The following is a 288,358-nucleotide window of genomic DNA, read 5'->3' on the forward strand; positions in this document are numbered from 1 at the left end:
CCCCTGCTTTTAAATGCTACACAAAAATGGACGTTTGTTGCGGCTGACCTTGTTACATAGTTAGGACAAGCTTTTAACTTGATTCTTTCTTGTTAGATAATGTTTATGTTTGTGTTGTGTTATTTAGTTGTATCTTCCATCTTCCAAATTTTAAATATATATATTGGCCAACCTTATTTATTTTTTTATTTTTTTTGTCATCAATGTTTGTGAAAATCTCTATTTTGGGTTGATTTGGGAGTGTGTGAAGTGGCTGCAACAACATATTTTTTTTTGGAAGTTACCCACAAGCATGTTTTTTTACCTTGTTAATGTTTCCAAAAACTTTTCTGAAATGGGTCTGCCCACTCACTAATGATCTCTCAAATCTACAAAAAATACACATGGTCAAATTTGGATGATAACTCAAAAGTGCATTTAATCTGCCCAAAAATTAATAATTAAAATGGTGACAACCCAAAAACACAACTTAATAAAAACAAAGATGCCAAGGAAGGCAGCACTTGAGAGCGTGCTAGAACTTTGATGAAAACAAGGGTCCCCGAAGCCACCAATTCAGCCTGTGAGTCAACATCAAATTCCATCAGGGGCACCGTGTTATTTTTTGGGCTTTCTCTTCCAAGCAGCCTTTCCTGCAGTCTTCCCTGCAGCCTTCCCTGTAGCCTTCCCTGTAGCCCGAGTCCTTGGGGGCTGGGTTCCTGGAGGAGATGAAGTGCCAGGAGCCAGAGCAGCCTCATGAAGAGGAGAAGCAGGAGCAGGAGCAGGAGGAGCAGCAAGGACAGGAGGAGCAATCCGCACAATGTCGGTGTCGTCATCGAGCTGCCCCAGGGATGCCATGCTTATGGCTTTGAAGATGAGGAGTTCGCAGCGCACACGCTGGCTCTGCTCCAGATTGTGGAGCTTGGCTGCAATGAGCGCTGCGAACCCCTCTACTTCACTGGGTGGCTCTCGGATGGCCGCAGTAGCTTGGCGAAGCAGGGTCTGGGTCTCCTCCTCCATTTGGCGCAGACTTCTGTGCCTTTTTGCTGGAGTGCAGAGTGGAGGGATCCGGGAGATGGTATCCCGCCGGCGTGCCTCCTGGGTCCCACTGGGGCCTGCCACCTCCTGGCTCCCAGTGGGTTCTGCCACCTCCTGCCTTGCAGTTGGCCCTGGCTCCTCCTGGCTCCCTGTGGGCCCTGGCTCCTCCTGGCTCCCTGTGGGCCCTGGCTCCCCCTGGCTCCCTGTGGGCCCTGGCTCTTCCTGGCTTTGCTCTGCCTGTGTATCAAAAAAAGTAACATAGTTAATTTTTCTTTGTCATTAATCACACACATTTTTAAAATCATGAGAGATGCAAATTGAATGTCAATATATATTACACACAGGGTCGCCATCCCTAATTATGTGGCCCCTTACACACCTTCAGACATGGTCCCCCTGGAATTGTGGGGGTTGTTGCAGGCCTAATTTAGGAAATAAGTGGCCTTTTCCCCCAAAAATTAAGTAGTCAATTTCGTGTCAACTAGATTTTACACAAAAAGGCTGTTTGACATCTGGGACCCCTTGCAGGTGTATTGCGTTACCCCCCCCCCCCCCTTCTGGCCTCTCCGAAAATGACACCCACTACTTCCGAAACATTAATAATTCTGAAATTTTGTACCCATCCTGTTTTGCCACTACTGACTATTGATCTTATCCTCAAAATTTTGAGATTCCCTTTGAATTTAGAACACTAGTAACATAAATTTAACATTATTATTAGACTTGTCATATACTAACTAAATTCATACAAAAAACACATACCATGCTCCATGGGTCACATTTGGGGTCCTCCAGGAACTCTTGCTCTTCCTCCGAGCTTGCCTGCTCTTGTCTGCAGGGAAGACTGGAGGATTGGCTGCTGGGAAGCTGGGAGCTACCTCTTGGGGGAAGGGTAGACAGGGATGGCCTGGTCTCTATGTGGTCGTCCAGGAACTGCAGCTGACTGTAGTACCACAGGGTAGGTTTGTAGATGGAGTCAGCTGCAGCCCCAGACCTCATAGAGGCCAGGACTTGGAACCGTTGGGCCCTGTAGGTGCCCCTGATGGAATTGATTTTGCTCTTGACTGTGTCTTTTGTGGCGTTGGGGACCCTTGTTTTCACAAATTCCAGCATGCTCTCTTTTGCTTTTTCCCTGGCATCTTTGTTTTTATTGATGGTATTTTTGGTTTGCCACAGAACAGGATGTTCCTTCCATTTCTGAATAAATTCAGTCATGAACTCCGCTTCCTTGAAGGGATCCATTCTTTCTGCGCATGAAACATATAATGCAAAACATAATGTCAGTAAAGCCACTAGCTTTATTCCCATATCTAGCCCACAAACTCATTCCCTCTTCACTATAATAAAGTCGCAAAAATTAACTTTCATATCGTCGTTAGCAAAGATCGTGACTTCCGCCTTCTTCAACAGACTATGCACGCCGTTTACAAACACGTTCCGATCCCTTTTTACACTACGCACGCGTGACGCTCCGCACGACACCCGGCCCCTTACGTTCGGAATCGTCCTTTCCACGCCCCTTCTCTGTCGTTTGGTGAGGGAGAAATGATGGACAACATGGATGACAATTCCAGCTCAAGCCAGGAGGCAGGCCAGACCCAACCACGCCGCAGATTCAGGTGCAGAGCCTCCAACATGTCATTCAATTAAATGGTGGAGATGGTCACCATTTTGAGAAGGGAGGACTATGATGCCAAGCATGGCCCCTACATGCATCCAAACAAAGTTAAGGCCACAAAAATGGCGAAGGTTATCCGGAGGCTCCAGCGGAAGTTTGGAAAACGCAGGAGCAGAGAGCACCTGCGCAAAAGGTGGTCAGATTTGAAGAAGAGAGAACCACACCAACTAGCAAAAATAAATAGGGTGATTCGAAGAAGAAGTACGTTTTTTCCATGTGTATTAATTATTTGGGTGTGTTCTTTGTGCCATGTGTTTTTTTTTTGCAGGTTGACCAGAATTGTTATTATGATTGTGGCCGCATGATTATGTCGTCGTAGTCGTCGTTCATTCGCTGACTTTCAATAATAAAATACCATATTAGTGAGAAATGGCATCATGCCTATTTTGCATGTGCAAAGGGGAGTTGAATCACTGTATCATACCAAAAAAGCGTAATTTTCGGAATTTGGGGCGAATGAACGACGACTCCTAGGACCAATTATTCGACCCACAAACATGAAATTTGTTATATTTTTTTGGTTTAAGGTGTCATCAATTGTGGTTTTGATGTGAATGTGTTTCTGATTATTTTTTTAAAAAAATAAAGACCTTTATATACAGAAAAAGGAGCGTTTGCTCAGCAGTTTTTTATTGCACATGTGGACTCAGTAGCACAATTGTTTGTCACAATCACAACCTATGTCGGGTGTCACACAGGGCTGAGCAGATCCAGTGGATACTTGGTTAGTTTCCATATAGAAAACTACACCAATTGGACCAAGATTATGAATTACTTTGTAAATGGATTAAATACTGGTCTATCTTCTTTGAATGCTTTTGCAAAACACCAATATTGCCATCTTTTATTTTCCAAAAAATCTTTTTATTTCCTTTCAGGCCGCTCTAATGTTTTAACCTCATGTTTTCCCTTTCTTCAATCTCGTAGGGCACAATGAAGCAGCAAGGCAGGAGGCACAAGCAAACCAAGCCACACCCCCGAGGGATATAGACGAAGGGGAACCTGCCACAACATCCGGTAAAGTAACATATACCACAGTTTCAGGTAATATAGATGTAGGCCTACATTATTTTAACACATGTTTTGGTCCCACATTTCAGGAAGAAATCGGGCTGGTGAGGGACTTGACACCTATAGTGCCCAGCTCCTCATCGCAGAGGTATTGTCCTGCAGGGTCCAAGTCGAGGACATCCGTCTGGCCTGCCGGGAAATTCGCCACAAAGCGAAAACGCTAGAACGCCAGCTTAAAAATTTGATAAATGTTTTGGGAAGGGTTTAATTTGTTGGGGTCCTTTTATTTCTTTTAAAAACAAAACAATATTTTATATGTAAAAACACAAAAAAAAAATAAAAGTGATTCTATTTTACCAAATCAAAAAAACCAAAAAAAAAAATAAAAGTGATTCTATTTTACCAAATCAAAAAAAAACAAAAAAAAATAAAAGTTATTCTATTTTACCAAATCAAAAAAAAACAAAAAAAAATAAAAGTGATTCTATTTTACCAAATCAAAAAAAAACAAAAAAAAATAAAAGTGATTCTATTTTACCAAATCAAAAAAAAACAAACAAAAAAAAAGTGATTCTATTTTACCAAATCAAAAAAAAACAAAAAAAAAAAAGTGATTCTATTTTACCAAATCAAAAAAAAAACAAAAAAAAAAAAAAAGTGATTCTATTTTGTCATAAAAATAAATAAATAAAAAAATATTCTATTTTGTCCTAATTTAAAAAAAAAAATATACAAAAACTGATTATATTTTGTAAGAATTCTTGCTAAAAAATAAAGATATTTGCACTCTAAAAAATGTGTGTCTAGTTATTTGTATCAATGCTGACTCATTAAATTACTCAGGTATATTTGTACAGTTAATAAGATTGACACTGATGGGAATTTAGTACATCCCAAACACATGGCTGGATGAGAACCTAGGAAAAGTAAACAATACCCAAAATAAGAAAAACCAATTATACTATAAATAATTACACTGTTTAATCCAGAAAAATGAAAATTTAATTTTTTAAGGAAGATCGGGCATTGCAATGGCCCCCCTCCCCATAAAATAATCCACATAGGATTGACGCACTGCACGTGCGGTTTGGGGGGCCAAGCCTCTATGGCTAGCCTCATGTCCCGGCTCCGGAGCCACAAGATCTGCCTCATCAGGCAATACCGTTAGGTAATTGTGCGAATGTCTTCTTAAATAATTGTGTAGAATGCAACAACATAAGATGATGTGATTCCATTTATATTCCGCAAGGTTGATTGCTGTTAAAAACAATCGGAATCGGCTGGCCATGATTCCAAAGGCATTCTCTACCACACGTCTTGCCCTGGCCAGCCGATAATTAAAAACCCTCCTCTCATGGGTGAGGGTGCATTGGGGAAATGGCCTCATGAGGTGGGGACCCAAAGCAAAAGCCTCATCTGCAATAAACACGAAGGGCAGACCCTCTTCGTTCTCCTCCGCAGGTGGCAAGGCAAGGTCCTCCGACTGAAGCCGTTGGGCGAACTCCGTCTCCGCAAAGACACCGCCGTCCGACATCCGGCCATTTTTCCCAACATCCACGTACATGAAATCATAGTTGGCAGACACCACCGCCATCAAAACAACGCTGTGGAACCCCTTGTAGTTGTAAAAATGGGATCCACAATGGGGTGGGGGCACGATGCGGACGTGCTTGCCATCAATGGCTCCTCCGCAGTTCGGAAAGTTCCAACGCTGGGAGAAGTCCGCTGCCACAGTCTGCCATTCCTGTGGCATGGTGGGGAACTGGATAGAAAGATAAGAAAAAATCCAGTCAAACAAACAGAACAGTGAATAGTGAACAGAATATCACTACAATTTCAAGGGATCCCCCAAAAATAAAAAAAAACATTTAAGATTACAAAATAATATGGGATCACTAAGCATAATAATCACCCCCTCTGATGTTACGAAAAAAGAAAAGGGGGAGGGGGGGCCCAAGATGAGTTTGTGACCTGACAAACCACCCCAAAAAATACTTTACAAAAAAAAGTTCAGTAAAAATTATTAATATGTAGTCCAACAATCTGGGGGGGGGGGGGGGGGGGTTTGGACAATGGAGGCCACAAATAACCGGGGATATAGGGACACACAAAATGCAGCACTACAATGGAGGCCACAAATAACCGGGGATATAGGGACACACAAAATGCAGCACTACAATGGAGGCCACAAATAAACGGGGATATAGGGACACACAAAATGCAGCACTACAATGGAGGCCACAAATAAACGGGGATATAGGGACACACAAAATGCAGCACTACAATGGAGGCCACAAATAAACGGGGATATAGGGACTAGGCTAGGTGGGTTTGGACACAAAACAGAATGCTGGACAGGTTGGCTAACTAAAATAAACATGTAGGGCTTTAAAAATTGGGAAGAACAGCATACATGGAGACAAAGTGAACATTCTCAGCATATTATAAACAGGTTAATTAGGGAGTGTTTTTGGGCATAGTTTGGCCATTGAAAGAACAACACTTACCTTAACATAGTCCTCCTGAAGAACCTGAATGATGGCCGAACAGGTCTCCGGGATTATGAGGCCCAGAGCCTGGGGGGAGATGCCCGTCGAGAACTTCAAGTCCTGCAGACTTCTCCCTGTTGCAAGGTAGCGCAACGTAGCAACTAGCCTCTGCTCAGCAGTGATGGCTTCCCGCATAACGGTGTCCTGCCTGGTGATATATGGCGACACCGAAGCCAAAAGCTGCTGGAATACGGGGTCAGACATCCTAAGAAAATTCCTGAAATCATCAGGGTTATTTTCTCGGATCTCCCGCAGCAGAGGCATATGAGAGAACTGGTCCCTGCATAGCAACCAGTTCTTGGTCCACAACCTCCTCCTCACCCTGTTCATGGACCGTCGCCGAGATGCAGCACACATCCTAACAACAAGCACAGCACGATCTCGGCGACGAGTTCGTACCCGCAACATGGCTAGAAAACGGTCGTCAAATCAGATCAGACTAGAAATTACGCCCTGAAGTACAGAATGGCCTCTGAAGAACGACCTGCTAAACAGCACCGTGCACACAAAAACGTAATGCCAAAACAAATACGTCCTTATTACAAGCACTGTATCACAGATCAGACGACAAATACACAAACTGTACGACAGAAAATGAAATTTAAAGCACAAACACTGAAAATCACGAATCGTCTCTCACCAAACTTTTACTAACACGCAGCAACACGATATCAGCAAAAGAGGCCGTCTTCCGCATGGAAACGACCCTTTATAGTGACGTCGTGCGTGATTGACGGAACTGCGCTTTGCTAGAGCGTTGGGAAAAAGTGATGGTGTGTATTCTACGTCGTTGTTCAAATTGAAGTTTCAAAAATGTCGTTTTTTTCAATCACAGAAAACGTCGTTTTTTTACATCGCAGAAAGTGATGGTGTGTACGCGGCATAACACAATAAAAAAAAAAACCGGTCACCACATCTAATGATTGGTAAGCTACAATATATTACATTTTTGGTTTGGGGTTTAATAACCCCTGTTATCTTTTGCTGTCTGTGTCTGAAATTTGCCTCACTTTTTGCTCAGGAGACAACTCTGAAAGTAAACTTTTACTTCAAACTTCATTTCTAAGCAACGGTTTACTGACAGATAACCTTCACATTCTTATTCATAGATCAAATATCTGTACGATAGATAATACATACAGAGACGTTTTAATGTTTGCGCTGATGAATGAGGCTTTCTGGATTATTCAAATGTGAATTGAAAAGTGTTAAAGGGGTTGTAAAGGTATGTTTTTATTTTCTAAATAATTTAAGCTACTGAATTGTTGGTTCACTAACCTTCTTCTTTTATTTCCCTTCTAAATGTTTTTTTTCTTTGTTTTCTTTGTCTAAATTTCTCACTTGTGAGATGTTTAGGTGATGATATAAACGAAGGTTACAATACTGAAGATATTGAAAGAGTTGTACATGTTATCTTTCTTGTATGTGAAAAGAGAAAAGACATAAAAATAAAGAATTATAAATTTCTCACTTCCTGTTCCTCCTCAGTAAGCTGTTCTGGCTGACTAACCCCCAGCCTGAACGGCTCGGATAATGGGGGCAAAAGCAAAAAATGCAGCAGCTTCGGCTCCCGGGTGCTACAACAATAGATGTATGTTACACTGTACACCCATATACTGTAATTTATGGCCATGTGCAAAAGGCCATAACCTTATTAGCGTGAACTCACATAATTTACAAAAACCTCACAAGTTAAAGCGATTGTAAAGGTACATTTAAAAAAAAAAAAAAAAACATGTCTTTACTTACCTGCTCTGTGCAATTGGAATTACACAGAGTGGCCGCGAACCTCCCCTTTTCAGGTCTTCCCACTGGCACTCCTGGCCCCTCCCCTCTGTCCAATGCCCCCATAGGAAGCCGCTTCACATGGAGGCACTCGTGCATGCTCACACCCAAGCCCTGCTGCGTCCATTGACACAGACAGTGGGACTCGACCCCCGCTCCCCCATGTCTGGCTTTGATTGAGAGCACTGGGAACCAATGGCTCCCGGTGCCTGCCCCAGCAATGCCAGTGAGACCGGGAAGTGAGAGACCGGGAAGTGAGCGGAGAGAAGAGCTGCAGATGTGCATGGCGCTGGATCCAATGGGGGCTTAGGTAAGTAAAAGGGGATGCCGACACCTAAGCAATTTTTATCTTAATGCAAGGATTGCATTAAGGTAAAAAAAAAATTAGGCTCCATGCACACTTAAGCTCATAAACTGAAGTTTTTGGGAAGTTGGGCATTTTTTGTTAACCACTTCAGCCCCGGACCATTTTGCTGGTCAATGACCGGGCCACTTTTTGTGATTCGGCACTGCATCGTTTTAACTGACAATTGCACGGTTGTGGGACATGGCTCCCAGACAAAATTGGCGTAATTTTTTCCCCACAAATAGAGCTTTCTTTTGGAGGTATTTGATCACCTCTGCGGTTTTTATTTTTTGATCTATAAACAAAAATAGAGCGACAATTTTGAAAAAATAAATAAACATTTTCCTCAGTTTAGGCCGATACGTATTCTTCTACATATTTTTCGTAATAAGCGTTTATTGATTGGTTTGCGCAAAAGTTATAGCGTCTACAAAATAGGGGATAGTTTTATGTTATTTTTATTAATATTTTTTTTTTTTACTAGTAATGGCAGCGATCTGCAATTCTTATCGGTACTGCGACCTTATGGCGGACACATCGGACACTTTTGACACATTTTTGGGACCATTGGTATTTTTATAGCGATCAGTGCTATAAAAATGCATTGATTACTGTAAAAATGCCACTGGCAGGGAAGGGGTTAACACTAGGGGGTGATCAAGGGGTTAATTATGTTCCCTCATTGTGTTCTAACTGAAGGGGGGGGTGGGACTGACTAGGGGAAATGACAGATCGCTGTTCATACATTGTATGAACATACGATCAGTCATTTCTCCCCCTGAAAGAACAGGGAGCCCCCGGTTCTCGCTCTGTATCAAGCGATCGTGGGTGCTCGGCGGTGATCGCGCCCACCGGGCACTCGCATCAGAACCAGGGGCGGGCAGGCGACACGCGTCTACGGCGGCGCACGCCCCTAGTGGCTGCAATACAAAATCACGTTATTTTACGCGATTTTGCGCAGCCTAGCCAACCTGCCACCGTAAAACTACGGTGGGCGGCCGTAAAGCGGTTAACAGCCCATAAACTCCCCTCTATGTTATTCTATGTGTCCATGCACACATGAAAGTTGTTGGATGTTTATCAGCAGTGGAGTTAATGGGCTGTTTTCTGAACGCCCTAAAATCATGTTCAGGAGTCGTTTTTCTGACCACAAAAAACGCCACACGCTCAAAAACACTGATAAACTTGAAAAAAGGTTCAAAAACGTGAAGGTCAAGAAGGCAGTCGAGTGCAACACTACGACGAGCCGAGAAAAATTAAGTTCAATAATTCCGAGCATGTGTCAAATTGATTTCGAGCATGCGTAGAATTTTTGTGCGTTGAATTGTGTACACACATTTTGGAATTTCCAAAAACAACTTTTGTTGTCGGAAAATTTGAGAACCAGCTCTCAAATTTTTGTTGTCGGAAATTCCGACAGCAAATGTCTACACATGGTCGGATTTTCCGACAACAAGCTCACATCGAACATTTGTTGTCGGAAATTCCGACCATGTGTATGCGGCATTAGGCTTTACAACCACTTTAAAGCAATATTAAACCTAAAAGCAGGGGAGTAGACAGGAGGGAGGAGTCTGGTAATGGCGCCAGTCAGGAGCACTCCGTAACAAGCTCCAGGACTCCAAATCCCCAAATGAAGCTATAGTGAAATCGTGCTACCCACGCCGCCTGAAATTCCCTTTTAGCCTTCCTGATGGAGTGCCTAAAGCAGCCTGTGAACGGAGTGTGATTGGTGCTGTCCGTCGCGGAGTTTGCGGTGTCCCTCTCCTTGTGTAGAGGTAGGGGCTGGGGAGCAGAGAGGACGGAGGTCCAGTGGAGAGAAGGAGACGTGGTATGTGACAGCGCGAACTGCGAACCCCTGTGTTCCCCTGGTGAGCGGACCGAGCGGCTGAGACTGCATCCGGAGAAGGTAGGAGGGGAGGCTGCTCTGGTCACTCGTACTGCGGCTCGATAAGGAGTAAGGGTAGCCGAGAGGGACCGAAAACAGCCGAGGCCAGCCGAGTTGAGTTGAGAGGTGTGAGAGCCGTGAGCGGACGTCCCGGGGAGCCGTACGACAAGGGGGGTAAGAGGAGGTGAAGAGCGGGCAAGGATTGGGAGTATGCCCGGGGGATAAACATCTGAATAAGCCCTCACCTCCACCTGCCTATTATAAAGGAGAAGCCCCCCCTCTTGGCGTTTTATGGGATGAATTTTTTTTTCCCCTCTCCTCTCTCCTCTCCTGTCCGCTGATAAATTGCCCACCGTGAGTGAGAGACTGTTCGCGGGGGACTGTGTGATTGGGTCAATAATTACCTCATTCTTGTTTTGCTTTTTTGCCGCAACTTTTTCTTGAGGATCCAAATTGCAAGTCTGTTGTTTTTCTAATGCCTAAACTAGGCGCTCTAGCAGTCTATTTCAGCTTCCTGTTTTCTGGGTGCTGAGTGTAGTCATAGGAGAGTGCCTGTAGGGGGTTCGTTGGTGGGGAAGATAACCACCCAGCTTCCTTTTGCCTCTCCCCCCTCTCCCCCCCCTCTTTGACCTTTTTTTTTTTTTTTTTTTATGTTGTAGGCGAGAGCCTCTTTTTTTTTTTTGGCATTGTCAAAATGTGATTGTTATAGATACGTTGGAGCGCTGTTAAATGAATGGTAAGAAACAAATCTACTTAAGATCTTAAGATTATTTGTTGGGGTGTGAGAACCTCCCCCCTCCCTCCTCCTTTTTTTTTTTTTGATACGGTTCTGTTAACGTTTAACAAAGATTGGGTTCAACGATACTGCAAGATATTCAACTGTAATTCAGGTCACACCCTGAAGCGAAGACTAGGGGGCCAGATAAGGGGAGATAGGAAAAGGGAGAGAGTGGTGAGTACCTCCCCCAGTACATCGGCCCAGAACTGTTTTTTCTTTGGTGGTTCCTTTTGTATTTTGTTGAACTTTTGAACCTGAACTATTCTTTGTTGGATACAAATGGACTGACTGATTCAAGAACAGTGTGTTACTGTAGAGAAACTGTTAGTTGATACAACAAAGGAAATTAAACTGCCACAAAAATAGTGTACTTGTGGGACTTTGAGAAATATATTGCGGTCTGTAAAACCAAAACCAAAGAAAACAGTGAAAAGGATTGGGGGTATATCCCTCCCCCCCTTTTTTTCCCCTTCTTCCTTTTTTTTGGGTGATGATAAGCAGTATAAGGGGAAGATCAGGTAGAGGAGGAGCAGTGGCAAAGTCACCCCCTTCAAGTCTAAGCCCTGGCCCCATGACTAAGTATGTGACACAAGTAGGGTTGCCACCTTTTCTCCAGGCCAAACCCGAACACTTTAGCGACGCACAGGATTTTTTCCTGTAGTATACACTATAGGATTGTAAAAGAACTGGGACACCGTTGGGTGCCCCAAGGAGAGTTGTAATGTGGCGTGTACAGCGGGCCACAGCGAGGAGGGGGTGTGACCAAATTGTGTTAACAGTGGACGGGGTATTGTTAAAGAAAACAAAAGCGTTCTTGTGTCCATAAAATAATCTTTCTTTGCTGTGCTGCAAGTAAGTGTCTCAAAGGCCTGTATAAACCTCAGCATAATCATAAAAAACAAACAAAAAAACAACTCTTCTAGTACATATGATTTTGTGTACATTCAAAATAATCAGAGAGAACAATTTTTCTGAGCCGACCTTAGTTAACCACTTCCTGCCCGGCATAGCAGAATGACGGCCGGGCAGTGGTTCTGTTATCCTGATTGGGCATCATATGACGTCCAGCAGGAGAACATGCCGGCGCGCAGCGCGGCGTGTCAGTCTGAAATGCCGCAACTTCAATCATGGCAAGGAGCTTTTGACAGAGGCTTCTTGCCAAGTGATCAGCTGTGACCAATCGCAGCTGATCATTGTGTGAACCAGAAAGTGTCAGTAAATGGCATTCCTCGGTTTGCGCTGACAGGGAGAGCCGATCGGCGGCTTTCCCTGTCAGGGGGTGGAGTCTGTGCTGATAATCAGTACATTGATTATCAGCGCAGCCCCCTCAGATGTGCCACCACAGCTGCCAAAAAGGTGCCCATCAGCTGCCAGTCAGTGCCCCATCAGTGCCCACCAGAGTGCCAATCAGTGGCCATCAGTACCGCCTGTCAGTGCTCATCAATGCCAACTCATCAGTGAAGGAGAAAACAACATTTTATAACCAAAATGATGAAAAACATAATTTTTTCAAACATTTCGGCCTTTTTTAGTTTAGCAAAAAATAAAACCCCCAGAGGTGATCAAATACCACCAAAAGAAAGCTCTATTTGAGGGAAAATTGTCCTGGGCAGTAAGGAGGTGAAGTGCCTGGTATTGAAGTGGTTAAAATAGTCAGGGACTGCTTAGCAACCAGCTACTGTTAGGACAATGGACACTTTGGTGAGAGTATGTAATGTTCAATATAGTGCAATGTGGCATAGTGTATAGGCATTGCGGTACAATGCATGGATGTGAATATTGTATGATGCAGCACAATGTACGGGTGTGAATATTGTGCGATACAGTACAATGCTTAGGTATGAGTAATATGTGAAGCCTCACACAGTACTGTCAGGATTTACACAGATGCGATGCAGTGCGTTGTAAGCGTTCTTGCGCTGCATGGAGTGGCTGACTGCAGAAATACACGGGCACTACCAAACATAGCTGTCATTTGACTTGTGAACTATGGAGAACTTGCAATAAAACGCAGAAGATGAGTAAACTTTATAGAATTATCCATGCAGAGATCTGACCTCATACAGCCCACCATATGACAGGTCAGACTATACTAAGGACAAGTCAGGGGAAGTGTGGGCAGAGGAGACCTGCACAGTGACAGCAGAAGACAGCCCAGAGACCCCCCCCTAGCAGGACACATGTCTGTGTTACTCCTGACACCTGGAGAGCATTGAATAATGAAGAGCCCCTCCTCCACCCCAAGCACACTACACACGGAGCTACACAATCATCTGATCTCTCCCTTACCTCCAGAGCTGAGCCAGCACCAACGTCTGTGTTACTCAAAAGAAGAGAGTAACCTGAGCCAGCCGGAGGTTTCCTCCGTGATCACACTCACTGTGCTTTCAGAGACACACACAGCACTGCCTCCGCTCTCCACTGGGGGCACTAAATCCTCTCCTCATTAGGCAGCAATGGAAAAAGCCGCAATCTGGTTTTAATGATTTGTCCGGTTTTGAGATGAACTCAAAACCGGACACTGGATTCAAATCCCGTACTGTCCGGGTCAAAAACGGACAGGTGGCAACCCTAGTGTCGAGTAAGTGGGAGTAACCAGGCCATAGAAAAACAACAGAATACCAAAGGGTGGCAAAACGAAGTAAAGGAGAAAAAAGAGAAAAAGACTCAGAATAAAATAGCCCCAGAAATAAGTACACACTTAGATTCTCATGAATAAATAGAGGTTGAAATAGAAGGGGAGATAGGAAAAGAAAAGGAACAACCTAGACAAGATCAACTCCCAACGAAATGTGATATGGAATATATGTTTGCAGTATTGGAGAAGTCGCTGAAGAGCTTGGAAAGCTCTTTGAAAAAAGAAATAGCCATAATCCATAACGATGTGTGACACTTACTCACGAGTGTGGAAAAGGTGGAAAACCAAGTAGATATCCATACAATTATAATAAAGGAATTAAAAGGAGAAATAAGAACTTTAAGAACAGAACAGTCAGAACAAGCATATAGACTGGAACAGGAAAATAAGAATAGGAGAAAGAATTTGCGAATAAGAGGACTCCCTGAAAACTCTCAGAGAGAGGACTTGACAGAATTAATGGGGAAAATATTCAACCCAGTATTGGGAAAGCAAGAAGCAAATCTCATAAAAGTGGAAGGAGTGTATAGACTAAGGAGACCCGTGGGAATCCCAGCAGAAAATCCAAGGGACATAATAGTAAGATTCGAGAATCTAGAGGAAAAAAATCAAGTTTGGAAAGTATGAAGTATGAAGGGAAAGCCCCCAATAAAATATGAAGGAAAATGACTACAAATTTTCCCGGATCTATCGCAAGATACTTTAAGAAGAAGATGGATGTTAAAACCTTTGCTGAAAACTCTACAAGAACATGAGATCCAATACAATTGGGGGTTCCCCGCATGCCTGATTGGCAGGAAAAATGGACTTAGGCCCCATACACACGGGAGGATTTATCCGCGGATACGGTCCAGCGGACCGTTTCCGCGGATAAATCCTCTCGAGGATTTCAGCAGATTTTAATGCGATGGAGTGTACTCACCATCGCATTGAAATCCGCGCCAAAATCCTCTGGCGATGACGTGTCGCGCCCTCGCCGCGATTATGACGCGGCGACGTGCGCGACGCTGTCATATAAGGAATTCCACGCATGCGTCGAATCATTACGACGCATGCGGGGGATCCCTTCGGACGGATGGATCCGGTGAGTCTATACAGACCAGCGGATTCATCCGTTGGGATGGACTCCAGCAGATGGATATGTTCTGCATGTCAGCGAATATTCGATCTGCTGGAATCCATCCCAGGGGAGATATATCCGCGGAAACAGATCCGCTGGCGTGTACACACCATAGGATCTATCCGCTGAAACCCATTTGCTGGGATTTATCTGCGGATGGATTCTATGGTGTGTTTGGGGCCTAACAGTAAAACTCAGGTTTGTGGAAGAAGCACAGGAGTTCTGTGAAAAATTGGAAATTCCGGTGCCAGAGGCTCTAAGGGGAAGAAATATCAGATTAGAAGAGGAAATACAGGATGAGGAACACTGGCACTTGGTCTCCAGGAAGAGAACATAATGAGGGAAAAGTAAAAGTTGTGTTTTTTTTTCTCTCAGGAGGAGTAATGGGGTGGGAGGTAGGGAGATTAATAAAGGAACAAAAGGGGGTGGGAGACCTGGACTTCCAGAGAGCTCTTGAGTCATCTCCCTATTTACAAGGAGGTAGGCAATAGAGCCAGACAGTACGCCACCTTGGCGTAAGTTAGCAAGTAGGCCAGGAAAGGTCATAGAAACCTGCTGAAAGACCATGGGTCTAGACCATCTGAAGAGTGGGAGGGAAATGGGGTGGGGGGAGGATTTAGGGGGGGAAAAATGGTTTGTCAAAAAAAAAGAAGAAAAGAAAAAGGATTTCCAGTCGATCTGCTGTCTCCAGAGGTGAGGGGGATGGAGAGAGCCCTGGTGTATAACGGGGCCCGGGGTCTCTTCATCCCTGTATAAAGGGAAGAAAGGAGGAAAGGAAAAAAGAATGGATTTGATAAAATTTATAACGTACAATGTTAGAGGGTTGAACTCTCCACAGAAGCGACATATGGTTCTACGGGAAATAGAAAGATTGGGCGCAGAAATAATATTCTTACAAAAAACCCATCTGGCACTGGAAGCCAACATTAAATTATATTCCAGGAAGATTCCTACATGGTATTACGGAGACTCCCCTACAAAAAGGGCAAAAGGGGTGGCAATTGGTTTTGGAAATAATGTTGGCTTCGAGATTGAGAATAGAAAGGTTGATCCTGATGGCAGATTCTTTTTCCTCAGAGGAACCATATCAGGCATAAAATATACCTTGGCAAATGTATACTGTCCCAATAAGCATTCTAAAAAATATTTTCCAGCGATCTTAAAGGAATTGGGTGAATTCAAAAAAGGGTTATTTAATACTGGCTGGAGATTAAAATTTTACCATGGACAGCAAATTAGACTCCACCTCCGGGCTGTTGATTTGGAAAAAAAGTATTAAGAAGGGTAAAAGGAAAATTGTTTGAACATCAATTAGTAGACGTCTGGAGGATCCAACATCCTAGTGTAAAGGATTTTACATATCACTCAATGATATACGGAATGTACTCCAGACTGGACTACATACTGATCGAACATAGAGCATTGGACGTAGCTATGGAAACAACAATAGAAATAGCTACAATATCAGATCATGCCCCAGTGACAATGAATTTAAAATTAAAAAGGGAAAGCGCCGGGGAGAGGAACATGGAGAATAAAAGAATATATAATTGAAGATCAAGAAGTAGAGAATATTATAAAAATGGAAATTGACCAGTATTTCTTGACCAATGATACACCAGAAGTAAGCTTAGCAACAACTTGGGAAGCACATAAGGCCGTGATAAGGGGCCAATTGATAGCTATTGGGTCTAGGAAAAATAAATAAAGAGAAATTAATATGCAAAAAATCTTAAAAGAAATACATGACCTTGAACAAAAACATAAAAGAAATGTGGAAACGGAAACCCAACGAGCCTTAATACTAAAAAGGGAACTATTGAAAGATCTTATGGAACAGGAAACAAGAAAGTAGTTTAATAGACTTAGAAAAGACAGATATAACAGAGGAAATAAGCCTGGAAAATACCTTGCAAAAATGTTAAGGCGTAACAAGTCATTAAATTATATAGATAAGATAAAGAATGGAAGAGGAGAAATGGTGAATACAACAGCAGATATCGCAACGGAATTTCAAACATACTATAGTGCATTATATGCAATTAGAAAGGAAGATATACATAAGGAGAAGAGGCAAGAAAAAATACAAGAATATTTAAAGAACGCAAAATTGCCAAAAATACATGAAGAACGCCTGACAGCTTTGGAAGTAGTAATTACGCAGGAAGAAATTATAAGAGCATTGAAAGAAACACCTACAGGGAAAAGTCCTGGACCAGATGGCTTCACTATCAAATACTATAAAAAATTTCAGAGCCAGCTGATTCCGAGATTATGCGACTACTTTAATAACATAGGGGAAGAAGAGAAAATACGACCTGAATCTTTATTGGCCCATATCACTATAATACTAAAACCTGGAAAAGACAAGACATTATGTTCCAGCTATAGGCCTATAGCACTATTAAATGCTGACACAAAATTATATGCAAAAATTATTGCCACCCGACTAAAGAACCTAATGCCAGACTGGGTCGACCCAGATCAGACTGGGTTAATACCCGGAAGAGAAGGGAGAGACAATAGTTTAAAAACTATTTTACTACTGCAGGAAAACAAGAGTGGAAAGTCCCCAGTCTTACTCCTGTCAATAGACGCTGAGAAAGCATTTGACAGGGTAGACTGGGGATTTATGATGGACACGCTCCAACATCTGGAAATGGGACCTAAGATTGGACGCTGGATACAAAATCTGTACAGTAGACCAGCGGCAATGGTCAAGGTTAATGGTATGATGTCAGTGCCCTTTGAAATGCATAATGGGACTAGACAAGGGTGCCCGCTCTCGCCACTTCTATATGTATTAACGCTGGAACCTTTTCTGGCATCTTTGCGAAATAACCCAAATTTAGAGGGGGCGAGAATAGGCGAAGAAGAATACAAGGTAGCGGCTTACGCCGACGATATCTTAATGTACATAACTAACCCAAGGGGGACCTTGCCAAACATAGCTAAGGAAATAAAAAAGTACGGAGAACTTTCGAACTTTCGAACTTCAAAATAAATCCTATAAAAACAGAGGGCCAGATTCACAGTAGAAATACGCCGGCGTATCTACTGATACTCCAGGGTATTTTCAAATTCGCTGCGTTGTATCTTTAGTTTGAATTCTCAAACCAAGATACGACGGCTTTAGGCTTCGATCCGACAGGCGTACGGCTTCGTACGCCTTCGGATCGTAGGTGTAATACTTTGGCGCCCGCTGGGTGGAGTTTGCGTCGTTTTCCGCGTCGGGTATGCTAATTAGCTGTTTACGGCGATTGATGAAGGTATGCGCGTTCGTCGCATTCTCTTACGTCGTCGCTAGTCGGCTTTTCCCGGCGTATAGTTACGGCTGCTATTTCATGGCTTATATTTAGACTGCCCATGTTAAAGTTTATTTTGCGTAAGTCGTCCGTGAATAGGAATGGACGTAACGCACGTCGCCGTTCAAAAGATTACGTCGGTGCGACGTCATTTCGCGCAAAGCACGGCGGGAAATTTTAAAACGGAGCATGCGCAGTACGTTCGGCGCGGGAACGTGCCTAATTTAAATGATACACGCCCCATTTGAATTATCGAATCCTGACAGAATCAAAGCTACAAGGAAAACCCTATTTTATAGAGAAATGGGAAAAATAAATAAATAAGAAATTTGAGGATCAACAAGTTGAAAGAATAATAGCATCCATACATAACCCTGCAACCGATATGAATACAATTGAAATGGACTATAAATGCATTTTGAGATGGCATAGGACACCCGAAGAGATTCATAGATATAGTAAAGATTGTGTTGGAGATAATGTAGGCAGATTGGAACAACTACACACATATGGATAAAGGAATACTGGCAGGAAATTCGGGAATATGTGGAAGTAATAACTGGAGAAAAGATATCTAATAGCATACAAGCCTGTGTATTTCACAAATCAAAAGAATCAAATACAAGCTTTAGGAAATCATTAATCCCATCACTTATAAATGCCGCAAAAGGAATGATACCCAAAAACTGGTTAAGCACAAAGAAACCAGATATAAAAGAATGGTTCAAAAGAGTGGAAAACTATAATAAAATAATAAAATGGAATATCTATTTAGTAGTGATGCAGGCCAACGTAAAGCAGAGGTTCACCCTAAAAACATTTTTCTAACATTACATTGTGCTCACTTCCAACATTGACAGTATGCTGATTTTCTTTTTCTGTACATACCGTCGTATAGCTATTTTCCCCCCGACTTCCGGGTAGTGGCTCCCGCGGGAGTGGGCGTTCCTATGCAGAGGCTAAGTGATTGACGTGATGACAAAAACTTCCCCCCCCCGGCGCATAAGGCGCGTCACGAATTTCCGAAAGAAGCCGAACTGCGATTCGGCTCTATATGGCACAACCCGGAAGCCGGGGGGGAAATAGCTATACAACGGTATGTACAGCAAAAAAAAAAAAAAAAATCAGCATACTGTCAATGTTGGAAGTGAGCACAATGTAATGTTAGAAAAATGTTTTTAGGGTGAACTTCCGCTTTAATAAATATAATAAAATATGGAGACAGTGGAAAGACTTTAAATCATCGGAGGAATATATAGGAAAAAGAATAGAGGATAATAGAAGATAAGAGGATAATGAGGAAGGAACAAACCATTAGGGGATAGGGGTGGGAGGGGGGAGGATATGGTTTATAATTAAACTTGATACGTAAACTAATAAATAATAATAAAAAATGAAAAAAATGAAGTAAAAAGATAAATATATAAAATAGTATTTGGAAAACCACAAATGATGCGAAACTGAAGAAGAGGTGATATTAATGAACTAATGAAATCATAAGCAAGTCTCTTGCTGTAGTTGAGTCTGAGTTGATTCAAAAAAATAAAATAAAAAAATAAACCTAAAAGCAAACATCCAAAATTATTATCAAAGGATGACCTAACAATCAATGGACTTTACTGGCATTAAAGAAGAACATATAAAAATACTTATAAAAAGTAGATAATGCTTTATTTCAAAAGATTTTTATATCCAAGGCTAGAAGCGATAAAAACAAGTCATGGCCACACTATACATCATCATAACAGAAAATTAGAGTGTTATTACCTAAAGCGGAGGTTCACCCTAAAAACATTTCTATCAGACCAACTTCCTTATACTTGTAACAAGCACAGTCCGCAATTAGTTTTATTTTTTAGGCTGTACGTACCTTGTAATCTCTCTTCTCAATCTGGCTTCCGGAACTTCTCCCCGCGGGAGTAGGCGTTTCTCTGCCGAGGAGGATTGTCATCTGGGAGGTCACCCCGATGATTGACGTCTATTCCCCCCTGCGGATAAGGCCCCGCCCCCCGGATTGCGTAGGCGCGCAGGCGTCGTATAGAGCCGACTCACAGCTCTGCATGATCAGCTTTTTTCAGAAACGCTGTGACTCGTGTGCGCCTACGCAATCCGGGGGCGGGGCCTTATCCGCCGGGGGAACGGACATCAATCATCGGGGCGACCTCCCAGATGACGATCCTCCTCAGCAGAGAAACGCCTACTCCCGCGGGGAGAAGTCCCGGAAGCCAGATTGATAAGAGAGATTACAAGGTACGTACAGCCTAAAAAAATAAAAATAAATTGCGGACTGTGCTTGTTACAAGTATAAGGAAGTTGGTCTGATAGAAATGTTTTTAGGGTGAACCTCCGCTTTAATAATATTAGAAGTGGTCATTGAGTTGGCAGCTGGACTTGTTATCACATGACTTGTTGCACTTGTTTTTAATCTTTCAATTTTTTGGGGTTTCTCAGATACATTACAAATGCTTCTTGGTACATTTACTTATAGATAAAGAAAGGAAAAGTAAATGTGTAGCACTACCCCCGAGGGAGCTGCTGGTTTGTTTTGGGTGGCATGTTACCTCTATTTCTTCGCCGTCTAGGGTATCAGATGAGAGTTGATAAAAGAGTTCAATGTCCACACGTTGCGCTTCTTTTTCTATGCTTTATTTACCAAACGTGGTAAAAGAATAAAAGCAGAAGTTGAAGAGGTGGAAGGGTAATAGGTAGTAGGTTCAGGTGTATAACTTTTGTTCAGAAGCACTCCTGCCTCCAGAAAACACAGCTCTCGTCGCCACTCTAGCCAGAGCGGGCACCCCGCCCCCGGATAGGCCTCTCTCACTAGCCTAGCAGCCAGGGTGCCGCACGGAAACTTGGTAAAGTCTCTGCCACAGACCTTCCCAAAGGTGGAGATATATTCGGTCCAGAATCCTCTCAGCATAGGATTAAGCACCCCGGATCTCTTCTTGAAATAGGTTCTTGTGAACTCAGAACTGACAGGCTGTAAGGAAAGGTTCCATCCGCTGGTAATATCTAGACATGTGCATTTGTTTTCGTCCGAATGCATTTTCGTCCGAATTTCAGGTATTTTCGTTATCACCGATATAAACGATAACGAAAGCACAGAAAACGAAAAATGAAAGATCTGACATAAACAAATGGTTTATTTTCATTTTCGTTGCGGTCCAATGTCTAACCTTAAAGCAGAGGTTCACCCGAAATTTTGACTTTTGCTCAAGTAAACTAGCAGGCAGAGACAATAACTAATCTGTTGTTTTTTTTTTAATGCCGATCCTTACCTTAGTACTGCAGCAGTTTCTCCCTTGTCCATCACTATTCCCCGCGGGAGTGGGCGTTCCTAATCACAGGCTGTGATTGACGTGCTTCCGACCGGCGCATACTGCGCGTCACGAGTTGCCGAAAGAAGCCGAACGACGGTGCGGCTGTATACGGCGCATGAGTACCGACGTTCAGATTCTTTCGGCAACTTTTGACGTGCAGTATGCGCCGGTCAGAAGCACGTCAATCACAGCCTGTGATTAGGAACGCCCACTCCCGAGGGAAAGCCGGGGGCCGAAAATAGCCCTATAATGGAATGTACGGAAAAAAACCCACAAACAACAGCATACTGTCGGTCTCCTAGGTCGGTCCATGTATTATTAGAATTTTTTTTAGGGTGAACCCCCGCTTTAACTCTATTAGTCCAATATTATTCTACATAGAGAGAAACGATTCGACATAGAGAGACAGGAAGATTCGACATTGAGAGACATGAAGAATTAAAAATTTTTTTTTTTTTTTTTTTTTTAAGATTCTGTCAAATCTTTTTTTTTTTTTTTTTTAGAACATTCGACAGACACCATAAGCCTTCAATGACAGATTTGACATAGAGAGACATGAATATTCGACATAGAGAGACATGAAGGTTCGACATAGAGAGACATGAAGAGTCACATTTTTTTTTTTTTTTTTAAGATTCTGTAGAATCTTCTTTTTTTTTTTTAGAACATTCGACAGACACCATAAGCCCTCAATGACAGATTCAACCTTAATTTGGATTTTCGGGCGAATGCATTTTTTGTAACGAAAAACAAAATAAATAAAAACTAATTTCGGGAGTAACTAAATAAATAAATTTTTCGGGCGAAAACGAAATTACGAAATAAAATATTTCAGTGTGCACATGTCTAGTAATATCTATCATTTGGCATGCAGTACTGGGGTCCACCAGCAGGTGTCTCCTGGCAGTTTGGAACTGTCAGGGGAGCTTCTACCTGCTGGCGTTTTGTCATCTTTGGGCCGCAGTACTGGCATCCACCAGCAGATGGATCCTGGCAGTATGGTGCATACAGTATGTTACCTTCTGCAATCAGGCATCACCTGAGCTTGTTAGCAGGTAATAGTATAAATGAGAAGAAAATAAATCGCGCTAACTCTAATAAGAAAAACTATAAAAAGCATCAAACAATAATTACTAGATACCAATGATATAGTGCTATATAAAGTTGTTTGAGAAAATGTATATATCGTGTGATGGGAGTGGGTAGCCACTAGAGGACACTAGATGGCTATCTCAACACCCAGCAGTGTTAATAAGCATTGTTAAAGTGAAACCAACAGTATATACATATTAGTTACAAAACATATGTGAACCAAAGCTAGGAATCAAATTAAGCAAAGCAAGTACATATGAAATATGAATTAAATACAATTCATAAACGGTAACTAAAAAGTCCATAAATTGTTGACAAAGATTTCATCAAAACACCCGTGAGTTGTGCCAAATATCATGTAATGGATAACGTTACCAAAGGAAACAGTGATAGAGATCCTCCACCAGGCTAATGATTGGATTCTTACCAGAACTCCATGATCCCTTGTTACAGGGGATCATGAAAAGCATAAGGAAGGGCAATCACTCCCAGTCATGTGGTTCAGACGTATGTGGTCCGATTTGGTTCTCATTCACAAGTGATAACAGCAATATCCACCATGTAAAAACAATGATAGAGGCTCCACATAGTGTGTTAAATGATTAAAAAGAATTTATTTTAAAAAACTAATGCACTTACAAAAATGCAGTAAAAACATCGCCTTGAATCTGATGTGCCGTCCGGAACACAAATTCATGAACACCAGTCCTCTGGGGAACGTTTGGAGCTTGTATGGGTGACGACAGCGCACCGCTCTGCCCTACGTCCGTTTCGTAAAAAACGTACTTCTTCCATAAATACCCGGCAAGTGCACACACACACTGCCCTGGTATTGTCCTTGTGCCCTGATACCTGATCCCGTTGTATCTGTTCCTGCATCCCTGGATCCTTTCCCTGCAGCCTGATTCCTTCCTCCTTGTCCCTGTCTGTCTACTCCTGGTTTCCCATCTGCTGATCTCCTGTTAACTACATGCCGACCAGCCGCCGCAGTTCTACGGCGGCAGGTCGGCTCTCCTGCAGAAGAGCACGTAGTATAACGTCGGCTCTCGAAGCGGCCACTAGGGGCGCGCGCGTACCCCCCGCTTGCTCCTGACTCCCGCGCGCCCGGCGGTCACGATCACCGCCGGGCACCCGTGATCACTCGTTACAGAGCGGGGACCGGGAGCTGTGTGTGTAAACACACAGCTCCCGGTCCTGTCAGGGGAGAAATGCCTGATCGTCTGTTCATACAATGTATGAACAGTGATCAGTCATTTCCCCTAGTGAGTCCACCCCCCTACAGTTAGAACACACCCAGGGAACATACTTAACCCTTTCCCCGCCCCCTAGTGTTAACCCCTTCCCTGCCAGTGGCAGTTTTATAGTAATCAATGCATTTTTATAGCACTGATCGCTAAAAAAAATGCCAATGGTCCCTAAAATGTGTCAAAAGTGTCCGAAGTGTCCACCATAATGTCGCAGTACCGAAAAAAAATTGCTGATCGCCGCCATTACTAGTAAAAAAAATAATAATTAAAATGGCATAAAACTACCCTCTATTTTGTAAACGCTATAACTTTTGCGCAAACCAATCAATAAACGCTTATTGAGATTTTTTTTTTACGAAAAATATGTGGAAGAATACGTATCGACCTAAACTGAGGAAAAAAAATGTTTTTTATATATTTTTGGGGGATATTTATTATGGTAAAAAGTAAAAAATATACATTTTTTTCAAAATTGTCGCTCTATTTTTGTTTATAGCGCAAAAACTAAAAACCGCAGAGGTGATCAAATACTACCAAGATTTCTATTTGTGGGAAAAAAAGGACGCCAATTTTGTTTGGGAGCCACGTCGCACGACCGCGCAACTGTCAGTTAAAGCGACGCAGTGCCGAATCGCAAAAAGTGCTCTGGTCTTTGACCAGCAATATGGTCTGGGGCTTAAGTGGTTAATGATCCCTGGCCTGGCTTGACTACAATTCTGGTTCTCCCCTTGCTACATATGCTGGTTGGTTACTGTCACTGTTTTGGTTGTTTGATTTGTTCACTTGTTGTATTGGTGGTGTATTCACATTTATACGTATTTACATTAAATAAACTTACTTACTTTCACCTATTTCTGTTTGCGGTTTCCTCTGTTGCAGTCCACACAGTTCTGGTCACTCCTGATACATGACACAGGCGACCTTCACTTGGCCTCTCAGTATTAGTGCGTCCTTCAATGAAGTTCAAGGCCTTCCTTACAGACTGTAGGTCATGACACAGGAAGGAGTTGACCATCTCATCTCATTAGCACACGCCCTGCATCACCCACCCTCCCATTCCCAGGTGCACATTTTTTAAATGTAAAGGAAATCAATCAGTGATCACCCTTCTCACTAAATACACATACAGATTGCATAGTGTATGGCCATCTTTATACAAGTACATAGAAGGGAATGAGCAGAAACTCTCAGCTGTCAAATTTATATAATAGGAGGAAACGCCTATCTAGCCAATCACTCTATATCCAATCAGGCAGACCCTTACACTACATAATTGATGGCACAACTAAAGGAGATTGTAAAATCAAATTGTATAGTGTATGGCCACCTTTATACACCTAAAATGACTAATTGCGATTTCAGTGCCATTAATTTACAATGGCACACCAATCACAGAAGCAAACACATATTTTGTCATGTTAAAAAATAGTGGCAAATGCAGTAAAAAACCCACAACCCACAAAACGCCAACATGTCCCATAAGCCACATATAGCACAGCCCATTTAAATCAACGGGCTGCCCTATGCATGTCACAACAAAAACGAGCCACAAAACATTTACTTCCACTATTCTAGATGTGAATGGGGCCTGAAAGTGAAATTGGTGCGTTAACATAAGATCAATGAGGCTCCATTCACATCTGTGCATTTCCTTGTGTTTCAGAAGTGCGCTGCACCAAAAATTCCAATATTTAGGTTACCCATAAAGTCTTGTACACACGATCGGATATCTGATGGAATCAGGAAGCTTCCTGATGACGCAATAAGTTGCGAAATGCATAGAGGCCGCGGGACCATTGCTAGCTCGTCATGCCCAGTCTGAGTATAATGAGGCTAGGAACGCAAGCTATAAAGTGAGGCATTAGACGTGCGGACCAGGACATACGCGTACATTTGTATACTCCTATTTACGGCTGTGAGTGGAAAACCTGTATATGTTTTAATCATAATAATTTCTTTGATATACTACATCATGATAGTCTTCTATATGTTACATGAGCGGATATAGAACGAGATTACAGTCAAAGCATTGGGAGTGATTGCTGATTAACCTGAGAGAGGGAGTGGTTATCGACATGAACCAAAGGCAGATCTGGTGAGTGGCCATTTTATCCGGTGACGGTGTAGGCACGATTTGTGGTGAAGGTGGAAACACAGCTGGGCATCATTGCAAGAAACCATTTTTAAAGGACTTTCTTAGCACATATATATCTATATATATATATATACATATATACATTTTTGGATTTTTTTCGTATATTTTTCTATATTTTGCACGGCTGGATAATAATACGGCTGCATAATAATAATAATAATAATAATAGGAATAATAATAATAATAATAAATCTTTTTCTTGTTTCCTTGGGGCACATTCAGTCTGGGGATTAAAAAGTGTACTGGGGGTGCTATAGAGTAATATGTAATTACACAACTTATCCTATAATATGCAACAACAAGTAAATTAATAAAAATGTGTCCTGTTGTACGTGATAAATCAATCAATAAATCAATAGTAAATAATAAAGTCCCATTGGTGCAAACAAAGATACAACATTAATGCTTGAACATCCTCTAGATATATTGCTTGCTGTAATACAAAAACCATCTCCGGTCGTGCAAACTTAATTGATCTTCCACCACCTGGATAATCTTCCACCACCTGGATAATTAGTACGACACCCAATGTGCACAAGTAGTAAATTGTGCTTACCAGACCTGGTTGACCTCTTTAATGAAAAAGAAGGTCAGATGCGCTTGAGCAGGATAATGCCTGCAGACATATAAATGGACTGGAGCATGTATGATACCTCACCCTCGGAATGTTGAGATTTTAGAACATGGAATACAAACAGAGAGCTTCCATAGTGCAACGCTATTTTATTAAAATGGAATAAAAACACCAGCCAATTGGCTACTCACATAAAAAGTGCCCTTCTCCCGACACTGGGGCTGCAAGCTTTGATAAAAAACACTGGCTCTCCCACCTCTGTGGCGGCGTGCGTTCCACCAGCTTCTGACACTATCCAGACAATCGGGAAGTGACGTAAGACATAGTACACGTGACCAGGTTCCACCGCCGACGTACGTTTCCAAGGGGCTTACCTGGTCACTAAGCATCACGGTATATGTAGTCTAAATAAGGGGAGTGGTTTCAGGTCCACACCTAATTAGCCAATCGGGGGATTGCAATAGTAGCATATTTAAAATCCTTTTGGATTTATTTCACATTTTTTGATGGATTGAGAGATACATATGTTATAGTTGGGCACAGGGCACTTTATTGGCATTTATTGCATACTGTTTGCATGTTAATTAATAACCATAGACTTATTGATATATATATATATATATATATATATATATATATATATATATATAGTATTTTTTATATTTTTATTTTTTTTGTGTTTTGTTTTTTTGTTGTTTTTTTGAGTAACAAGTTCACAGGATTAGTTGTGGTAAAATGTTTATATAAATATAAGTTAGCGCAATACACTTCACAAATATACAAATCTAAATCCAACCTTTGAGGTTTTCTATTTTATTGCAGCAAGACTTAAAAAGTTTATTGATATCATCTTGGCGCCGGTAACACACAAAACCTTTTCATTAGAGGCAAAGCAAGATAGTTCAAGCTGTGATTTGTCACAATTGTGATGATTATGGCTTACAGCTCATGAAAACCCCAAATTCACAATCTCAGAAAATTAGAATATTGTGAAAATTGCAATATTCTAGGCTCAAAGTGTCCCACTCTAATCAGATAATTAAGCCATAACACCTGCAAAGAGTTCCTGAGCCTTTAAATTGTCTCTCGGTCTGGTTCAATAGGAATCACAATGATGGGAAAGACTGCTGACCTGACAGTTGTGCAGAAAACCATCATTGACACCCTCCATAAGGAGGGAAACCTCAAAGGGTAATTATAAACAAAGTTGGATGTTCCCAAAGTGCTGTATCAAAGCACATTAATAGAAAGTTATTTGGAAGGGAAAAGTGTGGAAGAAAAAAGGTGCACAAGCAGCAGGGATGACCGCAGCCTGGAGAGGATTGTCAGGAAAGTGTTAAAAGTGTTTGGGACTTTCACAAGGAGTGGACTGAGGCTGGAGTGCATTAAGAGCCACCACACACAGACGGATCCTTGACATGGGCTTCAAATGTTGTATTCTTCTTGTCAAGCCACTCCTGAACAATGAACGTCAGAAGTGTCTTACCTGGGCTAAAGAAAAACACACCTGGTCTGTTGCTTAGTGGTCCAAAGTCCTCTTTTCTGATGAGAGCAAATTTTGCATCTTACAGGTGAAACTCGAAAAATTAGAATATCGTAAGTTAATTTATTTCACTAATGCAACTTAAAAGGTGAAACTAATATACGAGATAGACTCATTACATGCAAAGCAAGATAGTTCAAGCCATAATTTTCCCACTTAATGTGTCGCTTAAACTGACTATTGCGCGGTCGTGCGACACTGTACCCAAATAAAATTGAAGTCCTTTTTTCCCCACAAATAGAGCTATCTTTTGGTGATATTCGATCACCTCTGCGGTTTTTATTTTTTGTGCTATTAACAACAAAAAAAACGACAATTTAAAAAATATATATATATTTTTTTCCTTTTTGCTATAATAAACATCCCAAAAATGTATAAAAAAAAAAAAGAATTTCTTCATCAGTTTAGGGCAATATGTATTCTTCTACATATTTTTGGTACCAAAAAAAAACACAATTAGCGTACATTAATTAGTTTGCGCAAAATACACTGTGGCCGCCAGCAATGCTCAGGTCCCTTTATACTCCCGGATACATGTATAGAGCCATGACAGGTCCTTTTATACGCCTATATGCATGTATAGAGCTATGACAGGCCCTCTTTATACATCTATAGAGCCATGACAGGCCCTCTTTATACATGTATAGAGCCATGACAGGCCCTCGTTATACTCCTTTATACATGTATAGAGCCATGACAGGCCCTCGTTATACTCCTTTATACATGTATAGAGCCATGACAGGTCCTCTTTATATTCCTTTACATCAGTGGTCTCAAAGTACCGGCCCGCGGGCCATTTGCGGCCCGCGGACCAGTTATAAATGGCCCCCAGGCAGGGTGGAAGTGAGGAGAGCAAAAAAAAAAAAAATTTTTTTTTTTTTTTTTTTTTTTGAGCTGGCCCCATCTGGTGGTGAGCCGTTGGTATTACAAGTTATTACCACCAGATGTGAGCTGGCGCCATCTGGTGGTGGCCGTTGGTATTACAAGTTAAGCATTACAAGTTAAACAGCAATTCTAATGTCATTTTACACTATTTTCACTGCCATATTCTTCCCTCTAATTCGAACCCCCAAACATTATATATATTTTTTATCCTAACACCCTAGAGAATAAAATAGCGATCGTTGCAATACTTTCTGTTTCGCCGTATTTGCACAGCGGTCTTACAAGCGCACTTTTTTGGGAAAAAAATACACTTTTTTTAATTAAAAAAATAAGACAACAGTAAAGTTATCCCCATTTTTTTTAACATTATGAAAGATAATGTTACGCCGAGTAAATTCATACCCAACATGTCACGCATCAAAATTGTGTCCGCTTGTGGAATGCCGACAAACTTTTACCCTTTAAAATCTTCATAGGCAACGTTTAAAAAAATCTACAGGTTGCATGTTTTAAGTTACAGAGGAGCTAGAATTATTGCTCTCACTCTACCAATCGCGGCGATACCTCACATGTGTGGTTTGAACACCGTTTACATATGCGGGCGCTGCTCACGTATGTGTTCGCTTCTGCGCGCAAGCTCGTCGGGACAGGGTGCGTTTTATGGCTCCTAACTTTTTTAGCTGGCTCCGAGATTCCAAGCAAATTTGTCAAACCCTGACTTACACCAGTGCTGGTGGTAATAATGCGCTCGCTGACACCAGTTCTGGTGGTAATAATGCGCTCGCTGACACCAGTGCTGGGGGTTAATAATGTGTTCGCTGACACCAGTACTGTTGTTTTTGAAGTTTGAAAGTTTGCATGCGGCCCCTCATGGGATATGAAAACTTGTCTTGTGGCCCTCAGGTAATTTGAGTTTGAGACCCCTGCTTTACATGTAAAGAGTCATGACAGGTCCTCTATATACATGTATAGAGCCATGACAGGTTCTTTTTGTACTCCGACGTACATGTTTAGTGCCATGACGGGTCCTCTTTATACTACTATATACATGTATAGAGCCATGGCATGTCCTCTATATACTCCTATATACATGTATAGAGCCATGACAGGTCCTTTTTATACTCCTATATACATGTAGACCGCCATGATCGGTCCTCTTTTTATATTTCTATATACATGTATAGAGCCATGACACGTTCTTTTTACACTCCTTTATACATGTATAGAGTCATGACAGGTCCTCTTTATACTCCTTTATACATGTAAAGAGCCATGACAGGTCCTCTTTATACTCCTTTATACATGTATAGAGCCATGACAGGTCCTCTTTATACTCCTTTATATATGTATAGAGCCATTACGTGTCCCCTTTAGTTATCATGATCTAAAATAATGAATGTGGGGGCCTTTTGGTGGGTGTGATTTTTTTTTTGGAGGGGGGGGGCAGCATTTCATTCTTGGTCCCAGGCAGCGCGGCCACGTCACCGCGTATCGTGTACGTGCGGATTTCTGTCTGATGGTGTGTACAACCATCCGACAGAAATCTCCGGGCGGACATGTTCGCTGAAAACGGTCCGGCGGACCGTTTTCAGCGGACAGTCCGTCCGTCTGTACGAGGCCTAAGAAGCTTCCTCCACTTGGATGGACAGCTTGGGATCCCCTGTAGAACCATAGGCCCCAGCCAGCATAGCTGGGCCTACTTGATAGGAACACAGCCTCCGAACAGTGTGGTCCCGAGACTGCAATCACACAACACCCACCTCGTGCCAGGAGGGCCACAAGGCGAAGAACCCCAAGAAACCATGTCTGCCCCTTAAGTACCCCCTCCCAGCATTCACAGCGGGGCACCACTCCCACTGGGCTGCTGCCGAGAAGGGTCACCTAACACACTATGGTTTGTCCAATTTCCAACATGGGCCTGAAGTGGTAACGCCACCTACAGGCAACAAGGGAAAAACCTGTACCGAGCACAACCACAGCCAGAACAGAGTATGAACATTCATACACATGGTCCCACCCCCACTCTCCCTTCTTTCCCCTGGGGGGGATGCCGCCTCACATTTAGGCTTCCCGGCACGGTGGGGAGACGTGGAAGGTTTCACGATTCTCCCCTTTAACCACTTCCAGACCTGCGCACGACGATGTACGTCCTGTTTTTAAAGATTGATATCTCGGTAACGGCAGCAGCTGCTGCCACAACCGAGGTATCGATCTTTAGTGTGCGCGGTCTGGTACACGATAACGGCGGTCTCCGCGGCGGATTCGCCGCGAGATCGCCGTTAACGGTGGCGGGAGAGGGCCCCCCCTTCCGCCGCTCTCCCGCGCCCTCCGCCGCTTACCGGAGCCGTCGGTAGCGGCGGAGGAGATCGCGACTGTTCGGCAGCTGAGCGGGGACGAGACTGAAGGAAAAATCTCCTTCGCCCGTCCCCATAGCTCTGCTGGGCGGAAGTGACGTCAAAACGTCAGTCCCGCCCAGCCTCTTAAAGAGACAATTTTTTTTTTTGTCATTTGAAAAAATTACAGTTTCAAATTATTTTTTTTTTTTTTTGCATTTTAGTCTAAATATGAGATCTGAGGTCTTTTTGACCCCAGATCTCATATTTAAGAGGACCTGTCATGCTTTTTTCTATTACAAGGGATGTTTACATTCCTTATAATAGGAATAAAAGTGATCAATTTTTTTTTTTCAGTGTAAAAAGTAATAAAATAAATAAAAATAAATAATAAAACAAAAAAATTTTTTTTTTAAAGTGCCCCGTCCCGACGTGCTCGCGCGCAGAAGCGAACGCATACGCGAGTAGCGCCCGCATATGAAAACGGTGTTCAAATCACACAAGTGAGGTATCGCCGCGATCGTTAGAGCGAGAGCAATAATTCTAGCCCTAGGCCTACTCTGTAGCTCAAAAAATGCAATCTCTAGAATTTTTTAAACATCGCCTATCGAGATTTTTAAGGGTAAAAGTTTGACGCCATGCCAAGAGCGGGCGCAATTTTTAAGCGTGACATGTTGGGTATCATTTTACTCGGCGTAACATTATCTTTCACAATATATAAAAAAATTGGGCCAAATTTATTGTTGTATTATTTTTTAATTCAAAAAAGTGAATTTTTTCCAAAAAAAGTGCGCTTGTAAGACCGCTGCGCAAATACGGTGTGACAAAAAGTATTGGAATGACCACTATTTTATTCTCTAGGGTGTTAGAAAAAAATATATATAATGTTTGGGGGTTTTAAGTAATTTTCTAGCAGAAAAACTGTTTTAGTCTTGCAAACACCAAATCTGAAAAACACCTAAGGTCTGGAAGTGGTTAATATGCTTTCCCAAGGACGGGTTATTCCATCTCTGACCACCAGGGGAAGCACTACATGTTGGCGGCGTTCCTCGATCACCACTAGACGGTGCATGGCGCCGTGCGCATGTGCGGCTTCGGCCCCGCGTGCGCTCCGGCATCATGACGTCACGCAATTACGATAGGGGTGACCACAGCGGCCGGGGTGGAAGCTCACAGGAACGCAGAGGGAGTAACAGAGTGCTTGCCAATCGGCGACCTGGACAACGAGGGGGAGGGAGAGGATGACACCTGACACCAATGGACTTAAATTATATTTAAGTGCCTTATCTCCCTTGGATCTGATTGCGATCCCGGGAGAGCTCCCTCCACACACACATTGGGATTGGAGCCCATGTAAGTACTAAACCCAGCATATTATAATTCATCCTTTTAGTATTCATACCCATGGCATATTTTACAATCTTGGTACATTCCATCAATGTTAATATCTAATACAATTTAACTGATAAACCTTAACATTGGGACACACACTCATCACTGATATTCCCCTTCTAACACACACATTCTTTTTACCCAACACTCAGGCCCCATACACACGAGAGGATTTATCCGCAGATACGGTCCAGCGGACCGTATCCGCGGATAAATCCTCCCGAGGATTTCAGAAGATTTCTATGCGATGGCGTGTACACACCATCGCATTGAAATCCCCGCTGAAATCCTCTGCCGATGACGTGTCGCGCCGTCGCCGCTATTATGACGCGGCGACGGGCGCGACGCTGTCATATAAGGAATTCCACGCATGCGTCAAATCATTACGACGCGTGCGGGGAATCCCTTTGGACGGATGGATCCGGTAAGTCTGTACAGACGAGCGGATCCATCCGTTGGAATGGATTCCAGCAGATGGATTTGTTGAGCATGTCAGCAAATATCCATCTGCTGGAAATCCATCCCAGGGGAGATTTATCTGCGGATAGATATCCGACGGAGTGTACACACCATTTGATTAGATTTATCTGCGGATAGATTCTATGGTGTGTATGGGGCCTCACACTCACTTATTTCACTCACCTTAATTCACTTTTCCTTTTGGCATACACACACATCTTTTGTCACTCAGCTACACACAGTTCACTTCACACACACCAGACAACACACCAACATTTTTATTTATATATTTTTTATTTATTATTTATTTATTATTTTTTACCATTCACCTCATACACACAACCCATCACACATTTTCACCACTTTCATATCATTATGAGGTTCATTTCACAATTACCAACCTTCTGGTTTTGGTATACCCATATTTACATTAGTATAACACACCAGCATTGGTGCATAGTAATAGTAATACAATATATTTCATTACACATTTTTTACATATGCTCATGTTAATGATCTCATCAGATCTCAATACGTGGGTGGGGGTTATAGCCCAATTGATGCTACCTATGCTGTTAAAATACAATAAGTATTTACACTAATTAAATTTAAACATTTAACCATTACAGGTGTCATCCAGTCCTTTCTCCCCCCCGAAGGTCCACACACGTGACTCCTTGTAAGCCTTTTCTGGCTGGCTCCCGCTCGGAGGGACGGGGGTTTTTCTGTGAGGGTCTCTGGATCATTTTAAACATTTTAGCAATGATCTCTGGTTATATGCCATCCCAATAATCTTTGAGCGGTAAATATATTTCCAATACTATCCTTTTGACAGATGTCTACATTTTTGTTAGAGGGATAGAACTTTAATATTTTTTCTAATATATTTCATCAGAGTACAATTTCCCTGAAGAAGACTGTAACAGTATTGGTTGAAACGCGTTGGGGTACTCATATGGAAGTTAATTGAACTACGGCTTATCATGCACTGTATTGTTGTTGATTATTTGCTACTGTTGGTATATTTCTTTAAATCATGTATAACCAGAGTGTACTATGTTTACTATTTTTTAAAATGATCCAATTATGTTGTATTTTTACTGTATTGTATAAAAGTAAAGATTGAATTTTAAAACTTAAAAAAAATCTTAAATTCAGTACATCATGCCGCAAAAAACAACAACCCGGGGGACCTTTCCATCTTCTTATAGTCTAGGCCATCTTTATGAAAGAAATGTTACTGCGCTGGTCTAAATAGTGATGTCATAAAGTGATAATAATAAAAAATATGTAAATTAACCCCTTAATCTTGGTTAATGAAATAACTTATATGTGATACAATATAGTGCTAAATCCAGTGCAGTGATGTACATGAAAGAGCACAATAAATACCCAAACGAATAAATCAATAACAATGTCCAGCTCTCATGGGCAGGTACAATTGTGTGGTGCTAAGTGCAACTACTCTGCCAATAAACAAAATATAAAAATATAAATAAATAAATAAATAACAGTATCAAAATCTCTCAAGCATGTGAATAAAATATATATATATATATATATATATATATATATATTTATATATATATATATATATATATATATATATATATATATATATATATATATATATATATATATATATATATATATATATATATATATATATATATAGATATCAATGTCCAGCTCTTGTTTACCATATAAAGTGTGCACAGTGCTATGTGCAACTGTTTTACCAGCCACTAAATAAATATAAATGTAAATATAAAGTGCAACAACATAACATATGTGCAAATTTTTTTTTTCAAAGTTCATGTGCGTTTATAGCATAACATGAAAAAACACACAACTTCACAGTTGGAGTCCAATATGAAATAATTGTGATGGTTGATCCTGGTGTTATATCTCATGCATACAGGGTGCAGCTATCCCTTTCACCTGACAGAAATGAGTGCTACCACCACCACCTGCTGAAATGCATACTTACCAGACCCCAGCTTGTAATAGGCCAAAAACTTTTTCCGTTTTTAATTGATGGGTTTGTTCTCCTTTTTTCTCTCACAAGATATTCCTTAGTGCCTCAAAAAACAAGGGGCTCATCATGGTGTAGTACGTATAAAAATATTTATTGTTTAAAAATATATAAAATCAGACTACTCACAAAGGAGGTGCTTTAAACCAGCACCTGGTGTCTTTGGCAGTATCGGGCTTGAACAGCCGCTCATCAGCTTGTCTTTGGGGTGCGTGCCCGACTCCTGCTACACTGTGGTCCCACAGGTCAAAGTGCACTCCCTCTATGCGCTGTCCACCTGGCTTCTACGCGTTTCGCAAATATGCGTCATCAGGAAAGCTGGTGGATGTTATTAATGCTGCTGTATTTATACTACTAAGCTGTCAATGTAATACCGAAACCGGAAGTAGTTCCGCCGCCATCTTGGCTATACCGGAAGTTCCCCCGGCCGCCATCTTAACTGCTGTGTACTAACCAGTAACTACTTGCAGTTCATTTCATGGGGCGGTAAGAGTGTTTATACTACAGCGGCTGCTATGCGCCATTGCGCGGCAGGCCCCCCGCTAGCGCACCGCTGCTGTTATTGTCTCCCGTTTTTACTGTACATCCCTGCTCTCTGCTGTGAACCGGAAGTTCCTACGGGGGAACCGGATATGCCCGTGCCGCCATTTTGTAACCATTTTATCTTTTATTATATTATATCTTTCACCTGGCGTGTTATGCGCCCTAATTAGGTTAGGTTTATATTTTTCACCAATAACACTATTATAGTATTATTATCTTTACCCAATGACTCATCAACACAAATATGTTGACTTTTCAATATTTGTTCACTGTATTGGTGATCATAAATAGAAACATATACAACTCAAAACATTTTCTCCCTAACTTGTTCCTTATCAATAATATACACTACTCTCTACTCAATAAATACCATTTCCAATCACATCAAGTTAGACAACATAAAAACTCATATCTATATTTTTACCATTCATGTCCCAAAATGCTTTAATAGCCTTAAATCCATAGTTTCAAAGTATTATATGATGTTCCCAAACAGTTATGGGATTTTGGAATTGTATAAACTAAGATTAATGATAATGTATTGTATTTACTGATACATTGCTGTGCATCTGTTTTATTCTTAAATGTAATTATTTCCTTTTATGTATCATTTTAATTTGCTTATGTGTGAATGGCGTCCGCGGGCTATTGCCCTTCTATGTCCCTGGTTGGGCATTCTGCTCCCCTATTTGGCCGCCAAGCGCCGCCTTCCTGTCCCTTCCCTGGACCAAAAGTTTGGCGATTGGCAGGGACACGGGGCGACTTCCTTGCCCTGTACTCTCCGCCTCTGCTGCTGCTGCATTGGCCCATGTTCATTGCGTCAGCGGTGACCTGGCGCATGCACGGTAGCCTGCGGTCAGACCGGACAGCTTCACTTCCGGCTGGGGGTGACGCACTTCCGGTGGAGGCATGTATAAACACGGAACTCACCGCTCTGTTACTTGCAGACGATCACTAGTGACCAAGGTAGACTCGCTGACCGCACATTGCCATCTTGAACCCAAGGTAAAAACTATTTTCCGCAGAGGGGCACACCTGTGTTTAGCTACCCACCTGTAGCTTTGTTTATACCCTTTTTTTCTCCCTCTAGGGTCGTGGCTTCTCTACCTTATTAAGTGGACTTAACACCATTTGTCCACAACATATACTGTTTTACCACACCAGCATATATACTTAGCTGGGTCAACCGAGTCTTCCTATGGTAATATCACCTGCTTACCAGCATAGATCGTCCCTCCTACTACCATTGTGACTGCTTCTTTGATGGTGAGATTCTCTTTTCCCCCTTTTTTAACTCTATCAGGTCTTTAAGCCTCTACATACCGTGTTGTTACACAGCAATATGGCTTTCTCTAACACTGCAGCTGGCATTTCAGAGGAATACTTTATTATATACATTCTTTCTGTATCATTACACACAGATTACATACCCTTGACTGGCCATATGTACAATACATCGCCACTGTCTTGGCACTAAGGCTGACTGTTGTCTCATTCAACACGGCCATTTCTGTGAGTATTGTTTTGAATCTGGTATTTTTATTTTATTTTCCACCTTTTCATGCCTGATAAGTAAATGTGTATGCAACCCCTAGTTAACCTATTTCTATCTTGGTGTTTGTTCATGCCTCAATAAGGGGGGTTGCTCATCTGATCCATGGGTGTCCCTGGGCTCTCCCTGCTGTTGCCATGTCACACACTAGCAATTACCTATGTATAATGTTTATTTTTATGTATTAAATTATGTTTATTTACTATTTTTTGTTTGTATATATTTTAATAGATTTATATGTCTATGCTCCTGAGGAAGCGTTTCAACATGAGTAACATGTACAGCAAGTCCTCCTTCTCCTCTGGACCCTCCTTATGGTTATCCATTCTACAGTTTTTTGATCGTTTCTATTGTACTCATTGAGTCTGTATAAGAAAACTGTATATTACTGCAAATGTTATAATAACCTATGTGGACCAGCTATAATATTGAAATATATAATTTTATATGTATAAATGTTTTTCATAATATTTCTATAATAAAAGCCTTTAGTATTTTACAATACATACCCGTGTGCCTCTAAAAGTCTAAACTCCCTTAGTCTATAGCCATAAATGTATACCTTATTACCAGGACCGTCTTAGAACCACGCACAAGTACAGGCAGTCCCCGGGTTACAAACAAGATAGAGGTCTGTAGGTTTGTTCTTAAGTTGAATCTGTTTGTAAGTCGGAACAGGTACTTTTTTTAAGTGTAGCTCCAGTCCAAAAAAAATGTTTTTTAAACTTTTTGGATAGCATAGGGAAGGGTTAATACCCCATATAACATTAGTTTTGCTGTCTGTGCCCTGTTCAGAAGATTTTACCTCACTTTCTGTCCCAATGACAATTGGATTTTGAAATGTTTTAGCTGATGTGGAAGCAAGCCTTGGTGATAAAGCATCAGTGGAGGTACCTTTTTCCAATAACTCTTAGGCCCCATCAGTGGCGTAACCAGAGTTATGGCCGCCCGGGGCAAAAAAAAAAAATCGCCCCCCCCCCATATAAACATCCACTTTTTTTATAGTTACTTATTTTTTTCCCTCTTTTTATGTTTTTTTACACTTTATGTCATTGCTATTACATAGGGGGATAAAAATCCCCCTATATAATAGCACAGGTACACTGACAGGTCCTCTTTATGGAGACATTAGGGGTCTCTAGGACCCCCAATGTCACCTGGGGACCCCAAAAGAAGCTGATGAAGCACAGATCTGCTTCTTCTCTCTGGCTATAGCAGCCAGATGACTGACAGGTGAATGCAGATGTAATACACATCACTTCTGCATTCACAGCCTGGAGGGAGATCAGCAAGGAGGAAGATGCTGGTCTCCCTCCCATCTTACCTCCTGACACCCTCCTGAGCCGGTCCCGGGCCGCAGATGGGGCAGCGGATTCCGGGATTGAAGGTGAGGGGTCAGGAGGGGGGGCGGCGGCAGTACTGGAGGGGGGTAGGGGGGCACGCAGCCAGCACATATACACAATTGGCAGGCTATAGAGCCGCTGATCGTGTATATGTGAAAGTTCAACCGGTAATGGTACTGACCCCCGACACCTGCACTGACCAGACACCTACAATGACACTGACCTTGACACTGACCATGATGACACTGACCATGACACTGACCATGATGACACTGACCATGATGACACTGACCATGACCATGACACTGACCATGATGACACTGACCATGATGACACTGACCATGATGACACTGACCATGACCATGACACTGACCATGATGACACTGACCATGATGACACTGACCATGATGACACTGACCATGATGACACTGACCATGACCATGACACTGACCATGATGACACTGACCATGATGACACTGACCATGACCATGACACTGACCATGATGACACTGACCATGACCATGACACTGACCATGACCATGACACTGACCATGATGACACTGACCATGACCATGACACTGACCATGATGACACTGACCATGACCATGACACTGACCATGATGACACTGACCATGATGACACTGACCATGATGACACTGACCATGACCATGACACTGACGACACTGACCATGATGACACTGACCATGACACTGACCATGATGACACTGACCATGATGACACTGACCATGATGACACTGACCATGATGACACTGACCATGACACTGACCATGATGACACTGACCATGATGACACTGACCATGATGACACTGACCATGACCATGACACTGACCATGATGACACTGACCATGACCATGACACTGACCATGATGACACTGACCATGACACTGACCATGATGACACTGACCATGATGACACTGACCATGACCATGACACTGACCATGATGACACTGACCATGACCATGACACTGACGACACTGACCATGACGACACTGACCATGACCATGACGACACTGACCATGATGACACTGACCATGATGACACTGACCATGATGACACTGACCATGACACTGACCATGATGACACTGACCATGACACTGACCATGATAACACTGACCATGACACTGACCATGATGACACTGACCATGATGACACTGACCATGACGACACTGACCATGATGACACTGACCATGACACTGACCATGATGACACTGACCATGACACTGACCATGATGACACTGACCATGACACTGACCATGATGACACTGACCATGATGACACTGACCATGATGACACTGACCATGACACTGACCATGATGACACTGACCATGATGACACTGACCATGATGACACTGACCATGACACTGACCATGACACTGACCATGATGACACTGACCATGACACTGACCATGATGACACTGACCATGATGACACTGACCATGACACTGACCATGATGACACTGACCATGATGACACTGACCATGATGACACTGACCATGACACTGACCATGACACTGACCATGATGACACTGACCATGACACTGACTATGATGACACTGACCATGATGACACTGACAATGACAGTAGAAGTCCTGCAATACTCGCAAACCCCCCCCCTTACCTCTCTGTCTGACAGAATTGCTTCAGACTGAGTCCCGACTCTCTCCCCCGCCGGCCGCCAGCGCCATCCACCCGCAGCCCGCTCCATGCGCTCCCTCCACACAGACAGCGCCGTACCGCAGAGCACCAGAGCGGAGGGGAAGACGGCGGCTCACACTTTCAGCACTTGCCGTCTCCCGCCGCCATGTTCAGAGTTTCCCGGCGCTCTGTGATTGGGCGTATGTGGCGGTCATGTGCGGAGGCGGGACTTCCAGCCCCACTCCTCACATGACCCCAATATGCCCAATCACAGGGCGCTGGAGGACATTAAACATGGTGGCCGCTGGCCGGTCCGGAGTTCGGACATCCGTGTCGGTGACACGGACAATTAAAATTAGGAGGAGGCACGGAAAGTCGCCCCCCTAAATGGCGCGCCCGGGGCCACAGCACCCCCTGCCCCCCCCCTTGCTACGCCAGTGGGCCCCATACACACGACCAAACATGTATGCTGAAACTGGTCCGCGGACCAGTTTCAGCATACATGTTCGGTCGTGTGTAGGCGTGAGCGGGCAGAATTCCAGCAAACATTTGCCCGCCGGGCCTTTTCCCAGCGGGCAAATATTCCTGGACTTGTTTTAAAACCGTCCGCTGGAATCCTGCCCGCTCGGACATGTATGGTCGTCTGTACAGACCTACCGTACATGTCCGAGCGCCCGCCGTGTACCCGGCCTTACAGCAGTGAATTTCCCTTCCTAGGGGTAGATTTCCTCTCACTTCTGCTCAGTTCACGTCCACTTTCGCCTACAGGTAAGCAGTAGACAAAGTAGACAACGGTGCAGGCGCACTGACCGTGCAGTTTTTGTGAATGGCATATGCCGGGATAATGCCGTAATTCCGCGCATTTGCAGAGATCTGACGGTCCCGCACGCATGCGCGGGAGTGACATCATCGCCGCTCCCGCCAGTCACAGCGCTGGAGCGGCGATAACAGGAAGAAGCTCCAAGGGGACATGGTGGCGGCGGTGGACGGGACCGAGGAGGACTTCGGGGGCTTCAATCTCAGGTAAGTGCCACATAATGAGCTAGAATGTTGTGCATACTAGCTCATTATGCCTTTCTATTGCAGGGTTTTTCTTTTGTGTTTACTTCCTCTTTAAGGGAAAGTGAAGCACACAGTAGCCAGCTATAGGGTCTAACCACCTGTATTGGGGTAGACATGACATTTGTGACAGCCTGGACTGACACCTGGCTCAGCCTGTCAGCGAGCCGCTGAGAGCCTGAGCTGGCCGCCCCGACCCCCTCCACAGTCCAGCACTCCAATGAGAGAGGAGGGAGAAGAGCAGAGAGCTTTGACTGACAGTCTACAGCTCTCTGCTCATGGAGCTCTGAAAACCGAGTGATCAGCGGTGTTTGATCGCTCGGTTTTCAGTGCAGAGGCACCAGGGGACAGGTGACGTATCGGACCTATGCTGCATCCACCTAGGTAAGTATAAAGCTTGACAAAAAAAAACACTATACTTCACTTTTAAAAATCTGCCACATTTTGCAATTAATTCACTGAGAGATATTTCTAGTTCATTCATAGAGTTTTATCATTTTGAAGGGGACATAATGTGAAAAAGCGTTCCTTGATGTAATGATTTTCTTAATGTTTCAATAAATATTAATTCTGCGTTTTCGTAATACGTGCATATTTAAAATTTATGTCCACAGATCTGAGTCCTGGGTATGAAAATATTTTTGTAATTAATGTAAATCTGCAATGAATGTATTAAGAGTTCCCAGCAGACCTGAATCTCATGGGAAGTTTATGATTATGGGTCTTTGTGTTATTTTCTTTTGCTCCCTTGTGGCGTACCACTTTGATGTATTACAAACTCTCAAATGCGTCTGTACTTTTAGTTCTTTGCTTGTTAAGTTGAACAGAGCTGTGTTGTTCATAAAATTATCTGAAAAGAAGAAACTGAAATCAACACAGCACAAGTTCAGTGAAGAGAGAACCAAGAATCATACAGTCCTGATCAAAAGTTTAAGACCACTTGAAAAATGCCAAAAAATCATATTTTACATTGTTGGATCTTAACAAGGTTCCAAGTAGAGCTTCAACATGCAACAAGAAGAAATGAGAGTGAGACAAAACATTTTTTGAGCATTCAATTTAATGAAAACGACGAATAAACTGAAACAGGCTGTTTTTCAGCTGATCAAAAGTTTAAGTCCACATGCCTTTAAAAGGCCAAATCTGTGCAAAGATGTGGATTCATTGTCATTTTCTGTCAGGTAGTCACACGTAGTGATGGCAAAGACAAAAAAACTCTCCCTTTTTGAATGTGGTCGGGTTGCTGAACTGCATAAGCAGGGTCTCTCAAGACACTGGACGATCCTCGACCCAAATTAAGGCCCTTACTGGTGCTGACTGCAGCCCCATAACCATCAGACGGCATCTGAGACTGAAGGGCTTCTAAAAAAAAAAAACGTCTTCAAAAACCTTGTCTCCTTGAACGCCACAGAACTGCTCGTTTGGACTTTGCAAGAGAGCACCAAACATGGGACATTCAAAGGTGGAAGAAAGTTTTATTCTCTGATGAGAAAAAATTTAACCTTGATGGTCCTGATGGTTTCCAACGTTACTGGCATGACAAGCAGATCCCACCTGAGATGTTTTCTACACGCCACAGTGGAGGGGGCGCCATAATGGTCTGGGGTGCTTTTTTCCTTCAGTGGAACAATGGAGCTTCAGAAAGTGCAGGGGCGTCAAACGGCCGCTGGCTATGTCCAGATGTTGCAGAGAGCATTCCTCATGACTGAGGGCCCTCGTCTGTGTGGTAACGACTGGGTTTTTCAACAGGACAACGCTACAGTACACAATGCCCGTAGGACAAGGGACTTCTTCCAGGAGAATAACATCACTCTTTTGGCCCATCCTGCATGTTCCCCTGATCTAAATCCAATTGAGAACCTTTGGGGATGGATGGCAAGGGAAGTTTACAAAAATGGACAACAGTTCCAGACAGTAGATGGCCTTCGTGCGGCTGTCTTCACCACTTGGAGAAATGTTCCCACTCACCTCATGGAAACGTTTGCATCAAGCATGCCGGAACAAATTTTTGAAGTGATCAACAATAACGGCGGAGCTACTCATTACTGAGTTCATGTTTGGAAGTTGGATTCATGTTTTGGGGGGGTTTAGTTTTTTTTTGGAGGTGTGGTCCTAAACTTTTGATCAGCTGAAAAATTGATTGGTTTGCGCAAAAGTTACAGTGTCTACAAGATAGGGGATAGATTTATGGCATTTTTATTATAATTTTTTATTTTTTTACTACTAATGGCAGTGATCTACGATTTTTATCGGACTGCAACATTGCAGCAGGCAGATCAGACACTTTAGGCACTTCCCAGTTCTGCCTCTACTCGCCGCGATCACAGGCCAGCAGCGGGCATCGTTGGCGGCATGTGCACACCGTGGAGGTGTGGAGGGACGTACAGTTACGCCCTTTTTCCCACCCGTGCCATTGTGCCAATGTATATCGGCCTGTGGTGGTCGGGACGGGGTTAAAAAAGCACAAGTATAGCTGTAACACAGCCATACCACTCATGCACAGATTGTGCTCGATTTGCGTTTTCCCCTACCCCTGAAGCTGTGGAATGACAGCTCTAAAAAAAATGCGAATGTATGTCCACCGATCATCCTCCTCCCTTCATGCTGACACCTGCCCTGAAAGTCTCAGGCACCCAGAAAGGGCATCAGAGCCTAGGATACATGGTGTGGGGTGTCAGGAAAAGGGGAGAAGTGGGGGGGGGGGTTACTTTCAGTGCCTGAGAAAGTGATCACTGTAAAGTTACCTAAATCACATCCACTGGAAAACCGACAGTCAGTTGAAGAAGTGTAAATAGACTCTATAGCAGCCGGGAGTCTGTTTAAAGGGCTGTACGGCTGCAATAAGCCTTATGTTGGCAGTAGCAAAATCATTAAATAACATGCTTGGAGGATGTCCTAAAGCTGTAAGTGGCATCACGGAACAGTATGATTTTTTTTACAGACAGCCTCAGGGACAGTGTACAATAGCAGCGCATGTTTGGTTCTGGAATACCTTTTTTTTTTTTTGGCTTGGCTTACCTAGAGCAGCAGTGTTTTTTATGTAGCTTTAGCAGCAACACATGCTTTTTCATCAAACGGTAATAAACCCACTTTCACTGGAAGATAAAAATTGGACAGTAGATCACTGCAGCTGGCTATGTTCTCACGAATGCAAAACTGTCCTGTCGCTGCCAATTTCTATCAAGCTCTTATTAAAAATGAAGAGACTGCAGATGATACAACAATGTAAAATGTGCCAGGTCATTTTTAATATGGGAGCAATGGCTTAAATGCAAATGAAAAATTAGTTTATGCAACAAAAAGAAGGATAGCTGTGAAGCAAACTAGCACCTTCTGTGTATCACTCACAGAAAAATAATACAAGCTATAATAAAAGTTGTGCTGCACTTATAAAGAATAAACACCAAAATAATGAAATGTTCAATCTTCACCATTAATCGAGTAGTGCTCAAACTACATGTGAACAACCTTAAAATCTATATATCGTGTCAGAAATATGTGCCAAAAAACATCAAAAGTTATGCAGCGCCAACAGATGCCTCTGAAGAAGTCCCCAACAAGGGACATAACACATGAGGGCAGAGCGATGTGTTGCTATGGCTATTAGTCACTTTAGGAATATTATAGATTTTTAAGAGCATATGTTTGCAGAAGATCTTCACCTCCATTGATATGTAAATAAACCAGTTGGGTAGGTTTTGGAGCTGAGACAGGAAGTTGGTATACAGGAAGTTGGTGGGAGGGGCTTGGGGTCTTTTGAAAGAAACATGTGGTCAGACAGCAGTGGTGTTTGGAAGAACGAAGAAGAAGACATAGATGCCAGGAGCTTTAGAATTTTGGAGACGTTTTGAGTTGGAATCTGAGCAAGGAACCATGAAGGACATTACATCTTAAACCCTAAGTTGAGTAATGGTTTAGTTTACTTATTGCTTATATTTGTAGGCATATTTTTGTAATCTATGAGTTGTGTTGTATTGTGTATTCTACAGTAGTATGTGCAGTTTTTCCTGTTTTGTAAACTATTGATACACTACAGAAGTCTCAGGCCCCGTACACACCATCGGATCTATCCGCTGAAAACGGCCTGCCGGACCGTTTTAAGCGAATAGATCTGCTGCGACCACTGCCGGATTTCTGTCTGATGGTTGTACACACCATCAGACAGAAATCCGCGCGTAAACAATACGCGTGGCGTGGCCGCACCGTCGCGGCGACGATGACGCGGCGACGTGGGCGGCCCTGGAAGTTCAAAGCTTCCACACATGCGTCGAATCAGTATGACGCATGCGAGGGATGGCGGTCGGTCGGACGTGTCCGGTGAGTCTGTACAGACGACCGAATACGTCCGACGGACAGGTTTCCAGCAGACAGATTTCTTAACATGCTAAGAATTTATTATCCGCTGGAAACTGTCCGATCCGCGGGACAATTGTCCGCTCGGGCCTACACACGACCGGATCTGTCCGCTGGAACTGGTCCGGTGGACCAGTTCCAGCGGATCGATCCGGTCGTGTGTACGGGGCCTAAGCTTCCTTGGTTTTACCGCAAGAACTTTAATAAATAGACGCAAAGTGAAACAAGCGATGACAGGAACGTCATCACACTTGGCACGTCTTAGCTCAGATGAGCAAGCGGCGATATGCTGTGTTTGTGAATGTTATCCCTGATCTTCATAACAGAGGATTTAACCACTTGACCACCAAAAGGTTTTACCCCCTTCATGACCAGTTTATTTTTTGCTATTCAGAGATTTTTTTATTTATTTTTTACTAATTCTGTAAACAAACAAAAGCTGGGAAAAAAATGTTTCTACTTTCCAAAAAGTAGAAATCATGCCTCTCAGCAAATACCTAGGGGTGTCTACTTTACAAAAAGGGGTAATTTGGGGAGTGTTTATACTATCCTGGTATTTTGGGGCCTCAGAAAATGTGATAGTTAGTAAGTAAATCCAAAGCATACAGTAAAGTAATTAACACCCTTGAAGGTGGTCATTATATTTTGGGCCCCTGTACGTGGCTAGGCTGCCAAAATGTCTCACACCTGTGGTATTCCCATACTCGGGTGAAGTAGCAGAATGAGTTTTGGGGTGTAATTCCGTGTATACCCATGGCATGTGTGAGAAATATCGAAATAAAATGACAAATTTGTGTAAAAAAAAAAAAAGAGAACAATTTTTTTTTTATAATTTTACGAAAAGATTGTCAAAAAATAAAATCTTCCATGGACTCAACATGCCTCTCAGCAAACACCTTGGGGTAAAAACAGACACAATTGTCTGTGCTACCTACTGTATAATCCAATTTTATATAAAAAGCAGCCAGCAATAATTTGTTGATTACAAATAAAAAAATGAAAATAATGATATGCAGCGCTAATCAGATGTAAATTATATATAAAGTCCATAACAAATAGCTTTATTAAGAAATGTACTTACAGTGCCTTGCAAAAGTATTCACCTCCTTTGGCATTTTTCATGTTTTGTTGCCTCACAACCTGGAATTAACATGGATTACATAGTTACATAGGGCCAGATTCAGGTACAAATGCGGCGGCGCAACGTAACCCGTTTACGTTACACCACCGCAAGTTTTCAGTGTAAGTGCCTGATTTACAAAGCACTTACCTGTAAACTTGCGGCGGTGTAACGTAAACCTTATCCGGCGCAAGCCCGCCCAATTCAAATGGGGCGTGTACCATTTAAATTAGGCGCGCACCCGCGCCGGACGTTCTGCGCATGCTCCGTTCGCAATTTTCCCGACGTGCTTTGCGCAAAATTATGGCGGCCCGACGTGTTTGTGAATCGCGACGTGCGTAACGTACTTACGCCGAAAAAAAAAAATTCTAAATCGACGCGGGAACGACGTCCATACTTTAACATGGTGGAGTAATTTTACTAGCTATCGTCTCCCCCATATGCAGACATTGTCCCCCCATGCAGCTATCGTCTCCCCCATGCAGCTATCGTCTCCCCCATATGCAGCTATTGTCCCCCCCATATACAGCCATTGTCTCCCCCATATGCAGACATTGTCCCCCCATGCAGCTATTGTCTCCCCCCATATACAGCCATTGTCCCCCATATGCAGCCATCGTCTCCCCCATATGCAGACATTGTCCCCCCATGCAGCTATCATGTCCCCCCATATCCAGCCATTGTCCCCCATATGCAGCCATCGTCTCCCCCATATGCAGACATTGTCCCCCCATGCAGCTATCGTCTCCCCCATATGCAGACATTGTCCCCCCATGCAGCTATCGTCTCCCCCATATGCAGACATTGTCCCCCCATGCAGCTATCGTCTCCCCCATATGCAGACATTGTCCCCCCATGCAGCTATCGTCTCCCCCATGCAGCTATCGTCTCCCCCATATGCAGACATTGTCCCCCCATGAAGCTATCGTCTCCCCCATATGCAGACATTGTCCCCCCATGCAGCTATCGTCTCCCCCATATGCAGACATTGTCCCCCCCATATCCAGCGATGTCCCCCTTACCTGTATCCCGCTGCCGCCGAGCGCCGACTGGTAATACAGCTATTGTCTCCCCCCATATACAGCCATTGTCCCCCATATGCAGCCATCGTCTCCCCCATATGCAGACATTGTCCCCCCATGCAGCTATCGTCTCCCCCATATGCAGACATTGTCCCCCCATGCAGCTATCGTCTCCCCCATATGCAGACATTGTCCCCCCATGCAGCTATCGTCTCCCCCATATGCAGACATTGTCCCCCCATGCAGCTATCGTCTCCCCCATGCAGCTATCGTCTCCCCCATATGCAGACATTGTCCCCCCATGCAACTATCGTCTCCCCCATATGCAGACATTGTCCCCCCATGCAGCTATCGTCTCCCCCATATGCAGACATTGTCCCCCCCATATCCAGCGATGTCCCCCTTACCTGTATCCCGCTGCCGCCGAGCGCCGACTGGTAATACGCGCGGGAACATAACAGCTAAAGCTGTAATGATTCGCGCTGCGTATAGACACTCCCCCTTGCTCGGGATTGGACAGTTCACCTGAGCAAGGGGGAGTGTCTATGCGCGATGCGAATCATTACAGCTATTCAAAGCTGTAATGTTCCCGCCGCGTATTACACAGTCGGCGGCAGCGGGGATGCGGCGAACGGCGGCGGGATGCTTCGTCGGCGGCGGCGGCGGAGGCGGGGGTGGTGGGGCGGGGGGGGAAGTATTCTATTTGGGTATCGGGGGTATTTGCGCGAGTACGAGTACTCCCGCAAATACTCGGAATCGGTCCCGATACCGATACTAGTATCGGTATCGGGACAACCCTAGTAATAACATACAATCCCATATACCCACCTCCACACCCACAGTTGATCCAGAGGAAGGCAAAAAAAAACAGCAAAGCATGATCCAATTTGCCACAGCAGGGGAAAAAATGTATTCCTGATCCCCCCAGAGGCAATCGGATATTCCCCAAATATCACAGGATCCCAGGCGCCTCTCATGTACAGTGGGGATCAAAAGTTTGGGCACCCCAGGTAAAACTTTGTATTAATGTGCATAACGAAGCCAAGGAAAGATGGAAAAATCTCCAAAAGGCATCAAATTACAGATTATATATTCTTATAATATGTCAAAAAAAGTTAGATTTTATTTCCATCATTTACACTTTAAAAAAAAAATGGCGTCTGCAAAAGTTTGGGCACCCTGCAGAGTTAATATCTTGTACTGCCCCCATTGGCAAGTATCACAGCTTGTAAATGCTTTTTGTAGCCAGCCAAGAGTCTTTCAATTCTTGTTTGAGGTATCTTTGCCCATTCTTCCTTACAAAAGTCTTCCAGTTCTTTGAGATTTCTGGGCTGTCTGTCACGCACTGCTCTTTTAAGGTCTATCCATAGATTTTCAATTATGTTGAGCTCAGGAGATTGTGAAGGCCATGGCAAAACCTTCATTTTACGCCTCTTGATGTAATCCCCCATGGATTTTGAGGTGTGTTTAGGATCATTATCCATTTGTAGAAGCCATCCTCTCTTTAACGTCAGCTTTTTCACAGATGGCATCAAGTTACCATCCAAAATTTGCTAAAATGTTATTTAATCCATTTTTCCTTCTACTCGTGAAATGTTCCCTGTGCCACTGGCTGCAATACAACCCCAAAGCATGATTGATCCACCCCCATGCTTAACAGTTGGACAGAGTTATTTTTTATTTTTTAATCTCATCGGTCCACAGACCTTGTTTCCAAAATGCATCAGGCTTGTCTATATGTTCATTTGCAAAGTTCAAACGCTGATTTTTGTGGTGAGGACGTAGAAGAGGTTTTCTTCTGATGACTCTTCCATGAAGACCATATTTGTACAAGTATCTCTTTATAGTGCAATAGTGTACCACAACTCCAGTGTCTGCCAGATCTTTCTGGAGGGATCGTGCAGTCAAACGTGGGTTTTGAATTGCTTTTCTCACAATCCTGCGAGCTGTTCTGTCTGATATTTATCTTGGTCTTCCAGATCTTGCTTTAACTTCCACTGTTCCTGATGACTGCCATTTCTTAATTACATTCCGAACCGAGGATATTGACATCTGAAAAAATTTGCTATCTTCTTATAGCCTTCTCCAGCTTTGAGAGCGTCAACTATTTTCAGTTTCAGTTTTCTGGACAACTGCTTAGAAGAACCCATGGTGCTGATTGTTGGGGCAAGGTCAGATGAGTCTGGGCATTTAAAACCTTTGAGATTGACATCATCTGGTCTTCCCAGACGATGATTGAGAACAATCCATGACACTGGCAGGTCTCAGCTTTGCAAAAGGGGCAGTGCATGCTATAAATTCTGCAGGGTGCCCAAACTTTTGCAGACGCCATTTTTTTGTTTTCTGTAATTTTGAAAGTGTAAATGATGGAAATAAAATCTAACTTTTTTGACATATTATAAGAATGTCTAATCTGTAATTTGATGCCTTTTCGAGATTTGTTCATCTTTCCTTGGCTTCGTTATGCACATTAATACAAATTTTTACCTGGGGTGCCCAAACTTTCGATCCCCACTGTATAGTAGAGGAGTTTATGAAAGTGGGCAGTATGTACAGCAGAGCAGTGTGGAGGGTATGATACTGAGCAGTATGTACAGAAGACAAATGTGGGATGTAAGACAGTGGGCAGTATGTACAGGAGAGGAGTGTGGAGGGTATGACAGCAGGAAATATGTACAGGAGAGGAGTATGGAGGGTATGACAGTGCGCACTATGTACAGGAGAGAAGTGTATGACAGTGAGAAGTATGTACAAGAGAGGAGTGTGGAGGGTATGACAATGAGCAGTATGTACAGGAGAGGAGTGTGGAGAGTATGACAGCAGGCACCATGTACAGGAGAGAAGTGTATGACAGTAGATAGTATGCACAAGAGAGGAATGTAGAGGGTATGACAGTGGGCATTATGTACAGGAGAGAAGTCTGGAGGGTATGACAGAGGGCAGTATGTACAGGAGAGGAGTGTGGAGGGTATGACAGCAGGCACTATGCACAGGTGAGGAGGATGTAGGAATTTGGGAAGGAAAAATGGAAGGATGTTTAGAGACTGCATAGTGGTTAAGCGGGCCATACATGGATTGAAATTAAGCCAATTAAGCAGAAACCAGCCATAGTCGATCTATGTATGGGATAGCTGGAGGTACACAAGTCAATCTATTATTAGACTTAAGTACAACCAGCCTGTCAGGGTTTTCCCAAAACAACCAGTGCTGCCAGTTATAGTGATCATTGTATTGTGTGAGTAGGGAAGGCTCCCCACTGGCAGAACACAATAACGCTGCGGGAGTGATTTCCCCATCCACAGGTCAGCAGGTCAGAGGGTGTGTGGGCACAGGCTGGGGATTGCTGGGTGCTGAGGCATGCCAGGGAGTCTGTGAGGGAACTTCATATATACACTGTCATGGAAGAAGTCCTCATCGTTACACGGTCATTGATGAGGAGTCCTGGATCAGAGGAGAGACTGTGGGGAATTGTGTCAAATCGATGTCCCCTGAGGGCGCAGGATTTGCAGGTCGGGCTATCTGGGATCAGAAGTCCATCACCAAGAATAAGCTGTTAAACTACTAGGCCCCCCGGGGGAGAGGTACTGCAGGCCTCGGGCCTAGTAACTACGCAGTCAAGTACCAAGTACCCAACACTGTATCCTAGCCTAGGCCAACAAGGCCAGGGGGCAGCACTGTTAGTGTAGCGCCAGTCTTTTGGGGTGGACTGGACTGAGAGGAAAATGTGTCTAGCGCCCCCCATAAAGCGGCCGCACTGCTTCCGGTATGTGGGCGGCTGGCATTCCACAACTGTGGGGGGGGGGGCGCTGCTTCTAATTCTGACTGTCCTATCATCCTGGACCACAAACCTTCCTCACTGTGCTATATGTTTTCTGCTGCACCATTGGCATGGTTATATGTTCTTAGTCCTCTCCATCCCCACTCAAAAATTTCAGGGCGGGTCTTAGACAGATAGGTGTGTGGCCTTGACAGGAAGGGGAGGGTCATATTTATTTTAGGGGGTGCACAAGCTTAGGCCTAGGGCAGCACAAAACCTAAATACACTACTGCAAGTACCACCAAGTACAACTAATTAAAGCCAGCAATCTTGGATTATTGAGAGTGGTCCCTTTTGTCATAATGAAGATGATGGGATGGAATCTGGTGCCACGTACACACGATCATTTTTCGGCATGAAAAAAAACGTTGTTTTTCAAAACGTCATTTAAAATAATCGTGTGTGGGCTACACATATTTTTTCAGGTTCTGAAAAACAGCCCAAAAAAAATTCGAACATGCTGCATTTTTTAACGTCGTTTTAAACTATGTTGTCTTTTCGGGTTGTAAAAAATTATCGTGTGTGGGCTAAAACGACGTAAAAAACCCGCGCATGCTCAGAAGCAAGTTATGAGACGGGAGCCCTCGTTCTGGTAAAACTACCGTTCATAATAGAGTAAGCACATTCATCACGCTGCAACAGACAGAAAAGCGTGATTGTCTTTTACTAACACGGAATCAGCTAAAGCAGCCCAAAGGCGAATGGAACTTCCCCTTTATAGTGCCGTTGTACGTGTTGTACGTCATCACACTTTGCTAGATCATTTTTTTAAAACGATGGTGTGTAGGCAACATCGTTTTAATGATGAAGTTGGGAAAACTTTGTTTTTTGGACATGCTGAAAAACAACGTTTTTTTTTCATGCTGAAAAATGATCGTGTGTACGCGGCATAATAGTTTTACAGTGCAAGTTAAGTGCAGGAGGAGAGAAGTCCTGGGAGCAACAGTCTGCATGAGCTAGTGCAGAGGAGAAATAGTCTGCATGGTGATATGCAGGGGAAAAGATTGTAAAATGTTTGAAGTACATCAGTTCTTCAAGGCTAATCCAAATAACCAATGTTCACCAAAATATGATGGCAAAGCAACATGTTCTATGGGCATCCCATATGTTCCTTACCCCAATTAAGTTATATCCCCCAATAAACAAAAACAAAACAACGGAAATGACTGTTCATTGTCTCTGAGGTGATAGATGAAGGTCTGGCAGCAGGGTGATATGTTGGATGTTAGTTACTAGTAATAATATATGATTAAAACAGTACCTTTTCAGCAGCAAATGAGTCTCTTAACTGTGTGAGAAAAACATGGGATTATGGGTAAACCTTATACCTATAAACCCATTTTTTCCCCTTGTAATTAAGAGGGCTGGGCTGGAAGGGAGCATGTGTCTTTTATTGAACATCTGAGGCTAATGGTTCTTTACCATTGGTCCAAGGCTCCAAGCTGTCCATTGAGCTCAGTGCCTCTGACAAGAAGTGAGAGACACTGTGAGCTCATCCTCTCAGTCTATTGCAAACCGAGTGTTCCAGCTTGCATTTAAACTGGCCGCTCTGTATGTAGCTTCTGACAGGCTGGGCAAGGAGCCCCGTATCTCTGGAATCATAGGTCCTAGGAGCCCCACAACTTGCCCAGTGGTGAGGTATGTCGTTGGCTACCTACCCAAATTTGGAGTCTCTACGACCCTCAAAATTCTTTTTTTATTTTTTTGGGCAAATGGGCCTATCTTAAGGTAAGGGGCCTGGAGCTGCAGCTCCAATAGCCCCTATGTTAATCCGGCCCTGTCTGTGCCACATCCTCCTGGCTTAACCAAATGCCTTACTGCCTGTCTAAGCCTGCTGGTCATAGTTTAAAGGTTATGCAGTGCAATATGGTTTTAAAAAATTCCCCCTGGCTATTCTGCACATACATTTTTTCAGGACTACACATCTCAAACTCTAATGCCGCGTACACATGATAATTTTTCAGCATGAAAAAAAAACGCTTTTCAGCATGTCGAAAAAACAAAGTTTTCCCAACTTCATCATTAAAACGATGTTGCTTACACACCATCGTTTTAAAAAAATGATCTAGCAAAGCGTGGTGATGTACAACACGTACAACGGCACTATAAAGGGGAAGTTCCATTTGCCTTTGGGCTGCTTTAGCTGATTTCGTGTTAGTAAAAGACGATTCGCGCTTTTTTGTCTGTTACAGCGTGATTAATGTGCTTACTCCATTATGAACGGTAGTTTTACCAGAACGAGCGCTCCCGTCTCATAACTTGCTTCTGAGCATGCGCGGGTTTTTTACGTCGTTTTAGCCCACACACGATAATTTTTTACAACCCGAAAAACGACTTAATTTAAAACGACATTAAAAAATACAGCATGTTTTTTTAGAACCTGAAAAATGATGTAAAGCCCACACACGATCATTTTAAATGACATTTTTGAAAAACAACGTTTTTTTAATGCCGAAAAATGATCGTGTGTACGCGGCATGAGGATTCACCTCCCATGATAGAGGCAAATCTAAATATCACCAACAATAAGGATTTAGCTTCTTCTTCCAAAAAAGTCACTGCATTAACAACACTAAAGATTCACTTTACGTAACATTATTTAGTGGAGATATTGGATGCAAGGGTGATTGCATCTGCTGGTGAGCAAAATACCAGATTTTATGGACTTTAGAACTTTATTTCACTGCAGCGTATATTGTTTGCTATTTATTTTCTTTATGTGTTATGTTCAGGGGTAAATGTATTACACTACATTTTTACCCAATAGATAATGGATATTGCAGCCAGACTCTCCTCGGCTTTTCCAAAGCTTTACAACCTAACCACGGCCAATTTTTTTTTAAATGTAAAGAGCTCAAGTTTTATTTATTTTTTAATAAAGAGAGTGAGGGGTTAGAGTTTCTGTACCCATTTTACTAAAAATACATTTTCCTGTCCATCTGATGCCTGTTTTCCAATCAGGACAGAGCATTAAAATCCTGACAGAGGTTCTAACCTTTTCTCACACTTTTCAAAACTAAAAACAAATTTGGTCTGAAGTTGGGCTTTAGAAATAAAGTAAAATATTCCACACAGCTGTAGAGCAAACAGTATAAAGTTTGTTGAGTTCTATCAACAATCTGTCAAATTACTGGAATTTCTGTATGCTTATATGTGAATGCGATATACAAATTTCATTCTCTGAAGCCACTTGTGCTTTATTATAGCCCTATGAGATATCCACTAAAAGCAGCAGTCTTTATCTCTTTAATTGTTCATACCTCCATAAAGTGAATTGTAATACAGTGGTCCAAACACAGCTGCAATGGTTGTCATGTATCTTCATAATGACGATCAACACAAACGCCAATACTGTACTCTATACAGGAGATTTTCCGGTGTGGTTGCCATGATTAGTAAAATTAATTTGATATACAGTATATGTGGCACATGAGCGAACCCATATCCAATACACAATGCAATCATCCTCACCCTAAACGCTTCCATCTTCATAAATAGAATATTGTTTACATGAATCAGTCTGGCTGATCCAAAGTAAAATTATATTCAATAATAAATGACTCCTAAGATTGTCTCTCCTAGCATCTACAGTGTCTTGGATAGCTGTCAAGAACAAGCTTAATACAGCACCTGCCCTACCTTGAACAGCTGCCTTAGTGTTGGCAAGCTCCACAAAGTCTAATTGGCTTCCCATGGTTGCATAATATTGACACCTATGGAGGTTTATTACATATAAGAATGTACTGTAAGGCAGAAAAAAATCTGCGTGAATACAGTGACTATAACTTTATAGTCACTTAGTGTGATGTACTGTCATCCTTCAATTCCAAGTTCTATTTTAGACATCCCTACTACAGATAAGAGAACATGATTACCACAGCACACTTCATATATATTTTTCAAAATAATTATCCCCCAAAAAAAAATGTATCAAGTTTTAGAACTAATTTTTTAAAAACAGAACATTTTGTATATTCTATTTTGTTATTTCCCCATGTATCTATTTGTTTTGTTCCTAGGTTAAATTTAACATGTGCATGTTACATGAAGTACAATTTTGTAAAAAATCTATACTAAATTAAACTATACAAATAAGCTCCATGTAGGAGTGAAAAAGGTTAGCATTCTAAGGCCCCGTACACACGACCGAGTTTCTCGTCAGAATTCAGCCAGAAACTCACTCGGAGATGGATTCTGCCGAGAAACTCGCTCGTGTGTACACTTTTCAGCGAGGAAGCCGACGAGGAACTCGTCGGGCCAAATAGAGAACATGTTCTCTATTTCCTCGTTGTTCAATGAGGAAAGTCGGCCCGCCGAGATCCTCGGCGGCTTCAACACTGAACTCGACGAGGAACTTGATGTGTTTGGCATGTCGAGTTCCTCGGACGTGTGTACGGGGCCTAAGAGTCAGGTGGCACAGTCTGTACAGCAGATACTTTAATCAATATACAGTACATATGGACTTTTAAAACGGTGAGCATCTCCCCTTATTTAGCCACAAGGATTAAGATGCTGTGTATATGGTAAAGTTTACGACTATCGGGAGCTTACGCCTAATGCCAGAGGTTTAGAGGAATAGTTTGCCTGAAGCGGAACACTATTCATTGAGTATACTTTTTGTAAAAATGTTGTATTTAACAGCAGTGGCAAAAGGGTGGGCTTTATCACCCACATCTTGCACATTTGTGTCAGGGGGCCAATGTTTCTGTGCTGAGAGCAAGAATGATCACGTAATTGTTGACAGACCTTGCCATTTTACAGACTGTTTACACTACCCATATCAATATATGCAGAACATACCGTAGACAGGTAGACAGGTAAGAAATCTTGCTGAAGCTAACAGGATAAAAGAAATATAGCATCTGGACTCTGGGTGCTATGGGCAAAGACGGGTAACAGGAGACATCAGAAAAGTATATGGATGGACCATAGAAATCTCTATAATCCATTTCTGCATATCAGTATTCTGTGTTGGTCCTTTAATTCTTAAGTGACCCTTGTAATTCCTCTTTCCATCCCATTTAAGAGTCCCTGTGCATAGTGGCTATAGTAAACTCTTTAATGCACTTCCCTGGGGGGATTTTCGTACCAAACAATGCCACCGAAGCGCAAACAGTCCCCGCAGCCTCAGCGGACACCGCAGGGACGATCCGAGTCGCTGGATGCCTTCTTTGGAGCCCGAGAGGACTCCGCAAGTAAAACCAAGATGGCGCCCGGCACCTACGCTGCCAGGGCTGCCTCCCCCATAAGCTCCCCTCATGTGCCTGTTTCTACCCTGCCTCACTCCCTCTCCCCCTCTGGCTCTGAAAGCATTGATGAGCCTGTGAATGGGGATAACCCATGGGAGGATACGGCCATCCACTCACACATCTCTCCCTCCCCACTAAAGCTGACTTAGAGCGGTTTGCTCACACTGTGGAGAAGGCCCTGAGGCAGGACATTGAGGATCTGCAGGTTGATACAGCTCTCCTTGGAGGCAGAGTGGAGACGTTCGAGACGTTAGAAGCACAGTGGGAAGAAACTACCCCTGCTTTGCAGGCTCTTACTGATCACTGTAGGAGGCAGGATCGCAGGCTTGAGGCCCTGCTTGATCAAATGGATGATTTTGAAAACAGGAGCCGCAGGGTTAATATTCGCATCAGAGGCCTACCTGAAGCGTCAGGCCCGAGAGATATAATCCCTACTCTACAGGGGGTCTTTAAGCAAATCATGGGCCGTCAAGCACCTGATTTCATTGAAATTGACCGGGCGCACCCTGCCCTGTGCCCTCCCTCCGATAATCCTGATAAACCTCGGGACATTATTTATAAACTGCACAAGTATTCCCTTAACCGCTTGCCGATCAGCCGCCGCAGTTTTACGGCGGCAGGTCGGCTCCCCTGCGCGAGAGCACGTAATATAACTTTGGCTCTCGCGCAGGCCACTAGTACACGTTGCAGAGCGGGGACCGGGAGCTGTGTGTGTAAACACACAGCTCCCGGTCCTGTCAGGGAGAGAAATGCTGATCTTCTGTTCATACAATGTATGAACAGAAGATCAGTCATTTACCCTAGTGAGGCCACCCCCCCTACAGTTAAAACACACCCAGGGAACATACTTAACCCCTTCCCCGCCCCTAGTGTAAACCCCTTCACTGCCAGTGGCATTTTTACAGTAATCCAATGCATTTTTATAGCACTAATCGCTATAAAAATGCCAATGGTCCCAAAAATGTGTCAAAAGTGTCCGAAGTGTCCGCCATAATGTCGCAGTACCGGAAAAAAAAATCGCTGATTGCCGCCATTACTAGTAAAAAGAAAAATATTAATAAAAATGCCATAAAAATACCCCCTATTTTGAAAAACGCTATAACTTTTGCGCAAACCAATCAATAAACGCTTATTGCGATTTTTTTAATGAAAAATATGTAGAAGAATACGTATCGGCCTAAACTGAGAAAAAATTTTTTTTTTATATATATATTTTTGGGGGATATTTATTATAGCAAAAAGTAAAAAATATTCATTTTTTTCAAAATTGTCGCTCTATTTTTGTTTATAGTGCAAAAACTAAAAACCGCAGAGGTGATCAAGTACCACCGAAATAAAGCTCTTTTTGTGGGGAAAAAAGGACGCCAATTTTGTTTGGGAGCCACGTCGCACGACCGCGCAATTGTCAGTTAAAGTCAGTTTTACGAATTCGGTAATAAATGTGGGAGGATGTTGACTTGGGAGCAGCAACGCCACGTCAAGGCTCCAATTATGTCACTGTCCATTCATACCACATTCACACGGTCCTGGGGATCACTTCTCCCTAACGACCGAGGGTGACACCCCTTTTCCGTCAGGAATGTAACCCCCACATTCAAACACCAGTCACACTGTAGCCTGCACTACTGACCGTGTACTTGGTCTACAAAGAAAAAAAACTCATAACCTGAGTATTAAAAAGAAACAAAAACAAAAACATCATCGCCGCTGTCGTGGCCCACGCCTGGTGCCACGGCCACGGCCCAGGCCCCGTCTCCTCATGGGAGACTCATGGGGGGGAAATCAGGAGGAGGAGGAGCATCCCCTGGTCTCTCCATGGCTGGCGGCCTGCCCTCCAACGCCAGGGCGATGCGGGTGAGGATCGCATTGGTGTCGGCCTGCAGCAGCCTTGACTGCCTCCCCTCCTCCTGGATGGCAGCTGTATTTTCCCTGACAGCCTCTGCCAGGGTGTGGACCTCTTCCACAAGGCCTGCTGTGGTGGCCTGCAAATCCCCCAGGCAGGTGACCACAGCAGCAGAATTGGAGCCAACATCCTGGACAGCTTCAGTCATGGTGGCATAGGAGGCCAAGCTGTCTGCCATACGCTCCATCTGCACAGCAACCTCACCCAGATGGCGGGTCTGGCGAGCCCATTCCCTCCTGAGGTGTTCTGGGAGGACATCAGACACCCCCTAGTCTTCCTGGTCGCCTTCCTGTGGCCAGAAGAGGCTTGGGGCCGTCGAGAAGGGGAGACCCTTGAGGGGGAAGACCTGTTGGGGGAAGACCCTGAGGGGCTACCCCTGATGGAGGTCTGACTGGTCCCAGCCAAAGGGGGAGACTCCTCCAAATAGAGGCAGACCTCGTTGCCACTGGTCACCTCCTCCTCAACCACCTCCTGAGGAGAGGTGTGGCCACTCCCCTCCACTGATGAGTCATGGCTTGCCAGGGGGTCTGACTCTGACTGATGTCCGGGGGATGGTGTTGAAGAGCCACCGGCAGCAGATGGCCCAGCTCCCTCCTGCACATCTGTGGATTACACAAAACATCCACATGTTGGTGGAGCCACACACTTGTCACATGTTCCCTTCCACCCCCATACATGCTACAAACCAGATATGAGATAAAACACACTTACCTGTCCTCAAGGCATCCTCAATGGAGTCAAAGCCCTCAACTCCCTCCACTTGATGCCTGTGGAGACACTGGGCAACCACCTGCTCATCAGGAGTGAGCGTGACAGTAGTTGCTGGTCCCCCTCCAGTGCCCCTGGCATGAGCCCTCATCTTCGCCATCTTACCTCTGACCAGGCCACGCAAATCGTAAAAAAAATTCTGTATGTCATTGGTGGTCCTGACCTCGTATCCAGGGGCATTGACATCAGCCGCAATCTGCGCCAGAATCTCTGTCTTCCTGGCCTTTGTGGTGTTGCCACTCTCTGCACCATGGAGGTACACATCAAACTGGGACATGGCCCTGTTGATCACCTCCTTCTCCTGGTTAGAGAAGTTCAGCTTCCTCCTCTTCTCTGAACCTGGAGCAGACATGGCTCAAAACAAACCAGCACCAAACAAACAAGCAAAAAGTACCTTGCTTCAGGGGGGGAAACAAGCGGATGCACTTTTGTGCTCGACGGGCGCATGTCTGGGCGTATTTATGCCCTGGGCGTATCTCAGGGATTACGCCGGGCCTAGTTCTGAGCACGCGCAGAGGGGCGCGGGACATAGTCAGCGTCACGGCGCATGCGCCGTTCGTTCGGCCCTTCATTTGCATGGGGTCACGGTTCATTTCAATGGAACACGCCCACTTCCTTCCTACTTAGAACTATAGATGTGCCGCGCTACGTGGATCTGGCCCATGGTCTATAAACTGGAAACATTTAGTTGGCTTTACTTAAAACTATAGTTCCAGACAAGTTAAGGTATGTATTCCTAACTTAAAACACTATGGTCTATAAACTGAAAAAATTGAGTTGGCTTTACTTAAAACAACAAAGTTAAAAACATAAAGACCTCTAATGAGTAAGATAAATAAGTTTAGTTGACAGCTCTTAAAAAGCTAATGCAAATATTGCCAACATTTTTTTGAGTAGACACAGCACAATATTTTTTACATTGTGGTTTTTGATCTAGCGGCGCACCGAAATTTCGGCTGTCGAAAATGCAGAAAATTATCGGCCAAAAAGGGTGTTTTTAGGCATCAGGCAAAAGCAGAAAAATACAGATAATGGACCCCCAAAAATGGTGTGGGGTACGCCCTGGGTGTCACCCATTTCGGGGGTGTCACCCTGGCGCACCCCAGTCCTCCAATCCCTCCTTCTCCTCTCCTCCCTCCTCCTCAAACAGAGCCACGATCTCCCTGTGTCAGTGAGCTTAATTTTCCGGGCGGCCTTAGTAACAATATCCCGCCACCTGTGATAGACAGCACACTGTTTCAATGGCGGGACATTGAATCAATGTGACGTGATCACACAAAGCATGACGTTGTTACTGCGGCTGAGAAATTCAAATGCAGCTTCGTGACACAGTGGGAAATCGCCGCTCTGATCCGGGCACGGGTAGGCTGCATCCCCAGGCACTGGCAGGTTGCATCCCCAGGCACTGGCAAACTGTTTCTGACAGGCACTGGGAGGCTTTATCTGACAGGCACTGGGAGGCTTCATCTGACAGGCCCTGGGAGGCTTCATCTGACAGGCCCTGGGAGGCTGCATCTGACAGGCCCTGGGAGGCTGCATCTGACAGGCCCTGGGAGGCTGCATCTGACAGGCACTGGGAAGCTGCATCTGACAGGCATTGGGAGGCGGCATCTGACAGGCACTGGGAGGCGGCATCTGACAGGCATTGGGAAGCTGCATCTGACAGGCACTGGGAGGCGGCATCTGACAGGCACTGGGAGGCGGCATCTGACAGGCACTGGGAGGCGGCATCTGACAGGCACTGGGAGGTGGCATCTGACAGGCCCTGGGAGGCTGCATCTGACAGGCACAGGCAGGCTGCATCTGACAGGCACTGGTGAGGTTGCTTTTGATAGACACTGGTTAGGCTGCATTGATCTCTTGTATCATGTCTGCAGTCTCTGACTATCTCCTGTATCATGTCTGCTAGAGGTGCACCGAATGGAAATTTTGCTAATACTATTAGCAGTGTGTTTAATTTTAATAGATTGCAGACATGATACAAGAGCTGGTCAGAGACCGATAACATGATACAAGAGATGGTTAGAGACTGAGGACATGATACAAGAGATGGTTAGAGACTGTGGACATGATACAAGAGATGGTTAGAGACTGAGGACATGATACAAAGCGATGATTAGAGATTGTGGACATGATACAAGAGATGGTTAGAGACTGCAGACTGCATTTTTATTGACTTTTCTTGAACTAAAGGTGCCAATAATGGGCAACAATATATTCATATTAATTATTTCAATCGATGATATTAATTAAAGTTGAACACAATGTAATTATATATAAGAATATAAATATTAAAAAAATAATGTCATTTTCGGTTTCGGTTTTCGGCAAGGTGCATTCTGCATTTTCAGTACCAACATTTTTATTCAGTGCACCCCTTATTTGGTCTGTTATCATCCTAACGTTTATCTATGCCTTCCACGCTGATGCCTTACTTCCCATTTAATGGTATTTTTTCTGTCTGCTTTCATTTGTCTCCAGCTGTCTTTATCAAATCCAAAGACATTGTTTACTGATGGAGGCTGGTGTATGTTCCTTAGTTGTTTGTCAAGGTTTCTGCAAGAATCAATTTAGTTCAAGCAGCTGGAGAGTTTTCTGGAAAGTTGCGTTTTAGAAAAACAGGATTATATAACATAGATACATGCATTTGAATGACTCCGTCTGACAGCACATGTTTAAATATTCAAATTTATTTTGAAAGTGGCAGTTTCTTAAAGTGGAACATCACTATCCCCAACAACATTGATTTTTTTTTTTTGCTAGCATTAGTAAGTATATAGAAAAATATATCATATTTACTTGTTTTAAACTTTTTTTTACATTTCTTCAGTTAACTTCCTGGTTTCTTGCCTAGGGAAATTATGTTATACATCCCAAGAGTCTTCGGGAGGGGAGAAGGAGGGGGTTTCTCAGCTAAGCACGCTTAAGCTAAAAGCAGATGGACTCCAGGGAGAAAAAGCTGCATGAATCATTTGCCTTTACTCAAGATGGTCATGGACAGGAATGCTAGCAGGGTATTTTTTAAAGTGTTTTCTCAGCAAAATAAAGTATGGAGACATTCATGGATTGGGGAGTTTTCTTTGAATATTAAAAATGAATGATATTGTGTTCTTGGTTTGTGGTGCTCAGATGCAGTGAAGACCTGCTTTAAGTTAAAATATATATAAGTGCTACCCACACATAATATAACAAACAATCATGCAAATACCCCCTTTGTGACTAAGATTTGCGCTTTTTTGTCTGTTACAGCGTGATGAATGTGCTTACTCCATTATGAATGGTAGTTTTACCTGAACGAGCTCTCCCGTCTCAGAACTTGCTTCTGAGCATGCGCGGGTTCAAAACGTCGTTTTAGCCCACACACGATCATTTTTTACAACACAAAAAACGACATTCTCAAAAACGACATAAAAAATTGAAGCATGTTCGACTTTTTTTTTTGTCGTTTTTCAGAAGACGGAAAACGACGTGAAGCCCACACACAATCATTTCAAATGACGTTTTTAAAAATGTAATTTTATGTCTTGCCAAAAACGACCGTGTGTACGCGGCATGAGACAATGACATTAATCAAAATGCTCAACATGAGCATAGAGAACAATGAGGTACATTTACAGTGCACAAAGGTTTTTCATAATTACAATTATACAGCATTCCCCTTCAAACCAATTCCAATACATATATTTGATAACATAGAATCACTTAATACCCCTAATGATATTCTCAAGCATTGGTTGCAGTAAGAACGGAAGAACACCAAGCATCCCACACCTTGTTATATTTAGCTGGGCAACCTCTGTGATCAAAAATTCGTTTTTCATAATACCTGATTTACTAACCAAAGCCATTTAAAGCGGGAGTTCACCCATTTGATAAATTTTTTTTTTTCTCCCCTTAGCTTCCTGCTCGTTCGGTCTAGGGGAATCGGCTATTTGTATTAAAATATGAGCAGTACTTACCCGTTTTCGAGCTCCATCTTCTTCCGTCGCTTCCGGGTATGGGTCTTCGGGAGCGGGCGTTCCTTCTTGATTGACAGTCTTCCGAGAGGCTTCCGACAGTCGCATCCATCGCGTCACTCGTAGCCGAAAGAATTCGAACGTCGGTGCGGCTCTATACTGCGCCTGCGCACCGACGTTCGGCTTCTTTCGGAAAATCGTGACGCGATGGATGCGACCGTCGGAAGCCTGTCAATCAAGAAGGAACGCCCATTCCCGCAGCCCATACCCGGAAGCGACGGAGAGGATGCATCTCGTAAACGGGTAAGTACTGCACATATTTTAAAACAAATAGCCGATTCCCCTAGAGAAAACGAGCAGGAATCTAAGGGGAAAAAGTGCCCTCTAAGGGTGAACCCCCGCTTTAAGTATAGATGGAGGGGTGGGCTGAATCCACTTAAAGCGTAAGTAAACCCATCGATTTAATAATTTAAAAAGACAGTTCCATTCCCAGCATGCCGGAAATGCTAATTGTCACATTGGTTGAGCTATCAACCAAACTGTCAAACGTTCCAATGACTGGTGTCATAATTGATCACATGTGTAGCATCATGGCAGTTGAAGATTAAAGCGGAGGTTCACACAAAAAGTGAACCTCTGCTTTTTGGATCCCTCCCCCCCCCCCCCCCCGGTGTCACATTTGGCACCTTTCAGGGGGGTGCAGATACCTGTCTGAGACAGGTATTTGCACCACTTCCGGGTTCTGACTCCCGCGGGGAATCCAGCCTTGTCACGTCAACCCCCCCCCCCGCTGTCTTCTGGGAAACACTGTTCCCAGGAGAGAGCGGGGACCAGTGACGCACATGCGCAGTAGGGAATCGGGCAGTGAAGCCGTATTGAGGATGGCGGCGGAAGCCGCCGAGGACCGAGCGATTGCTCAGCCTCGGCTTCTGACATCGCGGGCACGCTGGACAGGTAAGTGTCTTTTTTTTAAAAGTCAGCAGCTACAGTATTTGTAGCTGTTGGCTTTAAAAAAAAAATCGGTGCAACCTCCGCTTTAAACAGAGGCCAAGATGGCAGCTTCCTTGGCTGAAAACGAAAGGAGGGTTTACTTCCTCTTTAAGTACAACAGCTTTACGAGCCAAAAATAGTGTTTTTATTAAAATGGTCCTAGTATGTTTCGGCCACAGTTCCTCATCCAGGACCCCTAGCAAACACACCAGTGGGGTACATGGGAAAGGGACTGACAAAACTGCAGTCAATATCTCTGCCACCTGCTGCCAACACCTTGCTATGACTGGACAGGTACACCTAGTGCAGGTAGAGGCAGGCTGTCAGGGACCTGCTGGTATAGGAAGAAGGTTAATGCATGCGCACATGCGCACATGCGCTGCTGTGCAGAATAGGCAGCAGCATCCATCCGTGCCTGTGCGCTACTTGGTGCCCTTATGCCTTTAAAAAGCCTGCAGCTGCAATGATGCATTGCTTTTTGATCTGCAGCTCTGTACCAGTAATCTGCATACCTGTTTATGCGTTAACTGTACCGACCCGGCTCTGCTTGACCATTCAATATCTCCAATCCCGGCCTTGGCTTGCTTTGAACCTGCCCAGTCCTCTATTTGCCTACCTGCTGCCAGACCTTGCCTGTTCTTCTGACCACACTTAGTCTCCTGTATCCAACCGTCTTATTACCTGCTCAGGCCCGGCCTGTTTGACCCTGCTACTGTCTGCTGCTCTGTGTTACACCTAACCCGGCTTGTCTCACACTGCTCCATCTTTCTGCTGTTCCTGTACCCGCCAGCTCTTGGGTCGCTGACCTACAACCAACTCTACTGCTGCCTACAGTTCCAGCCATCCCTGGAGGATCATCGTCCTGCCACTGTGCTAGGCCACTACAACTACCCCAGGCACTCCTACCTTGCCTTAATTAACCAGGCCATCCAGATTGACCATAGACTTTGTGAACGCTGGGCAGAGTGTTTTCCCAGCAAAGTCGCCCAGTATGGATGACCACAAGAGCTTCAATGTCTGCTTCCCACTACCTGTCTCCCACGTATAAATCCTGCCAGTGTAAGTCCGGACACCTCTGAACCCATGCAAGTTGGATTAATGCGACCAGCCTTGCCAACCGAAGAACGGGCACGCCGCCGCCAACTGAACCTGTGCCTCTACTGCGGTGAAGCAGGTCACTACATGTGCAACTGTCCTGTCAAGATGCGTAAGTGTCACTCTTCAATTCCTGCTAACATCTCAGCCTTATCTGCCAACGCAACCCACCTTGCTCTCCCTCTCTCGTTGTCCAAAAAGACAAAAGAGGCAGCCCTGGGACTTTGAATGAGGTGAGAGAGGTTTAGCCAATGTTCACAGCAAACAATGAGACAAAATCAATATATTATTTTCAAAGTGTTATGTAACGGAGCGGCAACAACAATGATTGTGAGTTAACCGGCATAATAGCCAATGTACACAGCACAGATGAAAGTAAATATATAAGGATTTATTACAAATGTTATACATCAATGAGCAACAATACAACTTGAAAGTTGCAGGGCCAGTGGATACACATATACAATAAAAAAATAAAATGTACATACATATAAACAGAAAAATTTGTAGATATAATGCAGACATCAATAATATCCAGCATGTACAGGCATAAAACATGCATCGATAAAACCCTACTAGTTTTGCGAGACCCTGCTCGCTTCTTCAGGGGCGGATGCATGAATGTTGTATCTGCAATGTAAGTTATAAAATCAATAGATGTATGTTGTTAATAAATGGGGGCAGGCAGAATGATTGGCAAGAGAGGTCTGAAGAGGGACCTCATACTTACCAATGGGCTGAAATGATTTGCCAAACGCTGGATATTAGGATGGCGGCAGTGCAATGCATCTCGTTTTTTTCAGGACTCCTAAAAAAAAACTACAGTTTTAAAAACTTTTTTTCCATTGATACATGTTCCCTCTGGCAAGACCCGGGTTCTCAAAGACGTTTTCACAGGCATACTATAGACACCCAGCAGGTACAATATTTAAATGAATTTTTCATTTTTTTATTTTTTTTTCATTTAAGCATCATTAAAATCACTGCTCCTGAATCTTTAGGTGCAAACTACAGAGCACACGGCCAGTACACACCAAGTAGCTTTAGGTGCAAACTACAGAGGACACAGGCAATAAACCACGTAAGAATACTGCAGCTAGCACAATCACCTGCCTGCCAGTAAATTAGGAAGAACTGATCTAGCTAAACTATACAGTGTATAAATATATGTACAACACCTGGGATGTATATATATCCTCTACACACTGTAACATTAACTGACTAGCCTGCCTGCTCTATCTACCTGCAAAAAATGACACTCTCTCTGTCCTCTCAACCACCGCAACACACTACACAAGGCCGACCTGCAGGCGGCCTTTTACAGTGTGGGGCGTGTACTAAACCCCCTGAGCCATAATTGGCCAAAGCCACCCTGGCTTTGGCCAATTATGGCTCTATGTTTTTTTGCAAGCTGTGATTGGCCAAGCATGCGGGTCATAGTGCATGCTTGGCCAATCATCAGCCAGCGATGCCGCAGTGAATTATGGTCTGTGAAACGTAACTCGAATTTAGCGAGAACGACCCGTTTTGTTCGTATTTCGATGAACGATCGAACATACGATGTTCGAGTCGAACATGAGTTCGACTCGAATACGAAGCTCATCCCTACCGATCACAAGAACTTGGAGTATTTAAGTTCCGCAAAACGGTTGAAACCTCGGCAGGCCCGCTGGGCCCTATTTTTCTCACGCTTCTGCTTTCACATCACCTACCGGCCAGGCTCAAATAACGTCAAGTCAGATGCACTATCACGTATGCACGACAACCCCAAGGATGTATCTGTTCCCGACACCATCTTACCAGCAGGTCATTTTCTACTTTTCTACAGATTTGCTCTCTCGAACAGACTCTTCTAAATCCCCTGGTGCCACCTTGACATCCAGAGATGGGTTATTCTGGAGGGGAGCCAAATTTTTGTTCCAGAAAGCACTTGGGTTGAAGTACAAAAGCTTCTCCACGACCACCCGCTGGCAGGACACTTCGGAGTTCGCAAGACTCTTGAACTGGTATGGCATACATTCTGGTGGCCGGGTCTGGAGGAGTTCTGAAAATCATACGTCAGTGCATGCCCTGTCTGTAACCAAAACAACAAGGAACCGAGCCTGGGGGCTACTGAAAACCCTACCTGTACCTGATAGGCCATGGAAAATGATTTCTATGGATATTATAGTGGATCTTCCATGTTCCAAGGGATGTAGAGCAATCTTTGTGGTCATAAACCGCCTGTCTAAAATGGCCCATTTCCTACCACTAAAGGGTACCCCATCCGCTGCTGAGACTGCCCATGTATTCATCAAGGAAATTATCAGATTACATGGAGTCCCTTCAAACATCGTGTCAGACAGGGGGGTCCAATTCACTTCACGTTTTTGGAGAGCTCTGTGTGAGACTTTGAAAATTGAACTTGCTTTGTCCTCAGCCTATCACCCCCAAACCAACGGGCAAACTGAGAGGACAAATCAGACTCTTGAACAGTACATCAGATGCTTTACGTCCTTTTCACAAGATGATTGGGTGTCCCTACTACCCTTAACAGAGTTTGCCTACAATAATGCCAACCATTCGGCTTCCATTTAAAATTTTTACCTGACTTTCTTCCAGAATCTCCAGTTCCGGCAGTACAGAGCACGGTGGATTTCCTCAGCCACAACAACCGGGTGTTGCAGGAAGCAGTGACCAAGGCCCAAGAAGACAGCAAGAAAGCCTGTGGCAGGAAGAGGAGAGGGGAGCTAGACCTTTAACCAGGTGATCAGGTGTGGCTTTCTACGAATAACCTCAAGTTGGCCTGCCCATCCAAGAAGTTGGCACCCAAGTTCATTGGACCCTTTTCAGTGAGAAGAAGAATCAATGAGGTATCTTACAAGTTATCCTTACCTGACTCTCTAAAGATTCACCTGGTATTTTATGTCTCATTGTTGAAGCCTGCAGTACCCGACCTCTTTCCAGACAGGGGTGTCAGACCACCAGAACCAGTTTTGGTTGATGGTTGCGAGGAGGCCATCCTTGATTGTAGGAAACGGCACGGGCAAACTCAATTCCTGATCAAGTGGAAGGGGTACGGTCCGGAAGACAACTCCTGGGAACCTGAAGGCAACATCCATGCCAAGAGGTTAATCCGTGCCTTTTTTCTTGCCCATCCTGAGAAAAAAGCCTGGTTAGGCATCCGGAGGCTGCCCCTTGGGGGGGGCAATGTCGGGGACCTGCTGGTATAGGAAGAAGGCTCTTGCGTGCGCACATGCGCACATGTGCTGCTGTGCAGAATAGGCAGCACCATCCATCCGTGCCTGTGCGCCGCCACGCGTCGAATGTGGCATGCGTGCGCCAATTGCGCATGCGCATCGGGTGTGCGAGCATGCACGTTAGCGCTACTTGCTGTCATTATGCCTTTAAAAAGCCAGAAGCTGCAATGATGCATTGATGTTTGATCTGCAGCTCTGTACCAGTAATCTGCATACCTGTTTATCCGTTACCTGTACCGACCCGGCTCTGCTTGACCATCCGATATCTCCAATCCCGACCTTGGCTTGCTTTGGCCCTACTCAGTCTTCTATTTGCCTACCTGCTGCCAGACCTTGCCTGTTCTTCTGACCACGCTTAGTCTCCTGTATCCAACCGTCTGATTACCTGCTCCGACCCGGCCTGTCTGACCCTGCTACTGTCTGCTGCTCTGTGTTACACCTAACATGGCTTGTCTCACCCTGCTCCAGCTTCCTGCTGTTCCTGTACCCGCCAGCTCCTGGGTCGCTGACCTACAACCATCTCTACTGCTGCCTACAGTTCCAGCCATCCCTGGAGGATCATCGTCCTGCCACTGTGCCAGGCTACTACAACTACCCCAGGCACTCCTACTTTGCTGTGCTCTCGAGCTCACTGTCCCCACTCCAGTGACTCCTAAGTCAAGGCTGTAAGAGAGGTCTCCTCCTGAAAGTCAGGCTCTACTACCATGTATGCTCTATACCTAACAAAGCCAGACGATGCATTGCGTGCAATCGAACTGGGGTTAGATATGGTAATAACTCTAAAATATCAGAAAAAATCCCCTGCAGATAGGGTATCTTCACTGATCCCAGCGCTCAATGGCACCAAATAATATACTCTTGCAGTAAAGCAGCTATGCGCGCGGGAGATTTCCTTTCCGGCATGGGTCGGCGGGGCCGGCCCTTCAGCCGAGGATCCCCCCTGCGAATGCGCCGCTGCAATCAGCGGCGCATTGCGAGGGGAATATCTCCTAAACCGTACAGGTTTAAGAGATATTCTTTATACCTACAGGTAAGCCTTATTATAGGCTTACCTGTAGGCAAAAGTGAAAAAAGTGGGTTTACAACCACTTTAATGGCGCTATATTGGAAATGGAAATCCCAATATTAATACCATATTTTCCGGCTTATAAGACTACTGGGCGTATAAGACGACCCCCTAATTTTCCAGCTAAAATGTTGGTTTTGGGATATACTCGCCGTATAAGATGACCCCCTTCCTACTAGTCTGTCTGGAAGGGGTAGCCAGAACAACCGCTGACAGGAACAACCGCTGACAGAAACAGGCTTTTTTCAGATCTCACTGTGCCATTACATTACATTATATGCCTCACTGTGCCATTACATTACATTACATGCCTCACGGTGCCATTGCCTACCTCATTGTGCCATTATACATGCCTCATTGTGCCATTATACATGCCTCACTGTGCCATTAAACATGCCTCACTGTGCCGTTATACATGCTTCACTGTGCCATTATACATGCCTCACTGTGCCGTTATACATGCCTCACTGTGCCATTATACATGCCTCACTGTGCCATTATACATGCCTCACTGTGCCATTGCTTGCCTCACTGTGCAATTATTACATGCCTCACTGTGCCATTATTACATGCCTCACTGTGCAATTATTACATGCCTCATTGTGCAATTATTAAATGCCTCACTGTGCCATTGCCGACCTCACTGTACCATTCCATTCCCTGCCTCGACGATCTCCCTACCTTCTCCTGTTTGCAGTGTATGTCAGACGGCGTTCATCCATTATTCAAAAGCCGCACCTCCTCCTCAGGCTGTTCCGTGATAGACGCAGCACTCATTTTCCCAGCAGAGCCTCTGTTCAGTGTTCCGCCTATCACGAATGTCCTTTTGTCCGAGGCCGAGGATGAGATGGCATCCGTGATAGGCGGAACACTGAACAGAGGCTCTGCTGGGAAAATTAGTGTTCCGCCTATCACGGAACAGTCTGAGGAGGAGGCGTGGCTTTTGAATAATGGATGGCCGCCGTCTGACAGACAGGTACTGGCGTATAAGACGACCCCCGACTTTTGGGGCATTATTTTACATGCAAAAGGTCGTCTTATATGCCGGAAAATATGGTATGTGACCATATCCTGCAAATATATGAATACTTCCACTTTCCTTAAACCTAACAAGTAAGGAAGAAAAGTGAGAAACATTCAAAGAAAAATCCAATCAAAACTTTCCCATAACTGCATCCATAGGAGTGAAAACAGCTGTAAGCTATGCTGTATACTAGGTAAATAAAAGTGCATCGCCTATAACAGGAACTCCTATAACAAGAGTTCTATATAGTGAAGTGTAATAAACAAATTCAAACGTATCAAAGTGAAAATGTGATTTGCAACTTAATATACATGACATATGTGTAAGGCTGACCGCAGGTCAGCCTGTATTTGTAGGAGGAGTCGGGAGGTATTTAAACCCACCCTCCTTCCTCCTTCTGGGCAACGGTTTCTTGTGTGCTGTGCCCGTTATCGTCATTTCCGGGCGACCCGTCTGACGTCACACAAGAAAATCGTCACCCAGAAGGAGGAAGGAGGGCGGGTTTAAATACCTCCCGACTCCTCCTACAAATACAGGCTGCGGTCAGCCTTTCACAAGTGTATATTACACATATATACTGCAGAGCAAGTAGCACACCTATACCAGTGCTTGAAAGGACTTTTGTGGACCTGTTAGGTAGCGATTTGTGTCGCTAAAGTCTGTCCCTGCTGGAAACGCCAAACTCTCCCTACACTGACAAAAAGTATATGAATGTATTAGACACCTATATACTGCAGAGCAAGTAGCACACCTATACCAGAGCTTGAAAGGACTTTTGTGGACCTGTTAGGTAGCGATTTGTGTCGCTAAAGTCTGTCCCTGCTGGAAACGCCAACCTCTCCCTACACTGACAAAAAATATATGAATGTATTAGACACCTATATACTGCACAGCAAGTAGCACGCCTATACCAGTGCTTGAAAGGACTTTTGTGGACCTGTTAGGTAGCGATTTGTGTCGCTAAAATCAGTCCCTGCTGGAAACGCCAACCTCTCCCTACACTGACAAAAAATATATGATTGAATGAATTAGACACCTATATACTGCACAGCAAGTAGCACACCTATACCAGTCATTAAAAGGACTTTTGTGGACCTTTTAGATAGCTATTTGATTGAATACAGCCTGTCCCTGCTGGAAACGCCAACCTCTCCCTACACTGACAAAAAGTATATGAATGTATTAGACACTATATACTGCAGTGCACAGCAAGTAGCACACCTATACCAGTCCTTAAAAGGACTTTTGTGGACCTTTTAGATAGCTATTTGATTGAAGACAGTCTGTCCCTGCTCCAAACAGCAGCCTCTCCCTACACTGACAAAAAGCAGAATGTAAGATGGCCGCCAGATTAGGTCTATTTTACAAGGTAAATGTGCTGAAATGTCTTAATTGGCTGTCCTGCACCACCTGATGGATGTGTCATAGGCAGGGGCGGACTGACCATTGAGGCACTCGGGCACTGCCCGAGGGCCCCATGCCACTAGGGGGCCCCATCAGGGTTGCTAAGCTCATTAAAACCAGGGACAGTATGTAAAGATCTGTGTTTTTTTTTACATCTGTCCCTAATATGTCCAAAACCGACATGCTTTTGATGTGAAAATCCTGAGATTTTAGCTGCCCTGCCTCTGTAATGCCACCTGGCTTGGTGGCCATCTGTAAGCCTGGGGGCCCCATAATCTTCTATTGCCCGGGGGCCCCATGAGTTGTCAGTCCGCCCCTGGTCATAGGTCAAAGTTCTTACCCATGTAACATTACGGACCGCCGCGAACATCGCCAGATGTCCGCCGGTTTGGCGGACCGCGAACACGCAAAGTTTGCCGCGAAACGACCGCCGGGCGAACCGGCAGGCCATCTCTATCACCAGGTACATGCCCTATTCACTCAGGATTTAACACATTGCTAAAGAAAAAACTGTCTGTGTTCAATATAATAGATTCACATTATAGCAGCAGTGAGGGTAAAATCTGAGATTATAATCACCTTTTTCTGTCAAAATTGTATTTTTTAAAGGTTTTATCTTTTCATTAATGACTGTGTTGTGTAACTATTATTAATACATATAACAAAAGCATAATGGTCTGCCTTCTAAAAGCTTTTGCCTGTTAGCCTTGTAAGCAGGATTACTAATCCAAATAAAAAATAGTCCTTCTAGGTATGACACATCCAGCTAATACCCAGGAAAACAGGTCAGGTGATGATGATATGACCCGTGCTAGTGTGCTCTGGTAATACATTTTTATAGAAAGAAACTGTATTGATGGGGAAATTGAGTAATTTTGAGTAAAATGGTCTACTTAAAGTGGAAGTTCACCCGAAAACTTAATTTTTAACATTAGATTGAGGCTCGTTTTGTCTAGGGGAATCGGGTAGTTTTTTTTAAATCGAAGCAGTACTTACCGTTTTAGAGATCAATCTTCTCCGCCGCTTCCGGGTATGGGCTGCGGGACTGGGCGTTCCTATTTGATTGACAGGCTTCCGACCGGCTTCCGATGGTCGCATATTTCACGTCACGATTTTCCGAAAGTAGCCGAACGTCGGTGCGCAGGCGCCGTATAGACCTGCACCGACGTTCGGCTTCTTTCGGCTACTCGTGACGCGATGTATGCGACCGTCGGAAGCCTGTCAATCAAATAGGAACACCCAGTCCCGAAGACCATACCCGGAAACGGCGGAGAAGATCGCTCTCTAAAACGGTAAGTACTGCTTCGATTTAAAAAAAAACTAGCCGATTCCCCTAGACAAAATGAGCATCAATCTAATGTTAAAAAAAAATTTTCGGGTGAACTCCTGCTTTAATTTCCTTTTTATAGGTTGATATACCTCCAAAAAGACTGATATGCCCATCAGCAGCAGATGACCTTCCTTTTTCATTCCTTGCCATCAAAGGAAAACCACTAGTCTTGTTGATTACCAGGCATTCCACTAGGTGGCACTTTTGTACTTTATTAAAGACTACAGAAAGAAATGCATATGAATTCACTGTTAACTGTAGATGTACATTTATAAAAGATTATTAATATATACAGTAGACAGTATATAATGTATGTTTTTGTGTTGTGTGACCCATTATCTATATACTGGTTTTGAACCCCCAAATGCTATTAATTTCATAAGTAATGAATGTAGTCTCTATCTGAAAGCCAGGGCAGCGATGGGGGGAGCGAAAGGGTGGGGGGCAAAATTCTGAGTTCCCCATTGAGTGTCCAGTACTTCTGCGGACCCAAAGAAAGATACAACGCATCCAAAAAGTATTCACAGCGCTTCACTTTCTCCACATTTTGTTATGTCACAGACTTATTTCAAAATTGATTAAATTCATTATTTTCCTCAAATCTTTACAATACCCCATAATGACAACGTAAAAGAAGTTTGTTTGAAATCTGCAACTTTATAAAAAATACAAAATGAAAAAATCACATGTTCATACAGTAGGTATTCACAGCCTTTGCCGTGACACTCAACATTAAGCTCAGGTGCATCCTGTTTGCACTGATCATCCTTGAGATTTTTGTACAACTTGATTGGAGTCCACATGTGGTAAATTCAGTTGATTATACATGATTTGCACACACACCTGTCTATAAAAGGTCTCACAGTTAACAGTGCATGTCAGAGCACAAACCAAGACATGAAGTCCAAGGAATTGTCTGTAAACATCCGAGACAGGATTGTATTGAAGCACAGCTCTGGGGAAGGGTATAAAAAAAATTCTGCAGCATTGAAGGTCCCAATGAGCACAGTGGCCTACATCATTCGTCTACGGCAGTAGTTTGGATCCACCAGGACTCTTCCTAGAGCAGGCCAAACTGAGCGATCGGGGGAGAAGGGCCTTATGCCGCGTACACACGATCGGTCAAACTGATGAGAATGGTCTGATGGACCGTTTTCTTCGGTTAAAGCGGAGTTCCGGCCACAATTTCACTTTTTAAATATAAATACCCCTGTAATACACAAGCTTAATGTATTCTAGTAAAGTTAGTCTGTAAACTAAGGTCCGTTTTGTTAGGTTGTTAGAGCATTTAGACACTTTAAAAAATAGAAATTGACTGGGGCCATCTTAAGTGTGGGCATCATGAAGCCAGACTGTATGACTTCCTGGATTTCAGCCTTGCAGACCTCGCACATGCTCAGTGCTGCACAAGCAGTGTCAGATCAGGTTTCAGCATCTGTGCTGTCCAAGTCACATGATTCTTTGAGACTGGGGAGTGCACAGACTCCTGGAAAGTTACACCCAGTACATTCCCAGGAGTCTGTGCGGTGTAGGTTAGGAAGCATTAAGCACCTAGGTGCAGGAAGTGGGAAGATTAACTATTCTGCCTAGCAACAACACTTTGAAGGCATCTAAAAAAAAAAAAAATTTTCGTAAAGGACTAATGACATTTTTTTAAAACTACTGATGTAATGTTATATTTATGGGTGGAACTCCACTTTAACCGATGAAGCTGACTGATGGTCAGTCGTGCCTACACACCATCGGTTAAAAAAACGATCGTGTCAGAACGCGGTGATGTAAAACACAACGATGTGCTGAAAAAAACGAAGTTCAATGCTTCCAAGCATGCGTCGACTTGATTCTGAGCATGCCTGTATTTTTAACCAATGGACGTGCCTACAAACGATCGGTTAGGTATCCATCGGTTAAATTTAAAACAAGATTGATTTTTTTTAACCTATGGATAAATAACCGATGGGGCCCACACATGATCGGTTTGGTCCGATGAAAACGCGCGTGCGCGGTGTTGGCGCGCGCGGGCGCGTGCACGGGCGCGCACTGACCCGCGGTCCGTCCGACCAATCAGAGCCCTGAAGCGGGCTATTTAAACCTCTCCCCTTCCTGTGGCTCGTTGCTGGCTTGTCACAGCGTTTTGTTTGGTGTATTCCTGGATCTTGGAAAACTTATCCTGTTTGTTCCTGATTACCTGACCTCGGCTCTGTTCCCCGGATTGCTGCTTTCTCCTAAACCTTGACCTCGGCTTGCTTACTGGACTGATTGATCTCACCTGCCCTTGACCTTTTGGCTTGAACTTTTGACTATCCTGCCTCTCCGTGCTTCCTTGACCACAGCCTGTTTTCCGGATTACCCTCTGCTTCGTCCGATCCTGGTTCCCGGACTTCCTGGATTTCCCCGGTGTGCTTCTCGGCCACTTCCAGCGGACTACTACCTGATTGGTCCTGTTCCACGCACCTGACCACCACCTTCCTATCGGTACCGGTGCCTCCTGGTGCGTCTTCCCCCCTGTCCTCACTCCAGGGGGCAGATCGCGCCAGGTCGCAAAGGGAGCCGCCCTCAGCATCTTGGCCTTGGTAAGTGTACTTCTGTTACTTCCTGATATTCTGCTTAAGAGACTTTATTTTATATTTGTTATACACATAGTTTTCCCTTAAACATACCTCCCAACTTTTTCAGATGGAAATGAGGGACACCTATCAGCAAAAGTATGCAGGCATAGGACACACCCTTTGCCACACCTCCTTAAAGGAGAATTGTACAAAAAAAACAAGATTGGTTAAACCCACAAGAGCTTTATTTACCACTACTATTCCTTTATATTGGCTTTTGGAATTTACAAATTAAGCGATTTAGAACTGAGATGAAAGGTTTAGTACTGGGAAACACTTTTTGATAGATAAAAAGTGCGTTTTATATACAGCTATATAGATCAGACCAAAAGGAGGGACAAATGAGGAGGAAGGAGGGACAGAGGGACATTGCTCCAAATCAGGGACAGTTGGGAGCTCTGCCTTAAAGTTTCCTTTCTTCAACTGCATTTTCATTAGAAAAATGTACATAACATTGTTTCTAGGCACATACTGTAGCTACAGTAGCTGTGACCTTAATAGTATACTAAGACATATAACTGTACTGTTCCAGGCAACTGACATGTGACCTAACTCTCATCTCTTAGCTTTACAATAGTCCTTGTCATTGTAGAATACACTTAGAAAGCTTTCAACCACCATTGTTTGTGCTTTCACTCAGTGTACACAGCTTATATATATTATTATGGTATAGTGTGCAACAGATTCTAACTTTGAGGCCCCGTACACACGACCGAGTTTCTCGGCAGAATTCAGCCAGAAACTCGATCGGAGCTGAATTCTGCCGAGAAACCCGGCGTGAAACTTTCGGCCGATTTAGCCGACGAGTTCCTCGTCGAGCCAAATAGAGAACATGTTCTCTATTTCCTCGTTGTTCAATGAGGAAAGTTGGCTCGCCGAGATCCTCGGCGGCTTCACACAGAACTCGACGAGCAAAACGATGAGTTTTGCCCGTCGAGTTCCTCTGACATGTGTACGGGGCCTAAGAGCATCATCCCCACTTAGGAAACAAAGTCAAATTGTAATATTATAGTCAGTAGCATAGACTCAAACCCTTTCATTCTGGCGTAGAAGAATCTGAGGGAAAGGTTTGAATAGGCAGACCTTGTCTGCTAGTTTGGTTCAATTACTAGGACCCTGAGACCATAGCGATGGTACCTTCTGAATGAAAAATACATCATTCAATCTATCTAAGGTTCCTAGGCCTAAATCTTTTGTTGTCCTCAATATTGTTGTAGTTCAGTGATATTAATTTATATTTGTCTATAGTATGTAATAAATCAGACTGATATAGGTGTCAGGAAGAGCATGCCAGTAGACAAGATGTCACGATCAGGGGTCAGGCTTGAAGACCAGTTGCTCAAGCAGTAGCGGCACTACCACTGACCAGCAGGATAGGTACACAGGCAGTCACCCTGGCAGATGAGCTGAGGAGATCAGGAATAAAAATTGGATGATATCCGGTGTTTAAATAGGAAAGGACTTTGAAAAGTGGAGCTATGTTTAGAATTTTTATAAGCAAATTCTGCTGTAGGGAGATAGTCCACCCAATCATCCTGAAGATAACTGACAAAACATCAAAGGTACTGCACTCCTCTGTTAGACACTACGGGCCAGATTCACATAGGTTAGCGGATCTTTAGATCCGCGTAACCAGAGCTTTTTTTCTCAGAAAATAGGTGCAGGAACTCAACCACGACCCTGTTCAGATTTCAAAAACAGTAGAAGGGTCTTAAAGGGGCATTAAATACCAGAATTGCATTACATACAGAGTGCAGAGTTCAGGGGGTTACACACAGAGTGCAGAGCTGTCACTTGTAAACACAGAAACCAGATTTCTGTGTTTACAAGTGATTGTGGTGAGCAGGCACCAAAGGGTCTGAGCCAGAGGTGGTGGAACTGAGTTCCCCCAAGTTCCCCCAGAAAAAAAGCCCTGCGCGTAACCTATGTGATTTAAGATCCGCCGCCGCAAGTTTTTGAGGCAAGTGGGTGATTCACAAAACACTTACCTCAAAACTTGCGGCGGCGTATCGTAAATCCCCCGGCGGAATTCAAATTCCGCGGCTAGGGGAAGTGTACTATTAAAATCAGGCGCGTTCCTGCTCCGATCGAATAGCGCATGCGCCGTCCGCAAATTTACCCATCGTGCATTGCGCTAAATGACGTCGCAAGGACGTCATTGGTTTCGACGTGAACGTAAATGGCGTCCAGCCCCATTCACGGACGAGTTACGCAAACAACGTAAAATTTTAAAATCGCGACGCGGGAACGACGGCCATACTTAACATTGGCTGCGCCTCATAGACCCAGGAGTAACTATCCGCCGGAAAAAGCCGAACGCAAACGACGTAAAAAAAAGCGCCGGGCGGTCGTTCGTTTCTGAATCGGCGTATCTCCTCATTTGCATATTCGTCGTGTAAATAAACCGAACGCCACCTAGCGGCCAGCCTGGAATTGCAGCCTAAGATCCGACGGTGTAACATAGTTACACCTGTCGGATCTTAGGCATATCTATGCGTAACTGATTCTATGAATCAGTCGCATAGATACGACCGAGGAAAATCAGAGATACGACGGCGTATCAGGAGATACACCATCGTATCTCTATGTGAATCTGGCCCTACATCATCATTAATTCCATGTAGTTTAAAGACTTCTCGAACCATCAGCTCCGCAGTTTATTCAGCAGAAGGTATACCCTTGACTGGTATAAAATGAGCCATTTTAGTGAGACTATCAATGACCAATAAGATAGTGGTGATTTCTTTTGAGGGAGGTAAATCTGCCGCAAAGTTCATAGAAATTGACCACCACGATCTTGATGGAACAGGGAGTGGCTGGAGCAACTCCAAAGGAGAAGCTTGGGGTGTTTTATTGTGTGCACAGGCCAGGTCACAGCTTTTGACATCTTTTTTGAAACCAGGCCACCAAAAGAAACGTGAAAAAAGTTCTTTATCTTAGTAACCCCAAAATGCCCTACAATTTTAGAGACATGAACTAACCTGAGGGCTTCAACCCGAGCAGATTCTGGTGCATAGAGACATGTGCATTTGAAAATATATACAACGCAGATTAAGGAAACCCTTGTGATGGCAGTGGTCTCCATTAAACTTAGATGGTTGAGGCATATGTGTGTTCAGTCCAGTAATAGTCTCCACAGAGTATGACTACTGACGATTGACTACTGACCTACCTGGTGAGGACACCTGCTCTGCTGATAGCAAGACTTACAGGCACTCGTGCCACTCTGCACTCCTGTGTCTTCTGTTTATACTACCGGAGGCCATGAGTCAGAGGTGTAAGAGGTCTCCCTCATAATTTCAGGCTCTGCTACCAGGTACATGATAATAGGTGACTGTTAGGGACTTGATTGGTAAACACATTTTGATTTATTTTATTTTTGATTTATCATTCTGTAGTCCTTACTTTTATATACCGTATTTATCGGAATATAAAACACACTTTTTTCCCCTGAAAATAGGGGGCAAATCACGGGTGCGTGTTATACGCCGATAGTGTACCTCAGAGGGGAAAGAGCAGTCATCTCCTGTTTACTCTCCCATTTGGCTCTCACTCGGCTCTCATGTCACACACACAGTCCCGCCTACGCAACAAGCATTGGACCAGTGTTCTGTCTATCACAGGAGCTGGTCCAATGCCGATGGCGGAGGCGGGACTGTGTGTGTGAGAGCCTAATGAGACCAGAGTAAACAGGAGATTTCCTGCACGGTTCAGGCTGCTTTGATGAGAGATAGTGAGGCTGCAGATGGGCATTGAGGCTGAAAAACTGCATTAATCAGGCTGCCTTGATGGGAGATGGGCTGCCGATGGACATTGATCAGGCTGCAGATGGGCATTGATCAGGCTGCAGATGGGCATTGATCAGACTGCAGATGGGCATTGATCAGGCTGCAGATGGGCATTGATCAGGCTGCATTGATGGAGATGGGGAGGCTGCAGATGGGCACTAATCAGGCTGCATTCATGGGCACTGACCCTTAAAGGGGTTGTAAAGGTTCGTCTTTTATAAATTGGTTCCATAAATCTCGTGCATTGTTGGTTCACTTATCTTTTTCTTTGATTTCCCTTCTAAATGTTTTTTTTCTTTGTTTGAATTTCTCACTTCCTGTTTGTCCTCAGTAAGCTTTCCCCCATCATCTGAGCGGTGGATAGTCAGTCAGAACAGCTTACTGAACACCTTACTGAGGAGAAACAGGAAATGAGAAAATCAGACAGAGAAAACAAAGAAAACATTTTTTTTAGAAGGGAAATTGAAGGAAGAGGTAAGTGAACCAACAATGCACTAGCTTAAAGTAACCTATTTGGAAAATAAAAAATTAACCTTTACAACCCCTTTAAATTGCTTCAAAGTTGTTAATTTAAAATAATATGTTTGTTTTCCCTGAAACTTCCCTCTTAAAATTAAGTTGTGTGTTATACGCCGATAAATATGGTAATTTTATTGTGCTAAATAAATCTTTACACGGAGTAAACTGATTTAAGAAATTAATTAAATATTCTGGTTAAATTTATTATTTATTTAATTTATTTTATGCCAGAAGACTGGAAGCTGCCTTATATCGAGTATTTACACAATAAAATGGCTGTCTTGATTAATCATTCAAACTTCCTGACAGTTCAAACATACATGAAGGCCAGTGGCCATAAGGGCACACGGGCGCCGCCCCCTCTATCACCAATAGCTAGATTCATGCATTGCATGAATTTATCTATGGCCTTTTTCAGGCACCTGAATTACAACCACGGGGAGTGTTTTTGAAGCACCTAATTAGAGCCATAGGCTTCAAAAAAGGTTAACAGCGAGTTCCATGCTTAGCGCTCGCAGTTCACCCAGCTGTGTTAGAAAAGCAAATGAATATTCGCTTTCCTAACACTGAACCGCCTCTCTGCTAATCAGGTGCTTGGGTCTGTTACCTGTCACCTGATTGGTTGAAACGACAGGCGCCGCTATTGGACGCCTATCAGGAAGAGAGGATGGGAGATGAGGACAGCAGGGGATGCATGAAGGACCCCGCTCATCACTGTCACCCGCTGCTCTACCAAGACAGGGTAAGTGGTGGGCAGACGGCGAGCGGGTGGGGGTCACACTGGCGGCATTCAAGGGCATACTGGCAGCATTTGATGGGCACACTGGCAGCATTTGATGGGCACAGGGGCAGAATGTGATGGCACAGTGGCAGCATTTGATAGCGCAGTGGCAGCGTTTGATGGGTACAGTGGCAGCATTTGATGGCACAGTGGCAGCGTTTGATGGGCACAGTGGCTGCATTTGATGGGCACAGTGGCAGCATTTGATGGCACAGTGGCAGCGTTTGATGGGCACAGTGCGGGGGTCACACTGGCGGCATTTAAGGGCATACTAACAGCATTTAATGGGTACACTGGCAGCAATTGATGGGCACAGCTGCAGCATTTGATGGCACAGTGGCAGCATTTGATAGCACAGTGGCAGCATTTGATGGGTACAGTGACAGCATTTGATGGCACAGTGGCAGCGTTTGATGGGCACAGTGGCAGCGTTTGATGGGCACAGTGGCTGCATTTGATGGGCACAGTGGCTGCATTTGATGGGCACAGTGGCAGCATTTGATGGCATAGTGGCAGCGTTTCATGGTACAGTGGCAGCATTTGATGGGCACAGTGGCAGCATTTGATGGTGTGCTTCGAAGGCTGTATATCAGCCCGTAAAGGGGAAATACATACTGTGAATTCTCTAAAAGCTTTAAAAAATTGTGCTGTGATGAACTGTTTTATATTGAATCCATGTTTAAATATTTACTTGGAAAATAAATTAGTGGAACTCATTTTAGTGGAATTATTTTATAAGCAAATGTCAGACAAATATTTTGTCTGTTCCTAGGAAAATATTTTATTAATAAAATTAAAATAATGCTTTATTTGAATGTCTCTGCAATGCTTCCAACTGTAATTATAGACTCCTGGGTATTAGAATCGGTTTCCGTCTGAGAGAAAAGAAAGGGGTTACTAAATGCAAAGAGCAAAGTTTAAGTTTATAAACATTTTATGTTTGTGACAGCATCCAAAAGTAGGGTGACCAGACATCCCCCAGTTTCAGGGGACAGTCCCCTGATTGAGGACACTGTCCCCGGACCAAGTCTGTCCCTGGTTTTGTCCCCAGATTGGATTTAATAGGGGCAGGGGCAATTTCAAAGACAATCATTGCAGAATTAAAATAAAAAAATTAGAATTACACATCCCGGCTCCGCCGTGCCTACTAGCTTAGGGGGGTGTTGTTATCAAACGGATTCTCTGGTGCATAGTAGGCACCCTAAGGTACCAGATTGTACTTCACTTTTTAAAGCCAGCGATGCTGGAGCCTCTCTATGCAAATTCTACATTTCTGAATGTTGGGATTTACATAGGCTGACCCTCCAGGTGATCATACTCATATTCTTACTCATACTCTTAACATATCCTGGAACTCAAGACTTTGCTGAGAGTTCTTCAACAGGTCTGGTCAGGATACTGGTTTACGTATTATAAAGCAAAATAAGTCTCCTCTAGATGACCCCTATAAATTGTAAGGGCCAGATCCACAGAGAGAGTACACCGGCGTATTTACTGATACGCCGGCGTACTTTCAAATTTCCTGCGTCGTATCTTTAGTTTGAATCCTCAAACCAAGATACGACGGCATCTGGGTTCGATCCGACAGGCGGACGGCTTTGTACGCCTTCGGATCATAGATGCAATACTTTGGCGTCCGCTGGGTGGAGTTCGCGTCGTTTTCCACGTCGCGTATGCAAATTAGCTTTTTCCGACGATCCACGAACGTACGCGCGGCCGTCGCATTCTCTTACGTTGTCTCTAGTCGGCTTTTTCCGGCGTATAATTAAAGCTGGTATTTTGCGGCGTATAGTTAGACTTGCCATGTTAAGTATGGCCGTCGTTCCCGCGTCGAAATTTGAATATTTTTTTTGCGTAAATCGTCCGTGAATAGGGATGGACGTAATTCACGTCTAAGTTAAAAAAATTACGTCGTTGTGACGTCATTTAGCGCAATGCACGGCGGGAAATTTATGGACGGCGCATGCTCAGTTCATTCGGCGCGGGGACGCGCTTCATTTAAATGAAACACGCCCCCTACTCGCCGATTTGAATTACGCGCCAAGAGATACACTACGCCGCCGTAACTTACGGCGCAAATTCTTTGTGGATTCAAAGAATTAAAAAGTAAGTTACAGCGGCGTAGCGTATCTCACATACGCTGCGCCCATCTAAATGTATGTGGATCTGGCCCTAAGTATTTAAAAAAATACGTTTTTTTTAAACTTTATTTCAGATTCTTATTTTTCTCTGTTCTGAGGATACAGTATAAGTCTAATTGTTTAGTTTCTTATCCACTTGCTGTCCAAGGCAACTTTTTAAATTGTTCCCACACTTCCAAATCAGCATTTTTGTGCTAGAAAATTACTTTGAACCTCCAAACATTATATATTTTCTGAAAGCAGAGGCTCTGGAAAATAAAATGGTGGCTTTCAAAAATGTGTATGTCACATGATATTTGCACAGCTATTTATCAAAAGCATTTTGGTACACACAAACAAAGTAGAAGCTAGGAAAGGACAGCTATGTAACTGGAAGTGAGGAAATCATCATGACTTTTGGGTTCATTAGTTACAGAGGGGATCAAGGAACAAAGTTTCCTTGATCTTCTCTGTAGCTTGCTATCCTGGCCATTTATTGTGCTCCCATGCTCCCTGGAGGAACAGAAGAGCCCAGGAACAACCACAAGTGGCGGGGTAGGGGTGGTCAGCCCTTCTCACTACTGTAAAACTGATTGGGTGGCTGTAGAGCTGCCCAGTAGGGATGAGCTTCGAGTTCGAGTCGAACTCATGTTTGACTCGAACATTGCCTGTTCGGCGAACAGCGAACAATTTGGGGTGTTCGTGGCAAATTCGAAAAGCCGCGAACACCCTGTAAAAGTCTATGGGAGAAACCTAAAGTGCTAATTTTAAAGACTTATATGCAAGTTATTGTCATAAAAGTGTTTGGGGACCTGAGTCCTTCCCCAGGGGACATGTATCAATGCAAAAAAAATGTTTTTAGTGTATAGTATGCCTATAAAGTAGCGCTTGTTTCCTGTGCTTAGAACTGTCCCTGCACAAACTGTCATTTCTGAAGGAAAAAAAGTCAGGCAGCCTGACAGGTCTCATGTAGCTGAGGACGGGGCCACCTGTCACGTGACCCCGCCCCCTCTGATGCAAAGGGAAACCTGCATCTGCATTACATCAGAGGGGGGCGGGGTCACCCGTCACGTCACTGGGAAAGCCTGGATTTCCCCTTGCGTCAGAGGGGGATGGGGTCACGTGGCAGGTGGCTCCGCCCTCAGCTACATAAGACCTGCCAGGCAGCCGCAACGTCATTCCCGGGGGGGTCTCCGGTGGAGACAGGATGCTGTTTCTCGCTGCACTGGACTTCATCGCTGGAGCCTGGAGAGAAGATCATCCATCACAGGATACCGACAGCACTGGAGTGGAGACCAAGAGTGGATTACCACCACTGGAATCTATATTTTATTTTTTTTAATAAAGGAATTGTTTTTTTGCAATTTTTTACACTTTCTTTGTGAAATAGTAGGGGTACAATGTACCGCTTAACAATTTACATAGGGGGGGGGGCTGGGATCTGGGGGTCCCCTTTGTTAAACACCCAAAGCATCCTCCCTATGTTGAGGGCATGTGGCCTGGTATGTTCAGGAAGGGGGTGCTCACTCGTCCCCCTCTTTTCCTGTGGCCTGCCAGGTCATGTGCTTGGATAAAGGGTCTGGTATTGATTTTTGGGGGGAACTCCACGCCATTTTTTTTTTAAATTTGATGCAGGTAACCACTTCAGACCATTACGCAGGTAACGAACCTGGCCAGTTTTTGCTATTCGGCACTGCGTCGCTTTAACTGACAATTGCGTGGTCGTGCGATGTGGCTCCCAAACAAATATTGGCGTCCTTTTTTTTCCCACAAATAGAGCTTTCTTTTGGTGGTATTTGATCACCTCTGTGGTTTTTATTTTTTGCGCTATAAACAAAAATAGAGCAACAATTTTGAAAAAAAAACCAATATTTTTTGGTTTAATAAATACACCCAAAAAAGATATAAAAAAAACATTTTTTTCTCAGTTTAGGCCGATACGTATTCTTGCACATATTTTTTCCAAAAAAATTGCAATAAGCGTTTATCGATTGGTTTGAGCTAAATTTATAGCATTTACAAAATAGGGGATAGTTGTATTGCATTTTTATTAATATCTTTTTTTACTACTAATGGGGGCGATCAGCGATTTTTCTTTTTAGTGACTGCGGCATTATGGCGGATACATCGGACAATTTTGACACATTTTTGGGACCACTGTCATTTTCACAGCAAAAAATGCTATAAAAATGCATTGTTTACTGTGAAAATGACAATTGCAGTTTGGGAGTTAACCACTAGGGGGCGCTGAAGGGGTTAGGTGTGACCTCATGTGTTTCTAACTGTAGGGGGCGGGGCTGGACATGTGACGTCATTGATCGCCTTTCCCTATATCAGGGAACAGACGATCAATGACAGCGCCACAGTGAAGAATGGGGAAGCTGTGTTTACATACAGCTCTCCCCGTTCTTCAGCTCCGGGGACCGTTCGCGGGACTCCGGCGGCGATCGTGTCCAGGGGTCCCGCGGCCGCGGAGCTTTGGACCGGGTTGCGACCCACGGCTGGGCACTTAAAGAGGACGTACAGGTACGTGCTTGTGCCCAGCCGTGCCATTCTGCCGATGTATATGTGCAGGAAGCGGTCCTTAAGTAGTTAATATCCATACCAGACTTGAAGGGCCTGGTAATTGAATTTGGGGGGACCCCCACGCATTTTTTTTTTCATCAATGACTTTCAATGACTTTTCTCTGTATTGCCGGGAGCCGACAATTCATTACAGCCGTGAGTACTTTTAAATTACTTTTTTTCTCTCCTGAGACCATACTGATCATCCTAACACAATCCACCTGGAGCGGTAACTTTCTTTTTTTCACCTGCTTAAACTGGTAGTCAGTGTAAAACCCCCTTTACATTGGTGGTCAGTGTAAACACCCGCTAACATCGGTGGTTGGTGTAGAAGTGTCACCTTACATTACTGGTCTGTACAAATCTCTTTGACAATAGTTGTCAATGTAAATTCCCCCTTACATGGAGGTCATTATATATTCCCCCTTACACTGGTGGTTGGTGTAAACGCTCCTATTACATTGGTGTCAGTGTAGAAATCCCTCTTTATATTGGTGGGTGGCATAAAATACCCCTTTACACCGTGGTCAGTGCAAATCCCCTCTCACGTTGGTGGTCAGTGTAAATTCCCCCATTACATTGGTGATCAGTGTAAAATCCACCACTATATACTTGCCAAAGATTTCCAGCTTTGCTCTACATGATTCAGAATTTGCCACAGTGTACTACCTCCTAGTTAATCCCATCCCCCCACCACTGCCACTGATCCCATCAACCCCCCCAGCATTGCCACTGCACTGATCGACCCCCACCCAGCATTGCCACTGATCCCAGGAGTCCTAGAATTCCTGTGAGTTTTCTGTCTATTGATGGGTCCCCTCACCTCCCCAGTCCATGGTGTGCAGGCAGTAAGGAGATGATGTGCTGTAACCTTTAACAACCAATCAGTGAACAGTAATGATGTGCACTAACCTCTTGCAACCAATCATTGAGAGGTAAGGATATGCAGTAACCTCTAGCAACCAATCAATCAGCAGTAATGATGTACAGTACCTCTAGCAACCAATTAGTGAATGGTAAGGATGTCCAGTAACTTTTAGCAACCAATCAGTGAGCAGTATTGATGTACAGTAATCTCTAGCAACCAATCAACAAGCAGAAGTCATGTGCTGTAACCTCTAGCAAATAATTAGTGAGCCATAATGTGTGCTATAACCTCTAGCAGTCAGTCAGTGAGCGGTAATGATACACTGTAACCTCTGGCAACCAATCACAATCGTCAAGAAAATGTTGCCTAGAGTTCAATCAATATTAACGATGGCCCTGGGTACAGTATTTGTATTTGTCCACTTTTGATTTTTTTCCCCCAGGCGGAACACCGCTTTAGCCCTGGTTCACACTGGTGCAATGTGACAAGCGATTTGACATGTCAAATCAGCGTCATTTTCCGGCAATGGCACCGTCCTAATCGGTGCGATGCCGCATCGATTTCAAAAAGTAGTTTCTATACTACTTTTTGCGAATTCGGTGCGCGATTTACATTGACATCTGTCCAGAAACCTGCACAGATGTCTCTGTAATCACAGTTGAAATCGGAACTGACAAGCATGAGTGAAGCTGTGGGAGTTTAGCTGAATTTGCACAGCTTTCCTCCCGCAGCCTAGTATGAACCTGGGCTTAATGCTAGATCTGTCAAGTTTTTGAGCATTAATGCATTCCAGTGGCCAGAAAACATTCATATTAGCCATTGAATTAATTAATACTCAAATGCTTGACACACCTAAACCATACTGCCCAACTTTCTACGATTGGAATGAGGGACACATATTAGCAAACGTAAGTAGGCATAGGACAAACCCCCTGCCATGCCCCCTTAACCACATTCCATCCGGCCACTGCACATTTCAGGCCGGGTGGGCGCTTCCTCCTTCTGAGTGGACGTTCAGAAATGATGCACTCGCGTCACCAGGACACAGCGCATCTCCGATCGGCAGGAGGGCTCTGTGATTGGCCCTCTTGATCACATGATGGCTTTGTCCAATCATAGTCGTCATGTGATGTAAATCGAGAGTCGGTTGCTAGGCGATCGGCTCTCCTCACACGGAAGTTGTCGGTGAGGAGAGGAGAGCCGATCTCTGCAGCTGGCCGGTGATCAGTGAGTATGAGCTCTTTTTTACACACTGATCACTGGCCCAGTGTCGCCACACAGTGTAAACACACAAAGTCCCCAAAATAGTGTCCCCAAAACACTGTCCTTACACAGTAAAAACACCTGTCCCCCACATATATGACAGTAAAATCATATGTCCCAATGATCATCTGCACACATGTCCGTGATCATCTGCGCACATCTGTCCGTGATCACACAAACTAATTATTATACACTTAACAGGTTTTTTTTTATATACCAAAGACATGTAGCAGAATACATGTTGGCTTAAATTTATGCCAAAATTTGGTTTTATTGGATCTCTTTTAAAATAGAAAGAAAAAAGTGCTGTATTGTTTTTTTTTTTTTCATAATTTCCACTCTTTTTCTGCTTATATTGCCAAAAAAAAAAAAAAAGAGTCGTGAATAAATACCACCAAAAGAAAGCTCTATTTTGTGAACAAAATGATAAAAATGTCATTTGGGCACAGCGTTGCATGACCGCGCAATTGTCATTGAAAGTGCGAGAGCCCTGAAAGCTGGAAATTGGCCTGGGAATGAAAGAAGTGAAAGTGCCCGGTATTGAAGTGGTTAAAGGAGAATTGTACAAAAAAATAAATATTGGTTAAACCCACAAGTGCTTTATTATATTGGCTTTTAGAATTTAGAAATGCAGCAATTTTGGATGAAAGGTTTAGCACTGGGAAACAGTTTTTGAAAGCTAAAAAGTGCATTTTATACACAGCTATATAGATCAGACCAAAATGAGGGACTTTGTTCCAAATCAGGGACAGTTGGGAGCTATGCTAAATCATACCTCCCAACATTTTGAGATGGGAATGAGATACACCTACTAGAAAATCTATGTAGGCATAGGACACGCACCCTACCATGCCCCCTTAAAGGGGAAATAACCACAAAAGAAGTTATTTAAAGGTAAAAGTTTTTTCACCTTAATGCATCCTATGCATTAAGGTGAAAAAACATCCGATGGTACCGCCCCCCCCCGTTTTACTTACCTCACCGTTTGAAAGTCCCGGGCGCGTGCTTGTCATCTTGCTCGGGTCCAAGCCTGGGCGTTGATTGGCTAGGCTGGGTGGATTGATAGCAGCGCAGCCATTGGCTGGCGCTGCTGTCAATCACAGCGGATGACGCGGCGCGCCGGGGGGCGGGCCGAGTGATACAGTCGGCGGCTATGGCCGCCGATGTATCACGGGAGCGCGCTCGCAAAAGCTTTCCACCATGTGAGGGAGCTTGCATGAACGTGGAAAGCTTTTGCGAGGAGGAGCCGAGACAGTCGCCGAGGGACACCAGAAGGCACGGATCCGGGTCACTCTGTGCAAAACAAGCTGCACAGCGGAGGTTAGTATAACATGTTTGTTATTTAAAAAAAAAAAAACATTTCTGCCTTTAGTGTCCCTTTAAATCCACAAGTGTTTTTTTTTTACCACTACTATTCCTTTAAATTGGCTTTTAAAATTGACAAATGCGACAATTTAGAATTTGGATGAAAGATTTAGCACTTGTGGGAATTCGAGCCCTACAGCTGACACAGACACCAGGAACCATTAACCACCCTGGAACGCAAGCAGGTCTTCCTAGCTCCCAGAACCCCCCGCGACCGGAAGCTTGCCGGACTTCCGTGTAGACGCATCATGTGACAGCGGTGCGTAGGAGGGACGTTCCTGTCAGACCCCCGGATTGGGGAGCTCCTTGTTTAGCGGTGGGTCCCCGCCCACCACCACGGAGCGCTTTACCGGCAGCAGGAGGTGGCGGCCCCTGCAGCGCTCCCGGGGGCCGGCCTGGCAGCAGCTCGTGTAAGCAAATGGTGGGGCCGGAGGATGGCGGCGGTCCTGTATTCCAGCGCTGCGGGGAGGACCTGAGCGAGGAGGGGGAAGAAGAGGAGGAGGCCGGGGACGGCAGAGACATTCTACAGCTCTATATTACCGGAATGAGGCTCACCAACGGTGACGTGGGCGGCTACCTCCCCCCCGGGGACTCGGAGCTTCGGCTACCTAACGGAGGGGTGAGCGAGAGGCCGCCATGCTCCTGTCACCGTCAGTGCTGCTCCTTAGACAGCCACCCTCTGGACGGCTCTTCCCCGCCCGGCGCCCCCCCACCTCCGCAGCCGGGCAGCTCGTCCAGCTCCGACTCTTCCCCGCTCAGCGCGCACACTGTGGCCGGATACTTCGTCTCCGCAGAAGCCGATCGGTTCCGTTTCTTAGATGTCACCCGGAGCTCCCGCAACACGTTCGAGGTGAGCCGGCGGCAGAGCGCCCCTGACCACCTGGATGACGGCTTCAGCCTGCCGGAGGGGGACCCCGGGGCCCAGGAGCAAGACGGGGAGCGGCCCTGGAGGACGGGGATCGCTGACTTCTTCTCCAGGTGAGCTCCGCCCCTTTACTCACATCTCCATGGTGACAGGACCACGAGGGAGGGGCCAGGTGTGTGCTCCATTGGGTGGGTACTCTGTGCATTGCAGGGAGGCTGCCAGAGATGAATGTCATGCCTGTCATTTAATGTCACTGAGCTGCCATGTCAACGCAGGCCTGCTGCACTCCATAGGCAGGGATCAGAGCACTGCCCAGAGACAGTACATGCTAAAGCCGGTCAGTGATAGCAGAATGCTTGTAGGCGTATATAGCATGATCACTGACCTCAGTGTGATCTCCTTCTACCAGATCCTGTTCCCAATGCTGCAGCCGCTGTGTGTCATCACATGCCTGACAAAGGGGTCCTGTGTGACTCTGAAACGTTGCACTAACGTTTTGTGATGTGATCATGCTTCAATAAAAAAAGGTTTGGACTCTACCTGATGATCCGTGGTGTGCTGGCAAATATCCTTATTGTGGTTTTCTGATTCAGTCTCCAGCTGGTGGTTGCTGGAGCCCCGAAAATTCTAAAGCCTTCGCCAAGAACGTGTGCGATGGAAATATGAAGTACTACTTTTTCAAATCGGCCGCATTATTCATTCACAGAGTTCTGTGTGTGAATGAACTGCAGCCCTGACATCTTTTTGTGGCTGTTGGTTTGTAGTTCTCACTGAACTACCGCTCTGTGGAGCACTGTGGTAGTTCATTGATTCTTCCTGTCTGTGCATCTGCTTGCCCGTATGGGCACACAGGTACTCTGATAGACCTGCATGGCACCAGTGATCTACTGATCGCTGGTGCAATGCTTTACAGGCGCTAAAAAATTAAATAAATGCACTTTTTTCTAGAAAGTTAACTTATCTCCTAAAAGGGGTTTCCCTCCAGCTGTTGCGAAACTACAAGTTCCATGAGGCCTTGCAAGGCTGACAGTTACAAGCATGTATCCCTCAGGCAGAGACGTGATGGGACTTGTAGTTCTGCAACAGCTGGAGGGCCACCAGTTTGAGACACCTCCTTTAAAGACTACATTCACCTTTCATAACATGTTACACCCATATACAGAGTGTAACATGTTATTGTAGCAGTAGTCTGTGAATACTACAGGTACCAACATCCTTTGCAACTGTCTGCTTGTAGTTCTCAATTAGAGAGGAAGTAAACTTTCCTTGATTGTATGTACCTATAGGTAAGGCTTACCTATTGGTACTGTAAATATCTCCTAAACGTGCACCATTTAGGAGATATTTACTGTATACTGTGCCAATCACATTATTGGCTCATGCGGGTCTGTAGGAATGCGGTTTCTTCAGAGCCCTGTGCCGTGACCGGCAGCTCCCACGCGGGAGTGACGTCACGCAATTTCCGCCAGTCACACAGCCGGAGCCTGCGGACCTGGAAGAAAGATGGGTGAATATGGATGCGGCCATAGTTGGTGTTTACTTCCTCTTTAACTGCCAGGGTGCTGTTAAGAGCTGTGGTAGTTTGATTCATAAGCCTCATACACACGGTATGATTGTTGGCCAACCGAGCGTCTGATTTTTGTCAAAAGGGTGTGTGTCTGGATCTTGTCTTGCATACTACCGGTACACAATTGTCGTGCCACAAACACAAATGTAGTTATGTACTACTAGGAATTTCAGCTCTTGACCACCACCCTCTGCTAATTACGTGTCAGGTGAGCATTGATTCCGAGCATGCTTGTTTGTACTTTCGATTTTTGTGTGACGGACTTGTGTACTGACGATACAAAAATCAAACAACAGACCATTGTCCGCCTAAAATTTACTAGCCTGTCTTCCAACATTTCGAAAGTTGGACAACAATTGTCAAAAGGAGCGTACTAAAGGTAAGATTTTAGGACAACAGTCAATCCCCTGGCAACAATCGTATTGTGTGTACGAGGCTTAACTGCCTGCCCATATGGTGTACGAGCCGACAGATACACCGACGAGTCTGTAGAGGCCCTGCATGATCGCTGGTGCAATGCTTTCTAGGCTTCGACAAAAAAAAGTAAATGCACATTTCCTTTTTGTTTTGTTTTTTTAGCCTGCAAGAAATGCATTTATTCATTTTAAAAGTGAACGTATCCTTAAATTGAGCAAGGAGCTGATTGGCTACTATGTACAGCTGCACCAGATTTTTAACTCTCCAGATGTAGACATCCAACCTCCAGCTGTTGCAGAACTAAAAGTCCCATCATGCCTCTAGGAGTAATTGTAACTGCCAGCCTTAGCCTTGCAATGCCTCATGGGAAATTTTAGTTCCACAACAGCTGGAGGGCCCCATGTTGCCTACCCCTGACCTAAAGCAAGAGAATTATTCAACTTTGTTCAAAGCTGCCATTTGTTTTTGTCAGCAGATGCCCCTTATCTGCATAGGCAGTTTTTTGTTAAAGTAAAATATATGCCTTTTCAGCTGAAAATGACAGATGACTGCAGTGTTTACATAATACAGTTGCAATCTGTCGCTTTGCACCTGCAGGAAAAACTATCCAACGTGTTGCAGCTAGGAAGCCCACTGAGCACCACTCATGTAGGCAAGTGGTTTTTGTATTTGTTGGCAAAAATGGGGTTAAAACATGCGTTGAGACATCACAACGCCTCCTCACTGCCTATTAATTGCCTCTAAAAAGCAAGGCATTTGGATTGAAACCGACAGGCAGTTTGTTTCCATCCGACTTCCCCATATTGGAGAGTAGCCTTTGTCCGTGTCTGCTCTGCATAGTGGAGCTGACACAGACTCGTCATTCACCTGCTCATCAGGGATCAGTGAAGAGATTCCTCCCCCCGCTGAGCAGGCAGAATCCGCTTGATGGAGTCTGCCCCATCAGAAAGGGGCCTAAATCTATCAACATTAAGTGAAGCCGAGCAATAGGTTTAAAAAACCTGATGTATTATGCAGAACATTGCAACTAGTGCTCGAAAAATCCCAGGCGACAGGTCGCCATGGTGACTAGAAATTGTCTCCCGGGGGCCTGTGCTTATTTCAGCCGTACGCATCCGACATTCGCTTGCTGACTGCACTACAGCTGAAAGACGGCTAAAGCTTGATTGTCCAGTTCTGGCAGGGCATCTATTGACGTCTTCCCAGGACACTGATAAGGGCACTGATCATTAGTGCCAATCAGTGTCTGGCAGTGCAACATGTCAGTGCAGCCCCATCAGTGGAGAAGAAAAATTACTTACTTGCAACATTTTGGGTTTATTTCTTTTGTCAAAATTTTTGGTCTTTTTTCGTTTACTTAGCAAAAAATAAATAAAAACCCAGTGGTGATTTAAATCCCACCAAAAGAAAACTCTATTTGAGTAAAAAAAACAAAAACAAGATAACAATATTATATGGGTACAGTGCTCCAGGACCACGCAATTGAGTTTCAAAGTGTGACAGCGTTGAAAGTTGAAAATTGGCCTGGGCAGGAAGGGGGTGAAAGTATCCAGTAGGCAAGTGGTTAAATAAAAAAAAAACTAGCTCCAAACTTTTTAGCTGGATCCTAAATTTAAAAAAAAATTGTCCAAGCCCCAACTTGGTGTAAATGATACTGTCAGGTGCTTGCTGGCCTTTTCTGAATAGTAACAGTGAACCCAGAGCCTGTCTATTAGGAGTCATTGCTGGTATTCTTGAGATAAAATCTTACCCGTTGATCCTGACAGAAATTCTGTATCCTTGTAGCATACTAGCTCATTATGCATGTACCTACCTTAGAACGAAGCACCAGAAGCTGTCCTTGTGTCCCCCTCCGCCGCATCCATCGCTCTCGGAGGTTATTTCCAGGTATCGCCACTCTGGCACTGTGATTGGCCGGAGCTGCGATGACGTCACGCCGTGCATGCTTGCGGGCTATTGTTAGTGCGCCTGCGCGTCGTTGTCTACGGCGCCTTTCATTGGCGAATATCTCCTAAACCGTGCAGGTTGCCAACACCTACAGGTAAGCCTTAATGTAGGCTTACCTGTAGGTGTAAATGACCAAAGTGGGTTTACAAGCACTTTAAGCTGCATTAGATAACCTTTGTGTTCTTGGGTTTAGATACACTTTACCTGTCTCGGATGCATTTGCAAGCATCATGAATTTCTTTCAATCGTTGATCTATTTTCCAAGATGCGAGTGATAGATTCATTTAGGGCCGAACAACTAATCGATTATGAAATTAATCGATTACTATTTTCATAATCGATTAACCGGCCAGTAACATAATGGGGTTCAAAATTTTTTTTTTTTCCTAGCTCTTTATAGTACAAATTGAGCAAATCGCTACTGTAAATATTTCACTGTTCCACAGTAAAAAAATTAACCCCTTGCAGTAGCGATTATTTGCCCTGTTTGTACTATAAAGGGCTAATTTTAGTTTGTACCCCATTATGTTACTAAACATCTTAGGCCTGGGTCCACACCTATGTGTTTTTTACAGAAACGCACTACAGTTCATTTAACATGGTTTCCTATGGGACACGTTCACATCTGTGGGTTTTTCAGCTGCTGCGTTATTTGGAAAGGGTCAAGGAATTTTTTTCAACACAAAACAGTGCTCTTTTTGGTTCAATATACTTCAATGGAGAAGCTGCAGAAAAGCATGTATTGCGTTTTTGCAGCAATTTGTCTTTTTTAATCTGCCCAACAACAAATTGGGCAAAAAAAAATAAAAAATAAATGCAAATCGCAGCAAAATCACGTGCACAAAACTCATCATCAAAACACACTGCAAAACATATTAAAAGCAAACTACATAGGTGTGTACTGAGCCTCATGCTGGTCACACTGATCAATTTTCAGACAAGAATATTCAAACGAAAAATCTTTGTACATTCGCTGAATGAAAGAATGTTGTTTGAAATTTTCACTTGCTTTTAACATTTAGTTTTAAAATAAATGTAATTTGTGAATGAAAACCACATTCCTTTTACCAAGAAGTTTTCTATTATTTCTAATAATGATATCTGGTGATATTTATCAGATTCACCCTCTTAATAGTATATACAGTATATCTAATCTGTCAGTTATTTTTAGAGTGGATTGGAGATTTTGCTTCCTAACCATATAGTTAGTTATTTATATGTATCATTGCATAGAGACATTTTAAGAATAAATTGCTTTTTTTTTTTCATTTATTAACTAAATTATACACCACGCTTTTTTTTTAAGGTAATTGTTTTGATTATTAGGCCAACTAATTAATTATGATTCATTCCATTTGCATCCCTAGTGCAAAATAATGTTGTCCATGTATTCAAATAGAAAAGGTGCATGAGCTTCTCATGAGACACTATTTTTCAAGTGTTACTAAACCCAGTAATATGTAAATAGTTAATCTGCCCCCACAGTGCCCACAGCTTATAGATCTTCCTTTTACATTAAAATACTGCCACTATATACCTTTTTTTGAATGATATGTATACCATGGTTACATGATAAACTGCACCGTTTCTCCAGTGCTGAGAGTTCAGGAAGGAGAAGATTTCCACTGCAGCCTGTATACACACCCACATGTGTGATGTCAATATCATGTGACCTGCTATCTCTGAGAACAAGTAAATGTTCTCTCCAGCATAAGACACAACTGAGCATGTGCAGGTCGGCTGGCCTTCCCCAGATAGACAGTACAGGAGGGGAGTATCTATGTATACAGGATAAAACAGCCTTTTTACACAATGCAGAGGATTACCACCTTAAGTTCCAAAGTGAGTAAAACATGCATTCTATGCTGCATATACAGACAGATTTTACTGTTGTGGGTTTAGTAACACTTTAAGTCAGGGCTCGACAAATCCCGGGCGCCAGGTCGCCATGGCGACTAGAAATAGGGTCCTGGCGACTTGGCTTGGAAGGGGGGGCAAAAAAAAAAAAAAAAAAAATTGTTTTTATTTATTTTTTTGTGAGCTGGTGCCATCTGGTGGTGAGCCGTTGGTATTACAAGTTATTACCACCAGATGTGAGCTGGCGCCATCTGGTGGTGGCCGTTGGTATTACATGTTAAACAGCAATTCTAATGTTATTTTTCACTATTTTCACTGCCATCTTCTTCCCTCTAATTAGAACCCCCAAACATTATATATATTTTTTATCCTAACACCCTAGAGAATAAAATAGCGATCGTTGCAATATGTTTTGTCACGCCGTATTTGCGCAGCGGTCTTACAAGCGCACTTTTTTGTGAAAAAATCACACTTTTAATTAAAAAATAAGGCAACGGTAAAGTTAACCCAATTTTTTTTTTATATTATGAAAGATAATGTTACGCCGAGTAAATTCATACCCAACATGTCACGCTTCAAAATTGCGTCCGCTCGTGGAATGCCGACAAACTTTTACCCTTTAAAATCTTCATAGGCGACGTTTAAAAAAAATCTACAAGTTGCATGTTTTGAGTTACAGAGGAGGTCTAGTGCTATAATTATTGCTCTCGCTCTACCAATCGCGGCGATACCTCACATGTGTGGTTTGAACACCGTTTACATATGCGGGCGCTGCTCATGTATGTGTTCACTTCTGCACGCAAGCTCGTCGGGACGGGGCACGTTTTCTGGCTCCTAACTTTTTTACCTGGCTCCTAGATTCCAAGCAAATTTGTCAACCCCTGCTTTATGTCACATTTTCCTTGGGGCTGACAAATCTGACAAAGGTTTATTGTATGTTATACCCTGAAAATGTCGGTTTTTATGCAGTGTGTTTTCTTAATTGCACTAAAAAGAGTTTCCCCCTGATAGTAATCATAGTACATATTGGAACAGTCACAGAAGTCAACTTTTTGTACCATTACTACAATGTATTGGGTTTGTTTTTCAAGAAGTGCCATAAGACTGGAGCAACATAAGTGTAATTGATAACCAAAACACATAGTGGGGTTTATTTACTGCAAAATCTATTGCAGGTCTGCATAGAAACCAATCAGCTTCCAGATTTTATTGTCAAAGCTTAATTGGGTACTATGCAAAGCTGCATCGGTTTTAGTAAATCTCCCCCAATGTCTCAAATATATAAAGGTGAACAAAAATGTGTTTATGTTAAACAATGTCCCACAATTGCAAACAATATATTAATGTAAATGGGGGGAAAAAAAATACACAGTAGAAACAAAGTTTCTTTTTTTTTTTGTGTTATCCATTCTCTCCTATGGATGGAGGAGAGAGGGTAGGAGGGGAAAAAGCTGTGCGTTAAGCAGAAGATAACGTTTTATTTATTTTCTTGTATATATTTGAAAAATATAGATAACTAGATGTTATCCGGTGAGCTGTATGCCTAGAGGAAATATGATTTATCAGTTGCTATGGCTATATTATTCATTGTATTGTCTTCTTACTTGAATTCGCAATAAAAATGATTAAAAGAAAGAAACAAAGTCCGTCCACAGGTGAAGTGCTGATTGGAAATCACACCCGATCACTACTCTACTCCAACACCGAACACAACACCTTACCAGAGATATCAGACCTCTAACATAAAGGTCATAAACTCATGCGCACTATCCAGGGTAACTGTCCGATGAATCCCCATAAGCGGCCATCACAATTCCTCAAAACATTATGAATGGACCATGGAGAAGAAAAAGGACAGACTCAATTTGAAATTCTGTCAGTTTTATTATAAAAGGCACCAATGGGTAAGAGAAAAAACGTAATACAGCATGTATCGGCCAAAAGCTTTCTGCCAGAAAGAGTGATGGTGTCTGCCACTCAGACTTCGCCCAACATGTTTCATGGCTGAAGAACAACTTGGGCCAGTGCCATGCAAAAAATAAAATGGTGATTTTGCTATTTTTTTTATGTTGCACGATATTTGCATTGCTGTTTATCAAACAATTTTTCAGGAATAAAAAAAAAAATGCATTTTCACGCATACAGACACAACATAATACCCAATTTCTTAGTAAAATATAAATGATGTTTTGCCAAATAAATACCAAATATGTCAACATTTTAAAGTTTTACACTCCCATGAAATGGTGACCTGCACTATGGTAACCCAAAAGAAAAATTATCTAGTGTCTGCTTCAGGCCCTGTAAGCCCCCATTCACACCTAGGCGTTTTGTCACCTGTAGTGTGACGCCGCAGCAGCCCCGAGACGCTGGAGGGATGAAAACGCATTGCCCTCTATGGAGATGGTTCACATCTCCACGCCGAACGCCGTACGCCTGCCGCCTGAAAAAAAGTCCCGGACCTTTTTTTCAGGCGGCTTTCGGCGTTAGGCATAGGAGATGTGAACCATCTCCATAGAGGGGGTGAGGCTGCATTCACAATCGCGGCGTTTTGTCGCCGCAAATCGCGGTACAAAACGCTGCAATTTGTCGCAGCAATTCGCGGGACAAAACGCCGCGATTTTGTACGCCTAGGTGTGAATGCAGCCTAAAAGTGATTGGGTGGCTAGATGAAAACTAATTGTTGACTCTCTAAAAAAACAAACAAAAATATCCAGGACGTTTATATAGGTACACTGAACAGGAAGCAGCTAGGTAACTCCACAATATTAAAAGAACTGAAATCCTCTAAATGAAAGGGACAGGCTGGAGAGGAAAAAGCGAAATAATGCTGAATGTCCTCCAGACAGAAATGAAACGGACTGAATCTGATTTGCTGCAGCTCAGTGTGCAGTGAAATTGGGGTAAATCATTTCAGGATAAGAGGAGCCTGAGGGCTTACTGAAGGTTAGGCTGGAGTTCTGTCTTAAAGTGGAACTCCTCCCAAAAGGGGAAGTTCCGCTTTAAGCCACATTTAGCATGACATTTTTTGGGGATGGGAGTGGGTACCTAGTTTTGACAGGTACCTGCTCCCACGTCTGCTTGGATGGCCTAGGCCAGTGATGGTGAACCTTGGCACCCCCAGATGTTTAGGAACTACATTTCCCATGATCATGTTTTCTGCAGTGTAGTTGAGCATCATTGGAAATGTAGTTCCAAAACATCTGGGGTGCCAAGGTTCACCATCACTGGCCTAGGCGATCAGAGTGGATGCAGTCTTCTGAGACCATTAACAAAGTGCCGTGTGGCTTGCGCATGCCTAGTGGGTAGCTGGCTGTTAAGCTGAAAGCAGCATAGCTGGCTGCCCACAGTTAGGATGCTGGTGCCAGAAACCTGAAGGCTAGTAAAGAACCAGCCCAGGTTAGGACAGTGCTGGATCCCTGGACATATAAGTTTCCTTTTTAATTAAAAAGTCAAGGACCTGTAGCTGCTGACTTTTTAATTACCCCCCCCCCCCCCCTGCAGTGAACCCCCTCTTTAAAAAAACAAAAACAATCCCTGTTGGATGGTCAATGTACATTGCAGGGATTTTAACAAACTGTTAAGAGTCCTACCTGTTTCTCTTGTGAAGAAGTAGCTGTTTCTTCTATGTCTTTTAGGTAGATTCTCTTTCATTACTGATCAGCTGATGTACTTGCAGGGCTCTAATGAGGAAAGGTGGAGCGCCTGCATACCTTTTTAAAATCTGACTTGTATCTTAGTGCAAATGGATATATATGTGTAGCACTTGTATCTTAGTGCAGACTTCTGAGGAAATCTGTGAACCAATCACAGAAGCAATAAATTGTATTTCAGGGTGTGTTCTGCACACCAGCTGTGTATGGAACACCTCCAGATTATTAGACTATTACATTGACATTACAGAAAGTTATACTACTGCATATTGAAAAGGAAAGGTATATGCTAAAAAAAACAAAAGTCACACTTTAAGTTCTGCATGCTGCTTATATAGCTTCCCATACTGCATGTCACTTTTAATTTTTTTTTTTTGTAGTATAGCTGGAAGATGATCCTCTGCCCCAGGCTCAGGTCTTTTGCAGACTCTAACAGGTTTTCTTTTAGGATTGCTCTGTATTTGCCTCCATCCATCTTCCCATCTACTCTGACCAGCTTCCCTGTCCCTGCTGAAGAAGAGCATCCCCACAACTTGATGCTGCCACCACCATGTTTCACGGTGGGGATGGTGTGTTCAGGGTGATGTGCAGTGTAATGCTGGCCATACACTATACGGAAAAATGAGCCAAAAACACAAGGACAAGTTTGGAAGTTTTCTGCCGAACAATAAATTGAAAGGTTAATGTGTTTCCCGTCTGAACTGTCTGTACTAGGTATATGTAAAAAAAATGAACAAAAAATGTGTTTATGTCTATTGGATGATTTATCGGTCATTACATGATGGCACTATCGTCCGTCTGAATTTGGTCAACTGGTCACCTTAAAGGGGTTGTAAAGGAAAACATTTTTTTCCCTAAATAGCTTACTTTACCTTAGTGCAGGTCTCCTTCACTTACCTCGTCCTTTGATTTTGATTTTAAATGTCCTTATTTCTTCTGAGAAATCCTCACCTCCTGTTCTTCTGTCTGTAACTACATACCGTAATGCGAGGCTTTGTTCCTGGTGTGGAGAAAGCCTCTTGAGGGGGGAGGGGCGAGCAGGAGTGTCAGGACGCCTACTAACACACAGCTCCTTTCGCTTTCTGCAAAGTAGAGTGTCCTGACTTGCCTGCTCGCCCCCCTCCTCCCTCAAGAGGCTTTCTCCACACCAGGGAGAAAGCCTTGCATTACTGTGTGTAGTTACAGACAGAAGAACAGGAAGTGAGGATTTCTCGGAAGAAATAAGGACATTTAAAAGCAAAATCGAAGGATGAGGTAAGTGAAGGAGGACTGCACTAAGGTAAAGGAAGCTATTTAGGGGGGAAAAAAATTCCTTTACAACCCCTTTAATTTTTATTTTTATGGATGTCTCCAATCAGGTCTTCACATGAAGAATCCTACATATGTTTTGCAGTTGCGTGATGCAAGATCCTTTTTTTTTTTTTTTTTTTTTTTTTGTTCTGCTTCACACAGCAGTCTTGTTTATTGCTCTGGCATGTCCTATAAATCGTTTCTTCAATCTCAGGGAAACCTTCTATCTGATCTTGCAAAGTCCTAGGGGCTCATTTCTTTCAATTCCATTCCACTGCTTTTTTTTTTTATTTTATTGGCAAGCATGGCCTCAAGTTACAGTAACGACTGTGTTCACAACTGCTGTAGCATCATAGCAGAAGAATGTAGAATGTAAAAAGATGTCTCTCAAATGGTATGTCTTCACTGAACCCACAGTGTTAAACATTGGAAGTTTATGATAAGAAACAAGGAGAGCTTTAGTAAAAAGCAGCCAATTATACACATTGTTAGGCATGCATTTTTAACCCCTTGATCGTCCTAGATGCCAGTGTCAGTACGATGGCGGTGTATAGTATTTGCACTGATCACATATATTTTTAATATATTACATGCTTACATGCAAACCAAGTAATATACACTTATTTGGATTTTTTTTGTAAAGGCAAATCCACTTATCACTCCAAAAATTTAAAACTGCATTTTTGCTTGCACATGTTAGGATGATAAAATCAGCAGAGCTTCCCCTCATTTCAGAGCTTCCCCTCAGATCTACCGCGCCTGCAGAGTGGGTTTGCCTCGACCCCACATCTCATCTCCTTGGCTGGAAAGCCTGAAATAAAAAATAAATAAAAATAGTGGTGATGTTTGTTAAATGCAGAGGCCAGGCGTGACGTCTTTTAAACTAGGGCTGAAACAACTAATCGATTAATCGACAACTAATCGATTATGAAATTAATCGATTATAATTTTCATAATCGATTAATCGGCCAGTAACATAATTAAATCAACTAAATTTAGCCCTTTTATAGTACAAAAAAGCAAATCGCTACTGTAAATATTACTTTCACTGTCCCACAGTAAAAAAATGAACCCCTTACAGTAGTGATTATTTGCTCTTTTTGTGCTTTTTTTGTTTTTTTTAACCCCATTATGTTACTAAACATCTCAGGCCTGGGGTCACACCTCTGTTTTTTGGTGCTTTTTGCAGAAACACACTACAGTTCATTTACATGTTTTCCTATGGGACACGTTCACATCCAGGATTTTTTAACAGCTACTGCGTATTTGGAAAGGGCAAGGACTTTAACGCAAAACTATGCTATTTTGATTTTTTATTGGTTCACAATACTTCAATGGAGAAGCTGCAGAAAAGCATGTAATGTGTTTTTGCGGCAATTTGTGTTTTGTTATCTGCCCAACAACAAATTGGCCCAAAAAAATGTAAACATTTAAAACATTTTTTTTTTTTAAGGATATTATCCGATTAATCAAAACAATAATCGGCCAACTCAAACGATTATGAAAATAATCGTTAGTTGCAGCCCTATTTTAAACTCACACCCGTCCTCCGAATGATCATAGAAACCCCGGGGACCATGTGGTCCACCGGAAATCTCTATGGTCAGCATCCGGGACCGCCAGATCATTCTCTGACTCACCGCCGCCCATAAGAACAATCAAGCGGCTGACTAGCCGCTATGATCGTTCTTATCGTGTAGGGAATTGCCGACTCTAAAAGACATCTGAATGATGTATGTAGCTGCAAGCATCATTCAGATATCCCCGCTCTGTCAAGGACGTCATATGTCGGCCGGGGTGAGGGAAATGGTTAATTCTATAAAAAAAAAAAATTTCCCAAAAAATATTTGCCCTTTTTTTTATTTACTGTATAAGCCGAGTTTTTCAGCACATTTTTTTTGTGCTGAAAATGCCCCCCTCGGCTTATACTTGAGTCACCTTTTTGTGCCTGATCTCACGGATTTGGGGACCCGGTACTGGCCGTAGGTCCCCCTGGACCCCAAACCTAGCACATATCTAGGCCCACTCTTCCTCTACAAGTCTGCCATGTTTGTTGTCTGGGGGACCTACGGCTGGGGAGCACTAATTTTTCAAATCCGGGCACCCCTTCCATAGACTCCCATGTTAAACGTCAGTCTAGTCATGGGCACAATGAGGCATGCATATGGGCACCCTAGGCTTATACTCGAGTCAAGTTTTCCCAGTTTTTTTTTGTGGTAAAATTAGGTGCCTCGGCTTATATTCGGGTTGACTTTTACTCGAGTATATATACAGTAATTAATAAAGAAATCTCTATTTCTGTGAAAACAAATGATATACGTTTTGTTTGGGTACAGCATTACATGAACGCGCAATTACCAGGTAAAAAAGCCCAGTACTGAATAACAAAACATGGCCAGGTCATGAAGTGGTTCTGGAGCTAAGGTGATTAAAGCATATACAATTGCTACACAAGACATACAGTGCCTTGCGAAAGTATTTGGCCCCCTTGAACTTTGCGACCTTTTGCCACATTTCAGGCTTCAAACATTAAGATATAAAACTTTTATATATATATATATATATAACATTTTTTTTGAAGAATCAACAAGTGGGACACAATCATGAAGTGGAACAAAATTTATTTTGATTTATCCATATCAATATTCATTAATTAATCCCTATTCCAACTCCCCTTCTCCCGGAGCATAGATTCAGTTCTTCCAAACATTCCCAGGCTACTGCTTTATTCACAAAATGATTTACAATAATATACTGACCAATTTGGATTTTAGAAAGCACGCAGAATTTGGTTATTCAGTAGTTTGATTATTATTCATTAACAAGACAGGGGGCAGTAGGTGCTATGCACACTTGTATTTTTTTATTTATTTTTTTCCATTTCCCAAGTAACGCAAAAGAAACTAAAATAAGTAATTTATTAGGAAATCTATAACGAAATAACAGTAGTTAGTAAAAAATTTGTCTTGTGATTCAAAAGTGTTATCCTGGTAATGGTCCTCGCACAACTCCCATAAGGAATTTTAGTGCACAGCTTTTTGGTTGACAGCCTTTGAAAAATAGATCTCGAGTCATATCTGTTGCTGTTACTGAAGTTGGAAAATAACACTGAGGTTTACCAGAGCAGGGAAAGTTGTGTGTTCTGTATTTCCAGGTTTCCTCTCTGCATCACTGGAAATTTCCAGCTTTGCTTTCCTAACCCCTGGATATTTTAACTGTGACATGGACAGCCAGTTAACCACTTAAGGACCAGACCAATATGCTGCTAAATGACCCAAGGGGTTTTTACAATTCGGCACTGCGTCGCTTTAACAGACAATTGCGCGGTCGTGCGACGTGGCTCCCAAACAAAATGTGCGTCCTTTTCTTCCCACCAAATAGAGCTTTCTTTTGGTGGTATTTGATCGCCTCTGCGATTTTTATTTTTTGCGCTTTAAACAAAAATAGTGACAATTTTGAAAAAATGCAATATTTTTTACTTTTTGCTATAATAAATATCCCCCAAAAATATATAATATATATATATATATATATATATATATAAAAAAATGTCCTCAGTTTAGGCCGATACGTATTCTTCTACCTATTTTTGGTAAAAAAAATCGCAATAAGCGTTTATCGATTGGTTTGCGCAAAATTTATAGCGTTTACAAAATAGGGGATAGTTTTATTTATTTATTTATTTATTTTTTTACTACTAATGGCGGCGATCAGCGTTTTTTTTTTTTTTTTTTTTTTCGTGACTGCAACATTACGGCGGACACTTCGGACAATTTTGACACATTTTTGGGACCATTGTCATTTTCACAGCAAAAAATGCATTTAAATTGCATTGTTTATTGTGAAAATGACAGTTGCAGTTTGGGAGTTAACCACAGGGGGCGCTGTAGGAGTTAGGGTTCACCTAGTGTGTGTTTACAACTGTAGGGGGGTGTGGCTGTAGGACTGACGTCATCGATCGAGTCTCCCTATAAAAGGGATCACTCGATCGATGCAGCCGCCACAGTGAAGCACGGGGGAAGCCGTGTTTACATACGGCTCTCCCCGTTCTTCAGCTCCAGGGAGCGATCGCGATGGGGCGGCTATAAACGAATAGCCACGTCGTCGTCCCGGATCGCTCCCCGCGGGAATCCGACCGCCGCATGTAGCGGGGGGTCCCGATCGGACCCCCGACCCGCGGAAAGGCGGGGACGTACCAGTACGCACATATGCCTGTACGTGCCATTCTGCCGACGTGCATATACATGCGGCGGTCGGCAAGCGGTTAAGGGGGGTGTGTTTTTTTTTTTTTATCTTTTTGCTTCTGAATGAATATCTTCTTCAATTTTAATAAATCAAATGATTATTTGCTTTCACTACAGAAGGTGAAACATTGTGTATGCCTTCTTACCTGCTTTGTACTGATGGAAACAAATGCTAATTTGCAATGCACCTACTGGCATTGTTTTTCAGTTTGTGCCCTGGTTCACACTGGGTACGATTTGAGATGCGATTTGACATGTCAAATCGCATCTCAAATTGTCGGCAATGGCACTGTCCTAATCAGTGCGACGCCGCATCTGTGATTTCAAAAAGTAGTTCCTGTACTACTTTTTGCGATTTCGGGCCGCGATTTACATTAAATTGCGGCCAAAATCGCAGCCGCGAAATCGCGGTATAATCGCGCATTTTTCCGCAATTTTGATTTCGCAGCAGTGTGAACCTAGGCTGTAGGACAGATTTGTATTACTTTTAATTACATTAGCTGTTACTTCTCTGGGAGTGTAAAAAACAGAGTACTTTGTAAAGTGTGGCATATGGCTACACCTAAATAAGGAAAGTAATATTCCTTCTGTGCTTACTGCACATTTTACAGCAGCGTACTTGCCCATGAAATCTACAGTACCATGTTTGTTTCCCTTTTGGAACAGTTACTAAGTGTAAATCATAATTATGAAGTACTGTAACTATCTTCTTCAAGAGTCTTCTCTTATGACTAGTAAATATGGGCTAATTTTTAAGGGTGTGTTTTTGTATAATTCTACATATTGTTTCTGTCAGGAAAAGTATTGAGGTTACAACAATGTAATTGACATTTCTCCTCCCTATTCAGAGATTAAACTGATAGGCTATCTGGCAGCCCCCCAAAAAATATCCGAGGAATCCCACTACATTGTTCACGTGTTTATTTAGATTAGGTTTGACTTTCTGTAATTTTTTTTTCTTCTTAACTGGTTATTAATAGAATCACAATAAGGGCCACTGCAGTAGAAAATAATTACAGTACTGTGCAAAAGTTTTAGGGAAGTGTCAATAAATTCTGTAAAGTAAGCATGCTTCAAAAAATATACTATATTTTAATTTTTTTTTTTTTTTTTATCAATTTACAAAATGCGAATTTTGAACAGAAGACAAATCTAAATCAAATCCAATCTTTGGTGTGACGATCTTTTTGGCTTTAAACCAGCATTAGTTCCTACGCTTGCTCGAAGTCAGGGATTTTGTAGGAACAGACCAATTGTATTGTAAGGTTAGACTAATTATATTGGTTATAAGATTAACCAGTTTTACCAAGCAGGTGCTAATGCTCATCAATTTCATATGTAGGTTTAAACAGTCATTAACCTAAACAAACAGCTGTGTAGGAGGTTTAAAAAGTGGGTGAGGAACGGCCAAACTCCAGGTGAGGTTATGGAACACAATTTAATGTCACAGGTTGTACACCATGGCAAGACACAGCAATAAGACAAAAACGGCAAGGTCTCTCCTAGTCAAAGATTTCAAAGCAGACTAGGTTTTCAAGATGTACTGTCCAAGTTCTTTTGAAGAAGCACAGAGACGGGCAACACTGAGGACCATAGACACAGTGGTCGCCCAAGGAAACTTAAAGCAGCGCTCCAGCGCACACACCCCCCCCCCCCAATTCCAAATTAGCAGCCAAATTAGCAGCCACAAATATTGTAGCTTAGAGTTTGACAAATTTGCTTGGAATGTAGGAGCCAGATAAAAAAGTTAGGAGCCAGAAAACGTGCCCCATCCCGCCGAGCTTGCGCACAGAAGCGAACGCATACAAGAGTAGCGCGCGTATATGTAAACGGTGTTCAAACCACATAAACGTCGCCTATGAAGATTTTAAAAGGTAAAAGTTTGTCGCCATTCCACGAGCGGACGCAATTTGGAAGCGTGACATGTTGGGTATCAATTTACTCGGAGTAAAATTTTCTTTCACAAAAAATAAAAATAAATTGGGCTAACTTTACTGTTTGTCTTTTATTTATTTTTTATTAAAAAGTGTATTTTTTCCCAAAAAAGTGCACCTGTAAGACCGCTGCGCAAATACGGTGTGACAAAGTATTGCAACGACCGTCATTTTATTCTCTAGGGTGTTAGAATAATAAAAAAATGTATACCGTATTTATCGGCGTATAACACGCACCCCGACTTTAAGAGGGAAGTTTCAGGAAAAAAACTTTCCACAGACCATGCATATAAACTGTGCCTGCGTATAACACGCAGGCACAGTTTACCCTCTATTTTCAGGGTAAAAAAGTGAGTGTTATACGCCAATAAATAAAATATATATAATGTTTGGGGGTTATAATTAGAGGGTAGGAGATGGCAGTGAAAACACTGGGGAAGCTCCATTATAATTGCTGATTTACTTGTCATGCCAACGGCCACCACAAGATGGCGCCAGATCAAAGTATAAAGCTTAGGCCTGCAGAAGGCCGCGGCCTCAATTACCGGTCCGAGCGGCGAGGTGGGGGCGCACGGAGACACAGGATGGGGTGTCTACGTGCGCTCCCAACTCACCCGCCACGCTGGCTGGTAATTGAGGCCGCGGCCTTCTGCAGGCCTAAGCTTCCTTATCTGATCTGGGTGCCAGGTCGCTAATTCTAGTCGCAATTGCGCCCGGATTTTGTCGAACCCTGTTGTGCCTGCTGACTTTTAATATTGGGACACTTGCCTGTCCAGGGATCGCGCGTTATCTGCACCCTAGCAGATTTTCCGATCGGCTCTCAGGTGCTGCCCCATTTGTGGTAAGGGTAAGTCGGCCGTGAAGCCTTTTTGGCTTTACGGCCGGTTACCTACTGCGCTTGATGAATCTCGCTGCAGCCAGGTCTCCCGGAAGTGGGGACAGATACCTGTTAAATACAGGTACCTATCCCCCCCCCCCCCCCCTAAAAGATGCCAAACGCAAACAAGCGGAGCTTCCGTTTTAGAGTGGAACTCCGCTTTAAAGTGGAACATTAGTCAGAAAATTAAGTCCTGCTAGATCACTTCACGCTGGTCCCTTTTGCAGGTTTGCAGGTATAGTTATGTAAAATTGTATTGTGTAAATTCCAGTAATACACCGTCTCACCCTGCACATGCTCGGTTGCTCTCTATTTTTAAAGGTACTACTGAGTTTGTAGAGGCCGATCTGCTGACAGCCTTCACGTGGAAGTAAACCTTTCTATCCTTGAGACCCCTTTCACACTGAGGCATTTTTCAGACGCTTTTGGGCTAAAAATAGCGCCTGAAAAAACGGCTCCCCTGCAGTCATCTCAGTGTAAAAACCAGAGGGCTTTCACACTGAGGCAATGCCCTGGCAGGACATTAAAAAAACTCCTGCAAGCAGCATCTTTGGTGCAGTGATGGAGCGGTGTGTACACCGCTCCTCCACCGCTCCTGCCCATTGAAACGAATGGGCAGCACCGTCAAAAACTGCCACTGTAGCGGTGCTTTGCAGGCAATTTTAAACCTTCACAAAAACTGCAGTAAAGTGCCACAAAAAATAGCATGGGTTTACTGCCGACGCCCCGGCGTGAAAGCACCCTTACAGCCATGGAAGTTTCTTCTGTTTGATCTGCAACTGCCATGGTTATGCACATGTGATCAGTTATGACATCAGCCATTTAATGGTTTGACAGTTTGGTTGAGGAAACAAGCAAATATGACCGTTGGCAATCCTTAAATTCCAGGACTTGAAACCTTTAAATCGACCGATTTAGTTTTGCTTTATGCTATACTTCTGCTCAGGGCTTGTGGTCTTCAGCAAAATGGCAGCCTCCAGCAAAGCAGAAACGGGAGCACTGCTGGAGACAATTTACAGCACACACTAATTTTGGTAGCCTAAATATTAATGTGGAATATATGTTCCTTGCTAAAGAGCATTTTTTTTCCCTCAAGTTATTATGGGTAAAGTTCTGCTTTAATGCAGCAGATGAAAGACTCCACATGCTTACTTCCCTTCAACATGGGAAGCTGTCTAGCAGTGCTATCGGTACAGAACGGGCAGAAACCAGTTGGACCCAGGTACACCCATACCTCAGACTTGGAAACAAGTCTAAGCAAGTAAACTATGAACAAAGACATAGACACTGGGGTGCAGAGAAATGACTGAGGAATCAGAATATGAAATATTTTTTTAGCAGGAAGCAGTTTGTTTGCTGCAGAACAGTACAATAAGGACTTTGTGCAGGCAACAGTGAAGCATGGTGGAGGTTCCTTGTAAGTTTGGGGCTGCTGAAAATACCACCAAGAGAAATCTCTATTCGTCTCAAATAAAATGATAAAAACTGGGTTTGGCTACAGCGTTGCATGACCATGCAATTGTCTTTTATTAGATGCCAATCATTAGATGTGTTGGCTGCATTCATTTTCTTTTCTAGGCTTTTTTTCTTCTGTTTTCACCTAGTGATTTGGTTAGTAACACATCTTTTATTAGCATGCCCCTACCCTGGATGAATAGGCATAAAGGGCATGGCAAACTGCAGCATTGTCAGTCTTGGATCTTAGATGTTCTCGCAGATGTACAGTTGCCACAAAAAGTATGTGAACCCTTTTGGAATGATATGCATTTCTGCACAAACTGGTCATAAAATGTGATCTGATCTTCATTTAAGTCACAACATCAGACAATCACAGTCTGCTTAACCACTAAAGACCCGGACCTTTATGCAGGTAAAGGACCCGGCCAGTTTTTGCGATTCGGCACTGCCTCGCTTTAACTGACAATTGTGCGGTCGTACGATGTGGCTGCCAAACAAAAATGGCATCCTTTCTTCCCACAAATAGAGCTTTCTTTTGGCGGTATTTGATCACCTCTGCGGTTTTTATTTTTTGCGCTATAAACAAAAATAGAGCGACAATTTTGAAAAAAAATCCAATATTTTTTACTTTTGCTATAATAAATACCCCCAAAAAAGATATATAATTTTATTTCTCAGTTTAGGCCGATCCGTATTCTTCTACATATTTTTGGTAAAGAAAATCGCAATAAGCGTTTTAACGATTGGTTTGCGCAAAATTTATAGCGTTTACAAAATAGGGGATAGTTTTATGGCATTTTTATTAATATATATATACACTACTAATGGCGGCGATCAGCGTTTTTCAGCGTCTTTCATGACTGCGACATTATGGCGGACACATCGGACAATTTTGACAAATTTTTGGGACCATTGTCATTTTCACAACAAAAATGCTATAAAAATGCATTGTTTACTGTGAAAATGACAATTGCAGTTTAGGAGTTAACCACTAGGGGGCGCTGTAGATGTTGTGTGACCTCATATGTGTTTCTAACTGTAGGGGCGCAGGGGTGGACGTGTGACGTCATTGATTGTGTTTTCCTATATCGGGGAACACACGATCAATGAAACTGCCACTGTGAAGAACTGGGAAGGTGTGTTTACACACACCTCTCTGTTCTTCAGCTCCGGGGACTGATTGCGGGACTCCAGCGGCGATCGCGGGTCTTGGAGCTTCGGACCGGGTTACGCGCGTGACCCACGTACAGGTACGTGCTTATGCCCAGCCGTGCCATTCTGCCGACGTATATGTGCAGGAGGCAGTCCTTAAGTGGTTAAACTAATAACACAAATAATTAAATGTTACCATGTTTTTATTGAACACACCATGTAAACATTCACAGTGCAGGTGGAAAAAGTATGTGAACCCTTGGATTTAAAGCGGGGGTTCTGCGGTAATGTGTTTTTTTTTTTTTTTTTGATCGTTCTTGCCCTCATACCTTACTCAATCTGCTACCCTCGTGAGCCATTCTTCTAGCCACCAGGATTGTCATTGTCCAGGAAAGGATGTTTTATAAAAATGAAAGATGGACGTTTTCATCGTGGGCACTCTGAAGCCCTCATGTATTTGCTTCAGGGGAAATGGCGGAATTGTATCCGCCCTCGTCATATGACCGGCTGGAAGAGTCACGTGACGTGCTGAAATCACGCGAGACTACGTCTGCTGAGGTATAGAGAATGATCTCCTGGGCAGCATCACGCTGTGCTCCCAGGAATCCCCCACTCCCACGGGATTGAAACCAGGAAGTGCATGGTGAAGATGTCAGCAATAAGGTATGGGAGCATTTTTAATCATTTTGGACAGCGAACTGTTGTAACAGCCAGTCAGCCCGTGTGTTTAAGGCTGACTTGTAAAATAGGGTGAACCTCCACTTTAATAACTGGTTGAACCTCCTTTTGGCAGCGATAACTTCAACCAAACGTTTCCTGTAGTTGCAGATCAGACGTGCACAAGGATCAGGAGTAATTCTTGACCATTCCTCTTTACAGAACTGTTTCAGTTCAGAAATATTCTTGGAATGTCTGGTGTGAATCACTTTCTTGAGGTCATGCCACAGCATCTCAATCGGGTTGAGGTCAGCACTCTGGGTGACTCCAGAAGGCGTATTTTCTTCTGTTTAAGCCATTCTGTTGTTGATTTACTTCTATGCTTTGGGTCGTTGTCCTGTTGCAACACCCATCTTCTGTTGAGCTTCAGCTGGTGGACAGATGGCCTTAAGTTCTCCTGCAAAACGTCTTGATAAACTTTGGAAATAATTTTTCCTTCGATGATAGCAATCCGTCCAATCCCTGACACAGCAAAGCAGCCCAAACCATGATGCCCCCACCACCATACATCACAGTCGGGATGAGGTTTTGTTGGTGTGCTGTGCCTCTCTTTCTTCACACATAGTGTTGTGTGTTTCTTCCAAACAACTCAACTTTGGTTTCATCTGTCCACAGAATTTTTTGCCAGTACTGCTGTGGAACATCCAGGTGCTCTTGGGCAAACTGTAAACGTGCAGTAATGTTGTTTTTTTTTTTTTGGACAGCAGTAGCTTCCTCTGTGGTATCCTCCCATGAAATCCATTCTTGTTTAGTGTTTTACGTATCGTAGATTTGCTAACAGGGATGTTTGCATATGCCAGAGACTTTTGTAAGTCTTTAGCTGACACTGTAGGATTCTTCTGTACCTCATTGAGCAGTCTGCGCTGTGCTCTTGCAGTCATCTTTACAGGACAGCCACTCCTAGGAGAGTAGCAACAGTGCTGAACTTTCCATTTATAGAAAATTTGTCTCATCGTGGACTGTTGAACAGCAAGGGCTTTGGAGATACTTTTATAACCCTTTCCAGCTTGATGCAAGTCAACAATTCTTAATCGTAAGTCTTCTGAGAGCTCTTTTGTGCGAGGCATCATTCACATCAGGCAATGCTTCTTGTGAAAAGCAAACCCAGAACTGGTGTGTGTTTTTTATAGGGCAGGGCAGCTGTAACCAACACCTCCAATCTCATCTCATTGATTGGACTCCAGTTGACTGACACCTCAAGCCAATTAGCTCTGGGAGATGTCATTGGTCTAGGGGTTCACATACTTTTTCCACGTGCACTGTGAATGTTTACATGGTGTGTTCAATAAAAACATGGTAACATTTAATTCTTTGTGTGTTATTAGTTTAAAGCGGAGGTTCACACAAAAAGTGAACCCCTGCCTTTTTGATCCCTCCCCCCCCCCCTCCGGTGACACATTTTGGCACCTTTCAGGGGGAGCGGGGTGCAGATACCTGTCTGAGACAGGTATTTGCACCACTTCCGGGTTCTGATCCCCACGAGGAATCCAGCCTGTGACGTCACACCCCCCGCTGTCTTCTGGGAAACACTGTTCCTAGGAGTGAGCGGGGACCAGTGACGGCGAGCACCGATCCTCGCGCATGCGCAGTAGGGAATCGGGCAGTTCACTTTCTGATTCCCTCACGAGGATGGTGGCGGAAGCAACCGAGCGATTGCTCAGCCTCGGCTGCTGACATCGCGGGCGCGCTGGCCAGGTAAGTGTCCATTTTTTAAAAGTCAGCAGCTGCCGTATTTGTAGCTGCTGACTTCAAAAAAAAGAAATCAGCGGAACCTCCGCTTTAAGCAGACTGTGATTGTCTGTCTATTGTTGTGACTTAGATGAAAATCAGATCACATTTTATGACCAATTGCAGCAATCCATATCATTCCAAAAGGGTTCACCTTCTTTTTGTGGCAACTGTAAATATCCTAACAAATTGAAGCGACAGTGCAGCTCACACGTCAGTTACAGCAACAGTTTTTTTTTTTTTTTTTTTTTTTTTTTTTTTTAGGATAAAGGTTTTACATGAATAAATAAAAGCATATACTTATAAGCACCCCCTGCCAGTGTTATGATTTGTCTCATCCCTATAAACTGATACATGGCCAGATCACCAGTTGAAAATGGAAGAAAGACTAAAGAAAACTAGTACAGCCTTCAAATCTATGAATTGGTAAGCTGCAAAATGTTTGCTTTTGGGTTTAATACTGCTCTTTGAAATGGCCTTTAAAGTGGTTTGCAGATGAGTTTTATAAATGCAGTGTATGATTTCTTTGAGAATAATATGTATAAGCTAATGCTTTACTGTACCTGGGAGTGTTTATTTTTGTGCATTGCACTGTGGACCACAGAGATGGCGAAGCAGGGCTGCTGGTTGATCCATCACTAAGCTAATACGCAAGGCACTCTACCGCCAATTCAGATCTATCAATACTGTTAATTCTTCTAAATGCCAGTAAGCATTTTTGGTAGACGGACTGTCTGCCCTAATAGGCTAATTTTGTAAAATGAGGAGAGTGACAGTCTTGGCAATGTGCTATGCATTTAGCGACCTATATAATAATGTAATCAATTCCCTGTTTATATAGTGTTTCAATCCGGGACTGTATGCTCTGGTGTGGTTTCTATGATCCTTTTGTTCATCTTGGTGTAGACAATCCTGTGTGTGCAAATGTGGTATTCGTTTTGTGAATGGTATTTGAGTTTGTGGTTTTGAATACTCTTCATAATTCCACTAAACCTGGTCCGCCAATCGGTGTGCTCCTCCGCTCCCCTCCTGTCCCAAATCTGTCAGGATGGAGAGCGGAGAAAGGAGCAGGTAAATCTGTAATTTACCGGCTCCTTTCTTTTCTGAATGCAGTCGGTGAATTGTTAAAAAAAAAAAAAAAACGCTGCACCCCAAAAAAAAAAAAAGAAAGCATTGTAAAAAATAAAATAAAAAACTGCACTAATACATGTTTGCGTTTTTTTTTTTTTAGTTTTTTTATGAGTCACAGTAATATATATATATATATATATATATATATATATATATATATATATATATATATATATATTGTGATACATTTGCCTATATGTCTCAGTTTACTGCTCCCTGCTAGCCAGGTTATTGATGTGCTAATGTCCCCTCACTATTTCTAAAGGTTAATTGATCTATTGTGTTGTGTGAAGGAGAGCTGGGTTTAAGTGGCTTGGGTTAATTATTCTGATTGCTTCATTGTGGTAATTATCTCTCTATATGCGGGGTCGAGCGGTCTGGTTGATGTATTCAGTACAGCTAGTGCTCAGCGTCATTGATGTCATTGTCTAAAGAAAATGTGTTTTCAGCATCGGCCCCGTCGTGTCTACCTAGTCATCTGTATGGAAGCCCCAGTGTGAGGGGGGCGGAGATTTGTCATTGTAACAGTTTTGGAAATGACATATAAGCTGTGTGTGTTATAACATTAAAGTCTGTGTTGTTCAAGCAGTAAGCTGGTCTCATGTGTGGCTTTCTGGGCGATTCCAGGGATATCCCTCCTCGTGGAATATTGGGGTGATTTTCGTTATGGGAAGAAGGGAACGTTGACGGGGATATCATACCGATACCGTCACATATATATATATATATATATAATTGTGGTCTGATATTTTTAGCTGACAACTGCATCTCTCTGGTTCTTTTTGTGGTGTTTTAATCACTGCTGGGTATTTTATTTTTTGCTTTAAAAAATTAAAAAGACTGTTTTTTTTATTTATTTTTTAAACAGTTTCATTGTTTTGTTTTAAAATTTTGCTAACAGGTCATTTTATTTTATTATGGTCCGTTTATTAATTGAAATTTTGTTTTTGTTTTTATTTTTTTTGTTTGTTTCTCAACTTTCTTTGTAATGGTGATATGGAAAAATGTACACTATTGACACTTTTGTATAGTAAAACTAAAGGCAACCCTCTTTTCATTTTGTATAGAGTAAGGCCCCTTTCACACTTGCGGACCATATGTCCGCTTTTTCATCCATCCGTTTGTGGATGAAAAAGGGAAATGCATTGGTCCCTATGTGATTGCGGGTGTCAGCGGATGAACATCCGCTGACACCCGTAATCGTCCGCCTCCGCAAACATCAGATTTTGTAGACGGAAGAAAATCCTATTTTTTTTCTTCCGTCTGCAGAGCGGATCGGATGAACACGGACATACGGTCCGTGTTCATCGGCTCCCCCCTTAGGGGAGAGAGGAGAAAGCACAGGGCGGTCCCTGAACAGTGTGCGGAGACCGCCCTGTCATCCGGGGCCTAAGGCTTCATTCAGACGAGGCGGACTCTGTCGCTATGCAGTCCGCTGTGCTGGAGGATGACAGGTCCTTCTCTGCTCACTGAGTGGGGAGGGGCTTGTCGAGCGCCGCTGTCTCCTATGGAGAGATCTGATGAAAACGGACAGCATGTCCTGAATGGTCTGACCGTGTAAAAAGGGCCTTCACACTGGCTTTAAATGCAGGCATTTGAGGAGTGTTAAAGGGGTTGTAAAGGAAACATTTTTTTTCCCTAAATAGCTTCCTTTTCCTTAGTGCAGTCGTCCTTCACTTACCTCATCCTTCCATTTTGCTTTTAAATGTCATTATTACTTCTGAGAAATGCTCACTTCCTGTTCTTCTGTCTTTATCTACACACCGTAATGCGAGGATTTCTTCCTGGTGTAGAGAAAGCCTCTTGAGGGGGCGAACAGGAGTGTCAGGCCCCCCACTAACACACAGCTCCTTTCTCTATCTGCCAAAATAGAGAGTGTCCTGACTTGCCTGCTCGCCCCCTCCCCTTTCAAGAGGCTTTCTCCACACTGGGAAGAAAGCCTTGCATTAATGTGTGGAGTTACAGACAGAAGAACAGGAAGTGAGGATTTCTCAGAAGAAATAAGGACATTTAAAAGCAAAATTGGAGGATGAGGTAAGTGAAGGAGGACTGCACTAAGGTAAAGGAAGCTATTTAGGGAAACATTTTTTTTTTTCCCCCTTTACAACCCCTTTTTAACTAGTTACCGACCGCCCACCGCCGTTATACGTCATCACTTTAAAGATGAATATCTCGGTAACGGCAGCAGCTGCTGCCACAATCGAGATATTCATCTCTTCAGTGGGCGGTCCGGTACACGATAACGGCGGTCTCCGCGGCGGATTCGCCGCGAGATTGCCGTTATCGGTGGCGGGAGAGGGCCACCCCTCTCCCGCGCCCTCCGCCGCTTACCGTAGCCGTCGGTAGCGGCGGAGGCGATCGGGACCGTTCGGCTGGTGACTGGGGACGAGACTGAAGAAAAAATCTCCTTCACCCGTCCCCATAGCTCTGCTGGGCGGAAGTGACGTCAAAACGTCAGTCCCGCCCAGCGTCTTAAAGCAAAAACATTTTTTTGTCATTTGAAAAAATTACATTTCCAAATTTTTTTTTTTTTTTTGCATTTAAGCCTAAATATGAGATCTGAGGTCTTTTTGACCCCAGATCTCATATTTAAGAGGACCTGTCATGCTTTTTTCTATTACAAGGGATGTTTACATTCCTTGTAATAGGAATAAAAGTGATAATTTTTTTATTTCAGTGTTAAAAATTGTAAAATAAATAAAAATAAATGCGAAAACCCCCCAAAAAAATGTTTAAAGCGCGCCTTCCTGACGAGCTCGCGCGTAGAAGCGAACGTATATGAAAACGGTGTTCAAACCACACAAGTGAGGTATCGCTGCGATCGTTGGAGCGAGAGCAATAATTTTAGCCTTGGGCCTACTCTGTAACTCAAAAAATTCAACCTGTAGAATTTTTTAAACGTCGCCTATCGAGATTTTTATGGGTAAAAGTTTGACGCCATGCCACGAGCGGGCGCAATTTTTAAGCGTGACATGTTGGGTATCATTTTACTCGGCGTAACATTATCTTTCACAATATATAAAAAAATTGGGCCAAATTTATTGTTGTCTTATTTTTTAATTTAAAAAAGTGAATTTTCTCCAAAAAAAAGTGTGCTTGTAAGACCGCTGCGCAAATACGGTGTGACAAAAAGTATTGCAATGACTGCCATTTTATTCTCTAGGGTGTTAGAAAAAAATATATATAATGTTTGGGGGTTTTAAGTAATTTTCTAGCAAAAAAAAATGTTTTAGTCTCGTAAACACCGAATCTGAAAAACAGGCCCGGGGCTATAGTGGTTAAAGTGCATCAAAACGCCTATGCAAATTATACAATCGACGGCGCATACAGCATTTGGGGAACACTTTAACTCATCATTAAAGCTTGTAAAATGCCAGTCTAAAGCCCATACTTAACGCTATGGGAGCATTTGTTTAGTGTTAGGCCTCATGTACACTGCTGCTGCTAAACAGACGTTTAGGAGCAGTTCGGCTTATTTCCCCCCCCATAGCAAGCAGCTTGCTATGGGGGCACCGGAGCTGAGTCACAGCACCCTGTGTTCATTCAGGCATAGAGCCCTGGCCCTGCCCCTCTCTCTGATTGGCTAGCTGACCTTGACAGCAGCAGCCAGTGGCGCCATTGCTGTGTCTCAGCAAATCGGGAGGGAGAATTTTGGATGGCTGAGGCACTCGTGGACATCGCTGGACAGAGAGGGGCCTTAGGTAAGTATTAGGGGGGCTGCTGCACGCAGAAGGTTTTTTATTTTTCAATGCCAAGAATTTATCCTCTTTAACCTTATTAGGACTTGACTGGAATATACTTCTAGTGATAACACTGATTACTTCATTAGGGTGCCAGTGCTAAGAACAGAAGAAGCTGCCTAGTGATGGCTTTGCACCTCCCTAGTATGGTGGCTGGATAGAATGGAAATAGGAAAAACAGCAGCGGCAGACGCCTAATGTTTATTTTAAAATACACAAACGACGCGCCTTATATTGTCTGGAAAGGATTGTATGGCCTCATTCCCCTCTAATGAATATCAGTAGAATCTTTATTTTATTAGTCTCACTGTTCTCTTTGATAGTGGTAATACATTTATAACAATTCTCTGTTTTCTAGTTATTGCCTCAGAATCCCTCCACTGATAGAAAGCAAGGTCAAGAAACAATGAAGAAATTGTTTGTTGAATGCTCTGGGTTCACAACCAGCGCTGCATAATTTTGCAGGATAGTAATGCTTTGACACATGGTTTCACTCAGAATTCGCAGGGGAAGAAGAGAAAAGGAAATAGCTGCGGTAGATCTCAAGAATTGTAGAAATAAAAAACGCTAGCAAACTTCTAGATGGTTGGTTATTTTTCATGATTTTCTTTTCTCCATCTTTCTATTTTGATTATGGAAGCAGCATGATGATTATGCTAAATATTATCTTTTTACTGGAACACTTGTGTCTTTTATTTGAAATGAGTAATTATTTGAATACAGCTCTAGAATTTGCAATGCCCAGTTTTAATCAAAGGAAACAAATGCTTCTTGAGTTTAGTGAATATACATGGATGCATAATGGGGAAAAAAAAGTGTCTTAACCTGTTCACTACCACTGTGCAGTTTCAAATGGCAGGGTGGTGCATGTGCGTTTTTGGAGTATAAACAGCAGTCCAGAAATAAGGCAAGGGTGTCCAGTGTGCCAGCTCAGATCACAGGCTAAAGTAACAGAGCTGATCTTAGAGATGTACACAAAGCTACTGTTTACACCGGTGATTACCGTGATTGTCCATTACAGCTATCACAAGGCACGGAGCAACTCAAATTGACCTTGTGCCTTTAGCCTGTAATCTTTGTTATTCCGTAAGAAGAGGAGAAATGTAAACCTGACCTCACAACAAAAAGGGGCACACCAAGTACAAAGAGACATACCATAAAAAGGGCAAACGACATTAACCACCAACATTTTAAAGGTTGACTAGCCACCACAAGGGGGCACGAACTCAAAACAAAAAAAACAAGCTGTACGGTGGTTATTCCTGATTTCCCCGCCAAACCCCCCCGGAGGTCTTTGTTTTCAGATAAGTCTGTGCAAGTATGCGATTCATACTAGCACACTAAGACTTAAAGCGGAGGTCCCCACAAAAAGTGAACCTCCGCTTTTCGGATCCCCCCCCTCCCCCGGTGTCACATTTGGCACTTTTTAGGGGGGTGCAGATACCTTTTTATAAAAAGGTATTTTCACCCACTTCCAGGCATAGACTCACTCATAGTCACGCCCCTCCCGGTCCCCGCTGTCTTCTGGGAAACACACTGGTCACAGAAGACAGTAGGGACACAAAACACGACTCGCGCATGCACAGTAGGGAACCGGGAAGTGAAGCCGCAACGCTTCGCTTCCTGATTCCCTTACCGAAGGATGGCGGGGGCGGCTGAGAGTCAAGCGATTGCTCAGCTTTGGCTGCCGACATCGTGGGCACCCTGGATGGGTAAGTGTCCATTTTATTAAGTCAGCAGCTACTGTATTTGTAGCTGCTGGCTTTTAATATATTTTTTTTTTTTTTTTTCGCTGGACCTCCGCTTTAAATATGTTTTTTGATTACTACTGCTTTAAACTAAGCTTGCCGAAAGCTCTGCAAATGTTGTATAAAAAGCTTGCAGTATACACTGCTCTTATACAAGCTGAAGCCTATGTGAAACATGCCTAATACAGGTTTGTTACTGGCAAGATCACCAGGTGAAAACGGGGGGGCCACAACTAATACAGTAAAGGGGCCCCAGTGTGAAAGCAGCCTAAAACTTCTTGAGATTTGTATTATTGTCTTTTTCCCTGTTCAGAGAATGGCTCTTCAATTCCTTACTTGATAACTAACACCTGTCCCCAGAGCAGTTAGTAAATGCAAAGCTGCAAAAAGGAGACTCCGCCTGTAAAATCTGCCCCTCACTCTTTGTAAAAAAAAAATAAAAAATTGGATTTGTAGTCTAATAGGTATTTCCCTCTCCCATCTTGATCCAATAACAAGACATGAGGGAAAATTATTACAATAACAGTACCGTATTTGCCGGTGTATAAGGCGACCGGGCGTATAAGACGACCCTCTAATTTTACAGTTTTTTTTAAGTTTTTTTTTTTTTTTTTTTTTGCCTGTACTCACCGTATAAGACGACCCCCCTTCCGATGCTTCATATTTCTTCCTTCTGGAGCCATATTCTTCTTCTTTCTTGCTGGAGCCAATCACGGCGAGCAATGTATTCCATTAATGAATACAAAGCCTGCTTGGATTGGCAGAGGCTGTAACATCATCAGCCCACGCCTCTCTGACTCTCAAAGCCAATCCAAGCAGGCTACTGTATGTGGCCTGCTCGGATTGGCAGAGGTTGTTACTCCAATCTGAGCAGGCTCTGTATTCATTTGAATACATCGCTCACCGGGATTGGCTAAGCGGTTCATACTGTATGTAGCCGAAGCTATATACAGTATTACCGCACATCCAGCAGGCATGCGAGCAGCTGACCCGGCGTATAAGACGACCCCTGCTTTTTGGCCATTTTTTTTTAGGTGTAAAAGGTAGTCTTATACGCCAGGAAATACAGTAAATACCTGATCTAGGATAATCTTTGCTCGCTCTACACAGAACAGGAAAAAAATAATTCAGAGAAATTAGAAATCTTAGTACCTAATGATAAAAAAAACTGTTTTCTAACAAAAAACGATTGAGTTAAAAATATTATTATGTAGAGACTCGTGTTGTTCAGATTAAATGTAAGATGTAAAAGTCTGTTGAAACTGCAAAGTGGTTGATTTGTTAAAGGCAAATAGACTGTATTTTTCAAGTGTAGTTGCACTCATTTTCCCCAGAGCTTAAAAAATGTGAAGTGCTGCTGATTTCCATCATCCAATCATATGCAAGCAAGTTTATTTAAAAAAAATTTATGTTCCTTGCGCCTGATTGGGTATGGTTTACAAAGTGAAGCTTCACCACAATTGCCAAGCTCTATGTGACCACAGGCATTATGCAATAAACTAAACCTCCTACAGACATGCATAGATAAACTCGCACTACAACATAATTTCTTTCCAATATTTTATTTAGCAAAATAACAGATATGACATAACCATATTATAACTCATACGTCACCATGTTGGAATAATTTTGGCCACGGCCTGATTCACTGGTTTAAATTAAATCAACGAAACCATCACTTGATATTTATCAGAAAAACATTCACCAATTCACTTCTTATAACCAAACCTCAACCCAGCCACTGAGACTCGGGCTGACTCTCCATCATGTTTTTAACCTTATTACTTCCCCCCTCAGGTGACTTGACTGAGGGAGTTACCACGTGAATCGGCCGCGACGGGGGGGGAATTAATGCAATTGCACTTGCAAAGTGCACAGTCTTTTTGCCTTTAGTAAATCAACCACTCTGCACTTTCTGTAATGTACTCATTGGTATACATTGTTATGATTTTTAACTGCCCGTTTCCACATCTGAGTGTGTAAGCATGTGGCCCAGTAAGGTGTTGGCAAAATGGCTTTGGATACATTTCGGGGACCAGGTAATGGTCCTAAAAAGGAACAGCTGTAGGTTGGGTTCATTGTATTGTGTCTCCATAAATGTATCCCTAGTTTTGTATTTATTTTCCTTTCCATATGATATTCCTAAGCAATATGTAACACATTTTGGTGAGTTTATATGTAATGGCTATATATTTAAAAAGGTGTTATTTTTTTAAAGGAACTCCCTTAAATATCAAATACTTGTTTGCGCCACCTTTTTCAACCTTCATTAGAGCTGTGAGTTGGCTGACCCATTGAAAGCAATAGGAGGCTTCTGGTTCTTTCTGCTAATCACAGCCACTCTCATGTAATTGCTCATGCACTGATCGACCCTGTATGCAGGCATCCAATGTCCAGGGCCAATCAGTGGCATGTGATTGCTGTGTGTGATTACATGCAAGTGGCTGAGGTTAGTGAGCTGGCTGATTCTTTTATGTTCTATTCTATGAGGCTGCCTCTCGCAGCTAGTTGTAGGAATCCCCACTCAGGTTCTTGCATCTAATCAGAGGCAGGGTGCATTCACCCTATCAGGATGTGTCTGATCAAGTACCTTCATGGCAGGATTAAAAGTTGGTTAGTGAAAACTGAAAATTTAAAATGGGTTTTTAACTATTAACATCTTAAAGCTTTCATGAGATTTTGATTTTGCGTACCAATACTGTATGTAAATGCACGTTCACCTACACATAGGTCACTCTGCTTAACTTTTGGCATGCAGTTCATGATAGAATAGCAAGAATGATTACACTAAGTTGAAAAATGTGCTCTTGGTAATTGAATAATCTGTTATCCGACATGCTGGGAAGATTAACCTTCACTTCCTGTTCCATAGTTAAAACAGGAAGTGAGAGAATATTACTGCAAATTAAAGTGGTTGTAAACCTGTAATAATAATAATAATAATAATAATAATAAAAAAACAAAAAAATCAAACCTGCAAGACTAAGGCATAATGAGCTAGTATACATAGCATACTAGCTCAATATGTATTACCTTAGATCAGACCTGGGCAAACTACGGCCCGGCGGACCTTTTTAATCCGCCCCCGCCGCCGAAATCGCGTTAACGTTGATCACCGCGGCGGGGAACATTACAGACGGCGTTCGTTTGAACAGCTGTTTTCCCCGCCGCGCATAGACACTCCCCCTTGGACGGATCTGTCCAATCGCGAGCAAGGGGGAGTCACATAGACACTCCCCCTTGCTCGCGATTGGACAGATCCGTCCAAGGGGGAGTGTTTATGTGACTCCCCCTTGCTCGCGATTGGACAGATCCGTCCAAGGGGGAGTGTCTATGCGCGGCGGGGAAAACAGCTGTTCAAACGAACGCTGTCTGTAATGTTCCCCGCCGCGGTGATAACATTAGGCAGGGCCGGGAGGGGTCACTGTGCCCATCAAACGCAGCCACTGTGCCCATCAAACGCAGCCACTGTGCCCAAACACAGCCACTGTGCCCAAACACAGCCACTGTGCCAATCACATGCAGCCACTGTGCCCATCACACGCAGCCACTGTGCCCATCACACGCAGCCACTGTGCCCATCACACGCAGCCACTGTGCCCATCACACGCAGCCACTGTGCCCATCACACGCAGCCACTGTGCAATCAATTGTTGCCACTGTTCCCAAACACAGCCACTGTGCCCAAACACAGCCACTGTGCCCATCACACGCAGCCACTGTGCCCATCACACGCAGCCACTGTGCCCATCACACGCAGCCACTGTGCCCATCACACGCAGCCACTGTGCCCATCACACGCAGCCACTGTGCCCATCACACGCAGCCACTGTGCCCATCACACGCAGCCACTGTGCCCATCACACGCAGCCACTGTGCCCATCAAACGCAGCCACTGTGCCCATCACACGCAGCCACTGTGCCCATCACACGCAGCCACTGTGCCCATCACACGCAGCCACTGTGCCCATCACACGCAGCCACTGTGCAATCAATTGTTGCCACTGTTCCCAAACACAGCCACTGTTCCCAAACACAGCCACTGTGCCAATCACACGCAGCCACTGTGCCAATCACACGCAGCCACTGTGCCCATCAAACGCAGCCACTGTGCCCATCAAACGCAGCCACTGTGCCCATCAAACGCAGCCACTGTGCCCATCAAACGCAGCCACTGTGCCCATCAAACGCAGCCACTGTGCCCATCAAACGCAGCCACTGTGCCCATCAAACGCAGCCACTGTGCCCATCAAACGCAGCCACTGTGCCCATCAAACGCAGCCACTGTGCCCATCAAACGCAGCCACTGTGCCATCACATGCAGCCACTGTGCCAACACACGCAGTCACTGTGCCATCAATTGTTGCCACTGTGCCCATCACACGCAGCCACTGTGACATCAATTGTCGCCACTGTGCCCATCACACGCAACCACTGTGCCATCACACGCAGCCACTGTGCCATCACATGCAGCCACTGTTTAATCAATTGTTATTGATTAAACAGTGGCTGCCTGTCCCCAGCCTCTGTCCCCCTCCTGTGTCATGTCCCTAGCGTCTGTCCCCCTCCTGTGTCATGTCCCCAGCGTCTGTCCCCCTCCTGTGTCATGTCCCCAGCGTCTGTCCCCCTCCTGTGTCATGTCCCCAGCGTCTGTCCCCCTCCTGTGCCATGTCCCCAGCGTCTGTCCCCCTCCTGTGCCATGTCCCCAGCGTCTGTCCCCCCTCCTGTGCCATGTCCCCAGCGTCTGTCCCCCTCCTGTGCCATGTCCCCAGCGTCTGTCCCCCTCCTGTGCCATGTCCCCAGCGTCTGTCCCCCTCCTGTGCCATGTCCCCAGCGTCTGTCCCCCTCCTGTGCCATGTCCCCAGCCTCTGTCCCCCTCCTGTGCCCATCACACGCAGCCACTGTGCCCATCACACGCAGCCACTGTGCCCATCACACGCAGCCACTGTGCCCATCACACGCAGCCACTGTGCCCATCACACGCAGCCACTGTGCCCATCACACGCAGCCACTGTGCCCATCACACGCAGCCACTGTGCCCATCACACGCAGCCACTGTGCCATCAATTGTTGCCACTGTGCCCATCACACGCAGCCACTGTGCCATCAATTGTCGCCACTGTGCCATCACACGCAGCCACTGTGCCATCACATGCAGCCACTGTTTAATCAATTGTTATTGATTAAACAGTGGCTGCCTGTCCCCAGCGTCTGTCCCCCTCCTGTGTCATGTCCCTAGCGTCTGTCCCCCTCCTGTGTCATGTCCCTAGCGTCTGTCCCCCTCCTGTGTCATGTCCCTAGCGTCTGTCCCCCTCCTGTGTCATGTCCCTAGCGTCTGTCCCCCTCCTGTGTCATGTCCCTAGCGTCTGTCCCCCTCCTGTGTCATGTCCCTAGCGTCTGTCCCCCTCCTGTGTCATGTCCCCAGCATCTGTCCCCCTCCTGTGTCATGTCCCCAGCGTCTGTCCCCCTCCTGTGTCATGTCCCCAGCGTCTGTCCCCCTCCTGTGTCATGTCCCCAGCGTCTGTCCCCCTCCTGTGCCATGTCCCCAGCGTCTGTCCCCCTCCTGTGCCATGTCCCCAGCGTCTGTCCCCCTCCTGTGCCATGTCCCCAGCGTCTGTCCCCCTCCTGTGCCATGTCCCCAGCCTCTGTCCCCCTCCTGTGCCATGTCTATAACAAGTACTCGTACCAGTTTTCCAACAATGATATTTACTGCTTTTTATAAAGAAATACAATTGATTTTATGCAGTATTGAGTTTAGCCTTTTGGCCCGGCCCTCCAAAATATTTTTAGTTTCTCATGTGGCCCCATCGAAAAAATAATTGCCCACCCCTGCCTTAGATCGAAGCCTCTGCTATCATCCTCACGACGTGCCATTGCTTCAGTGCGCATGTGCCGATCACTTCGGCACAGGGATATCTACAGGTAAGCCTTAATATAGGCTTACCTGTAGCACAAAGTTAAACGGTTTACAACCTCTTTAAGGGAATCCCTTGGGGTCCATCAGGCCACCAGAACTAGTGTTCCCATTGTAAGATTTCAATTTCCATTACTTTTCTGGGGACAACCCAAGATTTGAGTTTCGTTTTTTTTTTTTCTCCTTTTACTTACACTTTTTAATGGTATGCAGGACAAACCTAGAGAGTGAATCTCCCGAACAGATGTTTTATTCCTCTCCACTTTATCCAAAACTAAAAATAAAATGTTTTGCCTTTTGGTTAATACATTAAATACTTAAATGCCTTTTTTCTATCTCAACAGAAACTTCTTTAAAAAATCGAAAGATCTAAAATCACCTGGACTAAGTGCTCCCGGCTGGAAGTTGTTTGGTAAAGTTCCTCCTAGAGAGAATGTTCAGAAAGACAGTAAATTAATTCAGCAGGTTGGTAAACTTTAATTATGGTTCTATTTACTTATTTTCTGCAGTAAGGCACTGTAATTTTACTTCATAAAACTGTAATGCATTTCTCCAAACAACTAAAATCAATGAATTGCTAATGCTAAACATTCCAACTATTCCAACATTTACTCAAATTGCCTGAAATCATAAATGTCTGTAATTTGTATATTAAAGCGGAGGTCCGCACTAAAAAAAAAAAAATATATTAAAAGACAGCAGCTACAAATACTCCAAACGGTTGACTTTTAATACATGGACACTTACCTGTCCAGGGCTCCCGCGATGTCGGCAGCCGAAGCCGATCTGTCGCTCATCTGCTGCTGTTGCCGCCTTCCTCGGTAAGGGAATCAGGAAGTTAAGCCTTGTGGTCGCGCTGTGCGTTCCTCACTGGTCCCTCCTGTCTTCTGGGACCTGTGTCTCTCCCAGAAGACAGCGATGGAGGACAGAGTGGGAGCCGGAAGTGGCGTAGGTCACCTCGATCACCAAGGTGATCTATGCCCGCAAGTGGGAGCAAATGCCTGTATTACACAGGTATCTGCTCCCTCCTCCCCCCTGAAAGGTGCCAAATGGGACACCGGAGGGGGCAGAATTCTTTTTTTTTTTTTACAGTTATTTATAAAGGGAAATCTATTTGCCCCTTGAGCAGACCTGGAAAAATTGCGGTACTAGGACCATATCTGGCCCTATGGCTGCCTCTCTCTGGCTCAGGATGCCTCCACTGTCAGCATGCCTCTCTGAGCCTGCCATATTCTTCACTGAGGAAGCTGACAGGCTCAGAGAGGCATGCTGACGAATGTCCATGTAAAGAGCTAAAAGAACGTAGAGAGACCGAGGAGCTAATGGGTACAGCAGGGAAGCTCCGTTCTGGTGTGAGAACATCACATGAACCACAGTCGCATGTATTGTACATGGTTGTGGCGTGGCCCCATTGAGCTCGGTGAGATAATTTGACAATCTGTGCTGCTTTTCAAACTCTGTACCCAGAGTTAAAAATGCCACAGCCACAAAGCAGAACATCGTGGCTGCGACAAGTGCATAGCCCATTCGGCTGTTGTTTTACAGTTTAGGTAGGTGGCCGGAGCTGGTATAATCACGGCTCGGCTGCCCGTTTTTAACCAGCCCCCGACAACCCATCTGGAAGAGACCTTTTTTCAGTAGCAGTTTTATCCATTATTTCTAGCCCCAGGTATTTGTTTTCTATATTTTTACATACTCTGGTCCAAAATTAATATTGGGCAGAATTAAAGCCGAAAGCAAAGATGTAATAGAATGCAAATGACCAATTATTAGATGAAGTAGCATTATTATTATATATTTTTTAATAAATGTTTTTGGTCCTTTTTTACCTTTTTTTTTTTCTTTTTTTCTAGCTGGTGATCTGTCCAGTAACGTGCCTCCCGTATTAGAGTGCCTCCTTACTAGATGAGGGAACACAGGGGGCACTTTTTGAACAGCAGCATTGTTAATTTTGGGGGGGCGGGGAGTATTAGATGGACTAACACATTTAGATCCACTAACAAATTAAAGCTGAACCCCAGCTCATGCTTTATAAGCAGTTACAGGAAACGGTTCTTTTTTTTACTTTTGGGATAAAGGTTTTACATGAAAGCTTATCATTATAAGCACACCTGTCGGTAAATGGTTTGTTTTAAAGCGGAAGTTGACCCTAAAAACATTATCTACCATCCCATCCAGCATACTTGCGTCAGATAATTTTTTTTAGGGTGAACCTCCGCTTTAAGCCCTGTAACTGCTACATCTGTAGGACAGCTTACTCCTTTGAAAAACAGACTTACTGGCTTGACCAGGTAAAAATGAAAACAAACCTATAAAAGAAAACTGATGCAGCTATCACATGTAAGAATTGGTTAACTGCAATATTCTTAATATACGTTTTTGAGTTTACTGCTACTTTAAGTTTGGCCCTCCACGACAGTCCCAGTTTCTTGTGTGGCCTCTTGGGAAAATTAGTTGCCCTCCCCTACACCAGAGTGAGCTCTTGATAGCTTGGAAAAATTACTTTTTTTGCTATAATTTTTTTTTTAAACTGTTTTTTTTTTTGTAAACAAAAAATGCATGTATACATATTAAAGATAAACATTTGATATGTGAAAGAGGATCACCAGAGCTAACTGGGTTATCTAAAAAACACAAAGTCATAAATCTGACGCATTCACTTTTGTGTGTACATTTTATTTTAACCTTTTGGATGCCTATAAAGATCATTTTTATTACACAAGGTAAAGAGGGAAAAGAAAGTAAATGGACTCTCTATGGTTGGCTCCACCTCCACACTGGATTAAATGTATTTTAACAATTGCGATATCTTATTTATTTTTTAATTATTGGCCATGGATATTTTAACCCTTTTTACAGGTGCAGGGCTGTGATGACAGACGCTGCTAGGAGGGCCTCCTGACCACGTAGCACTTTGGCTACATGATATCATGGGAGCCTTTCCTACTGCCTCTTGATAGTCAGTAGTTCACTGTAGCTGTCATAGTTGTACACAGTTGGCACACCTTCTCTCTGCCTGGCCCCCCACCATGGCATTGCTTGGGCATGGCTATTAGTTGCTCTGGAAGTAAACAGAGCCCTGTGCAAGGCAGTCAGGTATATTCTCATTTTGCCCATTATTTCAAGGAGCGCTGACAATGCAGTGCTGGGGATGAGGTGAAGGAGTAGATGTAAGCCGAGTCACCTTACAATGCTATCTTTACACTGTTACCTTTTTGTTTGCCTCAATGGTGGCCTGTACAGGTTTGCTTTAAATGTACCAATGACACTTTGAGGTAAAATAAATGGTGACAAATTGCCTTGTACAAACCATTGTTTTATGTTTGACAGCTAAAACAGATGATTTAAAAAGCCTAGTACATTTATATTATCTCCTCCTCATCCTACATGTGTTATCTGTGGTTTTGTGGCTTGCTATCTTTTTTATTTATGCCCTGAGCAGGGAAAAGCAACACCTCTGTTAGAAATCCTCAGAGCCATATAAAAATATTGTCATATGAATAGTTCATGCATCTGTTGAGCATTTTTTTTTTTTGTATCAAGAAAAAAATCTTCAGAAAACAAATGTTATTCTTCTGTGTAGATGTTTCTAAATGTGAACGTGTTCTAGTATTCTTCAGTAAATATGTGTAATATGTTTTTATAGACCTTCTGTATATTTTTAGCATACTCATTTTTAGTAATTTAGAATCTCGGCCATAATGTATTTAAAAGCTTACATAGTTAGTTGCCATAATTATTTTTGTCAGGAGTTCATTTATGTACCTTCTAGTCTGTGACTGGCATAAATGCAGCAGAAAAAGCACTAACTATTTCACAATTCTCTGGGCTTACAGTGGAGAAACATCTCGGAAATTCCAGCATTGCCCCCCTATAAAGTTCTTCAAAGAAAGGACCTTGGCCTTATTCTATAGCAGTAACAGGTGATCATCTTTTAGTGATCCTTCATATTGCAGCAGAGATAAGGTTTTATGTACATCTGTGTATAGACATGTTGAACTGAATAATTCTCAACTGACCATTTGCAAGCCATTCATTCCGAAATTATTATAACTTTATAGGTCTGCTTGACTCCTTGGATATACCACGAACAGGCTTTTTTTTTTTTTTTTTTTTTTTTTTAGGTGCGGTGTGCAGGCAGCCCATTCCAGTCTGCTTGGCCCTGTAAAAACTTTGTTTGGGGCTACTTATTCGCACACCTGCCACATTAAGCTGAGTGGCTGTGTCTAAGCAGCCATTGCATTCTAATTGATTTGAATGGGCTTTCTACACTCAGCACCTTGAGTGAAGAGGCGCTGAAAAAAATGGCTCAGTCACAGTATACGGGCCTTAACAAGCGTGTAACCAAGTCCATACAATCGTATTATCAGAGAGCTGGTTTGGAAGCCTGCACAACTGCGTAATTGCATCCTCATAGGTAAACACTAATTGGGGTGGCCCAATTGTTTTGTTATGTACCACATGTGAAATATATTGTCAAACAGTTGAGATGCAAACTTTAAAACAGTGGTATTACTGTCGTTATCATAGTAAAAATACACCAATTGGCCATAATTTTTTGGCCACTGAAAGGTTAAGTGAATAACATGGATTATCTTGTTACAATGATATCTGAAAGTTGGTGAAATATGTTGGGCAGGAAGTAAAAATGCTGTTCCTGAAGTTTGTTTTGAAAGAAGAAAAAAATGGGCGTCAGTTAGTTGTGTATGAGGCTGCATAGCCGCTGCTGACCTGTGGCCCATAAAGCAAGGAAGAAGGTGGCCTGGTCTGATGAATTATGTGGTTTTTTTTATTTTTTTTATTTTTTACATTGTGTGTGGCTAGGTGCATGTACATCGCTTACCTGAGGAAGAGATGGCACCAGGATGCAATCTGTGAAGAAGGAAAGTGGAGGCAATGTTTTGCTGGGAAACCTTGAGCCCAACCATTCATGTTGCTGCTACTTTGACACGTACCACCTGCTATTGCCGGCCAAGTACACACCTTTATGGAAACAGTGTCATGCCCCCTGCCATACTGCAAAACAGTTCAAGAATGGTTTGAAGAACACAACAGCTAGTTTGAGGTGTTGACCTGTCCTCCAAATTCTCCAAATCTCAATTCAATCGAGCACCTGTGGACTGTGCTGGAAAAATATGTCCATGGAGGCACCACATTGTAACTTACAAGGCTTAAAAAAAAAAAAAAACTGCTACCGATGCTTGGTGCCAGATACCACAGCATACTATCTGAGGTCAGCGGCGTTCATGTCTCCCTGAGTGAGAGCTGTTTTGGTGGCAAAAGGGGGCCCTACTCAATATTATATCGGTGGGTGGTCCTTGGGTTATGGCTGAATGGTTTATTCTGCTGTTGGCGCTAGCTTATTTAAACGTATTTAATTGACCCTTCAGCTGGCAAAGATGGAGAGGTGACTTGATAACGAGTGTAAAATAAGTGTCCGTATTGGAGATTTTAATAAACAAGATTGGCCATGTGGAATTTTTAATTCCTAAAACAAGTAAAGGTGGTAATTTGTACATCCTAGATGTTTTTTGATACAATAATTACCACACTATGGGGACAAAAGTGGTGGGTGTTATTCATTGTAGCTGCAAAAAAATCAACATCCTCTTCATAAGGCTACTTTTGCGCTGAGGCAATTTGCAGGCGCTATAGAGCTAAAAATAGCACATGCAAAGCGCCCTGAAAGAGCCTCTTCTCTCACTCCAGTGTGAAAACCCAAGGGTTTTCACACAAGCGGTGCACTGGCATAACGCTCAAAAAAGTCCTGCTAGCCGCATCTTTGAGCCCTGCCCATTGAAATCAATGGGCAGCACCTCCGGCTTTGCGGGCGGTTTTAACCCTTTTTCATCCGCTAGCTGGGTTTAAAAGATCCCCACTAGTGGCCAAATAGTGCCGCAAGAACTACAGTAAAGCGCCGCCAAAAATAGCAGTGCTTTACCGCTTATGGTGTTGCGCCTCAGTGTGAAAGTAGCCTTGGTGAGGGTCATAAATATAAGATGTGTATAAATTGGGTGTTGCTCTGCAAATATGAATCACAAAAAAGAAAGGTGATACAAAATAGAAGTCAACATAAACTACCCAAATGACCGTGATCAAAAGTTTACATATCCCAGTTCTTTTTTTTTTATAAATTCTTTATTTAGAAAGTAGGGACATACAGAAATACATCTGAGTTACATTACAGCGAGTGTTGCATTCCCCCAACTGATATACATGCATGAAACATCATATAGTAGGAATAAGCTAGCCGAGGGGGCTCACATCGCTTTTCAAAAGAGCGGGAGCCATCTGTACTCCGCATGTCCCATTTTACGGCGTTTGCCGTTTTTTATTTTTGTTATTTAAGGAGAAAAAGAGAGATTGAGAGTCTGGTGACTAACCGGCTCTAACACACTGACATAGCAGCAAGAAAAGAGTTCAGAGTTAAGAACAAAAGCTTGAGGGAGAAAAGAGGTGGAGAGATAGGGGAAGAGGGAGAGAGAGAAAAAAAAAAGGGGAGGGGGGGGGGGTAATACCATCATCCAGTCGCAACCACCCCAGCCGGGGAGCATCTAGAGTCCACCCCTTTCAGGGGGGCCGGACCCTCAACTGCCCGTATTCCTCTGAATAGATGAATTTGTGCCAGTGGAACCAGGTTTTGGAAAAATTTTCATTCATGCCCCTTTCCGTGGCTACTAAATCCTCCATTGCATGGATATCCGCTACTCTTCTCAACCAACCGGCCACCGACGGAGGCTGGGTCTGCTTCCAGTTTAAGGGAATGCAGCCTTTTGCTGCTGTGATTAGGAACGGCAGTATGGATTCTCTGTAGGCCTTAACTGGGATCTCGTGGTGATGCAGAAGGAAGACTCCAGGGGAAAAAGGCAGCACCTGATCTGTGAACTTCTGCGTGATCCGATGGACCTCCGTCCAGAAGGGCTGCAGGAGGCGACACGACCAGAAGACGTGAAGGAGCGTACCAACCTCCTCCCCGCAGCTCCAACAAAAGTCGGAGCTCTGGGGAAACATCTTGTGGATCTTTTCCGGCGTGTAATACCAGCGGGATAGGACCTTATATCCCGTCTCCTGAAGCCTCGCACAAATAGAGGTTTTATGAGTGAAAAGGATGATCCGATCAACCTGTCTCTCCGTAAGTTGGAGGCCCAAGTCGCGCTCCCACCGGGAGATTAAAGAAGGTTGATGCTCCTCGGGCGGAGACACCAGTAGTTGGTAGGTTAGCGAGATCGCATGCCTCAGCGGGGATTGGTCCAAGCATAGAAGTTCAAAAGCGGTCAGCTCTCTCCCAAAGGACACTGGGTGGGGCAGCGATCTGATGTAGTGGGAAAGCTGTACCCTCTGCCAGAAAGACAGTCCTGCCAGGGCTGGATCCTCCAATATTTGCTGCCTGCTTTTCCATTGGCCATTGGATAGGAACTGTCACGCCTGGGATTTTCCTGCACGTTTCAAGTCTAGGAATCTAGGGTCGTTAATTCCCGGGCTGAAGGCTGGGTTGCCAACCACCGGGGGGAGGGGAGATGGAGGCGGTGCGACCGACAGTTCGCAAAAAGCCTTCAACGCCGTCCGGATCGACACCCCAACCGTGGGATGGGCAGAAACCTGCCTCGGAAGGGGCAGTGGGCACCAGGGCAACGAGTCAAGCTGCATTCACGTTGGGGATTGCTCTATTTGCACCCATTGTTTAAAGTTGCGGCGACGAGTCCAGTCCAAAATACGAGTAAGATGACATGCAGTATGATAAAGATTGGCATCTGGCAGGGCCATACCACCCTTCAGCTTTGGAAGTCGAAGAACAGTTTGCACCAACCTAGGGGGGTTTCTGGGCCCATACAAACTGGGTAAGAACTCTATTTACCGTTCTCAGGAAGGAGGCAGGTATCTGTATAGGGAAGGCTTGGAAATGGTACAATAATCTAGGCAGTATATTCATCTTGACTATGCCACAGCGGCCGAACCAAGAGAACACCCCTCGCTGCCACTCCTGCAAATGTTTTTTAATAACCATCAAAAGAGGGGGGGAAATGGAGGGGAAATATCTCCTCCGTTTTACCGGGCAAAAGATGCCCAGATACTTGATGTGGGACTTCGCCCACTTGAACAGAAAGTCAAGTCGAAGCAGAACGGTCAACGAGGGTGGCATGGCGACTTCTGATAGTTGATACGGAACATTGACAACTCTTCGTACGTCTTCAGTTCCTTGAGCAAGTTTGGTAGAGACACTAGGGGATCAGTCCGGAAGTAGAGTAGATCATCCGCAAAACCCGCTATCTTCGGGGACAAGGTGGCGTCTAGACTAGGGCCCTTGATGCTGGGGTTGTTTCTGACAAGGCGTAAGAAGGGCTCAAGAGTCAGGACGAATATCGAATATAGGCGATAACGGACAGCCCTGTCTCGTTCCGTTCGTAATCTGGAACGATGAGGACATGTGGCCATTGACCTTGACTTGGGCTGACAGGCGGGAATATATAGCATGCACCCACTTCATCATGCGCTCCCCCAGTCCTATGTGGCGGAGGGTTTCGAGTAGGAAGGGCCAGCTCACTCTGTCGAATGCCTTTTCGGCGTCCGTCGAGAGGAGCAACAGTGGGATCTTCCTAGTCCGAGCCGGGTGTATCATGTTGATAGCTTTGATAGTGTTGTCGCGGGCTTTTCTAATGGGAACGAATCCCACTTAATCAAAGTGAATGAGTTGCGGCATCAAGCCAATTGGACGCATGGAAAGAACTTTTGTGAATAACTTAAGATCCACATTGAGCAGTGAAATTGGACGATAGTTTTGGCATCGAAGCGGGTCCTTACCCTCCTTTGGGATCACTGCAATGTGGGCTCTCAAGGCGTCTCCCGGGAGGGGCGTCCCCTCTCCAGTTGCGTTGTAGGCGGAAACAAAATGGGGGAATATCCCAGTTCTTAATACTGTGTATTGCCCCCTTTAACATCAATGACAGCTTCTTCTCAGATGGTAAAGATGCCCATTTCTCTTGGTAAAAAGCCTCCCAGTTCCTGTAAATTCTTCGGCTGTCTTGCATGAACCGCATGTTTGAGATCTCCCCATTGTGGCTCAATGATATTGAGGCCAGGAGACTGAGATGGTCAATCCAGAACTTTCACTTTATTCTGCTGTAGCCAATGACAGGTCGACTTGGCCTTGTGTTTTGGAACATTGTCATGTTGGAATGTCCAAGTATGTCCAATGCACAGCTTCCTGGCTGATGAATGCAAATATTCCTCCAGTATTTTTTGATAACATACTGCATTCATCTTGCCCTCAATTTTGACCAAATTTCCTGTGCCTTTTGTAGCTCACACATCCCCAAAACATCAGAGATCCGCCTCCATGTTTCACAGTAGGAATGGTGTACCTTTTTTAATGGACCTTGTTGACTCTCCAAATGTAGCGTTAATGGTTGTGGCCAAAAAGCTAAATTTTGGTCTCATCAGTCCAAAATTAGCCATTGTCTCTGTGCTGTATGGCATATTGTAAGCGGGATACTTTGTGGCATTTGCATAGTAATGGCTTTCTTTTGGCAACTCAACCATGCAGCCCATCTTTCCATCTTCGATTGCCTCCTTATCGTGCGTCTTGTAACAGCCGAACCACATGTTTTCAGAGAGTCCTGTATTTCACCTGAAGTTATTTATGGGTTTTTCTTTGCATCCCAAACTATTTTCCTGGCAGTTTTGGCTGAAATTCTAGTTGGTCTACCCGATCGTGGTTTGGTTTCAACAGGACCCCTCGTTTTACTTCTTGCTTAGAGTTTAAACACTGCTGATTGGCGTTCTCAATTCCTTGGATATCTTTTTTATATCTTTTTCCTGTTTTATACAGTTCAACTACATTTTCCCGCAGATCCTTTGACCATTCTTTTGCTTTCTCCATGACTCAGAATTCAGAAACGTCAGTGCAGCACTGGATGAAAGATGCAAGGGTCTGTCAGGAGTCCAGAAACTTGTGTGTATATTATCAGGCCAAAATGTAAACTTTTGATCAGGGTCATTTTGGGTAGTTTCTGTTGTCATGATTTAGAGAGATTAAACACAGTTGATAATAAATGGCTTCAGCCAACACTAACCATGAGTGAAAGAATGTTTTTTTTGTGTTCTCATTCATATTCTCTGGCCAAGAAATCATCAATTCTGCAAGGGTGTGTAAACGTATGAGCACAACTGTATGTGTATAGTTATGCATGTGATTCTGAATAAATAATTCCTCATACATTTTCTAATTGCCTTTGGACCCACTTTTTTAAACTAAGGGGTCATGGAGCATTGATGGGTGTGGGCCAAGGAGAGGAATCATGAGTGCGCACTTTACATTTCTGAGCACTTTTAGCATGGACCTTTCTGGTTGCAGCACTTTCATATGGATAATCCATTGAACACATTTTATATGGACTATTTTTTTATTTTTTTTTATTAAATATTTTTTGTATTTGCGGTGTGAGAAGGGGTTTTATAATGCGTAGAACATTTATGTGGAATCCCTGATCTGAAACAAGCATGCAACAAGTGAGCACCCATGCTATCAATGTACTTGCTCCAGGTCAGTGGCTCAAAGTAATGAGACTATTGAATCACTGTAACAGTCAGTCACTGGCATTTACAGGAGAGTTCAATGGTGGCAGCCTGTAAATTTCTTTGTTTGGGTTTTCTGTAAAAATACAGGGAATATAGTGCTTCCCTGTTAGAAAATAGGTCTTTAGGAGCATGAAACCTCTGAAAGTCCATGGCAAATTGCTGCACATCTCCAATCGCTAAACACAGATTGGTTGGTTAAGGTAGGTTTAGGTTATTGCAAATGAAGGCTACGCCGGGTAATAAACAGTATGGTTTCACATTCTATCATCGGTGAACTTGTTTTGATTGTCCAGTAATGATTTGTAGATATTCAATTTTGTATATGTTTATTAAGACAAAGATGAATCTGGTAACATTAAAATGATTGTAAACTTTTTTTTTTTTTAAATGAACAAACTTGTCATACTTACCTGTTCAGTGCAATGGTTTTGCACAGAGCATCCCCGACCCTCCTCTCCTGGGGTCACCCTGCTGGCTCTCCTGGTTCCACCTCTCCTGCGAGTGCTCTCAAAGGAGGCCCACGGCACTTGATCCTGAGCTGTGCTGCCTGCATCTACAGTCAGACTGACGCAGTCCCCCCCCCCCCTTAAATCTTTGGTCTTTGGAAAGGATTGGAATTGCATCAGCAGGAGTCAATGGCTCCCACTGCTATCAGTCTGCTCTGTGAGGAGGGAAAGAGCAGAGAGAGCTCTTGTTCTCAAGCACAGCATTAGATTGAGATCAGGCTCAGGTAAGTATAAGGGGTAGCTGGGGGAGGAGCCTGTGTTTTATTTTTTATTCTTTAATGCAGATCTGTCAGTATATCTTTATACCCGTACGGGCACGCAGATACACTGACTGGAACAAATCCATGAACTTTCACAGTGCTCCACATCGCCATGGTAGTTTGAGAACTACACACGGACATTTGCAAAGGGGGCCAGGGCTTGTAGTTCATTCACACGCAGAGCTGTGTGAATGAATGACGTGGTCGTGTAGACAGCCGCACTGATTTTAAAAAGGGACAGGTAGTACAGAATACGTATTCTTAAGTCTTTAGAACCTTTTTTTAAAAAGCCATTCATGCAGTAATTAAAAAAAAATAAATCTTAAAAGTTCACAAACATTTTTACATACAATTGTATGTCCTTGGTATGATTTTTATAGAATTTTAAATTTGTATTGGGCCACTCTTTGCCAAAGCTGCCCTGAAATTTAAGTGTAATTCCATGTAAAAAAATATAAGTTTTTTTATAGTTCTATAGATATTTAAAAACGTTTTTATATTATGCATTATTGAAATTGTTAAATGTCTGATCAGAAGATCAGTCTAATCCAGATGTTCAGAAATATTCCGGTGCTTCACTGACAACAATGTGCCTGTGTGCCCAATGTGGCTGCTTGCAGGCACTTCCTGCAATTGTGGGTGTCTGTGCTAGCAGCACGGTACAACCCTGTCTGGCCCTACCACTGCTAAAGGGTAAATGTGATGGACTGGCCAAGCATGTCTCCAGACCTAAACCATATTGAGCATCTGTGGGGCTTCCTCAAATGGCAGGTGAAGGAGCAAAAGGTCTCCAACATCCACCAGCTCTGTGATGTCGTCATGAAGGTGTGGAAGAGGACTCCAGTGGCAAACTGCGAACTCAATGCCCAAGAGGGTTAAAGCAGTGCTGGAAAATAATGGTGGCCACACAATATTGACACTTTGGGCCCAATTTGGACATTTTCACTTGGGGGTGTAGTCATTTTTGTTGCCAATGGTTTAGACATTAATGGCCGTGTGTTGAGTTATTTTGAGGGGACAGATAATTTTATTTATACAAGCTGTACACATTGTAGCAAAATGTCATTACTTCAGTGTTTTCACTTGATAAGATATAATAAAATATTTACAAAAATGTGAGGGGTGTACTCACTTTTGTGAGATTCAGTATAATCAGTTTGAAGACTGTACAGAAAGCCAGTGCAGTTCAGAAACACGGCATTGCCCCTGTCCTGACAAAACGGGCAACTCGGCAGAAAATCGAACCACGCCACGTCCGCTTTCTTTAAACCATCAGTAATTGCTGATTTAGACTAAATTGGTGTTTGGACACAACACCGGCTACCGACTACAGTCTGTTACAGGAAGATTTTGCTGTTTTCACAGGACAGCGGCTAATGAGGGCAAAGTTGTTGTCACTGCCTCAGAGGTGGCCATTTTCTTGGTTTAGTTTCAGAGCGGAGTAACAATTGTTACTCCGCTCATAATATCATGCAGAGGCATCTATTCAGTTGCCGGTGTTGTGTCCAAACAGCAATTTGCTAAAATAAACAGCAATTCGTCAGAATCGCCAATTCATGATGGCTTAACCACTTGCTGACGGCTGGGCTTTCGTTCTGGGCGGGCGTCATATAACGTTCTCGGCTTTCCGACCCTCTAGGGAGCCGTTGCACGTTCCCGGTGGCTGTGATGTCTGCCGGGCACCTGTGATTGCCCGGTAACAGAGCAGGACCGTGGATCTGTGTGTGGAAACGCACAGATCCACGGCCTGTCAGGTGAGAGGAGACCGATGGGGTGTTCCCAGTACAGAGGAACACCGATCGGTCTCCTCCCCTTGTGAGTCCCCTCCCCACACAGAATACCTCCCTAGGAAACACAATTAACCCCTTGATCGGCCCCTAGTGTTAACCCCTTCCCTGCCAGTAATATGTATACAGTAATCAATGCATTTTTATAGCACTGTTTGCTGTATGTAAATGTGAATGGTCCCAAAATAGTGTCAAAAGTGTCAGATCACCGCCATTACTAGTAACAAAAAAATAATAATCTATCCCCTAATTAGACTCCTTGTAAACCAATCAATATACGCTTATTGCGTTTTATTTTATTTTTTTTAACCAGAAATGTGTAGAAGAATACATATCAGCCTAAACTGAGGAAAAAATTAGTCTTCTCTTTTTGTCCATGGACGGACACCGCTCCTTAAATCTTGACATTTGGGTTATGTTCCTGTTCATAGGTGAGGACTAGGCAGAACATGTTAGTTATCTTAAAACATGTAACTTTAACAGAGTTGAACAGCCACGCCCAGGGGGCGGTCCCTCCGGTCATAACCCCTCACCCTAAAGCATGCAGTTTTTTTTCTGCTTAGCAGAGAAGGACGTGACTCCCTTTTGGGCCCAGAGTCCTGAAGAAATTTTTAAATGTTATTTATTTTATTTTTGTGATTCTTCTATCAACTGCCAGCTGGTTGACGGGCTGGATATTATAGATCCTTGTAGTCTCCCCAGTCTGGCCATCGAGCGTGAGCAGTCCTTAGCTATGCGCTGGGTCGGCCACGACATACCCCATGGCTCCAGGGGTGGCTGGTGAGCATATGCTCTGGGGTCCACATATGACTGGGCTGCTGTTGTCTCACTCACAGTGGACTGGGCCGACAGCTACTCTGTACCATCGGTTGTGGGTCTGTCAGGGAAGCGCCAGCAAGTCCTCGCAAGGACGGGTAAGTACGGTTCCTCCTGCCTCGGCAGGATGGAACAGCTGGGCATTCCTGGGATTAAGGGGTTCTCCTGTCCTCCCTTTCCCTGCTCTCCATCTTCCTTTCCCCTCCTGCCCTAGAGCCCGCTGCGACTGGGGTGTTACCTGTGTGGGGGCACCGGGGTCTGCTTTCTGTGAGGGGGGGCTGTCTCCTGGGAAGTCTCTGCATGGCCTTCTCTTCCACATCCCAAGGCTCGTCGCCATTTTTTGCAGCGCAGACGCCTTTTTTAGTGTTCCTGCTTTCTCGATTGAAAATTCCCATTGGTGTGGCTGCGCTGTGGCGCAGGTTGGGATTTTGGGGGCGGACATTTCTTGTGGTCTGCGCCCTTTTATCTGAGGCGTCTGTCGGCCATTTTGGAGTGGGTTTTGGCCTCTAGCACTGGCTTTCTGAACGGAGCACAGTTTTTACCTCACGGATTTTACCTCGTCTTTTTCCTCACACACAGGCTGTGTATACAAGGAGGGCGGGCAGCGGCGCCGAGCGGTCTCCCTCTGGGTGGTGAGTCCCCTGGGTAAACCCCCCACCCCCCCGGTCGGTGCAGCAAGGAGGGTGGACTTAAGTGTTTTTCACTTAGTCCCTGAGGGCTGTCAGTGGGTGATTATGGAGTCAGTATCTTTCTTCCCCTAAATTGCCAGAGGCAGAAAACCGTGCCCCTGCACCTATGGATACGCTGTCGGCAGTCCTGGAATATTTTTTTGCCAGGGTAGAAGCGGCGTGCGGGCGTAAGGAGGGTAAAAAAAAATCTTCTGGGGAATGCTCTGACTCCGATTCGGGCCTGGCTGTGGCTCAGGACCCTGGTTCTGGTATGTCAGAGGATGCAGACCAGGACCTCCCTGGTGAGGAGGACCCCTGTCTGGGTCAGTGCAAGGTAGGGCACTTGTAAGTGCAGGGACTCTCTCAAGCTGGAAGATGCAGCTGGGACTTCCACAGAGGGATCTGTCTACTTTGGGTCACACAAATCTAACCGCTCTGTGAAAGTATTTCCTTATGTTACCTTCTATGATAAGTTTATAGATAAGGAATGGGAATGGCTGCAGAAGTCCTTTGTGGTCCCTCAGCGCATGGCGGTTCGTTATCCTTTTGAGGAGAGCCTTTTGAAAAAATGGGCCTCTTCTCCGGTCGTGGCCCCCCTGCTCCTTCCGCTAAATAAGGTAACCACTTCTCCGGGTGAAGGGGAGCCCTGCCTTTAAGGACCCTGCTGATAGGAGATCCGAAGCGGTGACCCGCTCCATGTTCACCATGTTTTGGTCAGCGTTGCGACCTATACTGGCTGCGACTTCGGTGTCTCAGACGCTCACTGAATGGGCCAAGATTTTGCAACAGACAATAGAGGAGCATCACCTTCCTCCAGAATGCGTAAGGTTGACTGACCAATTGGTACAGGGCCTTGTGTATGCAGGGCCGCCATCAGGGGGTACAGGCAGTAAAAACATTTTTTTTAGTGGTCCGGAGGTTCCCAGGGGCCCGGAGGCCCACAGGGCCCCAGATGGCAACCCCCCCTTTTTTTTTCTAGCGCAAGAAATAAAAACTGCAGAGGTACTTAAATACCACCAAAAGAAAGCTCTATTTGTGGGGGAAAAAATATATATAAAGTATAATGATTTCATTTGAGTACAATGTTGCATGACCACGCAATTATCATTCAAAGTGTGACAGTGCTGAAAGCTGAAAAATGACTTGGGGGGGGGGGGGGGGGGGGGAGTGCCTTGTATTGAGGTGGTTAAAGAAGACAGAAGTGACGTGGGTTGTCAAAACATCCCCTTCATAAAGGTTTACCTTTTTGCACCATGTTGCACCCGTATTTTTAAGGGATAGGTTCACATTATGTAACCTGTTGCATGCTACACACCCTATCATCCTCCACCCCCACAAGTCCCTGTTGTGATAGCGGGCCGGGATCTTCTCCCAGCACCACTTGTTACAATTTAAAAAAAACACCCGCCTCATTCATTCACAGAGTTCTGTAAATGGGAGAACTAGAACTACCTCAGCCATGAGGCTGACTACTTGTAGTTCTCAATGAACTACCAGGGAGCTAATGAGTGCTTTAGGTAGTTCATTAATCCTTCCTGTCATTCCGTAACTGCCTGCCCGTGCGAGGTACACTGATAGTCTGCAGGAGCCTGAGATTGCACCTGGGATCGGTTAATCATGGGTGCAATGCCCTGCAGTCTGCTAATAAAAAAGAATAATAAATGCAGTTTTTTTACCTGCAAAAGGATGTGCATTTATTTATTTATTTATTTTAAAACAAAGGTGAACTTATCCTTTTCAGATTAACTTAACCTTTTAACGATATTGATCAATCTATGTAGTTTTTGCAATAAGCAAGTTGTTTGATGTAATATATACATGATCTCCAGACAGGCAAAATGTGTACATTGTATTTAAAGTAAAATTTTTGTTTTATATTAAATACAACTTTTTTATGTATTTTACAGTGCTTTTACTTGTATTCTTTATGTCACTAAGGCTTGAATTCTGTTTTTCTCATCAGGATGACAGTTCTGGCAGTCTATCCTCCGTCTCAACACCAAATCTATTAAATGCGGGGGTATGGAATTTAATATCATTTCCTCGTCGTCATCATCATCATTTACAGTCGTAGAAGTCTTTATTTTGCATGGAATGTTCACTCCAGCATGTTTTTATTTCCCTATTCATCAAAACCACTGGCATGATTAACACATGTACATCATGCTTCAATCTATCCTGCTTCATGTAGTCCTTATAACTCTTAATGTGCATCTCTTATTTTGTTGTTTCAAATACATAGTTTAGGAAATTAAAACACTTATTTTTCCCAATTAATGGACCGCTAAACATAACATTTATATTGTGATTACATGGCTTTTTTTACAAACAGTTAACACAGAATTTTGATTTATTCCCTTATTGTTTATTTTTTATTTTTTTTATCTCATGTCTGGTTTTATATTTTTCTTTATGTATATGTGCAGTACAAATTATTCAGATAAGTGATAGAGTTTAGAAAAAAATGTAATTGTTTAACCAATTCCAGTCCACGCTTTCGCCGAAAGATGGCTGCAGGGCAGGGTTACTTTGCCAGGAAGGGTGTACATGGACGTCATCCTGTGCTCCTGCACTGTGTGATTTGCTGAGTCATTTTGGACTTGGCTGGTCACAGATCAGGGTAAAGGGCCGTTCCCAGCAGCCCTTTACCATGTGATCAGCAGTCCCACCAGTGTTGCCAATTGGTGCCTCACACTGTGTGAATGAGCACGACTGCACAATTTTTCCAACTTATATTGAAATGCACATTTTAGGCCTGAGGATTCCTAGAAAGCCCTAAATCAATAAATCAATATATACATACATATATATATATATACATATGTGTGTATATATATATATATATATATATATATATATATATATATATATATATATATATATATAATATATATATATATAGTTTTAGAACGCAGAGTTGCTGTAAATTAGTGGCATGTGCATTTTTTCAAATATTTGTGTTACAGTTTATCAAATCTATGTTTTCGTTAAAATTATTATTGCATGTAAACACAATATATAATACTTTTTTTTTTTTTTTTAATTGTAAAAGATGAGATTGCATCGAGTAGATGGACACCAAATGTGTCACCCTGGCTATGCAAATGGAATGGTGCAAAACTATGCCACCTAAAATTGTCAATTGCCATGTCTTTAAAAGCCTCACTAATTTAGAATTAACAGTGAATGATGGCTTTAGAAGTAATACCCTCACTCTAGCGTTCTTGACTATACCAAACAATTTTTTTTTTTTTTTTTTTTTATTCCCAATAATTTACTTTTAAAGACTGCACACAGAGAATACAAAAACCACATCGCACATATTTCCAGAAGGATAACGTGATCATACAAACCATAACAATTAGCAGACCAAAACTGTACTGGAGCATTGAAGAACAAGGCAATCCGGAAAGCCAAGCAATAGTGGGTCCCTGAACCTTGTGTGGTGTTTTGCATGGTAAATACTGTAAATAGAAAAACACAGTAAAGGTATTAGCCAGAAAGAAGTGCGTACAAGATGGAAAGGGGGGGGGGGGTGATAGAAGAAGGGGGAGAGGGGAGGGAGAGAAACCAGTCAATCCACCATCTCACACAGCCCAAAGAAAAAAGGATCCCTAGGAACAGTCTCCAAGGTGAATAATTTACTTCAGCAAGGCCCTGCATACCACAGAATTGACTAATTCATACCAGAAGAACCATTTTTTGAGGAATTTATCACGGACACATTGCTCCGTGGCCACCACATCCTCGATTTTCGTTAAATTCAGTGACACTTTTCAACCAAACGGCTATGGAAAGGTGCCTGCGTCTGTTTCCAAAAGTGGGATATGCAACCTTTTGCCACAGTGATCAGTAATGGCAAGATAGAAAGCCTATAGGCCTTGCCAGGAAAGCGATGGTGATGCAGATGGAAGAGAGCGGGGTCCCTTGGCAAAACAGTCAGTCAAGGTTTTTGTATAAGTGCACACCCACGAACATGTTTATATTCAGGTGGGGGCCTGTAAAAAATGTTGGTTTTTTAGATTTTTATTTTTTATTTTTTCTACTTGTCTTTAGTTCCGAACCGGGCGAGATCAGGTGTCAGCAGATGTTCATCTGCTGACACCCGCGATCTCATATGGACCAATGTATGTCCCTTTTTCATCCGTACACGGATGGATGAAAAAGCGGACATACGGTCATCCCGTGTGAAAGAGCCCTTACACAGCTAATGTGATCCCAGTGCTGATGGAGAGGGGCAGGGGAGGGGCAGACAAGATGCTGTGCAGGGACTGAATGGATGTCGTCGTACTCAACCAATGGTTGGTTGTTAGGATACCGGCAGCTAGAAGGTTATATAGATTCACAATGAAAACATGGCTTTGTGTTACAAAAAGTCTGCCCTGTATGCAATTGTTCGGCAATTTTTAGGCATCTTGCCAAGGCACCCTTGAAGAAACCTGAAGGCATCCTGGTTGAAAAAGGCTTAATACCAATTTCCAGGTGCTAGTGATGAGTCACATAATGCAAAGTTTTAACCAAAGTGATTACCAGAAATGGCAAAACACAAACCATGCAAGGGTGTAGACCACTGCGGATATTGTGGTGATCTGTTGCCGGAAGTGGGAGCAAATACCTGTTTTAGACGGGTATCTGCTCCCCCCCCCCCCGAAAGGTGCCAAATGTGACACCGGAGGGGGGGGGGAGGAACTGGATGAGCGGAAGTTCCATTTTTTGGGTGGAACTTCGCTTTAACCATTCCCCCGCTCAGATCTCTACAACATAAAGGCTAATCATTCTGTAGCCATCATAAGAACTGGGAAGGCTAAATTCAGATAACATGAGGTGTGCAGAAGACTTGAGACAGCTCTGATTTTCTGAAGTGTTTTTATTTTGCCGTCTTCAAATAGAACTAACAAAATGCTTCTAATAGCATTTTTAACTGACCAAAAGGGAGCATAAACTTAGTTTAGCACAATTTTATGTGTGCAAATGTCACATGGATCCATATTAGAAAATATATGTTTTGGAAATGTAAATTGTGGATTGTCATATACTACTTTATTTATTTTAAACCCCCCTTTCACAGGGTATGTAATATGCACATCTGAATCATCGGTTGAATTATAGCAGCCGTTGCAAGTCTGAACTGAGTCATTGCCAGTACCGCTTCAGAAAAGAATAGACACAGCTGGGGCTTGACTCATTAATCTAGGCCCAGAGAGCACTATCCATAAATTCAGTTGTGGTACATAGGGGGATTCAGCAGAATGACCTCATCCCAGCTTGCAGATATGAAAGGGAGGGACCACTTGACCTTGTGAACTTTTGGCTGCTTCTCGGATGGCATCATTTGGATAAATTGTGGACATCATATTTGCGTTGCCAGGAGCAGGAATAAATTGTAACTGTGAATTATACAAGATTAACCAGACTGCTCATGGACAAAACTCTACATCTGAATGCTTTCTACATGAACAGCATAACATGCAGAGTGAATGTTAATTCACAATGACTCACCTAATCTGATCAGTTAGCGATTCGCTAGTTGCTATTAACTATAAGTACACAAAATTAAATAATACTTTCCTCCAGTTGGCTAACCCCTTCTAACACCACTTTTCACTGGTTATTAGGGGTGCTGTTGGCTTCACAGTTGATAGCCTCCTAGCAACCGATTGTGCTGGGCGTAGCTTGAAAGGGAAGCAGAGACGCTAGATCCCCATTATGTCCGCTCTTTCCTTGTGATTAGCAATGGTCAGAGTCTGTCATCCATGGCAGGCTATCTGTGGTGTACGGATCCACTCCCTGACTGCTGTCAGTCACAAGGGCAGTAGACTCTGAAGGAGTGCTCCAGGGCAGTATTTCAAATCATTTACTCCAAGCTATGGGAAGTCTCTCTAAAGCAAAGGGAGGGAGGAACCCCTTCTAATATCCTGTTCTGGTGACAGCTGTTGAATTTTAGATTTCCCATTTAAACCCTTACACAATGGTCACCAGGTAATAACTGAGCGGGTGAGTTTTCCTCCTCACAGACAGCATTAAAACCCTGACAGGAGTGCTAACTTTTTCCCTTTGCTACTCTACCTATCTAAAAAAAAAAAAAGCATGCAAAATTCTCAGAACATTCAAATGTAGTTCAAAATAATTTATTTGCTTCTAACATTTGGTTTTGGAACAAATGGACTTAAAAAAACTACATGCACTGTTAAAGTTGTATGTTCAAGAGAAATTTTCCATACTGCTCTTTCAAATTTTTCTTTTGGTCACTGTGGTCCAAAACTAATGTTGTTTTGACCCACTAATGATTAGAAAAAGAACAAACTTTTTTTTTTTGTGTTTTTTGTGTTTTTTTTTTTCCCTAAGGGTTCACGTTTTGATATTCTACCCATTTTCTACCCATCTGTGGCAAGCTTAAATTGGTTCTAGAGTCAGAAGGTTTTTTATCTTAATGCATTCTGTGCACTAAGATAAATCTTCTGTGTGCAGCAACCCTCGAATACCTACCAGATCCCCGTCTCGATCCAGCAATGTTGCACAAGAGACTCTGCTGTCTGGGACTCACCTCCTCATTGGCTGAGATAGCAACGGGGCACTATTGGCTCTTGCTGCTGTCAATCAAGTTTTTCTTATTCCGTTTACTAGAGTCCTCCTTCGGGTGTCCACATCACTGCCTGTTTGATCTTACCTCCAATAGGTGGAGGCAACACTTCCAGAGGCTGGGTCCTTCGTCATCGGCTCCAGAGACAGGAAAGCTCATGGGAGTGGTGTGAGGACCAGTGCTCAAGAAGAAAACGAGCAGGGAAAAATGCATGGTCCCCGGGCAGGATATTCGATTGACTCATTGGGGAAACTTTGATCCATTGCATTGCAGGGTGGCTTAAAGCGGACCATCAGTCACTTTTATATAGTTCCATCTATTATATATTCTGCCCTTGTTGTTTTAAAGGGGTTGTAAAGGTACAACTTTTTTTTTTCCCCCTAAATAGCTTCCTTTACCTTGGTGCAGTCCTCCTTCGATTTTGATTTTAAATGTCCTAATTTCTTATGAGAAATCCTCACTTCCTGTTCTTCTGTCTAACTCCACACGGTAATGCAAGGCTTTCTCCCTGGTGTGGAGTGTCGTGCTTGCCCCCTCCCTTGGACTACAGGAGAGTCAGGACGCTCTCCACGTTGCAGATAGAGAAGAGGCTGTGTGTCCTGACTCTCCTGTAGTCCAAGGGAGGGGGCGAGCACGACACTCCACATTACTTTGCATTACTGTGTGGTGTTAAAGACAGAAGAACATGAAGTGAGGATTTCTCACAAGAAATAAGGACATTTAAAAGCAAAATCGAAGAATGAAGTAAGTAACGGAGGATTGCACTAAGGTAAAGGAAGCGATTTAGGAGAAAAAAAAATTGTACCTTTACTACCCCTTTAACTTTGAATAGTAAAAAACTTCTTTCTGACAGTAAATACCTTATACAGCCCACTTCCTGTTTATTATTTAGTCATTGGCCTAGGCTTATGACGACATGCACAACTCTTACTCTTGTGAGAGTTTGCTAGGAAGGGAGGAGGATAAGTCAAGAGGGCCAATGAGCTACAGAGCTGGAGGGGTGCCTCTGTGTTTAGCTGCCCACAGTTATGTTGGATGCAGCCAGACTTGGTGGAGGGGGATTTCTGCAGCATATTTGGCAACTACAGTATATATAAAATATGCATAAGTGGTTGAAGGGAAGCTTCATAATGGCAAAGATGTTTTTATTACAAATTATATGAGCAGACTGCAGTTCCTCTTTAAGCAGGGTATAAAGTACACATATAGAACATTGGCCGGTTCAGCAGGAACCAAAAAATGGCTGCTCTAGTCTGAGCCAATGTACTAATGCAAAGTTAATTCGGTGATCTCCCCCGCTGAGCTGTTGTGTTCTGACGGACCTTTGTCTGGCTTCTGTTGGACAGACTGGACATGCACACAGGCAGAATGTCGGAGGCCTTTTGTTTTTTCTTTTTTTCGAAAAGGCAAATATCTCCCAACATTCTGTCCAGTGGTTTAGGGACACGTGAGGTAATCAAGGAATGATGCACTATTTAAATTTTCCTGAAGTTGGGCTTTAACAAATTCCAAATAGCTCAACAGTCTTAATTCTGTCAAATCTTTTTATTTCACTGCAAGCCTGCTAGACAGTAAAACACACTTTGTAGTCTTGAATAGTCCAAAGCCTGGTGTTATGAGCAGGGAGCTCAGGAAATTGACTAATTGACTTGGTAATGCTGACATTTGCCCTATTGATTCATGGGAAGTGTGACTTTTAATGAGTCCACTTTAATTGGAGGATGCATGGTGCTTCCATTTTACAATTTGAATTCTTTATAAAGACAATGTATAATATACTATACATATTGGGAACGTTTAAAAATAAACTTTGGCAGTATTCCCAGAAAATTGTTATAACTACTTGATTATGGAAGCAATACTGTATAAAGAAATATTTTTGTAATACGTTAAAACTATTTTTGAACATGCTGTGCAGGAAACCTTACATATTTATAATTACAGTGGCTCTTTGATCCAAAGAAATGCAAACAGACTGCTGGCCACTTGGTTAATGGCATAAGAAGATAGTGTATTAAAGCATTTGTTAACTCCGAAAAAAAAAAAAAAGATCCTTTTCCCTTGAAGCATGTTAAACAGCACAGTGTTTGTGCTGTAATTTGGCCCCCCGTATCGCCTGTAATACCTTGCTGATCCTGCCTGGCTATACCCTTACCCCTGTACTCTGAGCTGCTCAGCCCCTGACATCATTGTCGGTGTACATTCCTCCATCATGCGCAGCTCTGCACTCCTCTGTCCTCATCCCCCCTCCCCTCCCTGTCTGCTTGTACCAGTGCCTGCCCCCCCCCCCCACACTCCTGCTGCTCTCATATCTGCAGCTAAATCCTCCCATCCTCTCTGTACTATGAAAATAAGTGTCTGTGTAATATAAAAAATCTGCCGATCTTTACCTATGTGACTGTGGCTCCTGGCGCTCAGCTGACTGTCGGCTCCCTCTCTCCCCCTCTGACATCAGCAGGAGGGCTCAGCCTCGCCCACTGTAACTGTGAGCTAAGAGAGAAGAGTGCTGACAAGTCAGCTGAGCCACCGGGAGCCAAGCTTATATAGGTACAATCCGGCAGATTTTTAACACAATACACTTTATTATGGTACAGAGGGGATGGGAGGATTTGAAAGAAGTGGGTTGGCAACCACTTTAAAGCGGGAGTTCTCCCGAAAAACTATTTTTAACATTAGATTGAGGCTCATTTTGTCAAGGGGAATCGGGTGTTTTTTTTTTTAAATCGAAGCAGTACTTACCGTTTTAGAGAGAGATCTTCTCCGCTGCTTCCGGGTATGGTCTTCGGGACTGGGCGTTCCTATTTGATTTGACAGGCTTCCGACGGTCGCATACATCGTGTCACGAGTAGCCGAACGTCGGTGCGGCTCTATACGGCGCCTGCGCACCGACGTTCCGCTACTTTCTGAAAATCGTGACGCGATGTATGTGACCGTCGGAAGCCTGTCAATCAAATAGGAACGCCCAGTCCCGCTGCCCATACCCGGAAGCGGCGGAGAAGATCTATCTCTAAAACGGTAAGTACTGCTTCGATTTAAAAAAAAAAAAAACGCCCGATTCCCCTTGACAAAATGAGCCTCAATCTAATGTTAAAAATTAAGTTTTTGGGTGAACCTCCACTTGAATAGTCCTTGAAAAAAGTCCATATAAAAAAACGCTGTGGCATGAAGTTCAAATTAGGGCAGCATCAGCAGTCTCTCTCGAGCAGGATCTGGAAAGGCTCCCACCAGCAAATTATATAAACAAAAAGGAGAAAAAAGCGCTACTACCTAAAAGTGTAGTATTATGAAATGAAAAACAATTATGCACTCGCATGTACAAGGTAATGAAAAACATATCAATAAGTTTCCAGTAGGCAGCGACCTTCCAGGTAGTCAATGGTGGATGTGATGTATTGTAAGGCTTCATGTACACGGGACGTTTTTACAACTGCTCCTGAACGATTTACCTTGACAGATAGTAACCCACGTTTAAAACGTATGTTTTGCTGCGTTGAAATGCCGCGTTTGCGTTTTCCAAAGAAACAAATTTAAAGGCCAAAAACGCCTATAAACGAAACGCTGCTAAACGTGGGTTAGCCACGTTTAGAAGTAGGGGTGCAACGGATAAAAAAAACTCACGGATCGGATCGAACCTCGGATCAGGAGTCACGGATCGGATCATTTTCGGATCAGCAAAAAAATAAAAATCTTGCTACACCCACCGGAGTTTTAGGCTGCATACACACGATCGGTCAAAACGTTTTCATCGGTCCAAATTATATATATATATATATATATATTATATATATATATATATATGTATGTATGTATGTATGTATAACTAGTAGAATCAATAAACGTGAACAGGTGTTCAAACTGATAAAAACAGCGCTAATATGTGGATAATCATCCAAATAAATAAATACAGTGGTGAAACCTGAATGGTACTGATGGTGTGGAGGGTGATCTATAGCTGGTATAAGTGCACCTGGCACCAGATACTGCACCAATAATGTGGATGAGTCCCAAACAATTAATGGGATGTGTGCTTACCACAAAACAAACCTTCAGATCAAACTGGTACTATAAGGGTTAACACTCGAGCAGGGTCATATGTGGAGACAAAAAAACAATAGCATAATCATGGTATAGTATTGTCTACACAACAGCCCATTTGCCAGGTTTGGATGACAAGTCCCCAGTGTGTGCCCGTACAGTGATTGTGAATGATAAAAACCAATAAAAAACGAGTTCACCGCCTCTCACTGGCGTCCTCCCGTCCACAGGGGCCGCGCTGGTGCTGCGGATGCGATGGTAAGCTGTGTCCTGGATACGATTGGATGGCAGTGGAACGCACGTAGACTTCCTGTGTAGCCACGCCCTGACGCGTTTCGTCACTTCCGACTTCAACTGAGGGCGTGGCTACGTGGCGCCGTCAATATCCCTTTATACCCATGTAGCTGTCGGCTATTGGATGAGTCATCACTGCCTGTTGGATCTGATTGGTGCTACTCGATCCGGATATCAGGGAGGACATCAGCCGAGCTACTAATGGGTTCAAAAGAGTATATATCGAGGGAGTCTAAAATTATAAACTTTAATGTGATCAATGTAATCAAATGTAACCTTATAGGGTAAAAAGAGATCAATAATCTCATTATTAAAAAACGTACTATTCACTATTTTGGTTTTAATAAAGCGGTATAGTAAAGTAGTGCTGTGGGTTTGTTTTTTAAAAAAAGTGATGTCCAATCACTAAGAGTGGGCGTGTCTAACAGCCCAAAATTTTACATCACGGGAATAGCACTGGCAAATAGCATAGAGCTTACTAGCGATATCTTTACAGGTGGACAGTACCTGTAAGTGCTAGCGCAAGCAGGTCATAGGGCATCAAGTCAGTGCTATAGTAACATTTGATGACACACGGGAATGTGCATCAAGGATTGGAAACATACTTAGGTGTACTTGTACTATGTTGAATTGGTGTTCCCAGATTAATCATATCTATAAAAACAGTGATTATTTTTTCTCATATCTTCAAAAACATGGATTTTCAGAGAGGGTAGCTTCAAATGTATATCCAAGAAGGTTGCTTAATGACCCGGTTAGTCTTATCGGGCGTGTATGGGTCATATATTTGTGTATAAGCATAAAGAGACATGTACACATATATGTTTCTGTAGATGAGTACTTAGAGAGGGTAGATATAAATATAGATAAATAAATATATAGGTATGGACGTATAGTATATATAAATATATGAAAAAATATATGTATATAAAAAATATATATACGTATAAGAGAAGGGGTGGTGAGGAGATGGTGGGACATAAGCAATATTAGAAATATTAAAAATATTAACAATATTATTAAAAGGGCCACTCAAATAAATATAATAAAATACATATAAATATGTATAAAACTTCCTTGCATAAAAAATCAATATATATTTTTCATAAAACTCTGCGCAAGGGGGAGTGGATGTGAGAGGGAGGAGGCTTATGTGGTCGTCAATAAACCATGCAGAATATAGAAGGGAATGTCAAACTGTAGGAAAAGGAGCCAGTATCAATGATCACTAATGAAGCAGTTTATATCCAATTCTATGTTTAACCCATTGGGAGCCAGAGTCCCTGCTGAATATATCCATTCCGTCTCACGTTTGGATAACTCCCTGACTTGATTACAGCCCCTCCAGGGTGGTTCGAGGTGGTCAACACCCCAAAATTTCAAGCCGGTAGGGTTCTGATTGTGGTGCAACTTAAAATGGAGTGAGACATTGTGATCTTTATATCCTATTTTGATATTGGCAATATGTTCGGCTAAACGGATTTTTAGCTTTCTTTTTGTCCTTCCAATATACATCAGGTGACAGGGACATTCGAGCATGTAAACGACATAGGTAGTATTACATGTGATAAAAGATTTTATTGGAAACTGGATATTATTAGACGTGGAGGTAAATGTGTCAATATGGTTCTTTGGTCTGGCAGCTTCTTTGCATGGGAGGCATTTTTTGCAAGGAAAAAAGCCGTCTTTGTCCCAAAAAGTTGGGTTTTTTTTTGGAGGATCTAGGATCTTTTTTACTATTTTATCTCCAAAACTTACAGCTTTCCTGTATATGAAACCAGGTTTACTTGGTAGTACTGTGTTTAGTGTTTTGTCGAGAAACAAAATGTGCCAGTGATTTTTGAAAATAAGCTCAACTTCTTTATATTGACTATGGAATCCCGAAATAAAACTCCATTCGTGTACATTCTTCTTGTTTTGTGGTTGTCCTGTGGTGAGGTAAGAGTCCCGGGGTAAGAGTACTATTTCTACAATGACTTTGTCCAGGTCTCTGTTCGTGTATCCTTTTTCCAAGAACTTCCCTTTAAGTATGAGGGCCTGTGAATTAAAGTCTATGTCATTGCTACAATTGCGTCTAACTCGCATTAGTTGTCCCTTTGGAATGTTCCTCAACCACATTGGATGGTGGCCACTTTGGATGGGCAAGTAGCTGTTAGAGTCTGTCGGCTTAAAGTATACTTTGGTACCCAATTTGTTCCCATCTCTAAAAATATTAAGGTCCAAAAAATGTATACTTTGTATATTATATTCACTGGTCAAATTTATGTTGTAATTATTTGAATTCAGATCCTTTAAAAACTCTTCTAATGTTAAAATGGAACCTGTCCAGATAAAAAACAAGTCATCGATATAGCGGCGGTAAAATAGAAGCTCCTCACGCTGTGTGTTAAAAATGGATTTATCCTCCCACTCGGACATAAAAAGGTTCGCAATACTTGGTGCAAATTTAGCGCCCATTGCAACCCCATTCTTCTGTGTGTAAAAGCAATCATTGTACCAAAAATAGTTATGTCCCAGACAGTAGTCTAGGCCAGTGTTTCTCAACTCCAGTCCTCGGGGCGCACCAACAGGTCTTGTTTTCAGGCTTTCCATTATTGTGCACAGGTGATTTGATCAGTTTCACTGCCTTAGTAATTACCACAGCAGTTTGATCTGAGGGAAATCCTGAAAACATGACCTGTTGGTGCGCCCCGAGGACTGGAGTTGAGAAACACTGGTCTAGGCAGTTCCGCAGGAATACTTTAAGGTTATGGGACAGGTCTTCTCTTTTCGACAAGGCCCAGTTCAGTGCCAGTAGCGCATCGTCATGCTGGATTATTGTATATAAAGATGACACGTCTGCCGTCACTAGGTATACTTCATCCTTGCCTGTTAGATCGATTTCTTGTAACTGGATCAGCAGATCTTTAGTGTCCCTTAAAAAAGCTTTGGTAACTATAACGCTTTTTTGTAAGAAGTGGTCCAAGAATTGGCCCAACCTGGATGTGACTGATCCGATTCCATTCACAATAGGTCTTGCTGGTGGATTTTGCACATCCTTATGGATTTTGGGCAGTGTGTAGATAGTTGGAATCCTACAATTACTTGGTACCAGGTATTTTCTCTCTTTATTTGATATCGCACAAGAACGGTATCCCATTTGTACAAGTTTCTTTAGATTGCTTTCATATTGTGGTGTGGGGTCCCTTTTGAGTTTCATATAAGTATTGGTATCGGATAGCATGTCACACATTTGTGTGTGGTAAAATTCTTTGTTTAGAATCACTATGCCACCCCCTTTATCCGCAGGTCTGATCACTATATCCTTTCTTTTTTCTAGTGATTCTATCCCATCCCTTATATGCCTTGGGTTCACGTTTTTTCTGGGTTTAATCTGTTCCAGATCACGCAACAGAAGACCCTTAAATACGTCCAGGGGCTGGTTTGAGCCTACAAGGGGATTGAAAAGGGATTTATTGCGTAATCCACTGTCTTTGGGCGGAATAGGGGTATTGGCTATAGTGTTTGGATATTTGTTTAAAAAATACTTTTTCATGCTTAATCTTCTGGTGTATTTGTGTATGTCAATAAAAACATCAAATTTATTGATTGGACGATTCAGTCCACACTTTAGTCCTAAATTTAAAATGTTCGTCTCTTTATCCGTTAAAATCGTTTCCGTTAAATTAAAAATGCCCCCTAATCGTATTCTCTCACTCTTCTTTTTTTGGTGCTCTTTTGTCCGTCTCCCTGCTCTGCAACCTCTGGTTCTCCTCCAAGGTCCTGGATAAATGCTCCTTCCTTGTTCCGGATGAGGGTGATCCCTCCATTGTGGTTCCCTGTGTGGGGGTGCTTGGTTGGCCTCTCTGTATTGCGGATACTGTTGTGGTTGCATCACGCCTCTCCCCCTGTTGGATGATGTCCCTCTCCCCCTTTTTTGCCACCCCCGGCCTCTCCCTAAAAAAGGACGGGGTGACTGGTACCTCACTTCATATTCATCATCACGTAAGGGTTCGTACCTGTTATAAATGGGGACTGGGTAATATACATCCGTATGGGGTGGCCTTTGGTTATAGTTATGGTTGGAGGGGGCCATATTCCTATTCTTTCCTCTTGTATTATTATTAGACACCCTTCTAGCCGGTGTGGGGGGATGGTTAGAATCTTGTGTAAAACCCAAGATTCTTCCATTAGCAATTTGTGGAGCTGTACTAGTGGAGGGTTGTGGTTCTCCAGTAGCCTGTTCTTGTTGTGTCTCCATAATTTCATTTTCACCTATGTCTATGGTGTTAGTTTGTTGCCATAAATAAATGGTATTTGTTCTGAAGTCCCCCATGTCTCTATGAAACTTCTTAATTTTTGTTTTCTGAGTTTCTTTGTCAACCTTCTCTAAACGTTTCTTTATTCTGTTATTAAAATCAATGACTTGTTGAGAGTCTTTGATGGGATCTAATAATGAATTTAGTTCATTTATCCTTGTCTCTAATTTCACCATTTTCCTCTTCTTCCTTTTTAGGATGAGATCCTGTAATTTGTGACCCACTCCATTAAAGAACTCTAGCCATTCGACCATAGAGTCCCTATCATCTAATCCATCTTGTGGTGTCACTTCCCATCTCAGACTTCTTATAATAATCTTTTCTTTCAAGTACTGCTCCAATGTACAAATATCCCACCATGTCCTGATTTGTTTCTCAAGGGTGTTGCCAAGGGTGGTTAGTGTTGTGTTATAATTTATTTGTGCGGTGGTTTGTTCATTCACAGAAAAAATATTGTTCATATCCAGGACACAGCTTACCATCGCATCCGCAGCACCAGCGCGGCCCCTGTGGACGGGAGGACGCCAGTGAGAGGCGGTGAACTCGTTTTTTATTGTTTTTTATCATTCACAATCACTGTACGGGCACACACTGGGGACTTGTCATCCAAACCTGGCAAATGGGCTGTTGTGTAGACAATACTATACCATGATTATGCTATTGTTTTTTTGTCTCCACATATGACCCTGCTCGAGTGTTAACCCTTATAGTACCAGTTTGATCTGAAGGTTTGTTTTGTGGTAAGCACACATCCCATTAATTGTTTGGGACTCATCCACATTATTGGTGCAGTATCTGGTGCCAGGTGCACTTATACCAGCTATAGATCACCCTCCACACCATCAGTACCATTCAGGTTTCACCACTTTATTTATTTATTTGGATGATTATCCACATATTAGCGCTGTTTTTATCAGTTTGAACACCTGTTCATGTTTATTGATTCTACTAGTTATATACTTGGAAAAGGTTTTTACCTTTTTAAAAAATAGCTGCTCACAAAGTTTATGCCATCTGACATCACCGGCATAACTTTTTCACAGCATACTTTGCTTTTACTATCCACATCTGTTTGTCTCCACCTCTAACACACTCGGGTTGAGTCACTTAGTCCTTTGGCGCCGGAAGTGCAACCTTAGGACGTTTTCGTTTGCACCCTTCTATATATATATATATATATATATATATATATAAATATTATACATACACACACACACACACACACACACACATTTTATAGTTGCTTTCTGGCATTTGGCAACCATTTCACACATAAAACTACATCTTTGATACCTGTTGTATATAAGAAAAAAAAAAAGCTAATTTTTATCTCATGGGTCTTTTTTTTAGCTTTGTGTTCAGTCATTGTCAGAACTGGGGGGGGAAATAACATGCAGTAGTAAATAATCTTGCTGTAAAAACATCATGTCCAAACAGCCTCACCTCTTTAATCCACCCCTGTGAATGTGCTCTTTTTTTTTTTTTTTTCTCCTCTCACACCAGCGCTTCACTGCTAACAGCATTCCCTCTCCAAGTCTGCTTGCCAGAGCCCAGTGCACAGCCCTCCCCGCCTCAGTGCGCTGACTACAGAAGTCAGCTCGTTGAGGTGGGGAGGCGTGTCACGCTGGGCTCTGGCAAACACACTGGGTGGAGCAAGATGGCCGCCGCTCCGGAGCTAGGCTGAAGTCGGGGACTTTTCTAGGCCGAGCGCTCCGCGGATCGCAGGGTGTGCCGATTCAAACGGGGTGACCCGTTCGGATCACGGATCGGTGACGATCCGTTGCACCCCTATTTAGAAGCATTTGACGCTTGAAACGTGAAAAACTTTGGCGTCTGAACTCATTTTTTTGCCTTAAAAAAAGGCCTATAAACTGTAATTTTTTCCCCACAATTCTTTGCAAAATTAAACTCTTAATTTCTGTTAAAAAAAAAAAAAAACACAGCATATGCATACTTGCAACAACACAAAATGTCTGAAAAAAATGTGGAAAACTTTGGCGTTCTGAACTAATTTTTTGCCTTCAAAGAAAGGCCTATAAACTCAACTGCCTAAAAACAACAGTAAACAAACCTGTGTGCATGTACACAAGATAACATTGAATGAGTTCAGAGGGCAGTTGAAAAGTGTCCTCTGAACGTCCGTTTAGCAGCAGCAATGTACATGGGGCCTAAGGTGCTTCCTGTTTCCAAGCACCTTATATCACAATCACCTGGAAGGTCTTGCTCACTTCTGACCACCTGGAAGACTTCAAAAGACTCACCATGCCCCTTAAAAATATATTGGAGTGTTTAAAATGTGGTCATTTTGTGGGTGTTTCCACTGTCCTGATGCTTCAGTGCCTTAAAAAAAGGTGATGGGTAGTCAGGTAATTAGATGTGTAGTTTATCCCTCTAGAATGCTTTAAGGTGCTCCTTGGATTTTGAGTCCCACTATGTGGCTAGTCTGCGAAAAAGTACCACACATATGGTATTGCCTTACATAAGAGAGGTTGTTTTGGGGGTCCAATTGTAAGTATGCCTATGCTAAGTGTTAGAAATTGACAACCTTGTGTTAAAGAAAAAATAAATAAAAATTTAACCACTTCAATAAAGGGTACTTATGCCCCCTTCCTGCCCAGACCAATTTTCAGCTTTCAGTGCTCTCCCAGTTTGAATGACAATTACTCAGTCATGCAACACTGTACCCAAACCAAATTTTTATATTTTTTTCACACAAATAGAGCTTGCTTTTGGTAGTATTTAATCACTACTGGGGGTTTTATTTTTTGTGCTTTTCTGTCATAAAATTGAGCAAATTAGTAATTTTTCTTCATAAACTTTGACCAAAATTTCTACTGCTACATATCTTTGGTAAAAATAACCCAAATCGGTGTATATTATTTGGTCTTTGTGAAAGTTAGTCTAAGGCTGGGTTCACACTAGTGCGACACGACACTTGTCCTACTTTGGATCCGACTTTGCCCTGCGACTTGAAGCCGACATACGTCCGACTTTCAATGAACGGGGATCTGACTTGGATCCCCGTCAATACCATGCACTGTATTTGGTATGAATCTCGAGGGGGAACTCCACGCCAAAAAAAACAGCATGGGTTCCCCCTCCAAGAGCATACCAGGCCCTTGGGTCTGGTATGGATTTTAAGGGGAACCCCCCTACGCCGAAAAAAACGTGTGGGGATTCCACCACAATCCATACCAGACCCGAGCACGCAGCTTGGCCGGCCAGGAAAGGGGGTGGGGACGAGCGAGCGCCCCCGCAACCCCCCCCCCCACCTGAACCGGAACAGACCACATGCCCTTAACATTGGGGGGTGAGTGCTTTGGGGCAGGGGAGGCACCCTGTTTCCATGTTGATGAGGACAAGGGCCCCTTCCCGACAACCCTGGCCGTTGGTTTTCGGGGTCTGCGGGTGGGGGCTTATCGGAATCCAGGAGCCCCCTTTAATTCACTTGGGGGAAAGAAGTGTAAAAAAAAAAACACTAGACAGGTTTTTAAAGTAATTGGGCAGCTCCAGGGGTCTTCTTCCGACTTCGAGGGTCTCTTCTGCCTCTTCTCCTTGGAGTGGGAACCCATGCCATTTTCTTTATTTAAAATTTGGCGTGGAGTTCCCCCTCAAGATCAGCAGAGCACAAGTCGCATGCCAAACTGCGTTCTGACTTTGATCCGACTTCAATGATATTCAATGGGCTGAAGTAGGATCAAAGTTGGACCAAAGTAGTACAGGGAACATTTTCAAAGTCGGACCGACTTGTGTCGGACCAGTTAAGACGGCTCCCATAGGGAAACATTGATTTTCACACATCATGCGACATGAGCTTCCAATGTCGGAGCGTTTGTTGCACCAGTGTGAACCCGGCCTTAACCACTTAAGACCCAGACCATTATGCAGGTTAAGGACCTTGCCCCTTTTTGCGATTCGGCACTGCGTCATTTAACTGACAATTGCGCGGTCACAGAGCTTCGAACCAAGTCGCGACCGTGCCAGCACACTCGCGACCCCGCGGCTGGGCTCTTAAAGGCAACGTACAGGTACGTGCCTGTGCCCTGCCGACGTATATCGGCGTGAAGGGGTCCTTAAAGCGGGGGTTCACCCCCAAAAAAAAAAAAATGTAACATTACATTCAGCCGAGTTGTCAGAATGACAATCGGCTGTTTTTTTTAAAATCTTATCCCCGTACATACCGTATTTTCACCGCCGCTTCCGGGTATGTCTTCTGCGGGACTGGGCGTTCCTAATTGATTGACAGGCTTCCGACCGTCGCATACTGCCAAGGTATTTAGTAAGTTGTGTGGTGAGTTTTTTTTTTTTTTTTTAAGTTAAAAATTTTTCCCACAATTCTTTGCAAAATTAAGTTTTTTTTTTTACAAAATGATGAGGGTTATTTCTCTTACACACCAAATGCATAATTGCAACTACACTCCAAAACACATTCTGCTACTCCTGAGTATGGCAATACCACATGTTTCAGACTTTTTCACAGCCTAGCCACATACAGAGGCCCAACATGAAGGGAGCACTGTCAGGTGTTTTGGGGACCTAAATTACATGTTGGAGCAGCTGATGATTCGGCTTTTGGCCGCAGTGTACTGCAGGCCACCGTATAAAGTTCTGATGGCTATTATTATTTGGCAGGGTGTCTCCCTCCCCTCAAGGCTATTGCTCTGGCATGTCCCAGCAGGTAATGAATATTAGCCTGACTCTGTCCCATGATGTATGAAAAAGAAAATATAATTTTTTCCTCATACTTGCCTGTAAAATCCTTTGAGTACATCATGGGACACAGAGGTCCCTCCCCTCTTTTTTTGAGGACTCCGTGCTTGCTACAAAACTGATGTGCTTCCTGTATGGAAGGGGTTATATAGGGGATCGCTTCCTGTCTAAAGACTTTGGTCTACCGGTCTCCATTTCACTGAATGATGAAGTATAACCCAGCAGGTAATGAATATTACCCTGACACTGTGTCCCATGATGTACTAAAAAAAAAAAAAAAAAAGGATTTTACAGGCAAGTATGATGAAAAAAATCCAATTTTTTTTTATTTTTATTTTTTTTGAGAATCCTTTACTGGCAATGGCTGCCTGAACTCTGGAACCCATGGACATTACCAAAGATTGGGTTTCCTCCTTTCTGATGCTTTGTCAGGCTCTAACTGCAACTGTCTTCAGTTGTTCTTTGTTTGTGGATCTTTCTGCCTTTAGTTTTGCCTTCAGCAGTGAAATACATCCTCAATTGGGTTGAGATCAGGTGATTGACTCGGCCATTGCAGAATATTTCACTTCTTTTCTTTCAAAAGCTCCTGGGTTGCTTTTGCAGTGTGTTTTGGATCATTGATCATCCATACTGTGAAGCACCGTCCAATCAACTTTGCTATATTTGGCTGAATCTGGGCAGATGGTATATCTCTAAACACTGCAGAATTAATCTGGCTGCTTCTGTATTCTGTCACATCATCAATAAACACCAATGACCCAATGCCACTGGAAACAATGCATGCCATCACACTGCCTCCGCCATGTTTTACAGATGATGTTGTGTGCTTTGGATCATGACCTGTTCCAAGCCTTCTCCACACTTTTTTCTTCCCATCATTCTGGTACAGATTAATCTTCGTTTCATTTGTCCTAAGAATGCTTTTCCAGAACTGGTCTGGCTTTTTTAGATTTTTTGGCAAAGTCTAATCTGGCTTTTTTATTCTTCTGGGTTTATGAATGGTTTGCACCGTGTGGTGAACCCTCTATATTGCTCTTGTGCAGTCTTCTCTTGATTGTACACAAATCCTTTATTCCTGCAACGCTGTTGTGTGATCACATGTTCTCTCCCTGTTCTTGCCTCTCCAGGAAAATATCCTTGGGAGGGACTTCTGTTACTCTGCTGATGTTTTGCTCTGTTCAGTGTGAGTCTGTGTCTGGACAGCCCTGCTTAGAGCTGTGACAGTCACATGGCAAAAAAGTGTTTATTAAGACCCCTTTCACATTGGGGCGTTTTTCAGACACTTTAGCGTTAAAAAAAGCGCCTAAAAGAAGCTGCATCTGCAATCCAAATGTGAAAGCCAGAGTGCTTTCACACTGAGGTGCTGCGCTGGCAGGGCGTCAAAAACGGTCCTGCAAGAAGCTACTTTTTGTAGCGCTTTAGGATCGTTTAATACACCGCTCCTAAAGCCCCCTTCCCATTGAGGGAGATTTTTTTTAACGCCAACGCGCCTCAAAAACACCCCAGTGTGAAAAGGGGTCTTAGCGGCGCTTTACCAGCGTTTTTCAGGCGCTGGTAATGTGAAAGGGCTCTGAAAGCTCTCGGGCTTTCGCATTGGGTTTGCAGATGAGGCTTCTTTTTGGCACTTTACAGGCTTTTTATTTTTTTTTAATGCCAAAGCGCCTGAAAAACACCCCATTGTGAAAGGGGTCTAAATTATAAATATCAGATCTAAAAAAAAGTCTCCCTATAAATCTCAATTGAACATCAAATGTGTATTTTTTGTGCATTAATATGGTATAGGCAGAGTCAGGTGACAGAGCTGAAGGCAGGATCAACAAGGTATATTTCACTCTACACAAAAACGCTTTAGTGGCTTTGTGAGCATGCACACTCTGTGATATAGCATGTAATGAGAGTTTTTCATAGTCTGGGTTTAATGACATTTTTTAAAGTGTTTTTTTTATTTTCTTTTAGGAATATGAAACTCGTACAGGGAGGGCATGTAAAGTCTCAGCGCAATCTACAAGACGTAAAAAGTTTGAATTTGAGCCCCTGTCTACAACGGCTCTTATTTTAGAGGATCGACCTGCGTAAGTATAAATGTTGCTTTATAATGGGAAGTGTGAGAATTGTTTTTTCTGTTAAGTATAAAAATGTACAGTTTCATTTAACCCTTTTGGGATAGCAATTTGCAGGCAAACATTCCCCTGTACTGAGAGTAAGTTGGAGGGTTCTCTATTTAACAGTTGGCAACCGACACTGCAGAGCTATAGAGCTACAGTATCTCACAAAAGTGAGTACACCCCTCACATTTTTGTGAATATTTTATTATATCTTTTCATGTGACAACACTGAAGAAATGACACTTTGCTACAATGTAAAGTTGTGAGTGTACAGCTTTGTTCCCTCAAAATACCTCAACACACAGCCATTAATGTCTAAACTGCTGGCAACAAAAGTGAGTACACCCTATTAAATCAGGTTAGGGAGTCTCCAAGCAAGACGATTCAGATGAGCTAGTGGATCCAAATCTTTGTAAAATAAAATTAAGTGCGTTATTCATACACTGCAGTGGAGAGACACAACACACACACCAATATCCAGCTCTACTGGGCCCAATGAAGAAGGAAGTGTCTGACTTACAAACATCAAGTTTAACAATATATAGTACATGACTGTACTAGATCAGACCAGCAAGATAGTCCATTTCTTGGAGAAAAAGGTGGTAAACTGTTGCTTTTTATCTGGCGGTGAAGGTCGTCATAGACTAAAAACTGTGTCTAAAAAAATAAAACGAGCAATTGCATTACAAATTCTTAAAGCCATAGTCTCTCCATTTTTTATATATATAAAGATTATCAGACCCCTATAATACTTCTCTACCCCTAAGTTAAAAAGTCCAAATTGGGCACAAAGTGTCAATATTTTGTGTGCCCTCTTGGACCAGAGCTTCACATGTTGCCACTGGAGTGCTCTTCTAATCCATGACGACATCACAAAGCTGGTGGATGTTAAAAACCTTGCACCCGTGTGTGTTTGTATGTGTGTGTGTGTGTGTATATATATGTGTGTGTGTGTGTGTATATGTGTGTGTATATATATATATATATGGAAAGATGGTCCTCTCTTGAAACGCGTAAGCCCCCCTGTAATACCGTCTGGTCCTTCGGCACCCTTTTTTTCAACCATACACCTAACCATCACCGCTCGCTATTGCTGTTTTTAGATAGCTGTGCTAAGTTATATATTTACCTAACAAAGGAAAAAAAATGTATGTGCTTTTTTCTGTTATCATGCATTGTAGTTAACAGCTTGAGTGTCTCTGAATCCATTAAGAGTAGGAGTTAATACAGTTCTTCGGCCTGATCTAAGCAGTCCTAATTCATAAAACACACATATTTATCTTTTTAGAAATCTTCCTGCCAAGTCCGTCCATGAAACCTTGCGTCACCGACAAGAGTATGATGAAATGGTTGCAGAGGCAAAAAAGAGAGGTAAGTTAAATTTTATATATATACAATCTCTCTATAGTTTTCACGATTAATCGTTAAAAATATATTGCGATCTCAATTCAACTCCCCACAGTGTAAAAAAAATAAAAAGTAGCCAGTAAGAGCTGAAGGAGAGCTAAAAATAAACCCTGTATCCTTTTTGTTCTTTTAGAGATCTTACAACCCCTTTAAACTGACTTCATATGCAGACTGCAGACTTAAAGTGATGCACTTCGGTCTGCAGTCTGCATATGAAGTCAGTTTAAAGGGGTTGTAAACCCTTGTGTTTTTACACCTTAATGCATCCTATGCATTAAGGTGAAAAAACACCTGGCAGTGACCGGCCTCCTAGCCTTCCCGTTTTTACTTACCTGAGCCCTGGAATTTCCTACGGCGGGGACGTGCGCTGTCCCTTTACCCGAAGTTCTCGGCTACTGATTGGATAGATTAAGGGCAGCGCAGCCATGACTCCCACTTCTGTCAATCAAATACAGTGACGCAGTGCCGAGTCATGCATTCGGTGGCTATGAATGCCGAATAATGGACTCAGCGTGCCCGCAAGGTTACCCCCTGGGAGAGTGCTTCTCCTAGGGGGTTATCTGATGTGGGGAAGAGAGCCGCCGAGGGACCCCAGAAGACGGTCCTCGTGGCCCCTCTGTGCAAAACTAACTGCACAGTAAAGGTAAGTATGAACTGTTTGTAAAGCTTCGATTAACCACTTCCCGACCAAGGACGTCATATGACGTCCTGGACTTTTCGGTGGGGATATCTGAAAGATGCCTGCAGCTACAGGCATCATTCAGATATCTATCTCTTCAGCCGGTGACTCTGTGCACCATAAGAACGATCATAGCGGCGGTTCCACCGCTTGATCGTTTTTATAGGCAACGGGAGGGGACGTCCCCTCTCACACCACCGTGCTTCTCTGCCATCGGAGACCCGGAGAAACGATCTACCGGCGCCGGATGGGAGGCATAGAGTTGACTGATGACCAGATGGTCGGAGGCCCGGGCGCGATGTTATGACGTCACGCCGGTTCCCGGAATGTAAACAAAGCCGCTTTTGCGGCTGAAAGCATGAGATACGTGCATTTTTTTTTCACGATCTCATGCTTTCTAGCCTGGAGGAGAGGTGCGGGGTCTTATTGACCCTGCATCTCTCCATCAAGAGTACCTGTCATGAACCATTCCTATTACAAGGGATGTTTACATTCCTTGTAATAGGCATAAAAGTGATAAAAAAAAAATATATATATTTAAAAAGTGTAAAAATTAAATAAATTTAGTAAAATAAAAAATAAAATACATTTTTTTTTTTAAACACCCCTATCCCCTGTAGCTCGCTCTCGGAAGCGAACACACATGCAAGTCCCACCTACATATGTAAACTCCGTTCAAACCACACATTTGAGGTATCGCCGCGTGAGAGCGCCATCAACAATTCTAGCACTAGACCTCCTCTGTAACTCTAAACTGGTAACCTGTAAAAAAAAATTAAGCGACGCCTATGGAGATTTTTAAGTACTGAAGTTTGGTGCCATTCCATGAGTGTGCGCAATTTTAAAGCGTGACATGTTAGATATCTATTTACTCGGCGTAACTTCATCTTTCACATTATACAAAAAAATTGGGCTATCTCTACTGTTTTGTTGTTTTTTAATTCATGAAACCGTTTGAAAAATTATTGCGCAAATATTGTGCAAGATAAAAAGTTGCAATGGCCGCCATTTTATTCCCTAGGGTGTCTGCTAAAAAAACATATATCGTGTTTTGTGGGTTCTGAGTAATTTTCGAGCAAATAAATTATGAGTTTGGCATGTAGGAGAGAAGTGCCAAAATAGGCCCGGTATGCAAGTGGTTAATAAAAGGTAATAAAATGTTTTGTGCTAGAAAATTACTTAGAACTTCCAAAAATTATATTTTTTTATTTTTTTTGCAGACTCTAGAGAATAATATGTCAGTTGTTGCAATATTTTAATGCGCAGCGGTTTTTCAAACACAATTTTTGGGAAAAAATATACTTCAATGAATTATACAAAACTAAATAAACCGTAAAGTTCGCAAAATTTTTTGTATAAAGATGTGAAAGATGATGTTGCGCCGAGAATAGTGATCTCTATTCTAAGCAAAATAATTGTGATTCTCTTTTTATCCAGAATCATGCAGCACTCCAATACATATATACTGCAGTATTTAGGCCTTCTAGTAACTTCTTTTACTTCTAGTAAAATACACCGATCAAAAGCAATTTCTCAGTGGTAGAAGGCAGATGGCAGGTATTTTAACATCACGCACACTGCACAGCTAGAGCTCAGTTAAACCTGAAAGGAGGAGGGACCACATCCCCCCCCCCCCCCCCATCTAACAGGGTCACAGGGAAGCATAAACAGTTGAGGCTGTTAGTTACCTGCTATGTGCTGGAGGGTTGTGGGGCTGTCACCCTGGAGGTTGTGGAGTCGGTGTAGAGGGAAGAGAGATCAGAGAGAAATTACATTTGGTGCTTTAGATTGAAGCTAGTACACACTATAGGATATGGTTTGTTCATTTTTCATTGTAGATGTTAACCACCACTTTAAGGCTGGCCATACATTATAGTTTTCCTTAAGATTTGCCAAAAATATATAGTACGAGGTCAAGCTTAAACACTTTCAATTTGTTTACAATCAGGCAGGCCCTTGCACTACATAGTTGAAGGTAAATCTAAGGGAAATCAGGAAATTGAATAAGAAAATTGTATGCAAGACCAGCTTAAAGTTGTGTTCCGCCTGGACTTTTTTAATATATGCACACTTGCCTGTCCAGGGTGCCTGCGATGTCTGCGTCCCAGGCAATTTTCTGATCGGCTGTCGGGTGCTGCCACGCTATTTGTCGTAAGGGATACCGACAGTGAAGCCTTTCAGCTTCACAGCCGACTCCCTACCGCGCATTTGCGAAGCGCACTGTGATTTCTAACTGGCCAGGCAGGGGGGTGACCGTCTGTCGTCGTGCTGCAACGCTGTCTCCTATAAGTGGGGAAGTGTAAAAGTCAAAAACAGGTACTTATCCCCCCGTCCCCTGAAAGGTACCAAATGTTGCACCAGAGGGGGGAAGGAAGCAGAAAAGTGGAGATTTCACTTTTGGGTGGAACTCTGCTTTAAGGTACAGGTCACATACTGTGGGAGAGTAGTATTCAGATCTGCAGAATAAGGGAGGTAAGGTGTTAATATACATGACACTAGAGACAGGATGGAGATCCAATGTACAGGGAAAGAGGGGTCACAGGAAAAGAAAAAAAAATACAAATACCCCACCCCCTAAATTCGCTGCTGTGTATGTAAACATCTTTTGCTGCTTGGGGACTTCAATCTGTGGGCCAACTCCTCACAGGATCCCATTGCGGATGCCTGCATCGATCACCTGGAAGGATTAGGACTACAGCAACTTATATGCGGACCCACGCATGCTTCAGGTCACACACTCGACCTAATTTTCAGACAAAATCTGAAAATAAACATTTTGGGAAATGAACCTTTGCCATGGACAGACCACCATGCAATCAATTTCATAATCTCCAAAATTCCCCCAGTGATAAAAGCACCCAAGCCGGTGACAATACACTGGGCTAGATCTCAGAAGAAGCTCCACTCGGAACTCTTCAAATCTACCCTGGGAAACCGAATCGAAACTATTCATCCTCAGTTAACAGCCGCAGATACACTGGATGCCATAAATGCAGCTCTGCTACAATCAGCCGACTTAGTAGCACCGAAACGCAAAGTCCGCATCCGGAAAAAAAAGTCCGGCTGGTTCAACAACCAGCTGTCCCTACTGAAGCAAGAGCGCAGAAGGGCGGAAGCCGCCTGGAAAAGAAGCCCTTCAGAAGATCACCTCATCATCTACAAGGCAATAACAACACGATATCATAAAGAAATCTTCAAAGCCAAGAAACATCATTTTTCTATGACGATTAACAGCGCCATGAACCGCCCCCGAGAACTCTTCAAGATGGTCACCCAGACCATGAATCCGGGATGTCTTGAAGTCCCCAATTCAGACACCCAAGAGTTCTGTAATGAACTATCGGATTTCTTCATCGACAAAATCGAAAGAATCCGGGTAAGTATTCTGCAAAATAATACCCCCCTCAGCCCCCTCTTCAATCAACTACAAAACACCAACAGAAACCTTCTACAATAAACTAAGTTCACTCTGGAACCCATCTCCATCGATACCACCAAAAATATCATTGGTGCGTTGCGGAACAGCACAGCACCCAATGACATCATTCCCACCAAGCTGCTGAAGGAATGCGCCGACATTCTGGCGCCTCCCATCACACCGCTTATAAATCAGTCATTTAAGGAAGGCATAGTGCCATCCCTGCTGAAAGAGGGCACAATCCAGCCCATCTTGAAAAAACCTAACCGCCGCCCCATAACAGGCCTAAATATTCTCTCCAAGATAATGGAGAAAATAGTGGTACAACAGCTGCAACAGCATCTGGATACCCACAATCTACTCGATCCATTTCAATCAGGTTTCCGTCCCGGACACGGGACAGAAACGGCCTTACTCAAAATATGGGACGATGCCCTCGAGGCCGCAGATGAGGGAGAATCCTGTCTCCTGGTTCTGCTGGACCTAAGCGCAGCCTTTGACACAGTAGACCACAAAATGTTACTGATGCGACTGGCCGAGGTAGCCAGAATCGCAGAAGGTGATTTACCATGGTTTTCCTCCTTTCTTGAAAACCGATCACAAACAGTGAAACTGGGATCTTTCACGTCGGAAAAACGCACGGTGCCATGTGGAGTCCCCCAAGGATCCCCCCTGTCACCGGTACTGTTCAACATCTATCTTCGCCCTCTCTTTGATATTATCAGTAGCCAAGAACTACTTTATCACTCTTATGCAGATGATACGCAATTGTATTTTCGCATCTGCAACAAAAAGGATCATCATCTCAGTTTAGAGAAATGTCTCTCTTCGATAGAAAACTGGATGACTAAGAGTTATCTTAAACTCAACAGTTCAAAAACAGAACTCCTCCTGTTTCACGCCAGCCGAAAGAGTCAACTGGCAACAACCTGGACACCGCCGCCCATTCTGGGCCAAATCATCACCCCTAGCTCCAAAGTCAAAAGTCTCGGGGTCATCTTCGACACCTTCATGACAATGGACGCACAAATAGGGTCAGTAGTCAGCGGATCGCACCATTTGTTGCGCCTACTACGCAGACTTATTCCATTTATTCCCAAAGAAGACGTAGCAGTCGTGGTGGGAACAATCGTGAATTCCAGACTGGACTATGCAAATGCCCTTTACCTCGGGCTCCCAAAGTACCAAATCGCTCGTCTGCAAGTCGTTCAGAATACGGCCGCCAGACTGGTGACTGGGAAAAAAACATGGGAATCAATCTCACCTTCGCTGAGAACCCTTCACTGGCTGCCAGTAAAAGACAGAATTGTATTTAAAGCACTCTGCCTGACACATAAGTGCATCCATGGGAAGGCGCCGCAATATCTTTGCGACAAGATAGAACCTCACAATTCTAATCGCGTTCTGCGATCCACTGACCAAAATCTGGTCAAGGTGCCAAAAACCAAATACAAGTCCAAAGGAGAAAGAAGGTTTGCTTTTCAAGGTCCGAGACTATGGAACGCTTTACCAACCAGCGTTCGGTTGGAGGAAAACCACCTGTCTTTCAGAAGACAGATTAAAACTCTGCTCTTTTGATGTCATGAGACACGAAACATCAAGCGCCCAGAGGCGATTCAGTTCGCATGTGCCGCGCTATATAAGTTTTTCATTCATTCATTCATTCATTCATTCATATGCTCTGGAATTGAGTGATCATTCATCAGTTTCTGCTTTCGCCATTTTAAGAGAAAGTGGCGGGCTCTCCAATGAAATATGTACACTGTTTACATTGTGATTGGTCATTACAGTGATCACATTGCACAGAGCCACTGGAATTGGCTCTGTACACTGTGTGTTTACAGTACTGCAGTTAATTGAAATGGAAAGATTTTATTCAAAAATGTTATTGGCATGTTGCTGGGGAATATAAAATACAAGCCGATTTAACCACTTAACCCCCGGACCATATTGCTGGTCAAAGACCAGAGCATTTTTTGAGATTTGGCACTGCGTCGCTCTAAATGACAGTTGCGCGGTCGTGCGACGTTGCTCCCAAACAAAATTGACGTCCTTTTTTTCCCACAAATAGAGCTTTCTTTTGGTGGTATTTGATCACCTCTGCGGTTTTTAGTTTTTGCTCTATAAACAAAAATAGTGCGACAATTTTGAAAAAATTTATATTTTTTTACTTTTTGCTATAATAAATATCCCCCAAAAATATATATATAAAAAAAAAAAAATTCCTCAGTTTAGGCCGATACATATTCTTCTACATATTTTTCGTAAAAAAATCGCAATAAACGTTTGGTTTGCGCAAAAGTTATAGCGTTTACAAAATAGGGGGTAGTTTTATGGCATTTTTATTATTTTTTATTTTTTACTAATGGCGGCGATCAGCGTTTTTTGTTTTTTTCTCTGTACTGCGACATTATGGAGGACACTTCGGACACTTTTGACACATTTTTTTTGGACCATTGGCATTTTTATAGCGATCAGTGCTATAAAAATGCATTGGATTACTATAAAAATGCCACTGGCAGGGAAGGGGTTAACACTAGGGGGCAGGGAAGGGGTCAAGTATGTTCCCTGGGTGTGTTCTAACTGTAGGGGGGGTGGACTGACATGGGGAAATGACTGATCGCTGTTCATATATTGTATGAACAGGCATTTCAGGACCGGGAGCTGTGTGTTTACAGCTCCCGGGCACGCTTGTCCGAATCTGGGACAAGCTAGGGGCGCGCCCCTCTGGCCACGCGCACGCCCCCCGTGCCCGCTCTGCGAGGTGACGTAGAGCTACGGGTTCTCGTGCAGGGGAGCCGACCTGCCGTCGTATAACTGCGGCGGCTGGTCGGCAAGTAGTTAAAGTTCACTTTTAGGGTTTGCACATTTCTGCGTATTGTTAGAAGTAGTGGATTTAATTTAAAATTAAATCTGAGGTCTTTTGCATTTCTGACAGGACCTATTGGAGGTTGATCACCCTAAAACTAATTCAGTAGGCTTTTTCAGAGCCAAAGGCCAGCCTCTAATTGGAGATGTGTTGGGATGATGCAAAATTAAATAGGCTTTCCAGGGCCAAAGGCCTTCATCTATGCTATTTCACATAGCAGCAGACTGGATAATTGTACTGCTTTCACGGTGGAATTGTTTCAAATAAATGATCAGCTTTATTGCTTGTAGATACATTTATTTCTCTGCTGCTAGTTGCTTTTTTTGTAATGAAACAGATTCAGCAATAGCTGAGATAATGGCTTGTATACATTTGGTGGGAAGCCTAAGGTTAATTACAGACTAGAGTGAGAATTGATTTTATGTAACAAAATAATGGTTTTCATTATCTTTCAGTTTAGGATTAGGATTGCAGAGGTGAAAGGCTTCTTATACTCTGTGACTGAAACATGACATGTATGTGGACTTGGTAGCAAGATACAACCATCAAACAATCATTGTCTGTGCATGCACAGTTGTGAGGCTTTAGGAATACATACTGTATTCATTTGGAGTAGTTTGTATATGTACCCATTCACATCGCTTTTGGATTCAAATGGATTTCAGTCGAGTCTGTTTTTAATGCAGATTATGTGGAATAGTGTGTGGATCTGTTGGCAATGCTTTTTTGTTTTTTGTGGACAGAAACTTATCACAGCATATGGCCATACATTTTGACAATAAACACCACTGTTTACCAGGTGAGCATGTGGCTCATTAAGCCTTCACTCACTAAAGGAGAGCTGGGAACGTACTGGGCAGGTGACGGCAGGGGCCAGCACAGAGGCGGGTGGAGCTGAGGGGAAAGAGCTGCTCCAGTGAGAGTGGGGGGAAGCGAAGGGAAAGTAAAGACAGATTCTGGTGGTAGGGGAATTCTTAGGACAGAGAGGCCAATCTGTAACAAAGACCTGAAGCGCCGAACTGTATGTTGTCTACCGGGCGTTCGGGTTCGGCACATCACGGATCTGGTGGACAGATTACTGGGAGCGGCTGGGGAAGACCCAGCTGTCATTGTGCACGTTGGCACCAATGACAAAGTCAGAGGCAGATGGAGTGTCCTAAAGAACGATTTTAGGGACATGGAGCTAAATTGAGGAAAAGGACCTTCTCAGGAATACTACCGGTACATCGAGCCACACCAGAAAGGCAGAGGGAGATTAGGAAAGTAAACAAGTGGCTGAAGAGCTGGTGTAGTAAGGAGGGGTTTGGGTTCCCAGAGCAATGGGCCGACTTCTCAGTTGATAACCAGTACTATAGAAGGGACGTACTGCACCTAAATGAGCAGGGTGTAGATCAGCTGGGAATGAAGATGGACAAAAAGTTAGAGGGGTTTTTAAACTAGGCGACGGAAGGGGTGGTCCAGGGATGGAGATGCTCAGTGTGGAACATATTCCAGAGGGTAGTATTAGGGGCATTAGTGGTAGGGTAACCAAAGCACATAAACTCAAGTTAAAGGGTCACTAAAGGAAAAAAAATGTTTGCCTAAAATTAATGTCAGCAAGGTAGACAGACAGGATAGAGTAATGATTCTGTTAAAAAACTAGTAAATATCTATTAAATTCCTTCATCTATATCACCTCCAGAATTCTAGTTTCTGTTCTCTCATTCACTTCCTGGTTTTCATTGTTTGTTCATGTAAGAACTACATTTCCCAGTATGAATTGCGGCACGCCCAGTAATTCACACCTCCTTAAAGTCTCTAACACGTAGAGAGCGTCCTGCCACACAGATGTAGTTCCCAGGAGAGGATGAGCATGTTACTGACCACCGCAGTAAAGCCTCCCATCACGGTGGTGAGTAACAATCAGACAAGCAGTTAGTGAACAGAACAGAGAAATAGAGCGACTTCTGAGCAAAAACGAACAATGAGGAAGTGAAAAGAGGAATGTCTGCAGGTAAAGGATGCTTATTATGAAAAAAAAATGTTTCCTTTACAACCCCTTTAAGTATAGCAGCAAGTCCTAGTTGCAATCGAGAGGATAGTATGTGACCGGTCAACATATATTAATGCATTTAAAGTGTTTGTTCACCAATACCAGAAGTCTGCCAAGCAAAATAGGTGAGTTGGAAGCTCTGGTGCATCAGGAGAGCTATGATGTAATCGATTTTGCTGAAACTTGGGTTCATTCCTCACATGACTGGGCTATTAATATTCCTGGCTATACACACTTTCGGAAAGACGGGATAAAAAGGAAACGTGGAGGGTCTGTCTCTATGTGAGAAGTGATCTCAAAGCGAGTGTGAAAGAGGACCTGGTGGGTGAAGAGTGTGATGAGTCTGAAGCGTTATGGGTGGAACTGCATACGGATGTGCGTAGTTAAAAGTTAATCACTGGAGTTTGTTATAGACCACCAAATGTTAATGAGGAGGTGGTGACTTGGCTCCTTGCACAGATGGAAAGGGCTGGGACAGTGATAATAAATGGTGATTTTTTTAACTACCCAGAAATTGACTGGAGTAATGGCACTGCTGGGACCGTTAAAGGGCAAAAATGTATAAACCTATTACAGGACAATTTTATGGTCCAGTTTATTGAGGCCCCATATAGGAATGAGGTTATGTTAGACCTGGTAATCCCCACCCAACCATGCAGAGCTTATTACTAATGTTCAGATAAAGGAACACCTGTGTAGCACTGACCATGACATGATTGTATTTGATGTTGGCTGTAAGCAAAAATCACAAACGGGAAAGGTAAAAACACTTAATTTCAAGAGAGCAAATTTTTCAAGGATGAGGGCTGCTCTCCAGGACTTATGCCGCATACACACGATCATTTTTCGGCATAAAAAAACAAAGTTTTTCCAACTTCATCATTAAAACGATGTTGCCCACACACCATCATTTTTAAAAAATGCTCTAGCAAAGCGCTGTGATGTACAACATGTACAACGGCACTATAAAGGGGCAGTTCCATGCGGTTGATGCCACCCTTGGGGCTGCTTTTGCTGATTTCGTGTTAATAAAAGATGATTTTTAGACGTCGTTTTAGCCCACACACAATCCTTTTTTACAACCCGAAAAACGACATTGTTTAAAACGTCGTTAAAAAATGCAGCATGTTCGAAAAAAAAAATTGTAGTTTTTCAGAACCCGAAAAATGTGATTCCCACACACGATCATTTTAAATGACATTTTTTAAAAACAACGTTTTTTTCATGCCAAGAAATGATTGTGTGTACGCGGCATTAGACTGGGAGAGAATATTGGCATCAATGAGCACAGAACAGACACGAGAATTCTTCAAAGAGACTGTTTGTGAACTCACTGCAAAGTATATTCCCATGGGCAATAAGTTTAAAAGGCTAAAAATAAAACCTATGTGGCTCACGGCCAAAGTTAAAAAAAGCTTTAAACTATAAGAAAAGAGCCTTTAAAAAATATAAAAATGAAGGAACACTAATGTCATTTAAATGTTACAAAGAATATAACAGAATATGTAAAAAGGAAATCAAGGATGCAAAAACTCAAAACGAACGACCGATTGCAAAAGATGGTAGAACAAACCCCTAAAAAAATCGTCAAATATATTAAGGCCAGGTCTGAGCACGTAGGCCCTTTACAAAATGAACTAGAGTGGGTGACTAGGGACAAAGAAGGCTCATTTATTAAATACTTTCTTCAGCTCTGTGTACACAAAGGAGCATGGGGGAGCTCATGTCCATAATGGGGGTGGTAGTGACACAGCCCCAAATAATCCCCAATGGCTCAATATAGTCCAGAAATATTTAGACAGAATAAAGGTGGATAAAGCACCTGGACCAGATGGCATCCACCCACGGATCCTAAAAGAATTGATCTCTGAAATGTCAAAGCCATTGTATCACATTTTAAGGCACTCATTAATGACAGGAACAGTACCACTGGATTGGCGCAGGGCCAATGTGGTGCCTATATTTTACCACTTCAGTACAGGGCATTTCCCCCCTCACCTTCCAGGACAGCTACTTGAGAGATGATTGGCTCCACCCTCTACAGGAAACACAATTCGGATACAATTCAAAAGGCCCCTCCCTTTCCTCTGACCCTCAGTTGTTTTGTGTTTCCAGACCCTCCAGCAGCACCGACACGTTTTTTGTTTTTCCTAGGTCTGGTAACTGTGGTTGGCGGACCCCCCTTCTCTGGCATCATCCAGTACTGGTTGTGGCCAAGTCCTGGGTTGGTTAGTCCCAATATTTTCTGCCAGAAGGGTTTCCTATTTTGGAGGTACTTGCTTACCTGGTGTAAGTGGTGGCAGCTTCCTTCAGGTTTTTTTCCCCCAGCTCTGCCTTGTGGAAGCCTTGTCCTCCTCGGCTTCACCGATGTGTACCAAAATAGTGTCGGAGCACTTCCGGTGACAGGGCAAGATGGAACCGGAAGTGACGTGATGCACTTTCCGGCGCCATGTTAAGAGATGCCCCCATGTTGCAGGTTTATAAAAGGTCAGACCTGTCCTTTGAAGACTCGGGGGTCCTAAAAGAGCAAATGGACAGGAAGGCAGACTCCTTGCTGCTTAAGTCCTGGGATGCTTCAGCTTTATCCTTGGGTCCAGCTATAGCATCCACCTGTGTGGCTAGGAATTTGGATGTATGGGTTCAGCGTCTGGATGATCTCCTTTCATCCGACACCCCCAAAGAGGAGGTTAGGACGTCTCTCCCACTCATTGCCAAATCAGTGGCTTTCTTGGCTGGTGCAGCTGCAGTCTCTGTGAAAGCTGCAGCTATGTCTTCTGCTCTCATTAATTCAGCCAGGCGAGCGATCTGGCTTAAATCTTGGGAGGGGGACCTCCTGCGTCATCCCCTTTTGAAGGCACGCTCTTATTCTATTCCACCTTGGTGGAGGTCCTAGCTCATTCCTATGAGAAGAGTAAACGGTTCCCTTCTTCTCAAAGGAATAAGCCACAGAATAAGAAGCCTTTTTTGCGGTTTCCAGAACAAGGTTAATTTTAGAACCGACAGGCGAAGAAAAAGTTGTCTTTTAACAAAGATAAGCAAAAGAAGGGGACTCTTTGCTCCTTCAGCCCCTTCCAAAAATCCATAGTGATGCCAGGATAGGGGTAGGGGGAAGGTTGTCCTATTTCGTCAAAGAATGGGCAGAAATTTCCGACAATTCCTTTATTCTTCAAACATTGGAAAGGGGTTACAGGTTGGAATTCCGTGTGGGGAAATAGAGGGCCACCGAAGGTTCCTCAGATTTGAGATTCTCATGGACAATGGGCCGAGTCATTGGCAGTTCAATGCCCTTCCTTTCGGTCTCTCGGCAGCACAACATTTTGAAACTCCTTCTCTCCGTGCATGCCTTTAAATTGCTCCCACAGGCCTCTCTTCAGCGGATCATGCAGTTATTGGGATTAATAACTGCAGCCATCCCAGGGGTGCCCTGGGCCCAGTTACTACAGACCCCAGTCTGTGGGGCTGGGGTGCGCACTCTCAGGGCTGACTCTCAGGCCCAGGGAGCCTGGTTGCCAGAGGAGGCAGGCCGCTCCTCAAATTTCAAGGAACTACTAGCTGTAGGGAAAGCTCTCTGGACTCTGCAAGAGAGGGTTTGTTTAAGAGACCTATTGGTTTTCTCAGACAATGCCACTACGGTGGCGTACCTGAAACAAGCAAGGGGGCACTCGTTCGGAGTCGCTTCTAACGCTGTCACAGCAGATTCTGTCCTGGGCAGAAATCAATGTCACCTCAGGGCAGTCCACATCAGAGGTTCAGAGAATACGCTGGCGGACTGTCTGAGCAGAGTGAGTGTCAGTTCCAGCTGTTGGGAGCTACATCAAGGCACGTTTCGGGAGATTATGCCAAGATGGGGTCTTCCTGCAGTGGATCTTTTTGCCTCCAGTCTCAAGAGAAAGCTTCCGGCATTTTTCTCACTAGAGAGTCAGGGTCCTTGGACGGATGCTCTCTACTTCCCGTTGGGCTTTTGCTCTGACCTACGCATTCCATCCTTTTCACCTCTTACCTCTAGTAGTTCGGAAAATTATTCAGGATCGGGCAGAAGTGGTTCTGATTGCCCCCTGGTGGCCCAGAAGGAGTTGGGTTTCCTCTCTGAAGACCCTCTGTGGATCTTCCCTGGCCTCTACCAGATCGGAAGGATCCACTCCATCAGGGACCAGTGTTGCACCCAAGCCCTTAGACCTTCCATTTGACGGCCAGAGGCTGATCGGCACATCTTACAGTTAAGACGGTGTTCAGAGAAAGTTATTCATACTATCCTGGACAGCCGCAAGTTAGTCACAAGGAGAATCTATGGGAAAGTTTGGAAAACTTTTATTTCCTGGCAAAGAAAATCCGGTTTAGATTCTTTTTCCACTCCCTGTATATTGGATTTTTTGTACAAAGGAGTAGAGAAAGGTCTATCTCTCAGCACCCTTGGGGTTCAGGTTGCGGCCCTGTCTGTGTTTTCAGACAAGAGACTAGTGGAAGATCCTTTAGTCAGGAGGTTCCTTTCAGCCAGATCTAGACATGCTCCCAGGGTCGTCAAACATGTGCCTCCATGGGATCTGTCATTTGTGTTAAATGCTCTAACAAGGGCTCCTTTTGAGCCTTTGCATGAACCTTCCCTGAAATTAATTTCCTAGAAGATTTCCTTCCTTTTGGCTATTGTGTCAGGGAAAAGGATTTCTGATCTGCAGTCCCTTTCCTGTTAAGACCTCTTCCTGAGGATTCTAGAGGACAGGGTAGTGATTAGGCCTGACCCTTTCTATTTGTCCAAAGTATCTTCAAACTTTCATAGGTACCAGGAGGTAGTCCTGCCTAGTTTCTGTACCTCTCCCAAGAATGCGGAGGAGGAAAGGCTTAGACGTAAAGAGGTGTCTTCTGCTTTACCCAGAGAAATCCAGTGGGTTTAGGAGTTCCTCCCAGCTGTTAGTATTGTTCAGTGGCCCCAAGAAGGGGTCCAAAGCATCTAAAAGCTCTATTGCTAGATGGATTAGGGAAGCTATTTGTGAAGCTTACAAAGCATCGGGTTGTATCCCTCCTTCTAGAATTGGGGCTCATTCTACGAGATCCACGGGGGCATCATGGGAAGAAATTCCTAAAGCTGCCATCTGGTCCTCCCTCTCATGCATTTGTCAAACATAGAGTTCAGATGCTTTCCAGCCAGGACCTCTCCTTTGGTAGTAAAGTGCTTCAGACTGTTATCCCTCCCTAAGGTATAGTATCTTGCTTATTCTCTCAAGTAGCTGTCCTGGAAGGTGAGGGGGGGGAACACCCCCGTTAGACTTACGGGTATTGGTATTTCCAGGACAGTGTCTACTTTCACCTGGTGGTGGTGTTTTGTTATGTTTTTATGTTTTTTCCTCTGCTGAGTGCACTTTGGAGTTTTACTTGATCTTCTAAACCATTGTTTCCCATGATGCCCACTGGTGTGCCGTAGCAAAATGACCCCCAATATAGGCAGCTATGGCTGCTATCTGATGTAACAGCTACTGCTGGGCACTTTGTTATTAATCGCCTCCCGACCGCGTCTTGCCAACCGAATACGTCATCGGTTGCTATGGGAGGGTCGGGCGCACGCACTGTTACGTGTGACGTGAGAGCCGCGGGTTCTGGGATCAGACTCTGCCTGGCGCACTTTTCCCTGAGGGGGAAGAAGAACGAGAGCGAAATAGAGGTGAAAGTATTTGTACCTGTCACTTTGAATGTGAATGTGAATAGTTTTATTGCAGGCATGGTGTGTATTAAAAAAAAAAAAAAATACATAACACTTGGCACTTTCACAGTGACTCACTTCATTGCAGGCATGGTGATTTATTTTAAATGTAATATATTTACATGGGCTATGTGGGTTATTATTAATAATGATAACTATACTTCAATACTGCAGTTTGGCCGCAGTGCAGGTGTAGCGCAATGTACCTGCGGTTTTCATGTGGTTTCTCAGACTTATATTATGTCCCTCATTTTTGGTGTGCTTTCAGAAAATGTACCAAAAATTAATAGACATAATAGAAGTTTATGAGAAACCACATGAAAACCGCTACACCTGTGCTGCGGCCAAACTGCAGTATTGAAGTATACAGTTATCATTATCAATAATAACCCACATAACCCATCTATAATATATAAAAAAAATATTAAATCACCATGTCTGCAATGGAATGAGTCAATGTAAAAGTGTAACAAGTGTTAGGTAGGTTTTTTTTTCCACAAGAGCACAAAATTACAGATTTTAAATTGTTTGCCTGGGGTTATGGCTGAAGATATCAGCCATAACCTTGGTATTGTTTTTTTTTTACAGACAGTGGCTGGCTTTCTCATGAAAGCGTTCCGAGCGGCTCTTATCGCGGACGCAGCACATTTTCTAATGGTGGTGTGCCTCGTGATTTTTTTCATGAAAAAAGTGTGCCTTTGCACAAAAAAGGTTGAAAACAACTGAGGAAAGGGAGGGGCCTTTTAAATTGTATCTGATTTGTGTTTCATGTAGAGGGTGGAGCCAATCATCTCTCAAGTAGCTGTTTTGGAAGGTTCCTGGAAATACGGTCTAACTGGTTTTTCATCCCCTTCCTGCCCAGGCCCATTTACATTTTTGATCATTTTTTCCCCACAAATAGAGCTTTCTTTTGGTGGTATTTGATCACCTCTGTGTTTATTTTTTGCGCTATAAACAAAGAATGACAATTTTGAAAAAGACACTATTTTTTACTTCTTTTTTTTTTTTTATGATTTTTTTCCTCTTTTTAGGCCAGTATATATTCTTCTACATATTTTTGGTTAAAAAAAAAATGCAATAAGCGTATATTGATTGGTTTGTGCAAAAGTTATAGCATCTACAAAATAGGGGATAGATTTATGGCATTTTTATTATAAATGTTTTTTATTGTGACTGTGACATTGCAGCAGACATATCGGACACTATTTTGGGACCATTCACATTTATACAGAGATCAGTGCTATAAAAATGCATAAATTACTGTATAAATGTGACTGGCAGGGAAGGGATTAACGCTAGGGGGAGATCAAGGGGTTAATTGTGTGTACTAGGGAGTGATTCTAACTGTAGGGGGAGGGGACTGATGAGAGGAGGTGACCGATCATTGTTCCTATATACAAGGAACATACAATCAGTTCTCCTCTCCCCAGACAGGATGTGGATCTGTGTGTTTACACACACAGATCCACGTCCCTGCTCTGTGAAGAGCAGTCGCGGGTGCCCGGGCAGCCATCGCGGCCGCCGGGCACGCGCATCGGGACCAAAGTGATGCAGCGAGTGTGCTTTCCACAATGCCAGGAAGAAAAGACGCCATATGACGTCCGCCTGGAGGGAGGGAGGGTTCTTACCGCCGTCATTTTACTATATGGCGGTAGGGAACTGGTTAAAAGGAACAAAGTCTTTACCAAGTACCTATAGACCTGTTAGTTTAACTTCTATAGTTAGGAAGATACTGGAGAGATTAATAAAAGACCACATAGATGAGTTCTTGCTGGAAAAACATTTTTTAAGCAACAGACAGAATGGATTCATGAAAGTGGACGTGGTATACTTGGATTTTTTTAAAGCGTTCGATACAGTTTCCCAGTTTCCCACACACGGCTCATGTGTAAGTTAAAGTCTACAGGATTTGAAATATTGATGTGTAAGTGGATAGAAAACTGGCTAAAAGACAGAATTCAGAGAGTAGTGGTTAATGATTCTTACTCTGAATGGTCTAAGGTTATCAGTGGTGTACCCCAATGTTGGGACCTTTTTACTTTTTAATATCTTTTAGAAATGATCAGACATACTAGGGGGAGTACAACTGGTGATCATACATACTAGGGGGAGTACAACTGGGGGGATCCGTAGTGGAGCAGGATCTGGGGGTTTTGGTAGATCACAAGCTCAATAATAGCATGCAATGCCAAGCTGCGGTTTCCAAAGCGGGCAAAATCCTTTCTTGTATTAAGAGAGATCTCATGCAGGAAAGTTTTCCCATTCTCACTATTTATTTTCCTTTTTATCATACAGTGCTGTGAAAAAGTATTCCCCCCCCCCCCTTCCTGATTTACCATCAGTCATTTAACTGAGGTTCCTCAAAGGTTGCATTCATTCATAAATGCAGTCTATAGTTTACTACTGTAATGCTGTGATTACACAGTGTCGCATGGTACAGGCAAATTTCATTGGCCCTGTACCAAGTGATCCCTTTGACTAATCACAGCAGTAACATGGGCTGCTTTCATCAATGAATGTATTCTTTGTTAACTAATATGATTGTTGTGATTGATCACAGTGATCACATGGTACAAGACCAATTACACTGATCTGAGCCGTCACAGATCGCGTTGCTGTGCACTCAAGGGAGCACGAGCGTCCTGTGTGAAAGGACATACAAGTACGTGTTCCCATTTACACCATGTTATAGCAGGTGTAACAGGGTCCAGAGGGTGGAGTTTAGCAGCCCATAGCTGAATCAGTTTTTTGTTCAACCAGCTGAGACCTTGTATTCTGTCTAGGGGATTTGCTGGGGGACTTACAGCCATGGCTTGCGAGCACTGATCGAATGCTGGTTCCAGCATGTCCATTTGAGGCCAGTCATTAGATCAGCTTATGTAGATCAGACTGCTGTGCACAGGTACCAAAAAGTCGGCCAGTTCCTAGGTGCTGTTACTGGATCTATAGGTGAGAAACCTTTTGACATGCTCAACATGTCTTTTAGACATGATTGTATACAGTGCTGAAATATAGATTCTGGATTTACACTTTTACCCTGTCATCACTGTAACTGTTATAGCAGAACAGCACTTAATGGAACACTTCAAGTCTGTAACCCCTATGGTAGTTGTATTTTTGCCATGACCCAACATTACATTGGTGTTCAGAACTGTGTTCCAAAATACTGTGATATTTGGGCCTCTGGATCAGTAGCCAGCCGCATCTTGGTAAATCAGTCAGTCTTTGCCTTACAAAGGGAAAAGAAAACCGCTGATCTTCAGCATAAACCATCAAAACAGTCCATACCTCTGGAACAAAATAAACCTTTGGCTCGCTGGCAGCATACACTTGTCCCACAGTATAGTTTAAAGCCCTCACCTGTTCCATTGGTCTAGAAAAGGTCACAGCAGCATCTAAGCAAAACAAAAAGCCTGCAGCCCTCTCACAGTGTGTGCAGTTCCACACAACACCTCCTCAACCTGCTGGCTGTTCCTACCCTAATGAGTTGGGTTAATCCTGAGTACTCAAAATTGCCTCATTTTTTCATCCCTCTTAAAGTCGCAACAACCCCAACAATGGTGATACCCCTAGACAAAAATGTTAAAAAGCCATTGCAATGTGGGCCCCAAACTGTAGGGTAATTTTTTTGTTTTCTTCTGTCCTAAGTTGAGCTTTAAGTTTGCCAGTATTTTTAACAGATGCTTGATGCGATTGTGTGCCCTACCCCTTGGTATATGCCCCCTTGGCCTGCACTGGTATTGTATATAGTATTTTAAATGTATGTACGTTTTTATATATTTTTTTTTTTTAGTGTGCAAACTTTGAATTGTGCTCTTTAAACACTGTTGCGCCGACATAAAATGAGAGATTAGAAAGAAGAAATATAGGTGGTACTAAAATTCAGGATGAGTAAACATTTATTGGTTAGATGTGGTTTACAGCCCGCAGATGAAGCCTCAATTGAAAGTAATATAAATCCCTTAAACCCCATGTGGCTTTTCATAGAGAATCGCTGCTGAGAGCAATTTCCCACTTTATATAGTTCATCATTTGTGCCCAGCAGTAGTACATCTGGCAGAGAGAGAGTTTAAAGAAAAGTTATCACGGGGAACAGTGAAAAGACTGAAATTTTAAATATTCAGACGTTTCAATTTTCGGTGTCACTCTGAGGAACAATTACTAAACTGATATTTATTTTGATTAAATGACTTGATTTATACTTCAGAGAGAGCATGATCTGCCCACACTGGCTTTCTTCACTGAGCTGGAAAAAAAAAAAAAAAAATATATATATATATATATATATATATATATATATATATATATATATATAATATATATATATATATATATATATATATATATATTCCAATAGTGCAGCGCTCTAGTGAAATAAAAAAAAATTTAAATAATAATGTGAAAAAAATAAAGTCCAAATAGATATATTCATCAATGAAGTTGAAAATAGAGGACCTCCACCGAAGCTTCAGAGTACAGACAAGGAAAACACAACACACCACCGTGCAAACAATTGCTTACCAGAGCAACATCATTATGGGCATGAAATCAAATAACGTGTGGGTCAGTGGCAGTCGCACTTTCAACAGGATGTATTGGTGAAAAACGGTTGTCCACAGGCAGCATCAATGGTGAAATATCATCCCGAAAATCACAGGGATCCAAAGGTGTACATTGCGTTCATCAACAGGTGTATGACCAAAAATGCAGAGAGGAAACGGCAATAGTGAAGCCCGTAGGTAAAAGCAGCAAGCAATTTATTGTATGGTACTTACAAAAGCAGACAGGTAACAGGCATCAAAACATATAAAAATTCTGTGGCTCATAGCTTACTTGTTTCGGCCAGCCTAACATGTTTCATCCTATGTGGATATCATCAGAGGCATGGCCAAAGATACAAGCACGCCCATATAAATACAAGTAAACCTAAGCCATACAGGCCCATGATAGGCCGGCATAGCGGCACTAGCAGCTGTGCATAATTATGAGCATCAGTCACTCCCTCCCGCACATGCCCAGTGCGATTGTGCCAGTAAATTAACTGATTAAAATACATCTAAAAGCCAGTGATGACACATGCAAGGCACGTCCGTACTAACCTGGTGATCAGGAAGCAGGAAGGCCCAAACAATCACCACTTCCGGGGTGACAAATTTGCGGCCATACTCGCGCATGCGCATGGACGTTCTCGCGCATATATATAAATATATAGGAAATTCTGGCCGACATTTTGATTTTTTGGGGGGGAAATTTCCTTAGTATCCTTAGTCAAATATATGTCAATATAATTGTCTTTGCTACTATATAAAAGCAGTGTTGGATTACTTTGAGCAATCGGTGTATTATTGGCCTTGTATGCTAAAGAAAGATAAGAAGATATGTTTTTTAAGGCTTTTTTTTTTTGTGTCACAATGTAGGGTATAAGATTTCCTATCATCTGTGCCCAGTCTCGCCACACAGAGTTAATCCAGCTCTGAACAATCCTCTTTAATTGTTCAGTGAAAATTAACAGACTTCCAGATAAAACCTGTCTAAATACAAAGTCCATTCCTCTCTCCTTGCTTTGAGTGACAGGTTATTTACATATCTAGCTTGGACATGTTTATCATATGTTATGTTATGTTTATCATAATATGAGGTGATCCACAGTATAAAAAGTGAGAAATCCACCCCTCCCCCACATAACACATCCTGGTAATATACAATGACCTGTGGATCACCTCATATTTTGGGTTTACATCCACTTTAAACATTAGTTCACATAGATGAGACTTCTGTGGGACTCCATAGGTCCCAGCAGGCACAGAAGGCACCAACATAATGGTATTCTGACAGAGCAGCCGAGTCACAGTTTGAGAAGGAAGCTCAGAATAGAAATAATAAAAAAATTAAAATAAAATAAGCAAGTGCATGTTGGTTCTGTTTGCATCTCATTTATTAAAAAAACGATACATTACTATATCCTTAAAAAATACCATATTTTATGTTGTTGGGTTATGTGGATTACATAGGTTGAAAAAAGACACAATTCCACCTGTTCTTGTGGTTTTGCATCATATTCTCCCCCCAAGATTAGGCGCAAAAGAGCAGAACTTAAAGCAGACGTAACTCCATAAAAAAACGCTCCTGTCCCTTTTAAGGCATGAAATATAGCACAGTGAAATATAGCACAGTGCTTTTTACCATGTCCGTTCTCCCTTTCTATGCTGTACAATACCTAGCTGATCCTGCCTGTTCCTGTCTTCCCACTACTTAAACTGGCCACGTTTTATCATGGCTACTGAACTGATAGCATGATCAGTTTATGTGCCTTTGTCATCCAGCTATCTCCTCCGTGTCTCTGCATCTCCCCCTCCTTCTCTCCATGTCAGTTCAGTAGTCTGAGAGCTGATCCTCTTCCCTCTCCTCTCATGTAATTCTATTCCTTGCTCTTCTCCAGTGCTTGTCAAGTAAAGAAACCTGTATTAATTAATTCGATTCTGTTTTAGGTCCCTGTTCAGTACAGCGTGTGTGTGTGTTTTCCTAAAATTATAACGCTATATACCTTCTTTCCAGTGCCCTGCTGTGCAGACATGTGACCTGCATTCATCACAGGGAAATCTCAGCCCCTCCCACTGTATTCACTTGGGAATGGAAGCAGAGGGAGGTCACGTGTCTGCACAGAGCTCTGTAAAGAAGGTATTTAGCATTATAATTTTAGGAAAACACACACACACACTGTACTGAACAGGGACCTAAAACATAGAGAATCAAAGTAATTCATAGATGTGAATTTACAATCACCTTAATCTATAAACAAATATACAAAGCCCAATAAAGATTCTGTATACATATTGTGCACATTGGAGAAAGGTATTTTAGTCACAAAAGGGAGTGGAAACCATCACTTAGATGTTATTGTGACAAATATCCCCATGTATCCCCCCCCCCCCTTCATTTAGCCAGGGGTGCTCAACCTCTTGAGGACCACTTAGTAATTTGATACCCAATCGTAGACCACTATGGGGTTTTGCCACCCGCCAATCCACAAATGTAAATGAGCTCTTACTGTCCTGAGCCCCTAATAAGGCTACTTTCACACTCATGCCATGCGGTTTACCTGCACCGCACCTGCAGCTTTCCTGACGGATAGCTTCACTGAGCCATGGACGTCTATTAGATCTTGTGAGTGTTGTGCACTTTCTGAAAGCACACCAAACCCACAGGATATAATAGAAGTCTATGGCTCAGTAAAGCCGAAGGTACACTGTGCGTTACCTGCGGATCAGTGTAAAAGTGGCCTAACAACCCTTTTTATAAGTGCTAATATTCCCATTGCAAAAGTGTAGTGTATGCGATTAATACACTGACCCTTTTTCTCTTCCAGCTTCTGCTGGCATCGCTCTCTAGGCTGCTAGATAGGTCCCAGGCACGCCATCTGGGACAAAAGCATCAACTTATGTGGCTCCTGTTTCCTCCGCTGCCTGCACCATGCACTCTGGGATGGCGGGTTGGCAACACGATCGCTATATGGGTGTGCCAACCTACCATCCCAGAACATGTACATGCACTCCCCTGGTATGAGGTCACTGGCAACATCAGAGGGCTTAGCTGACCACGGGTTGAGCACCCCTGCTTTTAAGCCCTAGTAACAGGCATCTGGACAAATGGAATTCTTCTCTTCACTGTGGACACAAACCACAATAAAAACCTGTCTAAAAGGAGCAGAGAAATTAAACCTGACAGTGCTTCTAAACCATCACCACTCTATCCAAAACTGCAAAAGTTTCTTGGCTTTACATAGTTAAAGCATATCTAAACCCCAAAAACATTTTTTTTATAGATGTGGTTGCATTTGTTTTTTTTCTTCATTTTTTTTTTCACTTTATTTTAACCAGTCAGTTGTAAAATTCACACATCCTGTCTCTTCATGGATATATTTATTCCTTGGAGGCTGCCATGGTTGTCACATTGTCTACCTTAGTTCGCCTCCATTACATGGTGGATTGATGGGACTAGTAGTTTACACAAGAAAGAGAAGGCTGTTTGTAATTTATTTTCAGCTTACGTGAAGTAGCAAGGACACTGCAGTTCTGGCAAGATGAATGGGTATTTTCTGTACTTGCTGAATATGTTTTTAGCCTATAAAAAATAATGCAGCCACCACATCTAAGGGCAGGTACGCTATAATATATGTAATTTTTGTTTAGGGACTAGTTGACCTTTAATCCACATCGCTCAGTGCCAAACAAGAACTGCAAAAGTTTTTAGGTATACTGCTGCTTGCTATGAGCGCACTATAACATATCAATCCAATGTAAAAGTGTGTGCCTTTTGACATCTAAATCAACAGTAGAAAAAAGAGGTCTAACAACGCTTTTATATAGGAAAGGGTTGACTATTTTCTTCAGTATTAATAGTGTATGAAACATGATGACAGCCAAAGGGGTTAATATCACTTCCAGGGACCACGCAAGCAAGCGTGTAAAAAATGGAGACCACAAATAATAGTGCCCACTGCTGTAGTATTTAATGCAGTGTTTCTCAAAATTTTTACCTTTTGAGGAACCCTTGAGAAAAAGTTAAGATCTCGGCAAACCCCTGAAAAAAATGTTCAGATCTACAGCTTACAGAAGATGCCTTGATCCCTGCTAGCTCTCCTCTTGTCCATTCCAGGTGATATCACAAACGAGCCTGGGACAGACAGAAGAGGAGGATCTAGGGGGAACGGTGCAGTAATTAACAGTATTCTTCCTTCCACTGCACAGCAAGTCCATAACACAGGGTTTCTCAAATGGTGTAACTCTGCAAATCAATATTGTGATGGGTGTATATCCATCCAATGTTTTCAGTATGCACCGACAGTGCGCATTGATGCCTGAAGCCTCCTCTGTAGTTGTGGCTCCTGTGAACTCAGAGGGTGGCATCAAGAGAATGGGATTCTGTGGCTGGATCAGGAGATGACATCTCATAACATAATGCTATGTTTTCACCACCTGCCACATTTACTCTATCCAATGCTATATTTTTACCACCTGCCACATTTAGTCTCATCCAGCTGTGTGCTCCCCCTCTCTGCATCACTGCTGCCATACACTAGATGTCACCTCCTGCTTTAGTTATGTGCTCCCTTTCTCTGTTCAATCCCCAGTCTGTATTCATTGCTGCCTTGCACACCCTGGGCACTTAATGTATCACTACATATTACATCACATAATGATGCATATAACAGGCTTCTAATTCAATGGAAGCATCCACAATCTTACAATTCAATGCAATGCAATACTCAGCCAGCTCATATTGTCAGTCCCGAAATTGCCAGGGAAAATGGCACCAAGCATGGGAACACCAGCAGACTCCAGCTTAGCTCATCAGGGCCTTCTTTCTTAAAGCCTTTGAGACCAAGAGGAAAGCGGTGCAGGGCTGCCGGCGGGGACAGTGCTGGATCAAGAGTGGTGTCAGGTAAGTGTTTAGTGGGAGAGGGGGTCACTAGAGGCAAAGGCATTATAGAAAAGTGAAAGTATTTTTTACCTTAAAGGGTAAATTTACCTTACACAGGTCATCATCACCCCCCCCCCCCCAGTCCTGCTGTACCGGAGTCCTGTGATTCCCCCGCTGTCAGGCACTGGGATTCACTGGCCCGGGGATTTGAAATCCTCCTGGGTTTCTCTCCTCCGGCGCTGACCGGACATGCTAGATGGTGCTGACCAATTAGGGGATTAAGCCACAGGGATTTTAAATCATCGGACCGGTGTCTGACAGTGGGGGGGAATTGTGGGACTACAGTACAGCGGGATTGGGGGGATAGGGAGGGGTCCCAGTGCAAGTTCACCTTACAGATTTTCTGTAAAGGTGAACTTACACTTTAACCACTTGCCGGCCGTGTTCTAGCCGAATGACGGCTACAGCGTGGCCGGACAATTCTCGGACGTCCTCCCGTGCTGTGCATGGGCATCGCGTTCTGTGATCACTGTGTCCTCCAGACAAAGCTGATCATAGATCAAGGTAAAGAGTAGCTGCGTGATCAGCTGTGTCCAATCACAGCTGATCACGATGTAAGCACAAGTCGGTTATCGGCATTCCTTTCCTCAGGCTGGGTTCACACTGGTACAACAAACGCTCTGACATTGGGAGCAAATGTCGCATGACGTGTATAAATCAATGGTTTCCTATAAGAGCCGTCTTAACTGGTCCGACTTTGAAAAAGGTTCATGCACTACTTTGGTCCGACTTTGATCATACTTCAGCCCATTGAATATCATTGAAGTTAAGACAATGATCCGACTTTGGCATGAGACTTGTGCTCTGAGGATCTTGAAGTGGAACCCCATGCCAAATTAAAGAAAAAGTGCATAGAGTTCCCCCTCCAAGACCATACTGGAAGGGTCTTGTATGTATCTTAAGGGGAAACCCCATGCCAGAAAACGGCATGGGGTCCCCTCCAAAATCCATGCCAGACCCTTATCCCGAGCACGCAGCCCGGCAGGTCAGGTAATGGGGTGGGGACGACCCCCTCCTGAACCATACCAAGCTACATGCCCTCAACATGGGGGGGGCTGGGTGCTTTAGGGCAGGGGGGCCCTGCGCCCCCCCACCCCAAAGCACCTTGTCCCCATGTTGATGTGGACAAGGGCCTCTTCCCGACAACCCTGGCCGGTGGTTGTCGGTGTCTGCGGGTGGGGGGGCTTATCAGAATCTGGAAGCCCCCTTTAACAATGTAGCTATTTGCCAGCATATCATGGATCTTCAAATGTTTTTTTATCGAAGTATGACCACATCACAAGTATGATCCAGTCTCCAGCTGGTTGTTGCTGCAGCACCCATTAGTCTAGAGCTTTTTCTAGGAATGTGTGCAATGGGAATATGGATGGTTAGTTGAGTATTTAGACGTGTTGAATGAATATTGGGTACGTGCAGAGGGCAAAGCTTTTCTCTCCTAAATATTACACACAGGTTTTCACACAGATTCCCCTAGATTATACATAACTGAAATATGCTTGTACCACTAATGAAGTAGTGAAGAATGAACAAAATGAATTACTCTGTGTCAGGTCACCTGTGGCCAGGTGACAAGTGCACCCTGTAGGGGTCAGGGATGCACCACAGGGAAGTGAACCCTATAGCCGACTACTGCTGGCAGGGAGGAAGCGTAACCCAAGATCACCCAGGGCGCGGAGTCTAAGACCCAGTTTTGTATTCACCAGAGCCCTTGGTGGTAGGGATGGTCTTGGCCGCAACTGGGTCCAGGTCGCGTTCCCGGGATTCCTCAAGTCACACTCCGCAGGGAGAAGGGGGAGGCAGCCAGCAGGACAAACAGTGGTGATGGACAGGCCGAGGTCAGGGCAACAGGCAGACAAGGATAACCGTGGAACATGCAAATAGTCAGGGGCACAGGCAGACAGGGAAGTCGGGGACAAGCCAAAACGGTACACGGAAGATGATCGTAGCACTCTGCAACCAGGAACTAGCAATACACTGCAGACAGGAAGTAAGCATAGGAACACTGTTGAACAGCACTGCAGACCTGTAGAGTAAAGGTTAATATAGGCTTCCTGGGATGGACTAGGGTGGAGCCATACAGGAAGAGGAAGTGATAAGAAGGGAAACCAGAACAAGATCTGCCTCTAATGAACAGATGGAGATCAGGTAGGCAGACAGACTTGATGCATATTCATGACACTCTGGATCTTGAACCTTCAAAACACACATCAAAGATTAATTATAGGCATTACCATTCAGTACAAAAAATGTCCGCAACCTGTAAAGAACTATGCTCTATTTTCTCTGCAGAGGTAAAAGAGGCGCAGAGGAGGAAAAAACAAATGAAAGAAAGGTTCAAGCAAGAGGAAAATATTGCAAGTGCCATGGTGATCTGGAACACTGACATCTTACCAAACTGGGATGCCATGTAAGTGTGTTCATAGTGCTAGCTTGAAGTCCAAACAGCCAACTTTCTTTTGGGAAACACTTTGCAACCCATCAAAAACACTGTTTTGTAAACGGTTCAGACAAAAAATAAATTACAGCACACTTTGATGTGTTTGCATCTCCTGATGCTTATATGGTCGCATGGTTTTGGAAGCTGCTGTTTAAGAATACTTGTTTTTGTTTTGCACATCCCATGAATGTACAAGAAGACTGTACCGTAAAAATTCCTTACTCTGAGTTCATTGACGGACATAGCACCCACCCCTTTTTTTGAGGGGGGAGTTTATACTTACACTGCTTTGTGACCAACTGGCTTGCCTTTAGCAGAGAGGGGGTTTATATCAGCTAGGACTTGACCATAGGCGGCGTTCTTTTTCTGCCTAGTGTCCTACCCCCCTGTAGGTGGTACTATACCCCCCTGTAGGTAGTACTATAAGCCCTAGGGTCAAGAATCGGAAGAGCTGTGTCCTTTGATGAACTCAGAGAAAGTTATTTTACGCTGAGTAACAAGAATCCTGTTTTGTGTGGTTTTGTTTTTAAGCAAAAGGAGGCTAAAGATTTTATAGCAAAAAGAAAACGCCAGGAAGTGAAGATATTGAAACATTGGTACACATTTTGATTACTTTACAAAGACGTATAGTCTATTTATAATACTTTTCATGGAAGGTGTCCTTTTTCATTATGCCAGATTTAATTAATTTTTCACTGGTACTTATATAGGACAGGAAACCGCTTGATGTGATGCTGTTTATAGGAATTAAATACAACATAAACATATTTCTAAGATTTTTAGCACAACATATGTCCTACAACTGCACTGGGGGATGGCCGTGAATCAGTTGTATTAAGTCTTCTTTTTATGTTCAGGCGGAATACAAGAAGAGTGCGAGACCTCTGGTGGCAAGGCTTACCTCCTAGTGTACGAGGAAAAGTATGGAGTCTGGCTGTAGGAAATGAGCTGAATATTACTCCGGGTGAGCGAAACCTCTTCATCTGTGCTATGAACTGCTGTATAAATCTGAAATTTGATGCATGTGTACATCTGTACAGGTAATTTGTTATTGCCCTTTACACTAATGGCAATCTGTTTTATGCTTTCAGAGCTTTATGACATTTTCCTATCTAGGGCTAAGGAGCGATGGAAGTGTTTTAGTGAGACAGGCTCAGAAATTGAGATGGAAGGTAAATGCTTTGTTTTCACCTCTTGTCATTTAAAGGAAAACAATTTTTTGTCTAAAATTAATGTCTGCAAGGTAGACAGACAGAATAGTGTAATGATTCTGTTAAAAAACGAGTAAATACCTATTAAATTCCTTCATCCATATCACCTCTGGCATTCTAGTTTCTGTTCTCTCATTCACTTCCTGGTTTGCGGCGCTCGTTCATGTAAGAACTACATTTCCCAGTATGTATTGCGGCACACCCAGTAATTCACACCTCCTTGAAGTCTCTAACACGTAGAGAGCGTCCTGCCGCACAAATGTAGTTCCCAGGAGTGGGCGAGCACGTCACTGACCACCGCATTAAAGCCTCCCTTCACGGGGGTGAGTAATAATCAGACAAGCAGGAAGTGAACAGAGAAGAAATAGAGCAACTTCTGAGCAAAAATGAACAATGAGGAAGTGAAAAGAGGAATGTCTGCAGGTAAAGGATGCTTATTATGAAAAAAAAAATTTTCCTTTACAACCCCTTTAAGGTATCTATCCATGAGTATTGCATACCCAGTATACTCGATACTGGACTGGGCATTTGTAGACATTCATTCAGTGTTTTATTTTTTTTTTATTTTTTTTTTTTTTTTTTTTTTTTGAATTTCAAATCAGTTTATTGAAAGGCAGTACAGTACATAGCATGAGCCTCCAGCACAACCTGGGGCTAAAAGGTATACATACAGTACAGAGGCTAAGGTAACAATATTGTCAGAAGGAGTTTAGTGCAAGGACATCACATATACATGTAATAGGATAATTTCACCACTTTGAGACTAAAGTCTTCAAAAGGGAGAAAACGAGAATAAGAATGCGATCAAAAAAAAAAAAGGAATAAAATGGCACCTGGTACTGACTGCATTCCCGGCACCCCCAATGGGTTCATACTGTGCCTAAGAACCAGTGAATGCGTTCAGCTCGCAATGTGTGCCTAACTAGGGTAAGAATGGACCCCCTATCCCGGAATAACAGAAATTTCCGAGACCATGGGCCCATCCCAACGTAGGGATTAACCTAGCCTATTTCCATATTTTAGTAAAAGCATGAGACTCCTGACGAGAGCTTACTTAACAAGCAGTAATCTCCAGTGCTCACTATAACACATAAACATAAACAAAGAAGAGAGAAGATAAAGTTCTCTACTGTAGTCTTTTCAAGATGCAACTGCCTATCATACCTTAATATATTTATGGAGATATGTAAAGGAAAAGGAAGAGAAAGAGGGTAAGAAAAGAAACAGAGAGACAGAGGAAGACCAGAAAGAAAGAAAACATAGATTAGTGTCGCCAGCTACGGACTATATGATTCGCTCTATACGTCCCAATATCAAAAATAACAGCAATCCAAAAAGGATGGATATCCCCCACCTTCCCTTATCCTTATAACAAAGAGATGCCTATATATCTAGCCCAGGGTTCCCATACTGCCTCGAAAGATTTGGAAGAATTGAGTATTGTACTGACCATTTTCTCCTGGTGCATGATCCAAGAGATTTTCCTTTTGGTCTTCTGGAATGATACAGAAGGTTGTTTCCACGCCCCAGCCAGTGTGATCCTAGCACCAGTGAGCAAGAAGGCTATCAATTTTTGAGTGTATTTGGTGGCCTGTGGGACATTAACCCCCAATAACGCTATTTGTGGAGATTTGTCCACCGGTATCCCGGTCACCTTCCTAATGAGAGAGAACACTTTGTTCCAAAATCCCCTGATTTTAGGGCATTCCCACCAGGTATGCAACATAGAACCCTGGGCTAGGCAATTTCGGAAACACAATGGAGAAGTGGTTGGGAACATTGCAGCTAGCTTGCAAGGAACCAAATACCACCGCATAAATACTTTGAGGTTAGCTTCTATTAGAGAGATGTTGATGAGACCCCTAGAAGCCCTCAACCCTACCTCATGCCACCTCTCCATGGTCCATGACATCTGTAGATCCCTCTCCCACGCCTCCATGTAGGAAGATTTGGATGTAGGTTCTGATAATGAATTGTATACAATGGAAATGCCACCTCTTTGTTCTGTAAAATTGATGCACCATTTCTCATAAGGAGTAAAGTCAGGGGGATTTGGCTTATTTTTCCAGATTGAGTTAATAAATTGAGATATTCGGGAAAATCTATCTTTTTCTGTATCCGGCATTCCTAAGGTCCCCACACAATGTGCTAACGAGATCAGTCCCGATGGGGCAAGAAAGTGTCCAATCCTGTAAAGTCCCTTGTCCGACCACCAGCGATAAATTGTAGAGTCCCCCCTCGGATTAAAATAGGGATTTTGAAATAGATTAGCCAAAGGTTGTATGGCAGAGGTTATAGCTGGAGACTTCCGCAATTCGTCCCAAAGCCTGAAGGCTTGGGAGAGTGTAGGGGCCATAATGGCCGGTCTCAGTCTTTGGGGACACCAAAGCAGGTCATCCAGAGAAATGTGAGGAACTGCCTGTCCCTCCATCTCCATCCAATCCGGTTTCTCTCGACCGGAGTAGATAGAAGACAACTGAGCCAGCCGGGCTGCTTGATAGTAGCGAAAGAGATGAGGTAGTCCTAGACCCCCTTTAGTTATGGGCCCATATAAAACATTTTGGGGCAACCTGTATCCTCTACCACCCCACACAAACTTAAGCACCCTTCCCTGAAATTTTTTAAGTTGATCTTTCTTTATTGCAATGGGGAGAGATCTGAATAAATATAGCAGTCTGGGTAGGAGCGTCATTTTAACAGAATTAATTCTCCCTAGCCAAGATATTTTGTGAGTGGCCCATGTTTTTAGGTCCATTTCGAGTTTGCGGTACATAGGAGGAAAGTTAGCCTGATAAAGATTTTCAAATCTGTTAGTTAGATTTATCCCAAGGTAGCGAATGGAAGAAACAGCCCACTGGAATTTGAAGGAAACCTTCAGATTCTCTACCATTGTGGATTGCAAATTTATATTTAAAGCATGTGATTTGTTCATATTCACTCGCAATCCCGAGACATGTCCGAAAGATTCAAGTACTTTGCAAATGGCCGTCAAGGATGTATTTGGGGAGGTAACAAAAAGGAGACAATCGTCAGCAAACAAAGCACACTTATGAGTGTGTTGTCCACAACAAACACCAGTAATGTCTTGATTAGATCTAATGGCAATGGCCAAGGTTTCTATTGCCAATGCAAAAATCACCGGTGACAGGGGGCAACCCTGCCTGGTCCCTCTTCTAATCTGTATCGGATCTGAGAAGTATCCCTGTAGTTTGACCTTCGCCTGTGGTCCTGAATATAAGGAGCGCAGTAAACCCATAAAACTCTCTCCAAATCCCCACCTCCTTAAAACCTCAAATAAGTATGGCCACGATATAGAATCGAAGGCCTTCTGAAGGTCCAGTGAAAGGAGCATTCCCTCCTGGGGATGACCTCCATCCCACCCCGACTGCAATATTGAGACCACATCAATCGCCCGCCTGATCTGGTCCGGGCCCTGTCTCCCTGGTATGAAACCTACTTGATCTCTATGTATATAATGGGAAATGAACGAATTTATTCTGTTAGCCAAAATTTTTGTGAGAATTTTCATGTCGTTATTGATCAGCGAGATGGGTCTATAATTTTCAACTAATTCCGGGTCCTTATCAGGCTTGGGGATAACAGATATGAACGCTTCGTTCAGATGAGGGTGTAGGTCCTCCCCCGTTCTTTTGGAGTTGAAAAACCTTGTAAGGTGAGGGGCCAGGGTATCGGCAAAGCTTTTATAATAGGGGTTTGAGAAGCCATCCGGCCCCGGGGCCGAACCGCCCTTCAGGTTCTTGATCACCTCCAATGTTTCCCTCACGGAGATAGGAGCCTCCATGAGTTCCACATGCTCCCTGTGAAGGCTAGGAATAGGTAGCTTGGCAATATAGGACTGAATCTCAGGAATCCCAGCTGAGTCATCGGACTGGTAAAGTGTAGAGTAGAAACCTTGGAAGGTTTTAAGTATGTTTTCAGGGTTGAGGGTTGTAGTCCCGTCCCGAGTTTTAATTTTTGGGAGAGAGAATGTGCGATAAGTCGGTGATAGTTTGGTGGCCAGCATAGTGCCCATTCGATCCTTATGTTGGTAAAATTTTGCTCCGCTCCAACCCAGGGACCCTTCCGCCCTTACGGTCATTCAGTGTTTTATTTGCATGTGTGTATATGAAGCTGAACAGTTCAGCGAAGCAAGTAGAGGGTTAGCTGTCTAACAAATTTAGCATGCCACACTATTACTTTGTAATATTATAAGCAATGTTAATTTTAGTGAGAAGACATTTGCCATTTTTGGATGTCTGTACTTTACTGGCAGCAATACAGTATTTAAAAATTAAGGAATGGAAAACAAATGACTGGCAACACTCAAAAGGATGAATTAATTTAAATGTGCATGAACGTGCTGTCTTATTTGATAATGGCACTTTGTTGCCTTTTGCAACTGAGAATGCCTGTGTAAACTTGAGGTATTTGGACCTCAACTCGCATAAAAGGCGGACCAAAGTACTTTGAAGTCGGCACAACTTGAAGTCGCACATATATGAAAGGTTATCATTGGAAATCATGGGGAACAACTTGTCATGCGACTTTGAGGTCCCAAGTTGCAGGACAAGTCGCACACGTGTGAAAGGGGCCTTATTCAGGAAAGCCTACCCCACCTCTATCTAAAAACTGTACCCAAATTACCTTCATTAGATCTTTCCCCGCAGCTATTACCTTTTTATACCACCTCCCCCCTCTTTTTAGATTGTAAGTTCCACGAACAAGGCCCTCCCATTCCTTCTGTAATTTTACTGTCCCCCCCTCTGCATTGTAAAGCGCTGGGCAAACTGTTGGTGCTATATAAATCCTGTATAATTATAATAATTCACCATAAATCTGTGTACACACCCAAATGGAAATTAATTTACAACATTAAAATGACCAGTTAAAGTGGAATTACAACCCCAATTTAATTAAAAAAATGAATGCGGTAAAAAATCTACAGAAAAACAGAATGCAATGATTTGCAAATTTCAAATGTTTTAATCTGAGAAAATGTACAATTTCCAAAAAAAAAGCTAATTTTGAAATTGATGGCAGCAACACGTCTCAAAGTTGGGACAGGGCCATGTTTGGTGTAGCATCCCCTCTTCGTTTAACCACTTGCCCTCTGAAAGATTTCCCCCTTCATGACCAGGCCATTTTTTACGGCACTGCATTACTTTAACTGATAATTGCATGCTCATGTAACCCTGTACCCAAAAAAAGTGTCCTTTTTTTTCGCCCACAAATAAAGCTTAATTTTGGTGGTATTTGATTACCTCTGCGGTTTTTATTTTATGTGCTATAAACAAAAAAAGGCTAGCAATTAAAAAGAAAAAAAAAGCAATTTTTACTCTGCTATAAAACATCCAATAAAAAAATGTAGGTTTCTTCATCAGTTTAGGCCAATATGTATTAGATGGAAAATTGGAAAGAAACTGCGCTAAATACTAAAACAAGAAAGAAAGAAAAACTGCAATGAAATCGCAGTCTATTCAATCCGAGAGCTGCGATTACCATGTAAACAATGGATACAAAAAACAAACGGTGAAAAAAATATAAATCGCGCTACCTCTAAACCATGTGAAACAAATAGTTGAATCACAAAACACACAAAACTATGTGATATATGTTGATATAAATCATAAACTATGTGATATATGATGGTAGATATAAATCACTAATATACCAAAAAAACAAGAGAGGTTGATCGCCACTAGAGGGCACTATATAGCACTCTCAAGTCCCTCAATAACAGTGAAACAATGATAAATGAACATCAAAACATTTTTTTTTTAGATTATATCATTAGATCAATAAATATTAACCAAATAAAAATATATATAGACATATAAATAAAACAAATATTGTAGCAATAAAGTCCATAAATGTTTAACACATGAAATAAAAAGCACCCGTGCTCTGCGCCAAGTTCCAAAATCAGTTGAAAACGTGTCCAAAGAAAAGTGATGTATCCTCCACCGAACTATAGATTGGCTCCTTACCAAATCGCTATGATCCCTTATGACAGGGGATCATGAACAGCATATAATAGGTAGTCACTGCCAGTCTTGCAGTTCAGACAGATACGATCCTTAAAGCGGAGTTCCGGCCACAATTTCACTTTCTAAATATAAATACCCCTGTAATACACAAGCTTAATGTATTCTAGTAAAGTTAGTCTGTAAACTAAGGTCCGTTTTGTTAGGTTGTTACAGCATTTAGACACTTTATAAAATTGAAATTGACTGGGGCCATCTTAAGTGTGGGCATCATGAAGCCAGACTGTATGACTTCCTGGATTTCAGCCTTGCAGATCTAGCACATGCTCAGTGCTGCACAAGCAGTGTCAGATCAGGTTTCAGCACCTGTGCTGTCCAAGTCGCATGATTCTTTGAGACTGGGGAGTGCACAGACTCCTGGAAAGTTACACCCACTACATTCCCAGGAGTCTGTGCGGTGTAGGTTAGGAGGAAGCTTAAGCACCTAGGTGCAGGAAGTGGGAAGATTAACTAACTATTCTGCCTAGCAACAACACTTTGAAGGCATCTAAAAAAAAAAAAAAAAAAATTTGTAAAGGACTAATGAATTTTTTTTAAAACTACTGATGTAATGTTATATTTATGGGTGGAACTCCACTTTAACATTGGGTCTCATCCACAAGTGATTAAACTTCACCAACATCAATGCCTGTATGCTTTTTTTTTTTTTCTTTGTCAGCCTCCGGTGACCTATGTTAAAAATCTACTGGGAGGATTCGCTCTGCTCATCCATTAGGCTGGGTTCACACTTGTCCTACAACGGTCCTACATTGGGAGCTCATGTAGCATGACGTGTGAAAATCAATGTTTCCCTATGGGAGCCGTCTTAACTGGTCCTACACAAGTCGGTCCGACTTTGAAACTACTCCCTGTACTACTTTGGTCCTACTTTGATCCTACATCAGCCCATTGAATATCATTAAAGTAGGATCAAAGTAGGAGCCTTGTCCTAACCATCCGACTTTTGACATCTGACATGTGATTACAGCAGCAGTAAAAGGAATTTATCTCACTCTGGGATTGTTTTGATTGGTCAAAGAACAAGTCAGACTATCACAAAGTCGGATCAAAGTAGTATCCTGTTCATGAAAGTAGGATGGATGTAGGATCAATGTAGGATCAATGTAGGATCAGTGTAGGACCAATGTAGCAGAGCAAAGTAGGATCAAAGTAGTGTAGTAGTGTGAACCCAGCCTCAGTTCATTTAAAGTAATTGGCCTGTGGCAGAGGCCCTAGAGCCAGGTCTGTGAGAGAGACCTGTTCCTCCCAGAAAATCCTAAGTGACACTTCGGCTGCCAGGCTTGTGAGAGGGGTCTGTCCGGGGGCACTTTACCCACTCCAACTAAGAGTGGCGACGAGTAATAATTTGGTACTCTATTGAGCAAGGAATGCTCAATTAATATCCAGGCCTGATACAGCAAGGTTCTCCCTTTTTCATCAGCCTTTCTTTTTCTAATTGATGTTGGCCTGGAAATAAAGCATTGGAAAAACCTTTATTCACTGTCTGGACATTCGCTCACTGTTTTGGCTCACTGCTATCACCCCTAGACACACTGCAGGGTAACTTAATACGCCGATCCCAAAACAATCAGCGGCGCCTTCGGGGGTAGCGATACATACATACATACATACAGGAGTCACTTCCGCATATCGCAGCTCCGGTGCTGTGACTGGCCAGAGCCGCGATGATGTCACTCCCGCACATGATTGCCGTTAGAAGCGGCTCAGTGTGCCTGCGCGCCGTTGCGCCGTAGACAGCGGTGCCTTTCTTTTGCAAATATCTCCTAAACCGTGTAGGTTTAGGAGATATTTGTTGCACCTACAGGTAAGCCTTAATCTAGGCTTACCTGTAGGTTAAAGTGGTCTGTAAGGGTTTACAACCACTTTAATAGCAGTCAGTGTTTTATATAGCTGACATGTAGTTTTTTCTTTGTGTCTTATAGATGCAGGAGTGTCGGTTGCTGACAGGGAAGCCAGTCTAGAGTTAATAAAGTTGGACATATCCCGAACATTCCCATCACTTTATATCTTCCAGAAGGTAAAGCAATGCTTCATAATGTATTTCAATGCAAAGGACTTTTTTTTTTAAACTTTGTGGCCACTTATAAAAACTGGAATAAAGTAAAACATGACTAAATGTGGCGTAATTGTGCCCATAATGGCCAATATTAGTAATTTAAATGTATGTTGATTGGATATTTAACAGCTTCTGCTTTATTCTCATTTATTTTTCTCACTTTTCTAAATTGTCCATATGGGCAAGGTGTGTGTGTGTGTGTGTGTGTGTGTGTTTTCTTTTCTCTTTTTTTTTTTTTTTTTTACTGTTTTTCTAATTGACATTTCTCTCATACATGTAAAAGTCAAATTTTTTTTTGCTAGAAAATTACTTTTTCTAGCAAGCCCCCCAAACAAAATATTTTTCAAGTAGAGGTCCTGAAAAATAGAATGGTGGGTGTTGGAATTTGTTTTTGTTGCACAATAATTATGCCACGTTTTTTTTTGGGGGGGGAAAGGTACACGTTAATGAATTTTAGTGAACCCAGTCACAATATATTGCTCAACATATAAATTGTGATTTTATGCTGCGTAAATAGATGCCAAACAAGCCTTTATAGGTTACTAATTTAGAATTGCACAAGAAGTCTGGCCCTAAAATTATTGTTCTCGCTCTGACATGTGGTGTGATGGCTATTTACATATGCATGCGGACCTATTTTTATTATTCTCATCTATTTTTTTTTTTTTTTTTTTTTTTTTTACACTGTGTCTTTAAAAAAAAGACTAACCAACTTAATTGCTGTCAAAAGGGATAAACATCATCTCTTGTGCTAGTATGGGCCATAACAGGTCTTCTTTATAGAGAGATCTCGGGTTTTAAAGACCCCATATATGTTCTGTGGTCTTCAATGCATCTGATCAAATCAAGATCGGTTTGTTCAGATGCTTTCACAAGCCTGTATCCTCTTGTAAAGAAGAAACTGGAAGTGACAAAATTCTAGTCACTTTTACTTTCTGATGTTTCACAGTGTGAGGAACAATATTCGTTTCTCTCACTGTGTCCAGGGATGCCAGTGTCGCTGGTGGCATCATTAACGGGCTCCACGATGGGACAGCAAACCCGGTAAAGGGGGCAAAAATAAGTGGACCCCCTTCCACTACCTGTAAAAGTGATCCAATGACTGTAAACCACTAAATAGATCAGTGCCATTGCTGTATCTGCTGTGCATTGCCCATTCTGTGCCTGTAGGTGGGATAACGGAGCCTGAGAAATATAGCAGGGTGTCGCCAGGGAATGTACTTGGGGGTCTGTGGAAGTGATCCAGCAGCTCTACAGCTGTCAGGTTTCTTCCACCAGAAAGCTACCAGTTGCCTTCTAGCAGCCGGGAGTGTGTGTAAATCCCTGAACACGAAGGTGGGAAGGGGTGAATGTAAAGGGACAGCTATGCAACAGGTGGTCAGAACAGAGGCCAGAGCTGCTGACGGGTAAGCCATTGGGTGATTTTTAGTTTATCCATATTAAATATGGGTGAACTGACAGTAATGTGGCATACAGAACATAAAACATTGACATTTTGTTTCTTGTTGCGTGTTTGTTTAGATGCTTCAGTCTATTGGTACGCTGGGTAGTTGTAAAACTATACAGTATATGCAATGAATAAAGGCTTCTTCAGGTTTTTAGTTTAACAAATTAAGCCGGCATACTGACCAATTTACTCCTGCTTTTTTTTTTCCAGGGGGGGCCATATCATGATTTGCTTCACAGTGTGCTGGGGGCATACACATGCTACAGACCAGATGTTGGTTATGTAAGTGGTTATTTCAGCAGAGTGATGTTGATTTTATTGGGATCTTTGTTTAGTTATTTCTGTTGTACCAGATTCTGCTGTATCACTTTTTTTCTTTATCTTCACTCATTTTTTCTTCAGTCTTTTTTTTCAGTGGGTCATAATATTTTCTCTCGTTCATTGGTGGACATTTGCTTCTTCATTGTCTTCTTGACCACAGGGTTCAAAGTGGCACCCACAGCAGCAGAACACTAGGCAGAAAATAAACCTGTGGTTTTTATATTATTTCAGTTTTTGGGGAGCGGGGGGTTAAACTTTTTCCTGTGTGTGTTTTTTTTTTTTTTTTTTTCTGGGAATTTTTTTTTTGCGAAGATCTTCAATCAATAGCCAGCCTGGCTGAAAGGCTGGATTATCTATATCCAGTGGTCCCCCTCAGTCTGGCCATCAAGTGCACACCTACCTTTAGCTATGCGCTGAGTCGGCTGCGACCACCCCATTAGGGATCGGGGTGGCCAGCAAGTTGAACGTCTTTTAAGGGCACATATAACCACACACCTGATGTTCATGTCGCAACGCTACCCTGGCTGATGGGGGCCCCCCCCCTACCTAGGTGGCAGGCAGATCTCTCTATGGAGCGCCACCTACCTACTCCATGGGAGTGGTAAGTAGAACTCCCTTTTTTTCCATTCGGCAGGGTGCAGGTGCTCTTGGGGAGGGGGGGGTGATCAGTCCTGCAGGGTTCTCCTCCTCCCTTCCATGCCCTCTGTTGCTGCTGGACCTCCTGGGTCCCTCCTCCCCTACGCCCTAATCCCTCTCCCCTACCCCTCACTCTCTCTCCATCTCCCCTACTCCTCACTCTCTCGATCTCCCCTACCCCCATCTCCCCATCCAGTTGTGGGTTCCCAAGCATGCTGTGCAGGGCAGTTATCTGAGATTTCTGAAGGCTTTCCTTGGATTCTCCCTGATCTGAGAATTTTGGTGGAGGGTTTGTACATTACCCTGGGAGGGGTGGCACAGTGCCATTTGTTTGTGCTGTGTGTGACTGGCACCTTGCTGCTTGGAAGCCGGTGGCCATTTATTGAGGTCTGGCACCATGATTACTGTGTGGCGGCCATTTTCTTGGAGTCTGAAAGCCTGTTTACTATGTGGTGGCCATTTTCCTGTCATCCAATGGTGGCCAATATCTTGGTGCCTGGCAGCCTGTTTCCTATACTTATCAGCGACCATTTCCTATGGCCCAGTGGCATCTGTGTTGCTCTATCTGGATACCTGGATGGTGGGGGTATGGCAGCCATTTTCTTTGAGCTGCGTGGCTTTAGCCATCTTGGGTTTCCTTGGATGCGACCCCTCTATTTTCCAAACTGTCTTGGCTATGGTGCTTTGGTGTGTGCTGTGGCTTAAGTGTTTGTTTGCAGGCCAGACATCCATAATGGCTCATGCCCTTCATAGGTGAGTGCTTTTTCTGGGCTACTTTGGATGATATCATTAAGAATCTCACTAGAAAAAAATACTCCTTCATCTACAGTCCAGGAAGTGCAAGGAACCTCATCACAAGTGGGCCCTTTTTCTGCACACAATTTTTTTTTTTCATCCCTCTGGATCCCCAAAGGCAATAAATCCTTGGAGGTACCATGCAGTCATGGTCTCTTAAGCCCTCCTAAGCTGCGAACAAGTTTTTCTTGGAATGAAGAGGGTGTCTACGCTTGTTTGCAGCTCTGGAGCTCTATGCCTATAGCAGAGAGGGGGTTTATACCAGCTAGGACTGCACATAAGCAATGCCAAGATTCTTTGCTGCCTAATGTCCTACTCCTGTAGGTAGCGCTATAAACCCTGTGGTTAAGAAGACGAAGCTGTGTCCATCAATGAACTCAGGAGAAGGGGATTTTACGGTGAGTAACAAAAAATCTAATTTTTGCCAGTTTGTTTTTTATAACATATATGTAGTTGGTTGATTGTAAAGAAATAATCCTTTACACTTATGTAGGATTGCTGGTAAAGAAACCAGAAAATATCTGGCACTCAGTTGAAAATGTAGAAATAGTTTGAAGCAGCTATTTTGATTTTCAATCTGTGTTAAAAAGGTGTATTAAATGACAAGACTGAGCAACTGCTTTAATTGTGTTTTTTAAGCCTTATTTTTTTTACTGATAGATCTTACCTAGATGCATGCGTTTTTCATGTACATTGTGATTCACTTCATGTATGTTGTGGTGTGTTGGTGCCTTTTTGACATGCTTTTGCATGGAATTGATAAAAAATAGGCATATGAAACATGAAAGGATGTACTTTGAAACTACTTGTGCTAAAGAGGTTATATAAATGCAGAATAGACCCCCAGGGCACACCTAAACCTATATTCCTAAATCTAGACACCTGCAAGCTTGTGGTTTATGTATGAGCGTCTCTCCCCCACTAACAACCATGTCTTAGACCTATATCTTCCAAAATACACACTAGCAGCCATACATACAATTTATTTTTACCCACATACCACAGACTATATTTATTAGGGGTGTTGAATATAATCGTAGTAGTGGGTGCATCACGATTCAGCTGTGCGCGATTCTGCATCGATGGTACAACCGGCTTAATCGATTAGCGAATGACGTCATCCCGACTTGCCCTGCCTCTCCTGGGAAAGCGCTCCCAGCGTACTCTACTTACAGGTGTTAAACTGTGTCTTATTGAATCCCATCTTGCAGTACATTGAGTGCCCCACTGTACGTGCTTTTTAAAAAATATATGTACCTACATACCGCATTTCAGAGTGCCCTTTGGCGCTCATGTGACTGCCCGGCCCGCCACTCTTCTCCCGATTTGACAGCTTCAGCGGGCGGGGCTAAGAATCCCCTGCTGACGTCAGGCCAGGAGGGAAGCAGTGGCCTGGGCAGTCACATGAGCGCAGAGGGGCCCTCTACCTCTGCATGTACAGTGGGGAACCTAATGCACTGTAAGACGGGATTCAATCGCACAGCTTAACACCTATAAGTAGTGTACATAGCGTTTGTACTCTGTTTGCGCCTTCCACTATGTTCACAGGGCTGCTTGTCAGCTGCAAATCCTCCCGGCAGCAGTGTGTATTTCTTCTATGTGAATGCCTATACCCTGTAATGCACTGGATTAGTGCACATTAAGTGAGTGAGAGTCTTTATTTTTATTTAATAAAATATGTTTATACCTAAAGCACTGACATCCCCAACTCTGGACTCCAGGAGAAGACCATCACACCCCCAACCCTGCCATGTACACAGCACAGGGGATCCTCTACCTCTCATAGTCCTCATCTGCAGGACTCCATGATGACCATTTTAACATCCTCCATTTTTATTTTTAAACTCTTCCATCCTTCTGTTCCTATCCATGGATTCCTCCATCCCCAGACTCTTCCACCCTTCTTCTGTTCCTATCCATGGATTCCTCCATCTCCATCCCCAGACTCGTCCATCCTTCCGTTCTTATCTCCAGACTCCTCCAGCCTTCCATTCTCTATCCATGGATTACGCCTTCCCCAGAGTCTTCCATCCTTCCTTTCTTATTCATGGATTCTTCCATCCTTCGATTCCTACCCCTCCCTCCATATCCTGGACTCTTCCATGTCCTTGTCCTGCTATATGCAGGGGAGTGTCCTTATCTTCTTTAAAAAAAAAAAAAAAAGAAAGAATATCAAACATTGAGTTCTTCTAAATGCTTGAATTTTTTATTTATTTTTTGGATGGAAAACATCAGCAGTAATTGTGATGTATTGCAGAATTGAATCGTTGACCAGATAATCATAATTGAATTGTGGGACCAGTGAAGATGCGCACCTCTAATATTTAACCCCAGCAGCGATATGTGAATTTCTTATTTTATTTTTTTCTTTGCACTCCATATTTGCCATATTTATAGGGGTTTTTTTTTTTTTTGTTTTTTTACTCTCCTCAGAAGCCACATGACACAGTGCAAGGAAAGCTAAAGCCCTGTACACACATACCAAAATTCGGCCATCTGCTGTTAAAGCGGATGTCCGCTGAATAAAACAAATATTAAAAGCCAGCAGCTACAAATACTGCAGCTGCTGACTTTTAATATCGGCACACTTACCTGTCCCGGACTCCGTCCGCAGCAGAGGACGAGCGATCGCTCGTCACTCTGCTACCCCCCCGCCATCCTTGGTGAGGGAACCAGGAAGTGAAGCGCTCTGGCTTCACTGCCCGGTTCCCTACAGCGCATGCGCGAGTCGCGCTGCGCCTGCTGATTGGCTTCCGCTGTGTTTTGGGAGCCGAGTGTTCCCAGAACACAACGGGGGGACAGGAGGTGACGTCCTGCCTGCAGTCTACCCGCAGACTGTGTGGCCGGAAGTGGGTGCAAATACCGGAAGTGGGAGCCGGAAGTGGGAGCCCCCACTGTCAGAATACAATTGTGATCCCGGCATCAGTATTGTGTTGATACTGTGCTTAAGACCTTTTTCCATGTCCTGCAGACAATGTTGCAGGGTGCTTGTCTCTATGGAGGAGATTTTTTACCAATCACCATAGCGACCAGGCAATGATTTGTCTACCTCTGCCCAAGGGACTTCTTTCCATTAAGCTAATTGAAGAGGAAAAAAACTTGAGATTCACACTACAAAAGGAAAACGAATGACTTGCTACTTTTAACTTTAGTAAGTGATTTATCCACTCTGATGTATATTGCCTGTCATTAAAGAGGAACTGTGTTCTGTTATAATTTGTAATAAAACATCTTTGCCATTCTGAAGCTTCACTCCAACCACTTTGCATATTATTTTATATATAGTGTGAGTCTGTACTTGCCAAATATGCAGCAGAAACCTCCCTCCACTGAGTCTGGCTGCAACCATTTTGACTGTGGGCAGCTGAAGCCTGTTCACTTCCTGGATTTACACAAACACATCTGCAGCCCTGTAGCTGTCATTGTCATAGCTGTCATTGGCCGTCTTATGACTCATCCCCCCTCCATTCCTGGCAAGCTCTCGCAGAGTGAAAGAGAGAGCTGTGCATGATGTCATAAGCCTAGGCTAATGACCAGACAAGAAGCAGGAAGTGGGCTGTATAAGGTATTTACTGGCAGAACAAAATGTTTAACTATCCAAAGTTAAAACAAGGGCAAAAGATTTAATAGATGAAAAGTTGAAAAAAATTACTGAAGGCCCACTTCAATACTGGGCATTTTCACCCCCTTCCTGCCCAGGCCAATTTTCAGCTCTGTCAAGCTTTGAATAACAATTGCGCGGTTGTCCGACGTGGCTCCCAAACAAAATGTACGTCCTTTTTTTCCCCACAAATATAGCTTTCTTTCAGTGGTATTTGATCATCGCTGCATATTTTTTTTTTATGTTTAGCGCAATAAACAAAAAAAGACTGACAATTTTGAAAAAATCACAATATTTTTTACTTTTTGCTATAATAAATATCCCAATGTTTTTTTTATTTCTTCTCAGTTTAGGCCAATATGTATTCTTCTACATATTTTTGGTAAAAAAAAATCGCAATAAGCATATAAAGATTGGTTTGCACAAAAGTTATAGCGCCTAGATGTACTTGTAGAAAGTTATTTTTTTATTTTATTTTTTTAAACATTTTGCTGAGTGTTATGTACTCTGCCAGCCTTAATTTGCTTAATTTCAAAACAAAGAAAGAAGGGAGATCTGGGATACAAATTTACGAACGCCTCCTTCTCTGACAAGGAGAACTGGGAGATATAGTAATGCATTGTACAACAGAAATGTGGTCTTTTAGTGCCAGTAATGCCCATTCTTGAATACTCCAAGTTGTAAAAAAAAAAAAGCTCTAGCCACGGTTACTGGGGCAGCATACACTGAATAGAAGGAGTTTTCTAACTCAGAATTAACATTTTAGCAAAAGTAAATATTTTTGCTATATTCCCTATTTTTTTTTACATTTCTAGATAATTAAATGTGTGCCTTCTACATGCAAACTGACTGAGATGCTGTCCTAAATGAATCACTTACATTTGTTTGTTTTTCTCTTGTAGGTTCAAGGCATGTCCTTCATTGCAGCAGTCCTTATTCTGAACTTGGAAGAAGCTGATGCATTCATCGCATTTGCAAATCTTCTGAATAAGCCGTGCCAGCTGGCCTTCTTCCGGGTAGATCACAGCATGGTACGCCATACCAATATCTCTTTACATGGCCTTTATTCGTAGTGAATTACTTTTGCTTCCTGCATTGGCAGTGGCATAAAGAACCGTTTATTAGGATGCTTTCAAGATAGACTGTTCTCTCGCTGCATTTTACTGTCCTTTGTGACAAAATAAAATGTACTCTAGAACTGTTAGTAAGTTTGTGTATTAATGCAAACCGTAACTTGGTTTGTGTTTTGTAAAATACAGTGCTGCTTTTTTATACGTTTTTATTTTCTAGCTTATTCCTCACAAAAGTTGTTTTTTGTATATGGATGTAATTTAGTGAGATAGTTTAGTCGATTTGCTTCTTAAATGTCTTGGATACTCCAACACTGAGATTTCTGTTCCTTTCCACCTGGGCGTTTTGAGTGTTTCCACCTTCCTCCTCTGCTGCTCATCCTGTTGTGATTTCCATAATGTTAAAGAAAAGATCCATAAATGAGTGGAAGTCTAGCACCTACTTAAAAAGGGGCTCATTTATATCAGAGAACAGATATATCGTCTTAATCGGCGTATAACACGCACCCTAATTTTAAGAGGGAAGTTTCAGAGAAAAAACTTTCAACAGCCCTTTTTATACTCCAAAGCCCCCCTGAACATTACACAGACCAAAGCCCCCCCCCCCCCCCTGCAAATTACACATATCCCAGCACATTACGTAGCCCAACCCCCCCCCCCCCCCCTATACACTACACAGCATTTTCCCCCTGCACAGTACACAGCTTCTTTACATTACACAGCCCCCTTGCACTCCCAGGAGATCCCCCCAGTCTCCTGGGACAGCACTGCCAGCATACTGTAAAGTTTAAAAAAAAAAGCACTGCCAGTCCCTTCTCATACATACTGTGTTCTTTCCGGCTGGTCACGTGATCGCTCTCCTCTGATGTTTTTATGCGACCGCTCTCCTCTTCCAATCTAAAGCTACACTCGGAGGGGGGAGAAGGAGCGAGAAGAGGAGAGTGGCCAGAAATAACGGGGTGAATGAAGTGTTGTAGTAAGTGTCCTAGCCCGCAAATACCTTAAAGGAATTAAGGTGGGACGGCCGGCATGACACCCCTGCCCAATCCAGGAACCAGGGGCATCACAGCCCAATTACGGACTCTCATAAATACTGTAGTTATTTCCTCTGTGCTATACACCAGTGATTCTCAAGCCTGTCCTCAAGTTCCCTCCAACACAGTCTTGCCAACTTACCAGTTTGAAATGATGACACCTCACTGACACAGTATGTCCCCTCCTGAGTCACAGTGACGGTCTCTCCATGCCAGGTGGTCCCTTCAGTCCACTCGTCACTGACAGTCCTGCTCCCAGCCTGTCTTGCTCCCATCCCACACATGAGGCTCTGGCCGATACGCTCGGATCCCTTGCACCATGACATCATGCGACACGCTCAGGCACCACCTTTGCTAGACCCCCCGCCGGCACCACACAAACACTGTAGCAGACACTTGGATGGTCTTGGCCTGTGAGCCAAGTGTAATATATATATTTTTTTTACTGGCGACCTTTTCCTGTTGCTGGCAGGAGAAAAGTGCCAGTTTTTTACTGGCTGCCAGTAAAAAATACTGATGGTTGGCAACAGGGCCCCAACAGGCCATATTTTGCGAATTTCTCTTAGATAAAATAACTGTCCAAAATACCAAGACATTGACTCCGATTTAAAGCACCTGTGCAAGATAAAGGAAAACCTGCAAACATGGTCTGTTGGGAGTACTTGAGGACAGGGTTGAGAACCACTGCAATACACCACTATGTTATTTCACATTGCAGCCAGGGTTCTGCCCTCACCAGCTATCTGTATGTAAAGTAATTAAATCGGTGTTGAACCCAAAAGAAAACATTTTATTGTATTACAACTTACCAATTTCTAGATGTGATGGCTGGATTAGTTTTGCTTTGTTATGCTTTCTTTTATTCTCACCTGGTGATCTGGCTAGTAAGTCTGTTATTTTTCAACAGAGAAAGTTGTTCAATGGTAGTAGTTGCAGGGTTGAGACAAACCATTTACCACTGACTAGTGCTTACAATGGTTAGCTGTTATTTATGTAAAACCTTTATCCCAATGAGAAAAACTCTTTGCTGTAACTTATAGTGTTTGCTGGAGTTTGATTTGAATTTGTTAGAGTATCAAAATCTGCTAATACATCTAGTACTCCCCTCTTTCAAAAGCGACAGTTTGGGGGGAAAAAAAACACTATTTTGTACTTTTTGCTAAAATAAATATCCCCATATTTATTTATTTTTTTAAAGTCAATGTTTTCTCAATTTTTGGCCGATCTGTATTTTTCTACATATTTTTGGTAAAAAAATCACAATAAGCGTATATTGATTGGTTTGCACAAAAGTTATAGCGTCTAGAAAATACGGGATAGAATTATGGCATTTTTATTATTATTATTTTTTTTACTAGTAATGACGACACATTTTTGGGACCATTGACAATTTTACAGCGATCAGTGCTATAAAAATGCACTGTTACTGTAAAAATTTCGCTGGCAGGGAGGGGGTTAACACTAGGGGGCAATCAAGGGGTTAACTGTGTTCCCTCTCTGTGTTCTAACTGAAGGGGGGATGGGACTGACTAGGGGAAATGACAGATCGCTGTTCATACTTTGGATGAACACATAATCCGTCGTTTCTCCCCTGGAAGAACCGGGATTTGTGTGTTTACACACATGCTGCGGCAGTAAAACTGCAGAGACTGGTCGGCAAGTGGTTAAGGTACAACAAACAATAGGTATAATTATTTTTAACAGGGGTTTCCTAAGACCTGAGGGAAAAATAAAAAAAACTGCTTCCTCCAGGGGACAAAGTTTGAGAGAGGATGCTCTAAAGCATGGGTGCTCAACCTGTGGCTCTCCAGCTGTTGCAAAACTACAATTCCCATAATGCCTCAGCCTTTGGGAGACATGCTTGTACCTGTCAGCGGCTTGCAATGCCTCATGGGAATTGTAGTTCCGCAACAGCTGGAGAGCCACAGGTTGAGCACCCATGCCTAAAGAGTCTTCAGTGGGTTTTTTTAATAGCTTAAAAACATCTGATGTTTGGTAATATTAGAAGACTGGCATGCTACCAAGATGTTTCTCTCAACAGAGAATACGTGTTCATGCACATTTGGGCGTTTTGTAGGGTTTTCCAAAGCTTGACTAGGATTGACTGCTCAACATGCAGAATCCCATTGTTTGTAATTGTACCTGTTGACGTTTTAACACCCAGTCGATTGTAGCACGCTGAAAGCAAAACATGAGCAATTTTGGAGTGTAATCAAGCATTTTTGGCCCCCTTTACTTAATTGGGAATGCCTGTAAACGTGCAACACGTGAAGGAACCAGGGGCATCACAGCCCAATTGCGGACTCACAATTTAGGTGCCAGCCAAAGGGCATATAAAAATTGAATTTTGTTTATTCGTATCTTTAAAAAAATCCATAAAACCATATCAGTTAATAAAATCATCCTCAAATCATACAACACTTTAATTCGTGCCACAATTGCTTGATGTGGTCATGTTTACATGTTTTGCCTTCAAATACGGCTTCCTCAGGAGAATTTACACTAACATACAAGTTGTGTCAAAAACAGAGAAAATCAACAAATCATATATTTTATTATAGAATTAAAAAAAGTTATAATGAATTAAATTTGGCGAAAGGGATCTCACCAGTAAATATATATGCACAAACAAAAAATAGAACTACAGGTATCCATAAATCCGCCCATCCGATTCTACACACACCAGAGTCCCAGGTGGTATTTGTAGGATACAGGAAGAGTACAAGGAATAATTCCACATTTTAACAAATAAATCCTATCAGTAGGTCATGTTCAACATTACACTCCTAGTGGGATACCTTAAATGCAGCTTGATGAGCAATTTGGTGAACCTCACAAGGCTGAACAGCAATGTAGGTATTACTTGTAGAAATATAGGCCCTGAACAATACTTCAAAAACAAATAATTCTAAAGAATAATGGTTCATCCAGACACATTGTGTTTGTTGCTCACACATTTAAAGGATGAACTTACAAGCAAGAGTGAAAAACCATCCCTACTTCAGGAGGTTCAACACATGCGCAGCTCCATCCCAGATCCCCGCATCATGCCACATGCACACCACCGCCACAGACAAATGCCAAAGGTGAAGGTTATCCCTAATAAAAAGCTGTGGCAGGGACACCATGCACCTCTAAAGGAAAATGCAGCGAGAACACTCGACAATGGCAAATTCCATCATAGGTCCTGCTGTAACACAAATCCCCACATGGAGAGGCCAACCCAAGCAGGGACAGCCTGTGCAGATGGATAGGGAAACATTTAAAGTAGAAGGAACCAGATGGAAAAGCACACGCAAAAGTCACCCAAATAGGGCAACCACTGGTCGGGGTGAAGTCACCATGGAGCAGAGAATTTCCTGCTACTGATGGCAACAACCCATTAGCCGTGGGTGACCTGGGTATCTGTTCAGCCTCTTACTCACCAATAAGGACCCTGAGTGTGCAGAAATGGTTCAATTACTAGAAACCTGCAAATACAGACAGTATTAACAATTATAAATAAGTCTCTACTGGTTCTTAACATGAAACTGCATTGATTACATACATAAATACAGGTACCAGCAGAAGGATGCCCATCACCAAACCTGTTCAATTCCTCATTTAAATGGAAGACTGCAAATTTCATAAGAGAGACAGCAGGGGTTTGTTTTTCAATGGTTGAAACTAATGGCTTCATTCAAACCTGGAAATTTAGTGGCTTGAAGGATTCCCCCACATTCATGGAGGTGTACATTTTCCAAAATAAAAAAAACATCTGAGAGAGATCAAAGTTGCGGCTTATAGGGCTGTCTAGTGTCTTTTTGCAAATCAATGGTACATGGTCTCAAATGGGCTAAGCAACCTGCCAATCATGCAGTATGTCCTGGCAAAAATTGCTTTTGCCACAGGGAGAGGTACTAACACCCCTTGAAGAGGATCTACCCCCTTTTTGTATGACTCCCTAATGGCTATAGCTCTCCTAAATAGTATTTCTGGCTGTTGATTGACATACATCGAGACCACATCATCCACTAAAAGCAAGTACCGGTATTTACTAAGAATATCTTGAACTTTCTTGTGCTGCCCTGAATAATGCATGATTACTGTAATCGCTTGAAGGCTAGATTTCCTTTTAGACTTATGGATTAGGCTAGCTCGATCTTTGTTTAGGCTTTCCTAAGACATTTTTTTTTTGTCTCCTCTATTCATCAGATGCGATTGGAGGGCCCTAGTTTCCCTCACAAAATCTTCTTCTGCACAATTCTGTTTGATCCTTAGATTTTGATTGTACAGAATACTGGAGATGATAAAAATGGAGTGTGAATTGGTTGCATGTAGGATCGTATTTTCTGTGGATGGCTTTTTATACGAGGATGACTCTAAACTTCCATTAGGTTGGCATAGATTTCCACATCTAAAAAAGTGTGTTGGTGTGACATACATAGTTTTTGCGGAACTGCTCTCCTCCCCTTACTCGGGACAGGGAACAAACACCTAAAGTTTCATACGCATGCAAAAATGCTTGAACTCGAGAGAAAAAATACAATTCTAAATCACCAGCAACCTGCTCTGGTCACTTATGAGTGCTGTAGTTCTGCAGTCAGTGTTGTGAATTTTCAAGTGCTTAGAATATATAACATCGCAGAAGATCTCAAAGATCGCTTATCCAGTGCTTAGGAAAATATACTAGTGGAATAAGAGAGCAGCTTCTATAGTATAAACCAACATTACAAAAAGGGGAAGCAATCAAAACTAAAATTATAATAGTCCTTCAAACTTCAGCAGTGCTATAAGCTTTAAATTTTGGCATAAAAAAAGTAGTGATCTGTAAATCCAAATGAGACCGAAGTTCAAAACAAAACTTTACAGATTCCAGATCAATCAAAGCCTCTGTATATGTGTGAGGTGGCTGGGATCACTGACAAACGAACATCGCCCGACCCTCAGAAAACAGACACTTGCGTCCTCTAATTCACCAGGATCCAATCAGCTGAGAGTTTTCATTATACTCGGGCAAAGAAAGGGAAAAGGAAGCCTCATAGTGTAAAAATATAAAGCTTTTATTTATCTAAAAGACCCCCTTCCCTTAATACATTAAACTTACTAACAAATGTTTGAAAAAAAGCATCCAATAAAATGGTACATTCCAATAAGCACGGTACATTCGGTTCTGTTGGTCTCGCCACCTGTCGGAGAGCTGTGATTGTCCGTGGTGGTTCCCGGGAAGAAACCAGAGCCGATGACCAATGTAGCAAGCCGTGTAGTACACCTAGATGCGTTTCGTGAATCAGTCTTTATCAATAGGACGGATGTTCGTTTGTCAGTGATCCCAGCCACCTCACACATATACTGAGCCTTTGATTCATCTGGAATCTGGTGAGTGCAATTCCTATAGGGAGTTTAAGCACTAGATGTGATAATGATCGAACGTTCAACACAGCTGATGAATCACTCATGAACTGCTACATGCAAAGTTTTGAACTTTGGTCTCATTTGTATTTACAGATCACTACTTTTTTTTATGCAACAATTTAAAGCTTTATAGCGCTGCTGAAATTTGAAGGAATATTACAATTTTAGTTTTGATTGCTTCCCCTTTTTGAAAAGTTTAGAATATATAAATACATTAAAGTGCATAGTCTGGGCACATGTTCACTTTAACACTGTAATACTGTAACTTTGATGGAGGAAAAGCTAGTCCACATAACTTTGACAGTCACAAGAGGCTCCCCTATTGGTTGTTTTTTTTTTGTACATCATTCTTTTTAATAAAACTTTACTGGCATTGGTGTGCTATTGACATAATTAATTGCAGCTCGACATTTTTTCCAGAATGCTTTTTCTATAAAAGTAAATGTGTCTGATTTTAACAGATATAATTACAAAGACAATTACTGATCCACTAATTTTATATTTACAGTTGTATTCCTGTGTTTAGTTGTAAAGTACATCTAGAGGTGTATGTGAGTTAGATTGGAGCACTAAAACTGAAAAATACATCATAACATGGGCATTAGTTTATATCTTGACACAGGATTAAAGATATCTCCGTCATTGCTTCTATTTTTTCAGACAGCTCTCCCAAGAGCAATATGCTTACTTATTATTCTGTCTTTCCTTTCTAGATGCTAAAATATTTTGCAGCTTTTGAAGTTTTCTTTGAAGAGAATCTCCCCAAGCTTTTCCTACACTTCAATTCCTATGGTCTTACACCAGACCTTTACCTGATAGACTGGTATGTTTATTGTCTTAAAAGTATTCTTAGAATGTTGGCTAATCATGTTCTCAGTATTTCCATTCTTGATTTCCTTGTGGAAAAACTTTCCTTGAATGTTTTCCCAACAGGATATTCACACTATACAGCAAGTCGCTGCCACTTGATCTTGCCTGTCGCGTGTGGGATGTGTTCTGCAGGGATGGAGAAGAATTCTTGTTTAGGACAGCTCTGGGAATCCTGCGACTTTATGAAGATATTCTCTTGCAGATGGACTTTATTCACATAGCACAGTTTCTGACTAAACTGCCTGAAGACATTACATCTGAGAAGCTCTTTATCTGTATAGCAGCCATTCAGATGCAAAACAGTAATAAGAAATGGACACAGGTGAGTGGAAATCCTTTAAAGTGGAAGAAAAGCCCAACTAACGTCTTAAAAATGTTCTCTCCCCCACTCCTACCTAACCTGTATTTAAAAAAAAATGTGTGTACTTACAATTTAATGCAGTTCGGGCAAGTGATCCCATTTCCCCTGTGTCGGTTGAGCTGCTGCTGTAGGGGAGAGGAGGGAGTGTCGGCAAGGACAGGGCCATGGGAGCCTTTCCTAATCGTGATGCCCCATGCTGAGGATACGTTAATAAACGTCTTCTTTGTTTTAACTGTGGGCAGCTGAAGCTGCTGCCTGTTCCCTTCCTGGATTTACACAGACCTACAGAGGCACACCTCCAGCTCTGCAGCTCTGATTGGCCCTCTGTCTCATCCCCCCTCCCTTCCTGGCAAACTCTCAGTGAGAGAGAGCTGTGCATGATGTCATAAGCCTAGGCTTTTTACTTGACAAGAAACAGGAAGTGGGCTGTGTAAGGTACTTACTGGCAGAAAAAAAGGTTTTCTGTCCAGTTAAAACAAGAAGGGCAGAGGATTTAATAGATGGAATGATGAAACCATTACTGAAGTTCCGCTTTAAGCCGGAAGGTGACAACATTCCATAATACTGTAATTGTTGGATACAATTGCTTTATTAAAATAAGAAAGTATATATTATTTTAATCGTGCAGGACATGTATTCTTGGACCATGGGTTATGCTGCAACCTTCAGGTGATTGTACACTGGCAAAAAGTTTTGCTAGGACCATTCATAGAGCAGACGCATATAATCTCACCCTCTCCACAAGGTTTGTTTTTTTCTAATGTCCTTAGAGGATAGGAATGTTCTACAGAGAAGTATTTATTTATTTTTTTAAACCATTTAAACATTTTCATCTGAATATTCTATTAACATCTATAAGCTTATTGGCTTGCGATACCTAGCAGTTTCTGGATCGGTTATCCTTGGTTTGTTCCTCTGAGACCATACTGGGACTCGGCTCAGTGGGACCAGCCACTGGATTCTGTTTTTCGCCCTTGCGTGTGAAGTTAGCTGCAGGGTGCTATACAGGTCCAGGGCCATGGACCATTTCTGTTGTTCTTAAGCTCCCTTTAGTGGTTTGCTCACAGTGATGGACAAAGCCAGGACCGTAATAGGGTTAAGATATAACAGCGTTTCCCTGTGTATGTACTCCAGTTCCTGGCTTTTCACAACATTATCTGCAGGTCATAGCACACTATGTTCTTTAGTAAGCAGAGGATTTGGAATCCTTTACTTGTAAATTGTGGCAATCCCTGCTATTTTGTAACTAACACAAGAAACTTTAAAATTGGCAATTCTTTCCCCCTCATCTGGACTGGTCTCAGAAGATAAGGTGGTGTCACGCCTCACAATTGACCGGTTTCCATCTGCCTGTTCCACTGAGAATGCACGTAGTATGATGATACAATAGCCATCTTCTACAGAGACACAGCCACAGGAACTCCATCAGTGCCTGAGTTATAGCAGCTCCTTCTCCAGACACAAACAAATCTTTCTTTTAAAAACACCTGGATTTAGTACCCCAGTGGGGATCCCCTAGGTAGCAGTGACCGTTAACTGACACAAGGGAGCTTGGGACTAAAGGCCAGAATAGCATGTTCTGCTGACGGTCTACAGGAATCCCAGAACACCACACAGGTTTTATATCTGTTCCCTTTTTCTTGGAAATGTTCTATGTTGACACCACTACCCTCATCTGATTCTGACTTCCTTTCAGACACACTTTATGTAGTCTGTGTTACACAAGCAAATTTCTCTGGCATTATGTCTGGCTTTTTTTGAAAACTTTAGGCACTTCTGGAACCTTTTGTTTCCAGAGCCCAAAATCTTTGACCCTGTTTTCCTTCCCCTGAAGCTTAAAGTGGTATTAAACCCAATAGCAAACTTTTATTATATTGCAACTTGCCAGTTCTTAGATGTGATGGCTGCATTAATTTTCTTTTCACTTGGTGATCTAGCCAGCAAGTCTGTTGTTCAACCGAACAGGCTGTCCTGCAGATATTGCATTTAGAGGTTTGAGATGATCCATTTAACACTGATGGGGTGCTTGCAATGATCAGCTTTTATTTATTAATTAAAAACCTTTGTCCTAAAAGGAACAAAAAAGTGTCAGTTGGAGTTTGGCTTCACATTTTTTAGTGTATCTAAATCTGCTAGTACATATAACTGTCTCCTCCCCTCAGATTAAAAATGCTGCGATCTGAAGGTCTGTCTGTAGCTCCTTCATGCAGTGTGCAGACACTATAATACAGGAAGCATGTTACTGTGCAGATCAACAGGTAAAAACAGGGAAAAACCAAAAAAAACAACTAAAATGCAGCTACCACATCTAGTGCTCAACATTACTGTGGTAGTTCATTGAAAACTACAAGCTGACAGCTGCAAGGTTGTTGGTAGTTGTAGACCATTTATTCACAGAACACTGTGAATGAATAATGCAGCCGGGTGGGCGGAGCCGTGTTTTCTTTAGATTTTGGCAGCAACCAGGTGGAAAAGATCCCCAATCACGTTCATAACGGGGGATCGTAGGGGAGAAGGGGTTGGGTGGGGGCCGGTGCATTTGTAAAATGTTAAGAAAAGGTGGACATACCAAACTGATCTAATCTAAACAGACACCTATGGAACAAAGTGATTGGCTAAATCTAAAAAGGATTTTCATATACAGACACAGATTGAGCACTTATAAGGACTAGCTAAGTCCCGGGAAGTTTTATTCGCCTCCCAAGCTTTTTGATGATATTTATCCCATGGATTTTAAAATAAATGGTCTATTCTGATGGTGGATTCTAACAATTCAGTTCTCTTAAAAAAAAAACCTTCACTGTTCCTTTTGATGAGGATGTTTCCTTCCATAGGGATTCTGTTGATGGGATTTTTAAAGCCCTCTTAAAGGCCATAGTTGCTCTTGAATGTCCAACTTTCCAGTTGGCAATGTCTGCCATGTCTATTTGCCAGGCTATCCCAACTGGTTGAGACATATGAACAAGGATTAGGATGTGTCTTGAAGACCCTGCTCTTTTTGAACAATCACAGCTGATGCTTTCAGCCTTTTTGTTGTGCTGATGCTCTTGACATTGTAATTCACCAATTCTATAGAATCCCACTTATTATTTACACTCAATTTTGTGGCTAAAAGCTTGGTCTGCTGAACATGCTTGTAAGAAACTTCTTCTCTGCATGTTATTCGAGGATGATCAACTCATCGGGAAATCCCTTGACAACTTGATCAACTTAATTGTGGGAAAGATACACCTACACATAATGAAGAAGTCCTACACATAATGAAGAAGTCCAAGTGCCTTACTCCTTCAGTTTTCAACTCTGTTCAAAGATATCAGTACTTCCACCTGGGTGTCGACCTCAAAACCCAAGGCTTAACATGCCTCCTTTCATTGCAAGCCCTGACCCACAAAGCATTCTCAGAAACCCCCCTCGCCACTCTAAATCTGAGAAGCCCTGGGCCTCTGGGTCATTTCAAACAGGTACAAAGTGCTCCCTTTTTGCTATTTACCTTCCATTGTGCCAGCTTTAGACCAAAACTTCCAGCATAAGTGGTGATTGTATCAGTTTGCGAATAATGTTTTTAAGGTTTCTCTTCAAACCTTTTAACATTCCCAAAATCCAAATGGGGGCATCCACCTAATACTGGACTTAAAATTTCTTGATGTACCATAATTCCTGATGAAATCTACAAAATTTGTCATTGCTTTCCTCAAACAAACAGATTATTTTTTTTTGCATCAGTAGAAATACAAAATGCCAATCTCCTTATTCTCATTTTTCCACTGCACCATCGTTTTCTGCGTTTTTCTGTGAAGGACCAGCACTTCCAGTTCATGGTGCGGCCTTTCATGTTCTCCTCTGCACCTCAAATGTTTGCCCTACTTTGGCTCCTCTATAAACCCAGGGCATTCATGTCACAAGTTACATTACATTGAAGACCTTCTATTACAAGACTCCTAAGCCAGGACATTGTCTGCCAACGTGTAAAATAACTATTCAGTTCCTGCAAACCCTTGGCTGAATAGAGTGGTTGTAAAATATATATATTTTTTTTAACAAATTTATTTTTACTTGCCCGCTCTGTGTACAAATTGCACAGAGCAGCCCAGAACCCCCCCTTTCTTGGGTCCCCCGTTAGCGAATCTGGCTCCTCCCCTCCGGTGAGTGTCCCCCGTATAAAGCCGCTTTCTTCCTGTCTGCGTCTGTAGACACAGACAGTGGAGCATGGCTCTGCCCCTGTTCCCTCGTCACTGACTTTGATAGCAGCCGGAGCCGATGGTCCTCGCACCCTTTGGAGTACATTCGTCCAATCTTGGACATAGCCCATGCCAGAATCTTCCTCACGCAGGAGAACATTGCCTCCCTTAGGTCCAGCTCTCAGACCCTTGTGTCACAAAGACAACCCTCAATTTGATCCTGCTTAAAGGATTCCAGGCTAATGGTGGCCTCCTTCAAAGCCATTCCCTTTGCCTAGTTTCACTCTAGACTTTTTCAAGCACACATCTTGTGGAATTCTGAATAAAGCAGATCCAATCCCTGGATCGCCCAATACCTCTTCCCAGCCAAACAAAAATCCTCCTTGTGTGGTGGATCTCCAATTTTGCCCTGGAATTGGGGAAGTCTTTCCTTTCGCAGAACTTGGAAAGTGGCAACGACAGATGCGAGCATTATAGGCTGAAGAAAAGTTTACAACCTCCTGACTGTCCAGGGGATGTGTTCCCTGCAAGACTCAAAACTCTCCAACATACTGAACCTGGGAACCATTAGATTGTCCATCTCAACAACCTTGGACCACCCTTCTACAAGGTCACCCAGTCAGAGTAGAGTCACAGTGGCCTTAGTAAATCATCAAGAAGGCACCAGAAGCTCAACAGCCCTTAAAAAAAAAAAAAAAAAACAAGTTAAAAACCTAAACAGGCAGAAACTTTAATTCCCTCTCTCTCTGTCGTCCACATTCTGCAGTGGATATTTGGTAAGCGGACCTCCTAAGTCGTCCATGCCTATACCCGAAAAAGTGGGAACTATATTTTTTTGGTGGGACTTTTTGGCCATCAATGTATACCAACATTTCTAAAACAAACTGTATATTCTATAAAAAGAAAACCTTTCATTTTTATTGTACAAAAATACACATAAAATCAAGGCTGATAATTATTACACATTTCTCATGCAGGAGGATAAAGTTACACACTCACTGTACTTTCAAATTGACTTACACTGTGTTGGGCTGTCTACTTGGCAACTCTGCCTTTTGTCGCAAGAACGTTTCTAATAATGGAGGAAAAGTGCTTAATGCCTTTAATCAAGCATGGTAGTAGAAATGTAACTGTATGATAAAGTAGTAGATTTACACAGCCTGTGAGGAATAATGAACTATAAATATTACCACTTTTATGTCATGCCATACCCCTTGGGCGGTGTTTGGTAAAAATGTATCATGCAGTAAGACAACGATTTGAAGCATACTTCTTTGCAAAACCTTTTTAGTTAGGAAACTGGAGTACGGCCTCTGATAAAAAGCTGACAGTCGCTAGATCTCAAACCTGTGAAGAGCTTCAACATTCAGGCTGCATTCACACCTGAGCGTAGCGTTTTTTGGTCATTTTTTCCGGGGTTTTGTCGCGCATATTCACGCGTTTGCATACAGCGTCGTCCGACGTTTTTGAACTTCGACGTTTTTTATTTTAGCCAATAGGAAAAATGATCATCTTTTCATTACTTGTTGCTATGTTTGTAGATTTTTTTATCTTCTGCCTGGGTAAAATGTTCTATTGATTAAAGCGACAAAACGCCCATAGGAAACACTCGTTGTCGCGCTAGACGATCGAATCGAGCGTTTCCATTACTTTCTATGGGAAATGCAAACGCTCAAAAACGCCCAAACCGCGCGACAAAAAAGGGTCCGGAACTTGTTTCGGCGTCAGGCGTTTTGGAGTGGAGATGTGAACCATCTCCATAGAGAATAATGTATTTTTTCCCCTCTAGCGTTTTGGAGCGTCGCGCTTCAGGCGACAAAACGCTCAGGTGTGAATGGGGCCTTAGTTATAGAAAAAGTTAGTCACGTCTCTAAGAAAAGCTATGGAAGCCATGCGGTGAAATTGAATTGTGCAAGAAATAACAAGAATATACGGTACATACTGGAATTAACAATAATACAATATCATTTTTCCTTTTCTGCTTCCTGTATTGTAGGTATTTGCATCACTAATGAAGGACTACAAAGAGGGTGAAAAGAATAGCCCTGCATCAAAAACCTAAACACTTAAGACTACATGAAACCACTCCAATGAACAGAAGGACACCATGTGTATCGTATCTTAGTATTGTAAACCACTACGGATAAGTATGATCTGTGGATCCCTAGGAAATTGCACATTGACTACAGTGGCTATGGAAAATATTTTCTTGTCAGTATTAAAATGAAAACACAGATATTTGCATTTGGTTTCTTGAGGACACTGAATGCAGTTTTTTTTCCAACTACAAGGATCATATTTAATATACAAAAGTTATTTAATGCAATAAACCTTTGTAACGGAACCTTAACTTGGTACACTAAGTGATGTTTTTAAAAGAAGATGCACTTTTTTTTATTTTTCCTTTTAATTAATGAAAGTGCAAAATCCTCTAGCAGGCATTCGTCAAACTGCAGTCTGAACCAAACTCTGTGGTACTCAGACGCTAGATCCACACTGGTTAAAGTGGACAGAGGACCAAAGACGTGTCAGAGATTGAGTGCAGGGTAGGTAACAGCTGTAATAGAATGATGCCAGTGTTTCTGTAGTGCGTATGTTACAAGCAATGCGAATACCAATAAACAGCAGCACAGTGAAAGCAGCCAATTTAAGGCTATAACTACTAGAGCATGGCACTCCTGCCAAGCACATTGAAGAACCAGTAAGCACTCCTGTTCTCTTTTATTTCTGAATAATTTGGATAGCTTTTATCACAGTAAAGCAGGTCTGTTATGGAACACCTATAAATCCCAAAAATCTACTGTATTTTTATTACTAAAGCTGAATTGCAGTGTATTGTTGATGTTAGCATAGATTTCGTAAGAACAGTCTGCCCCGTTTTTTTCTGCGTGAGAAATATTGTGGAAAGGCTGTGACACTTCGAGTAATAAGCTTGCTGAGGAAATGTGTCCAAGTAATGTTTTTGGAACTAGAATTGAACATATTCTTTGCTATTGAAGAACAGCTCAGTATTATACTCCTTTTTTTTTTAATTATTATTATTATTATTATTATTATTTCTAATGCCCCCTGGGTTCTATTACTCACTGACGTTTTTATATTTGTTGGGGACTTTGACATTGAGATGTTACACTTGGGTTTCCAGTTCTGCTCACCTGCCACAATCACCCCAAGGGTGCCCCACTTGACCATTATTTATCTTTCTTTATTTTAGGTATAAAGAGTAGAGATTGATTACAACACCAATTAGGTTTTTATTGGTGTCTGTGCCCCCATTAGGGAGATTCACCCTATTTGTCATGTCTGAGTTGTCCCCAGAGAAAGAATAGAGGGGAAATCTACCAATGGGGGGACACTAGTTCTGGTGACCTGGGGCGTACCAATAGGTTCCCTTGTTTTGCAGGGATTTCCTCTCGCTTTTGTTTGGCTATGGGACAGGACGTGAAGGTAAATCTCCACAATGGGACACAGATGGAAAAAAAAATCTGACAGGGGTTATAATTCCCTTGTTCTATCCTAAATGGGAAAAAAAAAGTTTTACCTATAGCTCTACTAGAAGTGAAATCCATGTAATCTCATGGGGGTGTACCATCATCCCAATATGTTTAGAGTATTAAAGTTTTTTGAGATTTTAACGTTACATTCATTTAGGTATGAATACACATACATACATATGCATACATATGCAATCCATATTTTGTTTAAAACAGTCGAGGGAGCTGCGGTGGCTCAACGCGATTGGCACTGCGCTGACAAGCCATTCACCTCTGCAGCTAGGGGTTCGGTTCCCGGTCTCGGCTACATGTGAATTGAGTTTGGTGGTCTCAGCCCGGCTCCCGGTGGGTGTGCTATGCGAGGTAAGCCTGCGCTTAGTACGCCCACCCCCCTCCCACAAAAACCACCACACCTACACATGCACTCGAAATTGGGTAAACACACACGCACTTTGACCATGCGGTCTCTTAAAGAGAGGCAAAGGACTAACGGGGCTGGTTGAGCGGGCTAATCCTCTCACTCCCTTATAGGGAGTCCCTCTGCCCTGTTGGGCTTCAAAGCGGAGCAGGTAGGGCGGGCTGTGTGGGAGGATCCCCTCACACACCCGCCATTGCCACCCGGGGCATGGAGAAAGGTGGCAGATTGCCTCTGGGGGAGGCCTGCCTACTCCCAACTCCTGCAGTCCGGCTCCTCTCTCGAGTACACGCACAAAATACACTTTAAAAAAAAAAAAAAAAAAAAAACAGTCTTGGAAAAACATAAAGGAAAAAAAAAAAACAGTTTGAGGCTTGTCAGCCTGTTATGACAGCCTGTAACCTGAATATATGTTTAATACTAGATGATTGTACCGCAAAAGTCCAGGTACACTACTTCTTCTTTCCTGTTCTTTTTGTCTAAGAGTTTATCTTCAGTGTCATGGAAGGGATTTTGATGGCTGTTCTTTATGTCCCTGTTTATACCACTATTATCTAATTTGTTACAGCTGAATATTGGGCAACAGAAACACTTTTTATAAAATTAATGCAGTACTAAAGTGCTGTTGCTTCTTCAAGTAGTTGGGTAACAAGGTACATTCATTTATAACACAGATTTCCACTACAGTGTTCACCAACAAATCATTGACCCTTTTCAGTTCGGCTGTTAACAGAAAGACAAAAGAAGCCCTTTGTAGCCTTAAAGCGGTATTCAACACACAAAACCAAAAGTTTTATATATTGCAGCTCACCAATAATGAGATGAAGTGGCTGTTGGTTTTCTTTTTTTGTCTTTTTACCCTCTGTTTTCTCCTGGTGATCTGGCCAATAAGACACTTGTATTCTACAGACATCACTCTGGATGAAGGTGCATGGGTAGAAATACTAGCAGATTTAAATAGAGTAACAAATGGAAGCTGACTCTAGCTAATACTTTATAATGAGTTACAGCAAACCGTTTCTTTCCTTTTGAGATAGAGGTTTTACATAAAAACTGATCATTTTAAAAGAGAAGTGTGTTTTTAAAAAATAAACAAGCATACTCCCCTAGATGACTGCAGCACAGATCCCAGCTGCAGCTGTCACCTGCATTCTCTAAGACTAAGAACTGAGCAATTAAACACCGGTGACTGTCGCTTATTGGCTCTCTGCTCTGCCCCTTCCCCCTCCTGCGCTTACTTGAGTGCAGAGCTGTAAAGGGGCCAGGAGTGGCTAGATCAGTTTCCCAGCAATTTGCTGAGTTGTTGAGCCGGCTGCCAATCCAGGCATCTGGGTGGATCCCAACTTTAAAGTCGGGATCTTTCCTGAGCCTGGACCAGCTGAGGGATATCCGCCGACAGCGGGCTTTATCCCACTGTCAGCTGAAAGCTAAAGGAACTACACCTGTGATCCATAGGAGACGCATAGCTTTGGCTATTCTTCTACCTTAAGCACCCCTACCAGTGTTCAATGGTCTATCTCATCTCCGTAACCACAAAAAAATGTTCAACATTTTTGTTGAAAAACAACACGACCTACTGGCTGGATCACCACATGAAAATTGAAAAACGGAACACTGATGCAGCCATCACCTTTAAGACTTGGTAAGCTGCAATATAATGAAGGTTTGCTGTTTAGTTTAAAACTGCTTTAAAGTGTAGGAGGATTCAAACCTTTGTCAGGAATTTCTTGTCTGTGTCCCTATTCTCCTTACTTTTGTTGTGTCAAGAAATGGTAGGAAATATCCACAGTGTGAATGAAAGGAGCAATAAAAACCTGAAATGGGTTGTAACCACCTTACGCTGCGTTTCTGTATTGGGGAATTTCCCTCTTTCTTTTTGTCTTGTTCACCTGTTTCCAAGGGGGACAAAGATGGCTATAAGGGTTTTACTCTTCACTCAAGTTTTGAATGGAGATGGCAATAAAAAAAACTGTCAAGTGATTTAACCCTTTCTCCAGTCTATCCAGCACATAAAAAAAGTGCTTGGAATTCAAATCAATGCATATTCTTTTCATTTAAGTGTACTGTGTTTGTTGTCTGTCAGGCTGGATATACGTTATACAATTTTCTTCAATTCTCTTTAGATTTACTTTCAACTATGTAGTACATGGGCCTGCCTGATTGCATACAAATTGAAATTGTTTAGGTTTTATCTTGTATATGATTTTGGAAAATGGAAAGGAAAATTGTATAATGTATGACCAGCCTTAATCAATATAGGCCTGTATATCTAATTCCAAAATGTAGGAACAATGTAGCTTTTATGCCAAGGCTCTAGATACATTGACACACAGGGGATTATGTATGAAAATTATACATCAATTATTTTATTAAAAACAGGATTTGTTGCACATGGTGGATCACAGAAAAATTGCCTGAGCCATCCAGCGCAGAGCGAAATGTCTACTTGCCTGTGCTGTAGGTGACCCCTCCTCCCCTACCACTGCTTTACTGACTGGCTCTGGGCAGAAGATACTAGTAGTCGGGGTACATTTTCTAGACCCCATGGCAGAGAGGGTTTGTGCAGCTCAGACATAACATTTCAGAGAGTTATATGAAAACTTTGATGTTGCTCATAACAATCATTCACCTTCTTCCTTTTACTTTTTCTAATGCAGATAAATTGAGAAACTGGTGCTAAGTACTGTATATAGACCGATCTCATACAGTAAGATTTTTTACCTTCTACCGTATATCATCTTGCCAGTAATACCTTTTCACCTCTCTAGGTTTTTATATTAATGTTTAATAAAACACAATTATGCCTTTGTCATGAAGGCTTGTTTCCACCATGTCCGTTGATCTGTTGTTCTGCACACCTTGCATATGTACTGTGGGGAACATTTTTTTTTTTTTTGATTCCCTGCAGATTTCGTAAGTCTGCCCACTTACAAAGAAATGAAGGGTCTATACTTTTTATCGTATTTGTATTTTAAATGATAGAGACATACCGTATTTATCTGGGTATAGCGCGCTCCCGTGTATAGCGCGCACCCCTAAAGTTTCCCCCGAATTCCTGTGGAAAACATTTTTTTTGTACTTAGTTTTGGTGTCTTGCGCGGCGTCCATCGGCGGCCTCGTCGGGTGCGGCGTCCGTCTGCGGCTTCGGGTGTCCTCTTCGTCGGGTCCGGCGTCCTTCTGCGGCATCCTCTCCGCTCGTTTCCCGCGCCGGATTTGAATACTGCGCCGACATATACAGAGCGCAGTACACTCGTGTATCGTCGGGCAGGCTCGGCAACTCTCGCGCTAACGTCCTGTACGTCCAGGACGTCAGCGTGAGAGGACCCGAGACTGCCCGACAATACAGGAGTGTACTGCGCTCGGTATATGTCGGCGCAGTATTCAAACTCGACGCGGGTATCGGCATATACCGCGCACCCACGATTTTCCCCTGATTTTCAGGGCAAAAAAGTGCGCGGTATACGCCGATAAATACGGTAATATCAACCAAAAATCCAGAAAAAAACATGCAATACAAATGTTATAAATTGGGTTGCAGTTCAGTGAGTAAAAGAAGTATTTGATCCCCAAGCAAATCATAACTTAGTACTTGGTGGAGAAACCCTTGTTGGGAAGCAGACCTTTCTTGTAGTTGGTGACCAGGTTTGCACATGTCTTCAGTGTTCTGCCTGTGGAAAGAAGGTTCTTATCCAAGATTTTACAATACATGGCCCCGTCCATTGGCCCCTCAATACAGCAAAGTCAGCCTGCACCTTTAGCAGAGAAGCAGCCCTAAAGCATAATGTCCATCTCTGTGCTTGACTTTATGGATGGTGTTCTTGGGGTCATAGTCAGCATTTATCTTCCTCCAAACAGGGCGAGTCGAGTTAATGCCAAAGAGCAAAATTTTGGTCTTATCTGACAATAGCACTTTCTCCCAATCCTTCTCTGAATCATTTAGAAATTTTAGATGTTCACTGGCATGACTGTACATGTGCCTCTTTGGGGAGGGGGACTCGCCGGAGAATGTACACAATCTGCAGGGGATCAAAGAAAAAATGTTTTCCTCCACTGTATGGTGTAAACAGGGCACATAGAAAACTGTTTTTAGGTGTCCTGTTTACATGTGCAGTAACGCAACTTGACGGACATGGAGTAAACAAGCCTAAGGCAAGCAGAAAAAAGTCAGCAAAAACCATGGTGGACCATGAGCTTGACTTAGATCTAAGGGTAAGAGATGCCCATTCTTAGGGAGAAATGTTAGGAATTGACTAGCTTTGAGTGTAATCACCTGCAACAGGTTATATCTCCCGCCCATACCATAACTGTTCTAGCAGTTGAAATTTTCTTGCCATACAAGGCAATCACCAGTTGTCTGTGCTTGTGTTCTGAGAGCTTGTGTTTTGAATTTTACACAATATAAGAAAGCATCTTTTATTTTCAAGTCCAATGTCTAACAACCTCACATGTATACACTACAGCGTTTGTACTTATGGTTCCAGGTAGGTTACATACAGGTACTACAGCTGCTGCAGGTTACATAATACTACTGAGTAATTGTAAAATTACTTTAAAAAGTATTTAAGGATTTAAGTATCCGCGCTATACTTAATTCTTTAAAACATGAGTTCATGTGTCATCCACAGACCACTGCTTCAGTACAGTTCTGCTAACAGAGAGAATCCTTGATAGGATATGTTAAAGAATATGTAAACCCAATATTTTATATTCCAGATATGTGCCTGATGTACCATATAGGTGTGTTTAAAAAGTATCATGTTCTTTGTGTAAAATACCTGATGTTCCTGCCTGTCCCTCTGCTTTTATATTAAAAACTGACCATACTAGGTATATGAGAACACTATGGTCAGTTCTCTAGCTGTGCTAAGAACTCGGCCTGCTCTCAATGATAAGACTTGTCCTGACATGCCACCCCAAACCCCACGCAGCCATTCACTGGGAAGATCAGTGTGTTGCTGTTTCCCCTCCTCGCAGCTGTCTGAGTTCTTTATGCAGCTGAGAGCAGAGGGTTTACACAATTGATTTTTTGCCTTTCTTTTCTATTTTAAACTGAATGGGTTGTTTTACAAGGTGAGGGTTTATGTATACGTTAACATTCAAGTTAATGACTGCCACAGGCTAGAGTCAATACAGAGCCAGAGTTGCCATGATATTATGGAACATGTGAACAGTAAATGTGAATCCCAGCATTCCGTATTGTTTTCATACTGAATATTCAATTCATACCTTGTGATTTCTCGAGATCCTTTGACTGCTTACTAACAGTAACCAAACATTCATTTTTTTTAAATGTCTGCTTTTAAAAAAAAGCTCTTTCAGTTTTAAAATGTTATTCTTATTTGTGTGTATAACTCTTTCAATGCAACATGTTCAGTGGGTGAGAGTTGGCTGAAACTCCAATAGTGGTATTATGATGTGCAATATTGAATCTCCAGGCGAGTTTTTTTTTCTAATGTGTTTTGTACCCCTAAAATGTCAATTGTTTTATATGGTCCGTAATAAATTTTCCATCTGAGCAAAAGACACAGGCAGTTTGCCGATTAAAAGCAATTTTTAATGGAAAGTTAGTGGTAAAGTTGAAGTGGCTTTTCTAGCATATTGTTGTTTCACATAAGACTTGCAGATGTGCTTACAACTGCTCAGTCTTACCAAGGCTATGTATTTCTGTTTCAGATTTTAAATGTAGTTCCAGATTTACAGGACCTCCAGCCAGATACATGATGCTCAGTGAACATATTGGTCCTCCGAAGAATGAATATCTTATTCACACAAGGTCCCTGCAGTTTAGGAAGGGGCTATGGAAACCCATCCATAATACCACGTGCAAAGGACATAAGCATATGTTCTTTCTCTGGTACTTACCGTATATGCCGCAGTGTGTTCTTATAACTGTTTTGTAAACTCTTGTAATAGTTTCCAGAGATCACTAAAGTGCCGATGCGTACTGATTCATGCACCATAAGAGTAGATTTAAACATGCGTCTTAAGTCTATCTCTCCTCTGAAATCCAATCCCCTTTCAGATTTAGATTCAGAGGCAATTGACAGGAAGTGAAAAAAAGGAAGAGGTAATATACTGCGCCAACCAGAATAAAATGAAAAACAAGCTGCCAACACAACAATAAGACAAAATTGTAAAAATGTGAAATAAATGAATATTACAACAAATGTAAGAAGGAAACACCCTAAATAAATTGTGATCCTTGAACATCCAAGGCTTGGTGGTAAGTCCAAAATACAAGACGTTAAAAAATGTATGTGGCACACTGAACCAGTGATGCAATAATCCACCTCAAAGGGTGATTATTAGTGGAAAATATTGGTCTTGCGACTATTACAATCGACGTTTATATAGTCCATATACACATACAGACATATAGTCCATGCAGTCACAGAAAGTACACACTGAATAGAAAATAATAACAGGTGTCTTGAAAGGCAGAATGCGATGTGCTGTCATAAATGGTCACCCAGGATTGTTTCCAATCGTCTACAAAGGTACCCCTGTCAAAATCTTTGTAGACGAAACGGCGTCGGGTTTACAAGCCAGCCCAAGCTGCTCCATACTGCGCTTTTTTATTACTCCTAAAAGCAGTCTTTTTTAACATTTATATTCATTTGTTTGACTATTTTTATACTTTTTCAATAAATACCCATATCACATTGGGATTTACACTATGTGGAGGCTTTCTCTCCTTTTTTGTTTTTTATCTTCCACCCCGTGGTGAAGCCTGGTCATTGAACCGTTCAGCACTCAAGATTCCTCTCTGCTTCTTGGAGTTACCATTGACTTGGCTGTTAACAATAACAGGAGGAGGACACAAATGGAAGACTCACGCCTTGACCCACAACTGTAAGGTTAGTCGGGTCCATAACCGCTGGTAAGAGTATTTATTCCTTTCATTTGTCCAAGTGTTTGAAACAATCCTGGGTGACCATTTATGACAGCACATTGCTTTCTGCCTTTCAAGACACCTGTGATTATATTCTATTCAGTGTGTACTTTCTGTGACTGCATGGACTAAATGTCTATAAGTGTATATGGACTATATAAACGTTGATTGTAATAGTCGCAAGACCAATATTTTCCACTAATAATCACCCTTTGAGGTGGATTATTGCATCACTGGTTCAGTGTGCCACATGCATTTTTTAACTTCTTGTATTTTGGACTTGCCACCAAGCCTTGGATGTTCAAGGATCACAATTTATTTAGGGTGTTCCCTTCTTACATTTGTTGTAATATTCATTTATTTCACATTTTTACACTATTTGGGCTGACACCATTCACCCACTATTTCATTAGTGCTACACTTTTTATATTCTATAAATTGTCGGGAAGTAAATAGGCAATATGACGCCTCCTTACTGCCTGATTTTGCTATTTTTTTGCCAACAAACGCACATCAACTGCGTGCATTGAACACGATTGCGGGGATCTTGGATCGCTTCCCCATTCAACTGAATATGTCACGTTTGGCCAGCCTTGCCGCCCACCGTTCTCTACATACTGGGTAAATTTTGCCACGGAGCATCACAACCACTGCATGTAAACACCCCAGTCCGCTGCCTATTGCAGTTTAAGTTGGTGATAAATAATGCGGCTCAACTGCATGTCTAAACTTAATATGCAATCGCACATAGTCAATCCAAAACACACTGTATGAGCCCCAAATACAAAGCATGGAGGGCTGGGGGGACCAGGCCATTCACTTAGCTTGGTACTTACCATAGCTGAGGTCTCTCATATAATACATCTTAGAGTTGAAGTCTTGGGTACATTTTACACCTTTTTAATTAGAAGCCACTTATTTTACTTTTCCTTTAAACTGTTTAATTTCCTGATTCTCCTTCCTACCTAAGCAGCCACATTTTTACTAGTATCTTGTGCAAGTGCATTGCTTACTTGTAGTTGTTTTTTGTAGCCCCACCTCCAGTTGTGTGTGAAATAAGGATACAAATGTAAACTGTTTAATGTGTTACCAGGCCTGGACAGCAATGAAACCATGGAGGAACGAGACCAGACTGGCTCACCCTTTTCTTGTTTTTGTTGCTGCTCTAAAACTTTTATGAAATACACGTGTAAACTCGATTGTTACATATAATTTATGCATTTCTTTTGTGTCATTCAAAGTATTTCTAATTTTTTTGTGGCTATTGTACAGTTTTCTTACTTTTCAAGTATAAACATGTATATAGAACATGTACATAGAAGGGAATTAGCCTTCATTTGAAACCACTAGATGAACACTTCCGATGTAAATAAAACTTGGAAGCTGAAACTTTTACAGAGTGTCATGTTCTTTGTTTTGTAATATGCAACAATTGAATTTTAAAGCCAAGCTCCAGCCCATTTTGGATACTGGTTCTGAATAGAGTAAGGAGGAGAGACTCTCTATCAAGTATTTCGTCTGTCCTCGTGACATCCATTCAAGAAATGTGGGTGTGGTGGTCATGTAGCAGGAAGTTCTAACATTTCCCCATTCAATTTAAAAGGTCTTTGCATTTCCCTGCTTCCTTTTTGGAACAGTTAACCATCACTTCTTACAAAATACAAGAGAAGGGTAGTATTGACAATAGGGAAATGGCAATAAAAATCTCATAAATGCTCTACTCTTTACCAATCAATGCAAAAAAATAAATAAACATTTATAGTTGGAATGGGGCTTTTACAGCTATAATTCTTTTTTTTTTTGTTTCAATCATATGGGATATTTTTGGGGAAATATTAACGACAAGACACTGGTCCTTCAATCAATGCTTAAAAATTTCAACTATGCCTTCAAAACACTCGCCACAAATAACTTTATAACCCTGACTCCGGACATGAGGCACCACTTTTACCACCCTCCATAAAGAAGGGGTTCAGCCAAGTTTGCTTTTGGAAATTTGTCCAGTGGATCACAGACGTGCAGTTCATTTTGCACTCTTGTGACCAATTTTCAGCTGACAGCAGGCTCACGCCTGCTGTCGGCTGACATCAGAGCTGGTCCAGCCTGGGGAAATATCGCAACCATATGGTCAGGATCCGCCCAGAAGCCTGGACCGGCACCTGGCTCACTCAGATCCATTGGTGACCGCCTCCTCCACAGCACAATGCTCCAGTAAGCATGGGCGTGCAGAACAGATGGCAGTGACTGACTGAATTCCTGCAATAAACAGCACCAATATGTAACAAGAAAACACAGTTGGCACATTTTCGCCTGCAGTTTTAAAAAGGTCAGCTGACTGGATGATTTATTTATCCTTTAATGGCCCTCCCCTAATTATTGAATGTGGTGGCAATGTATAGCCATTATCACATGTCTTATTTTATGTGAGCAAAAATATTATTTTCTTTCAGCTACACTGGAAATGGTTTCCCAAAGCAGACATCCCTTTCTAATATAAGTGGCTTTGTGTGTTGAAGCGTAGTTCTGACTTTGTTATACTATTAAAGCTGCTGACTTAAGAGTTTTTGCTACTTTGATACCAAGTCGGCAAGATGTAGACTCCCACCCAATGAGCTGCATTTTACAGATGAAGCTCATTGCTTTTGAGCTTCTTTTGTATAGAATCAGATTTTTTCCAACACATTATAGGTTTCAATTATCTCTGAGTGAATTTATTATCACCTGCACAAAATCACAAATTTACCCCGAACAAGAGGGTATTCTGGTATGGATGCCTGTTCCTGTGACGGCTACGGAAATATTTCTCCTCACTTTCTAGAGATTTCCTTTCATATTTCCAGGAAATAGAAGGTTATACGATGATGGCATTGTCTCATAGATTAAAACATTTAAAATGAAAAGTGTGCTCTTACATGGGCATGAAAATTGAAGATCTTAACCCATAAGTCAATGTGAGTCATAAGGTGGCCGTGAGTGGCGTATCTCTATGATGCTTCTGCAGGATGCATCATAACTATAGAATAAGGCCCCTTTCACACGTGCGGACTGTATGTCCACTTTTTCATCCACCTGTTTGAGGATTAAAAAGGAACATACATTGGTCCCTATGAGATTGCGGGTGTCAGCGGATGAACACCCGATCTCGTCCGCCTCCGCAAAGATCCGATTCTGCAGACGGAAGAAAACCCTATTTTTCCTTCCGTATGCGGATCGGATGAACACGGACATACGGTCCGTGTTCATCCGATCCCCCCATAGGGGAGAGCGGAGAAAAGACAGGGCGGTGTCTGCACAGTGTGCGGGGACCGCCCTGTCACATCCGCTGGCTCAGCGGGGATCAACGGAGCGATCCCCGCTGAGCATACAGAGGCGGATCATTACTGATCCGCCCCGTGTGAAAGGGGCCTAAGGGAAAAAAAGAACAAACCTTCATAATCCCCTCCATACTGTCCTACATTGCATCTAAGGCCAAGAATTAAGCCAACACATGACTGCTGATCCCTCTATTCTCAGTCTCCTCTGAGCAGAGAGCAGTTACTGTCAGCTCACTGCTGCTCTCCTCTCTTACTACTTCAGCTGGCTCCAGTTTTCAGGCAGTATGGTGGAATCCAACAATATTGTCGGGAACCTTCCAGAGCTTGGTGTGGCTCTGCCCCCTCAGCTGATAGCAGGCAACAGCCTGTGATCCGTTGACTTTGGGGCACAGGAGAAGGAAAGTAATTGTACATTTGTGACCAACAAGAGAATTTTGGCCAAAAAAGCTTTGGTCATATTTTTCTGGGAAATGTCAACCAATTGATCAAGATGTCACTTCAGAGTGGGTTACAAAGGACCCGTGAGGGGTGTTTTACAAAACACCAATGGTCCTTACCCATAAACCGTCTGGGAGAGCTGGGTTGTCAAAGAGCAGGGTCAGAGGACTCGGATTTGAGGAAAGTGAGTAACATTTCCCTTCGACGGTACCAGACTTGGAGTGCAGTTCTCCTTAATGGGAAGAGTGTAGTGAGAGATTTATATGAGGTATCAAGGCCCCAGAGTAGGGCACAAGGTCTAAGGGAGACAGATCTTGCTCCACCAAAGTGTAATGGGCGTGGGAACCACTCGAGCAGGCGAGATACAATTTTCAGAGGTATAATATATTTCAAAGTCAGGAAGGCCCATCCCACCCTCTGATTTGAGGTAACAGAGAAGGTTGTGCTTTAAACTAGGGTAAACCCAACACCAGACGAATCGGGTCGTGAGAGAGCGGAGAGTACAAAAAAGCTAAAAGGAAGTGCAATCAGAAGAGTTTGAAATAAGTACAATAATTTCGGAAGTATATCCATTTTAAGTATATTGATCCGACCAAACCAAGAGGCCTGAATGTCTTGCCATGTCCCGGTCATTCGTCTTATGTTCTTGAGTAATAGTTGAGCGTGTATGTCAGAAAACGCAACAGACCAGCTTTATGGAGATGCCAATTTTATTTTACAGCAGGACTTGGCATCTGCCCGCCCTGCCAAAAGTACCAATACCTGGTTTAATGATGATAGTATCACTGAGCTTGATTGGCCAGCACACTCGTCTAAATGAATGGGTTGTTAATGACGTGGTGAAAATTTCATGTCAGTAGCACCTGTAGAAATCAATTTACCTACAAAAATGGTGGAGTTTAACCACTTGAGAGCTATAGACGAAAGACGTCCACAGCGCGGCTCTCAAGTTTTTTTTTTTTTTTTTTTTTTTAATTGGGATATTATAACAAAAAGTAAAATATATTGTGTTTTCAACATTTTCTGTCTTTTTATGTTTATAGCGCAAAAAATTAAAATCGCAGAGATGATCAAATACCACCAAAAGAAAGCTCTCTTTGTGGGAAAAAAATGATAAAAATATAATTTGGGTACAGTGTTGTATGACCGCACAATTGTCATTCAAAATGCGTCAGCGCTGAAAGCTGAAATTGGTTTGGGCACGAAGGGGGTTTAAGTGCCCAGTAATGAAGTGGTTAATACTTTACCGGCTGTGTGTATATATGTGTTTTTACACATGTATACATATACTGTTTTGCTCATAAGTTTACACACTCTTGCAGAATTTTATTTCTTGGCCATTTTTCTGAGAATATGAATGATGACAAAAACTTTCACTCATGGTTAGTGTTTGGCTGAAGCCATTTATTATTGATCTACTGTGTTTACTTTTTTTAAATCATAATGACAACAGAAACTATCCAAATGACCTTGATCAAAAATTTACATTACATTATCTTTTTCTCTGAGTTTATAGGACAGACTAACAAAAACTTAAGGATTTATGTCCCCCCATACTCCCTTGGCCTCCTTAGTTTGTAATCCTGCTTTCACCCTGGGTCTCAAACCCCAAGTTTTTGCCTGTTTGATGAACAAAGATCTGATGCACATCACTGATTTGTGTGACCGCAAGGGTATCTCTTCAAAAATATCTCTACTAGAAAAACATTAGCTCCTTGATTTGGGAATCTACCATTATTCTCATTTTGTAAAAATTTTGACAACGTTTCAGCACACATCTAATTTAACTTCTTCCACATTGATGCAATATTTATGTAGGACTTTCAATATGCATACAGGTCCCATTTAAAAAAATTGAAAAGCTATTTTATATGGAAAAATGGGAGCAAGACATAGGTGAAACATTTGAAGTTGACGAATGGTTTAAAATGGCACACTATGCTTCTAAATCGTACATTAATACTTCATTGATCAAAGCAAACGATAAAGGTTTGAGGTGATGTCATGGATATGCAATAACGTCTGGCAGCTTACCTTCTCCATGTGTCCATTAGAGGCCTGACTCTCTTTCTGGCTGCCTTTTTTCACCTCTCCTCCCTGTATGGCGCCACACCAGGCCATCACAGGAACTCTATATTAACTAGTGCACTGCAGGTCTGCTTTGCTGTTCAACTTTGTTAGCTTGTGTTCCTGTCTGCCGTGTGCTACGTTAACCTTTCTGTGTATCGATTTTGGCATGTCTCTGACTACTCCTGTTTGCCTGGTACCCTGATCTTTGGCTTGTCCCTTGGTTACCCTTGTCTGCCTGTTGCCCAACCTCGGGTTACCCATCACTATCGCTTGTGTCCTGTGTGCTGCTTCCCCTCTCTCCCTACGGAGCGTGACGTAGAAGACTCCAGGGGCCGCGACCTGGATCCAGCTGCAGCGAAGGCCAGCCTCTCTACTAGAGGCTCTGGTGAACACCAAGCTGGGTCTTAGACTCTGTGCCCTTGGGAATCTTGGGCTCATGCTTCCTGTCCATCCGCAGCAGTCGGTTATAGGGTTCACTACCTTGCGGTGCACCCCTGTCTCCAACGGGGTGAATTTGTCACCTGGCCACAGGTGATACATGGTACCAGTGAGGGTGGCTTTGTGTGTCCTGGGGACATCCCCCTTATGTTTTCGAGGATGTGGTATGGAAGGCACAGTGTGTTCAAAAGTCAAATGGTTTTGGATCTGCATTCATAACTTTATTCAGTGACCCAGTTGAACCTAATTTAATAACCACAGCAAGTGTTACTGTGATGCCTAGTTGAGGAGGTGCTGAGACACATGAGGAAACTCATAGCATTTATTTTTCACAGCAGCTAGAATTGCAATAGCCAGGTCCTGCAAGTCTCCTACATGGACTATCTTTACAGCTCCGAGACAGGGCTTCTGCAAGAGGGGCCAAGTGGCCATGTGATCTCCCCGGCTGACGTCAGAGTATTGTGTATTGGAGCTGTAAAGCAGCCGTGGGTTACCTGACCAGCCTGAAGATGGCTCTAAAGGGGTATTTTCAAGCCTTGTCTTTAGAAATGACTTGCATAGTGTGGTATGCCAGGCTCTAATAGAGGGGATGGCAGCAATTTAGATTTACCAAACATTTTAATATTGCCCAAAAGCACAACAGGGAAACTTGAATATACCCACCTCTTTCTTTTGTCTTTTTGTTTTTGCTCACTGAGCTACATTAAGTACAAGATATGCTTGCTAGAATATATATCTCTATTTCACCTTTATGATCCTGGAAGTCCCCTACAATTCCTTTTCAACTTGGTGAAAACTAAGTTGTCATGGTTAATACATGCCGTTGACAAAGTTTGGGAACCTTAGATTAATTATCTGTCAGATGCCTTATGAGTTACTACTAGTCACCCATGTTCTGATTGGATGGGGTGCACTCTTCACCCTACCCTTCCCTCTTCTTTTCTTTCTGTCTCTCTCCCTCTTTCCTTTGTTTTATTGTTCCCTTTGATCTGTCAGTGAGCTATACAACATGAGACATTATGCCACGTATGAAGTGTTGGGGGGGGGTGAGGCAGGGCCTTGGTTGTTGCTCTGGTCCCTAATTACATCCTCTTATCCCCATCAATTTTATGGCCTACTGGTATACAGTGGATATAAAAAGTCTACACACCCCTTTTAAAATGTCAGGTTTAAAATTGACAAAGATAAATAAATTCAGAACTTTTTAAGCCTTTTAATGTGACCTATAACCTATACAACTCAATTGAAAAATGAACTTAAATCTTTTAGGGGGGGGGGGAGGGAAAAAAAATGTGGTTGCATAAGTGTGTACACCCTCTTATAACTGGGGATGTAGCTGTGTTCAGAATCAAGCAATCATATTCAAACTTATATAGGAGTCAGTACTATCATTGCTATCATTTAAAGTGCCTCTGATTAACCCCAAATAAAGTTCAGCTGTTCTAGTAGGTCTTTCCTGGCATTTCTTTTCGTCACATCCTACAGCAAAAGCCATGGTCCGCAGAGAACTTCCAACGCATCAGAGGGATCTCATTGTTAAAAAAGGTATCAGTCAGGAGAAGGGTACAAAATAATTTCCAAGGCATTGGATAAATCCTGGAACACAGTGAAGAAAATATGACACAACAGTGACATTACCAAGAACTGGATGTCCTTCCAAATGTGATTGATTGGAACGACGAGAAGAAAACTGGTCAGGGAGGCTGCCAAGAGGCCTACAGCAACATTAAAGGAGCTGCAGGAATATCTGGCAAGTATTGGCTGTGTAGTACATATGACAACAATCTCCTGTATTCTTCATATGTCTGGACTATGGGGTAGAGTGGCAGCAGCCTTTTCTTACGAATAAAAACATCCAAGGATGGCAAATTTTGCATTAATGCAATTGAAGTCTCCCAAAGGCATTTCGGAAAATGTGTCCTGGTCAGATGAAACCAAGGTTGAACTTTTTGTCCATAATTCCAAAAGATATGTTTGGCGCAAAAAAAAACACACTGCATATCATCAAAAGAACACCATACACACAGTGAAGCATGGTGGTGGCAGCATCATGCTTTCAGGCTGTTTTTCTTCAGGTGGAACAGGGTCCTTAGTCAAGGTAGAGGGAATTATGAACAGTTCCAAATACCAGTCAATATTGGAACAAAACCTTCAGGCTTCTGCTAGAAAGCTGAACATAAAGAGGAACTTCATCTTTCAGCATGACCCAAAGCATACATCCAAATCAACAAAGGAATGGCTTCACCAGAAGATTAAAGTTTTGGAATGGCCCAGACCTGAATACCATTACAAATCTTTAGGGTGATCTGAAGAGGGCTGTGCACAGAAGATGCCCTCGCAATCTGACGGATTTGGAGTGTTTTTGCAAAGAAGCGTGAGCAAATATTGCCAAGTCAAGATGTGCTATGCTGATGGACTCATACCCACAAAGACTGAGTGTTGTGATAAAATCAAAAGGTGCTTCAACAAAGTATTAGTTTAAGGGTGTGTACACTTATGCAACCATATTATTTCATTTTTACTTCCCTCCCCCTAAAAGATTTCAGTTTGTTGTTTAACTGAGTTGTACAGTTTATAGGTCACATTAAAGGTGGCAAAGGTTGTTAAATTATTTCTCTGTCTAATTTTTTGACATCAGAATCCTGACATTTATCCACTGTATACATGACCGCTACATGGTTGTTATCCCATTTTTCCTCTTTCTCTCATAGCCCAGGTTCACACCGAGCTCCGGGAGTTCAGCTAAACTTGCACAATTTCACTCCTGCATGTCAGTCCAGGTTTCTGCACAGATGTCAATGTAAATTGCAACCTGAAATCGCAAAAAGTAGTACAGAAACTACTTTTTGAAATGCATATGCGGCGTCGCACCGATTGGCACGGGCTACCTGTTACAAAATGGTCAAACAGCGCAGGATAACATTGCTCAAAAATCTAAGAACCTTTTTGTTTCTAAGATCTTCATACCACTCATGAAAAGAAGGTCCCATTTGCCCAAAAAAAAGAGAAGAAATCGCTTATAGGGTAAAACAACTTCTTTATTAAAAGGTCACATTAAAAACAATCCAAAGACACTCACAAAAAACAGCCAGCCTAGCACTAAGGATCTAATAGCTAAGACATAAATCAAGCACCACAGGAGACAGTGCACTTCCTGTTTTGCAAGTGGCCTCCTGTTAGTGTGATGATGTCGCAGTTCTCAAGTAGTGTTGAGCAGAATATGCCATATTCGATTTCGCGATATATCTCGAATATATATTCGAATATTCGAGATATATTCGCTAAATTCGAATATTCGTGATATTTTATCGAAATTAAATGATTGCGATTTTTCGCTATTGCGAATGCGAAAATAATTGCGAATTTTTAATAACTGCGGTAGGAGCACTCTGGCTCAGAATATTCTTGATATTTTGTCGAAATTTCGCAAAATGCGAATGCGATATTGATGGCGAAATTTCGACAACAGCGCTAGGAGCACTCTGGCTCAGAATTTTTTCGTGATATTTTACAATACAAAATAATTGCGAATATTCGGCAAATGCGGAAGGAGCACTCTGGCTCAGAATATTCTTGATATTTTATCGAAATTTCGCAAAATGCGAATGCGATATTTATTGCGCAATTTCGACAAATGCTGGAGGAGCGCTCTGATTGGCTCAGAATATTCGTGATATTTTATCGAAATTTTGCAAAATGCGAATGCGATATTTATTGCGCAATTTCGACAAATGCTGTAGGAGCACTCTGGCTCAGAATATTCGTTATATTTTATCGAAATAGGCTCCTGACAGGGAAACGAGTTACTGTGGTCCATACAGCCGAAGCCATATGGACCCATCTCGGTCCAAGCAGCCGAAGCCACAAGGACCCAACATCCTCGGAGGGACTGCCGAAACAGAACCCTCCTCGGTGAGGCTCCCCCTAAGGGAGACCCCATGAGAGCCGGTGAACCTAACCAGAAGGCCGAGTCTACCAACTCCCAAGACTTTCAGAGACCGGCCCGAGGACCAGCACCCTACTCGCCACACATAAAGTGCAAGCACCAAAACAAAAAGAGTGACAAACAAAACAGAACACGGGGAAAAATAATAAAAGAAAGTGGGGAAAAGGAAGATGGGAGGGAGAGTGAGGAAAGTGACCAATGTGAAATAATTCTGCCTCCAGCTGTTGCAAAACTAAAACTCCCTGCATGCAACTGGCTGCAATTACCCCCCCCCTCCCCCAATGTGAATTTACAGGGTACATTCACATGGGCTGTGGCTTACAGTGTGCTTCTAGCTGAAGCAAATTCGGCGCTGCAGCTCAAACCCTCAGCGGGAAACTACTGTGAACCCCATGCCTCCCCGTTATTACCGGACAGCCATTAACTGTCCAGGCATGCTGGGAGTTAAAGTATAATTGTTGTACAGCTGGTGACGGATGAGCTACATGGTGTATCAGAGCATGCTGGTAGTTGTAGTTGTTAAATAACATCAACTCCATTATTTATTCTAAATTAATTAATCAAAAAGTCAAAAGAAACAAACATATTCTTGTTCCTATATAAAGATAGGGATGAAAAAAAATAATCTATTGTACAGGCCCATTATCAGTGTCCAAAAAAAATTATAGCGGTCAGATGAATAGCAACGCATATCTCCCCTATACGTGTATCCTGTGTTGTTAATCATATATACATAATTATGCAAATCATAATGGCTGCTATATTTATGCAAAAAAGGTGGCGACCGAAATGGCAGGATATAAAATCTGTCATGTTACCCCTGTCATTGATTAATAAGGCGAGAATGCTTCCAATTGTTGAATACCATACATTTACGTCATATATCCATAAGGCTGTCAACAAAAGTATTACAATATACTTTGTTCTTCATCTTGCAGAAGTTCCTGGAAACAGGGTATGATGAGCTGCGGAGGCAGCAAGAAAAACAGGCAGTTGTAAGCTCCCTAATTGAGGAACTACGCGCCCAAAACGGCGAAGCACCCAGTCGCATGGCGATCCTCAAAAAGTGGTCCGACCTGAAGAGGCGCCAGATGAACCGGGTCAGGCGTATCCGGAATAAATATCATCCAGGTAAGTTATTGGTCACAGTTATGTTTTTTTTTCCTAAAGTGTATTTTGTGCATGTACTCGAGAGAGGAGCCGGACTGCAGGAGTTGGGAGTAGGCAGGCCTCCCCCAGAGGTAATCTGCCACCTTTCTCCATGCCCCGGGTGGCAATGGCGGGTGTGAGGGTGTCCTCCCACACAGACCGTCCTACCTGCTCCGCTTCGAAGCCCAACGGGGCAGAGGGACTCCCTATAAGGGAGTGAGAGGATTTGCCCGCTCAACCAGCCCCGTTAGTCCTTCGCCTCTCTTTTTAGAGACCGCGTGGTCAGAGTGTGTGCATGTTAACCCAATTGCGAGTGCGTGTGTAAGTGTGGTGGTTTTTGTGGGAGGGAGGTGGGCGTACTAAGCGCAGGCTTACCTCGCATAGCACACCCACCGGGGGCCGGGCTGAGACCACCAAACTCAATTCACATGTAGCCGAGAGCGGGATCCGAACCCCTAGCTGCAGAGGTGAATGGCTTGTCAGCGCAGTGGCAATCGCGTTGAGCCACCGCAGCTCCTTTGGTGACAGTTATGTAAGGTCATATGTAATTAATGTAAGGTCAGATGTTGTTAACCAAGACGCCATGTTGTTGTAACATATATCACCACCAGCCAAGGTATTCATAGTACTGTTGGAAAAAGACATGGGACAGCAGACAGGAACACAGAAGTTATGTGGGAACATACTTTTCCCATTGCTTTGCATGGGACTTTAAACAAAAACCCCGACCCTCACCAATGGGGGTAGTTAAGGGATAAATTAACGATCCTATACTTTAAGTGGACGTATAGGTAACATGTGACCAAGTGTTATCGAAATATCTACAGCTGTTATGAAGTAACATGTATTTCCCATAGAGTTGAATGGGACTTTAAAGAAAAACCCTGACCAAGGCAAATGGGGGTGGGTAAGGGTTAAACCACCTATCCTATGTTTGTGGCTGACATATAAGTAGCCTGTGTGCCAAGTTTCATGTAAATATCTTTAGCCGTTTGGACGTGATGGTGGAACATACATACATACATGCACACACACGTTGAGTTTTATATATATAGATTCCCACTAAATTCCTGTGTTAGGCGTGGGGTTGTTATAGTAATCCCGTGTACTCCATCAAGCCCTTTTTTTAACATGAGATCGTCTGAACAAAACAAAGGAGACAAAAACAGCTCATTTTACCATGGTGGCAGCCCAGCTCACGCTCAGTCCCCTGTAGTGCCCACAAGACCCTTTAATATAACATTGTCCCATTGGTTAACTGTCTATATAAATTAATTTGTATTCATATACAATACAGCAGAGTACACAGAATTTGCATACGTCATTAGAAAACATTTTTATAATATATAAACATTGTGTTATTATAGGAGCTCCGCTACCAACTTTGCGCCCCAAGCGCACAAGGCGACAGGCCGCAGAGGAGGAGCAGGAGGAGGATGTGGAAGAGGAGGAGAGGCATGAGGAGGAGCAGCCAGGGCCATCCACATCACCACCCCCAGCTCCTCTGGAGGAGCAAGAGGAGGAGCTGCACCCCCCCCCGAAACTTCTGGTAGAGTAGTGGGTGACGAGGAAGAGGAGCAGGATGAGACGGTTAATTTTACCATCAATCAGGAGGGTAAATATGTGCACAGAGATTAATAAAATTTCAACAATAAAATGTAGCTCTAAAAATGGACAGCATTTAAAGCAGGGCTGTGGAGTCGGTAGATACATTTTCCAACTCCGACTCCTCAGTTTTATGTACTTCAGACTCCGACTCTCCGACTCCTCTGTATTAATATGCGAATGTATTTTATAGATTCCTTGAGGGAAAGAAACGCAACCTACCACAGGACTACTGGCTGGGAAGCCAACAGTCTACTGTATTGCACAGTTTAAGCAAAAGACAAACACAATGAAAACAATCAAGTGACTGGATAGTAGCAGCAGGCATAAACATCAGGAACAGGATCTTTACCAGGATCTTTACCAGTTCAAAAATACAGACCACATTATTTGGCTGTTTTAGAACAAAAACAAAGCTTATCTATAATGAACCAAAAACAAAATCTGAAAAACCTAGAAATGGTTTATATTAATCTTGAAATGTAGTTCTAGGCTTAGCAAATGCAAATAAATGCAATGTAGAGTTCTAAGGAAGAGAATTGCCTCTGCCAGATCCTCTTTCATAGAGTCTCTTAAGTCCGACTTTATTATTTTTAGGGCTGAAAATAATCTTTCGTAACGGTCTTTGAAATCCAAATGTTTTTTTCTTATATCCTAACAGTTATAAAAAAGCTCAAGGGGAAACAAGCTGCCCTGAAAAATATGACGCAGAGAATACTGGCAAATGAGCAGCAGATTCTTTTTTTTACGCGCCAAAATCAGCAGCTGGTGCAACAAATGGCGAAAACCATAGATGAGCTTCAGAAGTTCATGTCTTAATTTTTTTTTTTTTTTGTTTTAATAAAAAATGTTATATTTTGCAAAGGTTTCATTTCTTATTGAAATTGTTAGTTTTTTAAACACATCTAACACATCAACATCAACATCAACACATCTAGCTTAATAATAACCGAAAACATTTTATACTATTACTAGCTGAATACCCGGCGTTGCCCGGTCTTCCTATCTTAACCTTTTGGGGAGGAAAATCATAGTAATATAAATATACCCATCTTTTATATAAGGGTGTTGGTAAGGGTTAATTTAACTGTTATATATTTTTATTTGGCATATAAGTAATATGTATAGCAGGTATTATTGAAATATCTCTAGGCGTACAGAAGTTATGTGGGAACATACATTTCCCATTGATTTGCATGGGACTTTAAAGAAAAACCCCGACCCTCACAAATGGGGGTAGTTAAGGGATAAATTAACTATCAGTGGTATCAGTGAACAGCAGTGGTAATAGGAGTATATAGAGTGGGAAATAACTTTTTACATAGGTGTCTTGACTGAGCAGCAGCAGCAGTAGTAGTAGTAGTAGATACAGAGTCATATCACTTGGGCAGGAGGTGCCATGATGAACAGCAGTGGTAATAGGAGTATATAGAGTGGGAAATAACTGCTGACATAGGTGTCTTGACTGAGCAGCAGCAGCAGTAGTAGTATTAGCAGTAGTAGTTGATACAGAGTCATATCACTTGGGCAGGAGGTGCCATGATGAACAGCAGTGGTAATAGGAGTATATAGAGTGTGAAATAACTGCTGACATAGGTGTCTTGACTGAGCAGTAGTAGTATTAGCAGTAGTAGTTGATACAGAGTCATATCACTTGGGCAGGAGGTGCCATGATGAACAGCAGTGGTAATAGGAGTATATAGAGTGTGAAATAACTGCTGACATAGGTGTCTTGACTGAGCAGCAGCAGCAGTAGTAGTATTAGCAGTAGTAGTTGATAGAGTCATATCACTTGGGCAGGAGGTGCCATGATGAACAGCAGTGGTAATAGGAGTATATAGAGTGTGAAATAACTGCTGACATAGGTGTCTTGACTGAGCAGCAGCAGTAGTAGGATTAGCAGTAGTAGTTGATACAGAGTCATATCACTTGGGCAGGAGGTGCCATGATGAACAGCAGTGGTAATAGGAGTATATAGAGTGTGAAATAACTGCTGACATAGGTGTCTTGACTGAGCAGCAGCAGTAGTAGTATTAGCAGTAGTAGTTGATACAGAGTCATATCACTTGGGCAGGAGGTGCCATGATGAACAGCAGTGGTAATAGGAGTATATAGAGTGTGAAATAACTGCTGACATAGGTGTCTTGACTGAGCAGCAGCAGTAGTAGTATTAGCAGTAGTAGTTGATACAGAGTCATATCACTTGGGCAGGAGGTGCCATGATGAACAGCAGTGGTAATAGGAGTATATAGAGTGTGAAATAACTGCTGACATAGGTGTCTTGACTGAGCAGCAGCAGCAGTAGTAGTATTAGCAGTAGTAGTTGATACAGAGTCATATCACTTGGGCAGGAGGTGCCATGATGAACAGCAGTGGTAATAGTAGTATATAGAGTGGGAAATAACTGCTGACATAGGTGTCTTGACTGAGCAGCAGCAGTAGTAGTATTAGCAGTAGTAGTTGATACAGAGTCATATCACTTGGGCAGGAGGTGCCACGATGAACAGCAGTGGTAATAGGAGTATATAGAGTGGGAAATAACTGCTGACATAGGTGTCTTGTCTGATCCAGAGGAGTCATGGGAGAAAGTCAGGTGGTCAGATGAGACCATAATATAACTTTTTGGTCATAATTTCACTAACCGTGTTCGGAGGAAGAATAATGATGAGTACCATGCCAAGAACGCCATCCCTACTGTGAAGCATGGGGGTGGTAGCATCATGCTTTGGGGGTGTTTTTCTGCACATGGGACAGGGTGACTGCACTGTATTAAGGAGAGGATGACCGGGGCCATGTATTGCGAGATTTTGGGCAACAACCTCCTTCCCTGAGTTAGAGCTTTGAAGATGGGTCGAGGCTGGGTCTTCCAACATGACAATGACCCAAAGCACACAGCCAGGATAACCAAGGGGTGGCTCTGTAAGGAGCATATCAAGGTTCTGGCGTGGCCTAGCCAGTCTCCAGACCTAAACCCAATAGAGAATCTTTGGAGGGAGCTCAAACTCCGTGTTTCTCAGCGAGAGCCCAGAAACCTGACTGATGTAGAGAAGATCTGTGTGGAGGAGTGGGCCAAAATCCCTCCTCCAGTGTGTGCAAAGCTGGTGTAAAACTACAAGAAAGGTTTGACCGCTGTAATTGCAAAGAAAGCCTACTGTACCAAATATTAACATTGATTTTCTCAGGTGTTAAAATAGTAATATTCAGCACTGTAAATACATCAGGTCCGGGGCTCCATCAGGGAATGCATGACAAGGGACCCTTCAGCGCCCTGAACCGACGACGGGTGCCAGAAAGTCACCGCCGATCCAGGACTCATTCATCTTTATGAATGTGAGTCTGTCCACGGAGTCTGTGGACAGACGGGTCCTCTTGTCCGTGACCACCCCACCTGCCGCGCTGAATGTCCGCTCAGATAGTACGCTGGAGGGGGGGCAAGACAATAACTCCAGCGCATACTGAGCGAGCTCGCGGCAGGTGTCCAATTTGGCAACCCAGTACTCCATGGGGTCGTCGGTGCTCATACTGTCAGAAGCACCGACGGACGCCATGTAGTCTGCCACCATGTGGGCCAGCCGCTGGTGGTGACTGCTGCTGCTGGTGCTGGTGCTGGGTCGCTCGGTTTGGAAGAACATCCTCATCTCATCCATTAGGTCCCCTGCTCGGCTGCTGCTGGGTGCAGCCACCTGCTGGGTGAGATGAGGGGGGACAACTGGAGGCCGGGGAGTTGCCTGCTCCAACCGGCTGACAATGCCTGCCTGCAGTTCCTCCATCCGGTGCTGCCTCCGGCTGGCTGGGATGAACTGCTCCAGTTTCCCCTTGCACCTGGGATCCAAAAGGGTGGCCATCCAGAAATCATCCCTCGCCTTGATGGTCTTAACCCGGGGGTCCCTCCTGAGGCATCTCAGCATGTGGGCAGCCATGGGGAAGAGCACAGCCCGCTGTGACTCCTCACTGCTGCCCAGGTCAATGAGGTCCGACTCTTCATCCCTGAGGCGCTGCTGGTCACGCTCAGAGATGCCCAACCCCCGGACTATCGGTGCCCCCAACACCGGCTCTCCCTCCTGACCAGGCCCTGACTCCGGGATGACACCAGCAACCACCTCCTCCTCATCATCATCATCCTCCTCCTCCTCCTCCTCGTCCTGGCCCTGGTCTCGGTGGAGCATTGCTGACTCCTCCTGCTCCACCAAGGCACTCTCCCCAGCTTCGAGCAGGCGATCTAGTGTCCTCTCCAGCATGAACACTATTGGCAGCACGTTATTGAGGCCGACATGCTCACTGCTGACCATCTTGGTCGCCTGCTCGAAGGAGGACAACACTTGGCAGACCTGGTGTATCTGCCCCCACTCCGCACAGGCGATGAAAGGGAGTTGTGGTGAAGCCCTCTCAGTGCGTAGGTCCATCAGGTACTCCCTCACCGCCCTTCGCTGCTCCCACAACCTCTTCAGCATGTGGAGGGTGGAGTTCCACCGCGTCACACTGTCCACAATCAGCCTGTGAAGGGGCAGACTGTAGTTCCGCTGCAACTCGGACAGGGACGCGGTAGCGGTTGGGGAGCGCCTGAAGTGGCTGGCAATCCTACGCGCCTTTGCCACAATGTCACTCAACCCGGGATAAGTGCGCAGGAACTTCTGCACCACCAGGTTGAGGACATGTGCCAGACAGGGCACGTGGGTCAGACTGCCAGCACTGAGGGCGGCGAGTAGGTTGCTGCCGTTATCGCAGACAACCATACCTGCCTGGAGCCTTCGGGGTGTCAGCCACTTCTGGACCTGAGCCTGAAGTGCTTTCAGCACTTCTTCTCCAGTGTGTCTCCGGTCCCCTAAACTAACAAGCTGGAGCACGGCCTGACAGCGCACGTGCCCCACACTTGAGTAGCTACGGGGGCGCTTGCTGGGAGGCTCAGCAGCTGCGGAGACAGTGGCTTGAGGGAGACCAGCAGTTCTCCCCTGGACACCCCGGGGCGGCACCACAAGATCGGTTGCCGCCGATCTCTCACCGACGCCTCGGAGGGAAACCCAATGGGCCGTGAAGCTGATGTAGCGCCCCTGCCCATGCCTGCTGGTCCAGCCATCCATTGTCAGATGAACCCTGTCGCTGACAGCGTGATCCAGCGACAGGGTTACATTCTGCACAATGTGCTGGTGTAGGGCAGGGACACCAGTCCTGGCAAAGAAATGGCGGCTGGGGACACGCCATTGGGGTTGGGCCTGCTCCAACATCTGCCTGAAGGGGTTGCTGTCAACTATGTTGAAGGGCAGCAGATGTTGGGCAATAACCATTGCCAGGAGCCCATTGAGGGAACGCACACGTCGGTCTCCAGGGGGGAAGGGAGTGGTGCGGTCAAAGGCATCTGAAATCGACGCCTGGCGCCGGACGGCAGTGCGGGACACAGACGCGGAGGGTGCTGTGGAAGTAGAGGTCTGGCTGCCGGTACCAGTACCTGTACTAGAGGGAGCGGGGGGCATGACCTGCTGGAAAGAGATGAAGCTGTGGCAGGGGCTGCTGTACCCTGCTCACTTGTGGTGGTGGCGCTGCTACCACCACCACGCTTCATCTCGTCAAACACCCCCCAGTGGTTTATCCTCAGGTGCTGTTCAGGGCTGTGGTACCCACCCGAGCCAAACACTTCCCTCTCTTCACCCTCACTTTACAGATCCGGCAGACGGCCATGGTAGGGTTGTCTGCCACCAGGGTGAAGTAGTTCCAGACAGGTGACTTCAGCACTGCCCTCCTGTCAGATGGGGTGACGCTTACTTGCACCTGCTGGGACTCGGTGCGCACAGGTGGAGCTGCCTGCTGCTGCTGCTGCTCCTCCTGACACCTCCTGCTGCCATCACCAGTGGAGACCCTGACGATGGTCTCCCTGGTGGTGACCTGGCGCACCGTTTCACCAGGGTGCCTACCTTCCCCGTCGTCACTGACGCAGTGAGCCGACGCGTCAGATGGCAACCATGATGGGTCACCCTCTTCGCCCCCAGAGATGTCAGACCAAGGGCTGAGATGTGTTGGTCTGAGGGAACCAACTGACATGGAGCCTCTAGCCTGGCTCCGCTGTCCCCTCACCCACGCCTGGGTCTGACTAGGTGCTGCTGTTTCCTGCACCAAAACAGCAGCACCAGTTTGAAGGGATGTCTCTGGGATACTGCCAGCAGGTATCCCATCCTCCTCATCCATCCCTTCAAAAAGGTCCTGACCATCAGGACAGAGCTGGAGGTCTGCCTGATGCATGGCCTCCCCCAAGAGATCCCTCTCACTGTCGCTGTCGAACAGTAAGATGCTGGACTCTTGGGGGCTGGGGGGGGTACTACAGGCACCGGTGTAATGGTGGTACTACTGTGAGTCGGGACCGACGACTCAGTGGCACTGCTGTGCCCCATGTAGTCCACCACTACTTCAGCCTGAGATGGCAATATCGGGCGGCTGCCCGATGGGAAGAACTCCCGGATCAGGCGGACTCCCCTTGCACCCGATCCTCTACCACTAGTAGGGGCACGAGAGGTACCCCGTGCTGGCAGCGACCCAGCACTGGGAGTAACTCCCCTACCCCTGCTGCCACGGATGCCGCTCATGATTGCTGATGTGTGTGGGGGGGGGTAAACTTTATTGGGGGGGGGGGGAAATGTGAGGAAAATGTGTTTTTATGTGTTTTTTTTACAAGACAGGCACGCAGACAAAGACGTACACAGACAGCTTCTAAACTATAATAAAAGTAGTACACCAAAGACAAGGACTACAAAATTTTAAAAAAAAAATGCACTAAACAAACACTAACAAAAAAACAAAAAAAAAACAAAAAAACTTTAAACACAGACACTAAACACACACTAAGCTAAGCTAGATGAAATAAATGTACACTAACAGTGTGTACACTTACTACACAGAAATCTAACTAAACTGAACAACACAAAACTTAGCTTTTAGAAAAGCTCTTTAAGAAAAACTAAGCAAAATGTGCACTGAAATCACTAGCAAATATCACTGAACAGCGAAGCTGCAAGATCAAACAGTAACACAAGATGAACAAAACAGCACAAAACTTAGCTTTGAAAAAAGCTCTTTTAGAAAGCTCAGCAAAATGTGCACTGAAATCACTAGCAAATATCACTGAACAGCGAAGCTGCAAGATCAAACAGTAACACAAGATGAACAAAACAGCACAAAACTTAGCTTTGAAAAAAGCTCTTGGGTCTATTGCTTTGAAAAAAGCAGTTGATAAACTGGAATATATGCACTGGAATCACTAAATAGCAATGCAGCACTATGCTGATGATGATATCAATCAATCAGGAACACAGACACAGGAACACAGAAACAGCCTCCACACTCTCTAGCCAGCTTCTGAATCTGCAATAAAATGGTGCTGGGAGTGACCTTATATAATGTCCGTGCAGGCAGGTTCCTATTGGTTGCTAACCTCCGACGAGTGTGGAAGGAGAACTCTGATTGGCTCTGATGCAAAAGGGCGGAGAAAATAATCGTGCAATATTCCTATTGCCGAATATTCACATTGCGAATATTCGGCAATATAAAATGATCGCTTCAGCTACTCGGCCCAAGGTCTCTAATCATACCAGCAATGCTTTTAGACGTCTATGGAGATCACTAGGATGTGATCTGTTTTAAAAATGAAACTGTAAAAATCGCTCTGATGAGGAAGATAGGGGCGAAGAAAATAATCGCGCGATATTGCGATTGCCGAATAATCGCATTGCGATTTTTCGGCAAAATTCAATGAACGCTTCAGCTACTCGGCCCAGGGTCTCTAATCATACCAGCAATGCTTTTAGACGTCGATGGAGATATCTAGGATGTGATCTGTTCTAAAAAAAAAATTGTAAAAAATCGAATATTCGGAATTGCGAATATTCACCGCGAAATTCGAAATATAGCGCGATTTCTCGAATATGCTATATTCGAGTCGAATATTCGCAATGCGAATATTCGTGAGCAACACTATTCTCAAGCCCCATCCAACATGTTTCATCTATACAGATGTCATCAGGAGTGGCCCAGTGACATTTTTGTATTGGCAAAACACGTTGGACAGCGCTTAAAGTGGTTATAAAGTCTCATAAACACACTCCCATTATCTTATGTGGCAATAGTAATGGAAGTGTTTTGTTTTATGTTTTTTTATAATCTTCTCTAAGTACCTTTTACATAGAAGCTCTTCAGTGTGGTCACGTGGTTCAGTCTGCTCTCGCTCCCAAGCAGAGGGATTTCAGTGGGAGGGGCTGTTATTTCTCTCTCACTTTGACCATGTGAGAACTGGTTTCAGTTTCTTCTCTACTGTGGCATAGAGGAGGGGGGAGGAGCAGCTGCCAGTGAATAGTTTTACTCAAAAGGCAGGAGGAGAGGGGAGGAAAAGGTGGGCAGAAGATTGGCTTCACACACAGACTATGGAAATGAGAGCGAGGGGGAGAGTGGGACATGCAGAGACGCTAAGGAGAGAGCTGGATGACAGAGGCATGTAATCTGACCGCGCTATCATGGATCAGCAGCCATGATAAATATGGTCAGTACACACAAGGAAATGCAGCAATAGGTAGGATCAACCAGGTATTGTACAACATAATAAGGAACGATTGATATGGCAAAATCACTCTGATATATATTGTGCCTTAAAGGGACAGGAGCATGTTTTTTTTTTTTTTTTGTTACAACCAGTTTAAATACTGCAACATCAATACACTGACAGGAGGCCACTAGCAGAGTAGGAAGTGTACTGACTGGTGTGGTGCTCGATTTATGTCTTCACTATCAGATCTTTAGTACTGGGCTGAGCACTCTGAGTACTTCTGAATTCTTTTCAATGTGACATTTTAATAAAAAAAAGTTGTTTTATGCTATGGGTTCTTTCTCCCTGTTTATATTTAAGGGAGTTTAGGGAGCGTGCAGGAATGTTTGTATTGGTTTTTACATTTTCACATTCTTACATTTCAGCCTAATGTTTAATTTATGTATGGTCTCCCTATCCCAAAGAAAATTAGCATAAGTTATTATACAAAAATACAGATGCAGGCCAGATTATCTCCCCAATAACAACAAAAACCCGGGGAATGCCCAGGGAAAAACCAAGCCTACTTACCGACCAGCTTGCAGAAAACCAATTAACCTGTTTACAGTATGCGTTAAAAACAGGGGTTTGGGGGACGGTGGTGTGAGCATGGAGGAGTGAACGCACGCTAGTGAGGAGAGAGCGCTGAGTCCGTGGTGCGTTGCAGACAGGAGATCGACAGCTTCGAGACCCCTCTACCCCCTCGACCCCCATTGAAGGTTTGCGGTGAGCAGGAGGGGAGAGCGCGGCACCTGAACGACGGTTCCGACACTCTCATACCCCTATCGAAAGTCGGCGGTGAGCGGGCGGAGAGCGCAGTCCCCGACGGAGGTTCCTAACAGCTGATGTCGCGGCGGGGAAAGAGCCAAGGAAGACGCGTAGGAGATGTTCAAGCCCCCTGCCATTCATACATCACACGCTACATGACGGTGAGGAGGGGAGGTGAGCAGCAGGAGGAAGCCGTCGGAAGTAGGGCGCTGAGAAGGGAATCGATATCTGAAAGTCACCTCAAGGCTGCAGCGATAACAGCGACTCAGAAAACACTGGTATCTGTAACTTTTGCAGATTTACCGGGGATAAAAAGACAACAGGGGTCTGCTGGTGAGGAGTTGGTAACTGTATCAGAATCAGCCCATAGCCCAGCTACCTCGGTGGTTAGAGCGGTGAACAACACAGTTGACTTGTGCAATATAGGTGAGACTGAGAGATTCCCAGTGGAGGGGTGGACGGAGGTGCCCTCAGGAGCAACAGCGTGGAATAAAGGTACTTGTGAAACACCTATACTGTTACGGTCTGCTTTACTGGAAATAGCTGACAATATAGCGGGGGATATGAATAAGGGGTCTAGAGAGTATATAACGGCACCATCTGTAGTAGCACTAATGTCTGCAACCCCTATATCCCCTGCACCATCCCCACCTCTAAACCAGCGGGAGAAGGGTGCAACAAGTGATGAATTATTAAGTTCTAAGGAGAGCGAGCATACATCAGAAGAAGTCATGCAGTCTAGCATACAGAATGTACAGAGTATGCCTGATACGGGGGACACATCTGAGCTAGAGTTGATACCGGATATGCGCCAGCTAAGCAGGCTTATTCAGGCTCTCCCAACCAGAGACGATATTCAGAAAATGTTAACGTTAATGATGAATACGTGGAAAGAAGAGTTGGAGGAAGTCCGGATAAAGGTGGGGGTGGGGGAGCAAAAAGTAGGCATATTGGAGGAGCAACAAGTGGTCGTGGACTTCAGATTGGGGGTACTAGAAGAAAAGTGGGAGAAACAGCAACAACAGCTGGTCAGATTGCAGTTAAATGCTGAAGAGGCAGACAACAGAAGTAGAAGGAATAATGTACGCATAAAAGGAATACCAGAAAGTTGTGAGGGGGCAGCGTTAAGGGAAGCAGCTTTGGCCATCTTCAATAAAATTTTGAAAAAAAGCTCAGGTTCCCCTTTGGAGCTAGACAGGGTACATAAGGTCCCAACAATAAGGAACCCAGATCAGACTAACCCTCGTGATGTGTTATGTCGTATACACTTCTATAGAGAAAAAGAAGAAATTCTCAGGGAAGCATGGAAAGAAGGACCAGTGATATGGGAAGGGGCGAATATACAAATATTTCCGGATCTATGTTGGCAAACTAAAGCACGACGGCGTTTGTTAAGGCCCCTACTAGAACATATTCGCGGTCAAGGAGCCATATACAGATGGGGGTTTCCGTTGGCCGTCAACGTGAAAAAAGAAGGAAGGAACTTTAATCTAAGAGAACCGTCCCAGCTCCCAGCGCTTTTTGAATTTTTGGGGTCAACACCAATAGCAATCCCTAACTGGTTAGAGCTACCAGTCACAGCCGAAAGAGAGCCTAGATAAACTGGGGTAAGGGAAGGTTAAAAGGGGTAAGACAGCAGAGGACATGGGGGAGTTCCCCACCTTGATTCTGAAGAGAAAGAGGAGATGGAGAGACCTGTGGAAGATGACCCCCCTCAAGGGAAAGTGTATTTTTATGTGTTTTTTTTTCTCTTCCCTCCTCCCCTTTTTTCATATTTTTTTTTTTTTGGCGCTCTCTCTCTCTCTTTGTCTCTACCTGACCCATCTGGGGGGGAGGCCTACTGGAGAGTATATCCTTTTTTCGTAGGTGATTCTTGAGGCTCATACCCATATCTGACTGTTTTTTTTTGGAAGATCTTATATTTTTTTTTTTGGGGGAACACTCGGACTTGGTTTGGGAGGGAAGGTACTATCCCCATGAGGGGAAGGTGATAAGTTAAGAGTGGAATATTTTTAAGTGACGGGGCTTTATTGGCCCGATCATATGTGTATATATGTGTATATATGTGTATAAATCTATAGATGTTCCCTTTTCTCCTCCTTTTGGAGGTGGGTCTGTTATGGGGGAAATAGAGCACTAGGGAAATGACAGAGGAAAGATCCTGAAAATAGGTGGGCTAGTAGGCCAGTATCTCCAGTATCTCCAGTCACTCTCTTTTTTTTTTTGGGGGGGGGGTTTAGGGGGGGGTTTGTGAGGGGAGAGGCGGGGAGGGGGAGTTGTATTGGGAAAGGTAAAGAAAAGGGGGGGAAAAAAAAAAAAAAAAAAAGGGGAAAAGAAGGGGGGTGGGGGGCGTTTTGAGGAGAACGTTTTTTTTTTGGGGGGGGGGTTTCACTAAGCCACTATGTCACTAGAGCCCTAGATCTGTTTGATTTAAAGATCAGGGATGGTATAATATAAGACACACTGAGTCTATAAATAAGGGGAGGGGTTGGATGGGATGGGATGGGCAAAGGTATAAGGTGGTTCACTACTAGGGGAGACTAGGGATGTGGGGAAATCGAGTATTGAAGAAGGGGAAATTTTTTTTTTTTTTTTTTTTTTTTTTTTTTTCTCGATTAGAGGAGTCTCAATAAAAGGCTGACACATGCACACCTACACACTTTGAAACACTAAAGGCCAATAGGCCATGATACTTTTTTGGAATAGGATATAGAGGTGGGAGGGAAGGGTAAGGGGTAAGGGATGAGGGTATAGGGGTAGGTGGGGAGGGTAAGAGTGGGTGAGAGTGTGTTGGGGATAATAGGGGCCTAATAAGAAGACCTAGTAGGAAAATGAAGGAAGAAGGAAGAGGCAAGGGTAAGGGAATGGAAAGGGGAATGGAACCTTTTTCTTTCTGTCGCCTTTTTTTTTTTTTTTTTGGTGGAGACACAAGAAGGGGGGACAGACATAAAGAGTTAAGATATGGGTTAGGAGGTTAGGAGAGAGAGGGGCAGAGGGGGGGAGCTTAGAAGTACGTTGGGGGTAACATGTTATTAGGGGTTTAAGGGGTGAGGGAGAGGGGGGATAGGGAAGGAGGGGAGAGGAGAGAAAGGGAAAAGGAATTCCTACCTCTAAATGGTAGACAGTTAGACAGAGATTTATATGTCTAAAAAGGTGCTTATATAGTATATGTATACAATTGAATGTATCTAAGCGGTAAGGTCTCTATGAAGGGGGGGATATCCCATCTCTCGTGTGCTCGACTAGAATTGAGGGGTGGAGGGGACTGAAAGGGGTAATTTAGGGAAACGCACCCGGACTTACAACAGGGCGTGACTCTCCTCGGTGCTCACACACCTTAGCCCACTAAAGCGTCTCTCCTCCGTGTGGAGGGAAGTCGGAGACGCTTAATTCATTTTGTTTTTTTTTTTTTTTTTTTTTTGTCCTCACTGGGATCCTAGGGGACCAACCGGTTTGAAGGACTAGAGAAAATAGACAATTTCTTTTTTTTTTTTTTTTTTTTTTTTTTTTTTTTTTTTTCTTTTTCTCTTTGCTCTCTTTCCTCTCTCTCGTTTTTCCTCCCTCTCCCCTCTCTCGCCCATTTTTTCTCCCTCTTTTTGGGGGGGACTCCCTTATCTTTTAGCCCTTTATTTCCACATTGGGCACCTCTATTAGTTTCCCAAGGAGCCACGTGATTGAGATTTTAAAATGGCCAAGATCAATTTGATGTCTTATAATGTAAAAGGGTTAAATAACCCTGAGAAAAGAGCTAAATTGTTAGCAGAACTATGGAGATTAAAGACACAGGTCGTCTTTCTCCAAGAGACTCATTTTAAGAAAAATAAAAACCCAAAACTGACAAATCACAGATTTCCAATAATCTATCAGAGTTCCTCATCGACAACAAAGACGAAGGGGGTGGCAATTATGTTATCAAAGACAATTAGATGGAAGGAATTAAAGGTAATTCAGGATGAGGAAGGGCGTCTACTTATAGTAAAAGGATACCTAAACGACCAGAAAGTAACTCTGGTTAATGTCTATATGCCTAATGAAGGACAGATTGCAGCGTTGGAGAAATACATTAATGTGATTCAGTTGAATGCAGAAGGAAGAATTATATTGGCAGGGGATTTGAATATGGCCCTAGACCCTATCTTAGATACATCTAAGGGAACATCACACCTTTCATATAGCAAATTAAGTAAAGCAAAGCGTTTGCTACAGAAGATACAGGTGGTAGATAGTTGGAGGATTAGTCATACCCATGAGAGAGACTATACTTTTTTTTCAGCCAAACATAAAACATATTCCCGAATAGACTATATATTTGTATCACAGAATATTTTGCAGAATATTGTGGAGGCCTCCATTGGATCATTTACAATCTCTGATCACTCACCAACAAATTGTAAACTGGAATGGGGAGAACCTGTAGCGCGCGAGTGGCACTGGAAAATCAACGAGTCCCTTCTGAAAGACCCAGAATATGAGGAAAAAATAGTTCAGGAAATGGAAGGGTTCTTTCTTGATAATGAGGTAGGAGAGGTGTCGCCTAGCTGTATTTGGGAAACGCATAAATGCTTTATGAGAGGGATTTTAATCTCAATGGGAACACAAAGGAAACGTAAGATAGGGAGACAGATAGAAACATTATTGGGAGAAATTCGTAAATTAGAAAATATACATAAAAAAACGTTGGCTATTCAGAGTGAGGAGAAGCTGAGGCAGACACGAGAGGAACTAAATCTGTTACTAACAGACAATGCAAAAGCCTCACTAAAAAGAGGTAAACGTGCCTTCTATGAATATGGCAATAAGCCGAGTAGAATGCTAGCGAGGGCTTTAAGAGAAACGCGGAACCAAAATCATATAGATGGCATCAAAACAACAGGAGATAGGATAGTGAAATCCTCACAAGAAATTGCAAACGTATTTAAAAATTATTATACGAAATTATATCAATTAAAAGAAGAGAGGGATACAGGAAAGAGGAACAGGCAGGAGGAGAAGATAAAGGAATATATAGAGAAGGCGGGAATGCCGAAATTGGCAGAGGAAATTGGGAGAGATATGGAAGGGCCGATTACGGCCGAAGAATTCACAAATACTCTCAAAATGCTAAAGACAGGTAAAGCCCCCGGCCCCGACGGGTTTACCCTCTTTTACTATCGGACCTATGCAGAAAAACTGTTGCCAAGATTTTTAAAAGCTTATAACGCGATAAGAGAAGGACAGGGGATACCGGAGGAAGCCCTTATGGCACATATAGCGGTTATACCCAAGGAGGGAAAAGATTTAACACTATGCTCCAATTACCGCCCTATATCGTTATTAAACGTTGATCTGAAGATCTTTACAAAAATTCTAGCAAATAGAATATTACCACATATCCCTGATTTGATACACCAAGATCAGGTGGGATTTACCCCAGGAAGGGAAGGCAGGGAAAATACGATGCGGGTGATTAATGCGATCCATCTCTCCCAGGTATCCAAGAAAGCACTAGTTCTGGTATCCACCGACGCTGAAAAAGCGTTTGATAGGGTCGACTGGAAATTCTTAAAAGCAATTATAAAATATATCGGCTTGGGGGAGGGAATGCAAAGATGGGTTATGAGCCTATACTCACAGCCAAAAGCTAGAATAAAGATAAACGAGACTATGTCGGAACCCTTTGAGATACGGAATGGGACGCGGCAAGGTTGTCCCCTGTCACCAATAATTTTTATTTTGACACTTGAACCCTTTCTGAGGATGATAAGGAGGAATACCGATATTAGAGGTATCTGTGTAAAGGGAGGAACATACAAGTTAACCGCTTTTGCGGATGATTTGATGTTTTCTCTTACGGAACCTGTTTTATCTCTTCCCCCATTGCTGGCTGAGATTGCTGAATATGGCGCGTTATCAAATTTTAAAGTAAACTATGACAAGTCGGAGGCAATGGGGGTAGAGATGAATATGGTACAACAACGACAATTAGCCGCCTCTTTTATGTTTAAATGGACAAATTCTCATATTGGATATCTGGGGACTAAAATCCCGAAGAAATTAAATAGAATCTTAGAGCTTAATTTAGCACCATTGATAAGGCAAATAAAACGTGATTTACAGAAATGGGATAAGGAGGTTTTTACCTGGTTTGGCAGGGTCAATATTATAAAGATGAATGCAATGCCTAGGATATTATATCTATTACAGACACTCCCTACCAGTATACCCCAAGGGTTCTTGAAAGAGATCAGAATGAAGTTTGCGGGATTCATATGGGCAGGGAAACCAGCCAGAGTCAGAAGAGATATCTTAACTTTACCTAAAGAAAAAGGGGGCATAGGTTTCCCAGATCCACTCGCATACTATGAGGCTGTACATTTGTCAAGAGTTCTTGACTGGTGTGTTACCCCGAAGACTAAACCATGGATTCTCTTCGAACAGGCAATGATAGAAATACCGTTGGAAGGACTAATTTGGCTTTCTAAATCCATTTTACCACAATCAGTTAAAAAGCATCCAACAATAGGGACGACAATCATGGTGGTGAAAAAAGTATTTAGAAAATCAAATGATGAAACAGAAGCAAATCCTCTAACTCCGGTCCTGGGAAACCCGGCATTTATGCCGGGTGTAAATGACCCAGGGTTCGAGAATTTAAAAAGACAAGGCAAAACCAGATTGATCCACTTTCAGAAGGAAAATCGGGTAATGACATGGGAGGAAATTGAAAGTGAACTAGCTGAGGTTCTAGAACCATTCAGGCGAAGACAGCTAAGGGGTTTCCTGCGATCAATACAGAGCCAGACAACAGTGAGGACGAGTTTGTCGGAATTTGAGAAATTATGTCTTAAGGGAGAGGCGATGAGACATTCGTTATCAATATTTTATTCCCTGGTAAATGAACTTAAAGCTCCACAAGAAATAGGCTTTATACATGCTTGGGAGAGAGACCTAGGGGTAACTTTTACAGAGAACCAGAAGGGAAAAATTTTTGAGTTTAATCATAAAGCCTCTCTAGCATCCAAATATCAGGAGGGAGGATATAAGATCCTGAGCAGGTGGTATAGGACCCCGGAAGTGTTAAACCAAATTTTTCCACAAGCGTCAAATCTTTGTTGGCGATGTTTAAAAGAGGAAGGAACTCTGATACATATCTTTTGGAACTGTGAAGGAGTGAAAGAATTTTGGAGGATGGTATCTGAGGAAATAGAAGAGATAACTGAAATGTCTCTTGGAGAGAACCCAGCGGTCTACCTGTTGTTAGACATCCCTATATCAGTAGTTAAATATAAAAAATCTTTGGTAAGACACTTATTAATAACAGCTAGAGCGTGCATTCCAGCTTTATGGAAGAGCATGTGTTCACCAAGTAGACCTCAATGGCATGAAAAAATCAGGGAAATCCAATGTATGGAAAATCTTACGATGGCTCTGAGGGAACAGGAGGGGAAGTATAGGGAGATATGGGCCCCCTATGATAGGTATAGGGAACGAGGGGAGTAGGGGGGGGGAGAGGGAGGAATTGAAAGTATTGGGGTTTTTTTTTTTTTTTTTTTTTTTTTTTTTTTTTTTTTTTTTTTTTTTTGCCCGGACCCGGGAAGGTTTTTTTTTTTGGACAAGGGGTCCGGACATTGGGGTGGGCGAGAGGGAGATTGGGTCTCTCAATTCCTTAAACAGAGAGAGGACAGGTTAAATGGCCTGGGGGAATAGGAAATAGGAAGAACGAGGAATCATTATTTTTTTTTTTTTTTAGAGATAGGTCAGGAACAAGTATAATGTATAGTGGTTTGATTGTTGGCTTTTGTTTTCTAATATGATAATATCCCTGTTCTTATGGAATTGTGAAATGAGGAAAAATGAAAAATAAAGAATTATAAAAAAAAAAACAGGGGTTTGGTCCGCACGCATTTGCAAACGCATGCGTGAGCCACAGAGCCGCGCCAAGGCACCCTGCAATATCTGTGGTCCTAACACTAAACAATGAGCGTCCCCACAGTGGAGGCACATGCATTTTAATGGATAGACAGGGGCAGGTGAACTGAAGGGAAGCCACCCCTCCTTTAAAGGTACAAGAGCACACCAAGCACCCAGCATGTAGCACAATGGTTGCAAAGGTGTTGGTGCAGATTATCTCCCCATCCTGTCTATACTGCAGTTTTGGGCAATGCTTAGAGGAGCTCTAACCATCCTAATTACGGTAGTGACATCAGTCCTGGTGTCCCGATTAAATGACTTCATACACAACGCATACGGATTGTTGTACAGTCCTTTATATTGTGTCTTGCAAATTTTACTCTAAGATCTTTTTTATTTAATAGACTTCAAACAGCTACTGATCTTTAATTGCATCCATTTTAATATCCCTTTATTCATTGAAAAGATTTGAATTTGTATCAGCAGTCCTTAAATTCCCAAAATGCATTTTATGCCTCTGCAGCCAGCTATTGCACACACTTTTCTAATTAAAATTAGCCACAGGAATCTCTCAATGAATTCCCTTTAGAGGGTGGAAGAGAACCAATTATGTGTTACTGATACAAATTGTATTGTGGCTGATGCCACACTTTTTGTGACAGTCTTGTGTTTTTACAATCCTAAAGCTTCAGTCAGTTAGTAAAATAAAATTAAGTCAGTAACTGCAAATACTGTGTACGTCTGTGACTATTAAATAACTATTACAGGGATAGGTAGAACATTAGGCAACAAAAATCGATGTATTACATAGCTTAGCAAGTAGTTTAGGTTGCAAAAAAGTGTTATGAATTTGGCTTGTGTGCTTTTCTGAATAGATGAGCATTCTGAGGACAGGATCCTCACCCTAGAACAGTGGTTCTCAACCTGGGGGTTGGGACCCCCTTGGGGGTCGAATGATGATTTGCCAGGGGTCACCGAATCCTGGGCTGTTCCTGAAGCCTGCACTGATCTCCCAGACTTTTTTCTGGGCTGTTCCTGGCTCCCGCGGCCGCCCACTCAGCCTCTTCGCAGCTGCCTATTCAGTTCACAGCATGGCTGCAGGGCAGAGACTAGAGGTCAGCTGACTGGTGAGGTGAGGAATGTTAAGTAGGAGAAGCTGGAGGAGACCCCATCTCCTGTTTGCAGCATAGGTTGTCACTGCTATGAGACCCCACAAAGTCAGAGATACGGTGAGTAACACTATCTGTTATTATAGTTTCCATTAAAAGTTCCCACTACAGTTCTCAGATCAGCAGATGACCTTGATCCAGAGCAGCTAAGTTGGCTCTCCCAGCACTGTCACTCATCGCATTACCCCCACCAAGAAGTAAGAGAAGAAATAAAAATAGAGAATACATGGAAGGGAGAGAAAAAGAGGGGGAGTAACAAAGAAAAAGGGAGAGAAAGAATAAGAGAAAGAAAGGTGGCTAGAGAGAGGGATGAGGAAAAAAACAAGAAAATTAGGATAGAGAGAGATAAAGGGGAAAGAAAAGAGAACAAACAAAGAGTGGTGAGGAAGACTAGGACAGCCGCACTCCAAAAAAGCGTTCCTTTTTAATAAAATAGGTCACAAAACTGACATGTCACAGCAGAGATTAGAAAAACACAGCTGACGCGTTTCACACTGGCATACAGTGCTTAATCATAAGCACTGTATGACAGTGTGAAACGCGTCAGCTGTGTTTTTCTAATCTCTGCTGTGACATGTCAGTTTTGTGACCTATTTTATTAAAAAGGAACGCTTTTTTGGAGTGCGGCTGTCCTAGTCTTCCTCATCAATTTTTGCATTGCCGGCACCCAGGGTTTTGGATTTGGTGAGAGAGTTCTTTGGTCATCGGAGCAGTCACCCTTTTTCTCAAACAAAGAGTGGTACTTCCTAAAATGTATTATAAGGGGTTTTAATAATGTACGAGTGGAAGGGACCACTAAATTACTTGTCTTGCCTTGGGTGCTGACAACCCACGCTACGTAAATAATTTTACTGTTAGGGGTCCCCACAACTTGGGAAACTTTATCAAGGGGTCACGGCATTAGAAAGGTTGAGAACCACTGCCCTAGAAATAAAAATTAAAAATAAAGTCAGCAGTTACAAATACTGTAGATGCTGACTTTTATTAAAATAACACTTACCTTTCCAGGAATCCAAAACTGAACTGTCTTTAGGGTCCTTTCACATGTGTGTCCGCCAAAGCTCAGCTGGGATCCTCCGTCATCCCCGCTGAGCTGTCGGCGGATAGGGCGGGCCCCGCACACAGTGCAGAGACCGCCCTGTCTCTGCTCCGCTCTCCCCTATGGGGGATCGGATGCAGACGGACCATCTGTCCGTCTGCATCCGTTCCGTTCCGCTGAACGGAAGAAAAATAGTGTTTCTTCCGTTCGCAAAAGCGGATCCCGACGGACGCGGACGTTAGCGGATGCTCCATCCGCTAACTGACGCGATCCCATAGGGATTCATTACAAGTCCGTTAACGGACTTGTAATGAATGGACGAACGGTCCGCTAGTGTGAAAGGACCCTTACCCTGCATATTTACTTTGGAAAGCCGGCTGTGATTACATTGCGGCTTCTCAACTGGCTCCCCACTGCACATGCTTGAGCCGCGCTTTAAAATCTCAATGGCCCCATTGCCTCCTGGGAACTGTGACGTGTCTCAAGAGGTTGTGGGCAGAGAGAGGGGAGAACTTCAGCTCTCCACCTAAGTGGTCGTATCGGAAGTGGGGATTGGGTACTTGTCATAACCAGGTATCTGCACGCAAAAAAAAAAAAACATCCAAATATGAAAGAGGAGGGGGGAAGAAGGAAGAAATGCTGAACTTCCTCCTTTTGTATGAAGTCCCAGAACGAGGATGAAGCTGACTGTTTCCATATATTTAAATTATTCAATGTGGTGGGAGATGAATGCTTAATTTTTCAGAATTTAAACATTCAACACTTCACATAAAAAATATTGGCCTGGATTCAGAGAGCAGTTACGACGGCGTATCTCCGGATACGCCGTCGTAACTCTGAGTGTGCGGCGTCGTATCTATGCGACTGATTCATAGAATCAGTTACGCATAGATTTCCCTAAGATTCGACCGGCGTAAGTGTCTTACACCGTCGTATCTTAGGCTGCATATTTACGCTGGCCGCTAGGTGGCGCTTCCGTATATTTACGCAAGTAATATGCAAATTAGGTAGATACGCCGATTCAGAAACGTACGTCCGCCCGGCGCATTTTTTACGTTGTTTACGTTAGGCTTTTTCTGGCGTAAAGTTACCCCTGCTATATGAGGCGTATCCTATGTTAAGTATGGACGTCGTTCCCGCGTCGAATTTTGAAAATTTTACGTCGTTTGCGTAAGTCGTTCGCGAATAGGGCTGTACGTAAGTTATGTTCACGTCTAAAGCATTGACGATTTGCGGCGTAATTTCGAGCATGCGCACTGGGATTCTTTCATGAACGGCGCATGCGCCATTTGTAAAAAACGTCAAATACGCGGGGTCACCATTAATTTAAATAAAACACGTCCACATTTGAATTAGGCGGGCTTACGCCGGACCACATACGTTACGCCACCGCCGCAAGTTCTTTCTGAATACAGAACTTGCGCCCTAATTTACGGCTCCGATACGTTACGCCTGCCCAGAAATACACCATTGTATTTGAATCCGGGCCATTGCTTACAAATGTGGCACTAGAGGGGGGGGAGGACTGGAGGAAGCAGATAAGCGGAGATTCCACTTTTGGGAGGAATGCCGCTTTAAGCTCTTATCCACTCTCCCTGGAAAGGAGAACTGTAAGATTGGGAGAATACTTCACTTCCCAACATCTACCAGCTGACAATTTCTTCCCTCTCAGAGGCTTACCAGCGCTGCATTAGCGCCTATTCAGCGCCCGTTAACCCCCTCTCGTGCTATCAGCCCTATTTCTGTAAACCTGTAGAGCTGTGTAGTGGGCGGACGATTATCCTCTGAAGCCGGCAGGTGGCGCTCATACAATTCTTCCGTACAGGACATTGCAGGGCTCTTCTAGCCGGCGCTGTCTGTCTGTGTCGGTTCTCACTTCCTGTTGTCTACACGTGTGGAGCGGAGCTGTACCGGGGATACACCATGAAGCCGGTGAGTGTGACTTATCTAGGCACTGGCTCTTTCACCGCTACAGCTGCCAGTCACTGGTCTGCTGATAGGAATTAATGGAGCACGGAGTGACTTTTCTAGTGAATGGGAAGCCTGGCAATTACAGGAGTCCATGTATGGGAGAGAAATGCTGCTACTGGCTCGTCTTTCTGATAATACAGGATGACATACTGAGCCTCTCTGGCGTTTATACCGACCAGGAACAAGTATGGGTAGTGCCAGGACAAGGTCAGCCAGCACCAGCAAACTTGCCATGAAACATACACAACGTGAGAGTTTATTGGGGTCCATTCATAGTGTGGTATTGGTCTGCTCTACCTGAAGTAAGATGCCACAACTTTATTTGAAGTGTACAAAATGACAGTGTACGCTGTGATCAAATGCAGCAGATCGCTGCAACGCGGCTGTGTGCTGCATTGCAATGCATGGAAAGCAATTGTTTTGTAGCGGTGACATGCTCCAGCATAGGTGTGCGGGGTAAAATGCCCTTCTGTTGGTGCACCCAGAAAGTGAGTGCAGCACTGACTCCTAATATCAAAATCAGTTTTGTGTATCAAAAAAAAAAAGGAATTAATATATAATACAGGGCTTGACAAAGTTATTAAAAAAAAGTTAGTAGGGATGAGCTCCGGCGTCTTCGCACAGTCCACGTGCAGAGCCCGCCAGGAAGTCTGCACGGCGCTGCGCTGATCACAGGCAGGGAGACATTTCCCTATCTCTGCAGCCGAGCATCGGGAATATGTCTCCCTGCCTGTGATTAGCGCAGCGCCGTGCAGACTTCCTGGCGGGCTCTGCACGTGGACTGTGCGAAGACGCCGGAGCTCATCCCTAAAAGTTAGGAAACAAACTTCAGTACATTTATATTTTTATAGGTGACACTTTAAATGCCCCTCATCAGTTTAGTGTTACGGAGGTGGTCTAGTGCTAGAATTATTGCTCTCATTCCGGCGCGATATGTAATGTTTATCGCAATCAACGCTTTCATGCATAGGCGCCCTCCTCCGTGTGTCCACTCTACTCTGTGGTGCCTGCTGTACCAATTCTGGGCAACAGAAGGGCACGCGAAGCCCAGGATACAGAGCAGGATGCACTTCACCCACTTGTGTGTACGCAATCGGGCAGCAGCAGAGTAGAGCTGCATGATTCTAGCCAAAATTAGAATCACAATTTTGTTTGCTTAGAATAAAGATCACGAGTCTCGAGGCGTATAATCTTTCACATTATACCAAAAACATTTTTTTTTTATACACTAAAGTAATTTTTTCCCAAAAAAATGCATTTGAAAGACTGCTGCGCAAATGCAGTGTGACATAAAATATTGCAGCAACCACTGTAAATTTCTAGCAAAAAAATAAAGATTTTAACTTGAAACCAATAAATGTCAGAAAAAGGTTTAGTATTTAAGTGGGTAAACTTTCCTCATTTACATACAGACATCAATTCCCTTGATCTAAAGGACAAATGGTTACAATGTTGTTACTTCCACTGCTAAAGAATGTTGTGATACTTGTTCTGTCAAAATCTTGGGAAAAAAATCGCGATAACGATTCTTGACGATTAATCGTGCAGCTCTACAGGAGAGCTGCCTGAATGCTTCCACCTAACTAGTGAGGCGAAATGTACAAAACAAATCTACCTGCATGTCCCGGGCAGTGGGCAATACAAATTGTGCATCCATACAACATTGAATGGGCTGACAAAAGCCCAGGCGCCAGGAAGCTATTTCTAGGCGACGTACAGCCCTGACACAGTATATACAGAATGAATCAATAAAGTACACTTCCAACAACTGTCTGTGATCCACATCCGAAATAATATACACAACAACATATATGTGTAAATCACATCCACACATCTTGTGCAAAAACCATAATAAGGGAAGAACAAAGCAACAGCCTGTTCCTCTCCATTCGCTTCCATGGCTCTCGTATAGAGCTGCACGATTAATCGCGGAGAGAATCGCAATTTCCATTCACTCAGTCCACGATCTCCCCGCGGGATGACCCGCGAATTTCATATGTTGTCGCCGGGTTCCACGTAACCAGCGTGGAACGCAAATGGCACTGACGTCAGCAACCGGAACTGACGTCAGTTATCAGAGACGCAGAGTGATGCCTGGGCGTGGGCGGTACCAGCATGCTTCTCGGCCGGCGGGAAAAAGCCGTCGCTCCTGTCCGAGGTGCTGAAGGCGCCGCCTGTGTGTCCCCGGAGAGCCACTCTGGATGGTGAGTGAACCGCGTTTTGCCTTTGTGTGTCTGCATCCCCTGCAATGTCACCCGGGATGTCTTGTGACCCCCAGCCAGGTGACCCTGTATATGGAGAAGATGCTAAGCTGTGTTCTGTATATGGAAAGATGGCACAAAGATGGTTTTAAACTGTGCTCTGTATATGGATGGATGGCATAGAGATGGTGCTGGGCTGTGCTCTTTATATGGATGGATGGCATAGAGATGGTGCTGGTCTGTGCTCTGTATGTATATCGGGGGATTGCACAGAGATGGTGCTGGGCTGTGCTCTGTATATGGGGGGGGGTGGCATAGATGGTTCTGATCTGTATATCAGGGGGAATGGTGCCGGGCTGTGCCCTGTATATCAGGGATGGCACAGATGTTGCTGGGCACTGTATATAGGGGATGGCATAGAGATGGTGCTGGGCTGTGCTCTGAATAGGGAGGAAAGGCATAGTGGGTACTGGGTTGTGTTCTGTATGTTGAGGGGTGGCACAGAGATGGTGCCTTCAATTGGCATTTCCATGTGCCCCAATTGCTAGATATTAATAATAATATTTATACAGCACCAACAATTTGCATACTGTACATTTCTCATCAGTTCCTGATCTCATGGAGCTTACACTCTAAGTCCCAAACTCACATACACATATTAGATCCAATGTAGACAGGAGCTAACCGCTATCAGGCTAAAGGGGTGGCCCTTATAATATATATATATATATATATATATATATATATATATATATATATATATATATATATATATATATATATATATATATATATATATATATATATATATACACAGGGTTTAAAATTTCAAGTCCTGAGCTACTAGCCGGGCCTCAAGAGTTACTCGCCACCAGTTGCCCCACCTAATTCATATACTGCCCTGCGCCTAATTGCACCCGTAAACACGCCCTCGTAGATTATCTCATGGAATGACCATGTTTTATGCAGAATAAGGTTACAAAACTAAATATTACCAGCAACAACTTTAACAAAATGGGACAGGGCACTGGGGGGCAGACCAGAGGGACAGGGCACTGGGGGGCAGACCAGACTCCTCTGCAACTCCCATCCTCTCTCTCTCTCTCTCTCTCTCTCTCTCTCTCTCTCTCTCTCTCTCTCTCTCTCTCTCTCTCTCTCTCTCTCTCTCTCTCTCTCTCCCCCACGCTTGCATGTCCCCACTTCCCCCTTTTATTCAGGCTGGCGGAGAGGAGCTGCAGCACAGCGGGAGGGAGTACAATCCAGCGCTGAGATCCACACAACTGCACAGCCATTGACACCATAGCACAGCACACATTGAGACCAGTCTGTTCAGTGCTCAGGCTGAACTGCTGGACACTTACATAGAGCACAAGGAGAAGAAAACTGCACAAACTAGAAGGCTGCCGCTCTCATGTCAGGGCAACTTTCAGTGAGCGCTGCACCGGAGTGGTAATTTTTGCAATCCTCCACCACACATTACTTTCTGCTCTCCAGCTACATTGGTCGGGGCCCGGGGGAGGGGGGCAGGCTCAGAGTTCATACTGTTGGGTTCCATAGCTTAATGAGAATTGTAAGGAGAGCACCTGTGCGCGGCTCAACAGACTACTTTTCCCGAGCATGCACCTTTCCTCTTCGGCCGTCAATCTCATCGGGACTCTAAGTGTAGGCACAGATTGGAGGGAGATTGGTCATGCAGCCCTGTCATCACTCGCCAGCAGCTTAAATCCACTCGCCAAATGCTAGTAGGCGAGTGGAAATTTTGAGGGCTGTATATATATATATATATATATATATATATATATATATATATATATATATATATATATATATATATATATATATATATATATATATATATATATAATGAATATTACCACAGTCTAATAAAAAAAATTCTGCTGGGGAAGAGGGGCTACCAGAAGGCACTGTTACGCTGTGAACAAGCAAACTGACAAGTGTGTCTTTTTAAAGAGTGCAAATGTATTTCTGTGAACGTGTCTAGCTTTCTACAAAGAACTCTTTCTCTGCTTCTTATTCTATGTAGAGGAGACATAAGAAACAAGCGCCTAGCTTTCGCAAGCTGCTGAAGACCAGCAAACTCAAACTTGAAAATAAGTTAAAGAACAAGCAGTTTAAACAGGAAAGCTCTGCAAAGAAATACAGGAAAGAACAGAAGAAGCTGCGGGAGGCTGTGCGGGATGTCAGCGCCAAAAGACCTTTTCCCCTGGAAAATGAGAAGAAGAAACAGCCAGGTACCAACAGGACAGTTTAAATGTAGCTTTTAATGAATATCGGTGCAAAGGGTACCCCTTGCACTATAAATTAAATCTGTAATATTTGATTACTTCTCGATATATTTATGTAAGAGATCAGCTTAAAGCGGTATTGAGCCTAAAATCAACATATATATGTTGCAGCTCACCAATCCTTTGATGCAGTGGTTGCATTAGTTTACTTTTTTTTTCATATTTTTTCCCCCTCTGTTTTCACTTGGTGATCTGGCCATAACACACTTCCTGTATAAGCGTGCCCCCACTCTGAAGGGGCACTTTTGGACAGCATCATTACCTGTCTGGGGAGTGTTGGGTGTACTAGCAGATTTAGATGCACTAACAAATCGAAGTGGAGCTCCAGCTCGCTGCCATTACACATGCAGTTACAGCATCAGTTTTGTTCCTTTTGGAATAAAAGGCTTTACAAGAATAAAGAAAAGTTGATCATTGTAAGCACCCCTGTCAGTGGTAAATGGTTTGTCTAAGCACTCAAACTGCTGCATTTGCAGGAGAGTTTGTTCTGTTGAAAAAAGCAACAGAATTACTGGCTAGACCATCAAGCTATTAAGGCCACTTTCACACTACTGCGACATCACCGCGATTTCACGGCCGTGATTTTGCCGCGATTTCTGGGAATGCCTGTGTAAGTGGCATCAAAATCGGACCAAAGTAGTGCAGGAACTACTTTGAAGTCGGAACAACTTGAAGTCGTACTAATATGAATGGTAATTGGAAAATACTTGTCATGCTACTTTGCCATCACAAATCGTGGGACAAGTTGTACAAGTGTGAAAGGGGCCTTAGGGCCTGTCCTCACCAGATGCAGTTCCGTGCGCTTTTTTCTAGTTCACACCAATGCAGTCAGTTTCTGGTCAGTTTGCGGTGCAGAAACTGACCGGAACTGACTGTAGTGGTGCATAAAAAACGGAACTGCATCTGGTGTGAATTGGCCCTAAAGCGGAACTAAACCCATTGATTTAATAACGGTTTAAAAAAAAGTTACATTTCTGACACGTGCTTTTAACCAAACTGTCAAACCATCAAATGGCTGGTGTCATTACTGATCACACGTGCAGCATCATAGCAGTTGAAGATCAGAGGCCAAGATGGCAGCTTCCTTGACTGAGAATGAAAAAAAGGGTTTAGTTCAATTTTAAGCACTTTTGATGAAACTTTAGTGTCGGCATGAATTAACTTTTATGATCTTGTAGCCATTGAAGAAAATGAGCTGGATGAAGAGTCCCTCCCTTTGGACATGATCGATGAAGATGACCTGCAGCTTATGCGGGAGATGGCTCAGAGAGCTTCATTCCTGACTAGAGATCTTTCCTCCAGGTATTATACGTGTAAAGTGTAATGTAATTTTTTTTTTTTTTTAGCTTTATTGCTCAGCGGAGATGTATAGATACAGTAAAACCTTGGTTTGAGAGCATTTGGCAAGACAAGCTAATTTTTTTAATAAAATTTGACTTGATATAAAAGTAGCGTCATGTCACAACTGAGTATAAAAGAAAAGAGAGGCTCCAAGTTTAGCAATATGGTTACATTTAATGAAGGTACAACATTTGGCAACATATTGCTACACTTGGAGGCGCCTCTCTTCTCTTTTCTGTAGCTCCTGCTGGATTTTGCTTCTAATCCCCTTGTGGAGCTTCCATTTGTGGATGGATATTTTATGTGGTTACACAAGTTATCACATTGCTATAATCTTCTTACATGGACTATAAACTGAAGGACCTATTAATAGTTAAATGAATCATTTAAGTTTCCACTATTTCTTATGGGGAGTTTTTTTTCATATACAAGTGCTTTGGATTAAAAGCATGTTTCTGGAATGAATTATGCTCGCAAAACAAGGTTTTACTGTGTGTGTGTGTGTGTGTGTGTGTGTGTATACATATGTATATGTGTGTGTGTGTGTATATATATATATATATATATATGTGTGTGTGTGTGTGTGTGTATGTATATATATATATATATATATATATATATATATATATATATATATATATATATATATATATATATATATATATATATATATATATATAAACATTTCTTGCTATATCTTTGCTTGAAATAGTAAATTGTGCAAACAAAAGTCCATATAAAGCTGGATTCCATCAAATAAAAGCCCCATGGAAGTGTTTGGAAATGTATGTATCCTGAGTTGCTGTGAACCTCCTGGTGTATACCTTCCATGGCCATAGGAGAGGAATGTCCAGATTTCCTTCTCTGGGTCAGAGTTCCAACCAAGCGCTGTGTGACCTCTGAGTAGGAGGGGTCGCTGTTTTTTCGGTAAACCTCCATTTTTGATTATGGTGATGGGTGTCACGCCGTCGGGTGTATGATGGTCATTTCCAAACATTCTTTTCTTCCATGGGACTTTCTTTGATGGAATCTAGTCTTATATGAACTTTTTGTTTGCACAATTCCTCTTTATTCACGTGATGTAATTTTGCATATGTTTCTTCAAACTTTATTCACAGTTATTGTTTTATATACAATTGTCTGCATATTTACTATATTTTGATATTTTTGTATTTTGCGCAAATGCATTTTTTTTTTTTTTTAGGGCGGCACTCTTTTTATACGGTGTGGTTTATAGTGCAAAGCTGCTTATTCAATTTTAGTTCCTAGCGCGGATATATCCTTTTTACATATTTCACTGCTTGAGCTATGCTCTATTAGCTATGTGGATAGGCCATATCTAGCCAAACTTTGAAGTTCTGTACCTAGACTGCTCTGGATTGAATGTGCGTGGCTGCATTGTCTGGTAACCGATTGGCTATGTAGCACTTTCCAGAGCTACCTCTGTGCTTACTCTCTCTGAAGATTCACTCTGTGATTAGTCCAATTGAGCTTGCCATTGGGATCTACCTTGCTATTTATACAGCTAGCCACCTTTCAATTTGCCACTTTCTGCTGGTTTTACACAAGTGGTTGCTGGTAAGGAACTGAGTGCTGACATTAGCAGGGTAGTGTTTGAATGCCTTTGCTTCAGTCTTTTTCCTACCTTTAAGCACCACAGAATTATTGCCCCATCTGCTGCTTCAGCTTTAGAAAAGAGCCACATGGAACTCCAATCCCTGATCTGATTCTACAAATTGCCTTCAGCAACTTTGGTTGCCTTCAGACCAGCTACCAACTGCCTGGGAGGTGACGATGCTGCTGCAACGGGTGACCCCAGCTCATGCTTTTCTATTGATTTTTGGGGACATTTGCGCTGGGTCATTCTGAGGGCATTGATGTCAGAATTCTGAAATCCTGCTACCCTATGGTTGTAGGGTCTACCTCAGTGTCCATCTTAGCCCTGTCAGATAAGGCTGAGTTGCCTGCTTTTGTCATCAGGGATTTCTGCTGCAGTTGCACAAGACTTTGTGGACAAATTCACTCTGTTCCTCATGAATGCTGACTGTAGTGGCGATAAGCATTGCTTCTATGCCTCCTCTTGACTCAATTTCTGCTGAAATCTTAGAAGAGGCCTCTGACCTTTTTTTTTACTGTGGCAAAATGGTTTACATCTTGATCTCACCACATCTAGATCTCTCCACCAGTGGACCCCTTTCTGATAGAGCATGTGAAACAGATGTCTGGAGCCCTGCGGTTTAGTTGTGATGGCTTGCTGTAAGCACCCAAGTTGATCACCCTTATGGTTCTCCACACAGTTTCACAGAGCACTCCCCTTAAAGTGGTTGTAAACCCTTGCATATAACCAGTGAAGTGATGGACCTCAGGTAATACACAGAGATAAGCAAATGCTTCTACATAAGTTGCACCTGTTTATCTGCAGTCTTTTCTCTACATCCTTTCAAAGTTCTGAATTTATTGAGCTTGTCTGAGCTGTCAGAAAAAAGTCGGAGAGCTGAAATTACACTCTGCAGAGCTTGGTGAGAAGAGCATTGAGAGCTGATTGGAGGAAGTGACACACCCCCTTAACACAGCTGGAGCTCCCTCCCATGTCACTTTTTTTTCTTGGTGTTAGGGAAAAAAATGACACTTGGTGATCTTAGTTGAGACCATTGCACAATATAGAGGCATAGGCGTTGTTCATATTTCTTGTCTGAGGCTTTACAACCACTATAAGTTGCTGGGAGGCAGATTCTGTGCCCAAGAATCACCTGACCTCACTGGGTCTTGAAAGGGACACCCTTCTTTTCAAGACTTACTATTAACGTCATCAAGTATATTGGTAGAAGTCAAAATATTCAGCTGTCTTTATCTTAAGAAATCTAAGACTTCATACACACTGCAGTGGACAAACGCCTGTTTTACTTTTTTTCTGCCCCTAAATGCCCCTCTGTTACCCTATGTGTCCATGCACACATACTGTAAGGATTTAGGGTCAGAAATTTGAATGCAGCAAAATCGCATTTTGGAAAGGAGTGTATTGTGCAGAAACAATGCCTAATGCATGTAAATGCTGCTAGGTGTGTTCAGCTCTTGAGCACTCATTTACTTCAATGGCCAGAATAAATTAATATTCTGGCCAATAAGATAAACACAAAGGCTTGATGCACCTGAATGCGTCTTATTGCGCCTTCGGAGTGTTTTTTGTAATGCTGCATTTCTCCCGTCAAGACAAAACCTTTCAGAAGAGCTATGTGTGCAAAAGATTTTGAGTGTCGTCCTTCTCCTTTACTTACAACAGGAGTAGTCAAACCCAGATTGGTTCTCTGGCAGTCCACAGGGCTATAGTATAAACAGAAAAGTTAGTGCTACTACCCATAGACCACATAGATAGCAGAGTTCCCTGGTGCTCGATCCACAGTCGTTTGGATGAGTAGAGTAATGAGGAAAAAATGATCCGCACTCCAGTTGTTACTCTTAAACTTTCTTCATTTTCACACGTTTCAGCCTATATGGTCTTAGTCATAACCACCAGGCTGGAGGCAAGAATCCTTCTCAAGCTCTTTGGGAAATCTTTGGCATTAAGGGGTGACCCTACTTTTCCAAGTGGAGAGGGATGGTTGCAAATCCTTGCAGGCTGTTGGCCCTTCTGTCACCCAGGTACAGATGGTGTACCTTTTTGGCTTTACAGGCTAGTCTCTCTTGCTTTTGGTACTCAACTGTTCACCCCCTACCTTCCTGTGCAACCACACAGTTTACCAGACCACCCCCTGCTCTGGGATCTTCTTTGCCCTAACTCCTGTGCCATCACAGTTTCAGGAGCTCTCTCATATTGTGGCCACTACCCTCTTCCTCAGAACTCTTTCTTTGGGCCATGTTGGTCCTTTAGAGGGGTTCCAGGCACCCTTCAGTGTTATCATCCCTCCTCCTCTTCTCTAGAGCAACCCTCTGACTTGCTCAGTCAGCTACGATCAGCACTGTTTTCTCTGAACCAACAGGACCCTGAAGCCATCGGTGTCGCCTTTTTGGCATTCCCTATGGTGGAGCACTCAGTTGACCACCTGTGAAGAGAGCGGTTACCATGGGAATTGGCGGAAAACACTTCCTCAGTAGGCCAATTTTCCTGTGTAATCGAACTGATCCTGGTTTCACAAAAATATAAACCACTTATGCGATGCCTATACTAAAACGTATAAAAATAATAAGCCCCTGTGATACAGCTGCTGCAATTGCATCTGTGTGTGTTTACCACTAAATAAAAGTGGAAATAAAGACTAAAATGTGTTGTGCTACTGTGTGAATGTTAATACCAATGTATATTTTGTTCCTGTGTGTAGATAAAGTGAATAATGAACTGATGACCAAACAAATCAAAAGCAAGAAGATCAAACGTTAATCAACGGATGACAATAAAAAAAAGATCATAAAAAATATATATATATATATATATATATATATATACAAAGTGCTAAATGCTGTCCTCATATATTTCCAGTGCTCTCTACTAAGTGAATTGTGCTTCAAAGTGCAATCTTCACAAGGTGTGTAATGTCGAAATATGCACCACCTTGGAGATGGGTAAAAGTGTGTTTGGCTGCAGGCAAAGAGAGGGATGGGGGGGGGGGGGGGGGGCAAACTGAGTGGAAGTGGGTGCTGGTACCTATCAAAACTAGGTATCTGACTGCCCCCCCCCCCCCCCCCAAAAAAAATTCTGCTACATGTGGTTTGAGGGGAGGACATAAAGCAATACTTCCCCTTTTAGGGTGAAGTTCTGCTTTAAGTAAAAAGTTAAATGAAAGCTAATGCACTCTAGTTGTAGTAAACATTTGCGCGCTAGTGTGTTATTTTTTTGTGACGTGCTTCTGCTTCCTACTCTGTCTACAGACACAGTTTAGCCTTTTCATGACATAAGTGCAGTAAGTGGAAATAGGATGCTTTCTTCATGGACAGGTAACATATAGTGATGTGTGCAAATTTTTACTTTTTATTTTTTTTGATTCTGCTTTAGCCAACCAGTTCATGCTACAAAAAGAAAACATGATAATGTGATTGATAAGTATGAGAAAATGCCCAGACGTATGAAGACTGAACCTGAAAGAGAGGTCATTCACCTACTGCCGATTAAAGACAAAAGGGGCATTATTCCCCAGAGCATGGAGAAGCCAAGTAATTTATTTTACCACTTTACTTTCTTATGCATGTGTTATGTGTTTATTGCTTTGTTTTTGTTAAATAACACAAAACTTATCTTTTGCAGTAGTCCACTGCGAGGAGGAAGAGAACCAGGAAGAGCTAATGGAGATGCAAGAAAATGAAGGTGAATTTTGCAGTCTAGATTACCTGAATCTGTGCATCAAGCTAATAATGCTACATGAAAATGGTTCCACAGCAGAATTCTGTCTGTAGAATAAAATAACATGCATTTGGGAGAAGATATTGGTTGGAGCCAATGGAATGGGCGTTGGGGAGTATTGGGCTGAGATCAAGTTACTTTGCATATATAGAGTCTGCAATATATTAACATATAAATAAAAATTCTTGTGATTTGAAAGGTGTGATTACACTAGGGGCTGAATTTAATCAGTTTAGAACAGTCAGGCATGTAGAAATGAAGTACAGTATTACATATAGTCGACTGTGTAGTATTTTTATCAGTGGCTTAAAAATGTCTGTCTTAAAACATTTCAGCAGTTACTATAGTACTAGGGGATTGATCTTTAATATATAACTCCTAATATTAAAGGAGAAGTCCAGCCTAACACTAAAATCGCTACATCTACAGACGTCCATGATCTAACTGTAAAAAATAAATCGGTATACATACCTTTTCTGACGCCAATCTGACCCAATCCCACACTGAGCTGTCAGGCACGGCTTCGCTGTGGAGGAGAATGCAGAGGAGGCAGCCAACAACGAAAGCCCCATAGTCTATGGGTGACGCCATTTCACAGCTGTTGTTGGCTGTGTCCTCTGCAGAGCTTCTTCCACTGGAGACCGAATTGGATCGGCTTCAAAAAAGGTATGTATAATTTCTTTGTTGGGTTAGTGTTAGATCGTCGATGTCTATAGATGTAATGTTAGGCTGGACTTCTGCTCTAGTCTACTTTCACAGTGGGGCAGGGGTCGGTTAGCGGTGGGCACTCTTAACCCCACTAGCTCCCGTGTTGCGGTGCTTCTAAAGCACTTTTCATGCGATTCGGAAGAGCTACCTATTCATTTCAATGGGCAGAGGTGGTGTAGGAGCGCTGTCCCAAAGATGCTGCCTGCATCCCATCCCGCAAGTGCACCACCCCAGTGTGAAAGCACTCAGGCTTTCACACTGGGGAGGCATGAGAGGTACTTTTAAGGCTCTTAAAACTCCTGTAAAGCACCTTATTGTGAAAGTACCCTAAAGGTTAATATATCTTCTATGACTTTGTTCTAATGCTGTATCGAGTAAAGACAGAATTGCAGGCAAAAGTAAAGAATTTGGACACTGTTGCTAAAGAACCTTGAAAGAGAATTATACTTCTGAAAAGTGTAACACTAAATGCACTTTTTTTTTTATGCATATATAGTGTTAAACAAATTAAACACTACTTGGTGTCAAACAAGTCTGTTTCACCACAATCTGCACTTTGTTGTATATAAATTTTGTATTTTTAAAGTCTACCTCCAGTCACTTTTTTTTTTATATTACAGTGTATATACCATGTAAAATCCAAAGTACCAAAATTTCTTTGCGGTCTTCTTCTACAAAAGTGAATCGGTACAAATGAAAAAGCCCTTTGTGCTAATTCTCCATCTCAATCGGAAAGCATGTATGAAGAATGTGATGAGATTTAATTTTACAGTGGCAGATCACAAAAAGTACCTTTTGGGACTTTGGATTTTGAAAGACTTTTTGCTTGATATTCACATGCACTGTTCCATGCAATAAACTGCCTACATATGACGCTAGGTATTTGTAGCCATCGTAATTTATTTAATTTTTTTTTGAGTGGCAAACCCCCGAGGGCGTACAGCGTGGCGATCGAAGGGATTGTGTGTCAGTCTCACACACTGCATCTCCAATCGTGGTATGGAGCCTCTGAACAGAGGCTTCTTACCACGTGATCAACTGTGACTAATCACAGCTGATCATCGCGTGAACCAGGAAGTGGCATTCCTCGGTTCGCTCTGATAGGGAGATCTCTCTCTCTCTCTGAAACCTGCCAGTGCCACCAACCTATGCCACCCACCAAAAAAATTGGCTTGAAATATCGCCATCGGACAGTTAAAAACCCATATCATTCGACCTCTATTCTTTTGGTGCTCTTTTGGTTACCGGCAGCAAGCACTTTGATCACGTAGTATTCAGGACCAGCAGTGCTTAATTTTAAGTTAAAATGCAGAGGGCCTGTGAGTGAGGGCTAAGGTTAGTAAAACTACTTTTTAATGTTGTTCTGGGCAAAAACACTAATTTAACCCATGAATTGTGGGAGGAGCCCTTTTGCAAAGTTAACTTTTTGATTTTTACCTAGAGTTAAGCTTTAACCACTTGAGGACCGCCTCCTGCACATATATGTCGGCAGAATGGCACGGCTGGGCACAAGCACGTACCTGTACGCCCTCTTGAAATGCCCAGCCGCGGGTCACAGGCGCACGCCTGCGACTCGGTCCGAAGCTCCGTGACCGCGGGACCCGATAGCCGCCAGAGTCCCACGATCAGTCCCCGGAGCTGAAGAAAGGGGAGAGGTGTGTGTGTAAACGCACCTTCCCTGTTCTTCGTTGTGGCGCTGTCATCGATCGTCTGTTCCCTGATATAGGGAAAGGCGATCAATGACGTCACATGTCCAGTCCTGCCCCCCTACAGTTAGAAACACATATGAGGTCACACTTGACCCCCTTCAGCGCCACCTAGTGGTTAACTCCCAAACTGCAATTGTAATTTTCACAGTAAACAATGCATTTTTATAGCATGTTTTGCTGTGAAAATGACAATGGTCCCAAAAATGTGTCAAAATTGTCCGATGTGTCCGCCATAATGTCGCAGTCATGAAAAAGATTGCTGCCATTAATAGTAAAAAAAAAAATGTTTTAATGAAAATGCAATAAAACTATCCCCTATTTTGTAAACGCTATTAATTTTGCGCAAACCGATCGATAAACGCTTATTGCGATTTTGGTGTAAAAAAAATTAAAAATAGGTAGAAGAATATGTAACGGCCTAAACTGAGGGAAAAAAACGTTTTTTTGGGGGGGGGGGGATATTTATTATAGCAAAAAGTAAAGAATATTGCATTTTTTTCAAAATTGTCCACAAAAATACCACCAAAAGAAAGCTCTATTTGTGGGGAAAAAAAGGACGCCAATTTTGTTTGGGAGCCACGTCGCACGACCGTGCAATTGCCAGTTAAAGCGACGCAGTGCCGAATCGCAAAAAGGGGCCTGGTCTTTTACCTGCATTTTGGTCCGGGTCTTAAGTGGTTAAAGACAGCTCTGTCCTTGTAAATTGGTGAAGGAAGGTATTTAGATGTATTTGTTTTACCAGATGTGCCAGAAGAGCCACTGCATTTGATGAGTACAGAAGAACTGATGCATCATAGAAAAGAAAAGCTGGAAGAGAAGAAGGTTCACATTGCGACCTTGGCCTCAGCCATACTTTCAGATCCAGAGAATAGTGTGTGTGGTTTGTATTTTCAAATACAGAGGCATGTGTTTACCTTAAATATCTTTACTAGTCAGTCTGAGCACCAGGCAAGCACTTTTATCAATGTAACATTATGCTCAAATAAAGCTAAAAGTATCACAAAAGGCAAAACTTTTTTTTTTTTTTTTTTTTTTTACATAGGGTGGAGAGGGATACGTTCTGTCAGTTTTTTTTTGCTGTGTGTGCCCCCTAAGGAGGTTCACCCTCTTATTTGTCCTGTTTACCATTATCATTGAGCCCGGGTCCACACTGGAGCAATGTCGGACATCGCATGTAATTGTATGGCTGAATTTTCATGGGATTCGCATTACAATAAAGGTGCAGGAATTGAAGCCCCCCCCCCCCCACGCAGGAATCAGGTCGTGTGGGTGTTCTTACCCATGCAATCTGATTCCTGTTCATTGTATTGACACCCGCAGAGGTTTAGAGGACAGTGTGAACTGCCTGCGGGAGAGATGCGATGCGGGAACCGGTGCTGAAATTGCGCTGGTTCCTGCATTGCTACAGTGTGAACCTAGGCATAAAGGGAAAGTTTAAAGAAAATCTAAAATTTTGGGTTGTAAGCAGAAGAGTAATAGAGGGGAAATCTTCCAATGGGGACACTAGTTCTGCTGACCTGGGGTTCCCAAGGAATTCCCTTCATTCTCAGGGTTTTCCTTTCGCTTCCTGTTTGGCTATGGGACAGGAAGTGAAGGTAAATCTCTGCAATGGGAAACGGATAGCAAAGTCTGGCGGATTATAACCCTCCCTTACTCTATCCAAAATGGGGGGGGGGGGGAGACGTTTTTGCCTTTTTTTAGTTTTACTTTAAAGCTGTCCAGTTTTTTAATATTTCCTGTATTATTGTACCAGCAGCTGCATTGTGCTAAGAATACCAACTCTGAACTGCCCCGTTCTGTATTATTCTAAAGATATCCTCACAATATCTAGATATGTTATAGGGGCCCAGATTGCTTTTGGATCCTGAGCAATGGTTTGGTTCCGGAATGTTGGTCAGCTGGCTCTGTTGATCAGTGCGTTTGTGAATAGCCTGGACATGCATAATACAGCGTGTGTATGTGAGAGATGATATTGTTTCAAACATTATGACCGCACCTTAGTATAAGAAGAGTTTATGTATACTCCCTATTCATTTGTAAAACTTGCATTAATTTATTTTGTGAGACAGCAGAATTGGGGGTTATTTTTATTGAATACTGAAATCAAATTTTATTTTGCCTTTTAAATAGATCAAAAAGCTGAAGGAACTTCGTGCTATGCTAATGGAACAGGATTCGACTGTAGCAGTGACTGTTCGAAAGCTGGTATTGATCTCACTGATGGAAATATTTAAAGATCTCGCCCCTTCTTACAAGATTCGTCCACTGTCCGAGGAGGAAAAGACTGCTCGGGTGAGACATGCATAGGAAATTTTTGCAAAAAAAGTTAAGCGCTGTTGTTTTCTGTGAAAGTGTATATATGGGGGATAATCTACTTACCTCTTTAAAAGCCACCTGTTCTTGTCAGGTAAACTTCTCCTCCTCCTCCACCCCCACCCCCCCCCCCCCAAGCTCAGTTGAGTCGCTATCAATATAGTGCTTTATTGTGGCACTCTCATAGCTTTAGATAATCCTGAAAAGAATGATACTGTATAAATTCGCATTCATTAGATTGTGAGAAGAATTTGATTACATTTTTTAAATTGAGATGTTTTGAAGCTAAGCGCCAACATTGTCCCATAAGCAGAATCAGAAATAGCTTAGGGCTTTTTTGTGGCGAACAAGCTTTTAGATGAGGATCATTTCATTATTTCTGCTGGGTTTGTGTTTTATTGTTTCTTATTTCTTGAGTGTTTACAGATCATTGCAGTTTTAAATGTGTAGCGCCCCCTTACTTTCAGTATGGGCACTACACTAAAGTTGGTGGGGAATGGGAGAGTTATTTTGCTCCCATGCTAAATTTGGGCTGCTGTCATTCCTGAACAGTCCTGTAGGGCTCCAGGGATGCGATCCCATCCCTGGGCGACAGGTGGCTCTAGAGGGGTTCTGGCAGAGCCAATTAGAGGAGTTTTCCCTCGCGGGGCAGAGTATATCTGTGGCAGACGCCATTTTGTGTGGTTCTTCGCGGTTTCCAGGTGCGGCACCCACCTTCAGGGTGTGCGCATCCAACGGACCCCGGCGATGGCCTACCAGGCCGGGGTCACACCCTACGCGGAGCTTCATGTTCCTGACAGGGACCCCAGTGACTTACTGGGTTCCCAGCTCTTCTGAGGAGATCCCAGGCTGTGCCCCGTTCGATGGGGGGTCGGCTTGAGGAGAACCCAGAGGCAGGTTGTCCAACAGGGCTTGAACGAACCATCGGGGATCTGGTGACCGGTACATTGACAGGTACACTTCAACTGTCCGCCAGTGACTCTTATTTAATCTACTGGGAGGATTCGCTCAATCCGTTCGGTTCACTTAAAGTACTAGGCCTGTGGCAGAGGCCCTAGAGCCAGGTCTGTGGCAGAGGCCTGTTCCTCCCAGCAACCTAAAGTGACACTTCGGCCGCCAGGCTTGTGGCAGGAGTCTGTCCGGGGACACTTCACCCACTCTGGCTAGAGTGGCGACGAACTGTAACTACTACTACTGTGCTGTTGAGAGCAGGATTGCTCGGTTCTTATCCAGGCCTGATACTGCAAAGTTCTCTTCTGCTTCATCAACCTTTTTGCTATACCTCATGTTGATGTTGGCCATGTTGGGCCTGGAAATAAAGCATTTGAAAACCTTTATTCATTGATTGGACATTCGCTCACTACTTCGCTTACTACTCTACTCTTCAACTACACCCCTAGACAACACTGAGAGGTAACTTAATATGCCGATCCGAACAACAACCAGCGTCTCCTGAGGGGGTAGCGCTACAAATGTTTTCCTTTTTTAAACTAAGGTATCCTTTTTGTACCTTTTACAGAATACAAGACTTGAATTAATAGGCCATGGGCTATTTATTTACACCTGCCTTCAGTTGATTGGACACCGGCTAAAATAACTTTTTGCTGTGGGTGACCAATACTTCCAGCACTATCATTCGGGGCTCTCTTCTGCACCCCAAATGCTCACAAAAGTGTCTGCGTGGCATCTGACTCTTCTACGAACCCAGGGCAATAATGTCCCAGGTTACTTGTATGATGCCTTGCGTTTTTTTTTTTTGTGGATGATTTCTTACTGAAGAACTTATCACAAACTTGGCTTCCAAAATCCAGTGGATGATTAATTTCTTTCAAACCTTTGGCTAGATAATCAACCTTCCAAAGTCTTCTCTACAGCCCTCTCTCTGTCTGGAGTACCTTGGTCTAATCTTGGACACAGTCTAATTGTATATATTCTATCCCCAAGAGAAGGTTGCTTCCCTAAGGTTCCACACAAATCCCTCGGGTCAAAATTGCAGTTTGTTTCAGCGTGAGGGTTCTAGGCTTGATAGTAGCATACCTCAAGGCTGTTCCTCTTGCCCAGTTTTCACTTCAGACCTCTAAACCCTAAGTAACTTTCCTCCTGTGCCTTGTGCAACAGTTGAATGAGGGGATATTCATCATCAAAGGGAAGGCATGACCTAGCTTGAATGGAGCCCAAATCTGGTGAAATGAGAATTGGCATATTTTGGCCTTTGTTCAACCAGGTCTTGAAAAGCATTTGTCCGAGTACCTTCAAGGGACAGGTTTATGCTTTATCCATCATGGTCCAAAAACCTCTTGCCTCAATATTTTTTATGATTTTTGTTTTTTTTTGTTTTTGTTCTCTCCCCAGGCAACACGCTCATATAAATCCAAAATTCAACCTCCTGTGTCACCTTGGGATCTCACTCCCTTTGAACCTATTAGAGATATTCCATTGGAAGATCTCGCTTGTAGGTTGTCTTTCTGGTAGCAATTACACATGTTAGGCTTGATTCTGAATTGATTCCTGATTGTTTCCTTACTATGGTGGGCACCTTCTTGTTTTGCTCAAAGGACAAAGTTGTTGAGACCAAAACCTCCCTTTCCTACACAAAGTGGTCTCTTTCCACCTCAATTAGGACATATTTTTTCCATCCCTCTGTCCTTCTTCAAAACATTACAAGGGAATTGCCCTATATTGCTTTCATGTGGCCAGGGCTGGCTGGGTCTGCCTAAAAGCCACACTCTCTCCCCATTCCACTATTGATTGGTGGATAAGGCAATCTTATGCAAAGGGTTTCCCCTTCCCCTATCAGAGCCCACTTTGCCAGGGCTGTTTTCTCTTGGTCTTTCAAGCATCTGCTTGCAACTTGGATTCTGTGCCTCTTCACTCTTGCTCAAGACTCTGTAACCTTGATTTCCAAATAAAATGCAACATTTTCCACAGTGATTTGGGGAGCCACGTCATCTGCTGGTGTTGGTCCACCGTGTTTTATCAAGTCCAAAGTCAGCGAAGCCCTCTACCAGGAATTTTCAGAGCACGTCATGCTTCCCTCTGCTGACAAGCTTTATGGAGGTGCTAATTTTCCAGCGGGACTTGGCATCCGAGGAAGTTGAGACACCAGACCCAACAAAACAGATGAGCTGAAGGTCACTATCAAAGCACCCTGGGCTTACATAACACTTCCATAACACTTCAGCAGCGCCACATGCTGATCGCCTCTATGCCTTGCTGCATTGATGTATGCTAAAGTAGCTCCAATCAGGTATTGTTATGGTACATACTATACATGGACATGCTTTTTTAGTAAACCAACATCTCGGTATTAATCTGGATTTCTGAGATACAGATTTTGGGGTTTTCACTAGCTATAAGCCCCCCCCCCCCAAAAAAATAGAAATATATCACTGTGTGTAACTCATCTATATAAAATATACGAGCTTACTGAAATTAAACTTTGTATTATTCTAATTGTGTGTGTGTGTGTGTGTGTGTGTGTGTGTATTTTTATAGATACAGGCATACCCCACTTTTAAGTACACAATGGGACCACAGCATGTATGTAAAACGAAAATGTACCTAAAGTGAAACAATACCTTTTTTCACTTCTAGGGTGTAGTGGGGGTCAGGGGCTGTAGTGGGGGATGTCAGGGGCACACTGGAACAGGGTGGGCTATGCTCTCAGAGCTTCAGCTCCTTCTACTGTGGCTGCAAAATGTCTGTACAGTACTTGTAAGGCACTTTCCATACACTCGTGGGTATGTCCTTACTCGCGAGTGTATGTAAAGTGAGTGTACTTAAAGCGGGGGTTCACCCTTAGAGGGCACTTTTTCCCCTTAGATTCCTGCTCGTTTTCTCTAGGGGAATCGGCTATTTGTTTTAAAATATGTGCAGTACTTACCCGTTTACGAGATGCATCCTCTCCGTCGCTTCCGGGTATGGGCTGCGGGAATGGGCGTTCCTTCTTGATTGACAGTCTTCCGAGAGGCTTCCGACGGTCGCATCCATCGCGTCACGATTTTCCGAAAGAAGCCGAACGTCGGTGCGCAGGCGCAGTATAGAGCCGCACCGACGTTCGGCTTCTTTCGGCTACGAGTGATGAGATGGATGCGACCGTCGGAAGCCTCTCGGAAGACTGTCAATCAAGAAGGAACGCCCGCTCCCGAAGACCCATACCCGGAAGCGACGGAAGAAGATGCATCTCGAAAACGGGCAAGTACTGCTCATATTTTAATACAAATAGCCGATTCCCCTAGACCGAACGAGCAGGAATCTAAGGGGAGAAAAAAAAAAATTTAATAAATGGGTGAACTCCCGCTTTAAAGCGGGGTATGCCTGTATATATTTTACATTACTCACACACAATATAAAATGAGTTTTTTTTTTTTTTTTTTATTATTATTTGTTATTACACGTGTACTTGTAATCTTTTAGATAGGCAGCCTTCATATTGGTCAAACTCAATGAGGTATTGTACGTATCTTACTATAAATGCTAACAAATAAGTAATTTTTTTTTTGCAAAACAGGTCAAGAAGGAAACCCAAAGACTCAGAGAATTTGAAGAAGGTTTAGTAAGTCAGTACAAATTTTACCTGGAAAATCTGGAACAAACAATAAAGGGTAAGTCTGTGCTGTGTAACATTATATGAGCATGGTCAATATGTATTATATTAAAAACAACATTTTTCTTTTTTTTTTTGGTTCTAATAAACATTATATGCCTGTCATTTTTGCCCTTGTGTTAACAAAGATCTGCACTCTGTATTATTTGTTGGGTGTTTGTGTGCTACAAAGGCAAAATAATGAATTCCCTATTGCTGAACAGTTTTTGAATAATGGATCTCATTGACATTTAGCAGTTTCTCTTATTTTATTTCATCAAGCTCTTGATTGATCCCTTGTTCTTCCTGCATATTTTGCACACAGATTGGAAACAAATGAAAACTAAGAAGAGTGAGGTGGTATCATTAAAGGCATACAAAGGACTGGCAGAGGTGGCAGTGATGTGCTTGTGTGAGCTCATGATCTCTCTTTCCCACTTCAATTTTCACAACAACATCATCGTCCTTGTAGTACCGCTTGTTGATGACAAGTGTAAGAAGGTCAGTAGCCCTTTGCATACCTTGTTTATTGTGTTTTCTTACACAGGCTTTACTGTCTTACTGCACATGATCAAACTTCTATGTTGTGACAAGATGTAAGTGCTAGACTGGGAAATCTATTTTCTTTTATCCCGCCTTGAAGCTGAACTCCAGGCATATGTAAAAGCAATATATAGTGCATTATGTATTAATACAACTTATTTAGGTTTGCTTCACACCTATGCTCATGTGTTATCACGTATTCATTTCTACAATGACAACGCACCTGGCTCTTTAATACACTGCAATATGTACTTCTGAAAACACAATCACTGTGTTGTGATAAGGAGAAAGTAAAGGGTCAGGTGCTTTTTTTGCTAGTTTAGGACCCATAGAAAATGAATAGTCACAAGGACCATAATGCGTCAAGCAATGCTTGAACAGTGTCTCTGCATGTTGACCCCTGACCCCATTATACTTGACTTCATAGCAATGCCTTGCCCGCTTTTCTTCTCTGCACTAAAATTGCTTTAGTCTGTGATCCAGGGTAGTGATGACCTCACTCCCACTGGTCATGTTTGAGTTCTTGGGCCTAGCGATTGGCTGCTAGACCTGAGCACAGCCACATGCACCTTCATACATGGAAGTGCTGGGTATTGTGGATGGCTGCAAAGGTGAAATGAGAGGCGGGGGGCATGCTGTTGGTTAGTATATAGGGGGGGGGGGGGCTTTGTATACATTTTTTACTTTGCATGGACATTTTCTCTTTAATATATTTTGAAATACTCCTTAAAAGTAGTTTCTAATTGTATTTGCTTCCTTTTAATCCTTTGCTCAGCAGCCCTCTGGACCAAGCTCTTTTGAGAGGGAGAGTAATTAGCGGTTTGCCAGAATTTCAAATTATAGTCCTTGTTAAACCTTGTACAGTTTGTTGTGTAGCAGGGATTTGGTGTCTTTGGAGCTATTATTATTATTCAAGATTTATATTGCGCCAACAGTTTGCGCAGCACTTTACTACATGATTGCAGACAATACAGTTGCAATACAATTCAATACAGAAGGATTCAGAGGACCCGCTTTGTTAGAGCTTACAATATAGAAGGGAAGGTTGATGGATACAAAAGGTAATAACTGTGGGGGATGAGTTGACAGAGAAAAAAGTACAGTTGTTAGGCTGTGGCAGGATCGGCTCTCTGAAGAGAAGGGTTTTCAGGGATTGTCTAAAAGTGCATAGTTGGATAGTTTGGGTTAGGAAGTCCCATAGGATGGGAGAAGCTGGGGGGAAGTCCTGGAGTCAAGCATTGGAGGAGGCGACGACTAGGGAGCTAGAGAGAGTCTTGGGAGGAACAAAGAGGACGATTTGGTTGGCATTTTGAGACTAGGTTAGGGATGGAGCTGGGGCAGGGTTGTGGATGGCTTTGTAAGTTGTTGGTGTTTTGAAATGTAATTCATATTGGCGAAGAGGAGTAGCAGACACTAAATGGTTGGTGAGGTGAATGAGTCTGGCAGCAGTATTCATGGTGGACTGAAGGGGAATAGCCTATGTAATGCTATTGCAACTAAGACTTCTATTTGATTTATTTTTAAAAAAAACTTCAAGAAGTAAACTGGGTGCCATTGCTGACTTAAAAAAAGTGACTCGGAACAAGTTTGTATCTGCATACCTATTCTGAAGCAGTGGCTCAGAAGTGATTGCAACTAATGGATCTGAACAATAGCCAATACAGACGTGGAGTGTGATACAATATACAAATGAGAATTCGTCTGGTCTTTTGGAAGTGACATTTTTAGTTTTCTGCAATGTTTTGCTCCAATAGTAGTGACATTTAGTAAATTATTTATCTACTATTTAGAAAAGGAAGTTGTAACTGGAAAGAGTGTTTGTCATTATGTGTACTACACACATTAATGTCAACCATTTCCTTGATGTAAATGATTTGTTAATATAAATTTTGTTTCCAGAATAGGATTTTGTCTACAACTAGAGGGCGTTAGAGTGTCGTTATTATTTCAGCGTAGTTGATGCCAAAAAGGATTATAGCTTGAGAAGAAACATATGTAAGACACAGCCCAGGAATTTGGGTTTTAAGGCAGATATTGTCTCCACAAGAGACAGTCACTTTTCAGAAAATAAGGGGTTAATAGGCATTGTCTGGCGTGAGGGAACACAAACACAATTTTTCTACCTTTAGAACTTTTTATATATTTATATATATATATATATATATATATATATATATATATATATATATATATATATATATATATATATATATATATATATATATATATATATATATATATATATTTTTACGTAGATTACAGCATGGACTACTAATGGTAGTTTGTTAATTTGTCTGCAAGGCAGGTAGAATCTACCGAATAATACAGTATGTTCTTTTGTATCTTGGTGTTTTCTAATTTGGTGCTTCTGTGGACACAATGGGGGGTTATTTACTAAAGGCAAATCCACTTTGCACTACAAGTGCAAAGTGCACTTGAAATTGCATTGGAAGTGCAGTCGCTGTAAATCTGAAACGAGGGGAAGCTCTGCTGATTTTATTCAATCATGTGCAAGCTCAAATGCTGTTTATTTTCCTTGCATGTCCCCCTCGGGTCTACAGCGACTGCACTTCCAAGTGCACTCGTAGTACAAAATGGATTTGCCTTGGGTAAATAACCCCCAATGTGTCTTTTGTGCCATGTCTGGTATTGCTAGAGAACAAATTCAAGAATCTTGGTGTGTATATATAAGAAAGTGGCATAAAAGACACCAGCTAATTAGACTAGGGAGAATAACCAT

The 288,358-nt window shown here is 43.1% G+C and overlaps 2 protein-coding genes across 3 annotated transcripts in view; both read left to right on the top strand.

Annotated features, from left to right (window-relative positions):
• The first annotated feature begins 89,739 nt into the window (after positions 1-89,739).
• Positions 89,740-221,772, top strand: TBC1D12 (TBC1 domain family member 12). 2 transcript variants are annotated; one of them, XM_040362138.1, is made up of 14 exons: positions 89,740-90,495; positions 126,101-126,221; positions 142,332-142,388; positions 162,242-162,357; positions 163,679-163,761; positions 190,257-190,374; positions 191,262-191,368; positions 191,496-191,576; positions 199,582-199,676; positions 201,373-201,444; positions 207,418-207,546; positions 214,727-214,836; positions 214,947-215,205; positions 221,419-221,772. In XM_040362138.1, the coding sequence occupies exons 1-14, from the start codon at positions 89,936-89,938 to the stop codon at positions 221,482-221,484; spliced, it is 1,974 nt and encodes a 657-aa protein (XP_040218072.1). In that variant the 5' UTR covers positions 89,740-89,935; the 3' UTR covers positions 221,485-221,772. The 2 variants fall into 2 exon arrangements, with proteins under 2 accessions (XP_040218072.1, XP_040218073.1); XM_040362139.1 differs by lacking the exon at positions 142,332-142,388.
• A 42,667-nt stretch (positions 221,773-264,439) lies between these two features.
• The window catches only part of NOC3L (NOC3 like DNA replication regulator), a 104,979-nt gene continuing 81,060 nt past the window's right edge, over positions 264,440-288,358 (top strand). The window contains exons 1-9 of the mRNA XM_040362146.1: positions 264,440-264,541; positions 268,826-269,033; positions 270,266-270,389; positions 275,416-275,573; positions 275,665-275,724; positions 278,920-279,050; positions 280,308-280,469; positions 285,001-285,094; positions 285,401-285,576. Of these exons, the coding sequence (XP_040218080.1) occupies positions 264,533-264,541; positions 268,826-269,033; positions 270,266-270,389; positions 275,416-275,573; positions 275,665-275,724; positions 278,920-279,050; positions 280,308-280,469; positions 285,001-285,094; positions 285,401-285,576 (1,122 nt within the window). The 5' untranslated portion in view covers positions 264,440-264,532. The remainder of the gene's footprint in view (positions 264,542-268,825; positions 269,034-270,265; positions 270,390-275,415; positions 275,574-275,664; positions 275,725-278,919; positions 279,051-280,307; positions 280,470-285,000; positions 285,095-285,400; positions 285,577-288,358) is intronic.

Source organism: Rana temporaria, chromosome 8 (assembly GCF_905171775.1).
Source record: "Rana temporaria chromosome 8, aRanTem1.1, whole genome shotgun sequence".
NCBI lineage: Eukaryota > Metazoa > Chordata > Amphibia > Anura > Ranidae > Rana > Rana temporaria.

What these genes read in the sequence shown, in the direction of transcription:
- TBC1D12 (XM_040362138.1), top strand. Translation starts at nt 89,936, where the DNA reads ATGGTGGGGCCGGAGGATGGCGGCGGTCCTGTATTCCAGCGCTGCGGG. An exon ending in ATCGCTGACTTCTTCTCCAG is followed by an intron (nt 90,496 to 126,100) that starts GTGAGCTCCGCC and finishes CTATCTCAACAG; the next exon opens with AAACTTCTTTAAAAAATCGA. An exon ending in GTAATAAGAAATGGACACAG is followed by an intron (nt 215,206 to 221,418) that starts GTGAGTGGAAAT and finishes CCTGTATTGTAG; the next exon opens with GTATTTGCATCACTAATGAA.